Source organism: Daucus carota, chromosome 1 (assembly GCF_001625215.2).
Source record: "Daucus carota subsp. sativus chromosome 1, DH1 v3.0, whole genome shotgun sequence".
Lineage (NCBI taxonomy): Eukaryota > Viridiplantae > Streptophyta > Magnoliopsida > Apiales > Apiaceae > Daucus > Daucus carota.
In genome coordinates, this window is record NC_030381.2 from 36,957,943 (window position 1) to 37,212,463 (window position 254,521).

The 254,521-nt window shown below is 33.6% G+C and overlaps 25 protein-coding genes, 4 long non-coding RNA genes, 1 other non-coding gene and 1 pseudogene across 49 annotated transcripts in view; 16 read left to right on the forward strand and 15 right to left on the reverse strand.

Annotated features, from left to right (window-relative positions):
* Nucleotides 1-831, reverse strand: part of LOC108222085 (uncharacterized) — a 1,137-nt gene extending 306 nt beyond the window's left edge. The window contains exon 1 of the mRNA XM_017395980.1: nucleotides 1-831. This exon is cut by the window's left edge and continues 306 nt beyond it. Coding sequence (XP_017251469.1) covers nucleotides 1-831 — 831 coding nt within the window.
* Nucleotides 832-10,969: 10,138 nt separating this feature from the next.
* LOC108210269 (protein indeterminate-domain 5, chloroplastic) lies at nucleotides 10,970-14,262 on the forward strand. Its single transcript, XM_017381585.2, has 3 exons — nucleotides 10,970-11,514; nucleotides 11,805-12,204; nucleotides 13,050-14,262. Exons 1-3 carry the CDS (start codon nucleotides 11,340-11,342, stop codon nucleotides 14,137-14,139), a joined length of 1,665 nt encoding a protein of 554 aa, XP_017237074.1. The 5' UTR covers nucleotides 10,970-11,339; the 3' UTR covers nucleotides 14,140-14,262.
* A 3,342-nt stretch (nucleotides 14,263-17,604) lies between these two features.
* LOC108200482 (protein indeterminate-domain 4, chloroplastic-like) lies at nucleotides 17,605-21,595 on the reverse strand. The gene is made up of 4 exons (XM_017368656.2): nucleotides 21,159-21,595; nucleotides 20,562-20,958; nucleotides 18,383-19,494; nucleotides 17,605-17,907 (listed from the first exon to the last, which is right to left on the reverse strand). The coding sequence occupies exons 1-3, from the start codon at nucleotides 21,310-21,312 to the stop codon at nucleotides 18,399-18,401; spliced, it is 1,647 nt and encodes a 548-aa protein (XP_017224145.1). The 5' UTR covers nucleotides 21,313-21,595; the 3' UTR covers nucleotides 17,605-17,907; nucleotides 18,383-18,398.
* Nucleotides 21,596-32,939: 11,344 nt separating this feature from the next.
* LOC108194266 (myb family transcription factor MOF1) lies at nucleotides 32,940-35,914 on the reverse strand. The gene is made up of 6 exons (XM_017361218.2): nucleotides 35,353-35,914; nucleotides 35,180-35,256; nucleotides 35,000-35,036; nucleotides 34,567-34,759; nucleotides 34,252-34,450; nucleotides 32,940-33,331 (listed from the first exon to the last, which is right to left on the reverse strand). Exons 1-6 carry the CDS (start codon nucleotides 35,477-35,479, stop codon nucleotides 33,059-33,061), a joined length of 906 nt encoding a protein of 301 aa, XP_017216707.1. The 5' UTR covers nucleotides 35,480-35,914; the 3' UTR covers nucleotides 32,940-33,058.
* Nucleotides 35,915-45,931: 10,017 nt separating this feature from the next.
* Nucleotides 45,932-50,543, reverse strand: LOC108209708 (NADH dehydrogenase [ubiquinone] 1 beta subcomplex subunit 7). Its single transcript, XM_017380768.2, has 2 exons — nucleotides 50,162-50,543; nucleotides 45,932-46,160 (listed from the first exon to the last, which is right to left on the reverse strand). The coding sequence occupies exon 1, from the start codon at nucleotides 50,471-50,473 to the stop codon at nucleotides 50,171-50,173; it is 303 nt and encodes a 100-aa protein (XP_017236257.1). The 5' UTR covers nucleotides 50,474-50,543; the 3' UTR covers nucleotides 45,932-46,160; nucleotides 50,162-50,170.
* Nucleotides 50,544-51,558: 1,015 nt separating this feature from the next.
* Nucleotides 51,559-52,657, forward strand: LOC108205141 (short-chain dehydrogenase reductase ATA1-like). The gene is made up of 2 exons (XM_017374952.2): nucleotides 51,559-51,646; nucleotides 51,724-52,657. The coding sequence occupies exons 1-2, from the start codon at nucleotides 51,612-51,614 to the stop codon at nucleotides 52,520-52,522; spliced, it is 834 nt and encodes a 277-aa protein (XP_017230441.1). The 5' UTR covers nucleotides 51,559-51,611; the 3' UTR covers nucleotides 52,523-52,657.
* Nucleotides 52,554-57,458, reverse strand: LOC108205140 (protein NRT1/ PTR FAMILY 8.3). The gene is made up of 5 exons (XM_017374950.2): nucleotides 57,234-57,458; nucleotides 56,055-56,160; nucleotides 55,749-55,966; nucleotides 54,017-54,573; nucleotides 52,554-53,627 (listed from the first exon to the last, which is right to left on the reverse strand). The coding sequence occupies exons 1-5, from the start codon at nucleotides 57,282-57,284 to the stop codon at nucleotides 52,808-52,810; spliced, it is 1,752 nt and encodes a 583-aa protein (XP_017230439.1). The 5' UTR covers nucleotides 57,285-57,458; the 3' UTR covers nucleotides 52,554-52,807.
* Nucleotides 57,459-58,128: 670 nt separating this feature from the next.
* Nucleotides 58,129-62,191, forward strand: LOC108214720 (putative F-box protein At2g16220). Of its 3 annotated transcripts, none has more exons than XR_001805765.2 (2): nucleotides 58,129-59,665; nucleotides 61,283-62,191. XR_001805765.2 is itself a non-coding variant. In XM_017386879.1 (1 exon), the coding sequence occupies exon 1, from the start codon at nucleotides 58,188-58,190 to the stop codon at nucleotides 59,505-59,507; it is 1,320 nt and encodes a 439-aa protein (XP_017242368.1). In that variant the 5' UTR covers nucleotides 58,129-58,187; the 3' UTR covers nucleotides 59,508-59,797. The 3 variants fall into 3 exon arrangements, 1 of the variants encoding a protein (XP_017242368.1); XR_001805768.2 differs by having other exon boundaries at nucleotides 61,295-62,191; XM_017386879.1 differs by lacking the exon at nucleotides 61,283-62,191 and having other exon boundaries at nucleotides 58,129-59,797.
* A 1,956-nt stretch (nucleotides 62,192-64,147) lies between these two features.
* On the forward strand, nucleotides 64,148-66,024 carry LOC108197121 (F-box protein CPR1-like). Its single transcript, XM_017364637.2, has 2 exons — nucleotides 64,148-65,262; nucleotides 65,404-66,024. The coding sequence occupies exons 1-2, from the start codon at nucleotides 64,260-64,262 to the stop codon at nucleotides 65,565-65,567; spliced, it is 1,167 nt and encodes a 388-aa protein (XP_017220126.1). The 5' UTR covers nucleotides 64,148-64,259; the 3' UTR covers nucleotides 65,568-66,024.
* A 2,837-nt stretch (nucleotides 66,025-68,861) lies between these two features.
* LOC108193995 (F-box/kelch-repeat protein At3g23880-like) lies at nucleotides 68,862-70,157 on the forward strand. Its single transcript, XM_064086294.1, has one exon. The coding sequence runs from the start codon at nucleotides 68,862-68,864 to the stop codon at nucleotides 70,155-70,157; it is 1,296 nt and encodes a 431-aa protein (XP_063942364.1).
* A 3,831-nt stretch (nucleotides 70,158-73,988) lies between these two features.
* On the forward strand, nucleotides 73,989-77,379 carry LOC108223960 (glutamate decarboxylase). The gene is made up of 7 exons (XM_064082257.1): nucleotides 73,989-74,184; nucleotides 74,271-74,475; nucleotides 75,556-75,756; nucleotides 75,864-76,078; nucleotides 76,173-76,426; nucleotides 76,529-76,581; nucleotides 76,667-77,379. Exons 1-7 carry the CDS (start codon nucleotides 74,099-74,101, stop codon nucleotides 77,150-77,152), a joined length of 1,500 nt encoding a protein of 499 aa, XP_063938327.1. The 5' UTR covers nucleotides 73,989-74,098; the 3' UTR covers nucleotides 77,153-77,379.
* A 1,542-nt stretch (nucleotides 77,380-78,921) lies between these two features.
* On the forward strand, nucleotides 78,922-81,087 carry LOC108224035 (protein XRI1). Its single transcript, XM_017398602.2, has 5 exons — nucleotides 78,922-79,236; nucleotides 79,320-79,486; nucleotides 79,633-79,717; nucleotides 79,803-79,952; nucleotides 80,545-81,087. The coding sequence occupies exons 1-5, from the start codon at nucleotides 79,113-79,115 to the stop codon at nucleotides 80,832-80,834; spliced, it is 816 nt and encodes a 271-aa protein (XP_017254091.1). The 5' UTR covers nucleotides 78,922-79,112; the 3' UTR covers nucleotides 80,835-81,087.
* A 9,183-nt stretch (nucleotides 81,088-90,270) lies between these two features.
* LOC108201211 (uncharacterized) lies at nucleotides 90,271-91,935 on the reverse strand. The gene is made up of 4 exons (XR_010285918.1): nucleotides 91,754-91,935; nucleotides 91,408-91,532; nucleotides 91,231-91,301; nucleotides 90,271-91,122 (listed from the first exon to the last, which is right to left on the reverse strand). It is a non-coding gene; the product is annotated as an uncharacterized LOC108201211 (long non-coding RNA).
* Nucleotides 91,936-100,585: 8,650 nt separating this feature from the next.
* On the reverse strand, nucleotides 100,586-102,823 carry LOC108212482 (protein indeterminate-domain 16). Its single transcript, XM_017384208.2, has 3 exons — nucleotides 102,463-102,823; nucleotides 101,955-102,360; nucleotides 100,586-101,408 (listed from the first exon to the last, which is right to left on the reverse strand). The coding sequence occupies exons 1-3, from the start codon at nucleotides 102,554-102,556 to the stop codon at nucleotides 100,673-100,675; spliced, it is 1,236 nt and encodes a 411-aa protein (XP_017239697.1). The 5' UTR covers nucleotides 102,557-102,823; the 3' UTR covers nucleotides 100,586-100,672.
* Nucleotides 102,824-108,463: 5,640 nt separating this feature from the next.
* LOC108196404 (uncharacterized) lies at nucleotides 108,464-111,167 on the reverse strand. 5 transcript variants are annotated; one of them, XR_010285925.1, is made up of 5 exons: nucleotides 110,540-111,167; nucleotides 110,059-110,123; nucleotides 109,814-109,855; nucleotides 109,584-109,733; nucleotides 108,464-108,861 (listed from the first exon to the last, which is right to left on the reverse strand). It is a non-coding gene; the product is annotated as an uncharacterized LOC108196404 (long non-coding RNA). The 5 variants fall into 5 exon arrangements; XR_010285924.1 differs by having other exon boundaries at nucleotides 109,584-109,707; nucleotides 110,540-111,164; XR_010285923.1 differs by lacking the exon at nucleotides 110,059-110,123 and having other exon boundaries at nucleotides 110,540-111,148.
* Nucleotides 111,168-117,439: 6,272 nt separating this feature from the next.
* Nucleotides 117,440-127,464, forward strand: LOC108206529 (F-box/kelch-repeat protein At3g06240). 8 transcript variants are annotated; one of them, XM_064082285.1, is made up of 10 exons: nucleotides 117,442-118,242; nucleotides 118,606-118,670; nucleotides 118,773-118,864; nucleotides 120,702-121,668; nucleotides 122,235-122,366; nucleotides 123,758-123,847; nucleotides 124,612-124,754; nucleotides 126,683-126,848; nucleotides 126,986-127,063; nucleotides 127,175-127,464. In XM_064082285.1, exons 3-5 carry the CDS (start codon nucleotides 118,832-118,834, stop codon nucleotides 122,351-122,353), a joined length of 1,119 nt encoding a protein of 372 aa, XP_063938355.1. In that variant the 5' UTR covers nucleotides 117,442-118,242; nucleotides 118,606-118,670; nucleotides 118,773-118,831; the 3' UTR covers nucleotides 122,354-122,366; nucleotides 123,758-123,847; nucleotides 124,612-124,754; nucleotides 126,683-126,848; nucleotides 126,986-127,063; nucleotides 127,175-127,464. The 8 variants fall into 8 exon arrangements, with proteins under 8 accessions (XP_063938354.1, XP_063938355.1, XP_063938350.1 ...); XM_064082284.1 differs by having other exon boundaries at nucleotides 117,440-118,670; nucleotides 118,773-120,864; nucleotides 121,294-121,668; XM_064082280.1 differs by having other exon boundaries at nucleotides 117,442-118,670; nucleotides 119,562-121,668.
* Nucleotides 127,465-134,086: 6,622 nt separating this feature from the next.
* Nucleotides 134,087-142,945, forward strand: LOC108211871 (putative protease Do-like 14). 2 transcript variants are annotated; one of them, XM_017383583.2, is made up of 12 exons: nucleotides 134,087-134,225; nucleotides 135,073-135,152; nucleotides 136,144-136,290; nucleotides 136,401-136,540; nucleotides 136,664-136,944; nucleotides 137,758-137,824; nucleotides 138,357-138,487; nucleotides 139,095-139,215; nucleotides 139,336-139,428; nucleotides 141,464-141,585; nucleotides 141,661-141,720; nucleotides 142,582-142,945. In XM_017383583.2, the coding sequence occupies exons 2-11, from the start codon at nucleotides 135,089-135,091 to the stop codon at nucleotides 141,683-141,685; spliced, it is 1,191 nt and encodes a 396-aa protein (XP_017239072.1). In that variant the 5' UTR covers nucleotides 134,087-134,225; nucleotides 135,073-135,088; the 3' UTR covers nucleotides 141,686-141,720; nucleotides 142,582-142,945. The 2 variants fall into 2 exon arrangements, with proteins under 2 accessions (XP_017239072.1, XP_017239079.1); XM_017383590.2 differs by having other exon boundaries at nucleotides 134,087-134,216.
* A 1,932-nt stretch (nucleotides 142,946-144,877) lies between these two features.
* Nucleotides 144,878-148,604, forward strand: LOC108198172 (uncharacterized). The gene is made up of 4 exons (XR_001802119.2): nucleotides 144,878-145,027; nucleotides 147,409-147,457; nucleotides 147,585-148,329; nucleotides 148,417-148,604. It is a non-coding gene; the product is annotated as an uncharacterized LOC108198172 (long non-coding RNA).
* A 4,540-nt stretch (nucleotides 148,605-153,144) lies between these two features.
* LOC108198080 (uncharacterized) lies at nucleotides 153,145-154,474 on the forward strand. Its single transcript, XR_010285940.1, has 2 exons — nucleotides 153,145-153,802; nucleotides 153,876-154,474. It is a non-coding gene; the product is annotated as an uncharacterized LOC108198080 (long non-coding RNA).
* A 133-nt stretch (nucleotides 154,475-154,607) lies between these two features.
* On the reverse strand, nucleotides 154,608-160,762 carry LOC108209092 (tropinone reductase homolog). 3 transcript variants are annotated; one of them, XR_010285939.1, is made up of 9 exons: nucleotides 160,604-160,762; nucleotides 160,349-160,404; nucleotides 159,394-159,435; nucleotides 158,500-159,301; nucleotides 158,186-158,393; nucleotides 157,852-158,068; nucleotides 157,665-157,777; nucleotides 157,425-157,571; nucleotides 154,608-155,240 (listed from the first exon to the last, which is right to left on the reverse strand). XR_010285939.1 is itself a non-coding variant. In XM_064082307.1 (8 exons), the coding sequence occupies exons 4-8, from the start codon at nucleotides 158,589-158,591 to the stop codon at nucleotides 157,503-157,505; spliced, it is 672 nt and encodes a 223-aa protein (XP_063938377.1). In that variant the 5' UTR covers nucleotides 158,592-159,301; nucleotides 159,394-159,435; nucleotides 160,349-160,404; nucleotides 160,604-160,762; the 3' UTR covers nucleotides 156,119-157,502. The 3 variants fall into 3 exon arrangements, 2 of the variants coding, with proteins under 2 accessions (XP_063938377.1, XP_063938372.1); XM_064082307.1 differs by lacking the exon at nucleotides 154,608-155,240 and having other exon boundaries at nucleotides 156,119-157,571; nucleotides 157,879-158,068; XM_064082302.1 differs by lacking the exon at nucleotides 154,608-155,240 and having other exon boundaries at nucleotides 156,119-157,571.
* LOC108209087 (pyridoxal 5'-phosphate synthase-like subunit PDX1.2) lies at nucleotides 155,498-156,743 on the forward strand (annotated as a pseudogene).
* Nucleotides 160,763-160,857: 95 nt separating the features above from the next.
* On the forward strand, nucleotides 160,858-160,929 carry TRNAH-GUG (transfer RNA histidin (anticodon GUG)). The gene has a single exon. It is a non-coding gene; the product is annotated as a tRNA-His (tRNA).
* Nucleotides 160,930-167,504: 6,575 nt separating this feature from the next.
* LOC108222108 (F-box protein At5g07610) lies at nucleotides 167,505-168,725 on the forward strand. Its single transcript, XM_017396014.1, has one exon. It carries the CDS (start codon nucleotides 167,505-167,507, stop codon nucleotides 168,723-168,725), a length of 1,221 nt encoding a protein of 406 aa, XP_017251503.1.
* A 309-nt stretch (nucleotides 168,726-169,034) lies between these two features.
* LOC108222119 (putative clathrin assembly protein At1g25240) lies at nucleotides 169,035-170,441 on the reverse strand. The gene has a single exon (XM_017396026.2). It carries the CDS (start codon nucleotides 170,307-170,309, stop codon nucleotides 169,122-169,124), a length of 1,188 nt encoding a protein of 395 aa, XP_017251515.1. The 5' UTR covers nucleotides 170,310-170,441; the 3' UTR covers nucleotides 169,035-169,121.
* Nucleotides 170,442-171,199: 758 nt separating this feature from the next.
* On the reverse strand, nucleotides 171,200-183,788 carry LOC108204564 (importin beta-like SAD2). Its single transcript, XM_017374066.2, has 22 exons — nucleotides 183,492-183,788; nucleotides 183,027-183,162; nucleotides 182,849-182,936; nucleotides 182,579-182,728; nucleotides 182,277-182,439; nucleotides 181,662-181,846; nucleotides 181,383-181,556; nucleotides 180,226-180,371; nucleotides 179,914-180,037; nucleotides 179,660-179,840; nucleotides 178,912-179,071; nucleotides 178,792-178,833; nucleotides 178,601-178,719; nucleotides 178,320-178,518; nucleotides 175,350-175,481; nucleotides 174,187-174,290; nucleotides 173,919-174,098; nucleotides 173,439-173,578; nucleotides 173,190-173,329; nucleotides 172,897-173,054; nucleotides 172,146-172,269; nucleotides 171,200-172,019 (listed from the first exon to the last, which is right to left on the reverse strand). Exons 1-22 carry the CDS (start codon nucleotides 183,579-183,581, stop codon nucleotides 171,859-171,861), a joined length of 3,096 nt encoding a protein of 1,031 aa, XP_017229555.1. The 5' UTR covers nucleotides 183,582-183,788; the 3' UTR covers nucleotides 171,200-171,858.
* A 1,512-nt stretch (nucleotides 183,789-185,300) lies between these two features.
* On the reverse strand, nucleotides 185,301-193,907 carry LOC108206107 (IAA-alanine resistance protein 1). 3 transcript variants are annotated; one of them, XM_064082321.1, is made up of 13 exons: nucleotides 193,866-193,907; nucleotides 193,346-193,794; nucleotides 192,156-192,239; nucleotides 191,969-192,018; nucleotides 190,805-190,856; nucleotides 189,657-189,782; nucleotides 188,754-189,037; nucleotides 188,035-188,187; nucleotides 187,342-187,449; nucleotides 186,570-186,671; nucleotides 186,346-186,390; nucleotides 185,990-186,206; nucleotides 185,301-185,773 (listed from the first exon to the last, which is right to left on the reverse strand). In XM_064082321.1, the coding sequence occupies exons 2-12, from the start codon at nucleotides 193,662-193,664 to the stop codon at nucleotides 186,054-186,056; spliced, it is 1,476 nt and encodes a 491-aa protein (XP_063938391.1). In that variant the 5' UTR covers nucleotides 193,665-193,794; nucleotides 193,866-193,907; the 3' UTR covers nucleotides 185,301-185,773; nucleotides 185,990-186,053. The 3 variants fall into 3 exon arrangements, with proteins under 3 accessions (XP_063938391.1, XP_063938392.1, XP_063938389.1); XM_064082322.1 differs by lacking the exon at nucleotides 193,866-193,907 and having other exon boundaries at nucleotides 185,301-185,561; nucleotides 185,644-185,773; nucleotides 193,346-193,817; XM_064082319.1 differs by lacking the exon at nucleotides 193,866-193,907 and having other exon boundaries at nucleotides 193,346-193,821.
* Nucleotides 193,908-195,848: 1,941 nt separating this feature from the next.
* Nucleotides 195,849-201,706, reverse strand: LOC108204600 (65-kDa microtubule-associated protein 6). The gene is made up of 12 exons (XM_017374122.2): nucleotides 201,009-201,706; nucleotides 200,192-200,395; nucleotides 199,138-199,392; nucleotides 198,692-198,907; nucleotides 198,438-198,587; nucleotides 198,206-198,365; nucleotides 197,947-198,098; nucleotides 197,536-197,623; nucleotides 197,376-197,449; nucleotides 197,216-197,290; nucleotides 196,452-196,804; nucleotides 195,849-196,165 (listed from the first exon to the last, which is right to left on the reverse strand). Exons 1-11 carry the CDS (start codon nucleotides 201,078-201,080, stop codon nucleotides 196,469-196,471), a joined length of 1,782 nt encoding a protein of 593 aa, XP_017229611.1. The 5' UTR covers nucleotides 201,081-201,706; the 3' UTR covers nucleotides 195,849-196,165; nucleotides 196,452-196,468.
* Nucleotides 201,707-205,105: 3,399 nt separating this feature from the next.
* On the reverse strand, nucleotides 205,106-209,821 carry LOC108222129 (cyclin-J18). Of its 2 annotated transcripts, XM_017396037.2 has the most exons (9): nucleotides 209,576-209,820; nucleotides 209,375-209,451; nucleotides 208,816-208,915; nucleotides 208,630-208,728; nucleotides 208,530-208,547; nucleotides 208,361-208,431; nucleotides 208,132-208,258; nucleotides 207,980-208,040; nucleotides 205,106-205,809 (listed from the first exon to the last, which is right to left on the reverse strand). In XM_017396037.2, the coding sequence occupies exons 1-9, from the start codon at nucleotides 209,627-209,629 to the stop codon at nucleotides 205,718-205,720; spliced, it is 699 nt and encodes a 232-aa protein (XP_017251526.2). In that variant the 5' UTR covers nucleotides 209,630-209,820; the 3' UTR covers nucleotides 205,106-205,717. The 2 variants fall into 2 exon arrangements, with proteins under 2 accessions (XP_017251526.2, XP_063938398.1); XM_064082328.1 differs by lacking the exon at nucleotides 208,530-208,547 and having other exon boundaries at nucleotides 209,576-209,821.
* Nucleotides 209,822-210,469: 648 nt separating this feature from the next.
* On the reverse strand, nucleotides 210,470-214,517 carry LOC108200469 (annexin D5). Its single transcript, XM_017368642.2, has 6 exons — nucleotides 214,372-214,517; nucleotides 212,633-212,778; nucleotides 212,211-212,429; nucleotides 211,628-211,843; nucleotides 211,463-211,552; nucleotides 210,470-210,928 (listed from the first exon to the last, which is right to left on the reverse strand). The coding sequence occupies exons 1-6, from the start codon at nucleotides 214,445-214,447 to the stop codon at nucleotides 210,728-210,730; spliced, it is 948 nt and encodes a 315-aa protein (XP_017224131.1). The 5' UTR covers nucleotides 214,448-214,517; the 3' UTR covers nucleotides 210,470-210,727.
* Nucleotides 214,518-225,307: 10,790 nt separating this feature from the next.
* Nucleotides 225,308-235,201, forward strand: LOC135150159 (uncharacterized). The gene is made up of 5 exons (XM_064086300.1): nucleotides 225,308-225,427; nucleotides 231,479-231,907; nucleotides 232,157-232,288; nucleotides 232,568-232,678; nucleotides 235,139-235,201. Exons 1-5 carry the CDS (start codon nucleotides 225,308-225,310, stop codon nucleotides 235,199-235,201), a joined length of 855 nt encoding a protein of 284 aa, XP_063942370.1.
* A 9,404-nt stretch (nucleotides 235,202-244,605) lies between these two features.
* On the forward strand, nucleotides 244,606-247,674 carry LOC108197128 (type IV inositol polyphosphate 5-phosphatase 9). The gene is made up of 8 exons (XM_017364643.2): nucleotides 244,606-244,764; nucleotides 244,890-245,074; nucleotides 245,368-245,478; nucleotides 245,570-245,861; nucleotides 245,967-246,151; nucleotides 246,773-246,881; nucleotides 246,988-247,139; nucleotides 247,248-247,674. The coding sequence occupies exons 1-8, from the start codon at nucleotides 244,744-244,746 to the stop codon at nucleotides 247,459-247,461; spliced, it is 1,269 nt and encodes a 422-aa protein (XP_017220132.1). The 5' UTR covers nucleotides 244,606-244,743; the 3' UTR covers nucleotides 247,462-247,674.
* The last annotated feature ends 6,847 nt before the right edge of the window (nucleotides 247,675-254,521 follow it).

A 254,521-nucleotide genomic window follows, 5' to 3' on the forward strand; every position in this document is an offset into this window, starting at 1 on the left:
CTCTCGAACACCGATTGCCTCTCCTTCAAAAACTGAGCTTGGTGCCTGCAAACAGAGAGTTTTGCCCGCCATAAAAATTCCTTCATGATTTCTAAGGACCATGCCAATTCCAAAAGACTCTGCTCCTTCTCGAATGCTGACATCCACATTAACCTTCAGAGCTCCTGCTTCTGGAGGTGTCCATCTACTATCAATGTTCACAGCTCTAGATGGTTTCTGGACTTGTAGTTTCTTCCTTGCTTCTCTCCAGTTATTAATCGATCTGCAACTCTCGGCCATTGCCACAGAGGCTGCCACCAACTTGTTATTCCAGACTTTATTATTCCTCCAGAACCACACCCCCAAGAGAACCGTGATCAACTTACCAAACTCATCTGACGGTAACTCGACAATCTTATCAAGCAACCACCCTGCAACATCTATCACCCCTGTCATGTCGTAGCTAAGCCCAACATTGTTCCGGCATTCAAGTGCAAAGTCACAGTTAAAGAACAAGTGCAGCATGTCTTCAGGAGCCTTGTCACACATGGGGCACTCTAACGGAAGAGTAATACCCCTCGAGCTCAATCTAGTTCTAACAGGAATACTATTACGACAGATGCGCCAAGTAAATATTCTAACCTTATGATGCAAATTCAACTTCCAAATTTTACTCCAACCTTGATGTTGTTGCACATTGCCTGTTCCCACCGTTCGATCAAACCAGAAATGGTACCCTGATTTAGCAGAATAAATTCCATTTGAAGTCCCAATCCAGGCCAATCTGTCTTTAACGTCACGTTGGGGGATTGAAGTAGCCAAGATGGCTTTAGCATCCTCCTCCACAAACATGCTTCGAACCAGATTCACATTCCAACTCTTAGACCCAGCATTGAACAGACTCGATACAAGCTCAGAACGGCCTGCATATATGTGATTTGCTCTACTGTAAAGTCCCTTTTATTCCTCAGCCATTGATCCGTAGTAGCTACAATATCATCTCCATTCCCTACCACCCACCTGAAGCCCTTCTTTAGTTCTTCTTTCGCCGACCAGATCCCATTCCATATAAAGCTCCCTCCCTGACCTCTAACTGCTTTCAAAACATGAGTTGTTGGAAAATATTTTGCCTTGAATAATCTAGAGACAAGCGACGTAGGGTTGCACATGAAGTTCCAACAATGTTTCCCTAGAAGAGCGATATTAAAGCCATACAAGTCTCTGAAACCGAGTCCACCTTTATTTTTGACAAAACTCATGTTCCTCCAAGAATGCCAATTCATCCCCCTGTTTCCTGGTTTTCCAGAACTCCACCAATAGTTGTTAAACAAACGCTCTAGCTCCTGACAATGAGATTTAGGAAGTAAAAAACACGACATAGTGAATGAGGGAATAGCTTGTGCCACGTTCCTGATCAAAACCGTCTTCCCTGCTCGTGAGATGGGTTTAGTTTGCCATGACTGTATTCTTTTGCTAGCTCTTTCTTTCAAGTACCCAAATACTCTTTTCTTGCTTCTTCCCACCAGAGAGGGTAGCCCTAAATACTTCGAGTTAGACAAATCACTGGACACACCAAGAATGGATGAAAGTTGCAGTTGCTTGTCACGACGAACATTTGCACTAAACAAGATTCCAGATTTTTGGAAATTAACCGACTGACCTGAGCATTTTTCATAGTTAACCAGCAAAGTTTTGACATTGTCTGCCTCCTCAACCGTGCCTTTAAAAAACAAAAAGCTATCGTCAGCGAAAAGGAGATGAGAAACTGTAGGTGCTGTAGGGCTAATGCAACATCCTTTCATCCTACCCTCCATATTAGCTTGATCAATGGCATTAGATAATCCTTCGACACACAACAAAAAAAGATATGGTGAAAGCGGATCCCCTTGACGTAGACCCCTCTTAGGAACTATAGGCCCCACATTCGATCCGTTCAAACAAAAATTGTATGAAACAGACTTAACACACATCATCATCCAAGAAGCCCAAGTATCACAAAAACCCATAACTTTAAGTCTATGTCGAAGATATCTCCAACTAACACGATCATACGCCTTGCTAATATCTAGTTTTAGCGCAACCTCTCCATCCTCCCCCCTATTTTTCATTCGCATGTGATGTATCACCTCAAAAGCCACCAACACATTGTCTGTTATACTTCTATTTTTCACGAAAGCAGACTGATTTTCTGAAATGATGTCAGGCAAGACCCGCTGAAGCCGATTCGCTAAGACCTTAGCTAAAATCTTGTAAAGGACATTGCAAAGCGCAATCGGTCTCAAATCTTTCATACAACTAGCATCTTCTTTCTTCGGAATAAGTACCACATTAGTACTGTTTAACTCACCAGGTATCACAGCTGAATCCAACCAACTTGTACAGTACTCGTATACATCAGCCCCCATAATCGACCAGAACTTCTGGAAGAACGCCGGATTTAAGCCGCCTGGTCCCGCAGATTTATCAGGGTGCATTTGCTTGACAGCCGTTGTAAATTCTTCAAAACTGAACTCCTCTACTAATTTCTCATTTTGGTCCTTGGAAACAGTTCTTCTCCGTTGTTCATGGATTAAAACACCTTCCTCCACCTCTCCTGTAAACAACCTGGTAAAATACTCACGAACCACCTCCCTCATCCCCTCCTGATCTTCAACTCGAACCCCGTCTTCTCCTACCAAATATTCAATCTTATTTGCTCTTTTTCTTGCAGAAGCATAAGAATGGAAGAACCTAGTATTCTCATCACCTTCTTTTAACCAGTGCAACTTCGCCCGTTGTTTCCAATAAATCTCCTCTTGGAATAGCAACTCGTTCAGCTTGTCCCTCTCCCTCAAATACTCTTAAACGCTATCATCATCAGTACAATCGACCAGTCTACTCAGATTTAATTTATGCACCTTCAGTTTTTCACGAAACTTATGAAAGAAAGACTTACCCCATCTGGCCATAAAGGATGATACTGCAAACAGCTTTGGAAGTAAGTGACTTTTAGGGAGATCCCTCCACATGGCTGTAACCTCCTCAATAAACGAGGGCTCCTTTAGCCACATATTCTCGAAGCGGAATCTAAAAATTCTCTTTGGAATGTCCACCCGAATCAATTCCAGTAACAAGGTTCATGATCTGAGACCGCTGTATGCAAGACTTTCAAATGACATAGCGGAAACTTACCCCACCAACCTGAAGTTGCAAACGCACGATCCAACTTCTCTCTGACCCATGCATCAGTGCCTCTACTACGTTCCCATGTGAATTTACCTCCAAACATATCGATTTCTGACAATTGACATTCTTCTATAGTAGAACGAAAGCCGTCTAACAAGTTCTGAGGATGAGGAACACCCCCTTGCTTGTCCGAAGCATACATAAGATCATTAAAATCCCCCCAGAGACACCAAGGAAGAGGAGATAAAGTAGCTAACCTTCGAATTAACTCCCAAGAATTTCTCCTCCTTCCTCTCTCAGGATACCCATACATGCAAGTCAGCCGCCAAGACTCGACGTTATTCTCCAAAAACACCACGTCAATATGATTCTGTGAGTAACTAGTAATCTGACACCTCACAGGAGACTTCCACATTACTGCAAGACCTCCACTACGACCTATTCTATCTACAGAGAAGCATTGATCAAAACCGAAAGAAACTCTTAGCTCCTCTATTTTATTTGCAAAAGAAATAGTTTCACTTAAAAAAACAAACTTGGGATTGTGATCTTTAATAAGGTCACGAAGCGTAAGAACTGTGCGAAGGTTCCCAAGGCCTTGACAGTTCCATCCTAGGCAACTCATTTGTGCTGGCTAGCTTGCTTTGCAAGCGTAGCCAAAACAGTAGGTGTGGTATCTGTACAATCAACATGAGAAAGAACAGATTCCTGGTGTGATTGTTGGTTAGAGACAATTGTACCCGAAAACTCATGGGCCTCACTTCGCTGCCTTTTCCTTTCTTCTAACTTGAGCCCAATTAACTCCTCCTCCTCTGGCCCATTGACTAAGTTTTGAAAAACATTTCCCTCCTCCAAATTTGAATTAATTTCCATATAATCCTTATCTCCCGTGAAAACAGCTCTGGTTGTTATGTTGTTACGTTTGTTGGGCTGATTGTTATCTGATCGCGGGAAATCAGGATTTTGAAATCCCGAAAATCTCTCCTTGCCTGAGTCGTTTCCGACCTTACTTCCCCAGCTATCATCACCCTCCGTCCTCAACCATTTACTCCGGTTACCGCCTGCTGACCTGCGTGGAGGGGCTCTTAACCAGCTGCCCCAGTCTCTACTAGCTGCTTCCGAATCCATGATGTGCTTCTTTGGACAAAATCTCTCCGTATGTGACAGCAAACCACACACAAAGCAGAAATCTCCAAGTTTTTCATACTTACACTGCACTATCACCTCAGACTTGTCTTTTCTGCATAATTTCTTTTTACGCTTTAGAGGCTTACGAACATCCACCTTAATACGTAGCCTCATAAACTCTCGCCAAATACTGGAATTATTATTCGAATCATACTCCACAAATGACCCAAAAAAGTTCCCTAGCTGCTTACCAATTGCTTCTGTCATAAAGCCAACTGGAAGATCATATATTTGGACCCAGAACTCAACCTCTGTTAACGGCACCTTTGTAGGGTCCTCACCCACCTTAATGACATTCATCACGAGTAACGCCCCATCAAACGACCACGCCCCCCCCCCTTAACAACCCATTGCATATCCTCCTTGTGATAAAACTGAAACAAGAACAGACCTGGTTTCAAGTCCTTTATATTGATACCCATGGTTGGACGCCAAATATCTGCTAACTTCGACTTCATAACGCGAACATTGATGTTCTTCTCAGTTAGGAAACGTCCCACCAGGCATAATTCAAATCTATTAACATTCTCCTCAATCCCTTCCTCAATGACCAGTTCCTCATTCTCCTCGTTGTCTATATCCAATTCAGCCAACTGCATATCGATATCATTCATTGTAGCCATTGTAGCTACCTCTCACAAATCTATGCGACCGGAGAGAAAAACAAACCTCTCACGTTAAGGAGAGAAAAAAATAATACAATTAACAAAAATTAGAAAAATACCATTTTTCCCTAACTTCTTCTAAAAAATACAGAGATTGTATTTGTAAATATATTTGTAATCATAAATTACATATATGATTGTTATTCCATTTGTTCTCAGAAATTATTCAAAAAATTACATTAGAAACGTTAGCACCAGATTTTAAGAAAACTAACACTTCTTCAAATTATTGGATAAAAATACATTTATCATCTCCACTGGAAAATTGTATTGGTCCGGATCTTGGATTAGCAAACCCGTCACGTGGGTTAACAAGCCCATCATGGGTATCCACTCAAAAACTACTCAACAACTGCTGGGCTGAATCTATAAAAAAAAAAAAAAAAAACTCAGCCCAAACTAATTTCATAAAAAAAAAAAGCATTAACATTTTATTTTTCCAGTGACATTTCAGCCTTCATAAACAAATTTTTCTCCTTTTCTTTTTAAGAAAATATTACTAAATACTAAACCATGCATCGCGGGCAAAAATCCTAGTTACAAATACAACCTTGGTATTTTTACAATTCTTTGCTTCAAAAGACAATTTTTTTTGTAAATTTGTATGCGAAAGATTCTAAAAGTACAATACTTTTGTAATTTTTTTTCTTATAATCATAGGTATAGTGCCGCGTAAATTAACCAAGTGAGAAACTATTCAGGTGAGAGTACACACGTAAGGACAGGGACTCATGGGCCCGTTAAAAGGTGCCAATGAGTTACGATCTCACCTCTGGGCCATTCATATCGGTACAGAGTGGGCCTTTGAGATGGAAGTACTTCGGGTGATTGTGAAAACTGAAAACTGATATCACTCATTCACTCTAGCATTTCAAATCTTTTGGAATCATAAAAATCTTTTGGAATCATAAAAACACACATTAACATCTTTATGTTGCACTCTGCACTCAACATATTTAACATCGAATTTTCTATGGTGTGCCCAAGGGCACACAATAGTCACTAACTCCCATGAGAATTTTAGTTTTTGATTGGTGGATGGACAATAAATGTAAATGGCCCATGTATTCATATCAATTCCACCAATCAAAACAAGCTATTTTCATGAAAGTTGGTGCTTATTGTGTGCCCTTGGGCACACATTAGAAAGACCGATTTAACATATACAGACTACAGTTCCATGATCTTTGAATTTATAACAGATTTATGTATTAATATTATATATACTAATTTTATGTCATGTTTTATTAGGCTGACGCTCTTAGAGCATCTCCAATCATGAGAATCCCTTGGCTAAAAGTCTATGTGACTTTCCAAAATTAAAAATTTTAGCTAATGCCCACAAAAAAATACCATTGCAACCATATCAAGCTCTTGTCTATAATTATAGCCACCCTCTATGGATAACTATATTTGTCGAACCACTACAGATCTGTAATGAATTCCACGTCATCCCGTGCAATTTATTTTCCTCCTTCCCGCTGATTACATATAAATTATTGCCATATTAAACTGACATAATCTGTTTATAACAATCTAAATATTAATAACATACTAATTTTAAATTATAGCCAACCAATATAGCCAATATCATTGAAGCACAATGTCTTACAGGTTCAGCAAATTTTACCTAATGTCTTACCGGTCTAATTTAGCCAACGATTATAGCCAACTAGGGTTAAAAATGGGGTGGGGAAAACGGGGAACCCGCCCTAACCCGCACCGAATGGGGCAGATCCGCCCCGCTAATATGGGGAATGGGGCAGTGACGGGGAATGATTTTCTGCCCCGCCAAAATATGGGGCAAGTATGTTATTTGTTGAATCCCCGCCCCGTCCCGCATATATTTAAAATAAATAAATAATTATATTTAATATAATATATTTATTATATTTAATATAATATATTTGTTATATTTAATATTATTATTTTTAATACACAAAACTATAATTTTACAATGTATAACATGTCTCTTTGATTTCTATTATAATTAATTTTTTGCTTTTAATATACATGTCTCGTATATTATTATTAAATTCTGAAGAAAAATTACTTAATTTTAATGTAATTATTTAAAGTATAATATTATAGAAGCGGGGCGGGGCGGGGCGAAATTATATTAAGTCCCCGGGTGGACGGAAATGGGGATTAAAAATAAATCCTCGCGGGGAATGAGGCGGGGAAAAATTATGTGGGGCGGGGTTGGGAAATGAAGTCCCTGCCCCGAACCCGCCCCATTTTTAACCCTATAGCGAACGCGGCGGCTAGTAACTTGCAAGTTGCAACCCAGGCCCAAATTTTAGATCCCGTACATATATGGTCAGTAAATATATCATATATAACATAAAAAAACCAGTAAAGAAAATATAAGATAATTTGATGATTACCAATTTTTTATATAATAAAATATATACCAATATTATTAAATTATATTTAATATAATAAAATTTAAAATTTGTTTGTAAGTTAGATTTATCAGAAAAAATAATTTTAAATTTATTTTCAATTATAAAAGTATCCACTTCTATTAGCAGTGATGTTATGATATTTCTCATGTTTTTTGATATTTTTTTATTGATACACACACACACAGAGATATATATATATATATTTGTATGATATGATTTTATATATGTGATGCCAACTTTAAATAAATTATATTTATGAATGTGTTTCATATTAAAAATATGAATTTATGATATTTAATATTATTTAATTTTCTAAATTCGGGAGTTTATAATATGATTTTCATTTTGATATATTTATCTTTTATATATTTGATGAAAATAATTATATGATGTCATGTATGTGTTGTGTTATAACTGTCCAGTTCTTTTCTAACATGTTATTTTTGAAAATATTTTAATTAAAATAATATTGTGATATTAACTATTTATTATGTTGGGATTAATTTTGACTTACTAATTTTAGTATTGTGCATAATAATATTTTTGTTTAGTATGCTACTTAAGAAAATATTAGGTAATTATATATAGTTTCGTAATATTTAGATATGATCCAGAATTAAAATTAGTAAGATATAATTTATTTTGAATTAAGAAGACAAATCATAAACCTATATACAAGCATATATGAGTTGACTTATAAGATATAGAGGCGGTTTTGGGTAGTTTAAGAAGTGAATTATAAGTGAAAAGTATAAGTTAATAAATTAACATGGTAAATTGATAGTTGCACACCCTATGCTTCTATATGACTAAAATAACCTCTATTAAATACCTCTCTCGCATTGGGGGTGTATGCGGATTGGCGAAACCGACTAACCCGATCCAAACTGACCATATTTTGTCTAATCCAATCCGAAATTTTTTAACCCGACTAGTAATCGGATTGTAATAGCATTAACCAGATTTAGTTGGGTTGGACATGGGTTTCGGGTTTTATAAACCGATCCAGCCTAACTCGATTGAAAATTATGAGAACATATCAAATTTATCCATCCCATCACATATTAGCCTAATCCAATTAATTTTATTATAATTTTGTGTCTTTAAATTTATTATAGTAATTTTCGTTTAATATTTAAATATATATGAGATTAAATTTATTGTTTGTTTGTTACGTAAATATATTTATGATCTTAAATTTTTTTATTTAAATGGAAAACAAACATGAATGAGAATATGAGATTAAATTCATGAATATATTTGTTCATTATTTATGTTAATACTTATTTTTTTTAACTGAATTCAATTTTATGTCTTTGACAAGCTTGTTAAAGTAATTGTTAGTGTAAAAAAATTGAACGTTGAAGACCTATTTGATACCGGCGATTATTATATTTATTAACTCAACCAAACCACTCCAAACCGAAGTACTACAAATTGGTTTGGGTTACAAATTTATACTATTCGGGTTGGGTTGAAATTTTGAGAACCCGACTTAATTGTGTTGGGTCAATAAATTCTGTCAACCCGCCCAACCCGAACCGTCTATCTCGCACTTTAATAGGTAAAGGCTAAAATGAAAAAGAGAGGTTATTTTTGGTCAAATAATCACTAAAGGGTGTGCAACAATCAATTTAAGGTGTGCAATTATCACTACCCTAAAATGTTTGGAATGAGAAGCTTAGTTAGCATTCTCAGCTTCTTACACGTGCTTCTCCTTATTTACACAAACAGGTAAAAAGAAGTATAGCTTCTTACACATGCTTCTCCTTATTTACACAAACAGGTAAAAAGAAGTATAAGCCAGAAGTCAGCTTTTTTGTCATATATGTGATCCACTAATAACATGTAATCAAAATATAGTGCTTACACTTATAATATATAAGAATATAACGGATGTTATAATTTTATATTTTTTTACAGAACGGATGTTACAAATTTATTTATTTGTTATCTATCTAAAATTTATAATATTTCTTCATCCAAAGCTGATTTATTAATTAGAATCTTATTAATTTATAATTTATACTCGTAATAGTATTTGAAAGATGTTCATACGATGTCCGATGTGTTCATACTGCGTTTCAGTGGGACAACAAATATATATACACAACAAAACTTGGGTTGGATGAAGAAATCTCAACTCGGATGATTGCTGTGTTTTCTCTTTCTGTAATATTCGCTTTTTTTTTGCCCCCCCTTCTCAATTCATCTGAAATACACAATGGAGAGTGAAATTGAAACTCACCCCCGCATGACTGCATGCACTGTAATATTCCATTTCCTTCTTAAGAAATATTCCTTTCTTGTAATTGTCGTCCCATCTACCGTAGACATGAGGAATTCATTCACAGCCACAACCTCTATAAATCATTGCCGATCATAAAATTTATTTGTTAATTGTAAATATATTGTTCCGCTTTTGAACAAATTACATTTAGAGAGGTTTGGGTGATGATTGTCCTTGTGTTAGTATTAAAGTATGATGATATGGCACTGATTACTCCAGACAACCTTTAAAAAAAGGCACATCAGAGATCGGTGCATGTCTGGCTACCACTACTTCCGGCTTTTTTTCCCTAAAAAATCACTTTCTATTTTTCTTGACTCATTTGGAAAAAGTCAGAAGCGTTTAGAAAAAGCTGAGAATGTTAACTATGTTTCTGAGACTTCAACTATGTTTTTTCAAGTTCAAGTTAGTTAAGCTCGGTGATGTTGTGAAGATGGTTATGTTAGTCGGTGGATTATGAAAAACTTTGGTATCGATTGCAGGGGAGATTCGAAAATATTGAACTTAAAAATCACTGATGCTGGGAAGAAGACAATACTTGGTAAATTAAAGCGTAAACAAATAGTTCTAAGTGATTTGATCTAAATCTCACCCTTATCTTGTCAATTTCAAATCAAAGCGTTCATGTTTAATCTCAGACAGCAGTTTTCACCTCAGTCTGTAAAATTAAATTCAATCATTTTCAGACAAATAAAGATTTCGAAACATAATGCAGGCTAAGGTTATTTTCTATACGAGTATATGAGCCATGTCAGATATTGAAAAGAGGGCAAGGGGTGACCGAAGGCAGGTTTGTCTGGACTCTTGACACAGAACTGTTTTGTATGTGTAAGTGTGTGAGGTAGAGAGTAACAGTAGTAGAGTGGGCCTACATGGGCTCAGAGTGGGCCCAGTTTATCTTCGCTTCACGACGGTTTGTTGGACTGCTTGTGAGCTGCATGGACAGTAACATGCACCCAGGTCCCCAGACCCAGACCCAGCTCCCTCCATTTCTATTTTTTCTCTCTTATTTTTGCAACTTCATTTCCATTTTCATGAATTCATCTCTGCCAATAATACCTAGCTATGTAGAAATGAAGTACAAAGTATATTTACATGTTTAATAATTATACTAGGCATCAAATAATTGAAGGAAAACCGGACACATCAACTGCTTTATATATAATAATTAACTTTATAAATAGATATTATTCTATTGCACTGCAAAAAGGAACCAGAAGAAAAGAATTATTAAGTATAGAGAAAAAGCTAATTAATATATAGGTAAAAATGGTCAAGTGGATGGACTGTTTTCTTCCAACTCCTCTTCATCAATTATCTCCAAATTTTAGTTGTCCCTTAAATCAATATACTTTCATCTTGGTTTCTTCTTGGCTTATAAATAACAAATCTCCAATCAGAGCTAGCTAGCTAGCTGGATAGTATCTCATATTTTGTTGTAGATAAAGATACTAGTATCTCAACTCAGTGAATTGAAGAAGGCTTTGGTTGAATTCTTCTACTAAGTTTTTGAGTGCAGAAAAGTAAAAAGCTAGCTTGCCTTCTTTTGGTCAATTATTGGTTGCAGAATCAAGCCATCAGTTTGATTTCAGTACAATAAGCCAAATCCTCAAAAGCCAGCATACATATATATAGTAAATCCTGATGAACATGGAAGCATCTAATTCATCGAATTCGATGTTCTTCGGAGCAAGAGGGGAAGATCAAGGCCAGATGACACAACAACATTCCACCATGTTTAATTCCTCAACAGCTCCAGCAGCAGCAGCAGCAGCAGCAGCTCCACAGAAGAAGAAGAGAAATCTTCCTGGAACTCCAAGCAAGTACCTATTTTTAATGCACATAAATATGGAAAACTGTAGATGCACATATTCACCTAATCATTACATATTTATTGCTCCTGTAATACTGCTTCAGTCTCATTCTTCTGTCATGAAAACCCTAATTTTGAAACTACTTCATTCTTATTTCTCTCTCTGTAGATGAAACTTAAGCTGTGTTTTTACTTTATGACCTTGAGCTATTTTTGATGTTATTTGCTGTTTTTATAGGGGAATTATTAATAGATTTCTGTTATATAATTTATTTTGGACTATATATATGTAACAGATCCAGATGCTGAAGTAATTGCACTATCTCCCAAGTCACTAATGGCAACAAACAGGTTCATATGTGAGGTATGCAACAAAGGGTTTCAAAGAGAACAAAACTTGCAACTTCACAGAAGAGGACACAACCTTCCTTGGAAGCTAAAAAAGAAGACTACAAACGAAGTGATCAAGAGGAAAGTTTATCTTTGTCCCGAGCCCACTTGTATTCATCATGATCCTTCTCGTGCACTTGGAGACCTCACTGGTATTAAGAAACACTATTCTCGTAAACATGGTGAGAAGAAATACAAGTGTGACAAATGCTCTAAGCGCTATGCTGTTCAGTCGGATTGGAAAGCTCATTCCAAAACATGTGGCACTAGAGAATACAGATGTGACTGTGGCACTCTCTTCTCCAGGTACGTGCTAAAATCTTTAGTAATTTCTCGGTTACACTACAACAAATAGGCCTATTTACGACGTCTGTTCTCGGTTACAATTCAGATTGAATAAATTGAACAATACGTATGTAGTAGTATGGTAGGTAGCTAGATAGGAAATTTGGCATAGGGAACATCGCCAACATGTAGTGGTATTCACGTGTGGAAATGGATGGTGTTTTGCTGGATTTGGTCTATTCTGTGTGGCTCCATGCACTCAGACCCTGTGTTATTGCAGGCTCTCTTCTTGTCTAAATTGCTGTGGTACTTAGAGGTCCCCTCTTACTCAGAATCCATGTCCTGCATCTATCTTTAATTATAAATAGACTATCACTTGTACACATGATAATCAAAATGTGTAATGGCCATTTGTCTCTATGTGTTTGGAAAGGTGGAGATGTTTTCCCGTTAGTGGAAGGACGATAGTACTGTGACATTCGCGGAGGAAATAATTTCTCCATTATATTTGGCTTTGCAAAACATTGTTGTTCTTATTTTTAAATTTTGGTGTGTTAGTGCACAACAACTATCTCGGTATTATCATGCTAGAATTAATTTCTTTGAAAAACCCCCTATATGCTTGTGAGAGAAATATACATTTGCAGTACTTGTATTACAGTTAATTTTTTGTTTATGATATGGTGTTTAATTCACAGTTCTGGTGTCAGTTGTAGAGTTTTGTTAATACCCCTTAATTATATTTGACAAGTGGTCTGTATATATATATATATATATATATATATATATATATATATATATATATATATATATATATATATATATATTGTCCATGACCATTTCTTCACCAAATTATTTGTTTGCAGGCGTGACAGTTTCATCACACACCGAGCCTTCTGCGATGCACTGGCTCAAGAAAGTGAAAGGCATCCTTCTAGCATCAGTAGCCATATATTTGGAAACAATCCCATGCATTTGAATCTCTCTCAAGCGCAGATTCATTCAAACAATATGTTAAGGCTAGGAAGTGGTACTAGTACTAGTGGAGCCAAGTTGGAGCAGCTTTCAAGTTCTTCGTCATTATTCACTACTCAACCTCCACAATCTCCCTACTTCATGCCACCACCTGACTCAAACCAAGGGTTTCAAGAACTCCAGAACAAGTCATTTCACGGGTTAATGCAACTACCTGATCATTTACAAACTAACAGGAGCAACTCCCTTTCTGCAGCCTCAAACTTGTTCAATCTTAGCTTCTATCCGAGTAGTAATACTACAAACAGTATTAGCAACAGTACTGATAATAGTTCAAGCTTCTTGATACAAGATCATCAGTTTGGAAATGAAGGAAACACAAGTATCTTTTCAGGTAATAACACTATCTACAACACTTCTCATGATCATCAAAGTCCAGCATTGGGGCCTATGTCGGCAACTGCATTGCTACAGAAAGCTGCTCAAATGGGCTCAACAACAAGCAACACAAATGCTGCTTTGCTAAGAGGACTTGGAAGCAGCAACAGGACCTCATCCATAACTGATGCTAATAAGTTTGGACGAAGTAATTTTAATACCGAAAATGAACACCAACAACTTGAAGGACTAACGAACCCTTTTGCAAATGGAAATTATGGAAGTCATGGGGCTGATCATCATCAACATAATAATAATTTTGCAGCGTTTGGTGGGAATACTATGAGATCGCAAATGGATGATGTTGGAGCTGCAGGGAAGATGCATCATAATGTTTTACAAAGCACGAAAGGGCCTTCAGGTGATGGATTGACACTGGATTTCCTCGGCATTGGAGGAGGGAGAGCTAGAAATTCGAGTATTGAATTCTCACAGAGGGATCACCAAGCTGCTACAAATAATGAAACGACTTCCTTAGATAATCCAAGATTGAGCTCTTTGTCACAAGTAAGGCATTCATTTGGAAATCCCAAATTGCAATGAGGACATGTATGATGTATGTTGTGAGGAAGATCAAAGTATTATGTATTAAGATGATGATTACACAATATTATTGCCACAAAGACCTAATTCTTTGACATATGATTTATTTTGCAATTTGAAAAATTGTCGCTCCATTATTTGTTGCATGAAATTTAAGAAAATAGTGTTGCAATTACAAGGACCTCAGCCGCTGCAATACTGTATAACTTTTAGTCTCAATCCATGAAAACTAAAAAGTGACAGTTATTTAATTTGTATGTCTTGTAGTCTATGTCTACAAGCATATTCCATCCATAAAATCTGTAACAAATACACACACAGCTTTATTTATGTTTCACATAGAATTTGTCTGCTCACCTAATACCTAACCTGTCAAATTTTCTATTGTTTTTATTTCAATATTGTAATAACTATATATAAATTTTCCTTAAACTCATAAGTAATGCAAAATTAACTCCAGGTCACTATTCGGTAAAATTATGATGGAGGGTTTGCAGTTGTGCCTTAATTTAATTAATACTAGAAATTTCACATTTACTGTTAGAGAAATAGCTAGGGTGTCTCAATTGCTATCTTTTGAGACTAATACTATCAAATCATCAAAAATCTTAATATATTATTAATATTCTTCTAGTATATTTGACATTTATTGTCGCAACTTACTTCCGTGATTGATATTCAAAAATATTAATATATTTAAAAATATATACACATTTATGTTGATGTATTTTAGAAGGATGTTAGAAATTAAAAAATTTGCTCTACACTAAATTTCAAAATGCCATGACAAACCATTAGAGTTTTATCTATAAGCTCTGTTGGTAATTAAGTCAAAGTCGATGCCAACGTATGTACATTCAACACTGTATGGTTTCCGCTGAAATGGGCAGTAGAAAAGTCCAGAAAACTGTCTCGGGAGTATATAAATGCATGTGTGTCGATTATCTCTAGATTATAGCAGTAGAGTTGCATTCAGACATACACACACATTTTACATGTATGATGGACTCAGACAGAGACTCTGGTGTGACTTATTAATCTTTTAGTGTTTGCTGTCTTCATTTTGGTCCCCTGCTTTTATTTAGCCCGTGACACCGTTACTGTAGAAAATTTCGACATTTATTTTATATTTAATATAATTTTTATTATATTAAAAATTTAAAATTTTTATAAATATAGTGAGGAGCTAGGTGGTGAAACAGTAACAAAAATTATTCCTGATTTAACTTTTACACAATTATTATGGGAGGTTGTGTTAGTTTTACCAGCTAGAGTGGCCTGTATAATATCTTAAAATAATACAACATCCTTACATATATGATAGTCATGAGGAGATAAAAAAAATTTGATAATATTTAAATTCTAAAACAGTCTATGGAAACATGATCATCTATTCTAGAATACTGATGGTAAGATAGTAGTAAATTTACTCCTCCTTTTCTTTATTCTTTATTACATAATGTAATTATCACATACATTGGATGTGTTAATTATATTAACATAATGAATTTGAAAAAAAGTATTAATATAAATATGATATGCTAATTAAAATACATGTAAAAAAAATCAAAAGCAAAATAGGATAGAGAGAGTAATAAACAAAATCAAATTAATTTAAAGTATAATGTTTGAGCATAAACCCAGTCTAAAATAATAATTTTTACTATGAGTATCTTTGAATCAATTTTATCTCATCCATTTCGTCAAAAAAAAATAAAAAATTATCTCATCCATGCTCAAAATATGTCTTATAAATTTAGGACCTATATCTCCATTTTACAACATTTGGCTCAACCACCCTCCCACAAAGGCACAAACCATAAATAAATTTGACAAAGGCGTATTGGCACTGCATGGATCGACAAGGTTAACCCGATCGGTCGCTTAAATTTTAAGGCATTTTGTAATGTTCACGTAATAGCAGGTTTACACTTCACAGTACTACAGTTAAAATACTAGCAAGCTATATATATTGAGATTGAGAATATCTCAATGAAAGTTTAGTCGTTTACTTTTCATCGTAGACATACTGATGACCAACAATATTTATACGTATTTCAGATAAAGGAAATTGTGTTGGTATACCGCAGGAAGTAAGGGAGGGGAGAGGGAGATTTTTAAACATGCACGTCGTCATCTATGATGGGGAGATTTTTTGATGATAATCTTTCGGCCATGAGAGGAACAGATTCGGGAAGGACGGGAGAAGAAGTTGAAAGAGCTAGATTTCATTTTATTTTTCGGGACATGAATTTGTTTAAGCAATACAAGAAACCTTTCCAAGCTGGTGAGCCTAACTATGTTTGTGGAATTTTATGCCTGATCATAGGATCAGTCGATCAGATGCTTTCCACTTCCCAATTTGATGAAAAATACATCAAGCTAGTGCAACACAAAGAAGGGTGACTCGAACTTAACAAACACAGTTCGAAACTTTTACCATGAAACAAATAAAAACCGACCTCTAGCTAAGTTCAAAACTTGCTGGCATATCTCTGTAATCTTTAAAGTTTAAGGAAAACATAAAAACTAAACCAAAGTATCTTGATCAAAAGTTTTGTCCAAGAAAATAGAGAAAGATGAGTTTTTGTTAACTGTTCTCATTGATTCTTGTATAAGATGCAAGGTCACTAAAATCATATTAAGCGTATGTCAGCATGCATGCCTTGATCATCTTATATCTCTTGCTTGCAAAATACTAACAATTAGAAACCATTGAATATTTTTCATTGAATATCTCTCACACGTTAAAACCAGCTCGTTTAGATGAGCCGGCTCGACTCGACTCGTTAAATTAAACGAGTCGAGTCCGGGCAAAGATTTAGGCGCGATTAGTTAAATGAGCCGACTCGGCTCGACTCGATTAAACTTGACTCGAATTAGGCTTGGCTTGAAACTCGGCCGGCTCAGCTCGAAATACAACCCTACCCACGAACCATGTATAACTTTGACAAAGGCGTATTGGGACTGCATGGATTGACAAGGTTAAACTGATCGGTCGTGTAAATGTTAACGCATTTTGTAATGTTCACCTAATAGCAGGGTTGACAGCTTCCCCAGACCCCAGGACGTACTACAGTTAAAATACTAGCACCAAGTTACATATATTGAGATTAAGGACATCTCATTAGAAGTTAAGTCATTTACTAGTAACTGACTAACTGTATGTCTGCTGATAACCACCAGTATTTATACGTATTTCAAACAAAGGAAATTGTGGAGAGAGAGAGATTTAAAAAAAAAATTGATGATAACCTTTCGGCCATGAGAGGAACAGATTCGGGAAGAACCCGAGAAGAAGTTGAAAGAGCTAGGTTTCATTTTTTTTTGAGACGTGAATTTGTTTAAGCAATACAAAAAACCTTTCCAAGTGAGTTGCCTAATCATGTTGGTGAATTTTCATGGCAGATTATAGGATCAGCCGGATGCTTTCCACTTCCCAGTTTGGTGAAAAATACATCAAGTGCAACACAAAAAAGGGTGATTCAAACTTAACAAGCACAATCCGAAACTTTTACCACAAAAACAAATAAAAACCGACCTCTAGCTAAGTTCAAAGCCTGCGGGGGGCGTCTCTCTGTAATTTTTAAAGTTTAAGCAAAACATAAAAACTAAACCGAAGTATCTCCATCAAAAGTTTTGTTCCAAGAAAAAAGAGAAAGATGAGTTTTTTGCTGATTGTTCTCATTGATTCTTGTAAAAGATGCAAGGTCACTGAAATCACATTAAGCGTCTGTCTGCATGCCTTGATCATCTTGAGTCTCCGGCCTGCAAAATACAAATAATTAGAAACCTTAAATATACGTGGATTGTAGAATTTCATTTGTTTTGTTCAATGTGTATATATTTGGGAATTGGATAGGAGCTTATAAAGAAAAGATAAATTAATATCAAAAACATTGCTGTATAATTCATGAACTGCAACCCGGCCCGTGACTGACTTGATCTATATATGGAATTATGTACATAGACACATGTGTCGAGTTAAGAGCTTGAAAACAAGAACAGAACACAATGTACAGAAAACTTCTGGTCTCTACCAAAATTGTCAGAGACCGGGAGACCTTATTATAACAGGGAGTACTTGGTTCATGCATGCCAACTTTCCGATATATGCTTGGCCAGCTGGAAAGAACTTAGTACACATTAACAGTAATTACTACTTTGCAGATTATGCAAATTAACATATACACAGAAACACATGCATGGAGATCAGTGTGTGTGTGTGGGATAGAGGGAATACCTGAATTGTTGCTGGATCAAAAGCCGCGGCGGCTCAGGACAAAGGGGTTAGGCTCAGCTGAGGTGGTTGCTTCACTATCCGGCGAGTTCGATGCTATTCCATTCCCTTTGTGATCATCCTCCATTCCACCACTAAAGCTTGTCCTCCTCTTTCCCATGCCGAGAAAATCCCTAGTAAGCTTGTCACAGTACCCGCTTTGAACACTTTGCGGCTCCATAGCCATGCTATTCTCCTTTTCATCCAATTCCATCCCCTCATGATCATTCTTGACATTGTACATTACTCCTCCGTATGGGTTGTTTCCGCTAAATCCCATTCCGCCTCCAAACCCTCCATTCCCATAACCCCCACCACCTGCATTGATTGAGCTGTACATATCTTGAAATATACTTGCACTAGCCCCGCCACCTCCACTCAATATTCCAGCTCCGAAAGCTCCACCATAGTTACTAAACTTTACTCCGCTAGACGAAGAGCTTCCCAAGCCCTTCATCAAGGCAGCGCTGCTTGTAGAGCTTCCCATGAGCGCCGCCTTTTGAAGGAGAGCTGTAGCTGATAGCTGCGGAGACTGAATAGTATTAATATGACTATAAACCGGAGGAGGATCCGCATTCATCATCAAACCAGTAAGAAGACCGGGGCTGTTCATGTTAAGATCAACCTCGTGATGAGGACTGTCCACATCAGCGTTGCCATTAAATCCCAAGTTGAACATAGGGCCAGCAGAAGTAGTGTTGTTTGAAAAGCCCTGAAGGCCCGAAAAATCAGAAAATCTTGAGAAATTATGCTTAGCTTCGGGTGGCTGAACAGGCATTGTGAGCGACTGGATGGGTCGAAAAGCAGATCCACCAGCAGACTGGCCTGATAGGAAGCCAGTGAATGAACTTCTTGGCGCAGCTGCTGGAGCACCAAGCCCGAATACAGGAGACGATGGCTCCTGACGGTCAGCTGAAACGAGAGGCCCGGACGAGCCCAAGCTGCTCATAACGCCACTAGCGTGTGCGTAAATTGTAGCAGCCATGTTGCTGAGTGATGCGGGGAGCAGTGTATGACGTGCCGTCTCTTGAGCAAGCGCATCACAGAAGGCTCGATGAGTCACGAAGCTATCACGCCTGCCAACACACAATTTTTGTTACTTCGGCAATAAATCAATTTCACACGAAATTTTGAATTATCATAAAGTGGTCCCTAAACATTTTTGCACGAAAGCTCAAATCTGGAGGATTATCAAATGGGGTCCAAAATATGAAAAATGAAACAAAACCAAAGCTTCACGACTTGGATCGATCCTTACTCTTCATGCAAAACTTACAAAACCTTATTAGTAACAGTTTGTCAGTATGTGTTCATCACAACAGTGATTGTTACACAAACTAGTATAGCCAATGAGCAGATGAAATAATAAGAACAAATTGCCATATGTGGAAAATACTAATAATGATTGTAAGTATAAAGTTTACAGAAAGCGGTGAATTTAGAAAGGTTGATGATTATAGAATTTCACTACTTGAACACGAATTACATTCGTCAAGCGATTATGATTAAAAAGATATTAACTGGAGTATTATATCGTAATTAAGAGATCGATGTTTATTTCAGTATATATGTATGTCGACCGAGGAGTACATATCCAGCCAAAAGAACATGAGAATGAATTTGGTAATTAGATAATATATATAAATTTGAAGGTATAGCAATGCATGAATAATAGAAGAGAAAGGGTATAATAAAGAAAGAGGGAAAGCTCCAAAATAAAGAAAAGATGCAGTGGTTTCTGGTTGAACTATATTTTTTTGAATGAGAAGCTTGAAGTACATAATGATGGCATTTGGTATTGATGATTGAAATGGGAGTTTTGTGAAGAGAATCCTATATGTTTGAAGATGTTGTATCTTCCACACAAAGTTTAGGCTAGTTCCAAACACAAAGACAAAATCACAACAGACTCCATACAAGGACTCTGATCACTCCCGTCCAGATTTCATAAATCTCAGTGCCAAAAGTACCAAACCCTTCAATTCAGTATACATGTGTGTGTGTGTGTGTGTGTCACATAAAAGCACTATTCTTCAAATTTTAAGATTATATGTAAACAAAGTCCAGCTCAATCCCCTTGGAAATCTCAGAAGCATGTAAAATAATTCAAGAATTAAGAAATTAAAGGGAATTGTGGTAATACCTTGAGAAGGTAGTGCCACATTCACATCTGTACTCTTTAGTGCCGCAAGTCTTAGAGTGAGCCTTCCAGTCGGAGTGCACTGCATATTTTTTGTTACACTTTTCGCACCTAAATTTCTTCTCACCATGCTTGCGGGAGAAGTGTTTCTTAATTCCAGTGAGGTCCCCGAGAGCCCTTGACGGATCGTGATGGACGCAGCCAGGTTCAGGGCAAAGGTAGACCTTCTTCCTCACGTCCCGGTTTGTCTTTTGCTTAAGCTTCCACGGAAGATTGTGTCCTCTTCTGTGCAGCTGCAAGTTTTGCTCCCTCTGAAAACCCTTGTTGCATACCTCACAAACAAATCGATTTGTAGCCATTAGTGTATCCGGAGATAGAGCTATCACCTCAGCATCAGGACCTGTCACAAATATCAGATAAACACAAAAAAAAACTACAGAAAACTATGATACATCATATTCATTCCCCTCAATTTTTCACACAAGGGTCTTCCAGCTAGAAGACGTTAAAAATTATTCAGATATATCTATACAGACAGAAATAAAATTAAAAAAGAACTTTACAACCACAAAATATATATTAATAAATCAGATCTCTTACTAGGAGTTCCGGGCTGGTTTCTCTTTTTTCTCTGAGGAGCAGCAGCTGACGCAGAAGAAGCCATAACCGAGTTCGCTCCTCCGGAGGAATGTTGAAGATTCAGAAGCTCTTCTTGTTTCAAACCAAAGAAAGTTGCAGATGAAGAAGCAGCCATTTTTTAGGTCTTTAAGAAATCGAAACTGATAAATATAATAAAAAGATAAAATTGATCTTTTGTGACAAGATCAATTTACACAAATACAGATTGAGCTAAGCTGCCATATCTCAGAGCTTGAAGTAAACAACATATGAACTAGTTAGAGAAAGAGGGGAGAAGAGGGTGGTAAGAAAACATAACCATGGTCACTTGACTCAGGTGATGTAATCCCTGGCTTGTTTTTATATGAAGCTAGCTTTTCACGAAAAGTAATGTATATTTTGTTACTGTATTTCCGGGTGTGAAACAAATACACTAACATGTGAGATATCTATAGTGAGATAGTGTACAAAAAATAATTTGAGAGCATCTACTGTTGCAAATTTGATATCATAATTAAAGCGAGAAATGCCAAATTAAAGAAAAAATAGAAGAGAGAAAGAGATAAAGAGGAAGGTGGTGGTGATGCTGTGTAGTTACGAACCTGTTTTGGCCATATTCGGCGAGGGAGAGGGTCCCACCTACTCAACTTCTGCTCTATTTCCTCTCGTTTAGACTGTGTTCGAGATACCTCCCTCAGTTTCACATCAAACTTCATCGTTGTGGTCTCGTGGAGCCATTTTTTATAGTATTTTGAAGAATAAAATATTTTATTCTCTCTTTTTTCTTATTTTTTTTCTCCTTTCTCTCTCCTGATTACAAGTTGAATATAATATTATAATAATAACAGTGAATATAAATTAGAAATGTTGATAGACACCTTTACTATTCTATCGTATATTCTATAATCTCTCATATATTTTATAATTAATTATTAGACATCTAATATTTCTCTATCCATTTTATATTATTCTTTAATAATAAAATAATACTTTTAGTAATATATATATATATTATTTGAGTTGAAATTTTTCTTTATATATATATATTTGAGTTAAAGTTAGTTAACTATGTTTTAAATCACTAGGACATCATTTTTATATTATATTTGAAATTTTAACTAGGACATTGTGGACTTGTTCTAAAACTTTAAAATATTATAAATTTATAAAATAATTTTATTATGTGATGTATTTAATTCATTTTTTGATAGATCAAAGATAATTCAAATAGTATATAAAATAATAGTGAAGTTCAGTTGAAAGGATTAGATCTAGTATTGCTAATATCAAATTATTGGTTTAAACACAATCTTCTAAAATCTCATGAATTATGCAGTAATTTTTAAAAAAATACAAGATAATTAATAAATTTCTTACCATCCATGCAAAGTTCAATAATTTACAAGATTATTAGATTTTAATAAGTTTTAAAAGATTATCAAAATTTTAAGCATTATTAAAGATATTATTCAATATTATGTAATTTTTATCAATAAAATCAGGATTTTAATATATATTTTCGTAGATCAGTTTCAATATTCTAAATTTTGTGAATGAAAAATCAAACACACACATATGTATATATATGTCTGTGTGTATGTATGTGTATAAAAGTCAATAATCAAATACAAATTACTAAAAATAAGTGGACGGACCTTATATGAAACCACCCTCAAGGACTCACACGCGACCTCATTTATATCATTAGAGTCTCACTAATGCTCCAAACATATATTAGAGGGGATCTACACAAGTTCAAGAGTCAATAGGTGATCCAATCCCCGTCCTGATGGGCCCATGCCGTCCAATAGGCCCCCGCTTGTTAAAACTCAATTAGGGGTTCATGGTCGGATGCACAAACTTTCCCATTCTTTTAAAAACATTGGTTTGTATTTTAGTTTGTATTTAATAATTTGTTTAGAGCAAGACTATATATAAGCCACTATTCAAATACAAAGTTTAAAATAAAAATTAAATACAAACCAAGATACCAATATCTTATATGATACCTACCCATCTTGGGCCTACCCACGGCTCACACCGTTCGTCCCGGATTCACTTGAGCATCACGAAGCTTCTGGACGGTCCAGAATAGACGGTTGACAGTCCAAGAGTCCAAACTTGTCCCACAATCTCACCAAATCTCACCCGGACTCTGCTAAGCCCCATTCTGTCCATCTAGGCTCATTTCAGAGTATATCCCAAGAGTCCAAGTTTGCCCCCACCTTATTCCCACTAGGTCTTACGTCGTCCCTTCTAGACCTTATTATGCCTTCGTGGGAAGCTTGTTTCGGGTCTATCCTTACTCAGTCACAAACCTTTGTATTATCTTTTAATTGTATTGGTTAGTATCTAATTTTTATTTTAATGATTTGTACGGTAATAAGTCACTATATATACATATATATCCCGAGTGCATATATCATAGAACCCGTTTGGTTGAGTTTAAAATTATGACTTATGAGTTAACATGATTTAATGTGATAAATTAGGAGTTTAAAATGTTTGTCTGGATAATTTTGAGTTATTAATGATTAATGGATTATCAAAATCTAATAATGATAATAGAAAATAATTTATGGGTAATTCATTCAAGGGTAATTTTTATAAAAAAAGGTTTAAAAAACTAAGTTACTAAAAAAAAAAAAATTGAAACTAATTTCTGATTTTATGTTAATTTTTGGCTATTTTTTAACTTCAAATGAATTCTCACATGTTACATAAACACGTATTTTTCAGTATCAAATAAGAAACAGTTGTAAGTCCTTCCTTAAAACTCAAACTTACAGTCCATAGACAATAAATTACTATACAATATTATTTCATGTAAATGTCAACCAAAATTTAGAATCGTAGGTCAGAAAATGAGTAACTGAAATGCAGAACAGACGTGGAAGAAAATATATGTAAGCATGTATGTATAAAGTATATAATGTGCGGTTACTACTTTACTATATATACACACCATGCATAATTAATAAAGATAGAGAAAAATGGAGAAGGGATGCCACATACAAGAATGGTTTTGACCAACGAAACATGTGCATCTCACTCGTAAGTTACAAAAGACCTGAATGCAACTATTACCTGACCAGGATCGGGCAATCGTGTCGTGCAGCAATCTAGCCAGTACTAAAATTTATGTCTTGACGAGGACACTAGAGAGTGGCAACAAAGGTGATAAGTATCATAGCCGTTTGAGTTAACTTAAAAGAAGCGACTTCTTGCTTATAGTAAAGAAGTAGAGTAAAACTGAAAAGTAAATAAGTTAATAAAATGTTTGGAAAGAAACAGAAGCTGAGATAAGCTAGCATTCTCAGTTTCCTAAAATGCTTCTGCTTCTCTCAACCAAACACGCCCGATAAATATGGTTTTTGGACTTTGGAGTTTAGAAAGTAGCTTGAATTGAATTAATAGGTAGTGCTAAATTCAAATTAAAATCTTTCATGTGAATAGAGACAAATAATTAGTTATACTCCAAAATCTTATATTTTTTAAATGATCATACAAATATTTGATATAAATTAAAGAAGTCAACATATTGGGGCCGATGTTCGAGCTAACATAGTTAGCCCAGTTCATAATCTTATTAAAAAAGTGAAGAGGATATATGTACAAAACTCGCCTTTTCTGAAAATTCCAATATGCATCTCCCGCTAGTGAATATTGATTGCGACACTCGTGTCATATGCAATTCTACATGCGAAGTGGCTACAAATATAAACTAGTATACAACTAGGTATCGTCCAAGCCATTGATAATAATTGGCATTGTAACGGTCACCAAAATACACCACGTATAACTAAATGATTTTTATGTTACGAACGAATTCTTTATTAAAAAAATTTATGGATGTTAGGTGTCCTTTGTCCATATATGTTTCATTAAAATTTCTTTTTACACGTTGGCCGTTGCACGGTTGCAGTGTCACTAATTGTTTGGTCCAAGGTACTCCCTCGGTTTCTCTTTTACATCGTTCCCTTTGCATTTTGACTTTTGATTAGTTAAATTGACTATATTTTGACTAAAATTTAATATATTATATAATTCAAAAGGTAATAAAAATTATATCATTAGAAAGTATATTTTGTCTATTTTAATATACAACTTTCGGATTTTAAAAATAATAAATAAATAATTTTTAATATTTAGTCAAAAATTGATCAATTTGATTTCTCGAAAAACAAAATGAACATGTAAAAGGGGATGAAGGGAATAATTAACAACGATGGGGGAAACAATCAACTTCAATTTTCTTTATAATATATAGTGTGTTTTATAAATATTATCATTTTCCTTGTTATTTTTCAGTTTTAGGTCTACTCAACTTCGCTGGTTATCCTCACTAGGTATTGATTTCTTTTGCTTATCTTTTTTCCTTTTTATTTATAATTTATTTCAGAAATTATTAAAAACAAAAGTGATACTTAAATATTTTTGAAAATCAAAAATAAATTTTAATTTAGTTTATAAATTAAAATAATTTTGATGTAATTTATAAGTCGAGTCATTTATAAATAATAATATTTCTAAATCATAAATCATAATGATTTATAATAAGAATGAACTATATGATTATAAAGATAGAACAAAGTTCCACGTAGTCCACATATTTACAGTAGTACCGTAGACCACGTATGTTCTGCAACTATAGAATGGCATAAATACATTGCAAAATGTGTTATTTTGCAAATCATGTTCTATAAACATCATTATTTTGTTAAAAATTTTGACAATCCTAAACATTCTACAAGTTAAATAGTGAAAAACACATTATTCTGCAAAACATGTTAAGTTTGCAGAACATATTTACATATTACAGAACATATGTGTTCTACTTGTCGAAAATAAATGATTTTCAATATTTTTCATGAAATAGTGATATTTATAGAATATAATTCACAAAATAACAAGTTTCATACATTTTGCAATGTTTTTATGTCATTCTATAGTTGCAGAACATACATGGTCTACGGTACTACAGTAAATATGTGGACTATATGGAACTTAACTCTATAAACATATATATATATATCATTAACTTTCCTGAAATTATATAATATCTGAAAAAACAATTATATAAATAATCATATAACTTCTTAGTTTGTTTGCAGATTAAAACCAAACGTATTATATATAATACGATTCAGCATCATTCTTTTTTTTTTTTTTCCATTCTCCTGAATCAAACCAGTCCCTTAGCAAGAGTTTGTTTTTGAATGCATAAAAAATTTCTTTAAATTAGATTAAAAGTGGGTTAAGATCATATTGTTGGAGTTTTTATTTTTGAAATATTATTATCAAACTTAAATTAGTGATCAATGAGATCGAAGTCTACTTGAAGCTTACAAGATTACATGATAATAACGAGTTACATTTGTGTCCAAATTAAATATGAATCGATGATTTAAAATCATTGTGGAGGGGGTTTTGCTTCCAAAACTGCAAGCGAAATTGGCGAGATCATCAGGAGGAGCATGAATTGAAGTGAATTATTGTTGGATGAGATAGCGTGAGTGTTGTCATCTTTAATTCTAGAAGAAACAATTTCGAAAGTTGGTTCCAAATGAATTATTGATCGCAATGGTGAACTTTGTAATCCAAGATTTTGAGTGAAATGTTATTGGGATGTTTTTTTTCCCCCAAGATTGGGATGTTAATTCGCGTACTCATTTAAAAATTAAGAAACACCAAAGGAGCTGTCCCTTCAATTATTATTTTAGAAAACCAAGTGACGAGTATAAATTATGTTACTAAAAAAAGAAGTATAAATTATATCACGTCAGTCAATTGATATTGAAAAATAATTTCACGATCCTTAGTATTACCTTTATTTTTGACATCAGTGTCATTAAAACTGGATCGGAAGTCTCTATCCGTAGTCGTATGTATTGACTCGTTGACTATCATCAATCACCGGCGCGAGAGCAAGTTTGGTAGATGAAGAGATATTTGTATACTTTTTTATTTGTTTATGTGAAGTTTATATTGTGGGACAGAACTTTACACGTATCTTGAAATTTTCATAAAATATATTGGATAAATTATTTTTAATTTTTTTCTGAATAAAAAGTTAAATTGTTTATGCATAATAAAAATATTTAAAAAACAACCATGAACCAAAAAAATTGGCGTTCTTAGATATAGAGTATGAAATTTGAGATTTAATTGTTAAGTTATTGGGCTGGGCTGGACATAAAAACCAAAAACAAAAATTTGTCAAATTTTGGATTTCAGGATGGTTGATGCTGTTCTTCTTCGACCCTTATTGCCTCCCCCTTCTATGAAGGTGTCTAGTCGGAATTAAGTACTCGACTTTATAATTGGGCCTTGAACAAATGAGCTCTCTCATTAACCATATTGAAATCGTCTTTTTAGAGGTTTCATGTAGGTTATCATATCTTGGACCACTATCTCGGACATAAACTAATTGATGTAAAATTTTGGGCCTACAAAAATTAAATATGACCCGACCATTATATTATACATATAGCACACAGAAATCTATACTGTACTATACTGTATTATGAGTTGGGTTCCTTAGAAACCCACTCTCTTTAGAGTCTTTGGAGTCTCGTCTTAACACTGTTGGATCATATCACCATCCTACAGTCGGCAAGACACAAGCAGTTATCTATTTTAAAATTAAATGGGTCTGATATTCTGCAGCTTCTCGTTCCTGCAAATCCTTACTCGGTTGTACACTATAAAATCATTTTTCGGTCTTAGTTCCAGACGAAGGACATCGGCGTGTGCAGGACATCGACGGTATATGAACACAGAATATAGAATAACAACTCCATTAAATGCAGAATAACAACTCCGTTACTGCACATTCATTGGCAGCATCTTAACACATAGCATATAATCAAACCTGGTGGAACATTGTCAAACAAAATGTTTCGCAAATTTAGATAACTTAATTGACCATGAGACACACATCCAATGAAAGTATGATGATTTATAATCCACAAGTGATTACGATACCTGCATCTTCTTCATTGTTAGACATGTTGTTCGTGTTCGATGGAGAATGCAGTTGCAGAACAAAGAGAGAAAGAAATAACGCACCACTGAAAAGGTTGCAGAACAAATGACAGGATAATATCTCTCCCACAAACTCAGCAACAAAATAATTGACGTTACAATCGTGAAAAAGATGAGTGAGCGCCTAATTTGGAAAGATAAAGTAGTTAATTATTTAAATTTTATAAAATTCTAATTAAACTACAGCCATTAGATGAGAATGAAATGGAGGGTCAGGATTGGGACTCGGTGAACTCTAAAAAAAGTGGGATTCCAAATAACTTTTCTCACTATATTATAATAAGCCAACATGGGTATAATTTGTAATCCAAGGTTTTAGTTATATTTTTTAGTTTGGTACTCTCCTTTTGGTAGTACAAGTCTACAAATGTGGATTATATTGTTAAACATTTTCAAATACTAAAAACACTCATAACAATACATTATCATATAATATTTCATTAAAAAATTATAATGATGTTATAAATAAAATTATAAATATACAATTTTGAATATCATTTTTTAACAAGAACCTTCATAAACTCTTTTTAATTTTAACGTGTTCTATTTCAATATAAACACGAACCATTACATAACTCTTTATAACTCTAATCTTAAAAGTTATTGTTATCAAAAAAACCAAGTTTGCAAAATTACATTTGAAATTCGATTGATTAGATTACTGAATCTTTCAAAGGTATTACACGATCGGCTATGTTTGGAAAAGATTTGAATTTTCTAATATTTTTTATTTTTAAATCAACATGTACTAAATTCAAATTAAATGTACTAATACACACACACACACACATATATAGTCAGTTGAATAATATAATTTAATGAAAATTCAATCCATTAATACTAAAATGCTAATAAAATGATGTTAAAATTTGAAGCATAAATAATAAATTACGAACTATATTCCCGCCCGTGCTTCGCACGGGTTAAAGGCTAGTATATTTTAAATAAGAAAATGCTAAAGGCACAGAGTTGGGTACAAAAACGTTCTCAGAATGAGTATGTGTTAACTTGTGATTGGATTGGGCCCCTGTATATGTATTAACAGCACCAACTAAAACTTCCCAACTCAATTGTCATGTGATTTTGTGCAAAATTATGTACCTAATTTTATGCATGTAGCACTACTCTTATAAATAAAAGGGATCGGAAGTTGAAAGCATTCAAATAAAAATTCTCTGTCAACAAACCACAATACGTCTTAAATCTTAATTCCGAATCATAATCTCAAACTTTTTGATAATCAAGTTTTTAATCAATAAATTGACGTCAAAATGAGTGGTTAATTGAGATTTCAATTTAGAAAGAAAAGACATCGAACCACGGTGATTGACGATTTGTTCAAAATCAGGATTATTATCACAAAGAAGAGTATGTCCCGAAGGTGACTATCACCTCATCACTAGAAGTCGAATCCCACTCATGTTTAGTAATTCGGAATTGTACCCTTCAATAGGGGTGAACACGGGTTGGGTCGGTCGGGTTAGAGCCGATAAAACGACCCAACCCAATTAATTCTGTTTTTAAAAATTCAACCCGTTAATCCAAAAATATATGGCTAACCCAACCTTACCCTTTTTATATTGGGTTGGGTTGGTTCGGGTTAGTTTGGTCGGTTTGGATACTATTTTTGTTTCAATTATGTGGATGCATTTAATATCAGAGAGCTTGATGTTTACAAAAAAATACTCCGCTACCTTGATGTCATTGACACTTTCAATACATAGTTAACATGTGCACTAAAAAAAGCTAGCATGAATTAGACAAATATTATTTAGCAAAACAAATTAAAATACTAAAATACAATCAAATGAAACATAAAAATGATGTGGAGAAACTAATTTATTTGTTTTGTATATAAACGGGTTGGGTTGGGTTGATTTAGGGTTATAATATGTTAAACCCTGACCCAACCCAATTTATTCGGGTTTTTTGAAAATGGACCCATTTAACTATCGGTTTTGGACGGTTCGGTTTAATCGGTTTAAAAGAGGGTTGGTTTGGGTCGGGTTTCGCGGGTTGGTTCGGTTATGTTCACCCCTACCCTTCAATCCTTGATCAGAGCCTCCAAGCGTTATCCAATCCATAAGATTGATTCTAGACTACGATCCGTGGAATCGCCGGCGTACTTATATGACCTTTATATAAGAAATTGTTACAATGTGATAGTACCCCGCCTGCGCGGGGTTAATTACCCGACTCTGCGATATGATGCCCCGCTTTCGTAGGGTCTTTTGCTCGGGTCTTTAATATATTGAACTGTTATAATATATATTTTATGACACAAATAATGTAGCAGGAAGGGACGGGTCCGAAGAAGACTCCTTATAAAAGGGATGGTATCATTCCTTTTAGGACACACATTCATTTACTCACATACTCTCTTATTATTTCCTATATAAACGGATTCTCATTTAGGGGTGAGCAAAAATTCTCCAAACCGACCGAAACCGGCCGATCCAATCCGTCCAAACCGAATTTAATGGTTTAATAACGGTTTAGTTTGGTTATGGTTTCAAATTATAAAAACCGAATTATTTCGGTTTGGTTTCGGTTTTTACCTCCAAACCAACCAATAAATCCGAACCGAACCGAATGTGTACATTTAAAAATTAATATACATGTACTAATAATGTATTATTAAAAATAAAAGTATAATCTACAGAAAAATGTAAAATCTTAAACATATAAAAGGTATCCTAGTAAAGATTTTCTTTAAAAATATTATTTATTCTATTTTATGATATTAATTTTGATGTATGTATTATGTTTCCATTATTTTTATTTATATTTTATATAAAAGCATACGAATCACATTTTTTTTATTTTCTTCCATCTCTTTTTATTTATCAAGCTAATATATTCTTGTATCCTCTTTAAATATGATTAAATAGAAAATATAATTGAATTTTTGATTCCTTATTTTTCATGTTAAAATTTAATTTTGATGCTAATTTTGTTTTATATATAAAAAACGGTTTAAACCGAAACCAAACCGAACCAAACCGTTTTAAACGGATTGGTTTGGTTTGGATTTTAAACATTATGGTTTGGTTTTGGATTGAGATTTTGAAAAACCGATTATTTCGGTTTGGTTTGGTTTAGACCCTCCAAACCGCCCAAACCGTCCGATGCTCACCCCTATTCTCATTCTTACTCCTGAGGAGCTTGATGGCCACCATCTCCGGTCAAGCATTGTTTTGCAGGACTCCCTTCCGGTTCTTTTCACCACTTCCCGTTATAAAGGCAAAGGCAGTAGAGTCGATGGTCAACAAGAAGAGATAATTTTGGCCTCATCACATTGAATATATAGAGAAGCTTCTACATATGATATATCTCTTGATTTCTTGTCTAAGAAAGGTGTTGCCAGATTATACCAGATTAATGGTGTGTTTTTGTGACATTAAAAATGTCTAGACATGGCAAATAAAATTGAGTTAATATTATGTTGGATATCTGATTAATTAGTCTGCATGTGTATAATTTTGAATTTTAATAAAATTTGGATTACTAGTATTAAGCAGAGGACTTCTATACAGGATACCCTCGAATGTCTAGCATTTTGCCTAGGATCCCGCCGACTCTGATGAAATCGTTGTCTTTTCAACTTGGGTGAATGCCCGCAAGCCTGCTCTAATTTGTTAAAGCATCTGCAGCTTCTGCGGTAGTTTGTTGGACCAAACCTTCTTGGCCATTACTTGATTGCTATGAAAAAGAGAGAGCTTGTAAAACTTCTAGCTGTAAAAAAGTTATCAGACTAAAGTCTATGTCAAGTTTTTCATGTAAGCTGTTCTCCTCTTCAAGGCTAAAGTAACATAAAAATTATTCAGATACAGGAGCTTTTTGGACTAAATAAATGCTTTAGGATTATAGCTGCAGCTGCAGCAGGTAAAGAAAGTATAACTGATTCAGCTCTGGACCTGAGCTGCCCAGAGGTACACTCCCAGATACTTAATTCATAATGACATAGTTTTAAACAATTTGCTTGTTATATTAATGCTTACTGTGATCAAATAATTCATTTTACAGCTTTCGGTTCTGTTAGAGTGCCAATTTTCATTAGTAATTAGGATCTCAGTTCTCTGCAACATCCTTGTGAGTACTAGCCTCAACTCCGCATCAAAACTTCCGTTTCCTGATACAATTTGTATGTAAAAGTATAGGAAAGAAGAATCGCGATAATCCTTGAGCACAAAAGTTGAGTATACTGGAGCTTCCAGCATTGAGCTGGAATCAAACATTTGCGTCAAATTACCTAGCATTGGCTCATGTCCTGACTCCTGATTTACAGAGCTATGATCTTACCTTGAGCTTCTCTCTTGCTTAGTACATTTTTTCTTGCAAAGTTAGCTTATATAGTGTTCTTTTGTCTGATAACGTTGTTACATTTTATTTTACACAAGTGTTAGTAGCTTGGACTTAAAGTTCAGTTCACTTCATTGTTCTGGGGTTCACTCATTGTTCTGACTTTGTTTTCATTGTTCTGGGTTCATTTCATTGTTCCCACTTCATATCAGTGTTCTAAAGATCCCCCATTTATTGAAAAATCTCCGCGTAATCTTTAAAAAATATTTTACCAATTTACCGATTACACTCCGATTTGACTAAAAATTCTCAATTTATCCAAAAAATCTCCAATAAATCTCCGGTATAATTGCTTTTATTTCGACAGACATGCAATATATAGCCATATAATCCCCTACGCAGGGTGACAAGTAAGACACAAGAACAAAACCATAATATTACATATTAAGTTTACCCTACAAGTTGATCAATGAAATAAAACATGAATGTGCCAGACTATCAAGAAACTTCAGATAAAACATTAGCCTGGGCTTTTAGGCACCAGATAAAGAAATGGATAGATCTAAATTAAGCTCCTGTGATGAGCCAGTGGAGTTGCTCAGATTGGCATTAAAATACGACGAAGAGATTGCTTCACTGATATCACTCATGGAAGAAGCATTGCTCTTCTGAGTGGATGGATGCTGCAACGAGAGCGACAATGATAATCCACAACCATCATGTATATTTTCCGGGTTCAAGGGGTCTTCATCAAGTTTGCGTTTCCTTCTTACTGCGGTGCATGCTTTATCTTCTTGTTCAGCAACCTGTAAAAGGAGAGTGTTTACTGCTTGTAAAATTTAATCTCGAAGAATGGTTGCAAACAGTAAACATAACATTTACGCAGCTTAATGAAGTATAGTACAGGCTATTTGATGCATAATGTGGGTGGCCTTGTGGCCCCAAAGTACATGTTGTCAAAATTTAAAGACTGTTGTTTCTACATGTTACAGTACTGCAATATTGCATTTAAGGGGTTTGGCCTGTTGGCCATCTTTACATCCCAAAGTAATGGCCTCTATAGTAATACAGAACTGGACCACATTTTGCAAACTGTTTGACAATATATATCAAGATGCAGTACCTTGTCCAGATTAAAATTTCAAAATATTGAGGTTGCGAGTGTTCAAATGAGACTAGGAACTGAGGGATTAAACATTCGCTTGTATGGAAAGATAATCACCAAGTATACACTATCCATGGATCCCGATTAGTATGTATGTGAGCGAAATAGAGTACCTAGTAGTAGTAAGGGATTTTTTCGGTTCTGTCGCCTAATTATAAAGAAGTAACAATGGGATTAGTTAAAAATACAAGAAGCATTCCATTCTTAGAGCATAGAGAATAATTAATGTTCAATATTGAAGCAAGTACAGGATATATGTAAAAAGTGAGACTACACTCTACAGCATCAAAGAGTATTATACTCTGCAAGAGATGTTACTAAACAGAGAAAACCCATGAGGGAAATAGATACTGTTTGTCCCCAAAACATGCATATACTAGATATCTTTAAGCAACCACAGTCCATTTAGGCAACCCTCTATACTATACACGCAAATAGATAAAAGAAATAAATTCTATGCTGATTTTTGTATGACTATTCTATTACTTAAAATTATACTCACCCTGCTTCAATAAAAGACATATAATTAACAAAAACATGAGACATAAAAATTTTCTTTACCTCAGGAAGATAAGAATCTCCCATGAGTGCATGGGTAAAGAGACTGAGGTTGTGGAAGAACTGATGAGCCGGAGAGAAGGCTGTGGAAATCGGATCCTCCTCACTTTTCTGAGCCCCCATATAAGATTTGTAACTGTACCGATTCATCGACATTGTCTCATGTTGGTTGCATTGGAGATTCTGATCTGTGATTCTAGCTCTGAAGGAAAAATACACAACTAAACAATAAGCATATAGTATCTATAGTTTGAGTGTGTAAAGATGAGTTGTAAAGCTAATTTGATGATTATAAGCAAGCATGAGCTTTTAAGGTACCTTTTTGCAGGTGGTTTAGGACTGGTATTGAAGCCAAAGTGGCTATGATGAGAATTAGATACTTGCATGAGGGGTTTTTGTAATGATGCAAGGTAACCCACACTTGTCTCTTCTTCTATACTTCCATCATTATCATCTTCTTCTTCCTTGCAACCCTTTTTTCTGCTCTGGTTGACAAAGCTACTCCCTCCCTCTGCAATTAATAATAATAAATCTATATGAAACTAATGTAAATATCAGCAAAATGTCTGTGTTCTCAGCTGTAAGGACTCTGTCTAGTCCTGGATGAACCATAATTTAAATTGACCCAGGGCTGATTTTTATTGAATTTTAAAGGGTTAATTGAGATTCGAGATAGAAAAACTCGTTTATTTATTTTTTCAGTTCAGTCGAGGCTTCGCCTGGATTAGTCAAGATAGGAAAGCTGAAATACCTTCAACATTAGGATCAGTCTTCATGCTTCTATACATCTGTGTGTAATAGACAAAAACCATAAAAATGAAGAAGCAAATTCATGATGAATACACCTTAGACAAGAAAAATTGAAAAAGCAACATAATAATATACCAAAAGTTAGAGCAAGACATGCAAGAATGAATGTAAAAATGCAAACCTGGAGATGGCTTTTGACATGTGAAATAGTGAGTCCTCTTACATCCATCAACTGAAGAACAAGCTTAGGGGTAGCCTCTGTAATTACATTGTATCAAGCCAAATTAAGCATGCATGAAGACTAACAATTTTAGCAACTCAAAGAAGGTGAAAATCATAAAGAAAAGGGCTTACTATCTTGGCCACCAAGCCTCTGAATGGCATGAACGAAACAGTTGTGAAGATCAGGAGTCCATCTCAAACGAGGAACTTTTGATCTTATGTACTGTCTCACCCCTCCAGTTCTTGCACAAGAACTCATTTTATATGGAAAGAAATGAGAAAACAAAAGAAACCTCCTAAATCTTGGCCATATATATCAGAAGAAGAAAAGTAAGGATTGGACTTTACAATGTCGTTGAAAGTGTCTAGGTCTAAAGAAAGACTAGTACTAGTACTCCTAGCATATGAGAGAGAGAGAGAGAGAGGGAGAGAGGAGAGAAAAGGAAGAGACGAGGGAGAGAGTCTGTAAATTCTTTTTGTGGGGAACTTTATTGCATCAGTTGAATTATTAATAATTATAGTATCCAACTCCTCTCCTCCTGCAGCAGCTGGAAAATAATAGATATCTGATCACGAGCTTTTCAGTTTCTTTTGTTTTGTTTGCCCAAAATGAAATCAATTGCCCAAAGACAAAATCTTCTGCCACTTTGACTCTACCCTCCTTTCTTTCTCTCCCTGCAATTCTAAATACGCCAATCTTCGTCATCATTACATGACCACAACCCCCTCTTCTACACTCTTTTTTAACAATATTTATGAAACCGTAGGTAGAAAGGATCTCTCGTGTTTCCAAAAATTTATAATTAATCAAAAGTTTGTATTGTTTGTGTAACGAACTTATAATTTTGTAAATTCTGAATTATAAATCAAATGTTGAGAAGTTGAAAATTTTAATTATTTTATTGATTTATTTTTATTTTTGAAATTTAATTTTACAAATATGTAGAGGTTCACTTTAAAAAATAATTTCTATAATTTATTTTTATATTAATAATTTTTTATATCTAATAAGTCGTAAACACTAAAAAAAATATCCAAACATCTAAATATAAAAATTACCTCTCATTTATAATTAACTTCTCATTTATAAAAAATCAGTATTTTTTTACGAGGCCTCGTAACCGGAGGGGATGGAGTCGGTATTATTTTCGAGGGCACACTGTAGCGTTGGTAATATATTTTGTCAACTTCGTAACCACACCCTACAAATTTCTTAGGACAATTCGGTTTGTTGAATTGTCGCCGGCCCTGCCATAGTGGCTGACTAGTGACTATATGCATTCAGGGTGTTTTCTACAAGCACCGAACATGAGTAACTAATTACTCGCATAATCATGTGACATTCAAATTTATTTTTCAAATCTCTGCTCTATTGGGTATACAGTTTTCATAGTCAATAATGTAGATGTCTAATGTTTCAAGAACAGCTTATTGAGATTCTTGTCAAAAAAACTTAAACAGTGGTTTAGGTGACGAACATTTAGAGCATCTCCAATAGTCTTTTAGTTAACTCCTATATATAATATAAAATATTAAGCTCTACATTACTAAAAATTTGAACTCCAATAATGCTCTCTATACACACTCCTAACACTATATTTTATTATTACTTAAACTCCACTATGACAAAAGTTCAAGTTCACATTGGTGAGAGTGAATATTAAATTATAGAAAATAAGTTAAGAGCCATGTAGTGGCTCTTAAATGAGAGGAGAGAGAAGGAGCTCCTAGTATTTTTAGGAGCTACCAATAGTCTATTGGAGCTCCATTTTTTCTTATCCTCCTTATTTTTGGTTTTAAGAGCCAATTTAAGAGACTATTGGAGATGCTCTTAGTTGTTGTCTTTTGAGAAACAAACATTTAGTTGTTCTTCGGCATTTTCAAAAATTGCATAACAACTATTATAATTATTTTGTATTTTCATATTATAGTGTTCTACAACACAAAATAATAATATCTTTAATGTTTACACGTTATAATATATATTCTCTAGGACATGATTCTTTGAAAATATTACTCTCTTTGTCCCCTCTCATTTTTTCACGTTATTTTTTGGCACGCTTTTTAATACTCATTTGTAGTATAGTTTCATAATATATTTTTGAAATATTTTTTTCAGAATGAAAGTTGCATGTTTAAACTCTTATTTAAATAAAGAAAATTTTTAAAAAATTTATTAAACTATATTTTATAGGAGCCTCAAAATACGTGCGTAAATTTAAACTACCTCGACTGACGGAGCGAGTATAATTCTATAACCTATAAGCTTGTTTATAACTTATAAGGAGGTTTATCGATGCATCGAATGATCAATGGCTTGGTGAGGTGAACGATGGTAGATGTATGCGCATTTTCGTGTGGTTGGTGAGAGCAGGTAAATTACTTGCCCGCATTGTCATCAATAATGCTGCACCTCAGAACTCAGACAATAATAATCACACAGTAACTTTTCATTACATGACGCACAATTGCAGAAATAATTTAACTGCAAAAAATTAGACGAAAGTAATGGTTCAAAAATCATTTCACGAAACTATATATTTCCACACAGATACTAGACATTAGATTTTGCAATATACTACTAGTACTCATACTAAAATGTATCATCATGTTTCTGAAGCCACACTGGATCTTCTAGATCAATCAGACGATGGGACCGTTTGGACAGACATAAAAAAAAAATTATGATTATAGTAAAAAAATAAATTAGAACTAAAAAATAAATAAGTTAATGAATTGTTTGGAAAAAAAAAATCAGAAGATAACTGACATTCTCGACTTTTTAAAAATACTTTTACTTATTTACATCAAGAAAAATAGAGGTTAGAAACAACTTCTATTTTCGCATGTGTCCCAGCACGAAAGAACACTCATTATTAGTAGTATATTTAACAAACAGGACACTTCTCCTGCTGAGCAGTCTTGACCTGCTCGCCCCGCCTAGAATCACTAAGAATAAAATGTTACTCCCTGTTTTTTACAATTTTTTTTAAGTATTGTCCAATTATTTACATGTTAAAATTTACTCAACATAATCAATAAATCTCACCACTTTTTCACTATTCTTCCATTTTCATACTACTTTTACTACATTATCTCCTTTTTATACATCAACAATCAATAAGTCCCACCAATCCACTACTTCACTCACTTTTTTTATAATTTTTCCACTACTTTATACATATTTTTTAATCTCTATGTTCAAAATCATACGTAAACAATTAGCTCGGACGGGAGGAGTACATTCTATTTAATCTTTTGGGTTTGTCTAATAATTTATTGATTTGGATGTTTTCTGATTGGTGTGGTCGTTATAAATGCATGGGGTCCATCATTATTAAAGAGTGTAAATTAATCAAAATAACATAAAATTATCAAATTTTGTATTTATTGTGTGTCCATGTACATACCATAGAAAAATCGTAATCTTTCATCATAGCTTATTAACACCACATAATTTGACCCATGTTCATTTTTCTTTGGAACCCTTAGTCTAAGGGACACTTATAATTTTTAACCTTATTTTCGGTATTAATTATGATTATGCAGCACAATTGTTCATAAAAAAATGTCATATTTATGTATTTATTTTATACATATTTTTTAATCTCCGTGTTCAAAATCATATGTAAACAATTAGCTCGGACGGGGGAGTACATTCTATTTAATCTTTTGGGTTTGTCTAATAATTTATGGATTTGGATGTTTTCGATTGGTGTGGTCCTTAGTAAATGCATGGGTTTACCATTATTAAACAGTGTAAGTTAATCAAAACAAGATAAAATTATTAAATTTTGTACATATTGTGTGCCCCATAGAAAAATCGTAATCTTTCATCATAGCTTATTAACACCACATAATTTGACCCATGATCATTTTTCTTTGGAACCCTTAGTCTAAGGGACCCTTATAATTTTTAACCTTATTTTCAGGATTAATTTAGGTTATGCAGCACAATTGTTCATAAAAAAAATGTCATATTTATATATTTATTTTGAAATTAATTTTGAACATCCGGGAAAGCCGGCATGACTTTACTTTTGAACACCTTCCAAAGGTCTCCGCTCCTCATATACTACTCCCTCCGTCCCCCTCAATTCTTTATATTGATTGGGCACGGAGGTTAAGAAATATGTATAAAGTAGTGGAAAAGAGAAAAAAAAAGTGGGTGAAGTGGTGGGACTCATTGATTTTTAATACTCCCTCTGTTTTTGAATATATGACGTTTGACTTTTTGGCACACACTTTTAAGTGCTTTGACCGGACAGTTAAAAATATTATTTTTGAAATTTTCTTTTTCTGAATAAAAATATACAATTAAAATTTTAATTCACACAAAAAATCAATTAAAAATAATAAATTTTACTAGCCGGTCAATCCACCTAAAGGTACGTGTCCAAGTCAAAAATGACATATAAAAAAACAGAGGGAGTATATAAAAAGGAGATAGTGGAGTAAAAGTAGTGTGAAAAAGAAGAAAAAGTGGGAAAGTGGTGAGACCCATTAGCTATTTTACGAAAGTTTTGTAATGTAAAGAAATAAGTGAGACGTCCAAAAGAGGAAACGGTAAAGAATATAGAGGGAAAGAGGGAGTAGTTTTCTACCATTCCCACGCAGGTTAGACGACGGAACTTGAAAGAGAAAGACAGGTCGTATTTGGCTTTTACATGTTTGTGTCACCTAATTAGAAACGGGATATATTCTGGAAAATGATACCGTAAGCGTGGTCAACTGGCAAGAAACATGAAAAGAAGGAAAAGATAATTAAACAAGACATTTGAAAAAGTCATCGCACTGCATGCATGTAATCTCAGCCGTTTAAATGGCCAAATTCTGAGAACCTGGATGATGATAACGTAGAAGAATATAGGAAAATGTATGTACTCCCCCGTCCCATTGAGTTATATACACTGGGATTGGACACGGAGAACAAGAAAAAGTGTGGGAAATGAGTAAAGTTAAATGGAAAGTAGGTAAAGTGGTCGGACCCATATATTTTTTAATAATAGATTTGAGATAGTGAAGGAAGTTAGTGGGTGTAATAGTATTTTTATTATTATAAAATGGAGATAGTGGGAGAATGTAGTGGGTGTAGTAGTGTTTTATATTATAAAAAATTGCTATTTTGGGAATGTATAGAAATGATGGGACATCCCAAAGAGGAAACTGTATAGAATTGATTAGGACGGATGGAGTATTTATATTCACTAACTTTTCTGAAGTTGTACGTAGTGTTGGGACATTTAAACATCAACAGCTAGCGACTATTGTTCTTTCTGTATACTAGTATAAATTTCTTTTTTCTAGTGCAATCAGTTCTCAAAATCGATCACTCAATCAATCAGTCAAGTTTATTCAAATTTATCTCAACAGTTATAAAATATGCTACTAGACCCTAGTATAAAGGCTCTTTGGCACTGTTGGGTCATTTTCTTTTATACTGCGTACTATCTGCAATCTGCTATTCAAACAGGAGGAGCTAGCTAGCCACTGTGCCGACTTTTTACTCACACCACCAGGGTAATTCTTTTTATACAAATATTTCTTTAATTAACCAAGTCATTTGCATTCATCAATGAAATATTACTCTATGTAACTTAACTAATCCTCTATCTACAAACAGATATACCTCGTTTGTAAATTCACTTTAAACAATACTCGCTCTATCCTCTACGTAGGTTATCTTATGAAAGAGAGTTTGACACGCATTCTAATACTTCTAGAAAATATAAATTCATACATGTTTTTTAGTTTTATTCTTTCGTATAAAAAATTGATGTTTGAATTTTTATACACAAAAAAAAAATCTCAAAAATAAGTCACAGAACTATATTTTATAAAAAGCTTAAATGCGTGACGAGAAATAAAATAATGATGAAGAAATGAGAGGGACTGAGGGTGTATAATTTACCCTGATAGATAATGTTATCATTTACATAACTTTGGTGACATGCAGAAAATAACTACATATCTCCTTCATTCACATAAAAAAATTCAGTGTTTAGTATTTAGTGTTCTAAAAATTCCTGATTTCTAAAAAAAATTAATTAATTTTTAAAAATATTTCACTTATTGACTGACTACACTCCAATTTGACTACAAATCATTGCCTTATTCAAAAAATATCTCACAAATTTATATATACAAAATCAAAATATTAACCGATTAGTTCTGATTCCCAATTTCTACTAGCACCGGAAAAATAGCTCGATGACATAAAAACGAGTGATTATGAATAGGATAGGACGAGGGGATGAGAAGTTTGTGCGGAGAGGAGAGACAAAAAAATGTGAAGACTTGATGAAGATGGCAGGGGAAGGATAGAGATACATCAGAGCAGAAGAGTATATATATACAGTGACACAGCAGGAGGAGCAGAGGGAATGATGGGATTATGCTGCATGCAGAAAGAATTGGAATGATGGGTTTGTACATTTGTACTACTACTCTCCCTGCCCTCCCCAACAGGCACTCGATTGCTTCCCCTGATCAATGCATCCAAATTTACATTTTACTACGAATATATTTATTCTTCATCATCTTGAATTTCCCGCCACCACCCTGAGACCTCACTCTCTTGTAGGGGTCGTTTGGTTAGGGGTAACTGACAAAGGGAAAGGAAACAACCCGTTTCATTCCTTTTTGCTGTTTATTTAATGAAATCTGTCATTCTCTTTCCCTTATTTTGGTTTTAGGTTTACTCCAAATTCCTCCTAATCCATTCCCCACCCCCATCAGGTATTTCTTTTTCCATTTCCTGATTCTTATTTTATTTCCAATTATAATTTATTTCAAAAATCATTAAACATTAAAAAATAATATGTAAAATATTTTTGAAGATCAAAAATAAATTCTAATTTAGTTTTTACATATTAAAAATAATTTTAATATAATATATAATTCAAGATATTTATTAAATTAATGAAATTTTTAAATAATAAAATATATCAAATTATAAATGTAAATATATTTGACTCTTTTGATATTATTTAATATTTAAAATTTAAATATAGGAATAATCATATAATTTTTCATTCCGTTTCCAGATCAAAACCAAACAGATAATACAATTCAGTATCATTCCTTTCCTTTCTCTTCGTTTCTCTTTCTGAATTCCATTCCGTTTCCTTAACTCGAACCAAACGGCTTGTATACATTATTTTTTGACATGTATTTTTTTTAAATAAAAATTTGATGTTTAGATTGTTTTTTAAAATTAAATTAAAAAAAATTATCGAACTATATTTTATTGAATACTCGAGATGCGTGCAAACAGTAAACGTATACAAATAAGCGAGACGGAGGGAGTGCTTTAATTATTTTGGTGACAAAAATTCGAAATCCTCAATCGATCTACTCCAATTTAGAATTTATAAAAAAATATCAGCTATTTTTTAAATAAATTTTTTACATAAATTAGAATATCATCCATAAATCTGCGCTTCTTTTTAAATATTAATCGAGTATTAGATCACTTGCTAAAATACATGAAACTATAAATATAGTTTCACGATATAAAAAATTGCTCTCAGTATATACAAAATAACACTAAATTTAAATGATAATTGATTATGTAATGATTAATTATTTCCCGATATTTTTTCGTTAAGAATACCTTGCTTTGAGTCGTATCCATTATTTAATTTACATCACAATTAACAACAATTCTGATGTTTCCGTACGTCTTGTTAGAATGAGACCCTAGCTCGACGACAACTGGAAATTTATGAAATGTTGGTTTTTATTCTTCGAAAACATGCACGGCTGCCCTGAGTATCAGATAGGACCGATATATGCATGTACACTTATTCGGTCGTGCATCATTACTTGAGTAATTATAAGCATCGACGAGGTCCAATTTGCAAATTTACAATTACATTTAAATTTTAAAATTATTTTCACAGTCGGATAAATATGGATGCGGGCATCGAGGACGCTGGTAAAAGAGGAGGATGCAAGAAAAAACACGAGTATCCATTGTGCACTCAGCAGCAGCTGCTGTTCTTTTCGTGTGGAGAAGTGTGAGAAAACGAAAGAAGGGGAGTAAAACAACAGAATGGATAGATGATGATCATCTGAATCTGATGCTGTTTCATTCAGAACGTGATTGTTATGATGCCCTTCTTTGGTCTTTCTGCCCTTCCTGCCCGCTGCATCCGCTCTTCCTTGCATTTTATCACACACGCAGTAGATGCAGAAATATAAATACCGAATATCTAGTGTGTGTTCATGTCACATACATTAACAACGATTAAAGATTTTTTAAATAAGTATTGGATTTTTATTGTCCCGTCTTACTAATAATGATGACTCTCCTGCTTGCATAAAAATTTACACCATTAACAATAATTCTTGACATGCTCGCGAGCACACCAGAAAAACCCATATAAATATTTACACTTGATCACGAGATAAAGTTAAACAGAAGTCAAATAAATATCGGAAAAATGTAATGATCGTAGATAAGATATGACTGTCTAGTTAGCTTGAGATGGAGTCTGGTATAGATTTTTAGTCGTTTATAGAGGGAGATCCCCTGATACAGACGGGAAATTAATATTTCCGGTAAGATAATTTTAATTTTTTTAATGGAAATAGCACCCACAATCAAGAAAAGTAGTATTTCAAATAAGATAATAATCTTAGGATTGCATTTTAGAACATATATTTCATTTTAAATGATATGATTCGAAATGACATTTCAAAATTTCAAATTTGTACTAGAATGTCATAAATTTCAAATAAAATTTAAATTCAATCTTATTTGTGTATTCAAACATTTCATTTGGTCAAATTAAATATTACTGTAAATGAAATTCAAATTTCCAAACATTCAATAAGTATACTTGTTCACATATGTTAGCATTATGCATGCTATAAATTTTCCACCTAACACAGTTAGTCAAAGATAGGCGTAGTCACGTAAGAGGTAAGACAAAGTTCAGTAGTCAATGGGGCTGTTTGACAACGACTTTTAAGCCGGTTTTTGAGTTTATAAGTTCAAAGCACTTATTTCGTACCGTTTGTGTAAAAAAGCAAAGAAGTACTTATAAAAAGTTAGGAATGCTAGTTTTTGTTTCAGGATTTTTACTTATTTTCCAAACACTTTAATCACTTATAAGTCTTAACGTGATTCTAACTTCTACTCCACTTTTTTATTTTAATTAAGAAGCACTTATATTTGTAAAAAAAAAAAAAAGAAGCACTTATATTAAGATCACTCAAACGCCTCAATATATGCATGCTTGCAAATCCCGAGCTTCATAATAATTTGGCTATAATCTTGTTTTGACTAAATGGCAATCATCTTTATGATTAATAATCTCAGAGATCTCTATACAATTTTAAAAAGGGCTGGATATTCAACCCCCTAAACTTTTAATATATCCAACAACGGTACATTATAATTTCGAACAATTCTGTGAGGACTTCATATCCGCACGGACAGCAGAGAAATTGATGAGATACTCCATATAGGAAGCGGAAAGAAGGTAGAAGAAATTAAAAATAGTTGCCTTTTGTTGACTTGGTTTCAATTAATTATTAGAGTTAGGTAATTTGTTGTAGTTGAAAGAACAAGGGTGGAAATATATGCACATCTTCGGTCTTCATAGGATTCTAATTCTACGTTGCCAATTGCACGTGTAGTTGTGGCCCCGCTTGATAATACTGTACTTATTTATAAAAAAATAGTAGTACTAATTTATTTGATATATACACCCTTAGTCAGGTGTTCATAAATTTTACACAAGTGACATGCCTCATATGGAACTGTTATAGAATAATCCCAAACTCGCAGGAGGTGCTTGTTTCATGAAATTTCGATCTTGGAAGAAAATGAGATCAAAGACCGTTAATATGAATTTGGTGCACAAGCAAAATAAAAGCAACTAAAAAATTGAGAGTAGTAAAAGCAACTAAAATGAGAATAGAAGTTAAGACTATCATTGAGTTTTGCATGTAACAAGAACATACGATCTTCTGACTTGTCAACATTTTTTAACCACGGTTAAAAAATGCTAAATGTATTAAATTTTTGTTATAATCCTAATCTTAAAATATTTATCCAACGATCTAAAAAAATTTATTTGTTTAACTGATCCCAGACATACGTATGCCGGCATCTATAAATTGGGCTTGATCCCACACACTATAAATTGGGCTTGATCCCACACATACGTATGCCGGTATCTATAAATATGCCAACATATGTATGCTTGTATGCCAAATGATCAAGAACCTGTTCAGGCAAGTTTTTCTTTCCAAATTTAAGGATTTATTTATGGAAGAAATACATAATCTATAATTTTTTAGATATAAATGTTAAGAAGGTGTTTTATATTCGTAATTACCAAAATAATAATGATTTATTTAAAAAAAAAATAAAAACTACTTTCCTCAAGAAATAAGCCCTTGCTTTTCAAAAAAAAAAAAAAAAGCCCTTATTTCTAAAAAATAAGATTAGCCAAACTGCCACTTAGAATGTCAGGTTGAAAGGAGACGAATCCGATCTAATTGTAACTTGCTTGATATAGTTGCTAAAAACTGAAGATCCTTAGAGTTGATTTTGGCAAGAAAGCATGTATAGCTGGATTAGGATCCTGATGAAGCATCCACAGCGATAATAAGAATTCAGAACTATTATTTGCATTATGCTGTGGTCTACTGGTCTAGGCCATTTGCATGCTAATTCTAATTAAAATCCATCATATTCTTTAAAGCTTCTTCCATAAAAGCACGAGGCACCACAATGAACTATCAAGTAATAAAAAGAGTATGTCAATTAGTAGCATTATTTTTATTCATGAACTGAATGAGGAGAAGAAATTGGTCTTCCACATTATAGAATACAGACAAAGATTTCCAAATATGTTTGATACCAAAACAAGTCAGCAATCATCCAGGAATACAAGTCCTCAGATTCAACATCGCTGCAATTCCTGTTGAAGTTGAACCAAAAATTAGCAAATTGTCTAAAGTTTAAAATTAAGAAAAACAATTGAAGTGAGTTGAAAATTAATAGACAAGACATCTAAATTACAAGGTAATAATATGCTTTGGCAAGGCTGATTTCAAAAGAAGTCATCAAAACCTAAATCTAAGGCCTCATAAAGTAAATGAGGACTAGCAGAAAAGCTTTGATGAAACTGGATACATTAAATATCTCAAAAACTTCTAATAAACAAAAATACAGTACTACATGTTCTGCTTTTAAGTATGTTACAATTTAATACTGCTCGAAAAAGTTCGTAAGAGGCGGACCTAGGAAGGGCTCTCAGAAAAAGTTGTTTTCTTACTAGTTTCTGACAAATATTTAGAAGCGCCCTCAAAATAATTAAAAATAAATAAAATGTTGTATTTATTCGAAGTGCATGCAATAGGAATGGAATGGAATGAAAATTGTTAACAAGCTTTTTAGAAAAAAGGATGTAAGGAACAAAAATGAGGGTAAATCAAATAGATATTTCATTATGTTCACTCCCAACTTCATGCACTCCAACTATAGAAAACATGAGGGGGCGACGGTGCGTCCCCAAAAATTATCCCCCTCCCCCACAGTCCCCCACAAAAAATAAAAAATAAAAAAAATTCAATAACAGATCCACCTTGTATTAATGTTCTATAAACAAACCACAACTATCTATTTTATTTCTAAATCAAATGACCATTCTTTGAAATTAGTATCTGCTAAATCATTACTGCAACCAGGAAGATAGTACATAACTATAAGTTATGAATTAAAAGCAAGCTATCTACAACTCACATTCAGAGTCGATCTATCTCCTATAGTGTGAACCACTCCCATTCACTTTCCAATGATTCGAATATCTAGCAATGTCAACTAATCATTAATTCATTTCCAGTCTCAAAAACTCTAAGTTCCAGTAATCCCCATTAATATCATACTTATTCAGCTCAAAAATATCAAAGTGTGGTTTTTCACTTCACTTCATAGCTCGAAATCTGACAAAAGCGCCAACTCTAAAGGATATGAGAGTGCACTCGGAAGTTTCTCAAATAATCTGGTCACTTTTCACAAAAACACTGCTGAACTTATCCGTTTTAGTAATTTTTAGCGAAACTTGTATCACAAAATTTATATTGAAGGAGTGAGACCACCTAGTTCATCCTTATCGTCATCAACTAATGACAATGAACATAATGCCACTAAAATGAGGATTCTTGGGTTTCAAATCAGTGGAAATCACATAGAGAGTTGGATTCTGCAAATAGAGGGCCTAAGGTTCCATTATACAGTGGAAAGAAGGAAGGAAGATCTTGTAAATTTTCAGAACGGCTTTTTGCTGGGAACTTTGAAGTTGGTGACTGTTGAAATTACAAAGCTCTTGTTTTAAAATGGTATTGCAGGTCCAATTCCACGTTTGCACATTACATTATTTATTTAAATTTGCTTTTTATGTTCTGAGTTTTAAACTAATTTTTGTTTTGTATCGAACTTGTTAGTATTTAGGTCTCCAATAATTTTTGAAAGCATATTAAGGATGCGATCTATAGAAAGCACAAAGCAGGATCCAATATTAAACCTAAGGTTGATGTCCATGCCACATCACACTTTAACCACTAACTGCACCCTTAAATAACTTCTGTAATTGATAATTGATCATTCAGATTCTTGATATGTATCTCAGCAACATGGATATGTGTCCAAGTGCCGACAATGTTTTTCGATAGAATATACAAGTCTCTGGCCTTAAATACGTGTTTGAGTGTCCATGTCCATGCCCATGTCCAAGTGTCAAGTGTCCGCCATGGGTACTTGGGAAATAATGAAGAACCAAGGGCACATATACAGAGATCAGTAGCAAGGTGCTTTTACTAAAGATAGGTCGTGAACCAAGTCAAGACTCAATACCAAACAACAAAAAGTAGGAAACTCAAAAAATATAGAACAAATAAACACAATATAAGTGCAAAGGAAACTATAGACCTGCACATTGTTCAAACTTGATTTTGTAATTCCAGTAGAAACAAGTTTGAAACTCTAGATAAACCATCCCCCCTCTCCACCATATAGTGGAGCATTAGGCCCTCTATTCACCCCCAGTTCATCAACACTAGGAAATCATCTACACAGGAATACCACTTGAAGGAAACGAATTCAAATGTAGTTTCCTTGAACCAATAAAAAATTCGTGACTGGTCACTCACATTTCCACTTCTCTTGTTCATGACATCCATTGATGTCGATGCTAAAGAGCTGATTATGAACGCATACCTCAAATTTTGCATCCAATGAACTGACCAATTTCGCTGCTTTACAATCATGCTGCTCTAAATACCAAGACATATCAGAAATTGAGATCAAACCGAGTTCAAGAGGAACTTTCCTCGGTGGAATTGACAGGATTATTTAGGTAGTTTTGGAGCTCATTCTCTTACCTAATGACGTGGTCCTTTTTATTGGGCTGTAAGCTATCACTGAACACACTTATTGAGATGAACAAAATATATATGAATGTCAATCATGAAAATTGGTGAAATGAGTACTGATGAATGGATGACTGTTTAACATGATTGCAGAGTTGAATGTTGAAAAGTGGACTATACTCTATCATCTACTCAGCTCTAATCACCTTCATCATTCTTTTGCTTACAACTTATTGTCTTCACAAACTTTCATCCCATTTCTACCAAAAGAACACAACCGACCTAAGAACTAAATATATTGACATACTTTTAAACAGCCAATCATTATGCACAACAACATTGTTGCTTCACTATTTTCGATCTCAGATAGTTTAATCGGAATAAGCAACAATGTATCGGTTCTAAGAACCTAAAGGCAAACAAAATTCTAATACTTAGAAACAACTAACAATTATGCACAACATACAACTAATAATAGCTAATGCGCCCATTAAAAAAGTAAATGTAGCAACATTGGCTCTCTCAATGTTCATATTCAGACCACCCAACTCAGGGCCGTCTGGGAGAATTTTGGGGCCCTGTGCTATAATATGAATTAGGCCTCAAATAATAATAAAAAATATGTATATTATAAAAATAAATAAATAATAAAAATATTATTTTTTTATAAAATTAAAACATGTCACTTAAAATAAGATAAATAATGTTATTAAATAATAGTAATTTTAATATTTTAAACAAAATTAATATGAATTTATATGAGATATATCTATATGTCATTGAAAAGAATGAAATTTATAGTACATATGAAAAAATATCATATGTAAAAAACATTATGAAAACATTTAATAAAAGAGAAATTATTATATAAAAAGTAAAGATACAACATAAAAGATTTAAAATGCAAATAGACATAATAAACTAATCTATTAGATTTATGTAATTATTTATCTATAAATAAACAGAATTAAAATAAATATATAATTTTTAATTTTCAAATTCATTTTCGAAATTTAATTTTATTAAATAAAACATTGATTTCTAAATTTTGAGGCCCCTATAGTTTTGAGGCCCTGTGCCGTCGCCCACCTTGCACGCCTCAAAAACCGGCCCTGACCCAACTATTCTTAGCCCCTATACAAAATCGACAAAACAAAAAGTGCCCATTAACCAACTCACTATCAGAACTCAAACTCAACTGGCCAGAAAGAACTAACCATTAATCTGGGAAAATCTTAGCTAACCCCTTCCATTACAGGATTCAAACCTATAACATTGTCACTGACAACACGGGGCAAGGAAATAGACGTTAACCCGCTACCAATACATCCCCAAATCCTCCAAAAAATCAAGCATGGCAACCCACTAAAAGTTAAAACTCATTCAACCAAAATGACATCAATTAACCAAATAATTTCATCTAAACTCACAGAAATTAATCAAAAACAACCAAATCAATCCAATCAAAAAGCCCACATAAGAAAATCCAACACCCAACAAAACCCATCACCCAAATCACACCAAAACCACAAAAAACAAGAAAAGATCTGACCTTTAAAAATCAAGAAGCATTAGCAGTGGAGGGAATAAGAGGGACCCCATCAGACTTCTTGAGCTCCTGGTTCTGTTTAATCTTCTGCATCTGCAGCATCCTCTCCATAACAAGCTCATACTCACACTTCTCATAAGAGTGGCGCTCATTCTCACACTTCCATGGCAGATAAAACTCAGATTGGCGACACTTGTTGAGGGGAATGAGGAGATGGGCACACTGGTCTCTGTATGGGATTGGGACGCGGTTATCCACCATTTCTTGTTGGGTTGCTATCATCTTCTTCGATGATCCAAGGGGCACTTCTTCCATTTTTCTGTGTAGACTTTTTTGTCGTGATTGCCCTCAATTTAGTTTGCTATGTTTTCTGCCCCAATTTGTTTAGAAATTGGGTTGTCAAATGGAGTGGGGATGGTCACGAGCAAGGCACGTGATTCAAATTCCAAATTTTTATGTCTATTTTCCATTTCTTGATTTTTTAATTGGATGATTTAGATATATATGGATTTTATTATTAAGTGAAACTAATCATATATTGCTAAGGCTCTGTTTGGGAGTGCTATTAAAAATTACTGTGCGGTCAGAAAAAGTGCTGGTAAAAAAAGTACTGTTGTAGAAACCAAATAACTGTTTGGTAATTGCTTATTTTGAGTTATAATATAAAAATAATAATTTTTTTGGTGAGGTTTGATAATGAAATTTGTAACAGTTTCTGCAAAAGCGGAAAACAGCTTTTTCCAAAAAGCATGGGAGGTCCTGCTTTTTCTAAAAGCAGCTTTTCAGTTAAAAGCTGCTTTTATATTTACCAAACAGTTTTTCATCTGCTTTTCAGCAAAAAACTGTTGTTATGTCTGCAACAGCAACCCCAAACATTACCTAAGTAGTTTTGGGGGAGGAAGAACACATTGTGAGGTGGCATTTTTCTTTTGATATATCTGGCATTAACTTTATTTGAAAAGAATTTATTTTGTGAATAATGCAAGATGCTCCAAAATTTAAACCCAAAGTAACTTGGTAGACAAGTAGCTTATTTTGATTTACATGTCTACACAGCAGGATTTAATAATATGCGGGATCTAATATTATTGTATATGTTCCTAGGTCTAATAAATTTGAAATAATTTTTTAGAAACCCAGGTCTAATAAATTTCATGGGATAAGACACACATCATGTCTACATTCAGTTATTAGGTAGTGTCCCTGAAGATGAAGTAGTTTAGCTGTTGTTACTTGTTGCCAATATTGCTAGGTTGAAATTAGAGTAGCCATGAAAAGAACTCCAACATGGAGCTCACAGTTTGGAAGTGGTTGCAGAAATAAAAAGAGTGTGTAAAAAGAAAAGTAATAGACCTAATCATTTCTAATTTTTTCCTGCCTATATATGATAGCATCATACCATATAGCCATCTATAACATTTATGCATATAAACTTGAGAATACAACCAGTCCTATGGATAAGAAAGCAGAGTGTACATCATACAAAAGGTTATAACATAGCATATATATCATCAAACTGTGCTTTTTTAGCCCATTTTTTAACTTCTGCTGGTTTTTTTTACTAGGGTGGATGGCAAAGTTGCTGTAATAACAGGAGCTGCAAGAGGAATTGGTGCTGCAACTGCAAAGTTATTAGCTGAACATGGAGCTCATGTAGTGATTGCAGATATACTAGATGAACTTGGATCGAGTCTAGCTGATTCTATTGGAGGTCGCTACATACATTGCGATGTCTCAAAAGAATCTGATGTTGAAGCTGCAGTCCAGTTAGCGCTAGACTGGAAAGGGAAAGTAGACATCATGTTTAACAATGCAGGCATTCCGGGCTTTGGAGGGAGCATCACTAAACTTAAAATGGATGAAATGGCTGCTCTGTTATCAATCAATCTGAATGGGGTGGTTCATGGAATAAAGCACGCTGGACGAGCTATGGTTGCAGCAGGGAAAGGGGGTTCTATAATATGCACCTCAAGCTCAGCAGCATTCCTGGGCGGGCTGGGATCACATCCATACACATTGTCAAAAGAGGCTATTATTGGTGTAGTGAGGAGCAGTGCTTGTGAGTTAGGGGTGCATGGGATCCGAGTAAACTGTGTTGTGCCCCATGGCGTTCCCTCAGAGATGCTAGTGAATGCATATAGATTAGCTTTGAATAGGAATGATATTGATGCTGAAGATGTGACTAAGATTGTGGGGGAACGGGCAAGCCTGCTGCGTGGTAGAGGTGGAAAGTTAGAGGATGCTGCATATGCAGTTCTGTTTCTAGCTAGTGATGAGGCTGGATTTATAACAGGCCACAATCTTATCATTGATGGGGGGTATACTGCTGCTAACAACCTAATGGCATTCATATACCAAGACTGAACTTCAATCCAAATAAACGAGACAAGCAACAAGTAAAGCAACTGCATTTTTCATTTCCACAGCAAATGTAAAAATTTCCAAACGAATGTTTAAAGTTATCAAGAATCCTTTAAAACCAAATTTCTTTTCTTATTATCTAGCATGTTCCTTTAATATTAGAAATATACAAAGAAGACAAATTCAAGAGCTGTACCTAGGGTTTCAGTGGAGACCTACTTGTACAAACTAGGTTTGTCCTTCAACTGTGTGTGATACAAATAAGCATCGTTCCTCGGAATTGAACAATCATCTCACCTTGGACTTGTATATTTTGGCACAGAATATATATATAACCATGTTGGCTAAGCTGAGTCCAGCCAACAGCCAAAAGAAATAATCAAGATGTCCTTTGTTTAAGTTGTCTGGTATCCAACCTGCATTTCCCCCTTGAGTAGTTAAAGAGATTACCACAGTCACGATAAAGGAACTCAAGTAGTTCCCCAAGGACGTTGTCAAAAGAGATAAAGCACTGCATAGACTGCGCATTGCATCAGGGGACTGATCGTAGAAAAATTCAAGCTGTCCGATGAAAGTGAATATTTCGGCAGCCCCTAACAAGAAATACTGTGGTATTTGCCAGAAGATACTAAGAGGAACCGGAACAGCTTTGTCAACCAAGTCAAGGTCCCTTGCAAGTTGGAGTCGCTTAATCTCCACCAGAGCAGCGGCTGACATGCACAAGACTGAGATAAAAAGGCCAATTCCCATCCTTTGCAGTTCCGAGAAACCCCTACCATTGCCGGTAAATTTTCTAGCAATAGGAACAAGGAATGCATCATAAACTGGCACCCAGAAAATAACACTGATGACATCGAAACTTGAAAGAGAAGCAGCCGGAATTTCAAATGAACCAATCCTTGTGTCCATCATGAGCCCTTGTTCCACAAACATTGTAGACATTTGTGCATAAACAGCGGAAAAGACAATTCCGGTCGCCCAGATAGGAAACATGCGGATCAAAATCTTCAATTCTTCAACCTGTGTTACTGTGCAGAGTCTCCAAGGATTAGAATATTCCCCTGTTCTGTTTTCTTCATCAGAGATTACAGCAGCTTTATCAAGGCAGCTGCAGAAGGAACATAATATTATTAATTAGCTAGTGCTATCGCTAAGGATTTAGCAAATAAGAGTTGAAAGTTCAAGGCAAAAGGTCGCATGCTTTTAAACTTGCCAATAAAATTTACAATGAGATATACACTTCAGATTGTATCTGGTTTTATGGTACATTATAGAGATAGACCAAAACTACACCAGAAAAAGCCGCGCGTGTTGACACTACATACCAACTTACCACACGCACTTGCATTTTCACAATAAATAAAAGATATAATCGCCTAACAGAAAAATAATTATAAATTAAAATATAAAATCTGAGTATAACTCTGATGCTGAGATGACAAAGGGACACTAGTAAAGAAATAAAATAGTATTTCAAGGAAGAGCCAAGATGATTACGTCAGCTCATCAGTATGGCCCAGTTTCCTACTTCCTTCAATTGCTGATGTTTTGTCTTGTGTTTCAAACAGGAGTCTACTGTTACTGGGGACCGCTACATCCCATTTGCGGAATGAAGCAACCAAAACCTGACACATTCTAGTAATGGGGCTTCCCCCAGGTTTCTGAAATCTATAAAGAGGCGTTCCAGCAAAGAAACTTATAATAGCGATGCCCATAAACAATGCAGGAATGCCAAAACCAAGACCCCAACCAGCATTGTCTTGAATCCACACTATCACACTACTTGAAACTAAAGCACCTATATTGATAGAGAAATAAAACCAATTAAAAAAGGATCCCTTCTTTATGCTCTCAATTTCATCTGTATCATCAAACTGATCTGCACCAAAGGACGAAACACAAGGTTTGATCCCACCGGTTCCTAGAGCGATCAGATATAGACCAAAGAACAACACGACGTACTGAGCAGGTGTAGCTGGAGGGCATATACCATCAACACACTCAGCAGGCATAAAAACAGGAATTGATGCTGAGAGAGTTAGTGTGCACATTCCCTGTTCAACATGGTGCAAATGCAAGGGATTAAGAAACTGATACAAGTTACAAATATAAGCTTCATTTTAAATATACTCCTATCAAACTAAAATATGAATTACAGACACGGCATACACCAAATATCAGTCAATTACTTTAATCGATAAAAATCCGAGGCATGTAGAAACTATATTAATACAGCTCAGTCAAAGAACCAAGGATGCCATAAGCTCTCCTGTATATAGCAAAAGGAATAAAAATTGCTTATGGAATATGTGATCAGATCTGTGTTACACTGTCACATATTACAATATTTCCAAAAGGTAGAGAGAAAAAAAATATTGCTAAAAGGGAGTTGGTCCTTGTTGCAATTAATGTAACCCCAAAAGGGTTGTGACTTGCGATTATGATTCCTGGTCTATTGTGTGGACCAACTACTAAGATCAAATACTTTCCTTGTAGAAAAAGCAGTCAAGCTTAGTCTCAAAGGAGACATAGCGGTGAAGTTAATCAACATCTGTAAAAAGCAATTCTCTGCTCGGAATTTACCATAGAGTATCTATTTATTAATTGATGCCAGTAAATTATGCATAATTTAATCAACCAGTTAACTAAAGAACACAGACTTTATGGCCTCATCTGAGGTCTATGCATTATTCATATTAGTGCATAACAGATGCAGCAACCCATTTACTACAGTATTCTATATTAACATTGTATAAATATACTGACCTTAATCTTGATGGACAGCAAGACTCACAAGAACCATAAAGTGTTATTTCAAACTTAACAGTCGCAACATGAAAAATTGAACTAGGTCCGGTATAAGTTTGAAATATACAAAATGAACTCATACCGGATACAGAATATTGCAGCAGGGGCTTAAGGTTCTGGAGTAATTCTATTATATTGTAACTAAGATATAATTTAAGAAAGCCATTAAAGAAATATATCTACTTATGAAGATCTTAATATAATGAACTGAAGACACGGAGAGAAACCGACGATAATGCACTAGACCAATATAAGTGCAGGAACGGTCTAAGATTTCTGCCAAGAGAACCATAACCAACATTTACCTGTTTTATATTAGTTGTTCAATAACGCTAATACTAGCCAACAGTATCAGCATACACCATTAAAACCTCCACAATATCAACTACAGGAGCAATAGATCACTTTATGTAATACTTACAACTAAATAGATTATAGAGAAGACGGCAATTGTCCAGTATCTTCCCCAGCATGTATCCGCTAAGATTGCTCCTACCAAGGGTGCCAAGTAGCAAGTTCCTTGCCAAGTAGTAACATTTCTCGCAGCAGAAGCATTTCCTTCGTGCAATTCTTTTGTAAGATAACTGACGAGGTTTGTAGCAATACCATAATATGCTAGCCGCTCGCAACATTCCGTACCTAATGGCCAAAACGAAATTGCAATAAAAGTAACCATATAGGCATATACCGATAAAGTGGACAAATTACAAGAGTGATGCCAACCTACCAAGAATAAAAGGGCATGCTCTCCAATTTCCAGTGTTACTTTTCAACACGGGGTTGCCTTTGATATCGACGGATCCATCTCCAGTATAAAGCCCATTGCTTTCATCCTAAGGACATTATATATTATTGTTCCATTACATAATAAATCATTTATCAAACACAGATACTGGGCATATAGACATATCCTCATTCAAAGATAAATCATTTGTGGCATGTCAGAACTATTAACCTTAAACAAGTGCAATACTACCTTGATACAGTATCAACTTGTAATGCACAGTACTTACAGGCCAGACAAGACCATGTGAAGAATAGTATAAGTTCTGCAAGCTATATACAAGCTCCTCTCCTATCATTCAATGATTAACTACAATATGCATCTGTTATAAGTTTGCAAGTGGAACTAGAGCTACATATGGCATGACAATAAAGCACCAAAGTTCTTGCCAGCATCATTGCTAGTAATTATCATCTTGCATTGTACACGGATAGAATATTAATAGAATTAATATAAAGTAAGGATCAGAACTGATGACAAGAGAAAACAATTATCAATTCAAAAAAAAATTCATCAAATTCTTCTTCTAATAATAAATTATATCTCCTTATCCATAGGTAATGTTGGACCCGTAAAAACGTAAAACTTAACCAATGGCGCAAAACAAAACCCTATTGTAAAGCAAATACGATCTAATATTATAATTCCATACTCCACCTTAACAGTTTATGTGACTCGACAATGTGATTCACTCCACAAGATGCAATAGTATATTATTGATTAATCTGAAATCAGGTCAAAACTCCAGCTAGGCCTCTAGCATATTTGCTATCACTTCACATATTTCCTCCAATATATACAAAAAAACCTCCACTAAACAGTGTTAACTGCCAAACACTTTAACTAAAACTAATCCCCATCTCGCCTACACAATAAATCCTACAGAAAAAATTCACTTCAGATAAACAAATCAACAATCATACATAGACCCGAGATCCAAAACCAAGAACTAAACAATAATCCAAACCCAATTCACACTCTTGCACAAACATAAAAATCTTCAACTTGATCTTGATCTACTAATAAAGATCAAAACTTTAACACATAATGCATAAAAATCTCACAAGGGGTTACACAAAATCACAAATTACATAAAGGGTACAAGGGAAACTGAGAAATTACCTGAGGAATTCCATCTTCTAAGAGCAGTCTCTCTTCTTCCTGGGTACCCATCACCAGACTAATGGATCTTGCTCTATGCTTGAATGTGTGTATCTATCTACTATCTGTATGTAGATAATAATATATGTAGAGAAGGACTAATATTAACTTGCAAGTCTTGTTCAAAGTAAGAGTTAGATATAGATACGCCAAGTATGATGAAACAGAGACCCTCTGTCCAACTGCAGATGACATGTATTTTATTTTTAATTAAAAGGAATTTATTTTCCATATGATATTAATATTTTATTACTTACGTTACTTTATCTACGTGATAACATGGGTAGATATTAATTAACGTGCAAACGGATAATGGATGATAGAGTATTGTAACGTCTAGTAAATAAATTATTTCAGAATAGATATTTGATATAAAATACATGCAATCAGAGAAAACTGCCGGTACAGATTTGTTAATATTGGCGCATGCTGGATTAAAAATAGTAATATTTTTAATAGAGTTTTATGACAAAAAAATCCATAATTTAGCGTAATCTAAAATATAATCTATTTAATTTATGAGCGATGTGCATCTTAACTGATTGATTTTATTTTTTTAAGACTTAATTGATTGATTTCTTTTTGAATCATAAAACACATAACTTTGGTATTTTCTAGGATATTTCATTAAAAAATCCTTGAAAAATAATTTAAAAATCTTGAAAAGTTACTTTTCTGCAAAACATTTTAAATTTTTTTCCCAAAAAAACCAACTCAATTAACAAATCAAATCAAAACGGAGGAAATTATTGCGGAAATCATGTATGAAAATATTTTAATTACATGCGTCGATTTTCCGGATATTAGACTATACTGATTTCTAGTGTACTTCATTTTTCGATAAATAAATTTTATTTTCAAAACTCGGCCCGCCGAGCTTTTCAAGACGACCCCCAAACGCTAAAACCATGGTCCATGGGAAGGACTGATATGATGAAGAGAAACGATGGGTACAAAATGTTAACAGATGAAGATCTTTTGACCGAGGTGCTTTCCAGGCTCCCTGTAAAATACCTACTCCGATGCAAAGCCGTTTCCAAATCTTGGTACTCTCTTATTTCAAACCCTAGTTTCATCAAAGCTCATTATCAACGTCATGCTATTACTATCAACAGCGCCGGGGATGATAACAACGCTACTCTAATTGGACGCCTTTTTCAAGGAGCAGATTCTGATCTTTATTTTGAAGAAGACGGCTCCTATTCACTCTTCCGACTCGGAACTACTGATGATTATATAGCCAGTCTTAATTTTCCTTTCTCCAGAGGTGATTATCCTTTTACGCCTAACTGTATTCCCGTTGGTTGTGTTTGCGGAATTGTTTGTGTTTGTGTTGATCCCTCTGCTCCTATTGATGCTTATTATTGCTTCCCTGCTCCTGATAAAGCTACTGATATATACATTTGGAATCCCGCAACCAGGCAATCCAAACTCATTCCCTCGCATGCTCTGTACGATTGTGATGATACGGATAAAGTTGCTTTAGGCTTCGGGTTTGATCTCGTTGATTTTGATTTTAAGGTTGTTAGGGTTGTATCTCGTGCTATTTTTCCTCAGGTATATTCTGCAAATAGAGATGTTTGGCAAAACATTGAGACTAACTTGACTGATTTTCCCCAAGAAGATGTATTTCATATATGCCTTCATGGATTTTTGTTTACCACGGGAGATAATGGCATGATAGCTTTTGATCTAAACAAGGAGGTGTTTATTTGTGATATCAAACTTCCCGGATGCTCCAATGAACCTCGTGAAGAATGTTATGACGCTCGAATTGTTGACTTCAAGGATTCTATTGCTGTCATTACCTCTGATGATAAGGAGCTCAGTGGAAAACTTAACTTGTGGACACTAGATGACGAGGCATGCCTTCGTGGTGGTAGAGTTAAGGCATTATGGACTTTCATGCTTAGTATTGATGTAGGTGTGCATCTCATGTATGTGAAGGGCCTTTTCAGTAGTGTTGAATTCTTACTGGTACTGGTACCTGATAGTGAATGGTTCTCCTATAATTTTGACAAGAAAGAGGCCAGAAGGATTAATACTGTTCGTTTTTCTGATTTCGATGCAGTATTCAAGTATACAGAGAACCAGCAGATGCTTTTAGTCACGAAATCAAAACTAGTCAATTGGTCTGATGATGAAGAAGATTTTAGTGAGGAAGTTAGCATTAATTTGGAAAATGTCTATGATGATTTTATTGTTATTTCAGATGATAGTGAGGAAAGTAATTAAGAAGATGATAATGAAGAAAGAACCGCTGATTTCGAAGACAATGAGAGGAGTAATATTATCTCTAAAGATGATAATGAGGAAACAAACAGAGATTCTGAAGATGATAATGAGGAAAATACCTCAGATTCTGGCAGTTAATGATGGCATTACTCATCTCAGTCAGTGTTTTTTTCCTTTCATTTCCCTCAGTTTATTGCACATTTTCGAAATTTTATGTGGAATAATTTGATGTTTCTTTCCATGAGTTGGACATGATAAATATCTGGTATAAGTCTTGCCTGTTCTGTTCAGTTCTTGGAAATTTTTTTGGGCTATGTAGATGCTACTGGTGTGTGCTATAATTAACCATATTAGCTATTGGATTAACTTAAGCAATTTGCAAGGTTCAAGTTTAGTATGTTATTGTAAAGTTTGTTTACATTTGGAAAAAATAAGACATAACCTGAACTTGTTCAGGTAAAAAGTTACTCTGGCTGTTAACTTGACCAAAAAAATAAATTCCTCTGACTGTTGCATGAATACAGAACCATCAATCTCTCAACTAGCCCTAATTTGAAGGTCCGCACAAGCACAACTTTAACTTTCCCTTTTTGCTGTTGTATGATGAAAAAGATTACTTATCTAGTTATCTTGGTATAAGCTTGAGCAAAGCAATTCAAGGAAAAACCAGGAGCCAAGTGAGAGCAGATGATGTAGGTCTGCTGCCAAACCTTCACAATAATTAAACAGATATATATCATATATGTATCTCCAGATAGAAAACAGGATTTGAAAGAGAAATATAAGTGTATGTATCTGCATCGTTTTTTTTTTGACAGATGTATCTGTATCGGTTTGAATATATTGAAACCATGAATTTTATTTCTTTGGACAAAAATTAAGCTAGCAATTGTCTACTAATAAGTATCCGGTTGAACTGCGATGAAGTAGATTATATTAGCTTGAAAAGAACTCTGCTTTGATTATGCCTGTAGTTCGAAAACTTATGACGGATTTAGGCTTAAAATTTCGTCTGTAACTTTGCTTGAGTATCATGTTCATTTCCAGAGAGTGGCCAAATGGGGAGTAATGTTCTTGGTTAGTTACATTCATATGTACTTGCTGATTTAGCAAATTAATAAATGAAACAGATTGCTTTCAAAAAAAAAACTTAAATTTCTATATATTTATGATAATTGTCAATTTTATATGTATATCCTGAACTTTTGAATTTTGATGGAGTCATGGCTCAGAAGATAGTTATGACTTATGACCTGTCTCCCTCGAACAATTGAAACCAACTCCCACCGGTTTATGTTTTAAGCAAGGAAACTAGCAATTTTGATACCAAATTTTGGTACGTATTCCTTATTTCATATATTACACCCACTGTTACAGCCAAATGTCTAATTTAATGTGATGATAGTGGTCATATACTTAGGGTCCGTTTGAGTCTTTGAGAGTGCTGCGTTTTCAGATAAAGTGCCCGGAAAAAAGTGTTTAGCATTTTATTTATATGTGCTTATTTTGAGTTATAATATAATAAAAATTATATTTTATTTTAATGATATTGATTAGTTTTTAGTCTGGTATTTGGAGGTCTAATATGATATCTGTATACTTTGTTTCCGATGTATTCAGTTTCATTTTTATTTTTTTTGGAACAAAGAATCATCCTCATCTATGTCTAATACATGAATTGCTTAGTTTGATTTTTATCCATAAAATTCATACTTTTAGCATGTGATCACTTAAAATATTTCAGTAGTTATGTGATTTTAAATTTCATTTGCCAGTTGTTTCAACAGGTAGTACTGAACAATGATCTAAACCAGATCCTGGTAGTGTTAAGGTCAATTGTGAGGTTGCTTTATTCAGGCGAGTTATTATATGCAGCAAGTATATGCTTTGTAGGTAGATCAGAGGTTCATCATGCTGAAGCGATTGGGATAAAGGAGTCGTTAAGCTGGATTAAGGCTAAGGTTGACAGTGGTGAGGGTAGTGGTGATCCCTGCCTCACCTGCGGTTTATAGTCTATGTTACTCTGACTCTTCTATCTAGGTTGCCGTACCCGTGTCGGACACTTGGACACTCGGACACGACACTTATTTTGTATCGGATCCTTTGACTAAAATGTGGACTCTTTGACCAATTTAAAAATCAAATATGAGTAAAACTTACAATTCAAAAGAAATATGCGAGAAAAAAGAAAGAAGCAAGAATGGGATTTAAGTACAAAAGGCGCCTAATTTACAAAATCCCTTACAAAATCATGTCTAATATGAGTTCTATTGTTACTTTTTGTTAAGATGTCTAACTTTCCATACTTGTTTATTAGTATAGTACGATGTGTCCTCGTACCCGTGTCCAAGAATAGGACAGTGTCCCCGTGTCCCCAATTTTCATAGTTCTCAAGTCCGACACTCGGATATGTGTCGTGTCCGACACTCCGTACCCGAGTCCGAATAACATAGTTTGTAGTCGAATCTGATAGCCAGTGGGCAGTGATCCCAGGCCTCACCTGCAGTTTGTGGTCGAATCTAATAGCCAGTAGGCAGTGAATGCAGTCCTGATGAAGCAAGAAAAAATCTACTCACCATTTAGTAGTGTAATAGATGAGTGCAGAAGCATTATTGAAATATTAGTATTGTATTTTTAAAGGGGAGTCTGTCCCCCTGATCTTAGTTGTATCTTGGAAGATGATTTAAAGTAATGGAATTTGTTTTTGCCTTCGAAAAAATCATAATTTATATCCTAATTTAGATTAATTTTAAGATAAAAGTGAATAAATTTTACTCTGTCTCTTTCAAAAAGCATTTTATCTTAAAATTTGTTCACTTTTATCTTATAATTGTAAGGTTTTTTTTAAAAGACTAATCTATTTAATGGATATTATTAGTATTATTTCATAAGGCTATAAGTTTTTTGGTTGCATTATTATTTTATTTATCATATTTTGTGACGGTTTTTTATTTTGAGAGAATAGTTCGTGAGACTTGCATGCTTTGTTTTAATATTTTTACATTCTTTTATTTGTCTATCATATTTACTTGATTATCAATAAGAATGACTATATAAAATGATTATATATAAGAGTTCAAAATTAATCTTTATTTGAAAATAGAAAGTTTTTAAGATATATATAAAGAAATAAATAGAATAATTATTATTAATCTTTACCAATTAAAAATCATTTAAATTTGCGGTAAATTACAAATTTATATTGTACGTCTCTGAAGGAGAAAACTATTCTAATATATTGTAAATACAAATATTGTTTTGAAAATTAGAAGAATTAAGTTTTTACATTACAAAATATACATAAAAACATAATTTAACAAGTTAAATAAAATTTAACGAGTTAAGAGTTTTGAAATTTTCTGTTAATGATAAAAATGTGTACTTGATTCGTCAGTTATTCCGTTTCATGTAGATAAATAGTTTATTATTTTAAAAAATTCGTAAAAAATATTGTTGATATCACGATAAAACATTACTTATCAATTTTTTGCCCGAAGAATTTTTTATGACATTTATTGCGGTATTGATTTAAATATTTCAAATACATTATTTTCGCTTCATAACAAATATTTTTTTGAAATTACACTCTCATATAGAATTCATAATATCAATATAATTTTCTACCTACATTATAGTAAATTTCAAAATTTTTACTCCCTCTCCTCTGAATTGAATTGTATATACTGGGAGACGAGAATGAGACACACACTTTAATACTCGCTTAAAGTACAATTCTATAACTATTTTTAAAATTTTTAATTTTTAATAAAATTTTAACATCTAAAATTTTATTCAGAATTTTTTAAAAATATAAGTTACTTTTATAAGAGACTTAATGTGTGTGTCAGTAATAAAAATAAATAAGACAGAGAAATACACCCGTTAAAGTATAACTTTCAGAACTTCATAAGACAATTTTTTTTTTTTGAAGGTTATTTATATATAACGGTTCTAGCACCTATAAAGCGGACATCACACAACAACTCAATCAGATTGCTGTCATTATATATAATTTTTGTAATAATACAACAATTTTATGAAGGCATTATACAAATAACTCAATTAAACTATATAAAATTCATTTATGTCCAATAACTCATGATATTCTGAATTTCGTAAAAATACTTAAAAGCAATAATAATTTTCAGGATGTTAGCACGCGTAGCGAGCAAAATTATATTATAAAATTGTATTATAATGTGTTATTAGAGTTAAGTTCTATGGAGTACATAAAAACATTGGAGTATTGGAGTACAAATCAAAATTTGTTAGTTTGATCCTATATAATATCTTTGATTATCCAAATTTTGATATAATCTATCATTTATAAGTTGTCTTGCACATAATTGTCAGTTAATCATTAATATCTTTCAACTTTAACAAGTATTAAGATTATTGTTCTGCTTATTAGTTATATTGCAGAACATAGAGTCCTATGATTTATAAAAGTAATTATTCTACCATTTGATCACGATGTTTATGTTGCAGAACATAATGTGCAGGTTGTCAAATATTTACAAATATTATTGGACAAAAAAAATTGAAATTTAGATGACTAGATTACATTTTATCAAACTTTGTACTCCAATACTCCAATTTGCGGGTGCAAAGTGTAAACCTATTAAAACGTCTTGATGAGAGCATCGTCGGGTTTCTAAACTTGTACAAATTGCTTGAGGACTGAGGTCTTTTTCTGCCCCAATTCACAGCCCCCATTCCCAACAATCAGTAGCGGAAAACCTAACCCCTGAGATGGCGAAGCGGACTGAGGGGATGGAGATGTTAACAGACGAAGATCTTTTAACCGAGGTGCTCTCTAGACTCCCTGTAAAATACTTACTCCAATGCAAAGCCGTGTCAAAACCCTGGTACTCTCTCATTTCCAGCCCTAGTTTCATCAAATCTCATTATCAACGTCATGCTATTACAATCAACCGCGCTGTAGATGATAATAATGAACAAGGTCCTACTCTCATTGTACGCCTTTTCAAAGGAGAAGATCTTGATGACCATCCAGAAGAAGACGGCTCCTATTCACTATTCCGGCTCGGTACTACTGATGATTATATAGCCAAGCTTAAGTTTCCTTTCTCCAGAGGTGATTATCCCTTCACGCCTCCCTCTATTCTCGTTGGTTGTGTTTGCGGAATTGTTTGTGTTTGTGTTGATCCCTCTGCTCCTATTGATGCTAATTATTGCTTGCCTACTCCTGATAAAGCTACTGATATATACATTTGGAATCCCGCAACTAGGCAGTCCAAACTCATTCCCTCGCATGCTCTTTACGATCGTGATGGTATGAATAAAGTTGCTTTAGGCTTCGGGTTTGATCCCGTTGATTTTGATTTTAAGGTTGTTAGGGTTGTATCTCGTGCTATTTTTCCTCAGGTCTATTCTGCAAATAGAGATGCTTGGCAAAACATTGAGACTAACTTGACTGATTTTCCCGAAGAATTTATATTTCATATATGCCTCCATGGATTTTTGTTTACCGCGGGACAGAATGGTATGATAGCTTTCGATCTAAACAAGGAGGTGTTTATTTGTGATATCAAACTTCCTGAATGCTCCATTGACCCGGGTGAAGAATGTTATCATGCTCGAATTGCTGACTTCAAGGATTCTATTGCTGTCATTATCTCTCATGACGAGGAGCTCAGTGGAAAAATTAACTTGTGGACACTAGATGACGAGGCATGCCTTCGTGGTGGTAGAGTTAAGGCATCATGGACTTTCATGCTTAGTATTGATGTAGGTGTGTATTTCATGTATGTGCAGGGCCTTTTCAGTAGTGTTGAATTCTTACTGGTAGCTGATCATGAATGGTTCTCCTATAATTCTGACAAGAAAGAGGCCAGAAGGATTGATACTGATCCTTTTTTCGATTTCGATGCAGTATTCAAGTATACAGAGAACCAGCAAATGCTTTTAGTCACGAAATCAAAACTAGTCAGTTGGTCTGATGATGAAGAAGATTTTGGTGAGGAAAGTAGCATTAATTTTGAAAATGTCTATGATGATTTTATTGGTATTTCAGATGATAGTGAGGAAAGTAATTAAGAAGATGATAATGAAGAAAGAACCGCTGATTTCGAAGACAATGAGAGGAGTAATATTATCTCTTAAGATGATAATGAGGAAACAAACGGAGATTCTGAAGATGATAATGCAGAAAATACCTAAGATCCTGGCAGTTAATGATGGCATTACTCATCTTAGTCAGTGCTTTTTTCCGTTCATTTCCCTCAGTTTATTGCACATTTTCGAAATTATATGTGGAATAATTTGATGTTTCTTTTCATGAGTTGGACATGATAAATATCTGGTATAAGTCTGCTTGTTCTGTTCAGTTCTTGGAAAAATTTTGGGCTATGTACATGCTACTGGTGTGTGCTATAATTAACCATATTAGCTATTGGATTAAATAAAGCAATTTGCAAGGTTCAAGTTTAGTATGTTATTGTAAAGTTTGTTTTCATTTGGAAAAAATAACACATAATAATGTGAACTTGTTCAGGTAACAAGTTACTCTGGCTGTTAACTTGACCAAAAAAATAAATTCCTCTGAGTGTTGCATGAATACAGAACCATCAATCTATTAACAAAAAGATTCTATACAGATTGACAATTACAATAATAATTCGTATTTATGTTTTCTATTATTATAATATTAAATTAAGAGTGTGCAAAAGGTGGGAGCTGAATATTTAATCATTAAAAATTAAATGTGAAATGTGTTACGCTACCTATTTATGATGGGGTTAAATGGCGTTTTGGTTACTCAACTGATCGGAAATTTGCAATTGGGTCATCCAACTCAAAAAGCTTTTAGTCACATCATTATACTCTTAAAAATTTTCATTCAGGTCACTGACCGTTACACTCCGTTAAATATTTGACGGAAAGCTGACTAAGGGTCTTGACTTGACTTAAATAAATCTACCGTGGCATGTACAATCAGCTGAAGCGGCATTTTGGTCACTCAACTGACTACAAACTTGCAATCGGATCATCAAACTCAAAAAACTTTCATTTAGGCCACTTATCATAATATCCGTTAAAAATTGAAAAAAAAAGATCATTTTGAAAAAACTAAACGTCGTGGCTTAAATAAAGGGTTAAATGACCATTTTGGAAAAACTCATTAAATTTTTGATGGATTTTATTTATAAACTTCATACTTATCAAAAATTACTTATTTGTAAATTTCATACATATTAAATTTTTGATGGACTTTATTTGTTAACTTCATCTCTTATCAAAAATTTAAATGATTTTCTCCAAAATGGATATATAAAACGATAATACATAAACAAAGTTTATGTTTTTGTGGGTGAAACTATTGATTTTATGTGTGTGTATTTTATTTTTTTTTATTAATAAGTTTCAAAACTTTTAAGAGAGAAAAAAAAGTGATGCATGATAACTTTTAATTCTTTTTTTTTTCAATTTTTAACAGATATTATGATAAGTGACCTAAATGAAAGTTTTTTGAGTTTGATGATCCGATTGCAAGTTTGTAGTCAGTTGAGTGACCAAAATGCCGCTTTAGCTGACTGTACATGCCACAATGGATTTATTTAAGCCAAGTCACGGCGCTTAGTCAGCTTTCCATCAAATATTTAACGGAGTGTAACGGCCAGTGACCTGAATGAAAATTTTTAAGAGTATAATGACGTGACTGAAAGCTTTTTGAGTTGGATGATCCAATTGCAAGTTTCCGGTCAGTTGAGTGACCAAAACGTCATTTAACCCATTTATGATGAATGAAAAGTGGATCTTTAATGTTTAGAGAATAAGTAGGAACTTTGTAGAAGTGAATTTTTGGAAATTATAATTTAAGACATCATATAACTATTCAGTTGAAAATGTTCCGGTACTACCCCAATTCCCAAATCTATCCCAATTTTTTTCTAAATGACATGACAAACAAATAAATTATTTTAACTGGATTGTTGATGTGTATAAAAGCATCTCCAACGAGGTTGACTATAATAGTTGTTACATATACTTATAAAACACATTTGCTCAACCTGCAAGTATTTTATTTCGATGGTATTTGCTATATTGATTAACTATATTTTAAAAATAGTATATTATTATTTCAAATTGTTATAAATAAAATATATTGTTTGAATATGATAATCGATGATGTGTTACATAGTTGTCCGACAAATATTGTCATTGACATATTTTTGATTAAAATTATAAACAAGGGGAGTGCATGATTCGAGTGTGAGATTTTGAGGATATTATTTTTTTTTTAATTGTTAGGATGTGGCTCATTTTTTAGTTAAAAGATTTTTCAAAATTGGAGTTGTTATAAGAGGATATTATTATTATTAATATAAATGAAACGAATCAAACATTGTGGCTGTTTCACTAAATTTATTTTTTAGAAATAAAGGTTTATTTTTGGAGAAAAGTATATACAATTCTATTTTTTTTCTGAAATCTTTATTTATTTTTTGCTATATAGCAAATTAAATTTAAAAAAATATACATTTTATAAAAACATAAGTCCGTAAATTTTATATATATATATATATATATATATATATATATATAAAGTTGCCCCCGTATAAGGCCATTACAAATTACTCCCTCCGTCCGATTTTAGTTGTCATATTTCTATTTTTGTTGGTCAAATTGACTAACTTTTTATCAAAGATTATAAGTCACTTTTTCATCATTTTAAAAAACTGAAAATTACATCTTAAAGTAGATTAAAAATTAATTCCGATGACATATTTTTCTTATTTTTTCAATTGATAAAATATTACTCCCTCCGTCCCTCCCATTTCTTATCGTTTGGGTTGGGCACGGAGGTTAAAAAATATGTATAAAGTAGTGGAAAAGAGGATGAAAAGTGGGTGAAGTGGTGGGACCCATTGATTTTTAATGTATAAAAAGAAGATAGTGGAGTAAAAGTAGTGTGAAAAGGAAAGAAAAGTGAAGAAATGGTGGGACCCATTGACTATTTTGGGTAAGTTTTGAAATGTAAAGAATTGGATGGGACACCCCAAAAAGAAAAGTGTAAAGAAATGGAGGGTACAGAGGAAGTAGTAAATTTCTGTCAAACTTTGGTCAATTTGACCGGCACAATACAAAATGTGACAACTAAAATAGGACGGAAGGAGTAGAATATGAAGAGAAAAGATGTTAGGGAGGGAGTAGAATATGTGACAACTAAAATGGTTCGGAGGTAGAATATGGGGAGTATCAGTGTACTAACTTGCATTTTTCGATAAATAAATCTTCTTTTCAAAACCAGGCCCGTACAATACCCCCAGCTGAACTTTTCAAGACCACCCCCAATTCCCCAACGCTAAAACCATCTGGACTACTGAAACGATGAAGAGAAACGACGGGTGCAAAATGTTAACAGACGAAGATCTTTTGACCGAGGTGCTTTCCAGGCTCCCTGTAAAATACCTACTCCGTTGCAAAGCCGTTTCCAAATCCTGGTACTCTCTTATTTCAAACCCTAGTTTCATCAAAGCTCATTATCAACGTCATGCTATTACAATCAACCGCGCCGGGGATGATAACAATGAAGAAGCGGCTACTCTCATTGTACGCCTTTTCAAACAAGAAGATCTTGATGACCATCCTGAAGAAGACGGCTCCTATTCACTCTTCCGGCTCGGTACTACTGATGATTATATAGCCGAGCTCAACTTTCCTTTCTCCAGAGGTGATTATCCCTTCACGCCTCCCTCTATTCTCGTTGGTTGTGTTTACGGAATTGTTTGTGTTTGTGTTGATCCCTCTGCTCCTATTGATGCTATTCATTGCGTGCCTGCTTGTGATAAAGCTACTGATATATACATTTGGAATCCCGCAACTAGGCAATCCAAACTCATTCCCTCGCATGCTCTTTACAATTGTGATGATACGGATGTAGTTGCTTTAGGCTTCGGGTTTGATCCGGTTGATTTTGATTTTAAGGTTGTTAGGGTTGTATCTCGTGCTATTTTTCCTCAGGTGTATTCTGCAAATAGAGATGCTTGGCAAAACATTGAGACTAACTTGACTGTTTTTCCCAAAAAAAATATATTTGATATATGCCTCCATGGATTTTTGTTTATCGCGGGACAGAATGGTGTGATAGCTTTTGATCTAAACAAGGAGGTGTTTATTTGTGATATCAAACTTCCCGAATGCTCCAATGACCCGCGTGAAGAATGTTATTATGCTCGAATTGCTGACTTCAAGGATTCTATTGCTGTCATTATCTCTAATGACACTGGAAAAATTAACTTGTGGACACTAGATGATGAGGCATGCCTTCGTGGTGGTAGAGTCGAGGCATCCTGGACTTTTATGCTTAGTATTGATGTAGGTTTGGATTACATGTATGTGCAGGGCCTTTTCAGTAGTGTTGAATTCTTACTGATAGCTGATACTGAATGGTTCTCCTATAATTCTGACAAGAAAGAGGCCAGAAGGATTGATACTAATCCTTTTTTTGATCTCGATGCAGTATTCAAGTATACAGAGAACCAGCAAATGTTATTAGTCACAAAATCAAAACTAGTCAATTGGTCTGATGATGAAGAAGATTTTAGTGAGGAAAGTAGCATTAATTTGGAAAATGTCTATGATGATTTTATTGTTATTTCAGATGATAGTGACAAAAGTGATTAAGAAGATGATAATGAAGAAAGAACCGCTGATTTCGAAGACAATGAGAGGAGTAATATTATCTCTAAAGATGTTCATGAGGAAACAAACAGAGATTCTGAAGATGATAATGAGGAAAACACCTCAGATTCTGGCAGTTAATAATGGCATTACTCATCCCAGTCAGTGTTTTTTTTCCGTTCATTTCCCTCAGTTTATTGCACATTTTCAAAATTATATGTGGAATTATTTGATGTTTCTTTCCCTGAGTTGGACATGATAAATATCTGGTATAAGTCTTGCCTGTTCTGTTCAGTTCTTGGAAATTTTTTGGGCTATCTAGATGCTACTGGTGTGTGCTATAATTAACCATATTAGCTATCGGATTAAATAAAGCAATTTTCAAGGTTCAAGTTTAGTATGTTATTGTAAAGTTTGTTTACATTTGGAAAAAATAACACATAACCTGAACGTGTTCAGGTAACAAGTTACTCTGGCTGTTAACTTGATTAAAAAAATAAATTCCTCTGACTGTTGCATGAATACAGAACTATCAATCTCTCAACTAGCCCTAATTTGATGGTCCGCACAAGCACAACTTTAACTTTCCTTTTTGCTGTTGTATGATGAAAATGATTACTTATCTAGTTTTCTTGGTATAAGCTTGAGCAAAGCAATTAAAAGGAAAAACCAGGAGCCAAGTGAGAGCAGATGATGTAGGTCTGCTGCCAAACCTTCAAAATAATTAACAAGATACTCCCTCACGGGGTGTATTCGATTGAGATTTTAATTGATTGTTTTTAGTGATTGTATGTGATTTTGATTTTGTGCGGATTTTTGATAAAATGTCACAGAGTTGATAGGATTCTGATGGGATTTCAAAAAACTTAAAATATACCGAAAAATGCCACAAAATCCATCATTTTATGAAACCCTAATCAATCCACCAGCATTTGAATACCATCAGATTTTAGTGGATTTTAAACGATCTCAATTGAATACTATCGGATTTTAAAGCATAATTTAAAATCCCAATTGAATAACTCAAGATTTTAATGGATTTCAAACAATCCTAATTGAATACCCTCGGATTTCATGAATGCAAAAAAATGCTTTAAAATCCCAATCCAATACACCCTCTCAAACTCTTAATACATTTCCTGTTTCCCTTTATCAAGTTTGTCAATTCACATTTTTTATGGTTATTATCTTTAATTTCGTATTAGTATTAAATATAAAATCTTCACCATATTAAAGTATTCATGAATACGAATCCAACAAGATCATTCACGACTATATTTAGTCTTATAGGTCAGACGTAAATCAGTAATTTGTCTCATGTTATGAACAGTCCCGACATCTCAAGCGAGAAAATAAATAGAAATGGAGGGAGTATATATCATATATGTATCTTCAGATAGAAAACAGGATTAAAAGAGAAATATAAGTGTATGTATCTGTATCGGTTGAATATATTGAAACCATGAATTTTATTTTCTTTGGACAAAAATTAAGCTAACAGTTGTCTACTAATAAGTATCCGGTTGAACTGCGACGAAGTAAATTAGATTAGCTTGAAAAGAACTCGGGCTTTAATTATGTCTGTAGTTCGAAAACTTACTACGGATTTAGGCTTAAAATTCCGTCTGTAACTTTGCTTGAGTATCAATTTCATTTCCAGAGAGTGCCAAATGGGGAGTAATGTTCTTTTATTTTTTGTTTTGAAGAGGGGGAGTAATGTTCTTGGCGAGTTACATTCATATGTACTTGCTGATTTAGCAAATTAATAAATGAAACAGATTGCTTTCAAAAGAACCTTAAATTTCTATATATTTATGATAATTGTCATTTTTATATGTAAGGGTAGCACTCCATAGCATATTATATTATATGGAGTTACGTAGCACACCATTATAAATATATACATAATATATATTCTATTATATTATTTATGAAATATAATTGCAAATTTTGATTATTAAACCGAAAACGAAGTTATACAATTTTTTTATTCCAAAGATCATCTAAAATTATGCAATATCTCAACATGATTCTATAACAGAATAATAATCATCCAGAATTATTCTGTTGTAGAATCAGTTTCGAAAATATACTTTTTAATCAAATTTTAAGTGTTTAATTACTTAAAATAGATTTATTTTATAGTATTCTATATTAGAATCACGTTTTATATGTACTCTATAACAGAATTTATAATAAAACTGATGATTTATAGTGGCGCATTATGTAACTCCATATAAAGAGTCCCTCTCTGGAATGTTGGCCTTTATATGTATATCCTGAACTTTTGAATTTTGATGGAATCATAGCTCAGAAGTCAGAAGATAGTTACTGTATGACTTATGACTTGTCTGATGTCTCCGTCGAACAATTGAAACCAATAACTCCCACCGGTTTATGTTTTAAGGAAGAGTAGCGCTACATGCACAAAATTGGATACAGTTGTTTGCACAAAATGAAATGACAATTGAGGTAGGAAATTTTAATCGGTACTATTAATGCATATAAAGGGGGTCCATACCAATTAAAAGTTGATGCATATTTATTATGTGAATGTTTTTTTACCCAATTTTATACATCTAGCATTTTCCTTCAAAGAAAGAAACTAGCAGTTTTGATACCAAATTTTGGTATGTTTTCCTTATTTCATATATTACTCCCCCTCCCACCAAATGTCTACTTGTACATGATGATAGGGGTGATATACAAGATGAAAATAGTATTTGACTTGCAAATATATCACAGTATATTTTATTCATATTATATTTATTTGGACTCATATATAACTATAAATTTAATTGAAGTTCATCCGGTAAATTTTTATTTTTGACGGTTTTTTACTTCGAATTTCATTAAATGTAATATTCAAATATATCCAAATATGTCATATAACTTTTTTTATTTATCATTTTAATTTTATACACATAATTTGAGGTGATTATAGAAATATTTTCATTTGTTATTTTTAAAAACGTTCCTCTTTTGAATTAAGTCTAAAACTTTATATTTTATTAAAAGATGTTATAGTTATTGATAAATTTATTATATTATATACACTCTAGAATGTGAAACTGACAGCTGAATAATAAGTATAAAAAGGAATTGATTAAGAGGTAAAATAATAGTTTAACACTTATTTTTAAATTGACCGGGCAGCCCATTCCCGTCTCACACAAAGAAATCAACGATAGCCAAGTCGAACATAAACGTCAATCCGGATGCTGGTTTTGTAGTGACAAACGAATTGTAAACCATTCCTCGTTTTACACATTCCTCTAGAAAGAATGCCAAAAAAAGGCATATGAAAAGTATCAATTCTACTTTTCTCTTCCAATTTCGGTGTGCTGTATGCAATATGTGAAAACTTGAAACCATATGCACCGATCAAACTTAGGACATCGAATATATTTGCGTAGCTTTAATAAAGAATATAAAGTTGGGTTCTACGGATTCTTATTTTAGTAGGAGTCTTTAACACCGTCTAGTTTATGGTTAGACATGTTGATATGTTATTGAACTTATTCTTCAGATTATTGAATGTTTAAAAATAATATTAAATTAGAAAAATTAACATCAAAATTATTAAATTATATCTTATTGAATTTTTTAATAATATAAACTCAGAGGATTCCGTATAATTTTAGTCACAGAATATAAATATCCGCTCAAATGAGTCAAATTTGCTGTCAATATTCAGTTATTTTACATCCGCGAATCCCGCCCGTATTAATCTTTCACAAACGCGTAAAACATACTATTCGAACGACTTGAATTCTTCCCCGCGACTCAAGTCAAAAGGCATGCAAAAACAAATAGTATTATTTTCCCTACCCATTTCAGCCATATAAATACTGGTAACATCTCTCTCCTTGAACATCCACAGACAAACAGATCAAACACTAGTTATTCGATCAATCTGATCATTTTCTCTGCAGATTTTAACGATGGTGCTTTCGAAAACAGCTTCGGAATCAGATGTTTCTGTCCATTCCACTTTTGCTTCTCGCTATGTTCGAACTTCTTTTCCAAGGTGTGTGCATGAGTTTACACTGAATTTCGGTGTAGTGATTAGGACTGGTGCATTATGCTAACTAATGCAAATTGTGTGTGTTGCAGGTTCAAGATGCCGGAGAATTCGACGCCGAAAGAGGCTGCATATCAGATCATAAACGATGAGCTGATGCTGGATGGGAACCCCAGGCTTAACTTGGCCTCTTTTGTGACCACATGGATGGAGCCAGAGTGTGATAAGCTTATGATGGCCTCCATCAACAAAAACTATGTTGACATGGATGAATACCCTGTCACCACTGAGCTTCAGGTAGTTTTATTACCTCCAATCCCTCACAAGTTTCATCTCATATTTTATCAAAGTTGTTTTATGTTTTAACACACATATGCAATATACATGAGCCTCTTTGTCCCAAAAGTCATGGCTTTAAAGTTATTTTTGACTTTAAGCTGAAAATGTCATTAAATTAAAGTCATAAGAGCATCTCCAACCATCTAAAACCCTTGGCTAAAAGGTGAGGTGGCATACCTAAAATAAAAAAATTTAGCCAACAGCTCCAAAACCTCAACTCCAACCATGCTCAGCTGTTGTCTATAAATTTAGCCAACCTCCTATGGATGGCTAAATTTGTCGAACCTCTACAGGTCTGTAAGAAAATCTGTAAGAAGATTGTACATCATTTATTACTATATTGAACTGATATATTCTATTTTAACAATTTAAAATATTAATAACATACTATTTTTAAATTATAGCCAACCAATATAGCCAGTACCATTAAAGCAAAATGTCTTACAGGTTCAGCAAATTTTACATAATGTCTTACAGGTCCAATTTAGCCAACAATTATAGCCAACGCCGTTGGAGATGCTCTAAGTAAGTCAGAAACTGACTTAAAGCCAGAAACTGACTTAAAGCCAGAAGTTTGCTTGAAATACTTTGTTTAATGACTTAATTTTATAAAACTTTTTTTTGATAAAAATTATCTATAGGTAGCTTATCACAATAAGTTACGTTAAGTCATAAGTCATAATTTTAAACTTAGTCAAACGCTCATAAAGTTGTTTTACGTGATCCTGTCTATGAAAATGTTATGCATTTGGATAGTACCCGAAAATAAACACTAAACGTAATAAAAATCAAATAGGATTGTGTATGGAACCTCTGTTTTACATGGATTCAATCTAATTGTTTAACAAATTTCTGGACTGGTGAACACTGAATGGTTAATGAATTGCTGTCACCTGGCCTGTTTGTTAGATAGTTATTGAACCACAGTGTTTTCCGCGGTTTCTATTAAGTTATTTGTTATAAATTGTTTTTGACTATGTACATGCTTGATAGTCGAATGATTGATATGTAAAACTGTGTGCAAAATTAAATCTTCAGAATCGATGTGTAAACATGATAGCACATATGTTCAATGCACCTTTGGGGGAATCGGAAACTGCTGTAGGAGTTGGAACAGTTGGTTCATCTGAGGCTATAATGCTAGCCGGCCTTGCTTTTAAGAGAAGGTGGCAGAACAGGCGCAGAGCAGAGGGCAAGCCTTGTGACAAGCCAAACATAGTCACGGGAGCAAATGTCCAGGTATACTTTCATTTGTGATAATGCTAACAGTACAAACATTTCAGGGCAGTGGGAGAGTTTAATGAATGGTCTATTGATGTATGAATCTTCGTATTATATATTTTTAGGTATGCTGGGAGAAGTTTGCAAATTACTTTGAGGTAGAGTTGAAGGAAGTGAAACTGAGTGAGGGTTACTATGTAATGGACCCTGTGAAAGCTGTTGAACTGGTGGATGAGAACACCATTTGTGTTGCTGCAATCTTGGGCTCAACTCTCAATGGAGAATTTGAAGATGTTAAGCTCTTGAATGATTTACTGATGGAAAAGAACAAGCAGACAGGGTACCTGAACTGATACTACTTAAACGTCTATTATATTTTCCTCTGTGACCAATACGCCTTTTATGAATCAAGTTTTTGAATACATTTTGTGCAGATGGGATACACCAATTCATGTAGATGCAGCTAGTGGTGGATTCATTGCACCATTCCTATATCCGGAGCTCGAGTGGGACTTTCGCCTGCCTCTAGTGAAGAGCATCAATGTTAGTGGCCACAAATATGGACTTGTGTATGCTGGCATTGGTTGGGTTATTTGGAGGAGCAAAGAGGATTTACCAGAAGAACTTATTTTCCACATTAACTACCTTGGAGCCGATCAACCAACGTTCACTCTCAATTTCTCCAAAGGTAACGAGATATTAACAATGTTTCCAAATTACTCGTATGTTTTAGCCACAGTGGAACAGTTTAGAAATAATAATATTGTGATATTATTTACTTGATCATTAGGTTCAAGTCAGGTTATTGCGCAGTATTATCAGCTAATCCGCTTGGGCTATGAGGTCAGAATCAAATTATGTATTAACAGTTCATTTCTGGTTTATAGTTGTAAAATATTTACTGATAAAATTCTGATCACAATGCCAGGGTTATCGAAATATAATGGAGAATTGTCAAGAAAATGCAATGGTGCTAAAAGAAGGTCTGGTGAAAACAGGACGATTTAACATTGTGTCAAAAGACAATGGAGTCCCCCTGGTGGCCTTCTCTTTGAAGGACAATAGTCGTCACAATGAGTTTGAAATTTCAGATACGCTTAAACGTTTTGGTTGGATCGTGCCAGCATACACCATGCCCGCGAATGCACAACATATCACAGTTCTTCGAGTTGTCATAAGGGAAGATTTTTCACGCACACTTGCTGAGCGACTTGTGCTAGACATTATTAAGGTGATTAATTACTTGGATGCTCTTCCTTCGAGTTTTACTGCCAAGGTGAAAACTGATGATGAACTGGAAGAGAAGGTGAAAAATGGGACTGTTGTGAAGAAAACAGCTATAGAGACTCAAAGAGAAATTACTGATGTTTGGAAGAAATTTGTCATGGCTAGGAAAGCAAAAGTAATTTGCTAAAGCTTGAGCACTAGGGATTCTGTTCGTTTCGGTTTTGCTTACTGATATGGCTAACGTTTTACAATTTACAGTTTATAAGGGAAGATTTGTTACCCAGAGACAGTTGCATGAAACTGTGTTATGACTATTATGATCTTATTTTCTACACCTAATTGAGAAGTTTGAGTCCTTTGGCTCTTGTAATAAGAGGTACTTGTTTAAGCTAATGTATGGGAATATTTATCAAAGCTTTTGTCTTTTTGATTCTGGTACCATTATTAGTCCTGAATCTCATCTTTTAGACAGCACAAGCCTTTTATCTCATGTGGCAGAACCATGATTTCGAAACAGTGAGAACTAACATAATTTATATTTAAATTTTGGAGGTTAGTCTGGCTTAAAATCTGTTATATGTAAAAATTATGGCTTACAAAAAAAATTATCTATTGATTTTTGAAGGTCAGTCGAGACTATAGCCTAGGCTGCCCCGGCTTCACCCTATTTGTATCAACAAGGTTTTAAGTCATCTTGATTAATATCTGGAAAAAAAACACTAAGCCATTACTTAAGCACGAACTTATCCTTGTTACATCTCCATATCATCCTACCAGACATCATCTTAATCCGATACACAATCAGGCCAAAAGAAAGAAGGCATTCTACAGCAAAAGCTCAAGTTCAACATCGGTACTCTAATTAAATTGACAAAACACAGCTGCAAAATATGTTGTTGAACAGAGATTTCTCTCTGCATCCTTGTAAAATTCAATGGTCTGTGGTCATCACATAGTTCACAGATGTTGGATAATTCAACAAACAACAACACTTGGTCCTACTTATTCAACTCAATCTTTGCAGTTGGGTTTACTGATCCATTTGTATGGAAGCCAGCATGCCACTGGTGGTCCTACTAACCCAAGAAAACGGAACAAAAGATTTGGGTCTGATTTTTTCTCTGCGCCCCACAACAACTCAAGAATATATTTCATACTTTACCAAAACTTGCATTCTTGCACCTAAACTCATCCAAATACATCTAACAAGTTTATTTTTGTTCAAGAATTCCACTTGTAGATGGAAATGCAACATAGAAACATGTCCAGGTCTATCATAAATCAGCTGGAACTTATGTTCGCTCTTGTGCTCCTAACATGCATTCTAGAATATATCACAAGGGCAGCATTGTGTGAAACACGTTTTAGTGTGAGAATACTACTGCTAAACAATAAAATATTGAAATTGTGAAAATCTGCTAAATAGTTGTTCTGCACTTTTTTGGTAAGTGCAGGACATTTGTTTTCACGTATAAATTGTTCTAATTTGAATCACTGTCAATATCACAAAAACAAAAAAGAAAAAAAATATCCTGATTCTTTTCTTGGCATGAGAGTTTGATCAACAAACGGCTGGAAAATAAAAAAGGAAAGCAGAAGATACTGATGAAGAAGCAAACGAGCCCACAAAATATAGCTAAGAATGTGAGTAAAGCTGGGAACAGCAAGTACAGCACAGAAAAGAAAGACAGTTAGTTCAACACAGCACAGCTGAAGGAATTGGTAAAACTTAAAAGTCTAAAGAGAGAAAAAACAAATGAACAGAAAGAAAAAGCTGAATTTGAATTATGTCTCTTCAAGCATTTCTCCTGTTTGCTTTGTGTAAACATTTCTTTGCCTTATTATGCAACCAAACCAACATGAAATCATAACCACTGCAATTATTTAGTCCCCCACACAACCCACCCTCCCTATAATATAGATTCAAAGTTTAAAAATCTTTATTTTTCGAATCCCAAGAAACCAATGAATCACCTTTCTTTTTCACCCTCTTGGCTTTCATTTCCTTGCAGTTGACTGCTCTCTTCTTTTTCCAAATTTCTTTACCTCACATATATAATTTTCTTTTGTCTTTAAAACCTCTATGCACAATATAAGTACTAGTAGTCTAGTACCTGGCAGTCATTTAAATTCCCTATCATTGCTAAATGGGAGACCTTCACTCTATAGCTAACTACAGTAGCTACTGCTCTTCTTCTTCTTCTTCTTTACTTGGTTGGGAATATCACAATCTTGGAGTTTATAATGCAGACATGTCTCACTCAACTAACTGTATGTTTATTCTCTAGCCTTTTCTTAGTATTTGTACACATCTATTAATGTGTACTAATGACTGGAGCCATGCATTTTTGCAGTTGCTCTGGACAGTGATTACACTCCACCATATTCATCATCATCTCTTGATGATTCTGATTATTCCACTGGCTATCTACAAGATGCTCTCTTCGAATTCAGCTCCAAGCGAAGGCGGCTGCTGTTGTTCTCTGATGACCAGACAAACTACTCTACCTGTCCAGTTCAGGTACTTCCGTCTAGTTTCTTTAATAACTAGTGTCTCGTATATTTTGGGACGGAGAGAGTACTATTGTACTAGTACGTAATTTGCTGTCGTAAATTTTGATCGAGAAAAATGTATAAAATTTGAATGTCATCTATTATATTGGCTAGGATTTCTGGACTGAAAATTTCGGCGCAATTTATCCTGAAGATTTCGGTTTTCTGAATCAGACTAACGAGAGAGATGAATTCTCAGGTGAATAAATCATTACTAACATATGTTTACAATAATTTTCTCTGAGGAGTATTTAGTTCTTAATAATTTTCACAATTATGTGCAGGCAAAATGATGAAAAACAATAATGCAGAGGTGGAAACACTAGGACAAGGCAATACTGGAAATTCTTTCTCTTCTTCAGCAAACAGCAAAGACTCACTCCACACTGGGTCCAGTTCTGAAATACTAGATTCTCTATCTCCTCTTTCAGCTGGTAGGTCTTTATGCCCTTAATTTCTTTACATTCAATTAACGGATAATCGTCCACAACCATCGATTATGAACACCATACGTTCAGCGGAAAAATTCACTGATGATAATATGTTGTATTGTACGTAATGTCGGGGATCCGATCTTTAACTAATTAGCAGAGTATATTTTTGAGTAATTATTATTTGCATGAAACTTGTAGCTCACATAATTGTTGCTCAAAGTGAGCCGTGATACTGATATATACAAACAAAGTGTACTATGCTCGCAAAAGAAAAAGACGAGAAGAAAGAGATAAATTTAGGTAGCTAGGAAGTGTAAAGCATTTCTACGAGATTTTTTTCTTTTCCGAATCATGCTTTAAACTATTTCCATAATTTAACACTATTATATATCTGTTATCCATTAATTAATTACGGGATTTAAAGTGTTCAAACCGAGGAAAATGTGTGCTTCAGTATGGTATAATTAATTACCCTTCTATGGTGGATAATTGATGCTGTGAGTGTGTGACAACAATTTCATTATTGTATTTTCAAATTATTCGTCGTTTTCGTTATTGATTTGATTGGACTAATTGATAATAATTGAATTAGGTGGTGGAAATGAGAAGAAAAGAAAGAAGGTGACGATCATGACAAGGGTGGTCTATCCCTTCGACGTGGTTAAACCGGGAGGAATAGAAGGCGATATGACCTTAAATGACATCAATGAGAGAATTTCAATGCCCCCGACGAGGCCGGTGATGCATCCGGTCGGCGACTTCGCATGCAAACCGATCATGTCGCCGGAAGGACCGGGATTGTCCGGCAAACCGGTGGTCGCTTTAACCCGAGTTCAAACTCAAGGAAGAGGCACAATCACAATAATCAGGACCAAAGGCTAAAAGCAGCTAGTTTTGGTTTTGCGACAAGAATTCACGTCAATGAATTGTATCGAAATAGAATATCGGAGTGAGAAACTTTTAAAGAGAGTATTTCATTTAGTTAGTTTAATATAGTTAGCACATAGAAGACTTCACATATGTATTTTAGTTAATTATGTCATTTTCTGTTGCGTAAATTGTATAAACATATGTGTATGGGGTACTTACAAATTATATATGTACATACAATTTCGTCGCTTAGTTTATTTTTGTTCGAATTCGTAATCTTTCCGTTAATCAAACATTTAAACTTGAAGCTGTCTTCGGTGATTTCAAATTGTTTGTCTGCAGGTGAATTTATTAACTAATTTAAATTATGACAAAAAGGATATATGCGAAATCCAGCTAGCATGATTGTGAATTCATAGATTCAATGGATATATAAGACTAACTACTACATGTCATCAAGTGTAACAAACTAGGACATTGACTTTTTGTGTATGTATGCGTATCAAATATCTTGAAAGCCGGATCAGCTTCATTTCAAAGTTTACAGGTATGACTTGTGAGATATCTTTCACAAAACAAACACCCTTCCACCGAGCTGTATCAACTAGAATAAATTCCGACATAACGAGATTCTAGTCTAGCGATGAATATTTATGTTTACTGTATTTTCATAAAACATGAAAAATGGAAATAAATGGATGGAGTTAATGGGCCTACAACTTATAATAGCGAATGAAGCATGCAAAATGTACTATATATGCATGCAGCTTTTGAATGGAGATCAGTGCTTTAGAATCGCAGGCGTTGAATATAGGGTGATCCATTCCTTGCATGTGTTTTGTTTGGACTTTCATCCATGTCTTGCCTTTTGGATACGCATTTGTACATAAATAATAATTGTTTTAGTTAAAAGCTTGGACACTTAATTAGCCACACTGCATGTGATATAGCCACTAACTTCAGCTATGCGCTCATGCTAATCTCATTTCTTGTCACGGCACCACATACTAACAACTTCTATTGTTATATCTTTTCGAGAGCAACTGAGCGAGGTTTCTTTTATCTTCCACATAAAAGTAAACGCGAATAATTTATTATAGCTATAAGAATTGTCAGTGATGCCCTTGTTTTGGCTTATTTTCATTTTGTGGTTTGGCGTGATAGAAGAAGATACAATTCGTACCGGATACAATTTTGAGTACTTATAGATTTTACACTGTATTTAGATTAAAAAAATTGTGAAAATACTTATGTTTTCAAATTTATTTTAAAAAATCCGGTCAAATGATAAATGAGATTTTAATACTAGTTGAATATAGTTGTTATTCAGGTTGCAACAGTTATAATTGAGGTTGCATATATGATATTATACCATACTTTTGAATAAAATTATAACGGGCATATGTAATTACTGGAAAAATATTTATACATAATTAATATGTGAAGATAATAAATAATATTTAAAAAAATATTGAGTGTGTATGGCAGGTGACATATCATGGGAGTGGTTAATTAAGTGAATATCACCCAGAAACAGTAGCAAGCTTGATCTGGATATCCATTCAAGAAAAAAAAATCATTTACTTATGTAAAACGATATATCGATCACCATACCTTAAGGAAAAACGTGAAAAATGAATTTTCCTTTTTTATTTTTGAATTCCTCCATTGCGACCATTACTTCGTATTTATATGGTTGCTGGTGGGGTTGGAAACTTTATGTTTCTGCTCAGTATATGTGTGTGCAGGTTCCTCCACCGTGTGCGGTCAGAAGAAACTACAATTATATTGCTTTGATTAACAACTAAAATTATGACTAAAATACCTCATTAATTAGTCCTGCATAATTTATACAATCGTTCCATGAGGCAGAGATGGCCTACTTTTCTGAAGGAGCTCTGACAAAATCGGTGTTTGGCACGGACTTATAAGCTCGGCTTCTGAATTATAAGTTAGAATCATTTATTTATACTGTTTGTGTAAGAAGTTAAGAAGTACTTAAAAAAAACTACGATTAATAGCTTTTGTCTCACGGCTTCTACTTATTTTCCAAACACTTTTATCACTTATAAGTCTTAACTTGCTTCTAACTTCTACTTCATTTTTTTACTTTAAACAATAAGCACTTATTTTAAGTTCACCCAAACGGCCCCAAAATATTATTACAGGAAAAATTCGTTTTCTCACGGCGAATGATATATTCTGCTGTAGAACATAGTGGGATAGAATGTCGTCTGGAATATGGACAATAGTATGGGACTCTATTAACCTTTCACCGTTCTGAGTTGCGAATGTGTCAAATTGGTCCCGTACGACTGCACAGATAGATTTATAATACTTGTTTTAAAATACTACTATCTTTTTACCCTGGTATGTCAATATTTTTATATATTAAGTTAGTAATTTATTATAATATCTTAATATATAAAAATATGTTATTAACGAGATTCGAATCTTAGACCGTTAGTAGTATACATATAAAATATTAATTTAAAATTCCTAATCAATTTAATATAAATGATCTAACAGTTATAATCTAATATACCAAAATGTAAACTACGACCATATTTTTGTATGTTTAATTTTGATAACACGGTATAGATGTATTTTATATTTAACGAATTAGAAAAACATAAAGTTAATACCATCAAATTGAATGTAACAATCTCTCACACTAAAGCGAAACAATGACAAAATCTAAGATATTTCGTGAGTCCGTGATTGTATAAAATATTTCGTGATTGTATAGTGACTACATCCATAATATTGAAGAAGCATTTTATAACCTTGTAAATGGGAAACACATTTTTCCAGGGGCTCTCATGAATATTAATAATCTACTGTATTTTCTTTTGAGAAGAGTTGGCTCAAAATGAAAGCTCCAAAAAAACTCCAAACATGTGTTAGTAACTTAGTATAAGTCTGATCAGTAGGTAGTCCAGGTGCTTATATATCCGTAGGGATATTTTATATGTGATTGTTTATTATGTGCAACACTTGCGTACATTCTAATATATCAAATCAAATATAATATATATCCACTACATTCAAGCAATATATATCAAATTAATATATAATTGAATCTTTGTAAAAAAAAAATGATAAACAGGACCCAGATAACCAATTTCCATTCTCTTGCGAAGTGCAAAAGGCTGTACTCAAGTTTCCGTCAAAAACAAAGAATAAGCCAAAGTTGTCGCATATAAATATCTTAAGAAAAGATTAAATAATAACTCGAAAACGAATTTAAGGTACAAATCAATAAGGGGAGACTAAGAAACCTATGACTAGGGCTTGTTATTATTCTTAATTTTTGTATTGTGACTTGTGAGTAGGGATGAGCAGAAACCGAACCGAAAACCGAAACCGCACCAAAAACCGCAAAAACCGGACGAAACCGCACCAAGAAAAACCGCACCAAATAAAAACCGAACCGAATAAAAACCGCACCGCTACTTTGGTTTTGGTTTTGGTTTTAAATATTTTTAAAACCGAATACAAACCGAACCGAACCGCCATAATATATTTATTTATTTATTTTATATATTATATTTAAAAACATAGATTATATTTATTATAGAATATATAATTAGATATTTAGATATGGAATTGTAATACACTGCCTTGGCCAGTGACTTTAGCTCGACTACCTTGGCCCTCTTTTGATGTATTCTAATTTAGACAATATGAATTATAAACTGTTAATTCATGTTACTGTAATCCTGTTGCATATTCTGCTTCTATGTATTTTGAATTCCAAAGTGTACATGATATATTGGACAGTTCTGTTCTTTTGGCACTGATGTAGTCATGTACTCTATCTTTTTTATGCTCTAGTAGGTAAAAACTGCATATCAACAGGGACTGCAAACTTATTAAAGGCCTGGATACATGATCAACACATGATCAGTAACCTGCCGGCCTGCTTATGTTTTAATTAGGTCTCAGCAGCTTTCGGAAGTTACTCACCCGTAGCTAGGTTGGTGTTGATGCAACCATATAATCTCTCGATCTTTATGGTTTAAAAACCGAACCGCACCATATAAAACCGGAACCGCTTATATTATAAACCGAACCGCATCATGGTATTTGGTTTGGTTTCGGTTTTGAATTTTAGAAACCGCACCTATGTGGTTCCGGTTGCGGTTTTAGGTGCAAACCGCACCAAACCGCACCACGCACATCCCTACTTGTGAGGGTCTTCGGCTTATTATTTAGCTTTATGTAGCTGGAACAAGGCAGTAAAGAGCCAAGGACAAAGTTGCTGTTAGTTAACAATTTTTAGAAAGAAATTATTATGCTAATTTGAACTAATTATAAGAATGTGGACAGTATTCTTTCAAAAAAAAAAGAATGTGGACAAGTAGTAACATTAGTCACTTTCACGTCCACGTCGGTTCCCGAATACAAGCAAGTTATTATGGGATTTTTATTAGAGCATCTCCAACCTACCTGTGCATCTGTTAGCTATATTATCAAGTTGGCATGCTGTATAACTAATATCTTCAAAAATGAGTCACTCCAACGGGCGTATTTTTTTACCTACCGCAAAACAAGTACGCTACATCAGATGAATAAACGGCCGTCATCTATATTACATCCACGTCAGCTCCCTCACAAATCTATACATAAATTCTTATATTTAATAATTATATTAAATATATTACTAGTTTAGTTTTATATTTAAATTTTATTTTAAATTTAAATGTGTATTTTAATAAATTTAGTTATTAAGTTAATAAAGTAAATATAATTATAATTTTTTAAAGTTATAAGAAAAATATTATATTATATATATATATATATATATATATATATATATAGGCACTTGCTCAAATGATAACTTTCTTAAAATGAGAACCGTGAGAACTTTTTTAATTTATCAATATCTCATTCATTTGAAGGGCCCCGCCAGGGGCACCTTCACAAAAAATGTATATAATTAAGGTCTCCACCTAGCTAGTCGAAAAAAAAAATTCAAAAAAAATCAAAAAAAAATCACTAATGACGTGGCAGTGGACTTTTTTTTTGAATTTTTTTTTGAAATTTTTTTTTTTGACTAACTAGGGAGAGACTAGTTTTATATACATTTTTTATATTGAGTACCCACTAGTTTGATGTTTAGATTAGTCAAAATATGATAAATAAACGAAGTTCTCACGGTTCTCATTTTAAGAAGTTCTCACTGGAGTAACCCTCTATATATATATATATTTTTAGATACAATATATATTTCTCATTTTTAAAATTTACATCAATTTTGAGCTATATGAAAATGTATTTTTTGATATGAAATTTACTTTATATGTTAATATATATTTGTATAAAAAAATTAGCGTAAAATTTACACCACGTGTACACACTTGTTGGTACCAAATTTTTAAATTTATAAAATTAAAATAAAATTTTAATTAATTAAATAACATATATTTTTGTAGAAAAGTTTCATTTGATTAAATTCAGAAAATAATTTATTTATTAATTTTATTTACAATACATAACTACTATGTGAAATTTAGCTATTAATATATGAAAATAGTTAAATAATAGATTTTTAAATGATATATCATTTCAATTAATTAGAATAAATTCAAAAAATAATTTATTTATTATATTTATATAAAATATTTATTTAACTGTATTTATAAGAAAGTCATTCAAGAAATTTATTCACAATAAATAATTATTATTTAAAAATATAATTATTAGAATGTGAAAATAACAAAAATAACAAAATTTTAAAATATAGCTAACCATTATAGCTAATATCACTGGAGCAAAAAGCTTACAGGTTCAGTAAATTTTTACCTAATCATCTATATTTACACTTTTAGCTAACAGTTATAGCTATCTCCCTTGGAGATGCTCTTATTCAGAAAAAGTGTTTAAAAATATAGAGAATATATATTTAAAATCATTTATAATTGATATATATCGTACAGGATAGGTTTTTGAGAATATAGAGAATATGTTTTTACTATTTCTATTTTGGGAGTTATTATTCATATGTTTAGGTATTCAAATAAGTGTCCTAATTTTTTAAATTTCATTAAAGGATACGAAATTCATTAAATTAACACTAAACATCTCAAAACTCAGACCGTCTCATCACTTTCAATTTATTTCCTCAATCATAAATTGCTTACATATGAAATTTTAAATGAATGATTTATTTAAAGTCTATCTGCTTCATTTTGGTTAAGAGGATGTAGTCAGTCGCCTCCCTCCTTATTCTGTTTTCTTCGAATGACAAGTATAAACTTGTGTATCTAATTATTTTTCGGTGACTTGAAAACAAAACTATTTTTCAATGAAAATTTTGATTATGAGGGTACGCAATGTCAATTTTGGGCCTTATAGACTGATCTTGGTACCATTTTGTTAAATCGGAAAAAAGCTAAAAGACTTTTATTAAGCCCATTAGCATCTACCTAAAGATACAAGTACACAGTACTAATGTAGTCCGAGTGTAAGCCACTTGGGCCATCAGCCACACACTTCAAGTCTTTAACCATATTCACGCCAAGAAATTTAGGCTGGTTTTACTTGTACACGTGTTGTGTTGATCTTTCTGCTTTTAAATATTTACCGTGCGCTAGTAATTGATAAATTACTTAATTTGTGCACTATTTAGTATTTAGTGAATGGTCATTTAAAGAGTAATATTATATCAGATCGAGAAGTCTACAAAATATCTTAATTTGAGAAATGAATTACAATCGCATCGAATTGCCATTTTCTGAAAGAGCATATCTATACATCCATGCAGCTTTGATTATATATTTCATTAATTGTCTATATTATCCTTCGACGCTGCTCCTTTGACCCTGACCCGGTCTGTGTTTTACTTCCGTGTCACCAACTTTCCGACTAAACTATTGTAATGCATATACAAGCTGCGTACTCTAGCTAGTAGCATTTCTAGTTCCTTAAAAAGTGACAAGTAAGATTAGCAACAAAAACAAAAAAAGAAGTGACAAGTACGTACTAACGCCATCTATTATTCTCGATCAGAACGTACAAAACTCAACTTACATTCGAACTCTGAACAAGACCTGCAAAACCGAACCAACCATCCTAACAACAAAAATCACAAACACAGTGGCGCCAGATCTGACACCAATTCTGGCCAATTACGACGGATATCTTACGACAGAAAAGACGGAGCACAAAACTCTAGAGTGCATGCAAATTCAACCATGTCGAGCCACTGGCTTCACTCTTCTCGAAATGCGCCTCTTCCTCCTCGTAAAACACAGGCACGAAGACACAGACAGCACTCCCAGAATGTTTCGAAGAACTTGTCCCCTTTTCGGAATCAAACGTGGCATACTGGAGCTTGCCATTTGTGTACTGATGAGGTGACAAAAATTGGTTAAGTGCAAGAACGAGGAAGGATCGCAGTGGAGGAGTGCGAGGGAAATAGAGGTTATATATATGGGCGTGTTGCAGCCGCGTAAACGTGTTTTTTAGCGAGTGCAGGGGAGACTGGGGAAGATTGGTGCTAGTCGTCGTCGTCTTGATACTTTTGTTACTGACTTCATTAAAACAATTGTCTCTTTTCTCCAGTCTCTCTTTCTTATTCGTCATCTGTCCAGCATTTTTGTATTCAAACTAGTGAGGTTCCAAATCGAAAGATTCAAGATTAATTAAAAAGGTTTTGAAACGAATAATTAATTTGAAATTTGAGATTCGACTCGATTGAATCAAGATATATTTAACCTCCTAGAACAAACTCAAACTATTTACAAAAATCATAGAGGGAGCCTTTGACATTATCATTATCATTGTTGTTATAAATTATTTACAAAAATTATAGAGGGAGCCTTTGACAATATCATTTTAATTACTAAATTTTAAAATTAAATTTCCAATTAGAGATTTTAATTTATTTGAGTTGCAAATATGGTCGGGAGCGCTAACCATGCATATTGCTTTAAATATTTTTCACAAAATCAGTAATTTTGTGAAAAAACACTAAACAATTTGTACTTCTGAAAAAATATTTCGAAAAGGACTATATTTTTTGTACAAAAGTTTCTACATTCAAAGAACTTTGAAATAAAGATCTTACAAAAGCTGGGAATTGAAACTCGAAACGAACGGCTCTTAATTTTCATTGCATATCCACAAAAATGGCAATACAATCACAATTGGGCCGCCACAGCCCCACAGGTTGATGGAACACTTCGGTAGACTCGAGTCGTCATCTAAGACTCTGCTCCGGTGTTTTTCTATAAGAGCATTCGCATCCGCTTACCTATACTGACCCCATCTCTAATATTTGGGGAATATTATAACTTTTGATTAAAAAACCTTCTCCATCCGGGACCCCAAAATGGGGAAAAAATATAAGGGCCAAGAATACACCCCCAAATTTGAGGTCTCACTGTACACCCCGCATCTCACCTACCCGCCATTTTTTCCTACCTTTTTCTTCTCTCTTCTCTGTAGATACAACCTCCAGTTCACTTCAAGTCTAGCTTCCATGGAATAGCTTGTTATAATCGATTCGCCGTCTCCGAAGGTTCATCTCCTTACTTTAAATCTCTAGATTTTTTTCCAGTTCTCTTTCTTTTTGTCTTTGATATGCGGCTATTGATATTGGATAAATGTTATTAGCTATTGATATTGGATAAATGATCGAAACATTTGAAAGCAGGACGAAGGAAGTTCTGTATGCTGAGGAAAGAACAGAGTGTATATGAAGAAATGACCGTTAAGAACCAGCAACTTTGAAATGTACTGATAATAACGTTACAAATGTGGTTGTTGAAAGGAAGTTAAAAAACAATAAAAAAACAAGATAAGGATGGGGATGGGGAACGGGATGCACGCATTGTTTTTAAGATAAATAAAATTTAAGGATAATTTTAGGGTATTACTAATTATAGTAATAATATGAGGATGGGGATTGGGTTTCAGTTGTGAATGCTCTAAAAGAAAGCTAAGTGATTGTGATTGAAAATACATGAATTTTTATTTTCGTTATATTTTTTAGGTGCAAGTTTTGAAGTGAAATTATATTATAATAATATTTATTTTTATTTACTTTCGTCTCTTTAAAAAATTCGAGAGCACAATTTTTGTTTTACTTGCTCCTTTATGTTTATAACTAGTGGAAAAAACGCGCTTCGCGCGAGTGAGAAAAATATAAATATAAAATATTTTATAAAAACTTTATGATCTATAATTTTTTAATCCCTTTATTTTATACTCCCTCCGTTTTGAAATATAAGTTGTTTGACTTTTTTGCACGTATTTTTAAGTCATTTCACCGCAAGCTTATAATCATTATTTTTGAATTTTTTCTGAATAATAATATTAATCACATATTTTTATTCAAAAAAAGAAAATTTCAAAAATAATCATTTTTAGCACGTGGTCAAAAGACTTAAAAATGCGTGCAGAGAAGTTGAGCGACCTATATTTGAAAACAGAAGGAGTATTTACTATTTAAATATATGAAAATATAGAAAGAAAAAAGTTGTAAAGGCCCTGAAGGAACCTCACTACATAGTGAAGCTGAAAATATAGACGAAAGAAGTTGCAAAGGTCTTAAAGAAACCTCACTACAGAGTGAAGTTGAATAAATATTGAAAAGGATGGTTACATGTTTGATATACTCTCTCAATCACATGATTGGTTTCAAAGATTAACATCTCATCAAGGTTTGCCTTGCTATGAGGAATTTCAGTAACCTTTTCGGACTCTTCATCGCTCAACTCCTAGTCAAAAATCCGTAGATACTGCTTAGTCTTTCTTTATTGAAGCTCTCGAACATAATAACAGCGCCTTGCTCATAGCATCATAAGCCCAATCTGAAAGCAACCTGAGCAGCAAATTTCCCTTTTGACTTTACAATTTCCATTAGAAGCTATACTTTAACTCACTACCTATAAAAAAGAATGAAAGAACTTGGACGAAGGAGCACACTGCAAGTCTGCCGGAGCAATTTAATGATATATTGCTAGTACTGATAAGCTAAGTTACTGATTAACTACAGAATTATCTTAGTGTTTCCTAAACTTCAAACCAACTCATCTAGTCATCCAGGTGCAGTATCAAATCTCTGGCAAAAATAAAAAATATTTGATTTACAAAATATATGTTATGATATCACTCCAAATCGCAATCTGAAACCTGAAACAAACTTTTTCGCCTGAAGCTTAAATGCCTTTTGTGCCTATAATCCATATCTCAAATTTCAGGGTACTCACACCTTGTTACGGACTGCAACCATTATAGCCATTGTACACATGAATATATGTATTAGCGTTTTTCCTTCTAAAGTCTGGAACTGTAAAAACATAAGAAGGAAAAAAATAATACTAAAGTAATTATAGATTATAGTACTTGTAAATCAAAATTTAAGGCAAGTTTCAGTTAAAAACAGACTATGCATAACCTTTAGCTTTCAGAGCCATGTCCGAGAAAACTTGATGCCATATATTGGTAGAATGAGCTGATCAAAAAGACCTGTTGTTGAGTTTTAAAAAAGAAAAAGAGGCTCTAAAAATTAGGATACAGTTTGGTTGATATAAGATCGATCAATATATCAAAAAATCATTTCATTAAGTTGCACCTTGAGAAATATACTCTTATATAATTAGGTACAGAAAAGCACATCCATCAAGCTGGCTAGGTTTCAATGTTTTTTGGAAAACTCGTTTTGCCAAGGTAAACCTGTGGCATCTCCACTCTCCATGTCTGTAGCAGAAATATTAATGTGGTCTTTAAATATTCATGTTGATTAAAACATGTTGTTTCTTTTTTGGTGCCCTTACATACCTAAGACTCTTCAACATATAGATCAGAGTTTTCATTTGATGCAACTGAGTGGCTATCAGTGAAAGTGAAAATTTGTAGAGAAGAGGTGCATAATTAAGTATGTGAAGCAAAATAGAACTTTCTAAAAGTAAACAGCATACCGTGCCACAAAATTCCAGCCTGATATGAGGCACATTCTTCCTGTAAATATCATTACCATATGGTCCTCTCTTGTAGCACTCCTTTCCAATCCAGTGGGACAATAAATAAAAAGGAATATAATTTGGTAGAGCTCTTCAAATATCAGAACAAAAATTGAAGAAACAGAAAGCATCATTGTAGTTCAAATTGTAGAATATAAAACTAAGGATGCATATATAAGTACACGTGAACAGATGAATTGAACAAACTCATTCTTATATATTGAAACTCAATGAAAGCTTTGGTTCTGGTGGTGTACTCAGAACTCATACATGCCAAGATATATATAACCTCTAAAATAAACTTACTACTCCCTGAGGACTAGGAAATAGGAGTAATCTATCTCATTTTCCACGTCTCCTTATTTCAGTAAACTCCTAAAAACACTTAACTTCTTAAGTCTTAGACTTACTGCATCATATAGAACTCTTATAGCTGCTTTATTCAAATAAACTACCTAAAGTAAATAAATTATAACAATTGAATTTAAGATTATTCCAACAATCACCCCCTTAATCTTAAATTTAATAAGCACTTCTCTTCATCTATGATGCACTTCTCACCACCATCATTTTTGATGCACATCTCATCAAAAACAAAATAACCACTTTAGAGCACTTCTCTCCATGGTGCACATAATCACCATAATTCTAAAGAAGAGGTTCTGCCTCAACCAATTGTGCCATGACTTCTTCATTGTTTTGGAACCTACAATTCTTTGCCAGATGCCCATATCTTTTGCAATTGAAGCATTGTGGCTTTCCTTTGTGCCAACAATCATTTTCTTCATGACCGAGCTTTTGACAGTGGTTGCACTGAATTTTGTTGCCTGTGCCTTTGGAGAATGAAGTTTTTGCTAATAGGAGTCCCTCATTCTTTCCTCCTTTTTCTTCCACCCTCATTGATCTCCTTTGATCAACGGCACTCAAGGCATTGACCAACTCCATTAGGGTTATTTTGGATAAATCTTTGGAATCTTCAAGTGAGGATATTTTAGACTCATATTTTTCAGGAACACTCACCAGAATTTTATCAACAACCCTCTCATTAGCAAATGTTTCACCAAACAACCTTATTTGATTAACAATGCTCATAAGTTTACTCACATATTCCTTAATAGTTTCGTTCCCTTTCATCCGCTGCATCTCGAATTCTCGTTTGAGATTCAAAACTTGCATCAACTTTGTTTTAGCATTTCCTTCAAACTCTTCCTTTAGCGTGCTCCATGCCTCTTTTGGTGACTCGCAAGTCATGATACTTGTGAAGATTCCATCCGACACCGCTGAATGAATACATGAGAGTGCCTTTGCTTCTCTTGCCGCTTCTTCGTCACGTTTTTTGATTTGGGCCGGTGTTGGATTTTGTGGAAGAAGGGTTAATTCAACATCACTTTCAATTGTTTCCCACAAACTCATAGCTTTCAAATATGATTTCATTTTGATAGCCCATGAATTATAGTGATCTCCTTTGAACGATGGAATAGAGATGGAGAGGTTGTTTGATGCCATTGAATATGAAAGCTAAATACTTAATATATATAGGTGTATGTATAAAAAAAATCAACTCACAAGCCCTAGATAACCTGGCTCTGATACCAAATGTAGAATATAAAACTAAGGATGCATATATAAGTACACGTGAACAGATGAATTGAACAAACTCATTCTTATATATTGAAACTCAATGAAAGCTTTGGTTCTGGTGGTGTACTCAGAACTCATACATGCCAAGATATATATAACCTCTAAAATAAACTTACTACTCCCTGAGGACTAGGAAATAGGAGTAATCTATCTCATATTCCACGTCTCCTTATTTCAGTAAACTCCTAAAAACACTTAACTTCTTAAGTCTTAGACTTACTGCATCATATAGAACTCTTATAGCTGCTTTATTCAAATAAACTACCTAAAGTAAATAAATTATAACAATTGAATTTAAGATTATTCCAACACAAATACTATTTCCAGAAACATAAACATGATATCACAACCCCTTTAGCATGACAGCACAACCCCCTTTCCCATCCGAGAAACTATTTCTGTCGATCCTACTGTAGCATGGCGACCATATCAGAAGAGATTTAATATACATAAAGAATTTTAGAAAAGCTCCTTAACAACTGTACCTTTAAAATATGTGAGAAACCTGATTGGTAGAATGAATTACATGCAATCTCACATAAATCGCATGAGCCCAACTTCTACACCTGCAAGGGAAAAAGTTTGCATTATCATATTAATATCATCTCATGTTTTATAATGCAAATAGATTAGGGAGAATACTCACTGAAGCATCTATACTGCATTCTTCAACCACGGGTGATTTTGTGTGATGAATTTGTAATGGATCAACGGTTGAAAGGGAAACATTAAGGCCCCTGAAGAGGCAAAACTAAAGAAGGGAAACTGAAGAGATAAAATGTAATAAATTGCCTTTTCATCATCTCTTTATATTTCTCAGCTTTAAATTTAATTTAATATTTCTCAGCTTTAAATTTAAAAGTAATTACTAAAATGTGAAAATCTAGAAAATGAGAGATTTGAGAGGAAGGATTGTGAAGCATGCCATGTCAGCCTCTCAAGATCCTCCTTTATATAAATATAAGATAAGAAGATTCGAGAACAAGACCTGACAGCAAGGGTGAGGAGAATCTTCAACAAACCCTTTTTTGTTTTCTACGTGCAGTGTATTCATATTGCAAATTAATGGGAACACTAACCAATCAACGTCTCCATATGATATAACGTCTGTGTGTCTAAAAAGCTGGTTGATACCCATTTTTATAAATAAGTAGAATAATTTTTAAAATTTGAATGCTAACTTTTCATTTAGAGTTTATATCTTATTTACAAATATGTTATTAACATATTTAGTTCTCAATTATATGTCATTTTTTTATTTTTTTTGAACAAAAAGTATGAGAGTTAGTGATTATTGTATATCGTTAAGCACATCATACAGAAACTTTTTGTTGATAACTATGGTTTTACCCGTACCAGGTAGAATGGTTATTTTTATTATATCAAAATAATCGTGTTAGTATATAAATCCAAACAGTTATTATTTACACATCTTTTATATAATTTTAATTTTGGTTTATATTTTTCTAGATGATATATATATTAAAATCATATTTTTTTCAAATCAAATACTATATACAATAATTTTTCCTTTATATTACTTGGGGATCAGTATAGAGTCACTTTAGGATTATTTTTTTTTTTAACAAAATACTTACAAAAATTTTGCATAGGTCCAGAGAAATATTAGACAATACTATCTGAGCTTTCGAATTTTGAAACTCAAAATCTCTGCGACCTGGGTTCGGATTCCACCCTATTCACGAATTCTTCCCGATGCTCATATGATATTAGTTCTTTTGGGAAACCCGATCGAACGAGATGATCCTCGCAAAAATTTGCCAACAGTCTTGAATATTCTAAAATTAAATTATATTATACTATATTTTAAAATTAGTTAATAAATACTCAATACGAATCAACATTTAGTTAAAGTATATTTAAAAAATAAACATAAAATTGATATATCTTATTATAATATAAAATAATTAAAAATATAATATAAAAGCACATATAAAAGTATGTTATTTTTGATAATTTATATAATGTTATGCACAGAAATTTTAATAGTACATGAGTACTGGGGAGTGTAAAAGTTTAGGTGTTCCCATACATGATTAATGTAAAATTTAGTTATGATAAAATTAATATGATTGGTATAACTTAGTAAGTTAATTCGCAAGTTATAGAGTAATAAACTTACTCAAACAGACATCATGTTAACTCGTAAGTGAACTCCTAATTCATGTTACTCAAAATTTAAGACACATTGTGGGTGTTTGTTTAGGACTTATAAGTCCAGCTTCTAGATTATAAGTTAGAAGCATTTATTCGTATTGGTAGGAATGCTAGCTTTTGTTTCAGGACTTCTACTTATTTCCCAAACACTTTAATCACTTATAAGTTTTATCTTGTTTCTAACCTCTACTCCACTTATTTATTTTAAGCAAGAAGCACTTATTTTAAGCTGACCCAAATGACCCCATTATCTTTAAAATTGTAACATAAGGAGGCCATGGTCACCTCTTAGCCTCGGCCCGACTATGTGGTTAGGTTTTTAGGTGATTTAAGTATTATTCAGTTGAAGAAATCTTGATCATAGCTAGCTTATATAAACATTGCCGTCAAATGCAAGTAGGTGATGATGAGTTGTACTTGTTACCAACCAAGATATGTTACGAGTAAACAGACTCTATTAAGATAATATTAGTAAAGTTGCTCCATCATAAAATATGTATTCTTCAAGCAGATGCGAGCACTTTGTTCACTTGAACCTTTCTCATTACAGTATATACACACAGTGGCGGAACCAGAGGGGGCTAGGGGATGCTAGAGCCCCCCCTAACCTCGAAAAAACAATGTATATTTTTTTTCAGCTCCCGCTGAATTAGTGTGATGTCAGTATAATTTTTTTTAGCCCCCGCTGAATTATAAATGTCATAGAGAGGGTCTTATTGGGAAAAAAAGGAAAAGAAAAGACACTTGGTCTAACGAGAGTCTAATTAACAAATACATTCAAACTGAGAGCAACTCCAACAAACTCCTTAATTTTTCTCTAAAAATGATATAAACAATCAACTCTTAACTATTTAAGAAGTAAATTACACAATATCTCCAACAATATTCCCTATATGCGCTCTCTATCTATATATGCTAGGAGCTTGTTGGAATTCATTTCAATCTGAATATTCTTCAAATTTAGGCTAAAGAGCCCATGTGAAGAATCTTTTGGACATGCTCTCATAAGTCATACGCACACATTGACACTACCCTAACTCAGTGGAGTTCTTTTGATGAAAGTTTTCTTCGCAATTACTAATGATCTGTCATAAGCTTTACAACAAAGAACTTCAAATATTATAAATACTATGAAAAGGGTTCGAAGTATGAAATTTTAAATTGCAGCTATCAAGAGAGAAAGAATGGGAGACATTTTTAGAAGATGTTCAGTGTTATAAAACTTGTTTACTAACCTTTTTATTTAACAGATTATTGATCTTATTTCCCAAGAGATGGATAACCGTTTTACAGAGAGAAACATAGAGCTACTACTTTATATTTGCTCTTTGAATCTTAGGAATTAATTTTCTGCCTTGCACAATTTTATCCAAACGATATCTCTTTACTAGACCTGGAGTTTATCAATGATGTGAGAGCGGATAAAGATTAATCTAGATTTCAAAGTATAGGAAATCTTCCTGTCATGACGGTTAAGACACACAGACACACTGTTTATCCCTTAGTTTATCTACTGGTTGAGTTAGCTCTAGTTTTACCCGTTGTCATTGCTATTGTTGAGATAGTTTTTTCTACTATAAAAACAATGTAGACTTATCAGCGTGATAGGATGAAAGATGCATGACTAAATGATGGTATGATGATATATATTAAGAAAGCTATTTATGCAAGTATAGATGAAAATATATTTCAGCCCCCCTAACTTTTAATCCTGGTTCCGCCACTGTATACACATTTTGCTAGTACCATTTGGCATTTACTTTGCAAAATACTCTCCCACAACTGAGATTTGTTCAATTTCCACTGTTTCCAAATTCCAAACGAGAGGCTAAACTAATAAGTAAAACTGGACAAACTATTAGGCCATAGTTTTTTGTTTGAATCCTCTTGGAATTTAGTTAAGAGAACATCAAGAACCGATTGATTCATTCAAAATTACTGTTTCCAGATACCAGACCAGCGGCTGAACTTCTTAAACCAAAGACTTTAATGGAACATAAACGCCATAATAGATAATACTACCTCCGTCCCCATTTACTTGTCACTTTGACTTTTTGCGCGTAACTTAAGGTGAGTAAAAAACATAATTCCGCTTATTATTTTTAAATTTTTTTTTGTGAATAAAAATATAAACTATAAACTTTAATTCAGAAAAAGAAAATTTTAAAAATAATAAGTAGAAGTATGTTCTTTAATCACCTTAAGTTACGTGCAAAAAGTCAAAGTGACAAGTAAAAAGGGACCGAGGTAGTACTGTAGTATATAAAGAACCGCTTGCAATAAGAGAAAAAATATATCGACAAACACGAGAAGCTGCCCTCTTTTGTATGGCGATGAGGTAGAGAGCCACAAGAACGTCTCTAGCTAGCCTAACAGTGATCTTGAGGTATGAATTTCATTTTATCCTCCCCCAGACCCCGATTCTGATCGCTAGTACCGATCTTGTTTAGTTAAATTTTTGGTGACGAGTCATACATATGTAATGTATGGGTGATTAGGAGGTGTTTGCCTGTGCTTAAAGCCCGGGCTTTAAGCCAACTCTGACTTTAAACTGAAAAATGTTTGTTTATGTAATAAGTCAGAAGCAACCTTAAAGTCAGAAGTAAACCAGAAACTGACTTAAAGCCATAAGTTAGTTTGAGGTATTTTTTAAGCAGCTAATTTTTTTCGAACTTTTTTTTAAGATAAAAATTACTCCTAAATCATAAGTTACTCATAAATCATTTTTATTTTTATCATGATATTAATAACTCATAAGTCATTCATAAGTCAAAATTATCCAAACAGACATTTTAAGCTGTCAGCTTATCAGATAGGTCACGTTAAGTCATAAGCCATAAGTTCAGCCAAACGGGCTCTAGATCAACGACTAAAGTTAGTTGTAGACTGTTTGAGCTAACAAAGTTAGGTCGTCAGCCCCTGCATGCCTGTATTCAGACTGGTCCAGTGGTAACCTAAATGGTGTTTTCAGAAGACATGTCAGCTTGAATGGAACTCCCAGTTCCTCTCAATGTTGTAATTGATGATTGCAAGATGAGCAATCCTCCATTGTCACATTGGGAGAAATTGAGGAGTTCTAGGAGCTGTGACCTGTTATATATAGTCCTCCTACTATTTTCTTAATCATGTGATATCATCATAATATTGATATTTTTCACAAAAATATATTATTATATTGCAGTTAATAAACACAATACTCCGTCCATTTCAAAATAATATCCGATCCCGATACTAACTAAACCGTTTGGTGAGTATCGGGACCCTTTGATTATTCGACTTTTCAATACTAAGACTTTTCTTATTCGGGCCTTAAGTAATGAATGCAAATTCAGAGCGCAAACACTGCAACTGTTGGTGCCATTAAATCAAAGATAACAGTAGATTGCCTCCTCCAGTGTTTTGACTCTTATGATGGGAAAGTAGCTAGAGAGGAGTGTATGTTTTTTGTACTTAAGGTTTTTGTTTTTGTGTGTTTGTATTTTCACGGTGAAAGAGACAGGTCCTTCTCGTATAGCCATTCAACTGTGGCACTGAAAATCATGGCGTCTTTATAACTCATTTATAACCAACTGAAATTGCAATGACTGCCCCTCTCTTCCCCCATAATAACGTAAATCTGATCTCTGTGACACAGAATATATGTTTGTCGTCCACGTACGTATATGAATAATTGTGTAGATTTAAGGCTTCATATAGTAAAAAAGTGAAAAAGAAAGATTGATGTAATCTTGACCCTACCCATTTCTCTTAAGATTGCATTAATAAGGCAGTCTCAGCTTTTCTCACGAACCTTATTCAACATGACAAAAGTAGGTCTCAGATCTCACATGAGGATGTTCTCTTGCTTTTCAGTTTTCATATATACATATCATTAGTATAGTAGGTTTCAGATTTCCCAAGTGGATTAATGCTCTCTCCCGCTTATTCTTAGAGGTGGTTTGGGTAAGTTTAAGATAAGTGTTTTTTCTTTAAGTAAAGAAGTGAAATACAAGTTAAAAGCAAATTAAAACTTATAAGTGATTAAATTGTTTGAGAAATAAGTAGAAGTCATGAAACAAAAATTAATGATGCATGAGGATTTTGTTCGTCCTCTTTCACTCAAATATGATCACATGCATATGCCTGCAGCGCCCCTCTCTCTCTTGTATATAGATGTATATAGGTTATGTATAATAAATAATTGTTGCTGTCGGCATGTCATATATGCGGCCGGTTTCATGAAAACCGGAAGAATGTTTGGTCTCGTCAAAATATGCATTAATCATATATACGTAGGTTGAATTCGGCCACCAGCTTAGCTGGTGTTGAGCATTTTTACAGTATATCACATGACATGCATTCGGCTTATATCGATACTTTGATGATGATATATAGTTATATACATATGACTTGATAATATTGTCTTTTATAGGTGTTAGCTGAACAACTACAACTGCCTGTATGTTGAATATTGTTCTCTTTCTAGTTACTTTTCTGTTGTAGAAAAGATGACACAAATTACTTTGTGGGTTGTAGAAAAAGATGAAACAAAGCGTTATCAGAATCGTAAGACTGTGAACATGGTCACGAGTATGCTGTAAATTTAAGTCGATTTGATAAGTCTTTATTAACAGTTCATATATATACAAAAGACTACTGATCGAGATTTTGATTTATTTAGCATTTTCCAGGCCACCTTCATGAAGGTGCAAATCAACTGCTCCCTTCATTCCAAAATAATAGTCGCTTTGACTTTTTGCACGTATTTTGAGGTGCATAAAAAACATATTTTTAAATATTATTTTTCAAATTTTCTTTTTTTAATAAAAATAGGGATGTTAAACTTTTATTCAGAAAAAGAAAAATTCAAAAATAATGTATAATAGTATGTTTCTTTTACACCTCAAACTACGTGCACAAAGTCAAAGCGATTATTATTTTGGAATGAAAGGAGTAGCATTTATTAATGAAGGGGTGACTCGTGATGTTAAGTTAATTTTGCCTCCGTTCAAACAGCAAGATTTAAGAACACAGAAAAGTTGAAGACAAAAATGTCATGTTAAGAACAATGTAGTTCCTTCACCTTGTGATGTGATCAGCTGATGGCATATAGCTCATTGCAAAACAAGCTTGATCATCTGCAAATATTCTAGCTGCAGTAGTACCATTATTTCTTGGTTTGGCTGCTTCGAAATCTCGCTTACAAGCATGACAAGTTATTTCCAACATGAGAGAACGGATTTTGTTCGTAGCTTGCTCCTTGGCAATCTGGGCCTTTTCCAGCTCCGCCTGTGCTGCTTGCCTTATTCTTTTAGCATTACCCAACTCCATCTCCGCCAATTCAATCTGCCTCTTCCCTACTTTCCTCGCTTCGTCTGCCAACGCCTTCTCAGCCATCGCTTTCTTCAAGGACTCCTCTTCTCCACCTCCTTCATCGGTCCTTCTGTTTTCGTTGTCTTGTATACTGCATGATGATGTTCCAATGGAGAGTTTCAACTGCGTCGAGTTATTTTCATTGCGGCTACTGTAAAGTGAGCATTCTTGCATATGTGATGTTGATGGTAATAGCCGTAGCTCTAAGTTGTGTTGGTCAAAATTTTCATGATCCAATTGTGGATGAGTATTGGTTACTGGCATTGAGAATGATCTTGACAATGTGACCCAATCAGTCAAGTTTGCATCACTAGAAGGACTTGTGCTGGAAGCTGGACGAGGTGGGCAAACCTGTTGCTGCTGCGGCAAGCTTGCGTGTTGATGATTCGGTCGGATCTCCCGGATATTGCAGGCATCTTGGTGCTCAATGAAACTCTCAACTCTGAAAGATATATATAAAAACACAAACTACTCAAATATATGTAACAACATACATGTGGTAACTTAATTGGTAACTGAAGCTTCCTTGTGTTGAGCTACCAACTAACAAGCAAATAAAAGATCGCTAATAATTTACTCAACCAAATTCTATTGAATTTATGAATTACTATAATCATTATTGACCTTAGCACTCCTAAGTACTAAATATATAATTTAGCATGAAGTCATAATAAGCACCAGGAATATTTATTGGGTTCATCTAAAATCATTGGGATGATGCATTTTCAATCGGGTTATCGAGAATGACAATGAGATTTCAGTATCCGAATGCATTAGAATTTTATTCTCATTTTCATTACCTTGGTTGCAATCCCATGATACAAAAGGCGCGTTATCTCAGAAATGTTGAGAAAGTTAAAAAAATTTAGTCACACTTTTAGGCATATATCTTTTATAGCCATTTTTAGTTTGAGTAGTGGAAAAATGAACAATGACTGAATGAAGAATTAGCTGCTAGTAGTGTACTAGTGAATGAGGGATTTAAAACCTGGAAAAGACACGACCACAGTCACAAGAATGACCCCGGGTGCCACAAGTCTTGAGATGGGCCTTATAATCCGACTGAACCGCATAGCCTTTGGAACACTTGTCGCACACCCACTGCTTATTATCGCTGTGTTTCCTTCGAAAGTGCTTCTTAATCCCCACAAGATCCCCCAGCGCGTGGCACGGATCATGGTGCAGGCAGCTCGGCTCAGGGCACACGAACACCCGTTTCCTCACCTCATCCGCCGAGGCCTCTCTTTTGAGCAACTTCCACGGCACCTTGTGCCTCCTCCGGTGCATCTGCAGGTTCTGGTCTCTCTGGAACCCTTGCTTGCAGATCTCACACACGTATCTATCTGACTCCATTAAGGTCTTTGGTGATAATGAAACCACTTCAGCATCTGGATCTGCAACCACAAATAATACTCCCTCAATAAATAACAACTAATATTAGTGTATAAGTCATGTAAATGCAAATGTAGAAGTACTTTAGGATTAATTGCAGAGACCTGGAGTGCCAGCGGGTCTTCTTTTTCTGCGAGTAAAAGCATGATGAGCAGAAGGACAGGTGGAAGATGCAGTAGGATTGCTATAGTCTAACATGGGGGCTAGGCTAAGCTAGCTAGCTAACAACTTTTGATGGTTTCTTTTGTAGATAGGTTTGAATTGAAACTGAAAAGCAAGAGGATGGTGGAACAACAATCAAATCTCATCTTGTACAGTACAATTAGCTGCTCATGTAGTGGGAGAGAGAGTTATTGTTTCTGTTCCAGCTTTATTAGAGAGAGATAGAGGGGGAGAGAGAGAATATACATGAGAAATAGTGAGGGGAAATGGAGATAAAAAGGGAGAGTGGATGTTATCTGCAGTATTTAGCTTTCTTTTACGCTTACAGTTGCTTTTAAACTTTTAGCTTTTCTCTTAACTTTTTTTTGCGTTTTTTTTTATTCATTTGACTCCCAGCTTCAGCCGGTTAGAGCATATCTAACGGGGCTCTTAAAGCATCTCCAACAGCCTCTTTGCTGGCTCTTAAATATAATATAAAAAATGTGGTTCTTAATAATTTAGGACAAAGTTAAGAGTGTAAACTCCAACAATACTCTCTGCATCTCTTCTCTATTTCATATTTTATTCAATATATTGGGCTCCACTATAACAAAAAAGAAGGAAAGATGGAGGTGAATTGGAGGGAAGGATTTTTTTATTGTGAAAAAATAAGTTAGGAGCCATGTGGTGGCTCTTAACTTTGAGGAGAGAGGAGAGAGAAACAAGAGGCTCTTAGTGATTTAAGAGCCATTTAAGAGTCTCTTGGAGCAACATTTTTCCTCTCCCTCCTCAAATCTCAAGTTAGGAGTCGAAATGAGTTAGGAGTCTAAATGAAGAGGCTCTTGGAGATGCTCTTAAATCGCTTTTTAAAATATAATATAATATTTGGCTCCTAGTGAGTTAAGACATTGAAAAAAATTTCATCTCCAATGCTTCTCTTTATACTTGCTCCTTATTCATATTTTATTCATATAAATGAGAGAGAAAAGTAAAAAGAGAGAAATGTTGGTGGTAAAGTTGAAGGGAAAGTAATATTATATTTATGAAAAAATGTTAAGATCGAGCTCCTACATTCTCTTTAAAAGAGTGGAGAGATGATGAGCTCTTAAATTTTTAAAAAGCTTCAAGGAGCCTATTGGAGCTCTATTTCTTGTCTTGCTCTTTAAATTTGAAGTTAAGAGTTCATTTAGAGAGTTCCTTGGAGATGCTCTTAGAAGGTTGGTCTCAGTCTTCATCGTCACATGAGATTATTTATACAAGTATTTTCTTACCATACTATTTATGGAAATGGGAAGTTATAAATAGAATAATTTACGCTTTGCATACCAATAAGTTTAAGCGTTTTTAATTTCCGATTTGATCTCAAACAAATTTTTTTGTCAGTACGCATCCTCATGTTTAAAAAGCATTTCGATATGCACCTCTTTAACCATATTTCATCAAATTGACCGTTGAAATTAACCTCTGCAAGGATAAATTAATTAATAATTTTGTAGACTTCTTTCTACTGATTCTTTCCGTACAAAATTCAATTCGATCGGATCATTAGCAGTATTCTCAAACAGAAATACAATTTTACGTTATGATGTCCACTTTGACAAATACTGTCAGAGATTTCACAAAACATGAATTATATTTCAATCAAATTGTTATTCCTAAACCACATAAGTAGCTAGAACTGTCAGCACCTCTTTAACCTACAAAATTCCAGTCAAATTATATCGTGAAAATAAATATATTATGAAGTAGATAAAAGCCTGTAATTGGGGATGTCTGGAGCTTGCTTGTGGCATCACGTGATAGATGCCTTAACCTCACGTGACCCTTCCATCATCGTCATCATAATCTCCTTTGCGCTTTGTCTCTGTAAAGTGAAAGTTGAACCGCTTAGAAAACGAGTTTATAAATATATCGAACAATTAGCAGCCAAGTGAAGTACCAAACATACATGAAATGATATGATGAGCTCAAAGTAAAAACATGCATGAGTAATGTTTTGTAGCAGCTTTCCTTGAACATATATAGTTAAAGCATGAGGTTTGGATCCAATGAATCATCACGGTTACTCCACAAATGAACTGGAACTATTTAAGTATGAGGATGCACAATCACGCTCGCTGCTATTATTAACCATGAGTAGAGATGGATGTAGAGTCAGACACATATATTTAAAGTAAAAGTGAAAGACGATGATGATTTACCTATTTAAGTGTGTGGGATGATTACATGGTTATTATCGACGTCAAGCCTTGGCTATGTTCCCCGTAGTTTTCGATTTTAGTTCAGTTTATAAATATTATTGTCAATTATATCAATTAATCATTTTGAAGGTTTATGATGAACTAAGATGGGCTTGTTGAATTATTTAAGTTGTTAATGTTAATATTTGAATTAGTATATTTCAACTTCTTTCCAATTAATTTGAAACGAGAGACTTGACTGATCTTCAAAAAGGATTCGAGATTTAACCCGCATTATCACCTGTGTGATCTCATTAATGTAGGATCCTGAAAGTCACTATGTACATGATTAAGTGCATGTGCAGTCCAATAATTCAAGAACGTATGGTCCATTTTGTTTTTGTTAGTGCACCGGATACAAAAAACTCGTCTGGTTTATGTTTTGTTTGATCCATTTGGGTGATGCAATAAAGTTTTCATATAGATTCGGACAATCCCAAAAACGTATGACACACAGAAAAAGGAATCCGTGTTCAGGACAAGCTAAAACAGTCGAGTACGGAAACACACTATACTTCCGGCCCATTTTCACTCTTTGATTAAGATGCATGACAAACAGATAGAGATAAACATTGACTTGTTTGTTAGTTATACATTGAATTGAATTATATATAATAGACGATGGATTTTATCTTTGAAATGAAGTAGTTGAAAAGAAAGAGATAGGCGACAAGTATGCTGAGCATAAATCTTGAACACTCATTTATCACCGGTGTCCGAGTTGATTGAGACCCTAATTTTAGAGATTTATCATCTTAAGATCATAAATTCGATTTCAGAAGCACGGGAGTAATTTTAAGGACTCCAACATAGCATAATAAATTAAAATAGTTACCTGCAGTAACCATATTTGCTTTTACATATTCATCTTTGAGTACTACTGAGGTGATTAGTGATTACACACTAGCTCTAAGTCTTGATGGTGAGCTCGGTTCACCATCAAAGACTAAAGCAATTTCTATTGGCCAAAAATGAGTTAACATAACTCGCTCATTTAAAAAATCACATCCATGCGATACATATTACTTCACAGATCATTCCCACTCTGTCAATCATCGAATTATCATGTATATAATCGAACATAAACATTGTTCTAGCTAGCCAACTAGTCTCACTGATCAACTGCTATATATATTTATATGCGTATATTTTTTAATTTTTGAACGGTAATTAAGTATACCGTTCAAAAATTAAAAAATATACGCATATAAATATATATGCAGTATAAATATGGTCCGTAGTATCTGAAATTGGGATAAACCCTAGCTAGACAGTTTTGTAGTAGTTTCTACGAGCTTGAGAGTGGCTATTAAATCCTGTAAATCAAATTTAATCTCAGTATCCAATAATAATGCAACATATATTTATAATATATATAACACACTGACTTGTGCTTGTGTGGTATATTTAGCTATAATACTTCATTAATTACTAACATGAGAAGAAGAAAAACAGATGAAGCTTTGTTTTCTGGCAGTTTATAATATATCAGCCCCACCACTGATGGACTGTGGTCAAGGCAATATATAGTGTGCAGAGACTGCAGTACATGCATGAACCATCATGATACCAGTTAACTCACCTGCATTTTGAAGGCTAGCTAGCTCCTTGTATCATTCTTTCTTCTTAATCTTCATTTTCATAATTACGTTCAAAAATGCTCATCACAACTTCACATATGCTGCTACCTCTCCATGCTAACGGGCATGGTGATAGTTATTAGGTTTAACTGCAGTACTCCTCTCTATTTTCAGCCCAAACCCAAACTCAAGTTGGCACATCTACAGCATTACAGAAGGGAATACTAGCCCATGGTCGATTAATTCCATTCTCCGGCTCTCTTCTTCCTTTAGTTTCAAGAATTTTGTTCATAATTAATTTTTCGTATAAATTGAAATGACCTTCGTTTCTTCACTGGCTTAATTTGTAGTTGCTCGGTAATTCTAATTTTTGCAGACTAGCTTAAAGTCATTACTTGGTTTTTTAATGAACTAGTTGAGAAGCCGCGCATCGCGGCGGCCTATAAAAATTATATTAATGATGCAATATTAATATTTGCAGAATAAAATAATTTTGTGGCTGTCTATAAAAAGTATATTAACGTTTCAAAATTATTATTTGTAGGATAAAATAAATTTTATATTATAAAAATCTTCATGTTATACCAATACTACTCCCTCCATCCCAAATTAGATGAGATATTTGACTTTGGGCACGTAACTTAAGGTGCATTGACCGTCTAGTTCTGAAATTTATTTATTTTTAATTTTTTTGTAAACGAAAATTTCATATTTAAATTTTTATTTGCAAAAGTAAAATTTTAAAAATAAATAATATAGCTATGCGGTCAATGGATTTTAAACTGCGTGCCTGAAGTCAACGAGCTCATCTAATTTGGGATGGAGGTAGTAATATATAAAATTGAAAAAGTGGACTATAATTCATGGTAAAAAATGAAAATAAATTTATACAGGTAAATAACAATTTAAAGCACGACGAATCTTAATTTTATTTGTGTTTTTTTTAAAAGTAATCATGTTCTTACATTGTCACCTTCCGTCAAATTTTTTGGATTGATTGTGCAAAAAAAAAATCTTAAATCTGTGAGGTTGTAGTATTGAGAGAGAGGAGGTTGTGTTAAGATGATCTAAAACCTTACGATCTATAAGGGTATTTATAGGTGCAAAGAGACTTGTGTGCTACTCTTTTGCATAATTAAATAATCCGAAACAAACTCAGATTAAAACTTTCAAGCTACTATATTCCGTAAATAATCTGAAACAAAATCAGATTCTGAAACTTGCTTCTAATATATTTTTCATCCAAAAATTCCAGAATATTAGAAAAATAAAACGGAGCAATGTGAGAGGCGCCACCTACACTCCCTTCCCTTCTCCACCATATTTTCGTGTATACAAAGTAAATCATATAAAAATTAACAACAACAAACAGGTTCGATGAACAGAACAAATATTATAAAAGAATAACCAACAAAAATACATTACTAATAGTTAATTTATTGATATCATCCATCAATATCATGTTAAGACTATATTCTTTTCTCCTGTTTGAATCTGTCAACTCCCACATAACGATCTATACTTTGCTTGCAACAACCTTTATTTTTTTTAATACTAGGGGGTGTTTGGGGAGGGCTTAAAAGTCCGGCTTCTGGATTATAAGTTAGAAGCACTTATTCGTACCGTTTGTGTAAGAAGTCAAGAAGCACTTATAAAAAGCTAGGAATGCTAGCTTTTGTTTCAGGACTCACTACGCCATATATGGCCTACAACAACATCAAAAAAATGATGCCATAACCCCAAAATATGTTGCAATAGCCCGAAAAAGGGCTATTGCAACATAAAATTTAAGTTGCTTTTTTCGATGTTGTCCTAGGCCTCTACTGCAACATTATGGTCACCTACTGCAACATGAGGTTTTATGTTACAATAGCCATGCTACTGCAACATCTAACTACCCTATTGCAACTGAAATTTTATGTTACGTTAGACCTTCTGATTGCAAAAAAAAAGTGGGACCCACGTGTGGGCCACCTGGGTGCCACGTGTCAGTCCAGTGGCTGCCACGTGTCTCTACCAAGTGGAGACACGTGTCAGCCCTATGTTTGGACACCTGTTTGTTAGTCACATGTTAGCAACATTTTTTATTATGCAACTGCAACATATATATGTGCTACTGCAACATTAAATACAACTTTTCAACATTTTACTATATGAGCTGCAACATTTTATTAATCAAAGGCAACATTATTTACTGAAAGAAATTAAAAATATACTCTTTAAATATTAAACATCCCAAAATTCCAACCAAATCTAAGTTGCTAAAAACCAAAGTAACTACCAAATCAAAGTACATCCTGCTACTCACTACCAGTCAATTGAACAAAATTATAAAGATGTACGTTCTACACTTATATATGCTATAAGTGGATTAATTGGCACACATAGTCTTCGAACGGTGGTAGATCCCAGACTTCTGGCTGCCAGTCCAGCAGTGTGTGAAGAACCATATCAGCAATAGAAAATTGACCAGATTCGCTTTGGAGCAAAGGAGCAACCATAACCTTCATTTCAGCAGCCTCTAGCTGCTTTTACACCAATCCTGTTTAGATGCATAAATATCAATAAGACTATAAGAAAATAAAATATAACAAAGGGAAATTGATAACAACCAGAAGCATCTATATATTTATAATCATAGCGGCCACTAAATATAACAAGAAGAGGAGTTTATATATCAAACTTATGTAGACGGATAAAGAACTTTTAACTCTAAGTAGTTGAAAAATTTATAGTTACTGGGATCTGGTGGAATATGGATGAGCTGAATACACAATTAGTGACCAATGACAGATCAAAACCACATACAACTGATAAAGACTGCATTTAAAATTGCACTTTAATAATATTTAGGCATTCAATTTTAAGTAAAAATGTGCAGGAAGTGCACCGAGTGAAAAATACCTTTTTGTAAGGCCCCTGTAATAGAAATCTCAATTTTTTGAGCCGACAAGTGAAAAGGCGCAAGAAGTGCACCTACTGAAAAAACACTGACGAAATTTCTATATAAAGATAGACCATATCATGCTTAATATATATTGTAATTACAATAAAAGGTAAGCATATACAAAGATAATTTTTCAGAATTTATCAAAGTTTATACCTTTGAATAACTCAAGGTTTTGCAAAGCATCACTATCAAGAGATAATATTGAGGGAATTTCTATATAAAGATAGACCATATCATGCTTAATATATATTGCAATTACAATAAAAGGTAAGCATATACAAAGATAGTTTTTCAGAATTTATCAAACTTTATACCTTTGAATAACTCAAGGTTTTGCAAAGCATCACTATCAAGAGATAATATTGAGGGCAACCCTTTTCCAAGAGGCTGCAATATCCATGAGTTCCACACGTTCATCATCAATCAATTCCATCGACTCTTTAGCAATTTTTCAAGCAGTTGCCCTTTCATTAGCTAATTTTAAAACACAGATAAAATGGAAACACTTAATAAATAAAGGAGGCGTCAAGGAGGTGTCACCTACATATATATTTCCATGCCAGTATGGAGATAATTCTGTATGAACCTGAAGACAAATACAATCTCGATATAAAACTTTAGACATATCAGATGCACTAGAACAGTATTATAAACCCTTATTACATTTGAAGTTAGTTTGTCAATCCAGATTTAGCTTCGTCAGAATTATCAAAATAGTCATAAAGCCACTTTATTGCTACAATTTTGCATTATTTATGGAAATTTATAATTCAAACTCATTCTTGCCACCTCGACAAACACTTGCACCTGAACATGTCCAGGCTACCTTTACATTTCCAAGAAGAGAGACTTCCCTGATTAATTATAAGAATTCACAACAATTAGATTAATTATAAGAAATCAACATTTTACTAAAGACAACTTGCCAAAATATAAAGTACTAATTACACAAAGCCCTGAACTCTGTCCAGAGTACTCGAGACCATAGACTGACTAACAAGGATATAGAGAAGTTAATCCTGGTTTATGATTAACTGGGTAAGTTAATCTGGGTACGTTGCATACTGTTCTAACAAACAATTGTATACACATACCACATAAGAATACATAACATACACATCAATTTAACATAAAAACATACATCAAACTGGAAGATCTGAGGCATTCAATTAAAAATAAAACCAGAGATACGCACCACTCATACACATAATCATAAAACATATACACACCAATAATAAATATATACACAAGAATTGAATAAAAGTAGTACCTTAAAGTAGAAGCTTAAGCTAAGTCCCAACTTATTCAACCCCAAATTAGCACTGGAACAAAGAGATGAAACAAAATTAGTACCAAAACAGAGTGAGTCTCACAAAAACAGAACCAAAAACCAAACACCCCCAATTCAAACATGAAACCCTAGTTTTGTTTGAAGCTCGAATCGGTTCAAGGAGTCCCCATTTCCATTGATCTGTGAAAGTTTAACTCTCAATTGAAGCCAATTGACTTTTATCTACAGCTCAGTTGAAAGAAATCTGAGAGAGAGAGAGAACTGGCTAGATCTAGAAGAGAGGCAAAGAGAAATGTCCAGAGTGGATAGGTAGACATTTTAATTTTTGAGAGTGTGTTTTCACTTCTTCAAATATTAACCCGCCCTCTCAAAAAAAAAAATGTCCGCCTGTCCAAAAACTTAACCCGCCTAAAACCATAATGAAAATTGAAAATTTTACTTTATTTTTATATTTTTTAAAGATAATAGAGTAATAGATTGTATTCGAAAAATTTTTAATCGATAAAAATATCAGTTAATTACTATATCTAGTAATTTATTTAAAATAAATTATTTGTGTTATTTATTTAAAATCAAGTAATAACATATTCTATAAATAATATACTTTACTTTTAAAATTTATTCAATTTTAGTATTATTATTTTATTCTTATGCAAATTTACTACTTTTACTATATTTAATTATTTTAAAGCGATTATATGTAAATTAATCTTTTTTCACAAAGAATTGTGTTTTCATGTTTAATATAATATATTTTATCAATTAATCATTTAAATTTATTATAATTATATTTTATGTGAATATTATTATCAAATTATAAATAATTATTTTACTAATACTCTATGCAACACATATGTTTGGCTATTGCAACATCAAATGGACATAAATGGCTATCGTTGCGGTAGGTATGAATTAGTGCCTCTAATGCAACATAATTTTGCAACACTCGTGTTTACACCATTGCCATAGGCCATATATGGCGTAGTGACTTCTGCTTATTTGCCAAATACTTTAATCACTTATAAGTCTTAATTTACTTCTAACTTCTTTTCCACTTCTTTACTGTAAGCAAAAAGCACTTATTTTAACCTTACCCAAACGCCCACTATATAAACAGCCTTCACTTATCGTTGCAGAAGAACAGCACCACCAAGTAGAAAATCTAGTAAGAGATTTATCACCAGAGAGAGGTAGAGTTGTGGTATTGAGAGAAGGGAGGTTGTGTTTAGATGATACAAAACCCTATAATCTATAGGGGTATTTATAGGTGGAGAGAAACTTGTGTGCTACTCTTTCCCATAATTAAATAATCTAGAATAAAATCAGATTAAAACTTTCAAATTACTATATTCCATAAATAATCTGAAACAAAATCAAATTCTGAAATTTGCTTCCAATATACCAGAAACTAAAAAAGGTAGTTCTAATTTTTGACTTTTTAATCCAAAAATTCCAGAAAATTAGAAAAATAGAACGGAGCGATGTGAGAGGCCACCTACACGCCCCTCGCTTCTCCTTTATATAAGTATATTGATTGAGAGAAGGGAGGTTGTGTTTAGATGATACAAAACCCTATAATCTATAGGGGTATTTATAGGTGGAGAGAAACTTGTGTGCTACTCTTTCCCATAATTAAATAATCTAGAATAAAATCAGATTAAAACTTTCAAATTACTATATTCCATAAATAATCTGAAACAAAATCAAATTCTGAAATTTGCTTCCAATATACCAGAAACTAAAAAAGGTAGTTCTAATTTTTGACTTTTTAATCCAAAAATTCCAGAAAATTAGAAAAATAGAACGGAGCGATGTGAGAGGCGCCACCTACACGCCCCTCGCTTCTCCTTTATATAAGTATATTGATTGATTAATTTTATAACTTATAATTTCATAAGAAATTAAAATATAAGGTTAACAATTATGTAACTACAAAAGTCATTACTTGGTTTTTAATAAATTTTATACATCTGTGCATTCTCACTAACGGAAAAAATATGATTTATTAAAAATTTGTAATAGCTGTTTTCTTAACCCCACATCTATCTATACTATCTATGCTATAAACCCAATATATATCTAATACTATACTATAATAAGCCAATATAGGTATAATTTGTACTCCAAGATTTTAGTTATATTGTTTGGTTTGGTACTACAAGTCTACAAATGTGGAGTCTATTATTTTTTGGTTTGATACTTTCCTTTGGGTACCTCAAGTACTATAATAAGCCAACATAGGTATAATTTATAGTCCAAGGTTTTAGTTTTATTTTTTGGTTTGGTACTCTCCTTTTGGTACTACAAGTCTACAAATGTGGAGTCTATTATTTTTTTGGTTTGGTACTCTCCTTTGGGTACTACAAGTCTACAAATGTGGAGTCTATTAGTATTATATTGTTAAACAGTTTCAAATACTAAAAACACTCATAACGATTCATTATCATATAATATTTCATTAAAACAATTATAACGATGTTATAAATAAAATTATAAATATACAATTTTGAATATCTTTTTTTAACAATAACCTTCATATAACTATTTTTAACTTTAGCGTGTCCTATTTCAATATAAACACGAACCATTACATAACCCTTTCTAACTCTAATCTTAAAAGTTATTGTTGTCAAAAAAAAACCAAGATTACAAAATTAGGTTGAAATTCGATTGATTAGATTAATCTTTCAAAGGTATTACACGATCGGCTATGTTTGGAAAAAAATTGAATTTTCTGATTTTTTTTATTTTTAAATCTATGTGTACTAAATTCGGATTAAATGTATTAAAATCCTGACACACACACACATATATATATATATACATATATTTATTTAATAGGATTTGTCCATTTTCAAGTAATCGGTAGAAAATATAGTCAGTTGAATAATATAATTTAATTAAAATTCAATCCATTAATACTAAAATACTAATAAAATGATGTTAAAATTTAAATTATAAATAATAAATTACGAACTATATACCGCCCGTGCTTCGCACGGGTTAAAGGCTAGTAAGGTATAATTTGTACTCAGTACAAAATTTTGGTTTGGTCGTGTTGGTTTGGTGATTCACTTTATAACTAAAAGTCTGCTACACGTAGAGTTATCATAGTCTTACATCTCTAGACAGTTCTAAGTCTTACATCTCTAAACAGTTTAATATACTACTGGATAAAAACTCCACCATTATTCTTTTAAATATAATTTATAATTAGTTAAAGAATAAAAAAAGTAAACTTACTATCATTAATATATATTACTATTATATAATAATTATTAATAGATGCATAACTTATAAATACATTTGTTAATATGTCTTCTACTCCAAAATAATAATATATTTTTTATAAACATAAAAAATGAAAAAAATAAATTTTATAATTAGTTAAAAAAAGGAAAAAACTATATACTCCCCCGTGCCTCACACGGGTTCAAGGTTATAACATAAAAAGTTCATTATTTTTTTTAAATATAATTTATAATTAGTTAAAAAAAAAGGAAATAAAACTAATATCAATAACATATAGAATTTAAAAGGGGAATTATCTTGTATATTGTTTTTTCAATCTTATTTTCAAAAATACTACCTTATCCAATCTTATTTTCAAATCTCTAAAATATTTTCAAAAATACTACCTTTTTGAAAATATTTTCCAAAAATACGGTGGTTGCATATGCAACTATATATGCAATTGAATTCCTGATTTCGAGTTCCAATTTTCAAATGTCATTTTCGACCTCATCTTTGGAGTCGATATATATATATATTTCCAATTTTCAAATGTCATTTTCGACCTCGAAATATATATCGACTCCAAAGATGAGGTCGAAAATGACATTTGAAAATTGGAACTCGAAATCAGGAATTCAATTGCATATATAGTTGCATATGGTTGTATTCAGTTGCATATGGTTGCATTCAGTTGATTCTATTGCAATCTAATGGCCCCGCCAGGAGCACACCATACATCTGTTGCAACTTACAGTTTTCAGTTGCATTTAGTTGCATATGAGGTTGCATTTAGTTGCATATGAGGTTGCATTCAGTTGATTCTATTGCAATCTAATGGCCCCGCCAGGGGCACCCATACTTCAGTTGGAACTTACAGTTTTCAGTTGCATTTAGTTGCATATGAGGTTGCATTTAGTTGCATATGAGGTTGCATTCAGTTGATTCTATTGCAATCTAATGGCCCCGCCAGGGGCACCCATACTTCAGTTGGAACTTACAGTTTTCAGTTGCATTTAGTTGCATATGAGGTTGCATTTAGTTGCATATGAGGTTGCATTCAGTTGATTCTATTGCAATCTAATGGCCCCGCCAGGGGCACCCATACTTCAGTTAGAACTTACAGTTTTCAGTTGCATTTAGTTGCATATGAGGTTGCATATGAGGTTGCGTGCAACCTCATATGCAACCTCATATGCAACGGAAAACTGTAAGTTGCAACTGATGTATGGGTGCCCCTGGCGGGACCATTAGATTACAATAGAATCAACTGAATACAACCCATATGCAACCATATATGCAACTGAATTCCTGATTTCAAGTTCCAGTTTTCAAATGTCATTTTCGACCTCATATTTGGAATCGATATATATATATATATATATATCGATTCCAACGATGAGGTCGAAAATGACATTTGAAATCTGAAACTTGAAATCAGGATTTGTAGTTGCATATATGGTTGCATATGCAACTACAGTATATTTGAAAATATTTTAGAGAAGGTAGTATTTTTGAAAATAAGATTGGATAAGGTAGTATTTTTGAAAATAAGATTGAAAACGTGATTATTAATAAAAAAAAGCCCAATTTAAAACTACCATTAATAACATAAATTAATATTCAAAAATACTTATAAATAAATATATAACTTATAAAGACAAACCAAAAGTCATATAAAAATTTATATAAATAAACGTGAATGTTTTCTACTCTAAAACAAAACCTTATCAAATATTAATAATAGAAAATATAAAAAAATATTGCAAAAGCTCAATTCTAAAGTGAATATAACCAGTCTGTTAATATAATTTAATAAAATTACATTCATTAATATTAAAACACTAATAAAATGATGTTAAAATTTAAATTATATATAATAAATTTAAAATTATATAACCGTCCGTGCTTTGCACGGATTTAAGGCTAGTATATATTAAGATTTTTCTTAATTAAAAAGCACGTGTTAATTCTTTGGGGACTTATATGGATTTTGCGCCCCTGATTAATTATTAAATGTATTTTGCATATAATAATTTTATGGCTAAGTCTTTTTATCTCTTAACTTCAAAATTTCACAATTTAAATTTTTTAAACACTTCCCATCACCGTTATTGTTACTCAGCGGAGAGTATTTTAGATATTTGATATTAAAAATATTATTCTTATTTTATATTATTCAAATTTCGACTAATATATTATGGACCCAGTATTTTGTTTATATAATCATTTGAAATACGAAAACAAACAAACATTACTACAAACTTTGAATACACTAGCTTTATTTGTTGATTACTGATCTTAGTTATTGTTTGTTTTCGTATTTTGCTTCATTCAAAGTAGAGCTGTAATTCGAGTCGGGCGGCTCGCGAGCTCACCCGACTGGAACTCATCTAACTAGACTCGACTCGGCTCGTTTAACTAAACGAGCCGAACTCGGGCAAAGGTTCCAGCTCATTTAAATAAACGAGCCGGCTCGGCTCGGCTCCACTCGTGAAATTAAACGAGCCGAGTTCGGGTAGAAGTTTTTAAGTGTAATATTAAACGAGCCGGCTTGCCCGACTAGCTAAAACCGGCGCTCGACTCGACCCGTGAAATTAAACGAGTCGAGTTCGGGTGGGAATTTAGGCTCGACTAGTTAAACGAGCCGGCTCAGCTCGGTTCGATTAACTTTGGCTTGAATTACGACCGACTCCAAACTCAGCTTGCTCGGATCGAATTACACCTCTAATTCAATGTTTGAAATGCACAATTAAATACATATACATTCTCTCTCTCCCTTTCTCCCTCTCTCACCACAATTCACCACTCTTGGGGATTCTTTCTCCACGAGGGGCAAAAACCTTAGAACTATTGTTTACCCACACAAGTAAGTTCACTTTCTCTCTCCATTTTCATATAAAAATCCATGCTTTTTACCCCCTCTCCCTGCTCTTTATCCACCTCATTTCCTCTTTTATATTATATATATATATGTTCTTTTATATTGTTTTAATACATTATTATGCTTAAAGTTTCAATCTTTTTGATGGTGGATCTGATTATAACCCTCATCTATGATTTAGATCTATGCTCAAATTCTTGAATTTGTTATATGCATTGTTGATTAACCAAAGACAAGATATGTGGGGTGTTTAGTAAGCTTAAAAAACCTTCTTATTTAAAGTAAAGGAAAGAAATAGATTAAAAATGAGAAATAAATTAAGAAGTAAGGGATCTTTTGATTTGCGGAACGATGCGAGGTTGAAATGAGGAATTGGGTTGAGGAGATATGAGTTTTAGCCTTGAGGTATTAAATCTAATACCATGCGTTTGTGTTTGGTTGAGTACCGGAACTAATCTATTCAATTTTTAACAACTAAGTTATTAATTTATATTAATAAATTATTATTATTATATAATATTTAGGTATCATCAATTTAATTTTGTATCAAAAACTAATATTTAATTATTTAAATAGATCAAGAAATCAAAAACGAAAATAATTCTCATACCTCCTTATACCCAAACTGTATCAAAAATCTATACCTTAAAAGTTGAAATTTTATTGGAAATAAACAAAACTCATCGCGGATTCTTGATTCCTATAAATCAAACGGTTCTTAAAATATTTGGAAAACAAATAAAAAGGTGGGGAGAGCACGATTCCTAAAATATTTGCAAAACAAATAAAAGGCGGGGGAGAGAAAAGTACCCAAAGGGCCAAAGTGATCAAGAAAAGGAGAAATATGCGAAAAGGAAGCAGAAGAGTCACATGGGTTTCCAATACACAGCGACCAAACGAGCCTAAAAGCTTTGAATTACTCAACCAAAACCCTAATGCTAAAAGCTCTTCAACCAGTTACGAGCCCGGGCGAAGAAACTCTCATCGGACACGTTAACAGAAGCTTTAGGCTTTGGTTTTGATTGCTTACATTATGATTTCAAGGTTGTTAGACTTGTATCGTGCTCTGTTCCTGTTGAAATTTATTCTGCAATTAGGAATTCCTGGGAAATCATTAGGCATAATCCCACGGATACTCCTTATGCCTATGAAGAGGTATGATGGCTTTTGATCTACACAAGGAGGCCTTTATTTGTAACATTGGGCTGCCTATCAGCTCTCAAATTGCTGTTATTGTTGACTTGGAGAATTCTGTTGCTGTTTGTAACCTTGATCAATTGCATAATCAGTTTAGCTTGTGGACATTAGACGATGAGGCATGCCTTAGTGGTGGAGGTGGAAGTAAGGCATCATGGACGACGAAGTTCATTGTTGATTTAGGCGTGCCACTAGATCTTGGGGAAGGTGTTTTCAACATTGTTGAGTTCTTGATACAACCTCAAGAACTTGGACGTCTATGGTTTTCATACAACTCTGAGAAGAAAGTGGGCAAAAATGTCAATGTCAATTCTTATTCTGAGAAGTATACAGAGAGCTTGCTTTCTGTTGCAGGACCCGAACTAATCAGGTGACCTAATCTGATTACGAAGATGATGAGAGATGTATTATTTCAGCTTTTTACTAATCTACATTAGTTTAGTTTCTTAAGTCTCGTTGTATTTCCTTTGTCATTGTTATCCACGAGAATTGACCTGTTTGACTTATCTTATTTTTCAGAAATTAAAAAAGTACGTAAATATAAAGTTGTTTCTCGACCCACTCGTAAACATACTAAGAATTGTAAAGAGATTGCTCAATGCCCAGAACTCAACAAACTGTAATAATCTTGTTAGCAAAACCCTAGACTTCTAAATTCTAATTTGCATTAAGGTGCATTAGAGCAACCATAACTGGGCTCAGAATCTCATGTTGTTGCTATAATTGAGAGCAGGATAGCGAGGATCATCTTCCGGACTTGTAGTTGGCTCTCCAAAAATTCTCAACAAATCTGGCGAGGTAACCTCTCTCCCCTATCTCTATATTTTGTTACTTTAATCTTTACTTTTTGTTTTTACTACACCTGTTCTCCTAATTATTGTTATCTTTCCGGAATGGCAGCAATATGAAGTACTAAAGCCTGGTGGATAATCAAGGCTGTTGTGTTGATACAAGTCTGTATGAATAGATATGAAAGATTCTTCGCAAGCCAGGTACACATCCTCATATATGTTGAATGTCTAGGTTAGTTACTATATTTTTGTTTGTTGTGTTCCATGAAATGCCTGAATGAAATTTAGCAACAAAAGAATTCTTCTGGCTGAAACTGAGTATTTGTCATCAATGTGAAATTTGGTAAAACCAACTGAGTTAAATCTATATAATATCTTCGAAAATAAAGTAATCAAATAGTTACTTGATTTAGCTACTATGGTTGGAGCAAAACCTTTTCTTTTGTTTAGGAAGGTTAGCGATGATGTCATACCTTTGTTGCCACTGATCTTCTCTCCAATCTCCACTTGAAGCTGTAACCACTTCCATTAAATACTAAAGTGTACAACTGTGTAGCAGTCAAGTGCTTCTCCTAATGCAAAAGCAGCCATGCTGGTCAATTTTTACATTCAGTATTGTAAGATTTATCTGATAATCAGGGGCATAACTTCTAATTTAACACCATTTTTTTTTGTTCCATAAGAGCATCTTCGACGGTGTTGACTAAAAATGGTTGGCGAAATTGGACTTGTAAGACATTATGTAAAATTAGTCGAACCAGTAAGGTATTTTACTTTGATGGTATTGGCTATGTTGGCTGATTATATTCCAAAAATGGTATGTTATTATTATTTCAAGTTGTTATAAATAGAATATATTATTTTAAAATGGTAATAGATATGTGGAATCTTGTTACAGGTATCTAGAGGTTGGCCTAATATAGCCAATATCAAGAGGTTGGCTATAATTATAGACAAGGGTTTTGTACAATTGGAGTGGTGAAATTTATACACATTCTCTATAAATTTTATTTTTGGCATTCCAATTGCCACCTAGATATTTAGCTAAGGGCTTTATAAGGTTGAAAATGCTCTAGTATATTAATGGTTATTATCATTGATATATTTCTCTAGATTCTGTTAAGCATGTTTAATTAACCGATTGATTAATAATTAATATTTTTATATCGTATCCTTGAGGTACCGATCTCATCACTATTGACATTGACATTATTTCATATTTATTATTCGAAGTGTATTTCTATCACATAAAAAAAAAAATTAAAAACAATTATTTTGACAATAATATGATTTCAGTTTATTTTTAATTTTATTTCTAATTAAAATTATTACAGTTTTGGTATTCGAACTAATTTGGATTTGATATCGAAATATCTAAATGTTGGGACTATAACTATTTAACCACATTTGCAAAACCGAATCCATCATAGATTAGAAGCCCTTAATTTGAAATCGAGAAATGGGGACGAGAGCCGACAAGGGCGAAAGGTTGACAGAAGTGGACTTGTTAATTGAGGTGCTTTCGAGGCTTCGTGTGAAGCCCTTGCTTCGTTGCAAATCCGTGTCTAAATCATGGTACGCTCTCATTTCAAGCCCTAATTTTATCAAATCTCATCTTCAACGTGCAATCACAAGCTGTGCTGTAGATGATGAGGATGAAAATAATCTCATAGTTCACTACCATAGACATTGGGATCGTCTTGAATATAAAGAAGCAGACGGCTCATTCAAACTCTTTAACCTCGGTATTGGTTATACTACGACAAATCTTAAATTTCCTTACCCTCAAGGTGAGTATCCCATCGATCCTCCCTCTCTTCTCGTTGGTTTTGTTTGCGGGATTGCTTGTGTTTGTGTTGATGACTCTGATGATTTCAATAAATTCTTTGTGCCTACTGCTAATCTTCCAAGTAATATATACCTTTGGAATCCCGCGATTAAACAATCTAAACTTATTCGTCCGCATACTATACATGCTGATGACAAGACAGAAGTTGCTTTAGGCTTTGGATTTGATCCCATTGATTTTGATTTTAAGGTTGTTAGAGTTGCTAGAGATATTTCGAGTGCCATTTTGCCCGAGGTCTATTCTACAAACAAGGATGCTTGGAGAAATATTGATTCTAACTTGACTGATGTACCCTACAGCAGAAGTTTACAGATATGCCTCCACGGATTTTTGCTTACGACTGGAAATAATGGTATGATAGCTTTTGATCTAAACAAGGAGGTGTTTGTTTGTGATATTAAGCTTCCTGTCAACATTAGTGGTGGTGGTCATCGTTTCTTATATGATGCTCGTGTCGTTGTCTTCAAGGATTCTGTTGCTTTTATTACCTCTACGTTTTCTAAACCGCATAGGATGAACTTGTGGACATTAGATGACGAGGCATGCCTTCGTGGTGGTGGAGTCCAGGCATCATGGACTCTAAAGCTTAATATTGGTCTTGATGAAGACTTTTACTATTTCCAGGGCCTTTATAACAGCATTGACTTATTATTCCTTTATATGGGAAAGTGCTTCCTGTACAATTTAGACATGAATTTGAGCAGATATAAATATCCTAGAGAGTTTAGTTATTTTGAAGAAGACGCTTTCAAGTATTCGGAGAGCCTGCTTTCATTTGCAGGATCTATACCAGTCAACTGGCCTGCTGATAAAGAAGATAATTATGAAAGTGAAGTGGATCTGGAAGATTGTAATTATGATAGCGAAGTGGATCTGGAAGATTGTAATTATGATAGCGAAGTGGATCTGGAAGCTGGTAATTATGAAAGAGAAGTGGATCTGGAAGCTGGTAATTGTGAAAGCGAAGTGTATCTGGAAGTTGATACCGAGGAAAGCAATGTTGCCTCTGAAGATGATAAGGAAAGCAGTGAAGATTCCGAATATGATCCTGAGGAGAGCATTACTGATTCCGAAGATGATAATGTGGAGAGCTACGAAGACGATATTGAGGAAAGCTCTGAAGCTGATAATGGGGAATGCAGTGATGATTCTGCTAGTGAGTAATGAGAATAATTGTCACAATTATTTTATTTCTGTAGCCTTCAATTTTCTCAATCAAATTTACTATCACAAAATCATGTGCATTGACATTGTTAAACTTTTACTATATATTAAAGTTGTCAAACTTTTGTTTTGATTTAATATCTTTTTACTCCAATTTTATCTGTGATCTTTCCATTGTCAAACTATCTGACGCTTAATAGTACCTTCTATCAATACTTATATTGCTACTGTTCTTATAAAACTTAACTGAATGACTAAAATCACAAATTTTTGTAACGTTGGTGATGACATTTAGTAAAATAATTGTCTGGTTATGTTTCTAATGGAGGTAGCAAAAAATAAATTTAGCTACTATTGGAATTAAACAAAGCAAATTGGACGTGCAATTCTATCTTGTGATTGGTCAATTTCTTCCTTTTGCAATTTGGTGATTTCAAAAATGCAGTTCCTGCTGTCTTTGTGGTTGCTGGCTTGAACCTATCAGTTGAAGCTAATTTTTAATTTTCATGGAATATGTGTGCAAATGTAGTAATCCTTGTTTTATTGTTGGATATGAAGAGTGTCCGGAAAGAAGTGACAGCGGCGTTGTACAGTTTACTTCTTATAACTTCTTTAGGAAATCATTTAATAGCGAGGATCATCTTCCAAGACTTGTAGCCGGCTCTCCAAAAATTTAAAAAATGTGGCGAGGTAACTTCTCTCCCTATCTCTATATTTTATTAATTCAATCTTTACCCCTTTTCTCTTCTTCTACACCCGTTCCCCAACGTGCTATATCTTGCACATCCTTTTCCTCAACTATCAGTCTCCTAGTTATTGTTATATTTCCGCAATGGCATATATGAAATACAGGTAGATACTCTGACTTATGAGTCACTTTACAAGTAATATAGGTTGTGACTCTGAGCGAGGCAAATTGCAAACCTTAATAATCGAAGAGATTGTATGATGTACCGGAATCTTAATATTTAAGATCCTTACATATTAATTTTCTAATATACCTGTATCTGTGTTGCGCATGTTCCATTCAGTGACCGACATCTTAGTTTGATGGTGGAATGTAACATCGAGTCTAGCAAAGCTGTACGGGATGAATGTTGTGTCAGCTGTCCCAGTGGTGGAAGAAAATACTCCAGAAGATCAATATTACAAATAATAATTTCACTGATTCGAAGTGAATCTGTAAAGTTGAGATGAAGTTATCAATTGCGATAGCAATCGATCTTATTGAACTGAAAAAATGAGAATTTGATGCTTGCGCAGGGACGGAACCAGAAAAAAAAAATATGGAGGGGCGAAATTTATTTATGCAAAAAATACATTCCGACAATCTAGATTTTATTGACAAGTTTATGAATTTGTATGTACAAAATCCAAATTTACATGAGATTCTTATATATATTTGAAGGGACCATCAAGATTTATTAGTTTGAGGGGAGTGGGGACCAAATGAACTCTCTGGTCAATTCCTATACTCAAAATTGAATAAATACAAGCTTTTTGGGAGATTTTTTGGGGGGACAGAATGACTATATAATCAATTTTTATACTCTAAATAGAATCAATTTAAGTTCTTAGGGGAGGTTTTGGGGGGACCATGGTCAATCCATGCCCTCCCCTTTCCTTCCCTGTGCTTGCGATAGCTTCATAGCGAGCAACAATGGCGGAACCGTGTTGCAGGCTCTCATACCATATAAAGAGATGAAGATAAGAACAAACTGGAAAAGAAAATTGTATTGACTACTTGCTTCTGTACATTGTATTGTCCAGTTATACACATGATCTAGCTAGTGGAAAAGAAAGAATGAGAGTAATAATTCCTAACTAACTTTCTCACCTAAGTTCTCTAATTTAATTTGCTATTTATGTACATGTGTGCCCTCTGAACTTTGACTTAATTTATCTGTTTGCTTTCAGTGTGTTACATTGTTTGATATATCCTCAATATCTAGTTACTCTCATTCTTTCTTTTACCGGGTTTTTTTTCCTTCTGCTACACCTGTTCCCCAACCTGCCATATTTGCACATCTCTTTCCTCAACTATCAGTCTCCTAATTATTGTTATCTTTCCGGAATGGCAGCTATGAAGTACTAAAGCCCGGTGGATAGTGAAGGCTGTCGTATTGATACAAGTCTGGATGAATAGATATGAAAGATTCTTCACAAGCCAGGTTAGTTAATTAATCTTGTTTGTTGTGTTTGATGAAATGCCTGAATGAAATTTAGCAACAAAATTTTTTTTACTGACCGAAACCGAGGAGTACTAGTCATCAATGTGAAATTTAGTAAAACCAAATGAGTCGGATCTATATAAAATTTTGAAAATAAAGTAATCAAATAGTTAACTTGATTTAGCTACTATGGTTGGAGCAGAACTTTTTTTTTTTTGTTTAGGAAGGTTAATGATGCTGTCATACCATTGTTGCCACACTGATCTCCTCTCCAATCTCTACTCTAAGATGTAATCACTTCCGTTATCTACTAAATTTAGGCATGAATTTCGATTTTTAATAAGAAATTGAGTCTTAAAAATTTATTGTTGATGTACACATTACATTTTTGGACATTTAATAATAAATGAATATTGATCGACTTATATATGGTAAAATCTAAATCCCGACTTGAAATTAACATCAAGCCATAACCCAAACTGGACCTGAACGTTTGGACATTTGGAGAGATTCAGTTATTTATTTGAGATTTAAGTGGACATTTCTTGACATAAAACTTTTCAATATAACTGCTCATAATTTATATTTATCTTCATATTAAAAAATCATGTGTTCTAGATGTTTATATCCATGAATTTGCTCTATCATTTAAATGTTTTTTTTCCATTTATCAACTTCAAGACTTCGTGAGAAAATAAAAAAAATTCTAATGATTATTTATTCCGACATTAAAGAGAGCTATCTTTTATGTATTCTTAAATCAGGAAGAAGAGACTGGCAATGCTAATAACAAGACGTGGATAGTTTGTATCGACCTATGAGATCTAGAGCTATTTTCTTGAATGAAGTACAAGTGTACAACTGCGTAGCAGTCAAGTGCTTTCCTAACGCTAAAGCAGCCATGCAGGTCAATTTTTACATTCGGTATTGTAAGATTTATCTCAGAATCAGGGGCATAACTTCTAATTTAACACCATATTCTTTTTCTTTTTGTTCCATAAGAGAATTCATAAGGGTGTTGGCTAAAAATGGTTGGTTAAATTGGATGTCACAATTAATATTTCATTATTTTACCATTTTCTTTATTATATAATTCTGGCTTTACTGATTTTATACAATTTAAACTCTTATCAACCTTTTTTAATAATAATTCATTCATGTGAATGAATAATTTTTAAAAAAGTCTGATAAGAGTTTAAATTACTATGCATTATCACGTGAATGAATTATTTTTAAAAAAGGCTGATAAGAGTGTATTAAATTAGTAAACACAAAAAAAAGGATGAAAAATTAATTGGGACATAGAAGGAATTAATGCATTGTTTTTGTGAAAGAAGAGAAGGATAGAATTGAAATTAAAAAAATCTAAAAATTACACAAAATTCGGTGTAATTTTTGGTGTCACACCAAAATGGTGTGATTTTTAGAGTTGGGTTGGAGATGGTCTTGTTGTGTTCGTTTAAGGGAGAACGGAATGAGTAAAAACAAAAGAAAACATTAAAGTAGAACATAAGTTCGTTTTTTTGGTTGGGGAGAATGGAATGGTGGAATAGAATGAGTAAAAACAAAAGAAAATAAAAAATTAGTGCAAAGTTATTGTGGTGCGATTTGAGAAAAGAGTGGAAATAGGAGAGAATGGATCATTCCTTCTCGAGTTGGGGGGTGACATCTAATTAATGGTTTAAGAGAATGAATTAGGAAGGAAGGAAAGTTTTGAACAAGTGTCGATAATATAGTTCAAATCTATACCCTTACTTTTAAATTCATTCACCCCAACCAACCACAACATAATATGCTAATTAAGTGAACTTACGAATTTTGGTACTCTGTCCAAACAATTAACATTTGGGACGATGTAAGATTCGCCAATATAGTAATGGCAACTTAGATCTTGCAGATGAACAGTAGGGCGTAGGTCATTCCTGTTATTGTTTTCTTAGTTTTGGTCAGGACAAGTTATTGTAACATTGTAACGCTCCCATCTGCATTTTGACTAGTGGATTTCATTGTATATATCAGCCTTCAAGTTTGACCTGTGCTTGCTCTCAATCTTGTATCTGAATTTATCATAAATAATTTTAAATACCTAATTGAATCATTGGAAATTTTCTTTTTCTCTCATTTTATATGGTTGATTGGTTGTTTAAATTTGGTTAGTCAAAGCTGTGCTTGCATGTATGTGCAAAAACATTTGTACATGGTTTTATTAATAAATAGTTGGAATGAACTGTTTTAAACATAAGGACAGCGACTGGGATTTCGATTTTTGGTTCATAGTTATGGCAAGTTTTCAAATTGCCGAGTATATTGCAAAGTGATAATAGTTGGAAACCTCGAGCTGGGTGTCGAGAATGGAGTCATATCTTTTTTAATCATGCTGCTATGAGTGGAGTGGGATTCTCGTAGATAATTACTATCTTTGTTATTATTATTATTATTTTATTATTTCTTTTTTACTGCTAGGCATGTCTTCTTACTATTTTCTGTGGGATATCTAGTTTTGTGTATGCGTTATATAAGGATTATGGAATATGGTGCACTTCTAAATTAATTGTTACAACTCATCACTCATGCATTGAGCGCCAGTTTTATGCTTGTATGGGGTTTTTTGAAGTACAAACCTAAGATTTTATTAGGACGTGCAAATTCAAATTTATCACTGCAATTATAGATGCCAGTATGCCCCTAAAAAATTGGTTGTACATGGTTCAGTTCAGTATCTAGATTAGATTGTTACTATATAAACATGCATAAAAATTTAAACAGATGAAAGAGTTGTTTTCAAAATGCTCAAAGAATAGAATGCTTACTGTACCAAATATTTCCAAATGATAGCTTGGGGATTACGACATAGCCCTGGGTAGCTGAAGTGGGAAAAACAGAAAATGATATGTTGTCTTTGCTTCCTCTTTCAACCCCTGCACCTCCACATAAATCAGTTCTCATTGACGATATTAAAATGCCAGATTTCAAGCAGTTCTTTGAAAGCAAGGGTATCCAGGTACATCAAAATGTCTATAGTTTATAATTATTGAGTTGTTTATATTTGATCAAGTCCCATTCCTGAGAAGCCCTTATCCGCTTACTAGGAATGGTCATGGATGTTGCTAATGGGTAGATTCTTGACATCCTTTTCAGGTGGAATTTGCTGGAGTTGGGGCGATGAGATGTGAGGAGCATGTGACACTGCGAAAGGTTGGGGATGCAAGTCAGAAGGTAAGAAGAACTTTACCATTATTGTATATTACTAACCCTAGAGGTTCACATTAGGGAAATTGCTATTCATGTCACCATTGTGTTTGACTCTGGCATAAAAATTTTGTGTAGGATGGTGGTGCTACCATTCAACAAATCGGTGATTGAAGGTCCCTTGTCGGCTTGTCAAAGGAATATCACTTTATCAGAAACTATATATATTCACAATTTTATTTACTTTGATCCTGAGCACCATACGAAATTGTAATTTTCTGTAGAATGTTAGCAGTCCTCACTCTTCAGCCGTCTGTTGTTTATCTTTAGTGTATGTGAGCATTCACGTCGGGAACCCAATCCATATCCCTATATATTTACTAAAAACAGCAAGTCCTCAAAAATTTCCCTAAAATTATTAGCTCTTAGAGGACTCTCATTGGGAGCCCCATTCCCAACCCCAAAATCATACTAAATATAGTAAGTCTCTAAAATAATTTTTAGAATTTAGTTTTCTGTTCAAAAGTTCCTGCATTCCCTTCCCCATCTTCATCTTTATTTTCATTTTTTATTAGTTTGTTTCTCTTTCTTTGTCAGAATTTGAAAAGTTTTAGATAAAAAAGAGTAAAGTACTGGTGGAGCTGTGTGTGCATGTTCAGGTTGGAGGTGAAATGGGGATATACAGTGTAACCGCATATCTGGGGGCTTGATTGTAGTCCCTAACCCTATACCCCATTTTGAGGCTCCGGATGGAAGATGGATTTTAGTAAAAAGTTAGATATTTCCTCAAATATTTGAAGATGGGGATCCCATTGGGAATGCTCTAAAAGAGAACGATTTCCATCCCATTCCCTATCCCCATCCTCATATTCCTTTTACTTGCTTCTTTATCTTTATTATATCTGAAAAACAGCCGGGTTTACATGTAATATGCGATGCGGGATGTACTGTATGTCTCCATATATGGGGATCCAATTTTGAACTGTATAATTCCTCATTTGGGGTTTCCAATGGAGCACTGCCTTTGCACAAATTAGTATAAATATCCGTAAATAATGAAGATAAGATGCAGATGAAGAACTGGATTTGAATGCTTATGCTACTAGAGACTTGCATAGGTCATCACTCGGTGATAAATTCGATCAATCCATAGTTTTGCATATAAATAACAAATGAGGGATTTTGGTTCAAATTCATTAATCATATCTGGATTTTGTCACTTTTTTGTTTTGTCTTAGACTCTTGATAGTGTATTGACTTTGTTTTCTCAACCTCGCAGTTGCACTTTCAACGTTTTGCGGCTGTGGTTTGGTTTTGCTTGGTTATCGATTCTAGTTTTATGCCGTGCGAGTTAATGTTTGTTACCGATATTAGTATATCGCTTTTGCAAAGAAAGTTCTTTGTTAGGAGGATTAGGGCCCGCACAGGATATTAGGACAAGGCAATACATGTGCCTGTTTGGGGTTAAGAAGCAAGGGCTTCATTTGAGCGGAAGCCCGAAAGAGAAGCTGGGCTTGCCTTTGGGAAAAAAAGTCTAGCGCTTAAAGTTGACTCCGGAAGAGAAAAAACAGAAGTCAGGAATCCATGCTTTTTTTATTCTCTTCTCACCTTCCAAAACACCACCTCACTAACTAACAGAAAAACACAGCAGTTGTGCTCTTCTTTAATGAGCCTTCATTATCTGTGTATCTCCTAGGCGTGCTGGATTTATTTAATTTATAAGTCATATTTAATGTGAAATTAATATAATTTTATTCGTAGAATGCATTTACTTGATTAAAGTTTAATACTTCATTTATCAAAACTTATTTCATATGCAATATTAAAGTGTGCGCTTGTATTTTTCAAGTTTTTTTATATTAAAGACAATAATATTGCTCGTTTTACGATTCAAAACCTGAAGTTAAATCTGAATTGATCTTGATGAGAATAAATTTAATTTTCTATGAATGATTTTTTTACCATTTTTATCTAATTATATACAATAAAACTTAAGTATATATATCCGTAATTTTGTTAGTTTTACACAATAAAAAATGATCCTTAATTGTTACATTATTTTTATTTAAATTATCTGTGTTTAGTATTTTGTATTTAAATTTCTAAGCAAGTTTATCTATTATCAATTTATATTCTTTTGAAAATAAATCACTTCTTTTAAATTTAGCCAAACAACCCCCATAGTTGTTGTATTATAATTTGGATTTGGATTAAAATCTGGATTTGTTTCCGAGGACAGGCTTAATTATTAACACAAATAACTTGTTGCTGCCATTTCACTACAACAATCATACAACATTGTTTGAATTTCCATCGAGGTTTAGCTACTTGGGTGATTGACAGGAAAGCGGGAATTTTTTTGAATACGAGATGGGGATCATGGAAGGTTTTATAATAAATTTGGGATTGGGGTGGATTTTGGGATTAGTATCGGTCTGTTTCGAAATTTTTTCGATTTTTATGATAAATATAATATTTATATATTAATATTTTATAAAATATTAGTGATAAATATTTTATATATGTAAATTTAAATGATTCCCATCATTTTGTTGATTAAAGTGTTTCATGTATAATACAAATTAATTATAATAATCTAATTTTATCTTTTACTATTATTATTAATACGTGTTAGTTTGAATTGGTGCTTAAAATATTATATAAAAACAGAAGAATATTATACATCATGATTCATGATTTACAAATATAGTTATAATTAAAAGTTATATTATTTAACATATATTATTATAATACTTTTGAAAAGAAGATAAATTTCTTGAATGTTCGCGGGGATTCGTGTTAAAGCCAGTGTTACAGAAATCGGGAATCGGACCTAATCGGTCGAGCTACCGATTTAAGGATTAATCGGAAATCGGGGATTAATCGGAAGGATTAATCGGAGTTAAAATCGGGTTTCTTTTAATATTAAAATATTATTTAATATTTAGTTATTATTATATTAGCTATTTAGTAACTAATATATTTACTATATTCATAAACTCTATAATTATTCATATTTAAAGTAATATAGTATTTTAATTTTAATAATTTATCACATATACTTCGATTATTGAATATATATATAAGGATTAATCGGATTTCAAAAATCGGATCGATGGCCGACCTTGCAGAGGATTAATCGGGGATTTATCGGTTAAATCGGAGATTTTTAGAACACTGGTTAAAGCAGGGATCGCGGGGCAAAATATTCCTCTCTGGAATCGGGATGGATTCGAAAGTTGATATTCGGTTCGGGATTCTGGGAGAAGAATAGCATTTTGCCATTTTCCCATCCCCAAGTAACCCCATGCGCCTATAAGTTTCATCTAATGTGTGATTGTATTCTTTTCTTTGCACACAGTGACACACTTGCCAGTAGGGGTGAGCAAAAAACCGAATAAATCCGAAACCGAAACCGAAACCGTCAAAAACCGCTAGAATCCGAACCGTATAAAACCGAACCGAACCCGAAACCGAAAATTTTAAAACCGAACCCGAAACCGATTATGCGGTTCCGGTTATAGCTAGGAACCGATCCGAAAAAAACCGAACCGATCCGATTTTTAAAATAATTATAATATTTATATAATATTTTATATTTATAATATTTATAGTATTATTTATATTTTAAAAATACAAACTTATATATATATCTACTAGAAATCTAGAGTTTCTGGGATAAATAGGACTTGGGTCTGTGCTAGTAGTTTGGGCTCTTGATATGCTGCTTGCCTGCTTCTGTTTCTTCTTGTTTGCTATTTTATTTTTTAGTTGCTTCTTTTTTTGCACGTAAATTCTCTCTCTTTGCTAGTGATCCTAATGCTTTTTATTTTATTTCTCTGCTAGTCCTTTACTCCAGAAAGAGACTTCCTTCAACTCCATCCTGAGTCTCCTGACTAAACATACACATTTTAAATAGCATTTGATGAGGTTTACAATACACTAGCAAGACTTCTGGATTTGTTTATTGCCTGTAACTTGATTTAGTGCTAGTGCTGGTTCACAGAATGTTCTACCTAGCAGGCAACATGCAATAGCGTGACTGAACTAAATTTGTATTAATACCTATGTAGACTTATGAATTTTTATGTTTTCTATGTTTAAACTTCGGATGGATGCATAATTTTAAGTTAAGTTTAATTATTTATGTATAATTTTTCTTTTTTTCTTTCATGCGGTTTTATAACCGAAACCGAACCGATAGAAACCGAATCCGAGGTTTTGGAACCGAAACCGAAACCGAGGATGAGATTGCGGTTGAGGTTTTTGATTTCTAAAACCGAGGGCATGCGGTTCCGGTTGCGGTTTTATCCAAAAACCGCACCGAACCCGCATCCGCTCTACCCTACTTGCCAGTGATCACTTGTGAGGACATCTGATGGAGTAACATTTAACTGTCTAAGAGCAAGTCCAACTGGTTACCTATCTCGTTAATTATTATTAATAATATAAAAGAATAAATTCTAGTGAGTTTTAAAGGGGTGTATTGGATTGGAATTTTAAAGTAATTTTTTGCATTAATAAAATCCGAGGGTATTCGATTGGAATTGTTTGAAATCCTGAGGTATTCGATTGAGATTTTAAATTATGCTACAAAATCTGGTGGTATTCAATTGGGATTTTAAATTATGTTTTAAAATCTGATGGTATTCAATTGGGATTGTTTAAAATCTATTAAAATCTGATGGTATTCAAATGTTGATGGATTTTTTTGGATTTCATAAAATGATAGATTTTGTGGCATTCTTCAGTGTATTATAAATTTTTTGAAATCTCATTAAAATCAATGGAATTTTGAAGCATTTTGCTTAAATCCTATCAACTCTATGACATTTTATCAAGAATCCACACAAAATCAAAATCACATGCAATTTATTAAAATCCATAGACTAAAAACAATCCATTAAAATTCCAATCGAATATAGTGTCAACTCCAATAGCAATCTCTATATTTGTTCTCTTAAGATTATTTTAATAATAAATTTGAGAGAGAGAATGAAAAAGGAGGGAAAAGACAAAGAAAGAAAGAGAGATGATTATTTTATTCATAAATATTGAATATGTAATGGCTAGGAGTTACTTATAAATAGGTAATGGCTAAAAGATTTAAGGTTATGATAGTAATTTAGATAACCATTAAAATAATGTTAGAGTACATTTTTTTGACAAATTATCTAAATGTGAGTTTACGACCTGATATAGTAATTTATTGAACTTGCTCTGAATCCCGAATTAACTGGAATATACAATCTAAAAACAGGGCCGCCACGATCTCAAATTTTGGCTCCAGCATAAAATTATTTTCAAATGATGTAGTGGACAAGTAATTTTGAACATTTGCTACCGTATACCAGAAACCTCACTTCACTTGTAAACTCAATTTCAGTATATCTTATCTCTATCTTAAACTAGAATCTCAAAAATGAATTGACACATAATATTAGGTATTTTGGCTGATTTGTTTTTTTTCCTGAATAAAATATTATATTTTATTTCTATTAAGAAAATTAAAAATCAATATTATTATTATATGATTAAAATAATTAAAATTACGTATAAACATTCAAAAAATTTATGAATAGACATATATACTCGTTCAATTTGCTAAAACCAAAATCAAGCTTTCCAGAGTACTTCTAATGGGAGGTCTTAATGTGGCATGAGGTTACTTGGCACCTTCTTCAATATTCTATAGGAGTCTTTGGGTACTGAGTTTGGCAAGGAGTGCTAATCTGGGTGTTAAAGTTCGGCATTCATAAAGTAGGGATTCAATTTGTTTTTATAACATGTTTTCCACACTATCACTAGAATATTTTTGTGATGAGATTAACACTTGATATCATGAAATGTCAATATTGGAGTGTTTTAAAAATAAGGGTATCTCCATTTAATAATGTGTCAAAGTTAACACCCTTCTAACCAAATGTACTCATTTAACCGGGATGCAAATTTTGAGACAAATCTTGAATTTTCTGGTTCTTAGGGTCCTCATTTTTTTGGGTAAAATTTACAAATTCATATGAATTATTTTATCATGTTTAATAAATGAAACACATAAAAGAAAATAAATATACATATTATCATATATTTTAGTAATTCGTTCAATCAATTTTTTAATAAAATAATTTTGATTCATCCTGTAGTCAATATCATATGAAATCAAATCGTATAAACTTAAATTTACACCAAAAATATTAAATGAGGATACTTTAAAATATATCTCATCTCTATCTGGTTAGATTATTAAAAAATAATCATTATATATTATAAGCCCAAATAACAAAAGTATGTCTATTATGATATTTAAATTCTATTGCTCCTTATACAAAGTCCATGCATATTTATCTGTATAAATATAAAGAATCACATAATAATGTATATAATTATGATGTTAATATGTTTATTTAGTATAAATTTGTGAATTTTATGTAAGCAGAGTTTTAAAGATGAGGGTGTTTGAACAGAACATAAAATATTCAAATTGAATTGAGTTCGAGTATTTCATGAAAATTTAAGATGTATATATTTTTTAATATTTATAAAAATATTCCTTACCATCCAACTATATTCAAATTTTAATAGTATTTTTCTTATGAGTCATTAAGATTAAATCATGGGCTTAAGTTAATATTTTTTTCTTAGTTATTTTTATATAGTTAGATAATTTGTAATTATATATTTTATTGAAACATTATTATGTAATAACATTTTCAAGTGAATTATTATTTACTAATAATATGAACAAATTAAAATATGCGAGACTCTTTACGTTCACTATTTTTTGTCAACTTATTTTAAACACATAACACATACATGTACATTTTTACATAATTTTTTTGAAAAATAAGTAAACAAAAAGAATTGACATTAAATATTTCAACTCTTATAAATATATGTATATATTTTCAGAAAATACTACTATACTTATTTATTTGTGATTAGTATAAATAATCCAACCGGTTCTATATATGGATTATAATATTATCGGTTTTCTCACTATTGCACACGATTGCTAGAATAAATACTTAACCCGACCAAATATAAAAATTTAGGGCTTAACATAACGTATATAACCCTGGAAGAAGTGGCCCAATATTATTGCCCTCTTAGTTTTGTTCGGAGTCGGCGTTCTCTCTCATCCATAACCTCAATCAAACGAGATAGCGAAGGCTATACTAAGGTTAAATAGGTTCGAATTATGATCTTTTGTTGTTGCTGTGTGTTTTATGTTCTTGCATTGGGTTACCAGATATATGTTTACTAGTCCTTAACTGTTTTGTAAAATTCCTCAATCGAAATAATATAACTGTGTGATCTTTTTTAGAACTCCTACAAAACTTTAGTAGTGTGCTAGTCATACTAAAGCTTGTACAAATTAGTATTTCCGCGTGAGGAATCCATCTTGGCGGAAGATGTCTGTGTAGGCTAAGCGAAAGCTTATACCGGAACCCGAGTTTGCAATGCACTGGTGATATGTTGTGTACTTCTATTATGAACCCAATTGATCCCTAGAAGAATCTTATTCATTTGCTAGAGCACCCAGTAAAATACGTAGTTGCATGTATTTTGAACCTTGTTACAATTTGAGGTACCGGCTGAAGTATGCCCCCAAACAAAGCCCTAGTATAAAGAGGCTTGCAGTAGTAATCGGTGAAGTTATTACCAGGTGCCATGTGCTCTGTCGAATTTTCACTACTAGATTTTTACATTTAGATAATTTAAAACAAATATTTGTGACATTAATGTATAATGTATTGATCTCATTCTCAGCTTGTTAAACTTGTTCGTTATATGTTTGATGACGAGAATTATACTAGTGTCTTTTAGATGTTTGTCTGATGCATTACTATCGAGTGGAACAGTTTTCTCTATTCTTGTTGATACCTTGTTATAACTTTCTCTACATTTTTTATCTTTTCTAGAACTATCTACGGAAGCTCTAGCATGTTGATAGTCATTTAGTCTTGGCATTTTTAGTATAAATATCTGCTCACCCTGAACATAGATTCCGGCTCTGTCACTGGTTTTGCTTGCAGGTAAGATTTTTTAATCATGCAAAGCCTTGGTGGAAAGAGGAAGACAGTTTGGGAACGTGAGCCTGCATTAAACGATATAAGTGAGTGCATTATTATTGTTGACTTATATATTTTATTGTCGTCGTACTTTTAACTTGATATGTGTAAAAGGAAATAGTCGTCAAAATTTAGCTCCGCTTCTTCGTACACATTACATACTTCTTCACATTGAAGGAGAATCAGAATGCCAACCAAACAATCTTTTTAGCTTGAGGAATTACAACAAGAAAATTTCCTCAAACTTTACTCTACTCAAGTAAAAGATAATTCTATACTAGCTTTTGTATGTATTGGGAACCAATTTTCGGCACAGATGTGGTACAAAAATGAGATTTAATTTCCGAGGAAAAGGTATTGATATAGATGACTTTATCAGAATGCCAACCAAACAATCTTTTTAGCTTGAGGAATTACAACAAGAAAATTTCCTCAAACTTTACTCTACTCAAGTAAAAGATAATTCTATACTAGCTTTTGTATGTGTTGGGAACCAATTTTCGGCACAGATGTGGTACGAAAATGAGATTTAATTTCCAGGGAAAAGGTATTGATACAGATCCTGCCTGTGGTGGTAATATAAATTCACCAGAAATGAATAAATTTTGTGGTGATGTTTGAACCTATAATTAGCCTGTATATATAGTCATGTAGTCCAACTACTATGCCGCGAGTCCTTTCCAATGACATTTGATGATAGGATTGATATTTTTAACATTACAGACACTGAAATAAATTGGGCACTGTTTATTTTGATGAATACAAATTAACTCTTATGTATCAGAGCATTAAACCTTCATATATATGCTTCTAAATTCAATGGGAGTAACTTGTAGTGGGAGGAAAATACTTATACTTACTAGTAAAACCATGACTTGGTTCGGTAATTTAAGAACTTCTTTAGTATTTTTGGTCTGTCATAATTATCAATAGCAATCATTTGTGTATGATTCTTGTTGATTATAATATTATCATTTCTATCTTGTTTCCATCACTTAATTGATGTGCCATTTCACATGTTGGATATATATACAGGTCCACGTGATATGGAATATTTCCATAAGTTAGGTAGCAAGCGACCAAAATACAAGGAAAAAGATTGTAATTTGCATCTGGATGTTTATACCAAGATAGCTTTGTTAAAGGCTTCTCCTTCGGTTGTTGGCCTTGTATCTTATTCTGGTACTCAATTTATCCCATTCTATTAACTATATGATTTTATCTTTCGTATATATAATGTATTGTCAACCTATTATAAAAGAGACTGTTTTACACAATTGTTTATGGTTTAGGTGATGAGGAGATCATTCAGGGTTCAGGGACCATCATTGAGAGTAATGATAGTTGGACCATTATTCTGACTTCTGCAAATTTACTTAGACGCCCCTCACGTGGAGAGTTTGTAGAAAACAGTTTGGTTGATAATCTCAAGGTAAATAGTCTTTTTATTACTCAGAATTCAATGATATTAGTGTTTAGGACATCAATTTACTTTAATGCTAGTGGTACCATGTTCCTCATGTTGTTAGTTATTTCAAATTTTCTTTATTTGTAGATCACTGTGCACACATGTCATGGTAATTCCTACCATGGAGAAGTTGTTGCTCATGATTTTCACTACAACCTAGCTGCCATAAGATTCAAGTCGGAGATGCCACTTGCAGCTGCAATATTGGCACATGTGGATGACTCCATTAGTCTTGCTTCTGTTCCATCTTCATTTCAGCTACGTGCACATTCGAAGTCATCAAATCTTGTCCCTGGTGATAAAGTGATTGCTCTAGGGCGTTACTTTGCCGGTGACTATGACATAATGGCTGCTTATGGAGAATTTTGGTAAAATGCTAACTTATGAAATTGTGCTCTATGTCCAGTTACTGGACATGCTCGCTATAAATTGTTACGTCATTGTGGTTGGCAAGAGTGACTAAACTATTTCAGTATCATCTAACAAAAGTTTGATAGAAATGTAAATCATATACACTTTAGTACTGTGCTAGTCATACTGTAGTTCAACACATTCTTTCCATAAAGCTCATATGAATTAGTACATTTGCGTCAGGCCTCAAGACCTTGCAGAGCGGAAATCGGTTACTCTCTTGGTTTATGCAAAATGCAAATATTAGCTGCATGTGCACCTTCTGTTGTTTCAGCCATACATGTACCATCTCTGCAGAAGATGTCTGTGTGGGCTAAGTAGAGCTTATACCGAAACCTGTTGCAATGCACTGGTGATATATGGTGTACTTCTATTATGAACCCAATTGGTCCGTAGAGGAATCTTAGTCATTTGCTAAAGTGCCTAGTAATATACATAGTTGAACTTTGTTAGAACACCAATTAAGATTATTGGCAGAATACGTAGAGCAAATATGCTCCTTTTACTCCAGTTTTATATATATTCTGGTTCCTTCTTATTTTGATTATATATATATATATAGATTAGTGTTGTTGCAACTTTGGAGGCTAATGTTTGTCTACTCTACCATACTGTTTTAGTTGTATTGCATCAGATTATGTTTGTTTGTCCATGATAATAAGATATTTGATCTGTGTGTTATCAGAATAAATACTAATTTTAATGCACTAGTAAATTAAGAGTAAGCACAAGGCCGATTACATATTCTTGCTCTCTTTGCCTTTTGTCAGCCTTGAACGTCCGGAGCCCGAATATGACTGTAGAGAGCTTTTCATGGCCAATTGCATAATCACAAGGGTACGTTCTTCTTTGCCTCTTGACAGTAATAACATTTTTTTTCTTATAAATCTATATTGTTGATATATATTAGTTACTAGGATGTCCTCATCCTACCATAGTTAGCTTTAGCAAATATTAAGAAAAAATATAAGAACTTAGCAAAAATCATGGAACCTTATGAAGAAAGTAAGATTGTGTTGTTGGTTGGTTAATGCTCATCTTTATGAGCGCACTGTACAAAGCGAGTCATAATGATAGCCAATGCTAGCTAATCAAAGTTTATAATAGGTTCCTATTAAGGATGCTGATAACGATCATAGCTTGACTATCAAATAGTGGAACACGTAACAAATGATATGGTTCTTAGACATGTTACAATCTTTCATCATCTAGATCTGTTTATGTTAGTACTTGCATATTATGTTATTATTTGCTTAGCTAGGCACCTCATCAGGATTGTTTTTATGTTAGTACTTGCATCTTATGTTATTATTTGCATATTGGCCTGGCACTTTCAGTATTGTTTTACTGCCTTCTTTTGATTGTGTAGTCTGGTGATGGCGGTCCACTTGTGAATTATAATGGGGAGGTGATTGGAGTCTCCTTTTATGATTATGGATTGATACCATGGATTCCGATTAACATAGTCGGCAAATGGTGGGCGCACTTCAAGAGATCAGGGTAAGTAAAAGGACTAGCTCAATATTATAATATGCTATTGATCTTACATTTATTAATAATATTTGAAATGTGGTTTGTTGATTGTATGATGCACTTTCCTGGTTTGTTGATTGTATGGTGCAGCTTTATTCGTTCACCTAGTTACACCGATGGTTAGATGCCTAACATTTGAAATTATGGGGTTTCATGCAAATGGGGTTGGTTTTTATTAAAAACCATAATCAGTTTTCTTTTTGATTCTAGAATGCGAATATTCATTAAAATTATTTGTACTTAAATGTCAATTGTTCCCTGTTGCCTTTTTTAATGCCCATGTCTCTATTACTGTGTGTTTGTAAACATGTAATTTTTTTTGCCTACACACACACACACACACACGCACACACACACACATATACTTATAAAGCAATTGTTCAGTTACTTTTTCAAGTTCGTACGTACTATGACCTATGACTATGAGTGTGTTAAATACTTGAACAAATAAAACGTATTGTAATTCATGTCACTTGTTGGCTGTTGCTAAATATATAGTGTTAGTGTTTATGTGCGGCATGACTTTTATGTGAACTTAATCATTCAAGTTGTAACAAATCGTTACTTGCAATAGGGAATACTGCCGCCCTGCTCTCGGATTTGAAGCAACAAATCTCTATGCAGCTGATTCATGCATTTTGGAGAGGGTGATGCTGAAGTTTCCTAGCATTTGCAAAGGTGTTCTAATAGAAAAGGTAACTTACATCGAGTAGTTAAAATTACAGTTAATTTTATTGATTTTATTACTACAAATAAGTGACAATATAATGTCTCACTGATCAAAGTGTGTTTCTTAAATGCACACTATTGTGCAGGTAGAACCAGGTTCATCTGCTGATTTGTCCGGGCTCCATGCAGAAGACATTATTGTTCAATGCGGTGGGAGAACAGTTCAAAGTTTCCTTGAGGTATGAGTATGTTTTTTAGAGTATATTTTTTTTAATGATTTTATGGTTAATGCCTTCATGAACGGAATGTGGGTATAATGCGAATTGTGAGATGGAACTTACTATATGTATGATCGAAGTCTTTTTTTTGCTTTAATTTAATGTCTCTTCGTGTTATGAAAAGGTCTATAGCTAATATAATGCTATGTTGGGTCTAACCATATCCTCTGGTCTATAGATTTTTATTTTTATTTTGGTATTTTTTGGTGGTGGTGGTGGTGGTTTGGGGGGGGGGGGGGGGGGGGGGGGGGATGGGGTTTTATCAGCTACCTGATTGTTGGTGTCCACATATACAAGACTGATCTGTAACGGCGGTGTATCTATAGTTGTTCTACCCTATACACTGATAAGATTTGTAGATAGAACATTCCTAGGCACTTTATATTATGCCTTCTCCAGATATAACAGATATAACAGGGAATAGATTGGGTGTTTGTAGAGCCCACATTGTACATTCTTTCATCAGCTTACTAGAGTAGATGACGGGGCGTCTTTTACGTTACAAACTTAAATGTTATTTAACATCAGTTAACAAATTTGATCTTTAGCAGCTACCTGATTGTTTGTGTCCACATATACAAGGGTGATCTTAACTGTGGCGTTTGTCTATGTTACCCGGACTCGGCTGAAAGTGTCCAAACCGGATACGTGTCCGAGTGTCGGACTCGGCAATATTTTGAAAAAATTTCATGTTTTTGGCCTAAAATAAGTGTCGGAGTGTCCATACCCATGTCCGAGTGTCGAGTGTCGAGTGTCCGACACGGGTACTCGAGGCAAAATGAAGAGTCCGGGTAACGTAGGCGTTTGTCAGAAAAGCTTGTGCTCCCTGCTGATTTACAGCTTTGTTACTGCAAAAAAGTTTCATTAAGCTGAAAAAGTGATATGAGTTATCTATCAAAAGGTCACTTATATCCAGCAAAAGGTTGAAATCACCTTATAAAAATGGATTCATAAAAAAATTAGATTTAAAGTATGATAGAGAGTTGTTACTGATTCTGTTAAGATGTTATGTATAGTGGTATTGGGGGTTTGTTTTCTCATACATGTTTCAATGTTAATCTATCTGTAGTGTTGCCTTCTGTTGTGTCATCGACTACAACAATATGATTCGTAATCTACTGAAAGGTTTGGACAAAAGCTGCAATTGGTCTAACTTAATTTTAATATAAAACTGCTATATATGTTAACCTGTTGCCTTGAAACTAGTTATAGCTCATTCTTTTTAGTTTTTATATATCTGATATATTGAATATTAGCACAAATACTCTTTTGATATCCTAGCAGCTCCATAATGCATCTATAGCTGTTTTACCTTATACATTGATAAGATTTGTACATAGAACATTCCTAGGCACTCTATATTATGCCTTCTCCAGATAGACACAGGGGCTGGATTGGGTGTTTGTAGAGCGCACATTGTACATTCTTTCATCACCTTACTAGAGCAGATAATAGGGCGTCTATTTGCATTACAAACTTAAATTTATTTAACATTATTTTACTTATTTGATCTTTTATCTGTACGGCATAGTGATATTGCTGCAATGATAAAGTCGATAGCTCAGAAATATGTTTGTATGGTTGTTCTTGGAATATTCTCAAATCCTTCTAGTGGAAAACAATTTTAAATTTATTTTATATGTGCTATGTATCTGCCTATCAGTTTCAGTTGTTGAGTGTAATCAGCATACTAATGTCATGCTTCTGAAATGTTTTTGAAGCTACATCATATTACTGTACTGGCGACTAATTTTTGTGATAAACAACTTGTGACCATAATTTATCAATGTTTATATATTTGTTATATTGCATGGGTAATGCATTTTAGTAGTTACCTTGGATGTGGTGTGTTTATAGTTCTTTCTTGTGGTTCTTCTCTGCGTAACTGAGTTTATGAGATAATTAGTTATGGTCTGCATTCTCTCACTCATCTGAAGAAATTACTCCCATATACTTGACGTGGTCTATATACTGTTTCTTTCTTCTCTGTTATTAGTTTTTTGAGGCAATATGGGACAAAGTTGGAAATCTTGTAGATTTAGTCGTGGTACGTCAAGGGAGTGATACTCTCTTGAATCTTAATATGCATGTTGAAGCGACATCAGATCGCTTGAATAGGTCAGTTTTTTTCATGCATTGACCAACATCCACTAGTAGCACTCCGATTTTTTATTGAATATCTTGATGTTTCAGGTGGCCTAGTCGGACCTACAAATGATAAGAAACTGATTAGCTTGGCACCTTGATTAACAGGTAAGACTTGAGAGAACTTTTTCATCAATATCATTTCTTGTGACCATGAATACAATTGTTATTCACTGTTGTGGTATTATTGTATCAAATGCCCGCACTTCTGTGAACATGAATCCTGTTGTATTTCAGTACTCTTGTCGTACTAGAATTTCATGCTATACGTGATATTTAAAATAGTTCATTAGTGTGAGACAGATTGGGGACATGCATTATTAAATTTATATATCTGTTGTGGACACCTCTTCTTCTCAATCGTCACTGGTAATTATTATTTCTAGACAGTCCTGTAAAAATATATTTTTTGGTGATTCTTTTAATTCAAGACTCCTGTTTTTAGAGTAAGATATAGGGTTTTGTATCTGAGAAGACTTCTTAATTTGATGTAGCGCTTAAATCTATCCAATCCACTTAGAGAATCACAACTTACAAATATCGTCTAAAGATAACCTACAGTATTACAAGTTATACATGTATAAAATGCGGCAAAAACTATACTGACTAAACTCAAGTGAACCATGCCCCCAAACAATCGGAACTGGACATATGTGTGAACTGGTCATAATCATATGTAATGCCCTAGAATACGGAGACTCGCCATAAATATCAAACTAATGAACTCGTATCATGTTCTCTGACTGGTCACGTGGTTTAGCAATTTCTATAGCTTTGTTTTAAATAATCAATGAAGGTTTTGAGTTCTATTATTTTAATGATATCTTGGGCATGGAATTTGTTTTTTTTATGCCACTTGTTTTTGGTCTCAATCACCTATTGTCTTGTTTTCTCCAACCCCGCAGTCACACGCTTTCTAGCTGGGATTTGGTTTTGATTGCTTATTTAAAATAATTTTATGCATTGCAGGGTGAACTGTTAACAATTTTACAACATCCTTTTTGCAAAGTGTGTTCTCCGTTTTTAGGATGAGATCCTGACAGGGAATTTAGCTTGGGGCAACCAACTAACATGGACAAGTTTTCAGATGACGAGAAAAAGTAATGCAGTTTTTGACCCGTCTTTGGGGATAAACATGGTTATCTGTAACACAAATGCCTTGTTGCTATGATTATTTATAACACAATATATGTTATTTTCCTACGACAATCACACATCTTTTGAATTTCTGTCAGTATTATTGTTTGCTACTTGGTGTTCTATGGTTCCAACTTGGGCCATTATTTGTCATTAAAAAAAATCGTTTTACTCAGTAAAGTTTGTATTATGTAAACACATGTTTGGTTTATCTTGCTTTTAAAAAATTAATCAGTAATTTATGGAGGCATGTACTTTTCCTTAGAGAGCAAGTACTTATATCTAAATATACATATTATTAAAAAGGGTTAATTATCTAGTTGGTCCCTGAAGTGGGCTTAATGTATCAAATTGGTCACTGAACTCAAAACGGTATTAAGATAGCCACTGAAGTGGCCATAAATATCAAACAAATAACTTGAAATATAAGTTCAAGCAGTAAAATATTATTTATAAAGTTTTACACATTATTTTTGAATGTTACCAAAACCAAGTAAAAGGTTACGACTTCTAATATTTATGATAATATATTTAGATTTTATCAAGTTTATTTATTATTTATTTTTAATTAAAACAAAGAAAATAACTATATAATAAAATATAAATAATAAATAAACTTGATAAAATATAAATATATTATTTTAAATACTAGAAGTCATAACCTTTTAGTTGGTTGTGCTAACATTTAAAAATAATGTGTAAAACTTTATAAATAATATTTTTACTACTTGAACTCATATTTCAAGGTACTTGTTTGATATTTACGGTGACTTTTGGGACCATCTTGATACCGTTTTGAGTTTAGTGACCTACTTGATACATTAAGTCCACTTCAGTGACCAACTTGATAATTAACCCTTATTAAAAAGTATAAAAATTTGTCTTCTTTTTGATATCAAAATGAGAATTTTTCTAACAAAATAAGTCCTTATTCCTATAAATAATTTCATAAGAACACATTTATAATCAACAAGATGAAAGTAAATATTAACACCAAATCAATAAGTTACAATCAGTTAGGATAATTTAGTACAGTAAAAGTTTATACTGTAATAATCTAATATGCTATATTTTGGAATAGATATGGTTAATGCATTTTATAAAACTAAATTGTAAAAGTATATGTAAAGTGAAGAGAGATATACTTAATCCATTTTATAAAACTAAATTGTAAAATTTAAAAGGGTCATGTTCCTTACCAGCCGATTGCCGAGAAGGGGTTATCTAACATATTGTACGAGGTCGTTAGATTTAGATTTCAAGGCTCAGATCCAATGTGAGTTTTTAATATATGAGCTATAAATATCCGCTGAATAGAAGTATGCCTGGAAATGGAGTTCTCCTTTTCACGGATAATATGTGCGGACCCGTTACAGTGTGTTAGATGATAGAGATGTGCATGGTGCGGTTTGGTGCGGTTTGCACTTAAAACCGCAACCGGAACCACATAGGTGCGGTTTCTAAAATTTGAAACCGAAACCAAACCAAATATCATTGGTGCGGTTCGGTTTATTATATAAGCGGTTTCGGTTTATATGTTGCGTTTCGGTTTTCAAACCATGAACCCTTTATATTGTATACATTTTAGAATTTTATAAAAATAGCTTAAACTTTGTTACCAAGTAGAACTATTTATATTAATACATGCAAATTAGCAAAAAACAAAGAGAAGAATTCTACAGGCAGAAAAGGCATAACCATAGTGTAATAGTCTAATATCTTGAATTGACAATAAGGATGCTTTACATTTCTAAGCAGTAAGCAGTGTGGTCACTAGACACTAGACAGTAGGCAGTGTATCACATATCCAATTATATATTTTATAATACATATGATTTGTATATTCAATTTAAATATATAAATTAAATAATTAAATAAATATAAATATTATTGCGGTTCGGTTCGGTTTGTATTCGGTTTTAATATTGTTGAAACCAAAACCGAAACCAAAGTATCGGTGCGGTTTTTATTCGGTTCGGTTTTTATTCGGTGCGGTTTCGTGCGGTTTTCGGTTCGATTTCAATTTTCAGTTCGATTTCTGCTCATCCCTATTAGATGACCCCTTCCCGGCAATCGATTGGTAGGGAACTGGACCAAAGTTAAAATATGTAAAGTGAAGTTTGCACCTAATATTTGTGATCAGTCGCTTGAACATGCATATATATTAAGTCGGTAAAAAAAAGCCCTAGCCCACAGCATCAAAGTTGAAGGAGCAGTCATTCGTTGAAGGAGCAGTCATTCTCGGTTACTCCACTTGTTATCAAGCTCCGATTTAGAGGTAAGAAATTAAAAAACTCTAGGCTCAACTTACCTTTGTTCAGCTATCTCTTGTTGTATGTGCTGATGGTTGTTTAGTTTATTATTCTAATTAAGGGTAAATTGTCCTGTGAGCTTTACTAATTTCACTGAATATTTTTGAGCATTGGGATAATGTGTTTTATATATGGAAGATGGTCACGATAACTGAATGTTGTCAGCAAATTATCATTTTTCACGGAAAGGAAAATAATATTTTAGGTTAATGTACTGGATTATATGACCCTTTATTTTCGATAAAGACTGAATTGCACTTGGAATATTTTAGCGGGATCTGGGTGGAGCTGATAGTTTGAAGTGAACGCACTGTTTGGTAATTGGTAGTTGTCTCTATGCGTGTAGCATAACTTTTGCTGCTCTGTAGGGAAGCATAAACCGAACTGAATATCGAAACAAAGTCATAAATTGCGTCGAGTAAACCGCACTGAATATAATTGAACCGACGATTTTGTTCTAGTTTGGTGTCTGGAGTTTGCTGCACCAGAACCAAATCAAAGCGGACTCTGTAGCAAAAAATAATATGTTCTTAAGTTGTATAACTTGATCATCATATATAGTTTTGTGATCTAGTTTGGTCTATATAGTGAGGGGGGTTATCATATTCTATTGACAATCAGATTGCAGAGCATGCTCTAGATTCAAATGAAGTTGATGATCTATCTATAATGTAACATAAAGCAAACATGTCCTGCACAATACACTGGTCTTATGTTTATATGTGTCTGGTGAAAGTGCAATAATGTCAATTTCTGTTGATTCTTGTTTACGCACTTTGAATTGATAAATGATATGTTGAGTATTTACTGGTTAATTGTTATAAGGACAGAAGAGCATGCAATTCAACTTTAATACAAAATGAATCCTACTTACGAACCTGTCAAAGACTGGTTAGCAGTTATATATGTTGTTATACCATTTTGTAATCTTAACATTTTTCGTTATTAAATAGATACTGCAGCAGTTATATCAGCACTACATTGCATCATGTTCGTCCCTAGCTACTGCTGTGTGAACTAAGAGCATCCTTAATACGAGTAACTTGGTTCATTGAACCGCTAAAATATAAAAATAGAAAACAAGACATTTAGGATACACTAAAGGGCTCATCATCATGATTTAATAGATGTAGCCATTTAGTATAGTCGGAGATAACAAGACATGTTCAAGACAAATAAATTTGTGATACATGAAAAGTTGAAAACAAGCAGCCCACCCTTCTAAAAGTAAAGTCTAATAGGCATGATTTACTGATTTAAGCTCATTGAACACTCCTACAAAAATCTTTAAAGATATCAATCCTATGTATTTGTATTGCTTGGTTATTGAGTCTTTTATATGTACCCTACCCTTTGATGCAATATCTGGAAAACATTTTTAAGTGTTTGGAGTCGACGTCGACGCGAGCTCTCTCTAGTTGTATGTGTTTGTATTGCGTAATTGGCTGAATTCTTTGGTCTATGAATGATGAAATTTCAGGTCATGTCAGGTTTAACCAACCGTCGTTTATGTCACATATGGACTGATGAATTCCAGTCATTTGGTTCCACCCTAATAATTTTCGGTTCAGGGGGACACAATTTTTAAACGTTTTATCTACGCAACATGAACCTGAACCATGACCCAGTATTTCTATTGTTGTTCTAGTTACATGCGTAACATAACATGACGTACTTAACATATGGCCGCTCTTTCTTTCTCTTCTCCCTGCCTTATGTGCTGCTGCTTTTCTCTTGATTTTCTTTCTCCTCTGGCCTCTCTCGCGTCTTCCTTATTTTCGCTTGCTGTCTCTTTCTCTTCATCGTCTCTTTTTCTAGCTGGTAATTTATGATTTTTCTCTTACTACATTCATTCAAGATTATAAAATCCACACCGATGCTGTTTGTCCATTATATAGCTAGTCTGCTTACACTATAATAAATATTGTGTTTGAGGCTGGGGGACTTATCTATGGTTATTCTGTTATTATTATTTGGCAGTTAAATATTAATAAACTAATAATGGCTTCACTTGGATTTGTTATTGATAGAACATCCACATGTCATTGATGTTAACTCGGAAAGATATAATTCCAACTTTTATATTCTGGTTAATAGGCAATTTCTTCTAATTTGTCGACTGCACCTGGTTTCTTTCATATCAGAAATAATGAAGTTTTTTCTCGTGTTTTATGTATATGTGTTGTGTCAATTCTACTGTCCTTAAAGGATCCCCATTTCAACATGATTGCACAGCATACTGTTGCTATAAAACTTAAATCCATTCTTGTATTTGACATTGATTTGTATGTGCTATCACTATTCTTGTATTTGACATTTATTTGTATGTTCTGTCTTTGGGTGCCAGTTGCAACTAGTAAAATTGGGTGGCTGCTTTGCTCACTACTGACTCGATGGTAATCCTTTTTTCTTTTTCTAAATCATTTCTGCAGTTTATATTACACAGCACATAAATTTATGAATCAAGTTTTTCAGTAGAGTGTCATGGGTTAATATATTTCATTTGTATTTCTTTTATTATAGGATGCAGTCTATGATTCCGAGCGTATTCAACTTACTCAGTTGTGTGAAAAACTAAAACCTATTATTTGGGTCATTGAAATAACTGGCAAAACTAAGGGGCAGATGACGAAAACAGGTGCTACAGGATTTTCCGTGCACAATGATGGTTTGGTAATGACCTGTGCACACATATTCAAGGGAGTGAACTTAACTGAAATTAATGTTCGTAGACTTGATGAAGAAAATTTTAAAACTGCTAAACTGAAGGATATGCGATTAAAGTGGGATTTAGCACTCTTGAAGTTTGATGAGGTGATTGATTGTAGCTGATGGGTCGATTTGGGAAGGTCAACCCCTGTTGCATATTGGGAATCCGTTCAACTTTTTAGGATCTTATTTGATTGGGCGTGCATGTTTTCCATGCGTGGCAGATGTGAGCCCTCCGAGAGGTAATGAAACTTGTGGCAGATTTGACTCAACAGCCATGATAAAGACACCAAGATACCGAGTGATGGGACACGTGTGGAATAGCGAATATTTTTCAAGCCATCAGCATTCCAGTTTTCCCTTTGAAAAATCTCTTACCCCTTCGGTTCCCATTATCCAATGCAATGGAATCAATGCCAGACCAGGTTGTTCTGGAGGTCCTGTATTTAATATGGAGGGAAAGATTGTAGGGATGCTGATTGCAGGAGGGAATGACTTTGACATAGTCACTCATGTGTCAGCTCTGAGGATGTATTTGGCAAACCGTTGCCAATCCGAGGTTTGTATATCCACCAGTGTGATTTGTTATGCTATTAGAATTATAATTAAACAAATCCTTAAATTACTTAATTTTACTATTGTACAGGACACTTCAAAGAAGCAAAGGACTTGTTGAAAGGACTTCATTTAGGACAAGACTGATCGTACTATCTTATTTGTTTCTGAGAACCTTTTTATGTTTAATCAAATGACAACAGTTGTATTATGTTTAGAATCCTTTATTGATACAATTGTCTATCTTATGTCTTTAGTGTTCAAAATCCTTGTATGATATATTTGCGGCATGGCCGCATGGGCTTTGCGTTTTTTTCAATGTTTCACAAACTAATTTGACATTAGTATTTTTACTTCATTTTTTACAAAATGTAATCTTTACATTATAGTTAAAAACAATATACCTTGAAAAATAATGTTTTTTATTTATTCATAAACGTTATTAATTTGTAAAAACATATAAATCTAATTATTAAAAAAATCATGCGAAAAACACAATATTTTCTTGTAATCAGCTAATCAATTCCTTAAATTTCTCGCTTGGAAGATATAATTCCTACTAGAAATAGTGAAACTTGCAATGCATGTGACCTACAAAATCCCCCATTCTTTCTTGCTTTTCATCTCCATGCCCACTGAAAAAATTCTTGTGTGATAGATACTTAAATTTGCACAGTTACAGCAATGCATTTGTACTTGAGTGTCGCCTTGATTCAACTATTTAAGCTTGAGCTTAGTCATTTTTGTTGATATCTTCTTGTTGGGTCAGAAGTTATGTTCAAGTAAATGTACAATTTCATTCATTATGGTACTGCTTGAGCTTAGTCATTTTTGTTGATATCTTCTTGTTGGGTCATCATTCATTGAAGTTATGTTCAAGTAAATGTACTGTTCCATTTATTGTGGTACTCAATCATGTTCACATGGGTTATTAAATAGTTAACTTGTTAGCGAGGCTTTGTTGTCATCTTTTAATTGGAAAATTTTTGTTCTGAGTCTGATGTTAGTAGCTAGGCTACATCGTCACATCCCAAGTCATCACCGAAACGAGCAACATATTCCGTGCAGAGTCCTTCGAGGGACTCTCATGATGAGGATAAGTCCTTGTCGATGCAGACAACTCCGAACTTTAATAGTCTTATAGAGCAGAGCGGGTGATCAACTTGTGTAGTCAGCCCAACTGCACAGGACCCAAAATTTTCATGGCCCCCCAACATGCTTATATATAAGACAAAATAGAAATTAGTTTTGCAAAAAACAAAAGCCACCCACAAAAATAGACATACATAGCCACAATATTCCGACTAGAAGAGCCCAAATTTTATATAGTATATGTGTGTATATATATATATATATATCAGTTTTTCAACAATGAGGTCCAAAATTTAAGTTTAGCACATGACCTCAGGCTTGCTCCCTTCACAGTTCACACCCTTCATATGGTCCGCACTCTAGGAATTTGGAGGAATGATAAAGGGTGACCGGAGTGTAATGTGATTGTGGAAGAGGGTGATTATGATGATGAGAATAGATTTACGCGGAGGTATCAGGCTTTTGATTGCTTTGTTGGGCTTTTAGAGCATCCCCAGCGCAAGCTCATTTGGTGCCTGGGGACGCGTGAAGTGGCGTGGCTAGCTATGTTTTGCGTTGGAGAAAACCTGAAAAACTAGCCACTGCCGCCATGCCCGTTTCCGAGAAACTCTGCTGCTTTGGTACTGTACTAGTATGGCTTAGATCGTTGTTTCCTTAATAATTATACAATATTTTATTTGTAATATATTATATGTTTGTTTAAATTAAATAATATTATATATATATATATATTCTTATTTAAATTAAATATAAAAATGTAATAATAAAACATTTATAATTATATTATAAATTAAAACAAATACTTCCTCCGTTCCTTTAGAAATGCATATTTTTACAACTCAAAATACTTGTAAAAAGTCAAAGCGACTAATATAAAGAACAAAGAGAGAGTATCATGTAAGAAAGATAAGGGCCTTATTTGGGGATTAGCGGTTAGCGGTTAGTTGTTAGCGGATTGAATTAGATGTTTTGACTAACTGATTGAGATAGATGTTTTGACTAGCGGATTGGATTAGCGGTTTCGTGTAAAACTGTTTGGTAAATATTTGTTTCATTAAATTTTTATGACACATACCAAAACCGCTAACTCAAAAAACTCCTCAAAGTAGCTTTTTGAAAATTAGTTTTTTGAGCCCAAACTTTTATTTCAATCCGCTAACTATCAAACACTATTAGATTGAAATGGTCAAATCTCTAACTCACCCCAAACCTCTAATTTTTTTCCAAAACCGCTGACTTCCAAACACGGCCAAGATCTGGTGAGACCCATTAGTAGACCCATTTATAAGTGGAACTAGGCTTATGTATTGGAGCAGTGACCACATATTTCTAAAACTCACTTCATGTTTATGTGACATTAAAAAGAACCTGGACTTGGACTCCCCATTTGGGATGCTCTTAAGGCCGAGGTTAGTGTGAAGGTATGTCTCTGTTTGACTTTGTTTAAGATGTTCCATTAGCCCATCACAGAATGTTCAGGGTTTGAACCTTGTCACAAGACAATACGGGTGTCTGTGTGTTTAATTGCCTCTTTCTTTCTTTCTAAACCTATAAAATTCAAGAAGAATTCATGCGATTATCGTTGATGCTGACACAATGCTGCTGGACACTATCCTCCATGCCTTGCTGAATGTGCAGGTTTGTTTGTATCAGTTCAAGAACTGATTTTTTGTTGTAATGGTTCAGATGTTTCGAGTGTATCGGGTTCAGAGACCTTTGCGGGAGTTTTATGTACTGGGTTCAGATTGTCAAGAACTCTTGATTATTATAATCTTTCAAGGTGTGTGACTTGTAAGATATGTTGAAATAAATCATATTTGTAATCAACGTTTTCAATCTTTCATAGTCGCAGGGTTTTAATCAGTTCTGAATCTTCTGATTGATGCCAAAATTGAGATATCGGATTAGTTTCCTATTGAACTGATGAACTGAACTCTGCTTTCATGATTGTTAAGTTTATCTTTCATTCTTATCCTATATGGTTTTTAATTAGATATATAAGGCAAGCATTAAGCTCGCCTATAATTACTTTTTTGTCTATAGATACTTTTTGCCTCAGACAAAAATAATCACGGCTTCATCTTATATATAATCCCCCTATTATTACAAAACCTAACGATCTCTCTTAAGACACCATCGTTCAAGCCGCAGCCACCACATCACTGAAGCAGCTCGGCATGTCTGGATGGGCATGGTTTTTCACTATTTTGTGCGCACTCGTGGTAATATTTGTAGTATTTGTCATCTTCGTCCTTTATAGCTTGAAAGGGATGGATAATTCTTGAGTTTATGTAAACACTTGTGATTTATGTTATAGTTGATTTATTTATATAAGTTGATAAAATACTATGTAGTTATGTAATATATAATCTCGTTCTCTAGAAACCTGCAAGTTTTGCTATTTTTTAATGATGCTATGATTATCTCGTCGTACTTTTTTTTCTTCTTCTGTCATCTCTGCATGTACTAAGAAGCGGTAAGAGGTTTTTAGAGTACCGGAAACTGGTCGAATCGAATGATTTTGAGGCTAATATAAGTTCCGTTTGCCGTTGTTGATGTAGCAGACAACAATAACAGTTTTTTCAGATTTCTGGTGAAAACCTGTTTGCTAAATTTAAATTCAGCTTTTCTAAATAGTTTCCGTGTTTTTGGAAAAAGTTGTTTTTCAGCTTTTACGGGAAGCGGTCATATATTTTATCGTAAAACCTCACAAAAAACCTTATTTTTTATATTATAACTCAAAATACGTAAATATAAAAAAAAATATCAAACAATTATCTGACAAAAGTGTTTTTCTTACCGACACTGTATACAACAACACAACAGTTTTTAACAGCACCCCAAACAAATCCTTAGTACATGGGAGAGTAAATTTTTTCTGTTCATCAACTCTTTTAGTTGGAGTTGCAGATCAAAACTGGTGTTCTCAAATTTATTTTCAACATTCAAGTTGCGCCGCTTGAAAGAAGTTGATTTTGAGGTCGTAAGAGTTGCAAACAAGGTTACACATGATTGCACCGTGTTTTTTAGTTACTCCCTCCGTCTCAATTTATAGGCTCATTTTGGAATAAACACACATATTAAGAAAAAAGTGGTTAGATAGAATCTTATCTCATGGATCATTAATTAGTGCATTGATAAGTGAGAATATAGTTGAGTTTCAAAAAAATCACAATAAATATAGGGATTTAGTGCATTGAGAAATGAGAATAATGTTGAGTTTCAAAAAAATCACAATTAATATGTAGATAAATTTGTATTGAAAGAAGAGAAGGACAAGTATTTTGGGACAAATTTTTTTTCCAAACTGGACCTATAAATTGAGACGGAGGGAGTATTTTTGAAAAAACCAAGGTTTTTAACCACAACCAAACGGGCTCTTGAGCTGGTGATGAGATTTTGAAGATGTTGAACTGTAAGAAAGTGACTGCTCTGTACAAGCCATGAGATGCCCCTTTATCTTCCTCATCCACATCTTATTTATACATCAAGGTCCATACAGCTCACCTCAATCCAAATTAATGGATTTAATGCACATGCACATTCATAATTTCTTCTCCAGAATGCATACAAATGAATTTGTGTAATGTGTTGCAGTGCAACAAGAACTAAGCAGTCTTTTTACAGTAAAAATAATTATGGCTGGAGCTTTGTTTTTTTTGGCTTTTGAAGTAATAACTCATAAATGGCTTTAAAAGATTTGGTGGTTGAGGTTTTACCAACCTTCTGGGCTAACTTTTCTGCATAATCAATTGCTTGCACTTTAAACAACATAGAATGTCATCAGTCTAGAGAGTATAGAGAGATAGCCTAGTGGTAACTGTTTATCTTGTGTCGTCTCAAGTCTTGCATTCGATTTTCGCTCACTCATGGTTTATTTAGATTTATTTGGACATGCTCTAATAATGTCAAGGTTTGGAGAAAGCCGGTTTTAGCACAAATTGTGAATCTCTGTAACTGACCAAGTCTTGGTTTCAATTTTCACGCACCCAAAATTTATTCAGAACATGCTCTTATTATTTCAAGGTTCGGAGAATCATGAATCATGAAAAATATTTTCTTTCTAGACCAACTCGAGCATTGTTACATAATAAAGATAAGAGAGAAAAAACGTAATCAATAGTAGAAATCTGTTCTTTTCCTATAGACTCCAGGTAGACTTGGTGAAACTTGAGTAGTCTCTGTCTCTGTTAGCTGTGTATATTAATAGGCAGTTAAGAGAGCCAAGAAACTACAAAGTTTGGCATTGTTGAGAGAGTGACCTACATACAAGTTTCTTCGTAAAAGAGAAATCGGAGGAACATGGTGCTAAAGAGAAGCATTCACAAGGTCAAGAATGTGTTTCACAGAAGGCTGCTGAACATCAAGTCATTAGTCTCGAAAAGGTACAATCAGTTGTCTAGAGCCCCTTCATTCAAAAGCATCCCGAGTTGTAACAGCACCAGAAAAATACTGCAGGTGGATATTTTGTATAGGGATATATCAGAAGAATCAGAAGCTGATCATGATGAAGTAGTGGAGGCGAAAAAGAGTAGTAGTGTCACAAAGAGCATACAGAAGGTATCTAACAGAAGCGTGAGAAGTAATGCAGAAAAGAGTATTAGTAAAAGTACGCGAGAAGAGAGGGTGAAGGAAGAGAAGAAGCTTGCAAGGGGAAGGGGACGTGTATTAGCAGAGAAGATTAAAGAACTCGAGATGGTGGATGCCTATGACGATGATCATATTATGGACATAGAAGAAGCTCTGCATCACTATTCACTCCTCACCTGTCCAGCTTACCAAGATATCGTGGACAATTTTTTCATGGACATGTACTCGGAGTTTCTACTTCCAGAGCCTTCTGCAAGCATCAACAACTCGATGAGAAGACTCCACTCTATGAGGCTGTAGATAAGAATCTGAAATCTTCTAGGCCTTCTAAGCGCGGTATATATTATATAAAATTAAAATTTTCCAGTCTTGTTTTCTTTGATTGATCCTCCAGGTGTATCTGGGAACAAGCTATAGAATTATAGTTATGATAAACCTTTGATGGTAAAAAATTTCTCTTCTTATTATCATCTTGTTACATGTTCCTTATGATATAAAATTGAGTGCTGAGCGATACTCTGCACTTAAAACCTCATAAGCACCTTGAAATCTTTACTTAATAAGTTTGGCATGGCTGAAACATATACGAATATCAGCAAATTTCATCTCAAGACCGACTATATCATAGAAGCATGTAAACATGAAAAATGGAGTACATTTGCAGAAAACAAGAAAAGGTATATCATCTTCTGAAATTTTAACATTCTAGGTTTCAGAACTATGTATTCCCAGAGCCCAGAGGTCCTTCTTCTGTGGATGACAATGGCACGTATCCAAGTACACGAATAGCATTAGGTAAAACAAAACTGACAAACCGACGAAAGGATGTGAAACAGACCTACAAAGCTATCATCTTAAATAGCAGAGTGAGATAGCAAGGCATTCATAACCTCTCTAACTTTGTCTAGAGTATCCTCCACCTGTTTTCCTTGAGAATTTACGAGGTTTTTCCATCTACAGACAGACAACAGATGCTACGAAGGTTAATGCCACATCGAGCCAACTAAATGATCAATAAACGGGAGCCGTTCAAATCACTGTCAAGTACGAGTTTTAAGGCCGAATTCCTGGCCTTCAAGTCGCAAAGTTTTAACTTAAACATTCTTCTTCCTAGATGCCTTCTGCGGATGAACTCATCTGATCGGCAACCATGATGCAGGGAAAAATTCATAAATTTCGACATACAGGTCAATGGTCATGAAGATCACGTTGAAATCCACTAGTCTACTACATCTGCGATCAGTGAATATGTTCAGATGATCCAGCATTACGATCACAAGCAAATATAAATATTTCAAATATTTTTCTAGTAAAAATTATTTTGCACTTTTTCTAATAAGGAGTATTAGATCAAATCCAATACCACAGAAAAAAAAACCTTGAGTATTCCATAAAGTATTTAAAAAGAATTTTATTTCACATTTCTTACATATTCAATAGATTACTATATTATTTTATTCTTAGTACATTTTGACAAAATGAACTAATAATGTCCATTTCCAATACAAAACCAAACCAGTTTTGTATCATCTGAACTTAACTTTCTACAATTTTCCCGAAATCTTATAGAAACTTCTGGAACCCATAATCAACCACCGGCACCGCCATACTCCCCCTTATATCTTCAAACCCATCTGAAAAAAACCCTCGTTACAAGCTCAAACTCAGCGAAAAATCAAACACCTTGTGTGCAACAATGGCAGACGACGAAAACGCCGTTACAATCTACACCACCACCGCAATAACCGACGCAAACAAGAACAGTTCGTTATCAATGAAGGTGGGTCTTGCCCAGATGCTGAGGGGCGGCGTGATTATCGAGGTTAATAATGCTGAGCAAGCCAAGATCGCTGAATCAGTGTGTAGTTGTTGTTGAGAGTGTTGAAAGTGGCATTTCACGGATGCCTGACCCGGGATTATTGAAGGAAGTTAAAAGGGCTATTTCGATTCCTGTAATGGCGAAAGCCCGGGTTGGGCATTTCGTCGAGGGTCAGATTCTGGAGGCGGTGGAGGCTGATTATATTGATGAGAGTGAAGTGATTGGTATTGCTGATGAGGACCATTTTATTAATAAGCATAATTTCCGTGTCCCGTTTGTTTGTGGATGTAAGGATTTGGGAGAGGCGTTGAGGCGGGTTAGAGAAGGCGCGGCAATGATTAGGACACAAGGGGATGGGATGAAGTTAGGTGATGTTGTTGAGACGGTTGGGAGTGTCAGGAGAGTGATGGGGGATATTAGGATTTTGTCAAATATGGATGATGATGAGGTTTTCACGTTTTCAAAGAGGATTGGTGCTCCTTATGATATAGTGATGCAGACGAAACAAATGGGGAGGCTTCCGGTTGTGCATTTTGCGTGTGGGGGGATTGTGATGCCGGCTGATGCAGCGTTGATGATGCAATTGGGGTGTGATGGTGTGTTTGTTGGACTGGAGGTTTTTGGATGTGGGGATCCGTATAAGAAGGTGAGGGCGATTGTGCAGGCTGTTAGGAATCATAGTGATCCGCGTGTGCTGGCTGAGGTTAGTTCAGGGTTTAATGAAGGAACGGCTAGCTTTAATGTTAATGAGAATAGTGTCGAACAGTTTGATGCTTCAAGGACCTATTAACCGAAGGTTGTTATGTGATGTGATGTAATCTAGTCTTGTTCCGATTTTGCTTTGACTGTGTACTGATGATATTTGTAGCTAAAATTAATCAAGTTACATGTCATAATCAATAAATTTTCATGAGCCAGATCATTGTTGTGTTCCTTAATTTGTCCATCTTCGTTAGTTCAAAAGATTTACTATGATCAGTCAAGTGCAGAAATTTTATTCTTCCATTCCATATGTTTGTGCCCTGTTATTTTAGTTAAAGTTGCGGTTTTGTGTATATGTAGTTCTCTAAAGCTTGCCATTCTGACCATTCCGTGTGTTTGTACCCTGTGATTTCAGTTAAGGTTGCAGTTTTCTGTACTTGTAGCTCTTTATAGCTTGCCATTCTGACCAGTTGAATCATGGAATATGAATTAGTAGAGGTAATCATACATTTAGCTTGAGCAAGACTGATGTGAGAACCTTCTGCCAGTGCCAGTTCTTTATCGCAATCTGCAGACAGCCACATGTGAATTTATGTCTAAAACCGGTATGGCTTTGCTGGCAATAAGCCCTACTGTAAATTTTCTGGCAATTTAGGTGGTTTGGTTTTTGCATAACCCTAGCTTCTAGCTGTTATCTGTAATTTCTTGTTGAATATAAGAATTAGATCTGTTTTGGATCACTCTTTTTAGATGGTGAATTACCAAAGTTAACCTGTGAAAGATCACCTTATTTCATTTGAACTGAATTTGAAAGAACTTCAACTGCTAAAACTATCAACGCAAATCTCTTGCAATAAAACACACAAAGTCAGTAGAGGAAGAACTATAAACCTTACCGCAGACTGTCTGGCCTCCATCAACGCAAATAATCTGGCCAGTGATGTATGAAGCTGCAGGAAGGCAAGGAAATGCCACTAGTGAAGAAACCTCATTAACTTCTCCACGGCGGCTAAATGGAGTTCGTGATACCAAGCCCTGTAGATCTTCCTCCCACAATATATATTTTTATGATCAGTTAGTAGAATGCTTAATGCAGATTCATGTCAGAATGCAGGAGGTAAATTTTAAAAAATTACTCTCATCATTTCAATGAGTTCAGATCTGACGATCCAGGGCACCACACTGTTGACACAGATATTATCCTTTGCCCATTCGCATGCCAAATTCTTCGTCAGCTGGTTCATAGCTCCTGTTTGAGACATATCAACAGTCAATATACAAACTACAAAACGTCAATTAGGAGGATACAAATATGTATCAGACCTTTGGAGCATGCAGAGAGAGAGTTACGTGGAAAAGCTACGACACCAGCTACTGAAGAGATGAACACAATGTTCCCGGTTCCTGCTGTTTTTAGTAATGGATGTGCAAGCTGACACAGATGGTAAGAGGCCTCAGAGTTGGTGCCCATTATGCTGGAGAAATCTTCTGCAGTGAATTCCGGTGCTTCTTTGACAACAATCATTGCAGCATTGTTCACCTAAAAGAAGTAACTCGTCACATATCATTAGATTTTATATAATATACGCACAACGGAAATAAATTAGAAAGAGTTCTAGAAAGAAGGAGAGATCAGATGGCCAAGGCAGGATCATACAAGATTATTGAGCTTTCTGCCAAATTTAGATGCCACAGATTTTATTAGTTGCTCGCGTTGGGATCGTGATTGCAGGTCACAGACCGGTCCTGAAACCATGAAGCCTTTGCTTTTCCATTCTTCTAAACGTTGATCAAGATCATTTTGAGTACGGGAACATGTATAGATTGATGCTCTGAACCCTGCTAACTCTTCCACAATCCCTTGCCTATTTCAGATTAGTGAAAGACATCATATTATAACAGCATAAATATTATTGTCATATTGTTACTGAAACGAAATCCATCTAATCCAGGAGGAATATGAAGACTCACCCTATGGCCCGGGTACCTCCGGTAATAAGGGCAGTTGTTCTGACAAGAGACCATCTTTTATCTTCACCGACACCTGCTGTCGTCGTAGCCATTGTTATCTTGAGCCCGAAGAAAATATGATCAGTGTGCAGATCGGCATGCTGGTGAGTAACTATTCCATCTCATTACTAAAAACAAGAACTGAGCCTGATGTTATTAGCTGGAAGCCTAGATCTGATTAACGCAACACTTTTTATTTGTTTTCACTTTTCTTTATTTTCTCCTTTCTAATTTCCAGCTTAATACAGAGCATAAAGCTTGACTTTACACTTTTTGGTATAAACAAAGCTTTTACCCTGTAACTTTTACAACTCTGTAACTTTCCACCAAGCAACATGTTCAAGACTCCTAATGAGTAATGGCAAAACTGTACGAAATCAAAGCACACATTTGTGACTATTATTGTTAGATGCCGAGTAGATATGAATTTGTTGATAACCTAGACAGCCAGCACAGATCATGACTCAAGCCATGATAATGTTTAACACATGAAAAACAAATGCTTTGGGAAGACAAAAAGCTTACAATCTTATTAACAGTGATACATAGGTTAAGGTAATAAAGGTCACCGAGTTTAGCACAAAGTACAAATCAAATCATTTTTCAACCAAATCATCATATTATAAGACAGGGACGCTATGTATCTTAGACATAGAGCGTCCGCTTTAGCTGTATTGAAGCTTCATTTCTTTCCGCTTTTCTTTAGCCCGGAACCTCCAAAAGCGCCTTTCTGTTGAGCCTTGGCTTTGAGCTCCTTCAGTGCCTGCAGAGTACAAGAACAGCCATATTACACACTACAGCAAGAAGACGGAGATTAATCATGATTAGGTTAAAAAGCATGCAACAAAATCTAACCTTTTCCTCTTCTTTCTTCTTCTGGAGCTTAGCCAAATCATCCTGCATGGACCAAAATATTTCAGTACCCCAGTGTTAACACGATACTTGAATTGTCCCATACCCATGTATATGTTATAGGCATAATTTTATGGAAGACACTTTAAATTTAGTTCTCATACTCACATTCACGTGACTTAGTTGATGTTATAGCAAAGAGACAATCACACTCCACTCAGGGTTTGCCTTTCTGTTTGTGCTTGGGCATAGTTCAGGCACATTAACATGGTCGAGGGTCTTGATGATTGCAACGAGAGTAAACTCAGATATGCAGTATAGTAATTTTGGAATATCATATTGTTCAATAGTTCATTATAGACAATGTGATATATATCTTCAACTTCGAAAGATTGAGAAAATTGCACTATTCAAGGCTAATGGAGTGACGGACTTGATTACATTTAACATCAGGGACTACTCTCGCAACACTGACAGGATTGATATCAGTCCCAACAGAAAAGAAAATTAACAATAAATTAGCTTTACTTGTGGTATAATTTTGCTGATTTACAATGTCTTATCTAGGTTTCAATCACGTCCAAAGATTAAGAAACTGTAGTGCACTAGCTTAGTTGGAGATAAGTCCAAAAATCGTGAGCTTATGGTTTACAAAGACTAATTCTTCTAATACCAAATCTATGCAGAGGATAACAATTATAGCCTCAAATTGTTGCAGCAAACAATCCCTCATCTAGTACATAAGCCCCAACAATAAAGAATCGATATCCTCGGCTAAACAAATCACAAATATTTTCTTACATATGCTAACGGCAAAATTCAATCTTTCCAAATTTACAGCACTTCATCCCCTTCTTATAAACACAATAACATAAATAAATTCCCATACATTCAATATCGATCCTCAAAAAAATAACACACACAAGAAGCAAGAAAGGCAACAAATTGAAAAGGGTACCTCATCATATTCCTTCTTCTCAGCCTTGGGTGCTTTCAGAGGCTTAGCTTTTCCACCTGCATAAAAATGAAGAACCCATATAATTTAAACAATATTAAGCTTGTTGGAACCCTTTTAGAGCTAAAATCATATGCAAATTTTACATAGAAAAGCAAAAGACTATGTCCTTTTTCGAGATGTTGAGTGTTCGAACCTTGTCAATAACAAAAAAGTGCATAATTGTGTTAATTATGCAAAAAAGAATAAGAAAAATACCTTGCTTGGATGACATGGTTGCTGATTTCTAGGGTTGGGATTTCTTGAAAAAGAACAATAAGCTGACAGTGTAAGAAATGAGAGCAGCCCTTTAATCTAGCTTACAATGTTTTTCTAATTACCAAGAAGAATCTTTGGTGGGTCATGTTTTGGCTTAACGGGCTTTGATGGATCGTGTTTCGGCTTAATGGGCTTGAATTGCTAAATGTAAAAAACGTAAAAAGTCTCCCAGTGAAAACAAGAATAAATATCAAGTGGCTGTAGTTTAGTGGTAAGAATTCCACGTTGTGGCCGTGGAGACCTGGGCTCGAATCCCAGCAGCCACATGAGTTTGTATTTTTCTTCCTTTATCGGTATCAAGACGGTGACTGAAGTCATCGTAAATATCAAATAAGTACCTCGAAATATGAGTTCAAGCATTAAAAATATGATTAATAGAGTTTTACACATTATTTTTAATGTTCTCATAACCAACTAAAAAATTATGACTTCTAGTATCTATGATAATATATTTAGATTTTATCGAGTTTATTTATTATTTATTTTTATTATCAAGTTTTGTTTTCATTATACACAAATAATAAATAAATTTGATAAAATCTAAATATATTATCATAAATACTAGAAGTCATAATATTTTCGTTGGTTGTGGTGACATTCAAGAATAATGTGTAAAACTCTATAAATCATATTTTTAATGCTTGAACTCATATTTCGAGGTACTTGTTTGATATTTATAGTGACTTCAGTGACCATCTTGATGCCGTTTTCAGTTCAGTGACTAACTTGATACATTAAACCCACTTCAGTGACCAACTAGATAATTAACCCTTTATTGATTAACAGATGGAGTTGTATGGGTGTACAAATATTATCAAAATAATTGATTTGTCATGCATGAACAGTAACCGATTGCACCAATTAATCAATCATCAATATACTTATATAAAGGAGAAGCGAGGGGCGTGTAGTTGGCGCCTCTCAGCTTTGTTCTATTTTTCTAATATAGTAGGTTGCAACGACATCGTTGCAACATACCACTACTCTACTCGTTGGTGGTGCCGTTCTAATGCAACGACATCGTAACCCGTTAAATCCTGGGAAGCTATCGTTCTAATAAATTTGATACACATATGCAAATTATATGAGTGATGGAGAAGAAAAAATTTACCAAACGTTTTAAAAATTCTTTAAGTGTTGTAACATGAATACTAATGCATTGATCACCATTTCTTTCAGACATTCTTAAAATCTCTGCTGAATTGATTATTGGATCGCTCAAATCTCTTTCACTAGAATTAAATCCATTTAACTCAATAATCGAAACATGTGCATGAAAGTATCGTGCAAAATCAAATTCAAAACCTTCTGTATCCTCCACATACTTGTCATAAACTTCCTTATTTCAAACATGTCCTAGTATTGGATATGGTATATTTTCCGATTGTTTATCACAAGGCCACATCTTGCACTGGATGACACACTCGGCCTACATGATATGATTCATTGATCATATATCCCATGTGTAACAATATTTCTTTCTTCCTTAGTGTGCCTCAGCTGCGAAATTTTCAACGTAATTGCATCTTTTGTCACTTGGAAGTTGGAAAATAACTACATCCCAATTTTTCATCATGAAAATTGGTTGGAGATCTACCCCTCTCGATTAGACAAAACTTACTTGCAGCACTCATAATCATCTGATGATCAATAGTCAATCCAGCAAAACGCGCAACATATAATAATGAGTGAAAAACATAATAATATGAGTTATTCACTACTTCAATAACCTAAGTTATTTTCTCTAATATACCTCGCATCTTATCATGTTGGACAACGTTTGAATCCTAGAACAAACGATACTTAATACTATAAGTCATTGACACATATGTACGTAATTCCTAAAATTAGGCAAATTATAGCATGAGAGTGATATATATACAAAATACACACATAATCATAGTAAAAGAATAATATATGATAACTAGTTTTTCAAGTGAAAGAATAATATATGATAACTAGTCGTACAATAGTTTTTGAGTATAGTAGAGTATTAGATTTGAGAAAAACATAAAACTACCAGTATTGTAGATAATATTGTGAAAACGGTAAAAAAGTGTTGTGCAACGGTAAATAAATGTTATAAACGGTAAAAAATTATTTAGTCTGAATATTAAATTTTTGTTCTCTGTGTTATCATTTTGGTATTGATCATTGTAATCAAGGTGGACATGACTTGTTTATTAGTGAATAATTTAAATATTCAAAAATGATAAAATCGACATAACATTTAATGGAACGAGTCAAACTAAAGCATTAACACTACAATATTTAAGTATACTTGCATATCCATATGTTTTGAAGTATTCCCACCATTTGCGAGCTATATTTATAGGAATAAATTGAGTTGAATCGATATCATAGTAACTGACACCGATTACTTCTCCGTGGCAATTGATTATGGGAGCTCCATCACCAACCTACAGTCATATACAAAGTCATCAGTAAATTTATCAACAAAAATATCATAATCTCATTATCACCATTTACATTAATCAGGAGAATTGAGAGGGAAAGAGGGATAGAGGTACCCTCGTGATTACGCAACTAGCTGCGAAAAGTTCTTTGCAATCATATTCGGTGCGCTTAAGCCTAAAGTAATCAAACAAACCAAGAACAAGTAATCAACATGAGGTCGATGTAGTTTTACCACTAATATAAATTATTATATAGACAATAGAAAAATTAAATATGGCATTGTCATATCACAAAAATTATAATTAATATACAAAATAAAAACCAGATAAGTAAGGATGTGCTGTAGACATTTATGAAACTGAAAGTTGCTTACACATAGTAATCGGGGGCATTCATAAGAACAAAAGGCGGATCAAAATACTGGCCTACAACAATAACCCGATACCCGGGAGTCAGCTTAAATGCCTCTGAATTTGGTTTGAGTAATGGTTGTCTTGCAAAAATATCCATCGAGTCATCTACATGCGCTAATTTTGCAGGTGCATAACAAATAGTTCATGTGCGATACTTAGGATTGCAAGATTGAAGTGGAAGTCATATGCACACACTTATTCGGCAAATGATCTACCATCATATGAGTGCATATAAACCTGCACAAAAAATTTCAAATATTATCATATTGTATCTATAAAGATAACCATATAATCTCATTTCATTCTAATATTCAACTTAAAGCTTGGAGAGTAAGTGGTGTCTGAGAACCAAATTGACAAGATTTAAATTCACGAATAAAATTTGAATACATACACAAGACAATCAATAAACATATGTGGTATCAATAGTAATACCCTGAGTTTCCTAGCTAGCACGTTTTCCGTATCCTCAACATCATTAAGAGGACACGGAGGACGCCTAATCAAGTTGGCTGACGTTAAGACAATGGCCTTATTATGGTGCCACAACCCCGGATGACATCCTGTAATTCTACATAACAGATTAGAAATTCAGTAAAAAAAACAATAACACAAATGTAGACAAAGGTAAAAGGAAAATCAATACCACAAAAACATTCAAGTGCAACAACAGAACAGCCCGTCTTAATAGCAGCTTGTTTTGTGGTTTCATCCGGGAACTTATTATCATCATTTCCCTTTCTGAATTTTGGTAGCTTCGAAGAGTATTCATACAGGTACCTCATCTCGCTTGCAACTATATATATATACACATATTAATTTACACACCACTTTTATCAATCCAACTAAACAAACACACACGGTTATAATTCAAATTTTGAAAATATATAAATAATGTTGGTAATTTTTATAGCTAAATATATACAATGTACTCACATGAATTGCTCGAGTCTCCTCGCCGTTTTCAAGGGTTTACCCTCCTTTCATTCATGATATATTTCGGCAATTCAAAAAATTTTAAGTGAAAGAATAGTATATGACTAAAGTAGAGTACCAGATTTGAGGAAAAATATAACAGTACTAGTATTGTAGATAATGTTGTGAACAGTAAAAAAAATATCATGCAACGGTAAAAAAATGTTGTGATACAGTAAAGAATTACATATTCAGAATATTAAAATTTTGTTTTCAATGCTATCATTTTGATATTGAACACTTTAATCAAAATGTACATGACTTGTTTATTAGTGAAAGATTTAGATATTCAAAAAAGATAAATTGGACATAACATTTAATGGAATCAGTCAAACTATCGTATAAAAAAATTGAATAAATAAAGATCGAACTTTGAAAATGAGACTAATTTAAGTGAAAAAATTGAAAAAAAAGTTAATATATAAAAAACGATTTTAGCATTGAGTTTAACATAACCAATTAAATTAGTTAACGTAAACCGATTGATCGACGTTATAAAAATTATGTTCGATCCCTTACTTTAAATTTTACGCTCCTTGGAACTTGGGAAAGTATGATGTCCCAGAGTTCCATCATAAACACTGATTTAACAAGTGCCGAATCATTGTGTTTACACATACGAGCTCTAATTTTTACGGATTTATCCTCTTTGTTGATAACACGAAATCTATCGGCGGAACTCATAATCAAATGAGCGCCAATAGAAAATCTTGCAACTCGTAATACTATCTCATCACCTTCGACTACTTCGATTAGTCATGTTATTCGTTTTCTTTTTGTGTTGCTATTGATAAAGGCGAATTCAGGATTTGATAAATGTGGATGCTTAATTAATATTAAATTATTTTTTTTGAAAGCTGATCAAGTGTCAAGTATAAATCATGCATATCAAATCTATCACTAAATACTACTAAATTCTTTTCAAGGTGCTTATTTATATAAAATTTAAATTTTAGTTATAAGTTTTTAATTTGTTTTATCACAAAGGTGCTCGAGCCCTCTACTAGATCTGCTTTTCCGATTGGTCTCTTCTAATTCATTAATTATTTATATTTTCTCCTTTTCCAAGTTTGTTAAAGGACCGGAAGAAGTGGCTGTGAAATGTGAAACGATTTGTTCACCATTTGTGGGGTAGGCATGTAGCTGAATTTTATGAGTAAAAATATAGAATATGCACCAAAATTTTCGCTCATGTCAATCATTAATCTTACTTAAATTTCATTTATTCAAAATATCGAAAATACAAAATTCGTTGGAACAAAGTTTTTCATTTATAAAAATATACCAAAAGAGTAAGTAAGGATTCCTAGACATTTAGACGATAAGATCTTTAATGTCTAAAAATATAACTCAGCTACCGGCCCTTATTAAAAGTCGGCAGAAAAAATTTCAAGAGAACAAAAATGTCTTAAAAAAACAAAAGTATATATATTAAAAAGAGATTACATGTAAAAGCTAGTACCTTCCTATAGTTACAAGAAGGTTGGGAGCAGGTTCCTATTGGCGTGTGGTCGAATTTAAGTAGGAGTTCGTATTTTGGGGAATCCGAACACCATTTGCATGTTGTTGAGGCTTGTCATTATGACACTTCATTAGGGTTAAAAATGGGGCGAGTTCGGGCGGGGACTTCATTTCTCAGCCCCACCCCATATATATTTTTCCTACCCCGTCCCCGCCCAATTCCCCGCGGGGATATATTTTTAATCCACATCCCCGCCCCGCTGGGGATTTAATATAATTCCGCCCCGCCCCGCTTCTATATGTAATATTATATTTTAAATAATTACTTACAAATTTAGTAATTTTTTCTTCAGAATTTAATAAAAATATACAATGTATGTATATTAAAAGCAAAAAACTAAGATAATGCATGCATGTTAAATTAGAATAACAATATAGTCATGCAATCTTTTTTTAATAATCACTTTGAATATAAAAAATCAAAAAGACACGTTATACATAATTGTAGTACAAGTTGATGTATTGTCTGCCAACTGCAAAGTGATAGTTTTGTGTATTATAAAATAATAATATTAAATATTATTATTTATTTATATTACATATATGCGGGGGGAGGAGAATCCCCGCAGGGATTCAACATATACCATACTCGCCCCAGAATTTCGCGGGGCGGAAAATTATTTCCCGTCACTACCCTATTTTCCATATTAACGGGCGGATCTGCCCCATTCGGGGCGGATTGGGGCGGTTTCCCATTTCCCCACCCCATTTTTAACCATACACTTCACTCAGCGTGTACGAGATGAAGAATGATTACTCATAGTGGTGTGTCAAGTACCAAACCGATCTTGATCCAGTCTCCAAAGATTTTTCCAGAGATAAAAGAGAAAGATATCTTCGACGACGAAAATGATCCTGATCATGCAGTTAATGTGCCCTCACTTATTAGAAGGGGAAATTTCTATGAGGATTCATTCGTGGTACTGGAAATACCTGGTAAAGCTATACGTTACAATCTCGTGGATAGAAGAGCTTCCAGTTGATACGGGATTTTGGTGTAGAATTGCACTTCGATCCAATAATAAATGACTATGCGTTATGTGATTTTACGGTTTGTCAATAGGGTTAATTATCAACTCAATAAAAAAACAAATTTTACTTCTCGAAAAGATATTAGAGGTATTTATTTAATTTTTTTTTATGACTTTAGTGTTTCAAATGAGACCAAAAATTTCGGAGTGATTCATTTGATATTTTCTAGTGTAAAAATTGACCTAATTGATAATTAACCCTTTGTGAATACATTACTCTGATATGATCCTCGAGCTGTGAAATCTTTCTGATTTAAAAAATATTGTTCGGAGATCTTTTTCGTAATTGTTGATTCTTTACTCTTTTTATTCGTTTATTGACTAACCAAAATATGGCATAACAGAGATAATTTTTAGGACAAGCTATCGTGATTGTGTCAAAGTCTCTTGTCATAATGGAGTCCTAAACAGGAGTGCATTTGAGAAATAGACTTAAAAGCAAAAACATCAATCCTCGTCCATAAGCATAATAACTGCATAAGCATGGATGCGAGGCTTAAAAGCTGCACATCTAATAAATCTAGGTCTCAACTCAAATCCTTCAGGTCTCATGAAGCCGTTCTTAACAATGAGGATTTGTTAACATTGATCCTGTTTCGTGTGCCTTGGACACAACTCAAGGTATTGAAGTGTGTTTCAAGACAATGGCATTCACTCATCACCACTTCGCTGCCTCCTCTCCGTGCCTCTGGTCTCTTCTGTAAAGGCCACTTAGGTTTTGATAAACTCTATTTCGTTCCTCTAGATGATCCAAACTTTGCTTCCCCACTCAGAGCTCGGACTTTTAATCTTGATCATGAAAAAATTCTGTTTTTGCACTCCTGCAATGGCCTTTTATTGTGCTCTGCTGGTTTCCCCGACTCTTACAATCCACGTAACTGTAACTGGTATGTGTACAATCCTTCTACCAATCAGTTAGCTGCGCTTCCTAAACATCCTGACAATGTGTATTTCATGGATCATATTGGCTTGGCTTTTGAACCTTCGAAATCACCTCACTACAAAGTCATTGCTTTTATTATGACAACAAGAGGAAATTTATTTGGTGACTTTCATATTTACTCCTCTGAAACAGGGACTTGGAGGGTCTCTGTACAGTCCTTTTCCACGAGGGGAATGCACTTCAAGCATGGTGTCTATTGGAATGGGTCTATACACTGGTTAAGTAGATTAGAGTCCCCGTTACATTCAAAATCTTCTCTTTCTGAATGTTTGTACTTTAATGTGGATCAAGGAAGGCTGGGAACCTTTCCAAGGCCTCCTATTCACCTGAGGTCAAGGACAGAAAGGACAGTGTATTTTGGAGAATCAGAAGACCATTTGCATGTTACTGAGGTTCGTGTTGGTGACACTTCACTCAGTGTGTATGAGATGAAGAGTGATTACTCCGAGTGGTTTGTCAAGTACCAAATTGATCTTGATCCAATTTTCAAAGTTTTCCCTCAGCGGCGGGCTAGATCATTTTACAAGGCTACTTCTGATGATAAAATCGCTTATGAATTTAATGTGCTCTCACTTATCAGGAGAGAAAATTTCCGGGAGGATTCATTCTTGGTTTTGGAAATACATGGTCAAGTTATACGCTACAATCTCATCAATAGAAGCTTTAAACTGGTACGGGACCTTGGTGTATGCTTGAGAGCAACTGTTAGTTATTGGCCCTTTACAACTATTCATGTTTGGCCGTACATTGAATTTCTATAGTCCGTGTAGTTTAGCAGTAACAACTATATGCAGAAGAACATTAGTGTACTATTTTTAGATGCATTAGTCATATCTCTAGAAGCGCCATGTCTTTTTACTTCAGTTTGGTCTGTGTTTGCAATGCCATTTGTTGACAGTTCAGTTAAGTCCAAATAACTTGTTAGTTTTTTCTTCTGTCACATCCCTAAATTTAAATGCACATAAACGCAAGTAGCTGACGACAAGAGGGTATTTATGTATAATAAATTATCATAATTATAGTTTCTCATTAGCATGTCTCCCAGGAAATTCGAAACCACCAAAAAAAAGGGAAGAAAAAACTGCAAGCATAATATAATTACATACACTTGTATATGATTCTTGATTCTTGCCAAAGGAAATAGAGTAGTTGTATAGTTAGAGACTAATGAGGTTTGGGAACTCTGTTTTATTACCATGAGCATGAATGTCAATCAAAGGTATCAATGCCTTCAAGTGTTCTTCTCTCGACTTGGCTACTTCTTCTCCCATCACAAAAAATTTTGAATGATCTTCATCGAAGGCCTCCCATTGCTCTGTCACTCTCGTCTGCAAGCTATGCCTGCCCGACTCATTTTGCTCGTCTATTTTGGACTCCAGTGTCACCATAGTTAATGATCCTTCTGCTGTATCATTGTTTTGTTCATTACCTCTATCCGTAGCTTCGCTGATAATATGCTCCAGCATCCTTATATCTTCTTCTGCAATGTGTTTCACTCCCGGGAAGTTTGCAGCATTATTAACACCTAATTCTCTGCAAAATTCAATGTACATACAGAGTTCTTTCCCCTGCACGTTTGCTTTATGCAGAATTTTGAGTCCCATTGATGCTTCCACCTTCCCAGCCGAACAAATTTGGAACAAAACTGCAGAGATACCACTGCATATTCTACTATAAACATCAAAAATCTCAATGATCACGCAATCCATAGCTTCAAGAATCAAATTCTCCACCATGGTCTCCGATCTTGGTTTGATTTCCATCAACATATCAAGCAAAACCTGCATTTCTTGAAGCCACTTAAGGCACTGCATCATCGATGTTGATGTTTTTTGTTCATCCTGATCTGCCGCAACTTTCCTGAGCTGTCCTTTATATTGCTCCTGTGAATGTGCATACAAGAATGAAGATTTACAATCAAGAAAGCAATAATAAGCCTGTACAAAAGTATCATGATCCCGCTTCTCCCCGTGCTTAAAATGCCGATCCTTGAAGCTAGACAAATCAAATGGTAACCTCCCAATCATCTGGACCGCAGGGACTCTACAAGAGAAAACCCCGTGCATTAGCATCAAGCCCTTGAGAGCAACTACCCAGCTATGAGTCTTCTGAATTCTCACAGCAATGGCTAATACCAGAGGCTTGAGGTATGCAGGTGAGACCCGAACCCATGCAAAGACTCTCTGAGCATTCCGGTAATCAACCCGGGAGTCATTGTGGCTCGTGGATTTAATGACCGCGACATCGATGTCAGGGTTCCTCTGTGATGTTCTCTTTGAGAAAGATGTTAACCAGATACTGGTCTGATCTTTCAGCACTCCAGAAGCTCTTTTCCAGAGGTTCATAGTCTGTCTTGTAGAGAAGATCAGAGCTGATGTTTGTGTATGTTTGTTCCTTTACTAGTTCAACCAAAAATCAATTGGCTTACAAGTCACTCATATTTGTAAATTTGGGCCACAGCCAACTACCAAGCCGGCCAGGGGTGTTTTTGCATTTAGTCAATGTTGAGTTTGATATGTGTTGCTGTCCTCGATATTTTCCAGGTTATATGATATTAAAATAAATGCATGCCTATGATACCTTTTTCAAGAAAATCTGTTTAAACGTGTTATTCCATTGAGAAATGACCTGGGTTCTTAAGAGAAAAGGCTCCGTGTATCAATTTTTTTCAAGTGATGTCCAAAATATTATAATTGTGGAAAGTGGTCTGAAATATTATTTATTAAACGTCAGATAATCCAGGTTTTGTTTTTTTAGAGAAAAACACTATATCTTGTTGCGTTTAAGTCCAAAAATTACTGTAATAACATAACACCATTTAGTGTTTTACTAGAAATAGGCATGAAATAGAGTTTAAAACTTCAAAACGCTACAAAATCCACCATTCTGGATTGCAAACTGAAATTTAGGGTCATTTTTTCTATAGTGATAGTTAGGACATTATTGCTAAAAAAGGTGATAGATTGGACAATACCGTGTTCTTGATGGTCAAACCTTTCACATACTGGGCGTTTTGATTTCCACACTTTACAGCAACAAAAAAAATAAAAAAAAATCACCTGAGTAGAGACTAAACCAGGCAGTCAGCATGTGAGGACTTCTTATTTATCCATATGGCTCCTCTTGTAACTGGATTAACAAAAGATTCTCATTGTGTCCATACAAATACATGAAGACAATGTAGAAACCCTTAAAAACTGTCAGCAATAAGCCAATAACTCAGTAAGGACGCGTATGAAAGAATAAGTTCCATTTCCCATATGAAAGAATAAGCAACTGTATATTACACTCTGCGGCAAGCTGGTCCCAAAGACCTCTCTTCAGGTTTCACATTTCCAGCTTTAAACCAATTATGGTAATTTTCAAATTTATATAACGAGGAATTGAGGGCCAAAAAATTATAGGGCACAGCTCGCGACCAACAAAAGAGAATCAATACAAAGCATCAATGCATCATCCGTATACACAACCTCCCCCTCTCCTAAAGATCTGAGGGTTTCTAATCCATCACTATACCACTAAAATTGGTATTTGACCGTATTCATATTGAACGTAAACAACATGGTACTAGAAAAGGATAAGCACCAACCGGACCAAAACCAGATAGATAGTTCAAACCACAGAAAAGAATGTAGGACCTTCCAAGTTCCTGCATCCCTCTCATATTTAGAAATAAGACACATGAAGACCCCAGTTCTCATCCGTAAAAGGTACATGTTGACACTTATACCCAATGACACTTCCCCAGTCTCCTGGGACTGGAACCATGACAAAGCTTCACCCAAGCTTGACAGGAATTTCTTTACCACACCAAATCTGTATAAATGTGAAGTCGATCAAAAAAGAAGAGAAACTCTGTATATTGAGTAACATAATCCTTTCTGTTATCTTCATTTAAGGAGGTACAGTTCCTTGTGCTTTCTCCAACTTTTCTTTCTCTATCTCAACTCTTCTCTGCTCAGCATGCTGAAAAACAGCATTGGCTAGTGCTTGATAATGGATGTCAAGAGCTTGTGTAAGACTCTGGAACCTCACTTCATTAGAAGCTTGCAAAACTAGAAGCAAGGAGTTGGAACGAGAATATAATAATGTAAGTTCCATGATCACATACAACTAAACAATGCAAGTACAATATTCAAGTTATTAAGTTTTAAAATGCCAATGTCGGATGAAGTATATACCTTTTGTAGAGTCAACAAAGAACACAAAAGGGTCGACTTCATCTATTGGTGAGTGTAGATCCTCATCATCACTGAAGTCATCATCTGTATCATCATCTTCATCATTTGAACGGAAAGCCCTTGCCTGCATCTCATATGTTAGCTTATAAACAAATAATGCTTACATTTCTTAAACAACTGACTTTGGTTCTGCGTCCGAATTTGTTATCAATGGGTCATATCTCAATATTTATAAAGGTATGAGCTCAAAGACACATCTACAGTTCAAAGTATTTGGAGTTTTTTTTTTTTTTTTGGCTACATACAATTGAATATAAGATACGAAACAAAGAACAAATAACAAGTCTAGCCATCAGGAACTGTGTTGAGAATATTTCAAAGTTATTTGAATATTTTATTAGCTGCAACTTCTTAGAAATAGCTAGATGATGCACTTGCTGAATTTTAGGAGTTCTAATTCTTTTTTTTTTTATGTATAAAGCAAAGGTTTGGTTTCTTGGAATATACGTAGTCATCATCTATATATTATTTCTCCAACTGCTTTCTTAAGTTTTTCTCTTGTTTTCAAACCCTCAACACCAATAAGCTGATGAAAAAATATGAAGATAATTCTTAATTTTTGAGCAACTGATAACTTTATTTTCCAAATAAAAGATATATAAATATCATGTTTTTTAGTGTACACGAAGTATATGGAAGAGGACAACACAATAATATTGCAGTTGCTTTTATCATGTTGATTGTAACACACCTGTGCTGCCAATCTTTGAAGAGTTTTGTTATTAGCTTCATCTCCATCCTCAGCATCTACTCCCATTTCTTTGTCAGAATCATCCACATCATCTTCCTCATCAGACAGCAAACCATTCATATCATCATCATCCTCGGTCTCTAATTCCTTTGCAGCTTCTATGCACATCAAGTAAGAACAGAATATAGTGTGGAATAATTGAAACTTGATCATTCCGTAGGAAGTTGCATATACGTTCACTCTAAAGTGAAATAAAGCTGAGAAAGGAAGAAAGAAAGTATTTATGGACATACCCGCTACTTGATCTTCGTAGGCAACAAGTAGATCAAGGGTGGCCTTGAAAACACGCAGCATTGCCTCCGCTGGTAACTGTTCGGCAGGAAGTTGGAGCAGTGCTGTTAAGCCCAAGCAGCAAACCTTTTTATCATGTTCTCTGAAATATGCATATCATACATGTCATATGAAACAATCTAATGAAAGAGGTAACAAAAAAAGGAACTATCGAAGTGTTCAAAGGTAAACCATGGGAGATACTTAAGTACCTCTTAAAATTAGATCGCACTCCACTCTTTTTAGTCTGTTGCAACATCTGGAACCAATGATTAAATATTTCTGTAGCAACCCCAAGTTTTTGCAGTATGTTGAGTGTTAAAGGTGCATTGTAGTAAAGGGCATTGGCAATCTGCAACAGAGCAGGTGCTATCGATCAACATATGTTCTGTTACACACAAGAATTGTGTCTAATGTATAACAATTTTATGTCATGTGTAGGCAAATACTCCGTATGAGCTATCACAGAGGCATAGTTATTGTCAAGCAAGGTACCTAAAAAGATGCTTTAATATCAAACAATGTTTGCATGCATGTTCAGACACCACACTACAGATGACATGGTAAAGAAATGCACAAATATCTTCACACTAGAAAAAACAAGAGAAGCATAAAGTTTTTCTATCATGCTGAAGTAGTTACAGGCCTAATCTGGTTTTGCATAGGATTGAAAAAAATTGCGAGTTCCTTACCACTTGCATCAAAAGACATTTCAAATATGCTCTCTCAGTTCGACGCAACCGCTCAACTGTGATTCTAATATAAGGTTCAACCCAATGATCCACCTGCCCCCTGCAGTTTTGGAACACCACTTCAATAAGCTTAGGTGCCGGCTCAATATCACTGTCCTCCATATTCTGATCACCCATGATCTGCACGATAACAAGATATTAATATTACAAAAACAATCACTAAGAAGAAAATTTACAAAATTAATATTCGTAGCAATAGTCAACTCACGGTAGAAATCAAATTCCAAAGACTTTGCTGGTAATCTGGCTCCTTGCATGTAAGGTAATGCATTGTACCCCTCGATATAAAGTTGTCTAGAGGAACAAGAATATCTACACAAATAAAATTTATAAAAACACAGCATTAGAAAGTGTACATTGTGGATTAGCTGATGGAAAGAAAAATGTATGCTGTGGGCGTACTGTAAATTACAACATATTGAGTTGCATTCACAAGTCATATGTTCATCTTCGTTATCCTGAACGATGGGAAACCATAAATTCCTGTCCAAATGTACAATTCTAATTTTTTTTGATAATTACATATATATTCTAACTCTTAAATATGTATTTATCTGGAATAGGAATTAAGATTCTCATCCCATCAGACCACTTTAAACTGAAAATTTGAAAAAGTATCACATCTGTAGATAGTTCAAGTATAGTCCTGACAATATAATTATTAATAATTAATGAACTTGCAAATGAAGATTAGCTACATTTGTACATTGAATTTGTGAACCATGCATTTATTTCTTAGAATAGCTTCTCTGATAAAAAATTCAAACATATTTCTCAGCTAAGTGCATAAAGAGGTATGTGGGAGGCTAAAGAGTACCCTATTAATCGTAGACCGAAGACCGAATTAAGATGACTCATTATGGCCGGACTCCCTCTTATAGTAGCTATATAAAGATGTATAATATTGATGACAAAAAAAACTACCAAGTTCAAAGATATATAGATTCAATTGGTCAAGAAGCGCGTGGCAACACAAACAGATTTGAACCTCTCGTAATCCTAAGTGATTAAAAGGCACAAGTCTAGTATATAGTTTTAATATGTTAGCGAGATTGCTCTGTAAAATATGAATATAATAGTTATCACATTTGATTTTCTCCTACAGTCTAACCCTAATCTACCATGCACCCCTAAGAAATCATGTCCCTCTAGTAAGATCTCTATTTAAGTTCCAACATCTGCTAGAACCTGAATTCAACCTGAGGCCGTAAATGTTAATGCAACTCGTGAATTAAAGAACAAAATAGCAATTCCTAATCAAAGAGATCCAAGAGAGTCTACCAAGAACCACTAATTACATTTTGAGGAAGAAAAACATAAAATCCCTAAAAAAGGCATAGAAAGGGAGGATAGGCACTTTCATATACTTACTTGAAAAAAAATCAATAGCCCAGTCAGATAGAGCGTCGGTCAGCAATGGCCAGAGGGTCCACATGTCCATAGATATAGTTGGCGAGTAGAAAGTCATATATGATACAATTTCAAGAACTTCCTCAAAGACCTCTGCACATACGTGTTGATTACGTGAGTATTCATGAATTTCATTTTGTCCACTTGTGCAAGGAAGTTGATATTTAACCAAAGAAACAAAATAAACGAAACAGATGTTAAAATCAGACATTTAGCAGACTGCTGAAATGTAACTATTGCTCAAGAAAATAGTAGCTTCAGAAAGAAGCATTAAATTTTAAAATTATTTTAGGCAATAATACTTCTAGACAAGTTTATTTTATAGGGGCATGCCCTGTATACTATCTTGTTACGTGTTCTATTACAAAATAATGTACATATTATATATATATATATATGAGGAAAGTTCTATGGAGACCGCTATTTTATTGGAGACCTCGGAGACCACGTATGTTCTGCAATCAAAACACTGTAAAATACATTATTTTGTAAAATATGTTTTACAAAAATCATTTATTCATTAAAATTGTTGAAGATCATCAATGTTTAATAAGTAGATAATGTATGTTCTGCAAGTTAAACAAATGTTCTGCAAATTAAACATATTTCATAGAACAAAACATTTTGTAATGTTCTACATGTAAAACTTATATGATATTCAAGATTTTAAATGTAATAATGATTTTGGAGAACATGATTTGTAAAATTATACGTTTTGCGATGTTTTTATGAAATATTTTACTTGCAGAACATATGTGGTCTCCAAGTCTCCAGAAAAAATGTGGTCTCCATTGAACTTAACTCATATATATATATATATATATATATATATATATATATATATATATATATATAGGGCATTGCTCATAAAAGAACACTCTTAAAAGAAGAACAACACAGAACACTTTAGAATCAAATATAGAATCTCATCTAAAACTTAATTCTTTTTTCAAATTTTAGGTTGATTAACTTTTTATTATAAATAATAATAGAATCCGTCATGCTTAACAATAAATTTGGGTTAAAAATACCATGATTCTATGTAAAATTATTCGTGCAAAAAATTATATATATGATTCTATTCTAGATTCTATTTTGGATTGTGTTCTAGATATATGTCATAGTAATAATGTGGATGAATTTGGATTTTAGATTTCATATATTATGTTTGATTGGTGTTTAACTATATAATTATAACCTTAACAAATCATTCTTTGTGAAAAATAAAGTGTTATGATAGTGTTCTGTGTTGTTCTTTTTTTAAAGTGTTCTGTGTGGAGTGCAACCCATATATATATATATATATATATATATATATATATATATATATATATATATATATATATATATATATATATGAAAAGTTAAATGGAGTCCACATTTTTGGAGTCCCCCATCCTTCAAAATCAGATAAAATAGAATCTAATAGTTTCAATATTTTTTTTGTTCTACAATATTTTTAAACAATCTGCAACTTGAAGATATGTTCTATAACCTAATCAACAAATATAACAATTACTTTTACAAAAAGCAGGATACTATTTTCAACAATATAAATATAACTAATGAGCAGAATAATAAATTTAATGATTACTAAAGTTCAAGGATGTAATGATTAATTGGATTTTCTAGTGTACGCCCATGACAACCACTTTCTAGTTAGGTGGTGGATTTCTATTGGCTCCAATTTCATTAATAATGATGGCCCCTCTGTGTGCACAAAATCTTCACCGATCAAAATTTTCCACCTAACTAAAAAGTAGTTACCACACACTAGAAAGACCTATGATTAATTGATACCGATGTTTAAGATTACTTATAAATGATCAATTATATATAAACTTCGGTAATCAAGGGTGATATTTATAATTAAATTAAAAAATTTATGACTGGTACACTAAAAACTCCAACTTAAATGCTGACTCCATAGAACCACTCTCTATGTCTCTCTCACTCTCCCTATATATAAGATCTTACTCCAATACAAACTTCCTTAAAATACAAATTACGAACGGGATAATCGAACTAATTACAGAGAAAATTAAGTGTGATCTTGTGTGAGAGGGTTAATTTTAATTGTGTGTGACTGTGTGGTATAAAAGAAAATTTATATGAAGTCAATAAATAAGGTGGACTTTCAGAGTCCTATCCTTCTAAATTGGATAAAATATTATCTAATGATTTCAATTTTAATTATTTTTTGTTCTACAGTATTTTTAAACATTCGACAACATATCAATATGTTCTACAATGTAATCAACAAGTATAACGATTACTTATAAATGATAAATCATACATAAATTTTGGTAATCAAAGATATTAGTTATGATTAAATAAAAAAATCATGACTAGTACTCCAAAACTCCAGCTTATATGTGGACTCCATGGAACCAATATACATACATACATATACATACATATATAAACTCATTGGGTGAGACTCAAATGAGAATTAGTTCCCCAGAGAACTAGTAGGTTTCATACCTCACATTTACGTGTCTAATAAATATTTTTAATCTATATTTTTATTCAATTACATAAGCCGTTCTCATAATTACCTTTTTGTTTGCATAACATATCAAAACTTGATTAATACTGTCATGAAATTCATAGAACATGAATCAACAATATTTTTTTTTTAATTCTACAATCTATGAACAAAGATATTGCAGGCACATAGTTTATGCCCTGTGTGGTCGCGCACCCCGTGCTACCCAGCCCCGCCACTGTTAATGTGTGCATATTAATACAGGTCACCAACTACATTTGCTTCAAGTAAGATGAAATGGTTTGTTAGTGCAGCTGACTTGGAACATAAAGGGCCAGTAAACATATCCAAAACATACCAGAAAACCTTGCAGATTTACTATAGAAGACAAAGTAATACTTGTAGGAGATTTTTGAATATGAAACTAGAGACTAAAGCAGTACCTTGTCCATCAGTAGTCAGCATCCTCCGCATGATTGGAAGTAATGTTGGTTCAATCTGAACAAACAGCTGAGGAAGCCTGCTCACGGACTCAAGGATTGTGCTTATGGCCCGCAAGCATCCAACTGCTGCCAAAGCACCTGGATCATCAGCTTCATCATCAGCCTCAGCAGTGTGCATACACTTCCAAAATGCAGCAGCCTAGTAAAAAATAAAGTTAATATCTTCAGAGGACAAGTTATATCACTAAGCAGTAAAATAAAAGACAAGATATTTGAGTCACCAGATTCTGACACAGTCCAAGAGCATAGGGTGCCATCTCCTCCCCAAATTTGTCCACGATAGTCTCCAGCGTAAACACAAGATCCTCATTTTCAACCTCATTCATAAGTTTGAAAAATTCTGAAAGTTATTGTATGACAAAGTTAGAAGTATCCATTAGAAGTGCATTTAGTTGTTTTAAGTTTTATATACCGTCTAGTAACTGTGGAAGAATCGGTCGGATTTCATCCAAATCTGCAAAATCGAATTGGAAGTATTAAACAACAAAATATTTTAGGGGAGACAAAGATGAGAGAAAAACATGTACTTTACCCTTGCAGGCTTCAACAAATGAACGTAAAGCAAAAACAGAGTCAACACGAACTGGAAGCTCTGGGTCTCGCATCCCAGCCACAACACTTTGCAATGCTCTACGAAAAATGTTTGTGTCTGAGAATTTGATATGTGCATATTGTCCAGCAACCCAGGCTGCCTGATTTAGATCATATGACAAATTGACGATGATAAGAAACTGATGGTCAAGACCCTTGCACACGTCTATTACAATTTTGGTGAGCATGATTTTTTTCAGATCCATGCAATCCAGTTCAAGCACGTGAGAACCAATATTAATGTCCTGCCGTCTAACTTTCATTAATTTTGTATTATGACATCAACAAATTTTGCAGGGCAAAGTAACTCGCCCATAAAAACTACAGAATAAAAATTCTCTAATATTTAAAGCAATACGTTATAACTGAATTCTTGAATATCAAACTGTACACATCACACTATTTTCAATCAACTAACTACATATTTATATATCTGGCAATACATAATATGTAATACAAATCATGAACACCATAATTTCAGAATTTTATACCCAGCTACCAGAGGTGTTGATATATTATAAAGATCAAAGGAAGACATACTTTCTTTCTTAAATGGAAGGGAAAACAAGACACAAATGTAAGATATAGTTGCAAGCAAACTTCCAAAATACAACAGACAGATTGAAAACAATGTAAGAAACATGACAGATTACTCATTAATAGCCAAAAAAACAAATGCAAGTAAAAACCTTGGCTCTAAGATGGCCCACAGGACTGTTGAATTCAGGGAAAACATGTTGCAATAACATGCGTTCAAGCTCAGACTTGTAAGGTTCTGTTTGCTTCAGTTTATCACACAGCGCTCCAATTGCAAGCAGAGCACCATCTTTCTGTCTGTAGGGCTTATTTTCTATTGCTGCCTCATCATATCTGTATACTAATATATGTTAACAGTGGTGAATTTTTATTAAATTCTATTTGCTACGTATGCAACCACAACTACCTTCTAAAAATTTCCACAATGTACAGTACAAACTTCTGAAGGTTCTCTTTCCCGCGCTTTCTTACCAACTCACTTACGAAATCCATAGCAGCAGTTCTTGGGCTGTATAAATCCTCTATGATGTCTGCACAGCAAGAAAGAAGATGAAGTAAAACAATCCAGGATAAAAACAAGCAACTTATGCATTAATTCATACTATTATAGAGTAGGGTAATTTAAACCTAGAGAAACGGTCTAAATCCTACTACCATTGGAGTAAATAACAATTTATGTGTAATATCATCAGAAATATGAGAGATCCAAATAACTTACCGTAACCCTTCCTCACATATTCATGTGGGTCTTCATCCCAAAGTTTTTGGTCATCGTCATTAAAGCACATAAGTGGAAAGATTATCTCAAAAAGTAGAGAATCCATTCTTGGTTGAAGCAGATTGTACATGTTGGTCTTGGAAACACTGGATCAGTATAACAAGCATATATAAGAACCATAAAAGGATAGGGGAAACAGGCCAAAAGTCAACAAGTAACAAATATTACCAGAACAGATTTTTAACTTTCTGGAAAATCAGTCAATTTCATCAACCAACCACAAATTCATCAACCAACCACAATTTCAAACCAACCACAACATTCTGATTAGAATATTACTGTCATCTATGCACTATATTATTTGCAGTACAAATTTATAAACTAGTCATCTATGCACTATATTATTTGCAGTACAAGTTTATAAACTAGTACCCAGGAACTTTCATGAGCCCGTAAACCAAGTATTGCATAAACCAATCCCAAAGTAGGATATGGCGATATATATAATTGACAATTGGTTCATTTTCTGTCAGGAAGAATACAGATTCCGAACATATAAAAGATCATGAAAATATGCATGCTTGAATATATCAAATGCTTAACACATAAGGACAAAAAAATGAAACATGACTCCTTTTACATATGCACCATAATCTTTGCGGTACAAATTTATAAACTGGGACCTAGTAGATTCCACTTGAGCACTTGAACTAAGTATTATACCTGATATTCCTATAGGAAACGAAGATAGATATAAACTGACAATAGGTTACTTTTCAGTCAGGAATAAACCGAAAGAATACAGATTTAGAACACATAAAAGAAGATTAAAATAGACATGCTTAAATAAATGAAATTTTCAGCACATAGAACAGAAGATAACAGTTTTTCAGTGCACAGCCTATCATAATCCAGTAATAAGTATATAATTGAAATAAAACTTTACTAAATCAAAGATCACATCTAAAGATTCCATCATATTTATAAAGCTTTAGCATAAAATATTATGAAGTCGTCACTACATGTCAACAACACTACAAACACCTCCGTTATCCCAAAAATAATGATGACTACATGAATAGTAGCTGTAAGACAATTCTTTAGCTAATACATTAAGTTTTAGAAAGACTTGAGACTAACAAAACCATGTAGACAACCTGTTGGTTAAATATTGCAAGATAAGATTGGTAACTCTGTCTGGCAGATAACCACCAACCCTGATCACATTCAACAAATTTAAATGACATTCCAAAATCTTTCCAGCAAAACCCTTCTGGAACATTTGGGCAAAAGCTCTATTTTCTGGGTTTTGAAGTTTCAGATCACCGAACCTGTGAAAAATAAAATTTGATAAAATCAGATACATGTTTAGGGAATTAAATACATGTTTCATAAGCATAGAAGATGATTGAAAATAATCTGAATAAGGCAATTACCGAGTGTATAGGCGGTTTAATATGTGAACTGTCCACTTTTTAACCTTCCACCAACCCCATGATTTCCTGAGCTCTGGATCAGCTGGTTGTCCTTCAAGAGGTATAGGTCTCTCCAATATGTTTAGGAAAAGAACCATCCAAGCATTGAACACATTCGGATCAAATAACTGCTTTGGAATCTCCAACTGACATAATTTTGATACCAAGCTTTAGAATTAAAAAGATTCAAGGACTCCCAAGCCAAAAACCCAGAAACTCGTCCTAGTAATTAAATCCAAGGATAATTAAGAAGTAAAATGAATCCTAATGGACGGTAAAAACTAAAAAGAAGCTAATATTAGTATTATAAGTAGATATATAAAGTTGCTTACAAAAGTACCTAACAAAAAAGTATTATCTGTCCAGGAAAATGATTCTAATTGTACCAAAAAGAACACAAAAAATGCAAACATTTGACAACAAATAAAGTTTCTAGTTCCTCCCTTTTTGGATTTCTCCTAACAAAAAACATCATAGTTTCCATGCTACTTGATTAAGGGCATAACTTCAAAACTAGAAATAACAAAAAGCCTCCTGCGAGTTGTTGAAGTTGCAAGTTGCAACACAATTACATACATATATAGATGACCAGAATATCTTGCAGATGAGCTTAATCAAGTCAGCTACTTCTATTGAAGCATTGTCAATTTGAACCAGCCTGTTAAATATACTCAACAAATGAGGAAATGTCTCCTGAACAATGTGATGAACTGGTGTCCGCTCCTCATCTGACTTAAACCTACATATAACATATTACGAGAACACAGATGTTAGAGAATAATGCATATGAGAGCTTCTAACCATATTCTTGAAATACATAAACAATAAAGTAATGATGTTATTTACAACACAACATCCATATGCACCAATCAACTCACTCATATTTCCTAGAAAGGATTCTCAGCACAAACAATGCTCCATAAACTTGTTGATCTTGTAAATTATGTTTCACCCAGTGTAAAAGACTTGGCCATTGCTCTGGGTAATCAGCATGTATAATCGTCTTGAGACACTCCCCAAGCTGGGCCCTATCAGAGAACAGGGAAAATTATAGTAGATGCATCTTTACATAACCCAGGAAAAGCTTTATCATAAAAATTAAAATAAGAAATGGAATGAAGACATCACTGGTAACTCAAACAACTCACCTCAACAATGGGGACACCTGGACAATAAACACAAGAATATTTTGGCGAACCAAATCTTTATCACTAGGTAGGATCTTTGATTGCTCATCTATGCAACACAACATTGTATAATAAGCACCATGGATTATAAATTAAAGTCCATGAACACCCAAATTTCAGTTCTGGAATTGGGCAGTACCAGGATCATGAGGCGACCAGTTTTTGGCGATAAAGTTTTTGAAATGTATACTTGCAACTTGTCGTACTGCCGGGTCGCAATTCCCATCTACAATGATCTGCAACATCCTCACCAAATGCTGAGGTGTATACTGAATCTGCAATTACATAATCAAACCCACATTAAACAACCAATACGCAATCAATTATCAACTATATCAACAACCAAGATGCAATAATGATTCGACAAAAATGGGAACAGCTCAGTTCCACAATTGTAACCACTTCAACAACCACTAATTACATTCCTTAAGCAAACAAAAGCTAGCACAAGAATTCAATATAAACAATACCCTGATCATATATTGCATCACTTACCAATACCCTGATCATATATTGCATCAAATTTCAATCTTGATCATACAGTTTTAATTTTGACCAATCAAGAAAATACATACATAAACACATATATAGTAATAAAAAGGACCTGATTAAGACTTTGTTCAGCAGCTTTACGTTGATCAGGATTTGGACTAAGTGCAGCTTGAAGAACCACTGCAAGACTGTGAAGATCCATTTTTTTAGACAATTTATATTTACAACAGCCACATACACATATATAAGCAGGAAAATTTTTATAATGGGTTTTGAGTTTGAAGATGTATAATCAAGAAGAAGGGTGCAATCTTCAATCTCTCTACAGGGTAGAGAGAGAGAGAGAGAGAGAGTGGACAAGTAGAGTGTTGTGTATGTATGTGTAAGTGTATGTGAATGTCTTGTTTGTACTTTGAATCATTAGGGTTTTTGGTTGTTTAACCACAAAACGGCTGTCAATTCAAAGAGGATGGGATGTGACTTTCACGCGCTACTTTTTATCTTTCCTATTTTATCTTCTTTGTATTTTAATACTCCCTCCGTCTCAATTTATAGGTCCATTTTGGAAAAAAAATTTGTCCCAAAACACTTGTCCCTCTCTTCTTTCAATACAAATCTATCTACATATTAATTGTGATTTTTTTGAAACTCAACATTATTTTAATTTCTAAATGCACTAAATCCCTATATTTATTGTGATTTTTTTGAAACTCAACTATATTCTCACTTATCAATGCACTAATTAATGATACATGAGATAAGATTCTATCTAACCAACTTTTTTCTTAATATGCGTGTTTATTCCAAAATGGACCTATAAATTAAGATGGATGGAGTAGTTTTGGTATAAAAAAGTTGAATTTAAACGTGATATAGCCGTATAGGATAAAGTAGTAAATCGATGAGAGGAATATTTCATCGCACGGGTGTTTTGTTCGTTCCCATTTGTGGAAGTTTTAGCCCGGGGCAGAGGGAATAGATTTTTTAACTATAATATGCCTTCAATTTAATAAACACTTGAACATATTTTAATCAAAACAAACCGATATACTTCTTATCAATATTCGATGAGGATTTGTTGTATAGGACACTGTATGCGAATTCTGGTTTCATTTAATAAAATGGAAAGTTATGAATTTGCAGTCCTGAAATCATTTAACGGAAAATTGCAGTATTTTTTATTTTTTTAGCTGACCCGTTGGTGATACTTTGAGAAACAAAAAAAGAGAGTACATTGAATGATAAATTCTATGTACTTTTTTTTTTTTAACGTAGGATCCGCAGCCGCTACCCTTCGGGTGCGCACTAGGTAAACCCACGAGTTCACGCAATAGCCTGCAAACTACGTGAACCAAGGTAAACCGCACCTAAGCGCGACAGGCTCTGACCCAGGAGGCATAATCACATAATGATGTTTTAATTCCATAAGCCAGAAGGTTTAACGGCAGGTCTCGCCATAATGATGCTTTAATTTTTCTTTTTTTCTTTTTACAATTCATCTTTTTTAGGCAAATTATCTCTAACTAGATGCAGAACCCAAGATTTTAAAAACTATACTGTCGTGACATTCTTAAATTAACTATGAAGCAACCATTAGTATTTATTCTGAATCCACTAGAATTTATTCTGAATCAGTTTTAAGAGAACTTTCATCCTTGTGCATTTATTTGGTAATTATAATTGAGGGTACAAGGAAGAAACACCAGAGTAATTAGCTAAAAGATAAACAAAAAAAAACTAAAGTATACCATTTCTGGTAACCGACATATAATTAAGGGTGAAGCTACAATTAAATAAATATTATAGCGGTTAGACCCATAGGAAGCTTTATACAGAAGGTGGATAATAAGGTTTGTCGATTAATTTACGTAAGCTAACAGTTCTCATCGACCCACTAAACTAGTGTAAGTTGCACGTGTGGTAACTAATCAATGTGATTTTTGCTGAAATTCATGATAAAACATCATTACACAACATAATCAGTTTCGTACAGTAGTTTGTTTTTACTGTAAGAAAGAAAACTCGTGAAACGAAACAAACATTAATCGGAGAGGTGGAAACCATCAAACCATTTGTTTCATACACAGAATAATCTGGTCTTCTTTCCTTGGCTGTCAATTTCTCTGATTTCGATGCAATTTTGTTATGCTTCTGTTATAAAATGCCTTCACTCGTTCAAGCACTAAAGAGTTACAGCCAAAACATGAGTGTCACAATTTGCCAGCAATAACGTATACATTCAATGGGGAGAAGCTAGATTTTACTTGTATGTCCTAGAGATTGTTACAACATTGTTGCATATGCTATGCGTACATTTTCCAATCTGACTGCAGTATCAAGCAGTTCACACTTTGTCAAAATTCTCTACTACAGTATGTCTCCATCCTTTCGGACCTGAATTTCAAAAATAGAGAACAAAATGAAGAAAAAAGAGTGAAAACAGGAACAGAATTAGCTGGTTTTCTGGGACAAAAAGGAGTAATACTTCCATAGGGTGAAATTAAGCTTTTTCACAATTTTTTTTTTTTTTTTGCTGCATCCAGTGACCCTTGGAATACAGCAGCAAAGAAACAAAAGATTAAACAACACATAACAGAGATAGTTACTTACCTTACAATGTTCCTTGTAAGTTGGTCTCATACCCCACAGATTAGAAGTCTTGTAGGTAGCAATTTCATTCATAAAGAGATATAAAAAGGGCTACGGTCATGCCCAGGATTAAAGAGGTTAACTGAATTGCTGTACTTCTCAACGATGAGCTGCCGTTATTCATTTCTGCAAGCACCCCAGCAACAGCAATATAGATAAACCCTCCTGCCGTGAATCCCTACCACCAGGAAAAAAAAAGTAAACATTAAGGAATAGTGTATATCAACGGTAACTTCATATGAAAGTTTATGATTTTCTAAAAACAATCATAGCCAGCAATCTCTAATGTATGGGCAAGCAACAGTGGATATGCATACCTCGATTAAAGATGACTGTCCAGGATCTTGTCCCCACATCAATGCCTGTGAAAACCACATTGACCACAATGTATCCATTTAGCTGGTTATCGTATCGTTTTTCATTTTTTACTATGCCCACTCCCCCACGTTTACAGACTTTCTTCAATGTTACCATCATAAAGACAAACAAGAAATGCAAAAACAAAAGATACTTCAACCCTTAACAGATAAAACGTACTTACCAATGCAGTTCCAGCCAGTGCGGCCAGAGCAGAAAGGAAGTTGAAAGATAGAGCTGCGGAGACACTAAATCCAGACCTTACCAATATACCAAAATCACCAATCTACAGAAGAAGAGGAAATCAAAGAGGTAACAAACCAATCCAAAAGAAATAACTTTAAGTTTTGTATGTCATATTTATAAATCATCCAAGTTTTAATACATAAGATGATAATGACTGTGTAACATGCTGTCGGCCTGTATAATACTTTTACCTACCGGTCTAAATTGTACTCCCTCAGTCCCATCCTATTGTTAACATTTGGGAGAGAGGGTTCAACACGCATTTTAAGACTCCTATAAAGTATAGTTTCGGAAATTATTTTATTTTTTTTCTTCAAATATAGAAGTTAAATGTTTACATTTCTATTCAGAAAAAGAAAATTTTAAAAATAACTATGTACCTAAATCGATTTACAATATAATATAATGACCTAAATTGATTCACAAATTGAATTTTAAGAGAAAAAACTATGTACTTAAATTAGTAACTTAATCCCAATTTGTTATTAGACAGGACAAAAGCTAACATTACATTATGGTACGTTTGTCGTGCATTCATATTTTAGAAGCAAATTTGTCATCAGTTTATATTTTTACAATTAAGGTTGGTGTGAATTTTTAGTGAGTCCTCAAAAACTAATCTGCAGCACTTAAGCCACCTTAGTCTTCAATCTGATAGAAACTAGTCAAGTAATGTAATGAACTAATGATGCAGAGAGGAGAAGCCAAACCTCCTGAGGAAGCTCATGAGCAAGCAAGAATAGAGTTCTTGACCACCCACCTACAGATCCATAAAGAAGAAATGCACTCCCCAAAGCCACCCCATCAGTAAAATTGTGCTGCAGTGTTAAAAAATATAATTAGGCAAGTCAAAATTGTCCAACTAATACTTTGTACCTACAGTATATGGTTAACATATGGTATGCTGTAAATATTATTAGATACTGGAAGTTGCTCATATTATATATGTCATGCTTCAGCAATCCATGGAAACTGCAAACAAAATGAGTCGGTAGAAAAAATTATGTTGTTAACTGTTGCAGACTTGCCTAAAGAAATGTGCACAATGTTGTAGCTGTAAATTTATGACAGTGAGAAGGTAAAACTTCAAGAAAAAAGTTTACATAGAACTGGAAAACTACAAAATGTTAAAATTATGAAAGCATTTTTTTAAAACGTGCATATAATCTAATATATAGTGTATCAGTGATATACATCAAAGGTTTTCAACTTTTCAAGAAGCTGCAAAATGCATCAAATACAAAACAGATTGTTATGTGTGTGCAAGGCATGGCTCTACTCTGCAGAGTACAGTACAAAATGGAAAACCACATATGGAAATTAGGATGCTGTGCCGGTTAGATACATACATAACATATCCATATTCTATTAGAAAGAGAGACATAAAATTCAAAAGAACATACCACACCATCAGAGAAAAGGTTGAGATAACCAAACACAAGATTTGAGGGAGACTCGGCAAGTTTTTTGACATCCATGAGTTCTGCACTACTGCTAATATTCTTTACATCATCCATGTTTGGTTGTTCTTCTGCACCACCGGTAGTGATGTTTCTCTAGAATAAAATGAGTTTGTCAAAATAATATATCAAACCTAATAAGATTTAGGTGGCCGATAACAATGAGATACAGAGAACAAGTAGAGTACATTCGAGGATAAAACAATAATCCCCCCCCCCCCCCCCGGCCCGCTCTCTAATATATAACGAAACCAATAAGATTTAGGTGGGCAATGAGATACAGAAAGAAAGTAGAGTACTCAATACACGCCGGGACCACTAGAGCCTCACCAAGGCTCCAGATAGACCCTGGACAAGCTCCAGACAGCCCAAACTTGTCCCCACCCGGGGTCCACCCCCAAGGCCCACGCCCTTCTCATCCTCCTTAATTGCATTGGTTTGTATTTAATTTTTTATTTTGGTGATACATACATACATATATATATATGCACACACACGCGAGAAATTGCATATATACAAAAAGATACATGCTTATAAAGCGGCAGAACTACAGAACTTGTATTTCAAGAGGGAATTGTACTATGTTCTCCATCGGTTCAATAAGATAAGAAACTTTTTCATGAGTAAACTCGCTTATAGATATATTTAAGCTCTTTTATTACCTTTCTGAGAACGGCAATTCCACTTTGTCGTTCTCCATTTGCACAGTCATCAGTGATTTTGTCAAACTCTGTACCTTCTGAGGACCCCTTCGCTAGGTTTTCACCTTTTTTAGTGACAGATGGAACCTGAAGATCATCGTCAGTAGCATCTTTGTCATCCTTCAACTTTTTGCTGCTCTTACGATGATGGTGATGATGGCCATGACTGGGTGCATTGGCTTCTCCACACACATCATCAACATACCTCACTACCTTTTCTACCAGGAGAAACAGAACAATACCAGCTGCAAAAGCCAAAATTTGCAAATTGTAGAAAGCAACGCTACTTGCGAAGAAGATTCACAAATGCCGAATAATGAACAAGAAAAATATAGCCAAGACACACAATCACAACCTTGGGCCGCCTACAGTCTAAATTAATTTCCAGGCCTATAACACGATCATCCATATCTTACTTCCTAAGAAAATTCACAGATGCAATGAACAAGAAAAGTATAGCTCAGACACGTAAATACGTAATCATGACCTTGGGCCTACTGTATAAATTAATTTCTAGGCCTATAACATGATCATGCACTTGTAGTGCATGAATGATTAGTAACTGACGGCCATCAATCGGTAAGATCAAGTACTATCCATCCGCAACACTGAATTCAGCTAAGTATAATAAAAAGATTAAACCGAGAAACAGGAAATTAAGGTAACAATCTTATTAGTTTCAGTAAATCCATGATAACCCTATGCTTGATTCTATAGATGTCATAAATCATAATATAATCTTCTTTAAAAAAATCCTAGATAATACACACATAAGATGACATGTGTACAGGTCACCTGATGTGGTTAACAAAGAGAGCACTGGAATGTCCTACTTGCCAACAAAGAGCGTTTAAAAGAATATACCCAGTATGGACAGCCCGACAGATAGATCTTGTATAGAATGTGAATGTGAATGTGAATGTCCATTTTCTGAATGAACATGATGGCCATGGTCCATTTGATGATCATGTGAATGAGTGTGATCTCCACCTGAAAAAAAAATTGCTTGAAAATTTAGGACAATAGTCATCTCACAGATTAACTTCAATTTAAAGATATACTACCTCATACAGACCTTGGAAAGACTGGCACCTAATTTAATTCTACATTTGATATAGCAGGATGCCTTTTTTAATCATTACAATGAAAGAATAACAGTGATTTGCTAAATGGATCGCCTAATTTTGTTACAACTTAAAATTTCAATTTAGAATTCACCTCACGAACACAATTCTTAGCAAACAAAAAGGTTTTCCTAGATCTTTTGACACCTTAAAGTGCTTTTGACTCTATATATATTATTTCTAATATTTATCATGTAAATGATACAAGATAAATAATATTCTTTTTATTATAAAATTAAAAAATATATAATCTTTAATTAGTTGAAAAGTAAAAAAAATAAAACCATTATCAATAACATATATTAATACTAAAAAATACTTACAAATAGATAATTAAAATATATATTATTTCTACTACCCATTACAATATTTAAATAAATTGTACTCCCTCCGTCCCACCAGGTTCTTTACAGTTACCTCTTTTGGACGTCCCATCCATTTCTTTACATTACAAAACTTTCCCAAAATAGTTAATGGGTCCCACCACTTTATCACTTTTCCTTCCTTTTCACACTACTTTTACTCCACTATCTCTCTTTTATATATTAAAAATCGATGGGTCCCACCACTTCACCCACTTTTCTTCCTCTTTTTCACTACTTTATACATATTTCTTAACCTCCGTGCCCAAACCCAATGTAAACAATTGGGTGGGACGGAGGGAGTAAAAGCTAAATCTCTAAAAAAATATAATCAATTTGTCAATAATTTACACTAGTTCTCCCCACTAGGCCCTAGTAATTGAGAAGTACAAGTAATGTTATCAGATATGTAAAGTTATTTTTAAATAGGCAACTGCATATATAAAATATATAATTGATATATAAAAGAAATAAGGCCAGTCTCTATAACTCCTAGGTAGGGAGGATGGGGGGACTTTTAGCATACCAAATGCATGAGGTAGCTGATGAAGAAAAGCATCCCCTAGCATAGCACCTGCCTGCAATACGAAAAGAGAGAAGATATCTACTTAATATAGAAACTAAATATGCTAAATAGAAAAGTTAATTGTAAACCTTTCAGTCACTATTAATTAAAAAAGAAAATTGAAGGTGCGTTTTTACAGTAACAAAAACAGCTTAACAATTACTAATCAAAAACCGCAATATCATCAGAAGAAACTAACTGCTTCAAGAATATTCTATACGGTGAACATGTGTTCATAACTTCATATAAATGTAATAGCGCCCAGGATGCCTTGAAGGATATATTAGACGTAGCACAATAGGTAGTGGATCCAAATAACAGTCACAGAAAAGATAATTAAGAAGTTCTCATATAGGTCAAACTGCACATGCCAAAAACATTATGATGTTTTGCAGCTAATGTATCTGTTTGCTTTGTGTGCAATCTCGATGGTATATGCTCAATAATTTACATCATTATTCGTGAGCCTGAGAGTATTTTTCAATGCACTTTGTTTTCTTTTCAAAAGAGTCTGCTATACAGGCACAGTCCCCAATTATGTACAATTCCCTCTAAAGTTTTTCTAATAAGTAATACATATAGATTAACAAAGATGGTCCCAGCCCTCTAGAAAGAATACACATCCATTACCCCTCTCGAATAAAGAGGAGAGTTTGAGATTGTCGCTAAATTTAATCAAGATAACCAAGTAAGCTAGTCCAGTGCCATAAGTTGATGCACAAAATACTCACAATGCTCATGTCAATGCATAGTACAGTTGCAAAAATAAACCCAACACATCTATGAAAAAGTACACCAAGGGTAAAAGTTACCAGAGTGATGAGGGAAAATAATACACCAAGAACAATGAACATTACTTTATAACTTAGATAATGCACTGAAGTGGTTCTAAGCATAATATAATCCTTTTATTCTTGTTTTGGACAAATATGTGGCTCACACGACGGAAAGAAATAACTATCATCGATAAGTCATGGCTGACATCCCACATATTACAGAAAATGTTACAAACTATAAGTTGAATGTATCAATTTACGCTTTTTTAAAAGCATAAAGTCTCACAAGTGCAAAATATATATAATCTAAATTAGTGCAAAAGAGTCATGAAGGAGCACAGAATCTAACCCCAAATACAGCCAATGCATCAACAATTGTCTTTGAAGGCTTTCCTTGTACTGCAATAAATCACAGTTCAGTTTTTTTCTGTAGGCGAAGGCATATGAAATGACAAGCAAAAAAAAAGAATTCAGCAAGCCAGCTGCTAAAATTTAGAAGAAAAAAGAACCTGCACCTAACGCATCTAGCAACTTACCAAAGATTAATGGCAATATAATCAGGCATATAAGCGAAGCCAAGCTGACCAAAAGTGAGCAGCCCATCGCATTGACCCAAAGACCTGGTAGTTACCAATGAGGAAGAGCCAACAAGGATCTAAAGATTACAAGAGAAAGAATTTCAAATTGGGGGGGGGGGGGGGGGGGGGGGGGGGGGGGGCGGGGGGCTTTATGATTTTTAATTTAAATATAGCCATTGTTGATATTGATATATCGCACAGCTAGGACTATAGTATCATTATTGTAAGGTCAACAAATCAAAACAATTATATATACTCGGTACAAAAGTAATGGCAGATAACAGATGAATCATAAGTTTGAGATTTCATTATCTAGCTGTACTAAGGACTAAATATTACATTAATTGAGCTATTCATCATATACAGCACTCATCAAAATAAGAAGTCTATTTCCAGTCGTGAATGTTTAACAAATCAACATTGCATCTACAACATTTAATAAAACCTTGTCATCAGCCTTCATCTTAAACAATGATGTTGGCATGTTGCTTATTTCCGATCTTATACAGATTCATCAACAGATTACATTTTAAGCAATTATGAACCTGACTTGTTTTACTTGTTGAACTTCAACTACATTCAAACTCTATATTTGTAAAGACTTTCATCATCATTAGTGTTAATAAACCACATATGGTGATAGTATATCGACTACAGTCTGATACAGTCTAGGAATACTGGTTATCTTGCAAATATTACCGGTCAATGAAACACTGAGTACTCATTATAAAATCCCCTCTTCATTAAATGCTAAAATCACTATATCCATTCCCGTATTGTGGCACCAAAAACAGTTTCCAGTGCGAAAATAAAATTTATACTCCATTTACAGAAGTGGTTACCTTCAGTTGTGCATTGAAAACAAATCATTCATTTGTGTGGCTTTTACTTTAATCATAATTATGCCGTGGATAGATCATTTTGTAAATCGAGTTCTCCACATTTCAGATATAGCACCAATTACAGCTACACATTGCACATTCCAACTGCTTTAACAAATAACTTCATTATCTAGAAAAACTTATCCAACAAAGTACAATTAGTTTACCGTGATTTACAAATTATCGAGGACATCGCTTTGTCGAGTTTCTAGTGTACAAAAGAAGCAAGTAAATATACACACATATGGAAAATGCGAAAAGAGATACCTAATCCAGTAAGGTCCGGAGTATCAAAATCGTCCTGATCGTAATTGTAAAAATCATATCCTAATTTGAGTTCCTCCTCTTCAGCTAACTCTTCCGGAAGCTTCCACCGAGACTCCTCGTGATGATGATCATAGTGGTGGTGATGTCCGTGATTACATTGTTGAGTGTGAGTGTGAGCGTGAGCGTGAGCGTGAGCGTGCACGTCGTTATCGTGGTCGTGAGCAGCACAGGATCCAGCGTTGTGAGCGAGGCTTGGATTGAAGGTGAGTAAAAGAAACGAGATGGTGAGTAAAGCGAGTGATGTCGTGTGAATTGACATGTTTCTCGCCGAGAAAGAGATTCAAGCCCTAATTGAGAGAGAGAGAGAGAGAGAGGTGCGAGTCTGAAGACGATGCCTGATTGCCTGGATTTGGTTGTTTAATCACTAATACCACTCCAAACGGATCCTACTGGCCAATGCGTAAGTATTAAAAAGTACTCGGCGGAAAGCGAAAAAAGAAAAAATAATATAATAAAGTACCCTGCGTGCCGTTCGTTCAGCGTCCGGGTCCAGAGATGTCCAGAAATCATCTAAATTCGAAAGGCCCGGTTTCAAATCGACAGGGAAAAAAAACATTTTGGGAAAAAATCCTATTTGGATGCGATTTCCACTTTCTGGGATTGCGAAAAATCCTTTTTGTATATAAGAATTTTAGATATAAAATTTCATCGGAGATCTCGTATGTTCTGCAATCAAAACACTATAAATTATATTATTTTGTAAAATATGTTCTACAAGAACAAAGTTCTATGTAGTCCACATATTTACTGTAGTACCGTAAACCACGTATGTTCTGCAACTATAGAATGACATAAAAACATTGCAAAATGTGTTATTTTGCAAATCATATTCTATAAGCATCATTATTTTGTTAAAAATTTTGACAATCCTAAACATTCTACAAGTTAAATAGTGAAAAACGCATTATCTAGCAAAACATGTTAAGTTTGCAGAACATATTTACATATTACAGAACATATGTGTTCTATTTGTCGAACATAAATGATTTTCAATATTTTTCATGAAATAGTGATATTTATAGAATGTATTTCACAAAATAACAAGTTTCATACAGTTTGCAATGTTTTTATGTCATTCTATAGTTGCAGAACATACGTGGTCTACGGTACTACAGTAAATATGTGGACTACATGGAACTTAACTCTATTCTACAAATATCATGTATCCATTAAAATTGTTGAAGATTATCTATGTTTAATAAATAGATAATGTATGTTCTACAAGTTGAACAAATATTCTGCAAACTAAACATATTTCATAGAACAAAATTTTTTGTAATGTTCTACATGTAAAACTTATATGATATTCAAGATTTTAAATGAAATAAATGATTTCGTAGAATATGATTTGTAAAACTATATGCTTTGCGATGTTTTTATGAAATGTTTTACTTGCAGAACATATGTAGTCTCCAGAAAAATTGTGGTCTCCATTGAAGTTAACTCTTTAGATATATATCATTTTTATTTTAAATTTTGATGATATAAAATCTGTTTTTCAAAATCTATTAAATCAGTCGGTATTCAAAAATTAATAAATTTTATTCTATTTGTATCAAAGAACCAAAAGCTACTTCTGGATTCTGTTTTTCTTGACCCGTTTGTGTAAATAAGTATAAGCACTTTTAGGAAACTGAGAACGCCAACTCCTCTCCCAGAGCTTCTGCTTTTTTCCAAACAATTTATTAACTTATTTACTTCTCACTTCTAACCCACTCTAAGCAAGAAATCATTTTTTTAAAGTTTGTCCCAACGAGCCCAATAAATGTTCTCATTAACAAGTAGAATTTTTTTGGTGATAATATTTTTACCGTAACAGAGGAGAATTTTCACTGTGATCATTCAGCTTTCACCGAAAAGTTCCATGCTATAATTAAGAACACACAATCAAATTGTGACAATGTTCCAAGATGGCAAAATTATCAAAAGATTTCAGTGCTGCACCCTGGAATCTGCAAGTCTGCAACACCCTTAACTTCATGGTCTGTATAAATGATGTGGTACCAAGAGATACAATGAACTAAAATCTGCATACATGATGTGACACGATCCAATAGAATGCACTAAAATCTGTACAACTCACAACTCTACAATCTAAGTTTATCTTGAGACTTTCATTCTTGTGGTAAAGAGTACAATAGAATGTAAACATTACTTAATGCACCACAACTCAGAAGTTGGAGCTGGGATCCCAAGTCCCATGTCCAGGAAAATCTCCGGGGCAAGTGGTGCAAGAGCAATGTGTAGCACATGAATCTGCAGGCATCTAGTTAGAATAATGCTACCATAAACCTTATGATGAATAATTGTAAACAAAACATCGATTTAACAAATCTGCTTCAGGAAATGACATGAAGTACCCGCACCAACTTAAAGCCATCACAATAAACAACACATACACACACACGCACACACGCACACATGTACAATGCATAATTGCATATATGTTAAACACAAGCATTATCATCAACGAACACATGGCCAATTGGTTGCATCTTTCTCAACACACATATTTTAGTAACAAACAAAAACAAAAACTGGCAGTTGCATATCCGCAACATTCTATCATTTCCCAAATCTTGATATTTCTTCGAAGAGAGCAACACAGGTCCTCATATGTCAGTCATCGCTGTCTATGTAGTTACTAACATACTAGCCATCATACACTAGAGTAGATTATTCCCCCTTTATATTCACAAGCCTTTTGCTACATCAAAACCAGCATTGTTTATTGAAATCCATAATGTAGAGTTGCTGGTTCTGCAAAGAAAATCATGTACAAGCTTAAGATGGCAGTAATTATGCAAATAACTACGACATAAATTTCTTGATAAGGTATACTAAAAGACTTGAACCAATCCTTTGTTTACAGCTAGATAGCCATAGCTGTGTACTATAGAAAACATGTTTGGATTACACACAAAGCATATTAGCATGAAAGGGTTCGCATGATTTAATAGGTTCTATATTCGAGATATTTGAAGAATAACGAATGATTAGTGGAAAACTGACACAGAAAAGGTTAAAAAAAATTATGGTCACGTACCAGCCTAAGTTCCAAATTCAACTATGAGGAGGAGACCCTGGCTCAGAACCACAAACAGAAGAAAAAGATATGATATCTTCTTTTCCCATGGCTACAAAATTCAGTGGTGCAGTAGACAGTCTTCTCATCTCCTTGAAATGCCCATTTTGACGCCCAGAATATGAACGTGGTGTCATGAGCTCTGGAGTCGCACATCCAACTGAGTTCCTGCGAGGTGTGGGAGTCATCGATCCATTTCCGTTAGCATGATAGCCATTTGTCTTCCTGAAACTGGGGCTTCTTCTCGGACTAGGCTTTGATCCATAAATGGATTCTTTTTCTGTTAATAGCAAGTCTTGGAGCTTCTTTTGGTCCTAATAATGACAGATACAACAAGAAACTATTCAAGAAAAATGCAAAACTGATTATTCAAGGCAGCCAATTTTAAGCATTATACATCTCCCCGGCTTGGACTTTTGCAATATATTTTCATATATGATCCCCAAAACATGAGTAGAAGGCCATTGTTTTTTGCAAGCCATTATCATACCCCTCTCCTCTTGGCAATAAGAGGTAAAGGGTTCAAGCCTCAGTGAAGGCATGCACATGAATATTAAAAATTTTGTGATTGCCCATTACCATAAAAAAATTTAAACGTAGGAACAAATTCACACCCACTTTACAAAATTATAGTTATTCCTTGATTGATCAGGCTTTATTTGCCACATCTATACACACCCGATAAGGGACAGCACACACACACATGCATATAAAGAGAAGTTTACCTTGTATCGCTTCTTTGCCTCCTCTTTCTGTTGTCTTGTAAGTTTGTAATCATCCAGTATGGATACCAAACGTGCCTACAGCAAAATAAGCTGTCAGAAGTTGTGTATATATATAGCAACATGGCAACTGTGAGCCGTAATATTAAGTTGCAAAACATACCCCGTCATATAGAAATTGTTTTCTTCTCTCATTTTCCCATGCAACAGTTTTCGTTGTTAGACTATCAACAATTGCTGAAACTCAAGCTAGTTTGTTAGCTCCAATCAATCTTCCAACTAGGGTAATATGTGACCTAATAAATTGAACATAAATAACATACCTGGAATCTTAGTAACTGTTATTCTAGCACGTTCTGCACGCTTTAGATTTAGATGCGCACCCCTTCCAGCACTGTAGCGGTTATGATCCTGATAAAAATATATATTAACAAAAAGATCAGAATTCTAAAATGAACAATTTAACTGCAGATGTATACATATTATGTGCATATAAGGTGGATGAAGACTCTAGTACATGCACACACACACAAAGAAAAACATTTAATGAAAATAGATGAAAAAATCTGAACCTTATAAGTAACCTAATACATAAAATAAGCTAAAAAGCAACTTTCCATTTGTGCAATAGTTACACAGACATTTAATGAAAAACAGATGCACATTTTGAGTTGGTCTATCACTATGTCATTTCATATGCAAGAAGGCTACACAGGATAGTCATTCTTGCTTACTAGGTTATAATCTTCAAGCCAGTTTTCCTCCTCACAGGCTGATAGCCATCGTTCTATTCTATCGATAATTTCTTTTCGACTTGAAGCTTCATCTTTAGCTTTGTTAATTTGTTCTTCAATATTTGACAGAAGTTCACAAGGATCCACGAGACCTGAAAAGCAGGAGTTTTTAACAAATCACGCAACAAACCGTGTAAAGTGGTAAAAAAGAGAGCAGCTTATGAGTTATGACTTCAATGATCAATCTTATATTCCATACCAGAATCTATCATTGCGATGGATTTCTCAGCAGCTGTACTGGAATCAGGTTCAATATGCGTCTTCCGACAAATATCTTCCAATTCCGATCTCTTCTTGATAACCAGTTCTTTCATTCTACTTGCTTTTAACTTAGTAAGCCTCTCAACTTCTTCTGATGCCTGTCATAAAATTATCAATATTACAGGATTTATTCAGGTAGAATAAACCAGAAAGCAAAGCTGTTATCAAACCTGTTGAATTATCTCCATAGAAAGTGATTCTGGTTCCACAATTTCAGATTCCGACGAAATTGAAATGATTCTGGTAAAATTACGTTTTTCTTCTCTTGTTGAGTCCATTAAGTTCCATAGTTCCAATACTGAGGCAACTATATCTTTCAGCTGCAATTTCAAGACAGATTGTTGGTTTTCTTGGTAGGCATGAAGAGGTATCTATTTATAGATAACAGGATTCAAGTTGGATACAAAACTTAAGAGCATCTAACCTTCTGAAATCGAACTTTTCTTTCTGTCTTCAACTTGAGGATTGCTTGCTCAAGCCCCTCCAAAGTACTGTCGCTGATGTTTATAGACTGCTCCAAACTTGTAGTATGTAAGCTAGGATGCACGTCGCTCACAGTCCTGCTAAACTCTAATCCAAGAATGCCACATAGGAAATGCACCTCATTCACATACCCCATTATTTTCTGGTGGCGTTCGGACTGGAAAAGGAAGGTAGTGCAAACACTTGATTAATGAGCAATGTTACAAGTAAGAAAGAATCATTTTAGCTATTATGACAACTATCTCAAAAAAAATAATAACAATAAAAGCTTAACCATTTGGGATGCCTCATATACTGAGCAATCATTGGCGTAAAAGTAACAATGAGATGCATGTAATGGATAAAGTCAATAAAATGACTAAAACGCTCTGAATTGTGGATGGATACCTTTTCCTTTTGAAGGGCTCGGAGATGAGTTTGGTACTCCGTGAGTTTCCTGAGTGATAAATCTTGTTCCTCAGATTCTAATGTTGTTGCAGAGCTGGCAAGATGACTGTATCCAGAGATCTCTACACTGATCTTATCAATCTGTGCCTTCATATCTGAAAATTGCTTCATCCTCTCCTCTCTCTTTACTTTCAAATCTTCGACTAATGGTGAAACTAACATAAGCTGCTCTTTCAAAGTTGTTGCTTTCTTCTTCTACAAATTTTATAGTAAGACAAAGAAACATTAATGAAATATAATCCTTCAGGATTTGATGACAATATTATACATGTCCATATAGATACTCAAATATTGCTCCACATCCTATTTATACATTATCTTGTGACAAATTCATAACGAATGAACCAAAAAACTCCAGAGTATATACATCAGCAATACATTCGTAATGTGCTTCAATTAGAGAAGACTAGTTAGAAAGATTACACATTAGTCATGCACAACATTATTCATAAAGAGTGTATTTAATCAAAGATTCTTATTTTATGTATGAATTTTGGTTATAATGGTAAGGTAATTAAATAAATAGAGTAAATTCCTTTCACATAAGCTTTATGCTGTTGTTTTAAATATTTAAGTCTGTATTCCTTAGATATTATGTCAAGAAGCTGTAATCTTGATAAAGAGTCAGTTCCGAAAAGGACATAAGTTACAAAATGGATAATACTAATAAAATTATACAATTCAGTTGTAGTTATTTTCCATTAAAAGACTGGTTTACTATTTATATCCAAACACGGATATAATCACAAACTGAAAATAAAATCTCAGTAAAACAGAATGAGAACAAGCCTAAAAATACACCCACAAAAACAGAAACATTTATATTGTAAGGAGAAAGGTTACGTGGACAGGACACACTAATAGAATGCAGATATTGTCCGAACTCACATAAATGAGATTTTCGCAGGACATGAATAAAAAACAAACACGAGGAAAAAACAACATAAAGGTGAACGTAAAACATATACATATAACAGAAACTAGTTATGGGTACCATTGGTTGAATGTTAAGTTCACCAAGAGCAGCCATAAGAGTAGCAAGTTCAGCTTCCTTGGTAGCAACTGACTGATGAAGACGGGCCTTGGTATTTGAGGCTTCGTCAACCTTTCTGCGGTAAACTTCGAGGCACTCTCTCTCCAGGTCCAGCAACATCCGATCTTTTTCAGCCTCACTTTCGCCAATTTCAGTCCATATTTGCTGCTTACCACAAGAAAAATTAACAATGAACACTGGGAAAAACATATTACATAAAATTATTAGAAATACCATCCTTGTGTTGCAAAGTTAAGACAAGGTAAGCGTTCAAGTTGAATACCAGAAATGCTTGTGTTTAAGTGAATTCACACAAACACTATATTGCAGACAATAAAATTCACAAAATCTATTGTGCAACCCTTGAACATGATCAAGTTTCCACCTTCCTCCAAACATCTTCTTTTCTCATAGGACTCAATTTCAGCAATTAGTTTAATTTCAAAAAAAGTGGCACCCCATGCACCCACCCACCGACACACACGCACACCCCGTATCATCTTTTTTCTTTGCTAAATACCAGATTATCATCTTTAATTATGAAAGGCACAATTGATGACATTTCTTGAAAACAATCAAACTACTTTAAATACAAAGAAAAAAGTGAAATTTAAACAATAAATGATCATAACTACTTGAAATCAACTTGGCATCCCTGACTTGGGAAGAAAAACAAAGAAACAAGAACAACTTAACTGACTTGCAAAAGATAATTACACAATGAGGAGAGGAGGGGAGGGAGGGGGAGAGAGAGAGAGAGAGAGAGAGAGATTTTGACCTGAAGTTCCCTCAACAAAGAATTGCAGCTAGTGCTTGTCCGGACACCACCAGGACTCCCAACCTTCAACATTTCAACAGAACAAGAACCAATTTCTCCCAAAACCCACTATCTAAAAACCCTCCAAAACACACAGAGGGAGAGAGAAATAGAAAAAAAAGGGCCAACGCAGCTAAAAGATCAAACGAGAATGCAAAGAAAAAGACAAGAACAGTCCATCCAAGAAGATAATTGAAGAGAAAGAAAGTTGGGTTTAGTGGGGTTTTTAAACATCTCAAGTCAAATAACAAAAAAACACACAAGTCACCATTTTGAACCCTCCCTTCTCCTCCTTAACCAGATCTGAAGCTTCCTCGCACACAAAGACTTTAACTTTAGTTCTCAGAAAACAAATAAACCCAAGAAAACAAAACAACCCAACAAACTATTTTAGATAAGAATGAAAACAATTAGGTACATAAAGCCAAATGCAGCACCAAGGTCCACCAAACAAGATACATATATATAAGTATATAAAATGCTAAGATGCACCAAGATTTGGATCTGCTTATGTTAGCAAAGATTTAAAGGGCTTTTGATATCTCTCTCAGAGAGAGAGAGAGAGAGAGAGAGAGAGAGAGAGAGAGAGAGTGGGGGTAGAGAGTGATGATTAAGAATGCTTGAATGCAAGGTAAAGAACAACAATGGAAAAGAAAGATGGTTTAACAAGAGAGAGACAGTGGAGTGTAAGCATTTTTTTTTTGTTTCGTCTCACGCGCTGATGGGAGCGTGAATTTACTACCTTTGGATAATTTTGATGTAGAAATCATTGGAGAAAATGGAAAATTATTTACTCAACATTATCGTTTTAATTAGTGGTAGTAAGCACTTTTTTGGCTTCTTTTAATAATTTCATAGTTATTGAGGATTGTGCCCTTTTAATATCATTAGAGCAACCCCAATGGTGTTACCTATTTTGAATCCCTAAAATATAATAAAATAATGATTACCTAAAATATAGGTAAGCAAAAACTTGTTTTCCTCCAACGGTATTCCCTATAATCATCCCTATATTTGAAAAAAAAATATTTTATTAGAACTTTTACTATGATGGGGTATATAAAAAAGGAAGGGAAAATGAAAATTGAAAGAAAATGAGAGAGAAGATGAGGTGGAAAAAATAAGGGCTTACTTTTCTATCCCTTAAAGAAGGGGTTTTGTTTTTTCTCACCTAAAAATTTCAGGTAAGGAGAGGAAGGTTGGAGTGAATAATTTTTACTCAAACCCCTATTTTTGTCCACGTATGCTCATTATAGGTAAGGGAGATGTTCCCTTGGAGTTGCTCTTATGAGCATCATTTATACTGTGATTTATCGAAGATATCATCGTAAATTATCTTTTCAAAATAAATATTATTTTTCAAACATTAAGAACATTCAAAAAAAATTCCATATATCGTATTTTGTAATCGTATATTATACTAATTTTTATTATTTGTATATTACAACTAGAAAGGTTGTAGCTTTAATTAATTTTGAAAATTTAATTAAATTATGTATTAAACTATAATTTTTTGGGTCCATCCGATTGTTACCGTTTGAGAGACTTTTGACAAATGTTTAAATACTATTTTAAAGTATTGTAAAATACAGTTTCACGAACGATTTCAATTATTCTTTTTAAATAAAAATTTACCTTTTCAGTTTTATTCTAAATCATTCGACTCAATTCACAAATGTTTTTAAAACTGTGTTAACATTTGTTATTTTATTGTTAGAAAAAGTGTTTGGTGAAAAATATCGAGTCACATTATTTGATAACTTTTTTTTTGATATTTCTATATTTTAAATTATAGTATTAAAAAAATAATTTTAGATAGATTTTATGATGAAATATATGATAGTTTTTATTTTTCGTAAAAAATGAAAAAAAATTCTTACTAAAATATTGGAAAATCTGCTTTTCCAAACAATAATTATGAATTAAAAACTACTATCCGCAAAAACTTCTTCTTACATTTATCAAATAAAATTTCACCTCAAAAACTATCGTCCGGAACGTCGTCAAAATAGAAGCTAAGATTTTGTTGTTGAACAAGAATACAAGATCAACTTCAACTAAACTGATCTGTGTTCGAAATAATTGGAGCAATCTGTAATCGATTTCTTAGCAAATTCGATTCGAATATCGAATACGAGTCCGGCTCGATCCGGTTCACGAAGAGGGCACAACCAGAATTCACTCACCATACGCCCATTGACAGGGGTGACTACGTAATTATATATAACAATCAAACGCGACCAAAGGTTACAAATTTACATATAGATATAGTAACAGTATTGTGCAATCAAAGTCTTGATCAACAAACATATCGAGGTCCACAATGCATAAAATTATATAAACAACCTTTATAGCTGAAAGATACAGTCACTTACACATCCATACGCTCGCACATAGTTACACACACGTAAAAATATAAAGCTATGTCACGAATTAGGTGCCCCATCATATTCAAAGCTAGGTCCATTTCATTTGCATTATGGAAGACGACTGTACATATGCATGCAAATATGCAATCTTTATTTACTTGAATACGAAGGTCGTTGGGTCAAAGGTATTGCCTCTTTCAGATCATATGATTCATTTTTCGTCTGTCATTCGGGTCTTATGTTCGATCATCTTATTTTTTTGTTTTCTATGGGGGACAAATAAATGACATTTTAGTAGGGTTTTCGGGAGATGGGAACTACAAATCTAGAATTGTGGATTTGTATCTTCATTAAACAAACGTAACAAGTAACAACTCTACTACCAAACTGTCGTATTAAGAAAGTAGTACTTTCTAGTTAAGTATGGGAAAGAGCTGGCATGAGACCTATACAGAACACAAGTGCACCAACAAATTATTTTGATTATTATCAACATCAACTACTCTAATCATGAGAAAAGAAATGTCACGGTGATTAGCCATAATTAACAAAATATCAGCACAGGACTGCCCAACTTTTCTTCTCACTCCATTATCATAATTAAGTACTAACATAATTATAGTAGTAAAAGCTAGGCTGTTAGCTGGGTAAGGATAATCTTGTTTCCAGGAAAATGGCATATTTAAGTTGTTCTAGAATATAATTCCTGCAGTTGATAATTTATTTGAGTAATAATGCTTTAGTGTGCAATTATGGATTAATCTCACTAATCATGTATCTGTCAGTACAATAATACAGAATGGACCACTCACCAATGATTCATTTCATAAAAAAAATTAAAAAGAAAAAGGCACAACTCTCACCTATAGCATTAGAATGTTCTATATGTAACTCGTGTAACCGACCAGAAAGTTAGATACAACTACTGGTTCAGAGATGTACTCCTATGTATATCTCAATATTCCCTGTAGTATTTACTGTGTACGCAGATATAGTTTTTTATGTCTAAGATCTTATTTACAAATCTTGTAGAGGTGGTGTATTTAAAGCATTATCTTTTGTGCAGTCAAATAATCAAATAATGACATGGAAATATCAGCACCATTTAATTTTAAAGAAACTATAATAACGGTCCAAATTATCAAAAATAAGAATGAAAATTTAAATAGCACCCGGGGTACTAAATTGGATATAAAATGACATAACAGTTTGAGATAATTTGACTGAAAAAATTAATGCATACAGAGGTGGCTCAATTAATGATGGCTCTATTTTTATTGTTCAAATTATAATCCATAAACATAATACACATGTCATTTTGTACCCAATTTATTATCTTTAACATTTTCCAAATTTTATATTTAAACTAATCCTCATTTAACTCAAGATTAAAATCTCCTAATCCAAACAGAACCACAAGTGGAGATGCTTGGTAGAAGGCAACATATATTTAAATAAATAGGCGATAAGAGGAGGTTGTTAGCTAGAGGCAGGTAGAGATTCCTTATGCCAGATTATAAATATACCAGACAGATATATATGCTTGAGGTTGGGAATGTTGAAATGTCCTTCTTAAAACAAATGAGTTAAATCTTCATTTTCAGCTTTACTGGGTAGCTTTCATAAGGGTTATTTCTTGGGATCCCATCTGTTAAAGTAATTTACTGTAAAAATATCAAGAGATCATAGTAATAAAAGCCGAGAGAGGTCCCCCTATAACTCCTAGTACTAAAATTTAGAACATAAAAGTGAATTGCAGTAATAATGAAAGTACAAACAGCTAGATATTTAAATTACAAAATAAAAAAATGTTTTGAATGCAGATCAGTACTTGTGTACATCTCGATAGCTCATGCTTTGGCTTTACCAAAATGCACACGTGCACTAAGCTGAATTTATGGAAGAAATTGTAATCTTAAATTTGCCATTGTCTTGTTTTCAGAAATACAGAGATCTTTTCTCCTGCTATCTACAGAAGTACAAGCGCATATAACAACGGACCCACAGCCAGTATTACATTAATATACTGCTATCGACTTGCAAACACCAGAATCATATCAAATTGGATTTTATAGGCGTGTGGTGGACCTTGTATCTCACCATATTAAATTGTGGGTTTACTTTACTATGTCTTTAATATCATTTTCTTTTTTTTGCCTTTAAAGTCCACTTAAAATATAGAGATTATGACAAGAGAAAAGATATACAAGTGATCAGAGTTTTTCTGGTGTGCGGAAGGAGTACCTGCAAAAGCATTTCATGCACCAGAAACAAGTGTTCGCTTTGCATTCGCCAAGTTATTTACTTATCTGTAGCAGTTCCGAAGATGTGCTTTAGAATGTCCTTGACATTCTCTGCAATGTCAGCTTCTTTGCAAGAGGTGACAAACTTCACTGCAGTTCACCAAAATTCAGGAGTAAAATTATTTAGCAAAAAAAATTCAGGAGTAAAATAATCATGAGGGAACCTGTAACCATGTCAATTGTCATTACACATAAACAGGAATTGCACACCAAGTTCTCCATTGAGGTTCTGGGAGAGTTTGTAACTTATCAGAAATTTAATATATTGCCAAAAGAAGGATTTTGCCGAGAAAGGGGGCAAAAATGCTTATAATATATTGACTACAACAAATGATAAAATAAGATTTTAACGATACAATTGAGTATAACAAATATTATTTAATTTAGGCCATTGTCCCAAGCTTGCCGCTAACCCTTAATTACAATACCCCTCCTTTTTACATAATAGGACAAGCAGATAATTTAAGCTAAGATACATCATAAGATGCCCACTTCAAAAGCACCATCAGCTTTTAGTAAAATGATGGCCATATTTTGTTTGTTCTTTCTCCTAATTCATGAAAGAAAGAAACTAATGATTGCAATTTGCAAATAGCTGTTTTTTGTGTTAAAAGGGGGTGAATATGGTGAAAGCATCGCTAGTTGATTAGTAGGTAGATTAACTACACAAGCGAGCCCACTACACTGTTAAGCCAATGCGGTCCAGATAAGAAAGAATACATAAGCAGCCTGTAAGTGAGGAAATAATAATGAAGCAAAGCAAACCAACCCCACTCGTTGCCCACATTTAGAGACCCAACCAAAGGTGTTCTTATTTTCAGTCGGATATTCTTGACTCCAACTAACTCAGCTGCCAATTTAATACAACCACTACACATTTATCATCAAACCTATTACTCACATATTATGAAGAACAATGTAAGTGGAAAAGAGGACCAAGGAGTATCCATTTCAAGCACTCTTGCTATCTATTCTACAATCACATCAGTGTACGATTGACTCGAGACTTCCATAATATCTACACCTTACTTCGATTCGAAATAAGTTAAGGTACATCAAAAAGGTACCTATGGGAGTTAGCTTAACTTCTTATTTAACTAGAAAGCCAGCTAGTGAGAGGAAAAAATGACTCAAGTCCAGCTCTTATTGTACCGGGAGCAATTAAGGAAGTAGGACCTTTTACATGGAATCTGTCTGTCTGAAAGGGCATTCATGATACACATTTAACCAAGTAAAATGAAACAATTATGTATCTTTCTGCGAACTGAGAAATAAGTTTAGGCTAAATAACACAAGATTGACAAGTTAAATGACTATGGAGCTTTTTTTCCTAACATTAAACCTGCAAGTTTTGCAATTGGACACACTAAATTCTTCGCTGGAAAATAAGTCCATAAATGTTGCATAGCAAATTGCAGTAAAGAGAGACAAAAAAAAAAAAAAGATATTACACATCTTTTACATGCTTCATTACTCGGGAAAAATAATTCTTATATTGGCAACAAGTTCCCTTATTCCAGTTGTCCGTGTTTTCTGATTCCTGGCACAGCATTTACTGTGTCCAATTCTAGAACTCCCAGATTTATTGTGTACCAAAAAGAAAAAGGTTCCAGGTTCAATGTGTTCATATGTGTGTCTCCTAGAGTTGATGGTGTCATCGAACCTAATTTCTCAACAGCATGCCGGGAAACTCGCTAAAAGATGTTCAACTTCCTAACATAGAAGTACAACTTCCTAACATTTAGTTATTGTTGTCAGCCGTGATTCTCTGCCTAGTATGTATACAGTATTAGTACTATGGAATTTGTAGATGATATGTAGATGCCCCACTGCCACAAGAATCTGATATGGCCGGTGGTCAATTGTCAAAGTTATACAGCAAAATCAGAGTTGAATTGGTTGTGAACTTAAAGAGAGGGAAAATGTGTGGTTTGCATCTCTATATTAATATGTGACATGCTAAAAAGCATAACCTCTTATCCAAAGCATATGTTTAGCTGATGAAAAATGAAGATATATGAAGTCACTTGTCCCACTTATCTTAATCTACAGAGTTTTGTCCTGAAGTACCCAACAATATGCCATAAACAACTCATTGGCTGCTTTAACATAGATATGTTGTTGCTTGTGTTTGAAAAATAACCTTTTTGCTAAATGTGTTGATAAAATATGAGTGTACCAACAAAGACTACGGCGTTGCCTATGTGTATATCTGACTGAAGAATCAATAAAAATGGACGCACGAAATAGAGACACTTACCCCAAGGAATAACAGGGAATTCCCACCTCTGTTCAGGAGTTGTTATGACATATGAAGCGACCTGCATAAAATTGAAATCTCAGCAAAAAGAAAGTTAAAACACCGCTAATCAGCACTGGAAATTCAAAATAAGATATAATTAGTGAACATGCCAAAATAGACGCAGCAAGTGAAATGGGGGAACTGAAGAGGATTGATGTCTGCTCTTTTTCATAGCAAATATCCATAATATCCATACATGCTTCAAAGTTCACTTGTTCACCAACTTTTGCAACTCCCCTGATGACAAACGGCACAACATTTAAACTAGTGTCTCACCACTGTCAAGCTTAATTATGAAATTACTGAAACCTGCGATCTTTTGTGGATAAAGTATCTTACTTAAACTGAATGATAAGATCTTTAAGGAATATGAAAGCAGTATTTAATGTACCAATGTCGAAATCCAGTACCTTGGCAAGAAAAAAAGAACGCATTTTAGGAGAGCTTTTCAGATACAACCAAAATAATTACAGTTGCAGATATCTATGTTCTTGTTGTGTGTGTTTACCTGCAACAAGACCACCTCCTGCAAAATATCTTCATTTATCATCAGATTTCAAAATATAGAATCGCTCATCTAATGTTTATTTGAAAGAAGAATAGCTTACTGCTTCCAGAAAGTCACGAATTGTAAAATGTTGCTCCTGAATTGTCTTGTCACCCAAAGACTTCAATCGTTTGACAGATATTGGACCAGAATCATGTATCTGCAAAGCACGGAGACTAAAATCACCACACAAATGCATAAAACAAAAGAAAGCAAAATTTCACATTAATAAGCAAGACAATATTACTTTGCTGGAGATCCATATTGAAATAAGCGCAAACAGTTGCAGATTGCTTTCCCTAATTGGTTGTAATAGCCAGTTTCCGCTTCCTTTGGCAACCCTAAAACTTTTAACACACAAAAGCAATCGTTATACATTTCCACAACTAAAACAAACAAAAAAAAACCCACAAATTACAGTCATTATTACAAGACTGATGCATTACATGTTAGTATCGAGTTTAATTCCCACGCCTAAACATTCGATGCAACAAATTTTAAAGTATTACACACACGGTTGTGCTTCACTACAAGCTATATTAGTCAACAATCTCGACAAATCAGCTAAAAGCATCGGCTATAAATCACCGAATCTTAACGCTACAACAAATCACTCAACACAAATCATCCATCCGTGGATCGTGTTTTGTTTTGTAGACTAAATTAATTTGTATTGAACAAACACGACGCGTGCACACACACATATATGATCACTATCTAGCCAAATTATAAGTAAAAAAACATATTCGAAATAATTTGAAAACCACAAGATATCGAAAGATTGGAGCTAGTAAAATCAAATTTACCTGGAGAGAGATCGGCAAAATCGATCAGCGAAGAGTGACAAAGCGGAGTATTTGACGATCGGAGAAACTTCTAGTGTCTTTACAACTCGAAATCATCACAAAGCATAATATCAAATTTATGTATGCATTATATACAAACATATCATTTACAGTATATGTTTAGGTGAATAGGACTGATTTGATGAGAGATTGCGACATTACGTGAGCAGATTCGATTAGGAAGCCTAATACGCGAACCCGCATCTCTGGACTCATCTTTGCCTAAAATAAAATGGAGCGAAGAAATCAATTGTTGTTTTGGAGGGAATTTTTGAATTTGGTAATGTAATTTTGATGTTTACTCCTGTTACGTTGCAAACACCTTCGACCCCAATTAAATAGTTGGCATTTGTACTTCGGTTGATTGAGTAAAGATTTTGAAATTGGGAATTTGGTTGAAAAATGGAGATTAGTTTTGGATTGGGTCTATTAACTTGAAGATGATATTTTATTGATCGACTCAAATCAAACTAGCACATCTTTTTGGACACGAGAACGTGAGAATTAATCTGAGTAAGCAGTCATTTTTTATCTGCCTCCAGCAAGATAACTGATTGATTTTTTGGTTTTGTGTTTTTATTGTGTATTAATAATATTTTAAATTCGAATTTGAAATCAATATAAGACTCTTTGTCTTTTGTTTAACATTATTTTGGACATGTAGTTTGAGTCTAATATTCTTAACTAAAAATAAATCGAAGATGAGAAAACAAAAAATTGGTTGACTCCACTCCATTTGCTAACCGTTTGAACTTGACGTTGCCGTTAACGAACTCCAATTTGAACATGAAAAATTAATTGGTAACTCTACTCGGTAAAAGAAAACTTGACTTAAACTATAATTCAATAAATTTTAATAGGCTCACTTTGTTTACTATCGTAGCTATGGCACATAAAAGTACATTTCGATGAATGTTTATATAAGAGTTTATAGGCGGTTGAACATATACTATCCATTCACCTTTCTTACTACTATATTGTCCGTCGATTTAATTTGAAACTTATCTTTTCTAGAGAAATATTTTCCAACTAGTTATATTAAAATTGAAAGTAATAACTATCAAAGATAAATAGAAATTCACAATTATTTATCAAAGTTACATACAGATATACAATATATATACATCCCACATGTATACCAGCAAATTACATTATTATTTAGATCACTAAAAGCTCGTAGGATTTCTCTAACAGAACTACTACTATATATAAGAATCAATTCAAACAATCTTGCAATCTCATTTATAACATCAATTATGAGTTACTATGAAAAATTTGTAGTTGTGCGAACTGTGCAAGATGCTATCACCTTTACTAGTTGGGGCCTATGAGAGCAAGAAGAAAATTCTTGTAGTGACTAGATGTTTCGGATTGAACTGCATCATATAAAGATTTTCCATGTTTCTTCATGTACTCTGCTTTAATGTACTGCAGATCGATTTCGGCCCTTGTCACGATTACTCTGGTCAGGGTCGACTCATCTGTTCCAATGCCTTTCATTGCCTTCCGCAGCACCTGCAGGTTAATTCAATGTAATATTTTTTCACTTGTGTGAAGTTATCACGTGAAAACAATCTAGCATGTACAGGCCCAAGAATTACAAAAGTATGAACATATGTACTTTGAAGTAAACTCTTTACAAATGAATTTGTGTTTGGTGTACACTTTCAGGTCTCAAATACTTTGTTACGGTCTTTTATGATAACATAAGGAAATAAGATGTCAAAGATAAGATGTATAATAATTAAATCTTAATATAAACCTCAAAAATAAAATTTCCATCCTCAAATTTTTTAAGCCCACTAAATTACTTATCCAGATAATAAAGATGTCAAAATTTATACTTTTGAGAAGTTTGATTCTTCATGATCTGTTTTTTTTTTTTTTTGAAAAGTTCATGATCTGTTTAATATGCCAAATTATTATATGAGAATAAAAAAGGTGGCACTTTCAAAAATAAAAAGTTATCTGAATGTTAGTAAACAACATGCGGATGCAGCGTAAAAGTTGAGATCAAATGTGACAGATATATAAACAATAAACTGATACCTTAGCAAAATATTTTCCCGGATTCTCTGCACAATTTAAGATGGTTACAAGGGCGTACTCAAAGTGTCCAGATGTTTCACTCTTGACTACCTGCACCATGTAAAGATTTCAAATATATAAAAACTGTGATATACAATAGACTATATCTAATTAAAAAACCGTTACCTTTTCTAGAGATTTTTCATACAAGCGCTCGTAGGCTTCGCTAATAGCAGCAAGATGTGCCCTACTTCTTTCACTGAAAATGCGTCTGAATGTTTTCTCATCAGTTCCTAGTCTCTTTTCCCCTGCTTTATAAAGTGCTCTAGCATCGTTCCCGGCCATCATTTGATCAACTTCTGGGCCTTCATAACGGCTCTTAGTTAAATATTCAAGCAACATCTAGCCACAAAAAAAAAATACATCAAATCAAAATTTGATGTTGAGCTTATTAATAATAATTTTTTATATCACTTTCCCCAAATGTGATATAACTTGCGCATTTACGACTTTTACAAAAAGCTTTGCAAAATGTCAAAGTCACATACATGTTTATTAGCTTTGAGGATAAGAACACAAGTCATGTGACTCGAGAATAATTGTTCATTTACTAGAGTTTCCATGTAAGAAATAGGGTCTATGACTCTGCATATGCCTTATTACACTTACAGGTGTCCCCCCCCCCTCCCCCCCAAAAGAATCCCCCCCCCACACACACACATAGAGATTTGTAGCATTATCATTGCGCTTTTCTATATTAAATACTGACCTTTTTGTGATCACCATGTGCTCGATTTTCAATAGCATTCTCAAGATAAACCCTAAACATATTATAGTAAAGTGGTCTTAAGTGTTGTAATTGTGATGGAGTTCGAGAACATATTATTTCTGTGACAATTCTGAGATTGCCTTTTTCTTCGCTTAGAGCCTTCTTCAATAAAGTGGCATCACGGGTAGCTGGATCTTGCATCCAAAGTATGAGGGCTTTCTGCATTTAATCATTAAACTTTACAATCTCATAATAACATTATGAAGCATATATAGAGACAGAGAAATAATTTGTTAGGCTCTCAGAACTACAAGGTAATCATTCTTTTGTTTCTCTAAACATAGTCAAAAAAAAATAATTGTCATAAATTTAGAATCATACATTTCAGGAGATAATGTAATAAAAATGAAATCATATTGTACCTTGATATCACCACTTAGCTCTGAAGAAAGTCGTTTACTAAGTTCTTGAGAATGCATCATTCTATACTCTTGTTGGATGAGACCACGCTGGGTCAAATCACGATGGGCTAGTATTTCGATTACTTTTGCAGTGTCACAACCAAATCCTGAGCAATCAAATAAAAAGTTAACAATTATATATGATCTCATGTTCCTAAAAACTCTTATCCATTTCCCAATCCTCATCATATAAATTATTGTCTAAAGTGGATCAATATAGGGTAAAAGGGTAACATGTTTATTATAACTTATTCATTCATAAGGTAATTCTATCGATGAACCAAATGTAAAATATCAATATTCTGATTGAGCTGATGTTTAGTCATGTGATAACGTATTATTAGTGTGTGGTAGTACGCATGGGCGGATCATAAGAGGGGCTCGGGTTGGCCCCAGCCCGGGTGTAATTTTAGGCGGACCATTAATATATATACACGTGTGTTAAAGTCCAGCCCGGGTGGAAGAAAAAGAAGAGCTCTGTTATAACCCAGCCCCTAAATTATTTTTGCTTCTTTAGCGATTTAACGAGATTGTATACAAAATTAAAAAAAAAAAAAAAAACAACTCTCCTGTGTCTTGCTTGTCTTTCTTTCATTGGACAAAAAAATAAGTTAAAAAATACTCCCTCCGTCCCCCTGAGTTATATACATTGGGGGACGGGGACGCGGCACGGACTTTAATGCTCCCGTAAAATATAGTTCTATAACTTGTTTTTAAGATTTTTCTTCTCTGTATAAAAGTTTGAATGTTATATTTTTATTCAGAAAAAGAAAATTTTAAAAATAAGTTGTAGAATTATATTTTATAAGAGCATTGAAGTGCGTGTCGAGCAGTGAAAAAGAAACGTATAGAATTAAATGGGACAGAGGGAGTAGGTAGCTCTTCTAAACTATTACACGGATTGTGTAATACTCTCTCCCTCCCATTTAATTCTGTACTTTCACTATTTGGCACGTTCTTTAATGTTTTATAAAATATGGTTGCATAACTTATTTTTTTAAAAAAATTTCTAAATAAAAATGAAATAGTTAAACTTGTATTCAGAAAAACATATATTTAAAAATAAGTTATAAAACTATATTTTAGAGAAGCACTTTTAAGCTAATTTGCAAATTTTTTAGCTTGCAAAATTTTATTTACTCCAGCCCGGGTAGGAAAAAATTCCTGGGTCCGACCCTAGTAGTATGCTCACTTTTTATACTAAAAAAAAGCAAAACTTCCGTGTTTACAAATTACGGGCATAAAAACTATTCATATAACATAACAATGATATCAGATACCCAACCTACGAGTAAAAATGTACAAAACAAGTCCAAAGCCAACCAAAAGTTCAGGATGATGCGGTCATCACAAACTACATTCACGATTCATATATCAAAATCAGTAATGATATGATCAAACAAATTTTCATGCACTAAAATACAATTCCATGCAGTCTTGCACGTAAAGATCGTCGTATCTTTTTATCATATGATAAAATCGGATTGAGATAGTTACCATAACAATGAACAAGCAGTCACAACACAATATCAAAAATGAAAACAATAATTACATATAATTTTTTTTCATTAAACCTGAGAAATCAACATGTCATTCATATAAATATCTATACACAAACACAAAACAAACACATAAATGGCTGATATGCAAAAATATAGCGTGAAGGTGTCAAAATACACCGTAAGAATAATGTATTTTACCCTTAAAAGCTTTGTGTAAATGATGGGCATCATCACGAGGGGAGCTTAAATTCGGAGGCACCGACACTGTAGACATCTCCTTCCTTTTTGTTAATGTATTATTCTTCGATTTTGTATCTGAGTATGAGATGAGATTTTGGCCGGGGATGATTGATTAAAAGGAATGTTATTGTTCAACATTAAATGGCGGGAGGGACATTTGTATGGCTCAACTCATTTTTCAAAATAAATTATTTTTTATTATTGTGGTGAAAGATCAATTCAAGTATTTTGACTTTTATTTATTTTGTCTTTTGATCATCAAACTTCTTGATTTCACATAGTAGATCGATAGGATGTTTCCTTGCAAAGTGATTAAATATTTTGCATGAGTTTTACTTTAAAGTTAAAAATAAGTGACAAATAATCATAAAAATTAGCATGCTATGATTTTTTTTTTGAATATTTAATTTTAATTTTATAACTTTATGTGATAAAAATTAATATTATCGTTTAATGGATAAGTTATAAAACTTATTTTTATTATAGGTTGTTCATTACAGAGTATAATTTAAATACACCATTCTTATTTTAAATTTATCACTTTAAACTAATTTAAATTATAAATTATTATTCTAAATTTACTGGATGAATTCGGGACACTAAAAAAGATTTAATTTAAAAAGAGTGGTTGTCATTTGATTTGGGATCATGATTTTACTAAATTTTGATATTGTTGTAGTATTAAATATTTAAATGAGTGATCAAAATTAAAATAAGTGGTATATTTTGCGGTCTAAAAAATGTGTGAACAAATTTTAAAAAATAGTAAATATAAGTAATTTAGCAAACAAATTATTAAAAAAAACTATACATTAAGATTTATAACCTTTTGCTAATTTTTGAAAAATATAGCAAACGTTTTGAATTCACAAAGTAATGCCTCGATTTTATTCATATACTAGTTGAGATTTTATTCATATACTAGTTGAGAAGCCGAGCGTTGCGGCGGCTTATAAAAATTATATTAATGATTCAATATTAATATTTGTAGAGTACAATAATTTTGTGGTTATCTATAAAAAGTATATTAATGATTAAAAATTAATATCTGTAGGATAAAATAAATTTATATTATAAAAATCTTGATGTAATACCAATACTAATATATAAAATTGCAAAATTTGGACTTTAATTCATGGTGAAAAAATGAAAATAAATTTCTACACGTAATTAACAATTTAAAGCATGACGAATGTTAATTTTATTTGTGTTTTTTTAAAAGTAATCATGTTCTTACATTGTCACATTCCTCCAATTTTTTTAGATTGAGTGTGCACAAAAACATCTAACTTAAATTCGTCATATGACGGTCTATAACTACCCTTGTGTGTAACAACCTTTATTTTTTAATACTGTATAAACAGCTCTCACTTAAAGGTTGCTTGAACGGAGCAAACATATAATACATGAATAATATTCACCTGTATACAAAATAAATCATATAAAAATTAACAAAAACAAACATGTCCGATGAATAAAACAAATATTATAAAAGAATAACCAACAAACATACATCACTAATAGTTAATTTATTGATATCATCCATCAATATCATGTGAAGACTATATTCTTCATCCATCAATATCATGTGAAGACTATATTCTTCTTCCGTGTTTGGATTTGTTGACTCCCACATAGCGGTCTATAACTACCTTTGCTTGCAACAACCTTTATTTTTTTTAATACCGTATAAACAGCCTTCACCTATTGTTGCAGAAGAACGGCACCACCGAGTTAAAAATCGAGCAAGACAACTATCAACAGAGAGAGAGGTAGGATTGTGGTATTGAGATTTGAGAAAGAAGGTTGTGTTTATATGATCCAAAACCCCACAACCTACAGGGTATTTATAAGTGCAGAGAGATTTGTGTGCTACTTTTTTCAAGCTGCTATATTCCATAAATAATCTGAAATAAAATCAGATTCTGAAACTTGCTTCTAATATATTTGAAATTAAAAAAGATATTTCTAATTTTTGATATTTTTCATCCGAAAATTCCAAAAAATTAAAAAAAAAAAAATAGAACGAAGCGATATGAGATGCGTCACCTACACGCCCCTCGCTTCTCCTTTATATAAGTATATTGATGATTTAAAAGGGATTTCCTCGTAAATAACCAAATTTAAAAGAATTTTTATAAAAATACTGTCATTTTTTAAAAAAACTTGTAAAAATAGTATGCTCTAAAAAAATTTGAAAAAATACGGTTGTTGCATATCTGTAAAAATACTATGCTCTAAAAAATATTTGAAAAAATCTTAATAAGTGATTTGCAATATGATTGTAATTTCAAATATAAAAAATTAGTAATTTTGCTAAGGTTCAAATTATTTATATATTAATATCAATTATTATTATAATTGTCATGTCATGTTATTTCCCAATATTTAGATTAATAGGATTGTTGAGGGAAATCTCAATAATTTTTTATTTTATCGTACTAAGAACATAAAAAGGCAAAAAATATACACATTCAAAACGTTAATATAAATATTTAGTGATTAGATTCATCAAAATATATTTAATATAATATAAAATAAATGTATATAATTATAACATCTAAAAATATATAATTTAATATAAATTTATTTCTAAACTTAATTTGGATTTGAATAGTGAATTAAATAATAAAATATGCATGATAATAAAACAATAAATATACATAATAATAATGGTAATACTCTCTCCGATCTTAAATATCTACCTTTTGATTTTTTGACACGCATCTTAAAGTGTTTTGACTATATAATTTAAAAAATTATATTTGAAATTTTTTTTCTGAATAAAAAATATTATATCAACATTTTTATTCAAAAAAAAATACTGAAAATAATATTTCTAGCTATGTGGGGAAATAACTTTAAAAAATAAAAAGTCTGCTGAAAAGTCAAAGGCAGATAAGGGAGTAATAAAATGGTTGCATAAATCAGCGTAAACAAATAAACAGAAACAAGAGCGCAAGCGAATTGAACGGCCCAAGTCCAGTACTCACGAATTAAGGTATGTCTGATGAAGGCTGCACTAATAAAATAGGATCAAACTGTATATGGTTTTTTGTCCTTTTGGGCTTCATGTTTTTGTCCATGCATTTCAAATTACGTATTTCACAGTGTCTTGCTATTTATAAAAATAATTGTTATTTATGTTGATTAGATTATAGAACATTATCTTTAATGTATCATGTATTTAAAAATATTCTAGAAAAAAATAAATTTAAAATCACTAGATCATATTTTATCCAATTTTGGAGATGAGGCCTTGTTAAAATAATATTATTTACGAAATTTTATTATATGAAAAAGTGAAACATTACTTTTATAAATAAAATACCCTCTCCGTCCGTCCTTTTGATATGTATAAGTTTGTATTGGACACGGAGACTTAAAAATTGTATAAAGTAAGAGAAAAGAGAAAAAAAATGTGTAAAGTAGTGGACCTATCAATATATAACTGATAGATTTGTAAATTTATCAAAACTTTATTCTTGTAATTTTAATAAGTCTGGATTAATGCATACATTCACCTATTTTTATATGATTGAGTTATTTGAATTCTTATAAATTTATTACTCCCTCCGTCCCCCTCATTTGTTTACATTGGGGGACGGGGGCTCGGCACGCATTCTAATGCTCTCGTAAAACGTAGTTCGGTAAATTATTTTGAACTTTTTTTTCTTCTGTATAAAAATTTGATGTTTAAATTTTTATACAAAAAAGAAAAAATTTAAAAATAAGCTATAGAACTATGTTTTATATGCGCATTAAAATGCGTGTCGAGCAGTGTGAAAAAACTGTAAACAAATGAGGGGGACAGAGGGAGTATATTTTAGTTCATATTAATGGAAAAGTTATTTGTTATGTATTTTAGATAATCTTTTTATTTTTAATTTTTATAAATATGTATTATTTGACAAATTAAAAGTACACTACGAAGATGAAAGTACAATTTATCTATCTGGATCGTAGCATGTGGGGAATAAGTTGCATATGATGGATAGTAGATGACAATGACAAACTCAAATCCGACGCATTAATCTCTTAATCATATATATACCATCTCACTCACATGTTTAATTACATATATGTCAATTTCATGTCTACGTCTGATATCTAAATTTAGGGTCTGTTTGGGATTGCTGTTGAAAATTGCTGTTGCTGTGAGTAAAAGTGCTGTTTAAAAAAGTGCTGTTTACAAAAGCGGAGGCTGTTTGGTAAACTTGATTTCAAATGTGCTGTTTGAGTAAAAGCTGAAAACAAACTGTTTGGTAATTTTTTTGTTAAACAGCTGTTTAGAGTTATAATTATAAATAAAATAATATTTTATTAACATGTTTTGGGGTTCTATTAACAGTTGTAAAACTATAAAATATTGTTTTTTTAAAATTTAATTGATTATTTTGTATGATGTATGAGGTTTTTTTAAAAATATGCTATTAATATATATAATTTTAAGTAATGATATAAAAATCATATTTAGAATATAAAATCATATTGGAATAACCAATAAAATTTATGGCTTTTTATAAAAATTACGGTATTCTATTTACAAAACTATATAATTTCTGTAAAATATTTTCAACAGTAACGCATCATTTATATTTTACACACAAATATAAAATAAAAACAATTCCTTATTAAAAACATACAATATTTTTTATGTGATTTAGACTACTTCTATTTTATTTAGAACACCAATATTAATTCTTATATTCATTAAAAAATTATATAAAAATCTATAACATTTACCAAATATACTACTTACGTTTATTTTATATATAAATATATAATATTCTTCTTCAATTAATACATATTACTCAACAAATTTAATTTCTGCCTCTATATTATAATAAAATTTTTTTAAACAAAATTTAATAACACCATAAAGATATAACCTTAAAATTCATTTAAACAATATTTATTTCAAATGTTTTCATTTAAATATTTATTAGAAAAAATTCAACAATCATCATGTGTAGCCAACAATAATCCCAGAATATAATAAAACATGTGTTATATATGTGTTTTGTTATTTTGTTTTAAGGGTAAACAGCTATAATATATTTTATAAAAAATAGTTGCTTGTGTCAGGGTTTGATGTTGGGGTCTGTAACAACTGCGCGCAACAGCTGCTTTTGTGAAAAGCAGGGGTATACCAGCTTTCTGTAAAAGCTGCTTTTGGACAAAAAGTGTGGTTAGAAAAAGCTGTTTTAGACTTTACCAAACACTTTTTTACAGCGGTTTGAGAAAAAGCTGCTGTTGTGGTTTGGAACCACAACCCCAAACAGGCACTTAATGTAGGCCATTGATACCATACGAGACACTCAAAACATGTCGACTTAAATATAATATATCTCGGGGGAGGTTCAAAAGAGACGAAGCCTTAGCGAGAGACATGAGAGACGTGATTTCTATCCGTTGGATCAGTCTTGATCTTGCAATCAAATTAAATTATCTACATACTGTATAAATACAAACAATTTCGTACAAGGGCAGTAGATGGAACAATTTGCACTGTTAAATTTTTCATACGTATCTATGTATGTATCGACTGCAGCATTATTACAAAACTTTCCTTTATTAACGAGATAATGAATATAATTAACTCTCCTTGATTGATTCTCATGTCTAAAGTATAATTTTCCTTTTTGTACGTAGCAATTCTCGTGTCAGTTTGGCTACCCTCGTATCAGAAGCTTATTTTGATGGAGAATAATCAAGCGAATACTGAAGAACAAAACAATTCTGGTTCTATTGATTCTAGAACCTCTCTGCAACTTTCTTCTACATTTTTAATGGTTCAAACGCCATTAACAGAAACTCGGAAATCTACACAGGGTACTCATTCAAGTGAAAACTTAATATTGAATCAAACCCCGTAGACCAGATTCATGACTTCTGATCATGCGATAGTGAGGATAGAACTTCTACAAGCAAACAAGGTTTAACCCTAACAATGGGTTCGATTTTTTGTTCTATTCATGTTTCATATAGTATATGATATAGAACCCTAGTTCATTACATATTTTTCATTCAGGGCCTTATTCTTTTATAGGTTTTTATAGAAACAACCCATTTGAAGGTTCTTGTAGTTCTGATGGTTATGATATTGATTTAAAAGATCTATGCAAGGACTTGATTCCGGAATGTCCTCCTGGGTCAAAACCATTATTAAATCAACGATTTAATTTCATTCATAAAAGTTTTCTCTACTACAAAGATTATGGGAGATTGTATGGGTTTGATGTTCGTCGATCAATTGAGAGAAGTGATAAAGATGGGAACACCACAATAAAATATTTTGTATGCTCTAGGTCAGGACGATGAGATAGTAAAGATCAAGAAACAGAAATCCAAAGAAGGAGGACTGTATGTAGAAAGTTCGAATGTCCTGTTGAACTATTCTAGAATTTTGTGTGTGTGTGATAGGCTTGTTTGTTTCTCCCTAGTGTTCTTATAGAGATTCTGATATTATTAAGAGATTTGTATTAAAGTTTTACCATATTAAGAGATTGTATTAAAGTTTTACCATATTTACAGTGTACATTAATGCATATGTTTACAATCCATGATGTATGCATCGTATTTAATGATTTTAAAATTTGAATTTTCTTTTCCTTATTTATGTTTGTGTAATGCGATTTGCTTGCTACAAGTGAGTTCATTTCCATTCTTTAGGATTCTCTTCGGAATCTTACCTCCAAAGTTAATGTTATAATTTAACAAATAAAGAAACAACTTAATAGAATTTTTAATCTCAAATAATAAAATATTTAATTTTATACTACAATATTCAAATATTTAATCTTACACCGGAACACTAAAATGAATCCATGATAAAATAAGTGAAAATATAAACAGATATGAAAATTGTATAAAATTGAAATTTCACAATATTTACTCAAAAAAATTATATTAAATTTTATATTAGAACAATTTATATATTATGCACAAACCTAAATATTACGAGCAAAAAAAGGTTCTAGATCTCTCATTACAACCTTAGTATTTTTGAGAACACCTTAATGAATCTCCATATTAATCAAGTAATAAATTTTAAAAAAACACAACTATATATTTTTATTATATGGATACGTAACACCTTAAAGAATCTCTATGAAAGAAGATATTGAATTAATATCTAAGGAACACCAGAAAGAATCTTGTAAAAATAACTTAGTAATTTAATATTAAAAAGATATAAATTAGTAGATAAAATATACTACAACAGTAAAGAAATAATGAGATTTTATTCTTCAACTCAGAATAGTAATAAATACAAAAGATTTTGCGGATACTAAAAGTAGACCTTATTGATATTATTATAATTTTAATTTTTTTTGAAAGCATTTAATATTAAAATATATAATTATTTTTATCACTTTCCACGAACACATTATAAAATTTTCATATAAATTAAAATATTAAATCCTTAATACAAACTTTTTCAAATCTCTATTCACCTTCCCAAAAAGTCCAGATAATTTTTCTCACATTTTTAATAATAATAAATTTATGAGAGATTAATTTGAATATCTTTTGAAGTATTTATTTTTTGAAAATTAATAAGAAAAATATTATCTACTTTTAACGGATGGTAAATAGACATTATTGGTTGTGTTATGTATTTAAAAAAAAAATAAAAGTACTAATTCAACTTAAATTAAATAAAAATGCATCATTCTTAACACTCCATTCACGAACACCTTAACGAATCTCTCAATTATACCTTGCCATTTTTAATCAAATTATAATCTTCAACCACTTTTAACCATAGATTTTTCATCAAAACTTTATATTTTAAAATATATTTAAAAAATAACAAAATATATTGTGCACAAACCTTTGAAAAAGATATTGTGCACAAGCCTTTGAAAGAGAATTCGAATGAAATTTTTTTAAAGAACCCCTTAATGAATAAAGTTATAAGTATTTTATTGAGATTCTTTTAAGGGTTTTACTCGTTTAAATTAAATTATTCTTAATTATCATTATATGTATTATAATCGGTAGAATCTTAATTAATTTATCACTAATAAATATTATATTAAAATTAAATTCGACCTATTTTAGAATCTTAATGTAATGGTTCTCCTATGCTAAGTCCGACATCAAAAAGAATTCTATTTTAATGATTCTTCTATACTGATATAAATAATTTAATCTATTGTAATGAATATTTGATTAAGATTTTTTTTACTATAGAAAGAGATATAAAATGTGAATAAAACAATATAAAGAATCTCATTTAAAAAATAAAATACATTACGAAATCAAAAAAATTAAAATATGATGATGTAGTTTGGAGGATAATTTAATATATGATTTCTATAAACTTTCGAAATATATTTTTATTTATATTTTCTAATTATAAATTTATTGTTTATGTCAAATGATTTTTTTTTTATAATTTATGATTCTTTATAGTGTTTTTGATTCTTTAATCTCATAGGTGTTCGTGTATTCTTCAGTTTTTATTAACGTCTCCTTGGAGGAATATATTTTTAAGTTCTACTAAATAAAATAAATGGAAAACTATTTCGAGGAATATTATAATGAATCTTGTTAGATATAATTGATGATTACTAATGTTCTTAAAGTTTGTTTTAGAACAGGAATCATCAGAGTTTAATATGGAAGCTGATCAGAGTCTAGTAAAGTCTGACAGAGTTTGATAAAGTCTGACAGAGTTTGATAAAGTCTGATCAGAGTTTACATAGTCAAGACTTGACAGAGTTTACACGTGGAAAGAGCTCAGAAGCGGATATACTTCAAGGAAGGATAGAAGCTGAGGAGTGATTTGCTGACTATGGAAACTAAACAGAAAACTGGAGCAATCTTTGATTGATAGATTTATTAGCTGATTTATAGGATATCAAATCAGAGATTGATTTTGTAACTGTGTCTATATAAACACAGATTAGGGTTACTCTATAAGAGTTGAGTTATCGAGTATATTGTTAAGAACCCTAGCAGCTCTTAGTGATACAATATAAATCACTGAGAGAGTTTTTGTAACCTTCAAAGCTTTGTGAATATAAGAATTTATTGATTCCAATTACTCATATTGTCTTACTGTTTTACAGATTGTGATCACTATATCATATTATATAGTGAGTTTATAGGACCTAACAAGTGGTATCAGAGCCAGCTCTGTTAAGAATACTACAGTGAGATCTTAAACACAATCATGTCTGAAAAATCACAAGCTTCATCCTTTAGAGTTCCAATCCTTAAGGCATCTGAATATCCAGTCTGGAAAGAGAGAATGATAATATTCTTAGACTCTGTTGATCCAGAATATCTTGACAGGATCTTTGATGGACCACATATGCCCACCAAGCTCTCTGTTGGGCTTGCTGATGAACCTCAGAAGATGGTCCCAAAAGAAAAGAAAGATTATACCCCTGAGGACATCCTGTCAATTAGTAAAGACTCAAAGGTGAAACACCTTTTGCACAGTGCTCTTGACAATGCAATGTCTAATAGGGTAATTGGGTGCAAAACTGCTAAACAAATCTGGGATGCTCTGGAAACCAGGTGTCAAGGAACTCAGGCCATTAAGAAAAACAGAAAAACAATCCTTACACAGGAGTATGAGCACTTTGACTCAAAATCTGGTGAGTCTCTGACAGATCTGTATGACAGATTTGTCAAACTGCTGAATGACTTATCTCTGGTGGACAAGGAATATGATCTTGAAGACTCAAATCTCAAATTCCTTCTGGCTCTTCCTGAAAAATGGGATTTGAAAGTCACCACAATTAGAGACAATCTTGATCTTGGAGAAATGTCTCTTGATGATGTTTATGGAAGATTGAAGACTCATGAACTTGAAATGGAGCAAAGGAGCAAACGTCATGGAGGAAAATCAAAGTCTGTTGCTCTGAAAGTTCAAGAGGAAGCTGCTAAGAGCAAAGGAAAAGCTCATATCACAAAGTCTGACATTGAGTCATCAAACTCTGATGACTCAAACTCTGATGTTCCCTCAGACTCTGAAGAAAGTGATGATGAGATGATGCAGTTAGCAGCATTGATGGTGAAAAGCTTCAAGAAGTTGGCCTACAAAAAGTTCAACAAAGGCAAAAGTTTTTCAAGAAAAGACAGAAACTCTGACAGAGTTTATGACAAGAAGAACTTTAAGAAGAATGAGGGCAAAGAAGGAAAAGCTGGAAAAGCTGACAAGTATACCTGTTTCAACTGTGGTGAAAAGGGACACTTTGCATCTGAATGCAAGAAAGCCAAGAAGGAAAAAGAAAAAGCCTTTATCACCAAGAAAGGAAACTGGACAGATACATCTGATTCAGAAGAAGAAATCAATTATGCTCTGATGGCAAACACTGACAACAACTCTGAATCTCCTGCTAAGGTACCTCATTCTACTCTTGCCTTTGATACTGAAGATATAACTGAGTTAAGATTGTTTCTTAAAACTTTGCATACCAGCTTTAGAGATCAGACTTTAGAAAATGAAAGATTAAAATCTGAAACTCTAAGTGTAAAGAAAAGAAATGATTATCTTGAAAAAGAATTAGTTCAGATGTTGGAAGTTCAGAAAGAAAGAGATGATGCTGTCATTATCAAAGATGAATTATTAAAGAGGTATGCATCTCTTCAATCAGAACTTGCTAAGGAAAGGGAAATTATTAAAACATGGACTAATTCAGGCAAAACTACTCAGGATATCTTAGGTAGTGGAAACTGGAAGAAGGGACTAGGTTACACTGATAACTCTGAAGCTGAGTCATCAAAAACAGAGTTTGTTAAAACTCAAAAACCTAAGGTTAAACCTATCAAATTTGTTGTTGAATCCTCTAAGTCTAAACAGAGTAGACCAAAATCAGAGATTAACAAAAATTTAAAATCTGATAAGCCCAAACAGGTTAACATAGGACTGATGACTCAGAAACAGCTTAAACACAAGCTTAAAGAAGTAAAGTCTGATGACAAAAACAAGGAGCCTAGGAAGAACAGAATTGGCAAGATTGGAATAGACAAGAGTAATAACTACATGCCTGTTCCAAATGCACCTAGGAAGACATGCCATAACTGTGGTAATACTAATCATCTTGCTAATTTTTGCAGGAAGAACAAGGACATTAACTCTTTACCTACAAAGTCTGGAGTTAGAAAAAGTAGTATTAGATATAAACCACAAGATCCATGTTTTCATTGTGGTAGTTTATGGCATTCTATTTATACTTGCAAAGAATATCATAGTTTGTATTATGATTATTATCAATTGAAACCTTCTTTGAAGAAGTTTAATAAAAGCTCTGCAAGTACAAAATCTGTTTCTAGTACAAACTCTGTTGCAAAGTCTGTTAGCTCAAACTCTGATAATAATACCGCTGCAAAAGCTAACAAACTTAATAAGGCCAAGGGATCCAAGCAAGTCTGGGTCCTTAAAACTAACAATTAGTGGTCTTTGTGATTGCAGGGCAACAGGAAGAATATTCTAGTCTTGGACAGTGGATGTTCAGGACACATGACTGGAAATAAGGCCCTGCTGTCAGAGTTTGTGGAGAAGGCTGGCCCAAGTGTTTCTTATGGAGATGGCAACATAGGAAGGACTCTGGGATATGGCAACATCAATCTTGGAAATGTCATCATATCTAATGTAGCTCTTGTTCAAGGGCTAAAACACAATTTACTCTCTGTCAGTCAAATCTGTGACAGAGGATATCATGTTGATTTCTATGAAGAACACAGTGAGATTGTAAGCAAGTCAACAGGCAAAGTGGCAGTGATTGCTCACAGACATGGGAATATTTATGAAATCCACTTGCCTACAAACTCAGAAGGAAAAGCAATTTGCTTGTCTACAAGGATCTCTGCAGAAGAAAGTTGGAAGTGGCATAAGAAGCTCTCACATCTGAATTTCAACTCTATAAATGAGCTTATAAAGAAAAAGCTTGTGAGAGGACTTCCTGAATCACTACTTACATCTGATGGATTATGTGATTCATGTCAAAAGGCCAAGCAGAGAAAGACATCCTTCAAGAGTAAGACTGAATTCTCAATAAAGAAACCATATCATCTTCTACATGTTGATCTATTTGGACCAGTTAATGTACCATCCATTGCAAGGAAGAAATATGCTCTTGTCATTGTTGATGAGTATACCAGATACACTTGGGTATATTTTCTTCACTCTAAAGATGAAACAGCCTTGCATCTGATGGATCATGTGACACAACTGGACCATGGATCTGAAGACAAAGTCAAGATCATTAGAAGTGATAATGGAACTGAGTTCAGAAATTCAACAATGGAAGAGTTCTGCAAAGAAAGAGGTGTAGTGCAACAATTCTCTGCACCTGGTACACCACAGCAAAATGGTGTAGTTGAAAGGAAAAACAGGACTCTTATAGAAGCTGCCAGAACTATGCTTGATGAGGCTAAATTGCCTACTTATTTCTGGGCAGAAGCTGTTCAAACAGCTTGTTTCACTCAAAATGCAACCTTGATTAATAAGCATGGCAAAACTCCATATGAGATGGTGAAGAAAAAGAAGCCAAATCTGAAGTACTTTCACATATTTGGGTGCAAATGCTTTGTATTGAAGACTCATCCAGAACAGCTTACCAAGTTTGATTTAAAAGCTGATGAAGGCATTTTTGTAGGTTATCCTATCATAACAAAGGCCTTCAGAGTCTATAATCTGAGAACCAAGGTGATCATGGAATCCATACATGTGTCATTTGATGACAAAAGAATAATGGGTCTAACAGATACGGATGATCATGAAGAACTGCATTTTGAAAATGAAGAAATATTCTCTGATTCAACAATCTCTGATGAACAGTCAAACTCTGACTGTGAACAAAATACAGTAAACTCTGATGAAAATTTACAAGTTCATGATGTTGAAGCACTTGCTGAGGGGGAGCATCAAAATGTTTCAGACTCTACTCAAGACTCATCAGAGAATACTAACTCAAACTCATCAGAGAATACTGATTCAAACTCTGATAGCACAATTGCAGGGGGAGCTACAGAGAGTAATCAGCAGAATCAGGAGAGCATGGATCAAGGGGGAGGATCCAATGATGAAAATGGTCAACTTCCACATGCAAGGAAGTGGACAAAATCTCATACACCTGATTTGATTATTGGAAATCCAGAAGCAGGTGTACAAACAAGGACAGCTACAGCCAATGAGTGTTTACATCATTGCTTTCTGTCACAAACAGAACCCAAAAAGGTGGAGGAAGCTCTTCAAGATCCTGATTGGATTCAAGCAATGCAAGAAGAGTTAAATGAATTTGAGAGAAATAAAGTCTGGACCCTAGTACCAAGACCTAAAGACAGATCAATAGTTGGTGCAAAATGGGTGTTCAGAAACAAAACTGACAGTGAGGGTGTCATTACAAGGAATAAAGCAAGGCTTGTGGCAAAAGGGTATTCACAACAGGAAGGTATTGATTATGATGAGACATTTGCTCCAGTTGCAAGATTGGAGGCAATTAGAATCTTTCTGGCCTATGCTGCACACAAGAAATTCAAGGTATTTCAGATTGATGTCAAAAGTGCTTTTCTAAATGGGAAACTGGATGAAGAGGTATATGTTGAACAACCTCCAGGCTTTGTGGATCCAAAACATCCAGACTATGTCTACAGGTTGGACAAAGCACTTTATGGACTAAAGCAGGCTCCAAGGGCATGGTATGAAACTCTAGCTCAATTTCTTCTTGAAAGTGGATTTACTAGAGGTACCATAGATAAAACTTTGTTTTATTTGAATCATGGTAATGATCTGCTTTTAGTTCAAATCTATGTTGATGACATTATTTTTGGCTCCACTAATGCTAAACTCTGTCAAAGATTTGCCAAGCTTATGCAGTCTAGGTACCAAATGAGCATGATGGGGGAACTCAGTTATTTTCTGGGTTTACAAGTTGAACAGACTGAAGATGGGATTTTTATAAATCAAGCCAAGTATACCAGAAATCTTTTGAAGAAATTTGGTATGCAAGACAGTTCAGCTGCAACTACTCCTATGGCAACAGCAACCAAACTAGACAAAGATACTGGTGCATCAGTGGATATCACAAACTATAGAGGAATGATTGGATCATTGCTTTATTTGACTGCAAGTAGACCAGACATTATGTATGCCACATGTCTATGTGCAAGATTTCAGGCAGATCCAAGAGAGCCTCATCTGACTGCAGTAAAAAGGATATTCAGATATCTCAAGGGAACAACATCATTGGGATTATGGTATCCTAGAGAATCAGATTTTAGTCTAATTGGATACTCTGATGCAGATTTTGCAGGTTGCAAAATTGACAGGAAAAGCACAAGTGGGAGTTGTCAATTTCTGGGTGGAAGACTAGTTTCTTGGTACAGTAAGAAGCAGAAGTCCATCTCAACATCAACAGCAGAATCAGAGTATATTGCTGCAGGCAGCTGTTGTGCTCAAATTCTTTGGATGAAGAATCAACTGTTGGACTATGGGTTATCCTTCTCTAAAATTCCTATTTATTGTGATAACCAAAGTGCTATTGCTATGACAGGAAATCCAGTTCAACATTCTCTGACAAAGCACATCAGTATAAGATATCATTTTATAAGGGAGCATGTGGAGGAAGGAACCATTGAACTTCACTTTGTTCCTACTGAACAGCAGCTAGCAGACATTTTCACCAAGCCATTAAGTGAAGCAACTTTTACTAGGCTGGTGAATGAGCTAGGAATGATATCAGGAACTGAGTAAACATATTGGTTAGATCTTTAAAAATTTAAATTGTCAAATTTATCATATGTATTACTCACACATCTGCCATGATATACTCTGATGACATTCTCTGATGATATACTCTGTTTGCTTTACTCTGATAAACATTCTCTGATAATATTCTCTAATGCTTCTACAACTCTGAATCTTGATAAGTGATCTCATTTTTATCTTCTCTGAGACAAAACACCTATGAAGATACCATGAAGCATGTTCTGAATGAGTAATCATGAATCTCAGCTAAGTTCCTTAATCCTGATCTCAATTTTGTGCTACACTAGTTCACACTATGCATGCTGATATCATTGAGACTCTACTACTTCACATATCTTAATTATAAGTGAGACTGATTAATTTAAATTTTCTCTCATATACTAGACAGTGACTATAAACTCTGATATTTTTATTACCTGAGACAAAACCCCCTGAAAATTAAGCATGGTACTCCTTTGAGATCTTAGATGTTAATATGACAGTGACTGGGAAGAACCAAACATTTGCTGGTATTAAGTAATTGCTAAGATTTTATAATCTATGGTGACCAGTCACAATCTCTGATTACTGGAGAAATACTAATGCAATAGAATATTTAAAGGTCGTGCCTCATTCACACTGAGAAGCGTCCTGATAAAAAAAAAAAAAAAAAAAAAAAAAAAAAAAAAAAAAAGGAGGGGGTAGATTATTTTATTATCTTCAGAGTATGTCCTAGTCTAAATTTTGAGAGTTTGAATAAATTATTCAAAGTCTACCTTTTAATTACGAATTTGTGAAATTTTATATTCTCTGATTTAACATGCCCACACACATTTCACAAGCACATTATTGAGCTATGGATTTCAGAACAAACTCTGATTTATTGATGAATATTCTGAAAATTATGTCTTTATTCTGAGGTTCGCAGAAATTTAATTTCTTTGTCTTAAATCTCAGAGTTTAAAAATTCGAGAGATTTAATCTTGATTTTTTTTCAAATATTCAGAGAATGTGAAGAGAATGTGTTTCAAACGGGTGTATTATTAGTGGGTTTACATGCAAAACATTTTAATAGGAGAACGTGTAATCACCATTTATTACTGCGCATGTTTTACTGCACTCATGATTATTATTCTCGTTTCTCCATCCCACTAACACTCATCTACCAGTTACATTTTGACAGGTGTCTGATTGAACAAAAAGCCCATGCGTGCTCAGTTCAACAAAATCTGAAGAGTTTTTCAGATCAGATTTTATTGCTTATTATTCAATCTTACACTTACTCTCTACATTCACCTTCTAAACAAAACTCTTACACTCTGTTCTCTGAAATTCAAACCTTCGTCTACACACTTCCTCAAACATCTTCTTCTCATAATCTCTGTTCTAATGGCCACTACAGCTTTTATCTTGGCAGGTGTTGAATTCGTTCCTAATAACTATGCAGCCATCCTTGACACTGCTGAAGCCCCAAGGGATTATCATCCCTTTCAGCGATTCTTGGCACAAAGTGTCATCGGTACAGCTCTCACCGCTCCTGCAAGACTTTCAGGAAGCCAAATCATCAGCTTTTGGAGGACGGGTACATATGACAATGGTGGTGCAGATGGATCACCATCAATTGTGTTTTCCTATGACGGGGAGGAGTATGCAGTTACTCCAGCAACAGTTCGTCAGGCACTCAACTTGCCAGAACATCCGGCATACATTACAAATGGAGATGCAAATCTCAGAACAATGATGCTTGATTTGGGGTACTACGAATCTCTGGATAAACTGGGTCAGTTGAAGCGTCCATGGCTCAATAAGGAGTGGAGCTTTTTCTTTGATTGCATTACTAGAGCTTTCCAGAAGAAATCTACCAACTGGGATGCTATTCCAATGGACATGCTCCAAATCGGGTATTCTCTGATCTATTCTACTGCTTTTGATTTTGGTAGATTAGTTCTTAGAAATATTGGTGAAAGAATGCTTGAGAACAGAAAAGTCATTTATTTCTCAAGATTTTGTCAATTGTTGTTTAATGCCACTGTTGGAGAAGTGGATTTTGATGCTGCAGATGAGATCAAGCCTTTTAAACTTCATAAAAGGGCTTTTAAGGATCTCATATCTAAAGATGAGAAGAGACCAGTTCTCAGGCCTCTGCAAATCCCAGCTCCATTCAGGGCAAGGCTGAATCTTCCTCAGGAACCACAACCACAGCCTCAACAACCTCAACCACAACATCCTACCTCTCCCACAGTCACCAGAAAACCCAAATCATCAACTACAAAACCATCCAAATCAATAAAGTCTGATGACCAACCCTCTACAACAAAAACCAGAACCTCTGTTGATACACAAGTTCTACAGACAAAGTCTGATATACCAGTAAACTCTGACGCTCCAAACTCTGATGTCCCAGTAAACACTGAAGCTGCTTCTCCTCCAAAGCAGAAGAAAAGAAGAAGGCTTGTTGCAGCATATGACTTTGATGATCTTGAACCTGCACAAGATGTAAACTCTGAACCTACACCTACAACAACCAATGAACCTGCTCAGTCTAGTCCTCAACAAAAACCAGCTAGATTCAAAAGAAGGGCACACAAGCCAAAGAGAGCCAAGATTCCAGAATCTGAAATTACTGATTTCACTATCCAAGAAGAGCAAACACCATCAAGCCCAATTCCTGTTGATCCTTCTCAAGCTCTGATGGTGGAACCTCTTCAAGCTGTTCCTATCACTGATGCCACACCATTATCTCCTACAACATCTCCTAAAGCAACTTCTACAGCATCTGCAGTAGATGAAGAAATAGAGTGTGATGCACAAGCTACAACTGAAGCTGGAGCAAATTTGTCTGATTCTCAAACTCCATTATCTGATCATGGTCCAATTCCTCAATCTCCAATGAAAATTCCTGAGGATGCCATTGTTCATGATACAGCTCCAGAGAACTACAGGTCTGATGTAGTTGATGAAACTGACAAAGTAGCTGTGGAAGCTTTACAATCTCTTGCTCAGACTGGTGAAGAGCCCATCAAGTCACAGTCTGAAGCTCCAGAAAAATCTGCTCAGGATAATGTGGAGAAAGTTGCAGATCCTGTTCCTGCAGATGAAAAAGCAAACTCTGATACTGAGGATGATACCAGTTCAGATACTGACAAGGATGAAAATGCTGAAGTTCCTCTGAAACAACAAAAATGGGAGTCTACTAGCCAGTTCAATGCAAGGCTACAAACTCTGAATACAGCCTCTGAGCCACTCCCAAGGGATCTTCAGGTTGATCCACCAAATGAAGTCTGGGATAAACTCTGGTTGAGTCACCAGCACTCCTTGGAAACACCTAAAGCTGAAGAGTTCTTAGCTATGGCAGAGAAGAAAATTACAAACTCTGATGTTATGTCAAGCCTCAAGGGCACAATTCTATATCTGAAGACATTTCATCCTGCTCATGCCCAGACATCTAAATCCATTGATAGTCTAAGAACAGAGGTGGCAAAGGTCAAGGAGACAAATGACCTGGAAAAGAAGAGGACCATCAATCCTATGAAAGAGAATGTACAAAAGCTGGTAACTGCTAATGAATCTCTGGACAAACGGATGACCTTGATTGAATCCAATCAAGAAAAGATGTCCAAACAGCTTGAAGCTATCCAAACTTCACTTTCTATGATCACATCCATTCTGATTCCTGATGAGGATGATGTCAAAAAGGGGGAGAGAGTAGCTCAAGTCAAATGCAAGTCTACTACTCAATCTCTGAAAAGGAAGAAAAAGGATGATGATGATGATGCTGATGATTTTACAAAGCACAAAAGATTTCAAGCAGGGACTGGTGGAAGAGTTTCAAACTCTGACAGTCAGAAACAATCTAAGCAAAGCACAAAGTCTGGTCCAACTCACAACATCACATCTGGATCTAATCAAAGACCAGTGACTGGATCAGACAAACCCATGACTGATGAAGAGCTTGCTAGATTGGTTTTTGAACAAGAAAATCCAGAAGCAAATTTGGATTTGGAGTTGATTGCTGCAGAGGAAGCTGAGCTGAAAAAGGAACATATTGAAGCAGTAAAGTCAGGAAAAATCCAAAAGCCTGCAAAGTCAACTACCAAGCCAAAAGAAAAGGGAATACTGATCAAAGAAGCTACTGTTGCTGATCAGAGTTTGCCAATCAAGAAGGTATACTCTGAAGATGAATACACCTCCAAGGGTAAAAACAAAGTAGATGAACGTCTGGAAAAAGGATGGGAAAAGAAGAAGCCTACAACCTCTGACAAGGATCAAGTTGTGAGGGAAAAGAAAACAGAAGCTGCAATCTCTGACAAAGCTCATGTTGCAGAACCTCAAAAAGAAAGATTGACCTCTGACACAGCTCAAGTCAATAAGGAAGCAAAGAAAGACACAGTCTCTGACAAAGCTCAAGCTGTGTTCAAACCAACAACTACACCACTGGCTGGATTTGCAAAACCTACTCTGATGACTGAAATAAGTTTTGAAAAAGGCTCAATTAAACCATTTTCTCATCAAAAGGCAGGAAGAGATAAAGGAGGGCTGGGATCCAAATATGAAAAATTTGATCAGAGTATAGGATCAAGACCAGATGACCCCTCATCTCTCTGTGCTCCCAAGACTGGGGTATTGCAAGACAAAATGGACAAACTTGATTCAGTCCAGTTGGTAAAGAATGACAGAGGAGATAATATCCTTATCTACTTCATGTCTGATGGAACAGTGTTTAGAGTACTTGAAGCAGATCTCTATGCTAAACACTGGGAGGAATTGAGATATGTATCTCACATATTTCAAGTGAAGAACAAGTCAGGACAACACATCTCCAGCCTGCTAAAAGATCAAATCAGAAGGAAGATGGGGATTACAGGAAACAAGAATGCTGGACCTTTCATTCCCAAATATCTTAATCATAAAGGACAGCTGGTGGAGATGAAGAAAAATTCAGCAAAGATTGAAACAATAGGTGGAATCAGAACTCTTGCATTTAATGAAGAGTCTGATAAAGCTTACAATATTAGGCTGGATAGAGACTTGAAGAAGAACAAGATCTATGATCTCAGAGCTGCAATTTATCAAACTGGAGTTTCAGATCCAGAGTTGAGAGAGATCAAGAGACAAATGATTACAGTACTTGAAGATGCTGAAAAAGAACTCCTCAGAGAGTATCTAAAGACAGCAAATGGTGTCTATGCAGCTAAGGAATAAAGTATCTGTAAGTTTTAAAAGTTTTCTGTTATATAGTTAAACTCTGTTGCATTTGACTTAAATGTTTTGACATCATCAATTATCTGTTAACTTGCACATAACTTATTCATGCACAAGTTGGGGGAGATTGTTAGATATAATTGATGATTACTAATGTTCTTAAAGTTTGTTTTAGAACAGGAATCATCAGAGTTTAATATGGAAGCTGATCAGAGTCTAGTAAAGTCTGACAGAGTTTGATAAAGTCTGACAGAGTTTGATAAAGTCTGATCAGAGTTTACATAGTCAAGACTTGACAGAGTTTACACGTGGAAAGAGCTCAGAAGCGGATATACTTCAAGGAAGGATAGAAGCTGAGGAGTGATTTGCTGACTATGGAAACTAAACAGAAAACTGGAGCAATCTTTGATTGATAGATTTATTAGCTGATTTATAGGATATCAAATCAGAGATTGATTTTGTAACTGTGTCTATATAAACACAGATTAGGGTTACTCTATAAGAGTTGAGTTATCGAGTATATTGTTAAGAACCCTAGCAGCTCTTAGTGATACAATATAAATCACTGAGAGAGTTTTTGTAACCTTCAAAGCTTTGTGAATATAAGAATTTATTGATTCCAATTACTCATATTGTCTTACTGTTTTACAGATTGTGATCACTATATCATATTATATAGTGAGTTTATAGGACCTAACAAATCTTTTAGAGGTCAAAATTCTAAAACTATCACATATGATTTGAGTTAGTATGATAGCAATCAAAGTCATGAATTTAAAATAATATAATTTCTGAAATTATGTGGTTTAGATTAAACATGTCATTCTTGAATTATCTGGTTCTATGAGAACACCTATAAGAACATCTATTTGAACAACACATATATAAAAAATTACAACCAGTGTTCTGCTATATTCACCATCATTATTGTTTACTCTGATAAAACTAAATCTGTGCAAGTTTCGGTAAAAGTTCATCTTGACAACAAACTCTTATAAGCCATACAATTGGACGATCATTCCACATGTCGGAGAACACAATTTGATGAAGCTAAATCTTTCAGGCGCCTAATTTCGTTCTCTCATGCCTGCACAAAAAGTACATAAACATAAGATACACGATTCTTTATACTGTTCTCTGAGTAAATCTTATACAAATAGTATTCACATCCAAAAACACAAGATCCTTTGAAGAAACTCTTTTCCCTGTTTTGATTCCAAACAACAAACTGTTCTTGTAAGCATTGTATGAGATACCTGCAGCAATTATATATATTGTAATTAGCTATATCACCCGCAAACTGAACCATATTATTGTTCACGTATGGAGTAGATGAACCCTCTCTTAATGCATTGATCAAAAGCACGATAAAGTTCAATTTGAACTCTTCATCAACTGCTTGGTTTGCAGTGATAGCTTTGCAAAGATCAGAGGGAGTTACTTGATAACAATGTTTTGCCTTTGTTAAATTATTCGCCAAACTCTTTATCACATCCGTCCTTTCAACAAAAACAATATCTTGTTCGCCAATGGGGAAACCCATGATTTCACGAACATCTATTCCTTTGACTGGAAACTTAATACAAATCCAAACCCAGTAGAAGAAATCCATGATTTCTGATCATCAGACAGCGCGAACAAAACATCAACAAGCATAGAAGGTTTAAACCTAATCATCGGCCTCTCATGTTTGGACAAAAAACACATAAAAGAAAAATAAGAAATGATTCTTTACAGTGTTCTGTAATAAGTTCATATATAAAATAGTGATTCCGAAAGAACACATAAAAGAAGAATAAAGGAGGATTTTGAAAGATGAAAAACCAAAAACAAACCTTCTGTCACCAACGTCAGCTTAAGTCGACGTTGACATTAGAAAGCTCTGCAACTTTTTTCAGTAGTTACAGGCTTAGTTTTGAGATATATTTCGTATATATCAATCACTGCAAAGCTTCCTAATATAAAGAATCCCATGATTGAAGCGTGAAATCAAAAGAATATACAGCTTACCATAAAAAAACGTATACGGATCGTATCCCTGCAAAATATATCAGCGTATACTCTTTTTTCTGACCAGCGTGCCCCTATGCTTGTTGACAGAGTACTGATCTCATCAACGGCCAATATCACGTCTCTCTCGTCTCTTGATAAGGTGCGTCTCTCTCGAACTTGACCCTATCTCTGATCAATTTATTTCTTAAATTCCATTAATATTTATTCAAAATACGGGAGGTCTTATAAAAAGTTTCAAACATCTTTCAAATATAGTGTTTAATAGTAAAATTTATTTAAAAATCAAATCTACTCGCACTCATTCCAAAATCTATTATTTAAACAAAAAATTATTTAATATTTAAATTATATTTATAATTTATTATATAATTAAGTGATTTTAATTTGATCACAATGATATACAACTTATATAAATTTTTGTCAAATACTGTTCATGATCATATTAATTTTAATTTATGTTGATACGTGTAAATAGTGTGCACTAATTTTCAAATGGATATTATATTTCTTTTTTCTTTTTTATTTGAATAAGATTTTTTTTTTCACAAGACACTTTCTCGCATAAATAATTGTAATGAAATACAAAATTTGCCGGAGTTCCATTTTTTCGTTCAAAGTTTACCATTTAACTTTTCGCATGACTACTACACTTAGATAATAACATTTTAGTGTTCGATGAGAAAACACCCATAAAAGATCTTGCTATCATTTTTTCTTCCACTCGCCTATCCTGAAAAGTACAATACAAAAAAGAACATAATAAGTTCATATAAACAAGAAAATAACAAAACTATCTAAAATAATAAAGGAAAGTCAACAAACTCATAACTAAAAGGAAAAAAGATACGAGTGTAATATAATTTTTAAAAAATAAGGAAAGTAAAATCAAATATTAATGTAAAACAGCTCATTAAAAATCTACTTCAAAGAGATAATGAGATCTTTTTGGTTAGATACCTAATATAATAATACATAATCTATATACTTCTTAAAGCATGAGTCATTTTTTAAGGCTAATATGGTAATTTCACATGCTCTTGGATCAACCCATTAAGCTCTGGATCGACCCAGCATCTTCCTCATTCAAATTAACACTATGAAAAGATATTTCGGATCTTTATGTGACCCGACCCGGATAATACTGGATATGCATCATGTTCATACCATATCAGTAGCGCAGCATTGAATGCAATCCATTCGATCAAGCCACTCATTACGAGCTCATTCAAATCATATCAGGATCATCATATTAAGATCAGAATTTAAAAATAGCATTAATCACACATCCTTGAATCGTGCCACTAATCACGACATCAGTTTAGATTTAAGCTTTGCTACTTATTTGCATATGATATTCTTATTAGATCAAAGCAGATTAGTTGGATTTCACATTCGAAATCATTCTTTCTTCCACGCATGTAATCGCGACGAGTATGTTTTCTTGCTTGGCTTTCGAACTGATTTGTGTTCTCGGTCGGATTTTGGTGTAGTACTACTGATCTTGGCTTTCTTTACACATTAATTTCTCTATCCACGGATTTTGCTTTGCGCTTATTTACTATATTGTATAATCAAATTGTACTTATCTTGCACAAATCGCGTTGATCCGTGTATGCATCCACGTAGTATCCGTCAAAGTCCTTTTGCGACGATGCTTCGACAAAGGATGATGTTTCGAAGTCAAAAAGAGAATAACACCATTGGCCGTGAAATAAGTCTGCACTATTTCCATCTTAATTTACAATATTTGCTACATTGTGTATATTTGTTCATTCTATTATTTTTGAACGGGTTCTGAAATTTGTTGTTTGAACGCTGCAGGTACCATAATCAGTACATGATTTTGTATTTAACGTGTTTAATAATTTACTACAGAGAAAAGCTGAGAGATCCGTCCTCACGATTTGTATTGATTTCATGTTCCAGGAATTTGAGAAAAGGTTCGAACACTTTAGTGCAAATGAAAGATTTGTGTTGTGATATAGAAATTGGGATTATTTTTTGAACATCATTTTAACTCTTCGTGTTGGGATTTGTGTTGTGCAAAAAGTAATCTTAGTGTTTTGTTTTTTAATTCTTCTGGATTCAATTTATTTTGATTTTGTATAGATGACATGATAATTTGTTATTAATTTTTTTAATTTTTTTTGCATAATTTCCTTTCGTATTGATAGTGATTATGATGATGCATATATGTCCTTCACTGTATTTATTGAGCCTCTTTTTGTTATTGAGTTTTCCTTACAACTGTTGAACAGAGATGATTCGTCTTGGCCACCATCGGATGCTCATCGTGTGAAGATTTGTATTCACTTTTCCTCAACATCTGCTTTATTGATCTAGACTTTTTGTTAACTTTTTATCGCGTGCCATTGTTTTTTGACAAGAGACACAAAGAATGACTATGACGCAATTTCCGTCCAGATACATGAATCTAGCCTGCTACAACTCATATGTAAATAGGGAAAAGTAGTCAAAATATATTTGATTTTCAATGATTTTGGCATTTATTATTACAATCCTTTTTTGTATAATATGTAGTGGTTTCGATATTCAGTATATTCAATTTTCAAATCTTGATTTTTTGTTATAATTTCGAATTAATGGAGTCTTTTTTCACTCCACAATTTTAGCTCTTAATAACGAAGTTTTTATATATTAGATTTTTAAATATTCGGATACATGGATCTAAACTGTTATAGCTCATGTGCAAATAGAGAAGTCAAGCTTTATTTGATTTTCACTGATTTTGACATTAATTGCTAAAAAGCTTTTTCATTTAATTTTTGTGGTTTCCATGTTCATTATACTCAATTTTCAAATCAAGACTTTTTGTCATAAATCAAATTAATAGAGTATTTTTGTAATTCCATAATTTTAGCTCTTGATAAGGAAGTTTTTATATATTCGAATTTTTAATGTTTGGATGCATGGGTCTAGCCTGCTATAACCCATATTTAAATAAGGAAAAATAGTTAAAGTATATCTGATTTAACTGATTTTGGCCGTTATTATTACACTCCTTTTTTGTATAATATATACTGGTTTCCATATTCAATACATCCAATTTCCAAATCAATACTTTTAGTTATAATTCCTAATCAATGGAACACTTTTTAACACCACAATTTTAGCTCTTGATAATAAAGTTTTTATGTATTAATTTTTTTTATATTTTCCGATACATACGTATACAATACTATAACTCATAGCAAGTAAGAAAACATAGTCAAATATAATTTGATTTCCACTTATTTTAGCATTTATTACTACAATATTTTTTGTATGATTTGTGCGGTTTCTATTTTCACTATATTCAATTTTCAAATCGACTTTTTGTTATAATTTCCGATTAACGAAGTATTTCTTCACTCCACAATTTTAACTCTTGATAAGAAAGTTTCTATATATTAGACTTTTTAAATTTTCAGATACAGGAATCTAGCATGCTATAACTTATATGTAAATAAGGAAACATAATCAAAATTTATTCGATTTTCAATGATTTTGGCATTTATTATTACAATCCATTTTTGTATAAAATATAGTGGCTTCCATATACATTAACAATTCAATAAGCAAATCAATATTTTTTGTTATAATATCAAATTAATTGAGTCTTTTCTCACTCCATAATTTCAGCTCTTGATAAGGATGTTTTCATATACAAGATTTTTCAAACTTTCGATACATGGATCTGGAATGCTATAGCTTATATGCGAATAGAGAAGTCAAACTTCATTTGATTTCCACTGATATGACATTTATTATTACAATACGTTTTTGTTTAATTTATGCGGTGTCCATGTTCATTATATTCAATTTTAAAATCAAGATTTTTTTTGTTATAATTGCATCATTAATAGAGTATCTTTTCATTCCACAATTTTAGCTCTCAATAAGTAAGTTTTTATATATTTGACTTTTTAAATTTTCAGGTAAATAGGTCAATCCTGCTATAACTCATATGTAAATAAAGAAAGGCAGTCAATGTTTATTTGCTTTTCGCTGATTTTGACATTTATTATTGATGGATAAAAAATCAAAGAATGCTGATTTTTAAATATAATTGTAGCATGGTATTCCTTTATTGATGTATTCCCTCAAGGTTAGTTATTCCTTAACTTATTTATCAATTTTTTTTAAGCAAGGTAGGAAACTCTATTATCAGCATATTCACCTTAATTTTATAATTAAGGAATGGATGGAAGGTTTATAATCTGCATAATAGGGTTAACTTTTAAAATTATTTCTGTTTTCAAATACATAGATTAATATAGTCTGTGTCTTTATAATTCCTGTTGCGTGATTTTATTGTTTTTCAATCGAATCATATATATTATCTTTAACATTTACAGCGTACTGATCGCCAATAACATAACACGATTATTTTGACTCTTATATGCGTTGCCTTTCATAACTTATATCCCATATCATATTGTTTGTTAATAAAAAATGTATAGCTTACCTAGATAAAAACAAAAAAACAAAAAATCATACTCATGTGCTTAGCACGGGCCAAAATGCTATGAGCATATTTTCATTTAAATAACTTAATAATAAATTTTTTTACATACAATTAATTATAATTTTTTGTTATTTTATTTAAGATACGAGGGGTCGCCGTTAGGCGAACCCCGAGAAATTTTAATTATACAGTCATTACTATTTTCATGTCTTTTATAAATATTTTAGAAAAAATTACTTAATATTTTTTTTATTATTTTATCTATACAAATAATGATTTAATAATAGATCTATAAACTTATAAACTTTTATTCAAAACATTATAATTTATCATTATATTAAATATTTGGTTATATTAATGATACTAATGAAAATCTATTCCGTTATAAAAACAATACGGAAACTGTTTTATTAAAAATATTTATCACGTATATCTGCTTATTATCAATTTTAAATATAGTCAATAATTGTAGTATATAATTTTAGTAATGTAACTGAATTATGACTACTATGTATTTCTTTATTGATGTATTCGTTTAAGGTTAATTATTTCTTAATCAATTTATTAATATTAATTAAGGAAGGAGGAGACTCTAGCGTCAGTATATTCACCTTAATTTTATAATTAAAGAATGAATGGAAGCTTTATAATCTATATAATCAGATTAAATTAAGAATTATTTATGTTTCAAAATACAAAGATTTATATAGTCCGCATCGTCATAATTTCTGTTGCGTGATTTTATTTTTTCAATTAAAATTTGTATATATTTTATCTTTAACATCTACAACGTACTGATCGTATATAACATAACTCGAGTATTTTGACTATTACATGCGTTGCCTTTCATAACTTATATCTCATATCATATTGTTTGTTAATAAAAAATTTACAGGTTAACTAGATAAAAACAAATCATACCCGTGTGCGTAGCACGGGCCGAAATGCTATGAGCATATTTTTCTATAAATAAAAATTTGATAAATGAGCATATTTTCATTTAAATAACTTAACAATAAAATTTGTAGCATATAGTTTATTATAATTTTTCGTTATTTTATTTAAGATACGAGGGGTCGCCGTTAGGCGACCCCGAGAAATATTAATTATATAGTCATTACTATTTTCATGAATTTTTTAAATATATTAGAAACAATTACCTATTTTTTTTATTATATTAACTATACAAACAATGATTTGATTATTGATCCATAAACTTATAAATTTTTATTCTGAACTTGAAATATTATTATTATATTAAATATTTAGTTATATCAATGATACTAATGAAAAATCTATTCTGTTATAAAATCAATACAGTATCTATTATATAGATATTTATCACGTATATCTGCTTATTATCAATTTTAAATATAGTCAATAATTGTAGCATATAATTATAGTAATGTAACTGAATTATGACTACATATGTATTCATTTATTGATGTTTAAGGTTAATTATTTCTTAACCTATTTATCAATTTTTATTAAGGACGGGTGGAAACTCTATCATCAACATATTCACCTTAATTTAATAAATAAGGAATGGATGGAAGATTTATAATCTGGATAATCAGGTTAAGTCATGTTTCCAAATACAAAGATTTATTTAGTCTGCGTCGTTATAAACATTTTTTCGTGATTTTTTTTTTAATCGACATTCATATATATTATCTTTAACATCTACAATGTACGGATCGCCAATAACATAACTCAAGTATTTTAACTCTTACATACGTGCCTTTCATAACTTATATCTCATATCATACTCTTTGTTAATAAAAAATGTATAGGTTAATTAGATAAAAAAAAACAAAAAACAAAAAATCATACCCGTGTGCGTAGCACGGGCCAAAATGCTAATAAACACGTTAAATTTTATAACTTAAAACTCATAAATAAGTAGTTTGACTGCGCCTATTAACCGTCAGATTTGAGATTATTCACGACAGAAAGTATAGGTTAAGTTGATAAAAAATCAAAGAATCAATATTCGTGTGCGTAGCACGGGCCAAAAAGGCTAGTAGAATATAAATCTCATCAGACAATAATTGACGATTAATATCAATAAATATTTATAACATAAATAAGAAAAATATAATTAAAAATTGAAAACATATTTGAGATATATCTAGGCAAATATAAGACATAATCCTAGGAAACAAATGAATCATGATTATAGCTAATAGTCATTCTCAGCCCAATTTAAATTTGGTATACAACAATCAACTCATCAACCATTAAAGGCAGAATAATACTTCATAAAAACTTAATAATTAGAGTTGTCATATGTTAATAAAAATAAAAAAAATAATAAAATTTGTTTTATAAATGTAACAGTATATTAATTTTAACATATAAATATAGTACTGAAATAAACTTAATAATAATTAATAAAATATTGTATATCCGCATCAACAAGGACTATTGATCAGTTATTTACATTTCATTTGCAGGGGGATCTAGTAAAAAGCACATGAGACACGTATTTCTCATAAAAAAAATTTGACACCTTTTCACTATTCTAAATCTTACATAATTATTGAAGTGTCTCGAAAAATTTCAGAAAATATATAAATATTTTACAAAAATTTGCTTGATCCCAAAATTGGAATCCTAATACTGTTTGACGACGTTTTTATTTGCATATTCATTACAAGATGACAATATGAAACCAGCCGAGTAAGATTCTCCAAATCTTCAAATTGATTAACAAATGGCTCCAACTACACCTAAAAAAATTACACCAACTAATCAAAATATTAAGATATTGATATATATTCTATTAACAAATAAACCTGATAAACCTAAAAGAATATTCTTCACATGTTTCGCCAAAAACTGTAAATGACATTATTACCCCTTACCTTAATGCTTTGAGACTCGGCGGAATAGAGATTTGGACACATTGGAACACAGTGCATGTTCTCGTCTCTATGTTTTTGGACAAACTGCCCGATGTTGAAAAAATAAACATATTAATTTATTTAGTGAGGCTAGGACTTCCCATCCACTGTCCTGCAACTTTAAACAAGTCTAATGATTAATCATAAAATACAGAAATTTAAATTAGCAAAACCATTGGCTGAGTTATATAAAACTAGCTTGTTCAGATTTACTTATTTAGTTAGCGTCTGGTACTCTGGTTTGTCCACAAATTAAATAGACATAACAGTTGACTCAGGCGCCCAAAACTAAATTAAACCAGATTTGTAAGAATCATTTGTACCGTTATGTCGCAGATGAAGCTGGCCTCAGATCTTAAACCATGATGTCGATTGTCGAACGAGAGGAGAGATTTCTAGTTGAGAGTTGAGTTTAGCAATTCTAATTGGTTAAATTACAACGACGAGATCACAGACGCCCATTTCTGATATCATGGTAAGTCACCAATTCTCTGAGAACCGGCCGAAAGGTTGGGAAGATGATTTAAAAGGATCATATTACAACGGCAGTTAAAATTATTTGATATGACAGTTTTAAAAAGAAATAAAATGGAATAGATTATATATTCATTCTTTAAACTGATGGTACATTTTTAACGTGGATATGTTGTTTCGGGCGTGCCTTGACACACATGTACCATGAATGTATTATGAAAGCAAACAAACACTAAAATTCAGAATGATAGCCTTATGATAATCCCTCCATCCAATCAGCTCAACAAACCTGAGAAATAATGGGTGTTGGGGGAGACCACACTCCTTAATATGGAGGATTAATCATCATCATCCACGTCATTATTATGATTCTTCAATTCCAACTTGCAAATGTCCCTGTCCTCAGCATGGTCTCCCCTTATTATTTCACCCTTTATTCCTTGTTATATAACAAGTTGCTCAATGACTACCCCAACGTTCCTTCTTCTTCCTCCCTTTTCAGAGCCTGCAGATTTCCCCACGCCTTCTCTGAGTAGCCGTCGACGCTCGCCTTCATGCCGCGAAAGCTAGGAGAAGTACGTGCCTCGTTCTATCATCCATAATGTTGTAGTTCCTTAATTCTATCTGCATGGATTCATTAAAGAACCTTGCATGCATGGTATAACAGCTAGTTAATTAACAGCTGGTCCTTGATATGCAGGTCATGTGGCCTAGATTGATAGCAAGTAAAATCTTGAGGAAGACACTAGGTAGCAATAATTTTGTAGCGGACTTTCCAAGCGGCTTGGAGGATTATTCAGTTGAACTCCCTAGTCTGGATCTCGAATCGGCAAATAATTCCAACTCCATCTTCACCGATTATAACAAGGAGACCAACAACTACAAGTAAGAACTTCAATATTGCTCCCCTATATATATTTCTCTCGAGTAATACTCTTGATCAGCTCTCATCAGATCTCCTCTCATTGTTCTTTTGCTGAAAGTCTTAGCGTTAGCTACCATCTGGCATTATAATTTAAAGCTCATTACGTATACAAAACATAGAAAAACTTGTATGTTGCGTGTGTATGGGGAACAATATTCGTATTAACCTATTAATTTTTTACTTAAAAATTTATTAATTTTCTTCTTAGTACTTTGGTAGACTTGTTGGTTAAAATATATTTACTTTTGAAAAGGGTATTCACTAGTACGTGGAATGTCGGCGGAGTATCACCAACAGATGACTTGAATATGGAGGATTTGCTACATACACCCAATACTACTCCTTGTGACATCTATGTTTTCGGGTATAATTCATACGTAAACAATTCTTACTGTTTTTTTTATAATGCATCTTGATATGTTTGTATAAATATTTTTATATTTGAATGTCTTCAGATTTCAAGAAGTTGTTCCTCTCAGAGCTGCAAATATCCTTGGATCCGAGAAGAGTAAAATTTGCATGAAATGGAATTCATTGATCAGGAAGTCCCTAAACAAAAGCACTCGCACCAGCAATGGCAATAACTCAATCCAGAGCAGTGGTAGACAAGACTTCCGGTGTCTCATCAGTAAACAAATGGTTGGAATATTAATATCCGTCTGGGTTCGTGCGGATCTTCATTCCTTTGTGAGAAACCCTAACGTTTCATGTGTAGGTTGTGGCATCATGGGATGTCTAGGAAATAAGGTACTCTAAATTTATGTGCCTATGCATCTATATGTACTAATTAAGCACACTGATACTTCGGTTCAATTGAGGATCAATTTTATATTAATTTCACTCTACTTGCAGGGTGCAATATCAGTAAGGTTCAGATTACACGAAACGAGCTTCTGCTTTGTGTGCAGTCATCTGGCTTCAGGGGGAAGGCAAGGAGATGAGAAAATTAGAAACTCCAATGTTGCTGAAATATTTTCACGTACAAGTTTTCCTAAAGGCACCGCGCTTGATTTGCCAAGGAAGATCACAGACCATGAGTATGTCTGCTGCAGGCATTTCCCATAACTTTTGTTATTAATTAACTAACATTGATTTGATCCTGATTAACAACTCGTTGATTAGGTCTTAATATGTTTAATCAATAAATAATTCGACCTCATATTATAAAACCAGACAAACCATAAGTCATGAAAATAAGACATAAGTAACATTACTAAATTAATAGCTTAATCCCTATTGCTCCTTTTGTTTAGGCTTAAGTTGTCGTTATTAATCTAAAGCCTACGATCTTATAGAGACTACAGTTAAGGTTCTGATGTTTAAGTTAGTAAAATATTGTTAATTTCAACGCTTAAGGTTGTTGTCAGCAATAGTATATATCTGACCAATGAGCTAAATGATCATTAGCTATGTATTCAACCAACTGAAAAGGATGGTTTCCATTATACAATTTGTAATAAACTTAGATTATTGGTTTCATTATACTAATTGACTTCTAAATTAGAAAGTTAAATATTGTTTTGTGCTAGTGGAAGGAACAAGAACCATCTTGAGGTGTGACATCCTGCACTAGTCCAAATCAGTATCTAATTTTTATTTCTGCTACCTATATATCTACTACTTAATAGTAATTATTGGTAATGTTTAATCTATCACAGCCGGGTAATCTTGCTGGGAGACTTGAATTACCGAATCTCATTGCCGGAACATAAAATCAGAGCACTGGTAGATAAAGAAGAATGGAATATGTTACTTGAAAATGACCAGGTAGTCTCATGTTTAATTTTTGTATCAGCTCTTCTCTGCAGCCTCATTAGTCTGTCAAATTGGCTTATTGGTGAAATTAAATCAATTTATTCATGGAAATTTGTAGCTAAAGCAAGAGATAAGAGAAGGTCAGGCATTTGAAGGCTGGCATGAAGGAACAATCAACTTTGCTCCGACTTACAAGTACAATCCTAATTCTGATACTTATTATGGTAGTGATCATGGCAAAAAAGGCGAAAAGAAACGCGCTCCTGCATGGTTTGTGAAAACAAATACTTAGAACCAAATCAATTATTTGCTGTAGAATATATATCATATGAAATTCCTAATTAATTAGCTAACGACATTGCTTTATTCACTTGGCAGGTGCGACCGGATAATATGGTTCGGGGAGGGGCTAAAACAGCATTCTTACAGTAGAACTGAATCAAAGCTATCAGATCACAGGCCAGTGAAGGCTGTTTTCACCAGCCGCGTCAAGGTTCTGCAGAGTGTGAAAGGCTTTCGAAGTTTCTTCTTATCAGAAAGATTTGACATGATTCCAAATCGATTAAGGATGCCACTGAATCACGAATTCTAGCTAGTATCGCGTGTGCCTGGCGAATAATCAAGCGTCCAAGTTGTACTAAAGAAATTGGTGATAGGTGTGTAAATGTGATGTTTTGATAATTATGATTATAGTATGGTGTGACATTTGTATTAGTTTAGTTGAGGATAAACAGAGCCGCGAGAGAAGGTTCGATACTGTATTAAACTATATATGATTATGAGCAGTGTACAGTAAAGTTGATTATCTTGTCTGCATTTTCATTTCAATTATCATAATCTGTCCTAATCACTCCGGCGCTCTTGCCTTCTCAAGGATTCTTAATGTTATAAATTGCGTGGTCCGGTTTGCTCCAACAACACTGTTTAGGAAGCTGGTCCCTCCCAAGCTATCGTCTGCATATTTCAATCAAATTATCAATACAAAATTTCTTCACATTTTCTAAAAAAATATGTACAATTTTTTGAGGTCAGAGATAGCTCTAGCATCCCCTAGCCCCCTCTGGTTCCGCCATTGAACTCTTGTATTCACATAAAAATTTAGGATTAAACCCTTGGCCTGAAGAAACTGCTCAAAGATGGTTGTATCAATCGTTTGTCAGGGACCCGGACCCATATATGTATATGTTATTGCATGTAGCACATCTATGCGCAGATAACACATTGATTAATTAAGCTTTTAATTTGAAGATAAGTATAACCAAAACGATCAAAAATTACAGGCGTACATTAAGTATAACTCTGTGAGGAGCAAGAATGACGACTTTTGTTTGTGACTGCAGTATAATCTATTCAAAAAATAGTCTTGCAGTTTGTCTCCGTCTACTCCCTCTGTAATTGTTATAAGCAGCTAGAATTATTAATTTCTGTATTGAGTCTATTCATAACGAATGAAAATTGAAGAGCTCATTCTTAAGTTAAAGCTGCTGCAAAGTGCAAAGCAGCGGAAACTACACAAAATGTATTGAGCTCAAATAATGTCTCAATTTATCATATGTAATTTCTAACAGTAGTTAATTAATTAAATCACTCTCAAGCAAGAGTAGGTTTCGGTGGTGAAGGGTAGTGTGGTTGATTTTGTCTAGCCGAATAACAGATTCAGTTCGACAAATTTGAGATATGAAATGCGGAATGTGATGATTTCTGGGCTCTGCTGTATTGCACCAGTGGAAATAATATCTTTGACAAACACAGATCCCACTAGGCAATATATATAACTCGTCATCAACTTGCTACAGATTACAATTGTCTGCACATGGAAGAGACTGAGAGACACAAGATCTCATGCATGAATCACACACACAAACACACAGTGTTCTGGATCAAGTTGATGGTAGAATAAGAACTGAATGACTAGGACGTGAGTGGAGTAATGGGCTAACTTTGGCCTATATGCTTAGGACCTGCAAAGCTAATTGCGGATTTGGTGATATGAAATCCCCAGTTGATATGTCATTTGGATTGAGATAAAGTTTTAAATTCGGATACTACAGTAGATGCATTTTCCTTGAGCTCAGCTAAATATCATTTGCAAAGAAACAATATTATGTCATGAAACAACTTTTAAGTATGAAAAACAAAGGAAGATAGAAATAGAGATAAGAAGTTGTTGTGGACTATCAACTACTACTGGTATGAATTGGTTAGCTGATTTCAGACTGTTTAAGAAACAAAATGTAGTATGCATTTTCACACGTTTAATTAGTCAATCTAATTTGTTTGTTAAGTGCTAAAGGCTAGCAGAATTTGTCCACCAAAGAACTGGAAGTTCATAGAGATATGTGGCAGATGCTTCTTTATATTACAAGGAAACTTGATACACTCTCCGGCTCGATCATATGGGAAAAAATTTTGTGTGTGTGTTTTGAGATGTCGCTAACAATAATTTGCGTTGTAGTGTCCTAGAATTTTCGATCGTGGGATATTAAGGTTGTGGTACGGGATCATATTGGTCGAGTTATTCATGCCTTTCGGGTCTTTCTTCCTATTTGTCACAGTCTGTGACATTAGTGAAACAATTTGACAGAGTTAGTTAGTCAGTTGGAGGGAGATTGGTTAGCTGACAGTTATAAAATGAATGGAGAGACATTCATTTCAGTTAGTCTTGGCTCATAACTTGTACTATTCTTCTTCCTTCCTACTATTCTCTAGTTCTGGTAGCATATTCTGTTAGATGTTCTTGTAATGTTCCATTTGTATACACATTTGAGTTGAAATCAGAAATTGAGTTTAGTCAATAACGTGACATTTGGTATCAGAGCTGTTCGATTCTTGGTAGAAAATCATGGCTAGTAGCACGAGATCTCGCTCAGTTGAAGAGCAATGGAAGGATTTAGAACACAAGATTCAAGAAGTTAGTAATTCTTGTCATAAGAAGATTGCAGAGTGTACCACAGTAATGGAAAGTAAAATCATAGGGAAAATGGATCAATTGATGACATTGGTCTCGGATTGTGATGCTAAAATTGAAGCATACAATGTCACCATGGGGGAAAGAATCTCAGTGGAAGTAGCTGGATTGTTGCAGAAGAATAATTGGGAAAAGAGAGTTGGGAGAGATGGAGAGATTTGGGTGGAGAGATCTCCTTTGTTGCAGACCCCCACAGGGAACAATAAAAATGAAGGAGATGGGGGAAATCATAAGGAGAAGCAAGGCCAGAACAGGAATATGTTGCCGCATCAACCCAGGTTGGAGATATCAAGTTTCTCAGGAGAGGATCCAAGGTCATGGATCAGGAAATGCAACAAATATTTCTTGTTGTATCAGGTTAGTGATTCTTGCAAACTAGATATTGCTGAATTACATTTGGAGGGTAAAGCAGATTTGTGGTACCAGAGTTTTAAGTTGGTTAAGGGAAGGGTTACTTGGTTAGAATTCTGTGACACTATAATGAGCAGATTTGGTAAAAATGGGGGAATTGACTTTCAAGAAGAATTCAATAAACTAACTCAAACAGGGTCTTTGATGGAGTATGTTGAGAAATTTGAGGAACTAAAAGCATTGGTGCTGTATAGGAATGTTCATCTTGGAGAGAGTTATTTCATTTCTAGTTTTGTGTCTGGGTTAAAGAGTGAACTTAAACCAATGGTAAGATTGATGAAACCAAGATCACTAATGGATGCTATTGAAGTAGCTCAGTTTCAAGAACAGACAATTGAGGTATTGTTGAGGAAGCAGGAGGTGAAGAAACCCTATAATGGTAGTTCTGGTACCAAAACAGTGGTAGAAAAGAAAGAAGTTACAGAAGAAAAGAAGTCTTCACCAACTAACTATTTCAAGAAAATATCACCAGAGGAATTTCAGTACAGGAAAAACAACCATTTATGCTATAAGTGTGGAGAAAAATATGGTCAAGGCCATGTTTGTAAAAATCAGCAGTACACTTATATGCTGATAGATGATGACAAAGATAAAGAAATAGTTAAATGGTTGGATGAGGAAGAGGAGGAATTGGGGGGTACAGTCACAGAGGTGTCCTTGAATGCTTTGTCTGAAAGTATGTTGAGGAAAACAATTACATTGGAAGGTCAGATTAAAGATAAGAGGGTGAGAATTTTAGTAGATACTGGTAGTTCACTAACAGTAGTGGATCAAAAAGTGGCTGAAGAATTGGGATTGGAAGGTAAAGAAAAGGAAGCTGTTACTGTAAAAATGGCTGATGGAAGAACAGTTGTTAGCAAGTTGGTGATTCCAAGAATGAAATGGAATGTGCAAAACTATAAGTTCTGTTGTGATGTAAGGATATTGAATATAGGAAATTGGGATATGATTGCAGGTGTGGATTGGCTGGAACAGTACAGTCCCATTTTATTTGATTTCAAGAAATTATTTCTGACTTTGCAAGCTGATAAAGAAGTGACAGAACAAATGGTTTTACAAGGAGAAGTGAAAGAAACAACATCTATAAGACTGGTCAGGGGGAAGGAATTACAGGATTATAATAAGGAATTGGTGAAAAAACAAATATCAAAGGAAGTAGTGAATGCTGTGGGACAAGAAGGGCAGCCAGCTAAGCAGGAGTTACCAGAATCCATTCAACAGCTGCTGGAACAATATACATCAGTATTTGAGATTCCACAATCTCTACCTCCAAACAGGTCTGTTGATCATTCCATACCTTTGATTCCTGGAGCAGAACCTTTTAAATTGAAACCTTATAGATATCCCCATTCTCAAAAAACTGAGATTGAGAATCAGGTCCAAGAAATGCTGAATTCTGGTATTATCAAGGCTAGTAATAGTCCATATGCTTCTCCAGTAATTCTAGTCAAAAAAAAAGATAATTCTTGGAGGTTTTGTGTGGATTATAGGCATTTGAACAAGATTACAGTCAAAGATAAATTTCCTATTCCAAATATAGATGAATTACTGGATGAATTACATGGTTCTACAGTATTCTCTAAGCTGGATTTGAGATCTGGATATCACCAGATCTTGGTGAAGCCAGTAGACACTGCAAAGACTGCTTTCCAAACACATCATGGGCATTTTGAATTTGTGGTAATGCCTTTTGGATTGACAAATGCACCAGCCACATTTCAAGCTTTAATGAATCAGATTTTTACTGATTTTCTGAGGAAGTTTGTACTAGTATTTTTTGATGATATTCTTGTCTACAGTCCAGATTTGGATACTCATGTAACACAATTGGGGAAGGTGTTAAAGATTCTGCAGGAACATCAGTTATTTGCTAAGATGTCTAAGTGCTCTTTTGCTGTCAACTCAGTAGAATATTTGGGACATCTAGTGTCAAGTGAAGGAGTGAGCATGGATCCTGCTAAAGTAGAAGGAGTCATGTCTTGGCCTATTCCAGAGTGTGTCAAGGATTTAAGAGGATTTTTAGGGTTGTCTGGATACTACAGAAGATTTATCAAGGGATATGGAATCATATCTAGGCCATTAACAAATCTTCTCAAGAAAGATGGTTTTAAATGGGGATTAGAAGCTGAGACTGCTTTTAATGAATTAAAGAAAGCTTTATGTACAGCACCAGTGTTAGCTATGCCTGATTTTTCTCAATCATTTATTCTGGAAACAGATGCTTGTGGGAAAGGTATGGGTGCTGTCTTAATGCAAAATTCCAGGCCAATTGCTTATTTGAGTAAGGCTTTTAATAGTAAAAATTTGGGTCTTTCTGTTTATGAGAAAGAATTGCTGGCTTTAGTGATGGCTGTCACAAAGTGGAAACACTATTTAGTAGGAAATCACTTTATAATTAGGACAGATCACCAGGCACTTAAACATTTGTTGGAGCAGCAATTACATACCACATTACAATATAAGTGGATGACAAGGTTGTTGGGACTTGATTATGAAATTCATTATAAAAAAGGAGTGGAGAATGTTGCAGCTGATTCATTATCCAGAAGTATGGAAAATAAAGTGATCAATAGTGAAGGGGTAGTGGCTGCAATATCAACAGTTCAGCCAGTATGGATTCAGCAAATTGAAAAGAGCTATGAGAATGATGCTGCTTGCCAACAAATCATAAGCAAAATTTTGTTAGATCCTCAAGGTGACCAAGAATTTGAATATGTGCAAGGATTACTGAAGAAGGAGGGGAAGATTTATGTGGGAAGTACTGGAGAAGTGAGGAAGAAAATAATTCAAGCTTTACACTCTTCTGCTTTGGGGGGGCATTCTGGCCAAACAGCTTGTTTGCAGAGAATTAAACTAGCGTTTTACTGGCCAGGAATGAAAGGTGAGGTTTGTGAGATTATTAGAAGTTGTGAAGTATGCCAGAGAAGCAAAAATGAACATGTACAATATCCTGGTTTATTACAACCATTGGAAATACCTACACAGGTTTGGAAAGAAATTTCAATGGACTTTGTAGAGCAATTGCCAGAATCAAATGGGAAGGATACAGTACTGGTAGTGGTGGATAGGCTCACTAAGTATGGGCATTTTATTGCTTTAAAGCATCCTTTCTCTGCCAAAGAAATTGCAGATGTTTTCTTGGATCAGATCTTTAAACTTCATGGATTGCCTAATTCCATTGTGAGTGACAGGGATAAAATCTTTACAAGCACTTTTTGGACTTCAGTTTTTGAGAAATTGGGAATAGCATTACATTTCAGTACTGCTTACCATCCTCAGTCTGATGGACAAACTGAAAGGCTGAATCAGTGTTTGGAATCATATTTGAGGTGTTTTACCAGTGAAAGACCTAGTAGCTGGAGTTCTTGGTTAGCAATGGCTGAATTTTGGTATAATACCTCTTTTCATTCCAGCTTGGGCATAACACCACATGAGGCTCTTTATGGAGTAAAACCAGTACCATTGAGCATGGGAAATTTACAGGACATGGTTATACCTGCAGCTCAGGACATGTTACAGAAAAGGGTACAAGTAATGCAATTACTCAAGGAGAATCTGGTGAAAGCTCAGAACAGGATGAAGTATTTTGCTGATACTCATAGAACAGATAGAGAATTAAATGAAGGAGATTGGGTTTACTTGAAGTTGCAACCTTATAAACAACAATCAATTGCTATAAGGAGTTCTCTTAAGCTATCTGCTAAATTTTTTGGTCCTTTCAAGGTGATTAAGAAGGTTGGGAATGTAGCTTATAAATTGCAATTGCCTGAACAATCAAGGGTACATCCAGTCTTTCATGTTTCATTGCTTAAGAAACATGTGGGAGCTACACCAATTACATCAGGACCATTACCAGCTTATGATAAAGATGATGTAGTAGCACTGGAACCTGAAGAGATTCTGCAGAGAAGGCAGATTACTAGGAATACTCAGCTAATCACACAATGGCTGATTAAATGGAAAGGACTAGAAAATAATGAAGCTTCTTGGGAGGATTCCACTTTCATCACTGGACAATTCCCTCAGTTCCAAGCTTGAGGACAAGCTTGTTGTTAAGGGGGAGCATTTGTCACAGTCTGTGACATTAGTGAAACAATTTGACAGAGTTAGTTAGTCAGTTGGAGGGAGATTGGTTAGCTGACAGTTATAAAATGAATGGAGAGACATTCATTTCAGTTAGTCTTGGCTCATAACTTGTACTATTCTTCTTCCTTCCTACTATTCTCTAGTTCTGGTAGCATATTCTGTTAGATGTTCTTGTAATGTTCCATTT

Coding starts and splice junctions, on each gene's coding strand:
- LOC108197121 (XM_017364637.2), top strand. CDS start 64,260: ATGGCGAAGCGGACTGAGGGGATGGAGATGTTAACAGACGAAGATCTT. Junction 65,263..65,403: donor CATGCTTAGTATTGATGTAG/GTGTGTATTTCA, acceptor ATTTCGATGCAG/TATTCAAGTATACAGAGAAC.
- LOC108197128 (XM_017364643.2), top strand. CDS start 244,744: ATGCCGCGAAAGCTAGGAGAA. Junction 244,765..244,889: donor TGCCGCGAAAGCTAGGAGAA/GTACGTGCCTCG, acceptor CTTGATATGCAG/GTCATGTGGCCTAGATTGAT. Junction 245,862..245,966: donor TGGGATGTCTAGGAAATAAG/GTACTCTAAATT, acceptor CTCTACTTGCAG/GGTGCAATATCAGTAAGGTT.
- LOC108204564 (XM_017374066.2), bottom strand. CDS start 183,581: ATGGATCTTCACAGTCTTGCAGTGGTTCTTCAAGCTGCACTTAGTCCA. Junction 175,482..178,319: donor GCTGACTACTGATGGACAAG/GTACTGCTTTAG, acceptor ACGTATGTGCAG/AGGTCTTTGAGGAAGTTCTT. Junction 173,579..173,918: donor AATGTCTTTTGATGCAAGTG/GTAAGGAACTCG, acceptor GCTCTGTTGCAG/ATTGCCAATGCCCTTTACTA.
- LOC108200482 (XM_017368656.2), bottom strand. CDS start 21,312: ATGGCTGCTTCTTCATCTGCAACTTTCTTTGGTTTGAAACAAGAAGAG. Junction 20,959..21,158: donor AAACCAGCCCGGAACTCCTA/GTAAGAGATCTG, acceptor TATTTGTGACAG/GTCCTGATGCTGAGGTGATA. Junction 19,495..20,561: donor TGTGGCACTACCTTCTCAAG/GTATTACCACAA, acceptor GTGTGTTGGCAG/GCGTGATAGCTTCGTGACTC.
- LOC108222129 (XM_017396037.2), bottom strand. CDS start 209,629: ATGAGTCCAGAGATGCGGGTTCGCGTATTAGGCTTCCTAATCGAATCT. Junction 209,452..209,575: donor TCCTAATCGAATCTGCTCAC/GTAATGTCGCAA, acceptor CGAGTTGTAAAG/ACACTAGAAGTTTCTCCGAT. Junction 208,041..208,131: donor CACTTGCTGCGTCTATTTTG/GCATGTTCACTA, acceptor AATTTTATGCAG/GTCGCTTCATATGTCATAAC.
- LOC108214720 (XM_017386879.1), top strand. CDS start 58,188: ATGGGAAGGACTGATATGATGAAGAGAAACGATGGGTACAAAATGTTA.
- LOC135150159 (XM_064086300.1), top strand. CDS start 225,308: ATGACTCAGAAACAGCTTAAACACAAGCTTAAAGAAGTAAAGTCTGAT. Junction 225,428..231,478: donor AGAGTAATAACTACATGCCT/GTTCCAAATGCA, acceptor CAAGTTCTACAG/ACAAAGTCTGATATACCAGT. Junction 232,679..235,138: donor AAGAGAATGTACAAAAGCTG/GTAACTGCTAAT, acceptor TATGTGGTTTAG/ATTAAACATGTCATTCTTGA.
- LOC108205140 (XM_017374950.2), bottom strand. CDS start 57,284: ATGGGTACCCAGGAAGAAGAGAGACTGCTCTTAGAAGATGGAATTCCT. Junction 56,161..57,233: donor TAGAAGATGGAATTCCTCAG/GTAATTTCTCAG, acceptor TAATGTCCTTAG/GATGAAAGCAATGGGCTTTA. Junction 53,628..54,016: donor GGCCATACTGATGAGCTGAC/GTAATCATCTTG, acceptor TTCCTTCTGCAG/CTGCCTTGATAAAGCTGCTG.
- LOC108224035 (XM_017398602.2), top strand. CDS start 79,113: ATGGGAGACCTTCACTCTATAGCTAACTACAGTAGCTACTGCTCTTCT. Junction 79,237..79,319: donor CATGTCTCACTCAACTAACT/GTATGTTTATTC, acceptor GCATTTTTGCAG/TTGCTCTGGACAGTGATTAC. Junction 79,718..79,802: donor CGAGAGAGATGAATTCTCAG/GTGAATAAATCA, acceptor AATTATGTGCAG/GCAAAATGATGAAAAACAAT.
- LOC108222108 (XM_017396014.1), top strand. CDS start 167,505: ATGGATGCGAGGCTTAAAAGCTGCACATCTAATAAATCTAGGTCTCAA.
- LOC108209708 (XM_017380768.2), bottom strand. CDS start 50,473: ATGGAAGAAGTGCCCCTTGGATCATCGAAGAAGATGATAGCAACCCAA.
- LOC108205141 (XM_017374952.2), top strand. CDS start 51,612: ATGGATAAGAAAGCAGAGTGTACATCATACAAAAG. Junction 51,647..51,723: donor GAGTGTACATCATACAAAAG/GTTATAACATAG, acceptor TTTTTTTACTAG/GGTGGATGGCAAAGTTGCTG.
- LOC108206107 (XM_064082321.1), bottom strand. CDS start 193,664: ATGTCAATTCACACGACATCACTCGCTTTACTCACCATCTCGTTTCTT. Junction 190,857..191,968: donor ATGCATTGGCTGTATTTGGG/GTTAGATTCTGT, acceptor TTCGTATTGCAG/GCAGGTGCTATGCTAGGGGA. Junction 186,672..187,341: donor CTCATGAGCTTCCTCAGGAG/GTTTGGCTTCTC, acceptor CTTCTTCTGTAG/ATTGGTGATTTTGGTATATT.
- LOC108222119 (XM_017396026.2), bottom strand. CDS start 170,309: ATGAACCTCTGGAAAAGAGCTTCTGGAGTGCTGAAAGATCAGACCAGT.
- LOC108193995 (XM_064086294.1), top strand. CDS start 68,862: ATGAAGAGAAACGACGGGTGCAAAATGTTAACAGACGAAGATCTTTTG.
- LOC108194266 (XM_017361218.2), bottom strand. CDS start 35,479: ATGAGTTCTTGTGCAAGAACTGGAGGGGTGAGACAGTACATAAGATCA. Junction 35,037..35,179: donor ATGTCAAAAGCCATCTCCAG/GTTTGCATTTTT, acceptor TATTACACACAG/ATGTATAGAAGCATGAAGAC. Junction 33,332..34,251: donor GAGATTCTTATCTTCCTGAG/GTAAAGAAAATT, acceptor CTCCTTTTACAG/GTTGCTGAACAAGAAGATAA.
- LOC108210269 (XM_017381585.2), top strand. CDS start 11,340: ATGAACATGGAAGCATCTAATTCATCGAATTCGATGTTCTTCGGAGCA. Junction 11,515..11,804: donor AAATCTTCCTGGAACTCCAA/GCAAGTACCTAT, acceptor TATATGTAACAG/ATCCAGATGCTGAAGTAATT. Junction 12,205..13,049: donor TGTGGCACTCTCTTCTCCAG/GTACGTGCTAAA, acceptor ATTTGTTTGCAG/GCGTGACAGTTTCATCACAC.
- LOC108211871 (XM_017383583.2), top strand. CDS start 135,089: ATGCAAAGCCTTGGTGGAAAGAGGAAGACAGTTTGGGAACGTGAGCCT. Junction 135,153..136,143: donor GCCTGCATTAAACGATATAA/GTGAGTGCATTA, acceptor ATATATATACAG/GTCCACGTGATATGGAATAT. Junction 141,586..141,660: donor ACATCAGATCGCTTGAATAG/GTCAGTTTTTTT, acceptor TTGATGTTTCAG/GTGGCCTAGTCGGACCTACA.
- LOC108223960 (XM_064082257.1), top strand. CDS start 74,099: ATGGTGCTTTCGAAAACAGCTTCGGAATCAGATGTTTCTGTCCATTCC. Junction 75,757..75,863: donor TCACGGGAGCAAATGTCCAG/GTATACTTTCAT, acceptor ATATATTTTTAG/GTATGCTGGGAGAAGTTTGC. Junction 76,079..76,172: donor GAAAAGAACAAGCAGACAGG/GTACCTGAACTG, acceptor CATTTTGTGCAG/ATGGGATACACCAATTCATG.
- LOC108204600 (XM_017374122.2), bottom strand. CDS start 201,080: ATGTTGAAGGTTGGGAGTCCTGGTGGTGTCCGGACAAGCACTAGCTGC. Junction 200,396..201,008: donor CTTTGTTGAGGGAACTTCAG/GTCAAAATCTCT, acceptor TGTGGTAAGCAG/CAAATATGGACTGAAATTGG. Junction 196,805..197,215: donor AGGCAAAGAAGCGATACAAG/GTAAACTTCTCT, acceptor TGTCATTATTAG/GACCAAAAGAAGCTCCAAGA.
- LOC108200469 (XM_017368642.2), bottom strand. CDS start 214,447: ATGTCTACAGTGTCGGTGCCTCCGAATTTAAGCTCCCCTCGTGATGAT. Junction 212,430..212,632: donor AGCTAAGTGGTGATATCAAG/GTACAATATGAT, acceptor GATTAAATGCAG/AAAGCCCTCATACTTTGGAT. Junction 211,844..212,210: donor CACATGGTGATCACAAAAAG/GTCAGTATTTAA, acceptor TTTTGTGGCTAG/ATGTTGCTTGAATATTTAAC.
- LOC108206529 (XM_064082273.1), top strand. CDS start 120,123: ATGGGGACGAGAGCCGACAAGGGCGAAAGGTTGACAGAAGTGGACTTG. Junction 121,669..122,234: donor ATGCAGTGATGATTCTGCTA/GTGAGTAATGAG, acceptor TTGGATATGAAG/AGTGTCCGGAAAGAAGTGAC.
- LOC108212482 (XM_017384208.2), bottom strand. CDS start 102,556: ATGTTAGACTATAGCAATCCTACTGCATCTTCCACCTGTCCTTCTGCT. Junction 102,361..102,462: donor AAGACCCGCTGGCACTCCAG/GTCTCTGCAATT, acceptor TTGTGGTTGCAG/ATCCAGATGCTGAAGTGGTT. Junction 101,409..101,954: donor TGTGGTCGTGTCTTTTCCAG/GTTTTAAATCCC, acceptor TATATCTTTCAG/AGTTGAGAGTTTCATTGAGC.
- LOC108209092 (XM_064082302.1), bottom strand. CDS start 158,591: ATGGCTACGACGACAGCAGGTGTCGGTGAAGATAAAAGATGGTCTCTT. Junction 158,069..158,185: donor GCAGAAAGCTCAATAATCTT/GTATGATCCTGC, acceptor TACTTCTTTTAG/GTGAACAATGCTGCAATGAT. Junction 157,778..157,851: donor TCTCTCTGCATGCTCCAAAG/GTCTGATACATA, acceptor TGTCTCAAACAG/GAGCTATGAACCAGCTGACG.